This window comes from Scyliorhinus torazame, chromosome 17 (genome assembly GCF_047496885.1).
Source record: "Scyliorhinus torazame isolate Kashiwa2021f chromosome 17, sScyTor2.1, whole genome shotgun sequence".
Lineage (NCBI taxonomy): Eukaryota > Metazoa > Chordata > Chondrichthyes > Carcharhiniformes > Scyliorhinidae > Scyliorhinus > Scyliorhinus torazame.
In genome coordinates, this window is record NC_092723.1 from 163,997,902 (window position 1) to 164,286,259 (window position 288,358).

General features: G+C 50.6%; 1 protein-coding gene and 1 long non-coding RNA gene across 2 annotated transcripts; one reads left to right on the forward strand and one right to left on the reverse strand.

Annotated features, from left to right (window-relative positions):
* Positions 1-7,309: 7,309 nt before the first annotated feature.
* On the reverse strand, positions 7,310-161,712 carry LOC140394357 (uncharacterized). Its single transcript, XR_011935857.1, has 2 exons — positions 161,646-161,712; positions 7,310-8,124 (listed from the first exon to the last, which is right to left on the reverse strand). It is a non-coding gene; the product is annotated as an uncharacterized lncRNA (long non-coding RNA).
* On the forward strand, positions 98,808-237,041 carry fam20cb (FAM20C golgi associated secretory pathway kinase b). Its single transcript, XM_072481556.1, has 10 exons — positions 98,808-100,093; positions 103,141-103,313; positions 164,962-165,040; positions 209,493-209,585; positions 210,388-210,503; positions 212,834-213,014; positions 218,471-218,580; positions 220,507-220,588; positions 234,153-234,212; positions 236,161-237,041. Exons 1-10 carry the CDS (start codon positions 99,570-99,572, stop codon positions 236,411-236,413), a joined length of 1,671 nt encoding a protein of 556 aa, XP_072337657.1. The 5' UTR covers positions 98,808-99,569; the 3' UTR covers positions 236,414-237,041.
* Positions 237,042-288,358: the final 51,317 nt, after the last annotated feature.

Here is a 288,358-nt window from a genome sequence, read left to right on the forward strand (position 1 = left end):
GCGCATTAACATGTCCGTGTGTTCGTTTGCGTTCACCGACGGGCAGCTGCAGGCTCGTCCCAAAATCAGCAGCGCGGCGTAGAACTCGTCCATCGATTCTCCGGGAGCTTGCCGTCTCGTCGCGAGCTGGTAGCGAGCGTAGATTTGGTTAACTGGGCGAACGTATAGACTTCTCAGTGCTGCGAACGCCGTCTGGAAATCGTCCGAGTCTTCGATGAGGGAGAAAATCTCCGTGCTCACCCTCGAGTGCAGGACCTGCAGTTTTTGGTCTTCTGAGGCTCGGCCGGTGGTCGTTCTGAGGTAGGCCTCGAAGCAAGTCTGCCAATGTTTGAAGGCTGCTGCCGCGTTCACTGCGTGGGGGCTGATCCTCAGGCATTCCGGAATGATCCTGAGCTCCATAGTCCTTTTTAGGCACGCTTAATAAATTGTACTGCACAAAGACTCCGTGAGACGAATACAGAGAAGTCGATGAGGCTTTATTAAGCGTGTCTGTTCCCCCGCAGCTCGATAGTAAACTGGCCTGCGGGGGAAGACTCCAGCTTCTTATACTCCGCCTTCAGGGCGGAGCTTGAGATCAACGGCCAACCAGGACCCGGGATCTGTCAGCCAATGACACTAGGGCTTCCAGTCCCACATGACCCCCAATACATACTACCACAGAGTCAGAGCGGAGATTTGAAAAGAGCGGGAGCTGCGAGTTGGAGCGGAGATTTAAAAAGTGCCGGAGCTGCGAGTCGGAGCGTAGATTTGAAAAGAGCAGGAGCTCCGAGTCGGAGCGGAGATTTAAAAAGCGCGGGAGCTGCGAGTCGGAGCAGAGATTTAAAAAGAGCCGGAGCCGTGAGTTAGAGCGGAGATTTAAAAAGTGCCGGAGCTGCGAGTCGAAGCGGAGATTTGAAAAGAGCAGGAGCTCCGAGTCGGAGCGGAGATTTAAAAAGCGCGGGAGCTGCGAGTCGGAGTGGAGATTTAAAAAGTGCCGGAGCTGCGAGTCGAAGCGGAGATTTGAAAAGAGCAGGAGCTCCGAGTCGGAGCGGAGATTTAAAAAGCGCGGGAGCTGCGAGTCGGAGCGGAGATTTAAAAACGCGGGAGCTGCGAGTCGGAGCAGAGAGTTAAAAAGAGCGGGAGCTGCGAGTCGGAGCGGAGATTTAAAATGTGCCGGAGCTGCGAGTCGGAGCAGAGATTCAAAAAGCGCGGGAGCTGCGAGTCGGAGCGGTGATTTAAAAAGCGCGGGAGCTGCGAGTCGGAGCGGAGATTTAAAAAGCGCGGGAGCTGCGAGTTGGAGCGGAGATTTAAAAAGCGCGGGAGCTGCGAGTCGGAGCGGAGATTTTAAAAGCGCGGGAGCTGCGAGTCGGAGCAGGGATTTAAAAAGCGCGGGAGCTGCGAATCGGAGCGGAGATTTGAAAAGCGCGGGAGCTGCTAGTCAGAGCAGAGATTTAAAAAGAGCGGGAGCTGCGAGTCGGAGCAGAGATTTAAAAAGAGCCGGAGCTGCGAGTCGGAGCAGAGATTTAAAAAGCGCCGGAGCTGCGAGTCAGAGCAGAGATTTAAAAAGCGCGGGAGCTGAGAGTCGGAGCAGAGATTTAAAAAGAGCCGGAGCTGCGAGTCCGAGCAGAGATTTAAAAAGCGCGGGAGCTGAGAGTCGGAGCAGAGATTTTAAAAGCGCGGGAGCTGCGAGTCGGAGCGGAGATTTTAAAAGCGCGGGAGCCGCGAGTCAGAGCAGAGATTTAAAAAGAGCGGGAGCTGCGAGTCGGAGCAGAGATTTAAAAAGAGCGGGAGCTGCGAGTCGGAGCAGAGATTTGAAAAGAGCCGGAGCTGCGAGTCAGAGCGGAGATTTAAAAAGCGCGGGAGCTGCGAGTCGGAGCAGAGATTTAAAAAGAGCGGGAGCCGCGAGTCAGAGCGGAGATTTGAAAAGCGTGGGAGCTGAGAGTCGGAGCGGAGATTTGCAAAGAGCCGGAGCTGCGAGTCTAAGAGAGGAGATTTTAAAAGCGCGGGAGCCGCGAGTCGGAGCAGAGGTTTAAAAAGCGCGGGAGCCGCGAGTCGGAGCAGAGGTTTAAAAAGAGCGGGAGCCGCGAGTCGGAGCGGAGATTTAAAAAGTGCCGGAGCTGAGAGTCAGAGCGGAGATTTAAAAAGCGCGGGAGCTGCGAGTCGGAGCATATATTTAAAAAGAGCGGGAGCTGCGAGTCGGAGCGTAGATTTAAAAAGCGCGGGAGCCGCGAGTCAGAGCGGAGATTTGAAAAAGCGCGGGAGCTGAGAGTCGGAGTGGAGATTTGAAAAAGCGCGGGAGCTGCGAGTCGGAGCGGAGATTTAAAAAGCGCGGGAGCTGAGAGTCGGAGCAGAGATTTAAAAAGAGCGGGAGCTGCGAGTCGGAGCAGAGATTTGAAAAGAGCCGGAGCTGCGAGTCAGAGCGGAGATTTAAAAAGCGTGGGAGCTGCGAGTCGGAGCAGAGATTTAAAAAGAGCGGGAGCTGCGAGTCTGAGCAGAGATTTTAAAGCTCTGGAGCCGCGAGTCGGAGCAGAGATTTAAAAAGCGCGGGAGCTGCGAGTCGGAGCAGAGATTTAAAAAGCGCGGGAGCTGCGAGTCGGAGCAGAGATTTTAAAAGCGCGGGAGCCGCGAGTCAGAGCGGAGATTTTAAAAGCGCGGGAGCCGCGTGTGAGAGCAGAGATTTAAAAAGCGCGGGAGCTGCGAGTCGGAGCAGAGATTTAAAAAGGGCGGGAACCGCGAGTCAGAGCGGAAATTTAAAAAGCACAGGAGCTGCGAGTCGGAGCGGAGATTTGAAAAGCGCGGGAGCTGAGCGTCGGTGCGGAGATTTGAAAAGAGCCGGGGCTGCGAGTCAGAGCAGAGATTTAAAAAGAGCGGGAGCTGCGAGTCAGAGCGGAAATTTATAAAGCATGGGAGCTGCGAGTCGGAGCGGAGATTTGAAAAAGCGGGGGAGCTGAGAGTCGGAGTGGAGATTTAAAAAGAGCCGGAGCTGCGAGTCGGAGCAGAGATTTAAAAAGCGCGGGAGCCGCGAGTCAGAGCGGAGATTTGAAAAAGCGGGGGAGCTGAGAGTCGGAGTGGAGATTTAAAAAGCGCGGGAGCTGAGAGTCAGAGCGGAAATTTAAAAAGCGCGGGAGCCGCGAGTCAGAGTGGAGATTTGAAAAGCGCGGGAGCTGCTAGTCGGAGCGGAGATTTAAAAAACGCGGGAGCTGCGAGTCAGTCAGAGATTTGAAAAGAGCGGGAGCTGCGAGTCAGAGCAGAGATTTGAAAAGATCGCGGCCTAGTTTCGGGTACCATTCGGAGGAGGGGGAGCAGTCTCTGTGCGAGTATAAATACCTAACGGTAACTTCCTGTTTTCCACTTTTTTTTTCAAAAGTGACATCAGAGGGAAGCTGTGATCTGATTGGTTGATAGCAAATCTGCCCCAAATTAAAAAAAAACACAGCTAAACCTCGTAAACTTAAATTAAACTAATTAATTAATTAGAGATGGCTGGTCAGGTGATGTGCTTGAGCTGTGGGAGCTGGCAGATCCCATTGTGAGCTGCAGCGACCACATCTGCAGTAAGTGTTGGCTGCTCGAAGATCTCCGGCTCAGAGTTGATGAGCTGGAGTCTGAGCTTCAAACACTGAGGCACGTCCGGGAGGGGGAGACTTACCTGGACATTGTGTTTCAGGAGGCAGTCACACCTGTCAGAGTAAGTAGTTTAAATCCTGCCAGTGGCCAGGGACAGCAGGGTGTGACTGCACGTCAGGCAGGTAAAGGGAACCAGCAGTCAGGAACTCAGGAGCCTCAGCCCTTGACCTTGTCCAACAGGTACGAGGCACTTGCTCCCTGTGTGGATGGCGAACAGGGCTGCAGGAAGGATGAGTCAGCTGGCCAAGGCACCATGGTTCAGCAGGCCATTCAAGGGGAGGGAGTAAATAGGCAAGTTGTAGTTGTAGGGGATTCTATTATCAGGGGGATAGATAGTATCCTTTGTGAGCAGGATAAAGAGTCCCGCATGGTATGTTGCCTGCCCGGTGCTAGGGTGCGGGACAGCTCTGATCGGCTTGAAATGATACTGGAGAGGGAGGGGGAGGATCCAGTTGTTGTGATCCATGTCGGTACCAACAACATAGGCAAGTCTAGAAAAGAGGACCTGTTTAGAAATTATAAAGAGCTAGGATTCAAATTAAAAAACAGGTCCTCAAGGGTCATAATCTCCGGATTACTGCCCGAGCCACGTGCAAATTGGCGTAGGGAAGTTAACACGTGGCTGAAAGAGTGGTGTGGGACAGAGGGGTTCCTTTTCATGGGACACTGGCATCAGTTTTGGGACAGGGGGGACCTATACCGTTGGGATGGTCGCCACCTGAACCGATCTGGGACCAGTGTTCTGGCGAAAAGAGTAAATAGGGTGGTCAATAGGACTTTAAACTAGAGACTGGGGGGGAAGGGAAAGTCAGGGAACCAAGAGGTGAAGTAATCAGTGGGAAGCGTAGCTGCTTAGGAATACAAAAAAGCACGAAAAGACAGAACTCAGGAGAGGTTACGATAGTCACCATCCCACAAAATATGACACAGTGTATGGAAAGGCTCAGTAAACCAAGGTCCACCACACTAAGAAAACAAAAAGGGACGGTCAATAGAGAATTAAAGGTGCTATATTTAAATGCACGCAGTGTACGGAACAAGGTAGATGAGCTTGTGGCCCAGATTGTGACTGGCAGGTATGATGTGGTAGGCATCACAGAGACGTGGTCGCAGGGGGTTCAGGACTGGCATTTAAACATCCAGGGATTCACAACCTATTGAAAAGACAGAGAGGTTGGCAGAGGGGACGGGGTTGCCTCGTTAATTAGGAATGAAATTAAATCAATAGCACTAAACGACATAGGGTCAGATGATGTGGAGTCTGTGTGGGTAGAGTTGAGGAACCACAAAGGCAAAAAATCCATAATGGGAGTTATGTACAGGTCTCCTAACAGTGGTCAGGACCAGGGGCACAAAATGCACCACAAAATAGAAAGGGCATGTCAGAAAGGCAAGGTCACAGTGATCATGGGGGACTTCAATATACAGATGGACTGGGTAAATAATGTTGCCAGTGGACCCAAAGAAAGGGAATTCATTGAATGTTTACAGGAGGGCTTTTGGAACAGCTTGTGATGGAGCCCATGAGGGAACAGGCCATTCTGGACTTAGTGTTATGTAATGAGCCAGACTTGATTAAAGATCTTAAAGTAAGGGAACACTTAGGAGGCAGTGATCATAATATGGTAGAAATCAGACTGCAATTTGAAAGAAAGAAGGTAGAATCAGATGTAAAGGTGTTGCACTTAAATAAAGGTAACTACAGGGGCATGAGGGAGGAACTGACGAAAATCGACTGGGAGCAGAGCCTAGTGGGAAAGACAGTAGAACAGCAATGACAGGAGTTTCTGGGAGTAATTGAGGACACAGTACAGAGGTTCATCCCAAAGAAAAGAAACGTTATCAGAGGGGGGATTAGGCAGCCATGGCTGACAAAGGAAGTCAGGGAATGCATCAAAGCAAAAGAGAAAGCCTATAAAGTGGCAAAGAGTAGTGGGAAGTCAGAAGATTGGGAAGGCTACAAAAACAAACAGAGGATAACAAAGAGAGAAATAAGGAAGGAGACGATCAAATATGAAGGCAGGCTAGCCAGTAACATTTGGAATGACAGTAAAAGTTTCTTTAAATACATCAAAAACAAACGGGAGGCAAAAGTAGACATTGGCCACTCCAAAATGACGCTGGTAATCTAGTGATTGGAGACACGGAAATAGCTGAGGAACTAAATAAGTACTTTGCATCAGTCTTCACAGTGGAAGACATGAGTAATATCCCAACAATTCAGGAGAGTCAGGGAGCAGAGTTGAATATGGTAGCCATCACAAAGGAGAAAGTGCTAGAGAAACTAAGAGGTCTAAAAATTGATAAATCTCTGGGCCCAGATGGGCTACATCCTAGAGTCCTAAAGGGGATAGCTGAAGAAATAGTGGAGGCGTTAGTTATGATCTTTCAAAAGTCACTGGAGTCAGGGAAAGTCCCAGAGGATTGGAAAATCGCTGTTGTAACCCACCTGTTCAAGAAGGGAACAAGAACAAAGATGGAAAATTATAGACCAATTAGCCTAAGCTCGGTTGTTGGCAAGATTCTAGAATCCATCGTTAAGGATGAGATTTCTAAATTCTTGGAAGTGCAGGGTCGGATTAGGACAAGACAGCATGGATTTAGTAAGGGGAGGTCGTGCCTGACAAACCTGTTGGAGTTCTTTGAAGAGATAACAAATAGGTTAGACCAAGGAGAGCCAATGGATGTTATCTATCTTGACTTCCAAAAGGCCTTTGATAAGGTGCCTCACGGGAGACTGCTGAGTAAAATAAGGGCCCATGGTATTCGAGGCAAGGTACTAACATGGATTGACGATTGGCTGTCAGGCAGAAGGCAGAGAGTTGGGATAAAAGGTTCTTTTTCGGAATGTCAACCGGTGACGAGTGGTGTCCCGCAGGGTTCAGTGTTGGGGCCACAGCTGTTCTCTTTATATATTAACAATCTAGATGACGGGACTGGGGGCATTCTGGCTAAGTTTGCTGATGATACAAAGATAGGTGGAGGGGCAGGTAGTATGGAGGAGGTGGGGAGGCTGCAGAAAGATTTACACAGTTTGGGAGAGTGGTCCAAGAAATGGCTGATGAAATTCAACGTGGGCAAGTGCGAGGTCTTGCACTCTGGAAAAAAGAATAGAGGCATGGACTATTTTCTAAACGGTGACAAAATTCATAATGCTGAAGTGCAAAGGGACTTGGGAGTCCTAGTCCAGGATTCTCTAAAGGTAAACTTGCAGGTTGAGTCCGTAATTAAGAAAGCAAATGCAATGTTGTCATTCATCTCAAGAGGCTTGGAATATAAAAGCAGGGATGTACTTCTGAAGCTTTATAAAGCACTAGTTAGGCCCCATTTAGAATACTGTGAGCAATTCTGGGCCCCACACCGCGGGAAGGACATACTGGCACTGGAGCGGGTCCAGCGGAGATTCACACGGATAATCCCAGGAATGGTAGGCCTAACATACGATGAACGTCTGAGGATCCTGGGATTATATTCATTGGAGTTTAGGAGGTTGAGGGGAGATCTAATAGAAACTTACAAGATAATGAATGGCTTAGATAGGGTGGACGTAGGGAAGTTGTTACCATTAGCAGGGGAGACTAGGACCCGGGGGCACAGCCTTAGAATAAAAGGGAGTCACTTTAGAACAGAGATGAGGAGAAATTTCTTCAGCCAGAGAGTGGTGGGTGATGCACAATCAATTACTCGTGAGACAAGGAGAGTCATAACTAATCGGCTTTAATCAGCTAGAACTGTACCCAGCAGCTTCGATACAGAAAGTGAAGGCTGCTGGGACGGCATTGACTCTTATACCCCGCCTCTCAGGGCGGAGCTACGTACGTTGGCCAATGGTAGACTCCTAGGTCTAGCCAATGGGCATCCACCTCTCAGGTACTGCAATACCTGGTATTACCACATTCACGCCCTGTTAAAAAAGAACCCAGCGGGGTGATGGCCAGCGTTACTGTTACCTTTTGCATGGTAGGACCAGGTATTGAGGTACCATGATGTCGAGGGTAACAGAGATCGTTTTTAGTGTTTTAAGGTTCAGCAATCAGACGATCGGGTGGCCCGGTCGTCCTTCTGGAGCGTCTGGGCTTCGGCGATGATCCTTGTGGGGGCCCCGGCGGTTGTGGCTCCAGGAACGTGGTATCTTCCTCCCTGGCAGCTTCGTCACCCCTAGGCGGCGCTGTTGGGGCGAAAAGTGGGCAGGGGGAGGGGCGCCTGTAGGGGGCGTCGGTCCTCATTCGGCGCCGAGTAGGGGCGGCGGCAGTACTGACCCTCCGGTCAGGTGCTGGGGGGGGGGGGGGCGGCAATGGTGCGGGTGCGCGTGGGGCTCCGGCGGGCGCCATGTCCCGAAGGGAGACCGTGTCTTGGCGGCCGTCGGGGAACGCTACGTAGGCATACTGGGGGTTGGCATGCAGCAGGTGGACCCTCTCGACCAACGGGTCCGACTTGTGAGCCCTCGCATGTTTCCGCAGCAGGACGGGTCCGGGTGTCGCTAGCCAGGTGGGGAGCGAGGTCCCCGAGGAGGACTTCCTGGGGAAAACAAGGAGACATTCGTGAGGTGTCTGGTTTGTGGTAGTACATAGCAGCGACCGAATGCAGTGAAGGGCCACTGGGAGGACTTCTTGCCAGCGGGAGACTGGGAGATTCCTGGACCGAAGGTCCAGTAGGACGGTTTTCCAGACTGTTCCGTTCTCCCTCTCTACATGCCCGTTTCCCCGGGGGTTGTAACTGGTCGTCCTGCTGGAGGCGATGCCTTTGCTGAGCAGGAATTGACGCAGTTCGTCGCTCATAAAGGAGGATCCCCTGTCACTGTGGATGTATGCAGGGAAACCGAACAGTGTAAAAATACTTTGGAGGGCCTTGGTGACGGTGGTCGTGGTCATGTCCGGGCAGGGGATGGAAAAGGGAACCGGGAGTACTCGTCAATCACGTTCAGGAAATACGTGTTGCGGTCGGTGGAGGGGAGGGGGCCCTTGAAATCCATGCTGAGGCATTCAAAGTGGCGGAAACCTTTACCAGATGCGCTCTCTCTGGCCGGTAGAAGTGCAGTTGGCACTCCGCGCAGATTCGGCAGTCCCTGGTGACTGTCCTGATCTCCTCGATGGAGTAGGGCAGGTTGCGGGTCTTACCAAAATGAAAGAAACGAGTGACCCCCGGGTGGCAGAGGTCCTCGTGGAGGGCTCGGAGGTGGTCTACTTGTGAGGTGGCACAAGTGCCGCGGGACAGGACAGCAGGAGGCTCGTTCAGCTTCCCGGGACGATACAAGATCTCGCAATTGTAGGTGGAGAGTTCTATCCTCCACCGCAAGATCTTGTCGTTCTTAATCTTGCCCTGCTGTGCATTATCGAACATGAAGGCCACCGACCGTTGGTCCGTGAGGAGAGTGAATCTCCTGCCGGCCAGATAATGCCTCCAGTGTTGCACAGCTTCTACTATGGCCTGGGCATCCTTTTCGACCAAGGAGTGGCGAATTTCGGAAGCATGGAGAGTGCGGGAGAAGAAAGCCACGGGCCTGCCCACCTGATTGAGGGTGGCCGCCAGAGCTACGTCGGACACGTCGCTCTCGACCTGGAAGGGGAGGGACTCGTCGATGGCAGGCATCGTGGCTTTTGCGATGTCCGCTTTGATGCAGCAGAAGGCGTCTATCGACAGGGGGAAGGTTGTGGATTGGATCAGGGATCGATCCTTGTCGGCGTAATTAGGGACCCATTGTGCATAATAGCTAAAGAAGCGGAGGCAGCGCATTATGGCCTTGGGGCAGTGAGGGAGGGGGAACTCCATGAGGGGGCGCATGCGTTCAGGGTCGGGGCCTATGATCCCATTTCACACTACGTAGCCTAGGATGGCTAGACGGTCTGTGCTAAACACGCATTTCTCCTTATTGCAGGTCAGATTAAGGAGATTCGCGGTCTGGAGAAATTTTCGGAGGTTGGTGTCGTGGTCCTGCTGGTCATGGCCGCAGATGGTGACATTATCAAGATACGGGAACGTAGCCCGTAAGCCGTACCGGTCAACCATTCAGTCCATCTCACGCTGGAAGATCGAGACCCCGTTCGTGACACCGAAGGGAATCCTTAAAAAGTGATAGAGCCGCCCATCTGCTTTGAAGGCAGTGTACTGGCGGTCCCCATGACAGAGGGGCAGCTGGTGGTAGGCAGACTTGAGATCCACCGTGGAGAAGACCTTGTATTGCACGATCCTGTTTACCAGGTCGGCTATACGGGGGAGAGGGTACGCGTCCAGCTGTGTAAACCGGTTGATGGTCTGGCTATAGTCGATGACCATCTTATGTTTCCCCCCAGACTTTACCACCACTACTTGAGCAACTTGGGCTGTTGCTTGCTTCGATGACCCCTTCCTTCAGCAGCCTTTGGACCTCGGACCTGATGAAAGTCCGGTCCTGGGCACTGTACCGTCTGCTGCTGGTGGCAATGGGTTTGCAATCCGGGGTGAGGTTCGCAAACAGGGAAGGCGGTGCGGGCCGGGCAGCGCGCGCGGGGCTGATTCGCTTGGCCACAGAAGAAGCAGCGTTGGCCGGCGGGGTTAGCGGGAATGTCTGGGGGGCTGCCGCGACGGGGTGCCACGCAGCCCAGAGGGGCAGCGTGCGCCCGGGAGCAAAGGCCAGTGCATTTTTGTACGCAACGTCCATAGACCCTGCCAGGGCCCGTGCCTCAGTGAGGCCCAGCGTGTCCATTTCAAGGAGCCTTCTGCGGATGATGGGGGAAGACATACCTGCCACAAAAGCGTCCCAAATTAAAAGTTTGGTGTGCTCGTTCCCCGTGACGGGTGGGCAGCTGCAGTTCCGGCCTAGCACTAGTAGAGCCCGATAGAAGTCTTCCAATGTTTCTTCAGGGCTCTGCCTTCTAGTTGCCAACAGGTGACGGGCGTAGACCTGGTTCAGAGGACGGATGTAATGTCCTTCCAGCAGCTCGATAGCTGCAGCATAACTCTCTGCCTCCTCGATCAGAGGGTAGATTGCAGGGCTGACTCGGGAGCGTAGAAGGTGCATTTTCTGCCTTTCCGTGGGGGTGTCGGCGGCCGTGTCGACAAAGCTCTTAAAACACGCCAGCCAGTGCTTGAAGATAGCAGCGGAGTTGTCTGCGTGGGGACTGAGCTGAAGGCACGCCGGCTTGATGCGGACGTCTATCCTTTCAGAAGTAATAGCTGATTAAATTGATGCACAATCAATTACTCGTGAGACAAGGTGAGTCATAACTAATCGGCTTTAATCAGCTAGAACTGTACCCAGCAGCTTCGATACAGAAAGTGAAGGCTGCTGGGACGGCATTGGCTCTTATACCCCGCCTCTCAGGGCGGAGCTACGTACGTTGGCCGATGGTAGACTCCTAGGTCTAGCCAATGGGCATCCACCTCTCAGGTACTGCAATACCTGGTATTACCACAGTGGGTCTGTGGAATTCATTGCCACAGGGGGCGGTGGAGGCCGGGACGTTGAGTGTCTTTAAGACAGAAGTTGATAAATTCTTGATTTCTCAAGGAATTAAGGTCTATGGAGAGAGCACGGTTAAATGGAGTTGAAACCAGCCATGATTGAATGGTGCAGTTGACTCGATGGGCCGAATGGCCTTACTTCCACTCCTATGTCTTATGGTCTTCTGGTCTTATAGTTGAGAGAGGTTTTCTTTGTTACTTGTTCATGGATGTGAGCATCACTGACTCAGCCAGCATTTGTTGCCCATCTCTAATTGCCCTTGTGAAGGTAGTCCCTAAAATGCGGTTAGGGAGGGCGTGCCAAGATTGTGACCTAGTGACAGTGAAGGAGCACCGTCATATTTCCAAGTCAGGACGGGGTGTGACTTGGAGGGGAACGTTCAGCTGGGTGATGGCCCCAAAATGCCTGCTGCCTTTGTCCTTCTAGGTGGTAGAGGGCATGGATTTGGAAGGCGCTGTGGAAGGAACCTTGCCGAGTTGCTGCGTTGTATCTGGAAGTAAGGCACTGCCACCACTGTGTACCGGCGGTGGAGGGAGTTACATTTTAAACGGGTGGATGGGGTGTCAATCAAGTGTACTGCTTTATCCGGATGGTATTGAACTTTGAGTGTTGTTGGAGTTGCACCCATCCAGGCGAGTGGAGCGTATTCCATCACACTCCTGATTTGTGCCTCATTGGTAAAGAAGTGGGGCGGGATTCTGCCGCAATTGGCGGGGCGGGCAACTCCGGCGGGAAGGCGTGGCGTGAACCACTCCGGTATCGGGCCACCCCAAAGGTGCGAAATCCTCCGCAACTTCAGGGGCTAGGCCGGCCCCGGAGTGGGTTGCGCCGCGCCGGCCGGCGGGTAAGGGGCTTGGCACCACGCCAACCAGGGCCGAAGGGCCTACGCCGGCCGGCACGAGTTGGCGCATGCGCGGGAGTGCCAGTGGGCGCTGCCGTCATCCCAGCGCATGCGCAGAGGGCTTCATCTACGCACCAGCCATGACGAACCGCTACAGCCGCCGGTACAGAAGGATAGAGTGCCCCCACGGCACAGGCTCCCCCCATTGGATCGGTGGGCCCCGATCACGGGGCAGGCCACCATGGGGACACCTCCCGGGGCCAGATCCCCCCGCGCCCCTCCGAAAACCGCAGAGGCCGCCCGCGCCGCCAGGTCCCACCGGTAAGGACCTACTCTAATTTACGCCGGCGGGACCGGCAAAAAAATGGGTGGCCGCTCGGCCCATCGCGGGCCAGAGAATCGCTGGGGGGGGGGGCTGCCAGCGGCCGCCGACCGGCGTGCCGCGATTCCCGCCCCCGACAAAACCCCGGCGCTGGAGAATTCAGCAGCCGACGGGGGCGGGATTCACGCCACCCCCCAGCGATTCTCCGACCCGGCCGGGGGGGGGGGGGGGGGGGGGTCGGAGAATCCTGCCCGTGTTATCCAGAGAATGTTATCATCCAGGGATTAATATCCAAAGAGTATTACCCAGAGAGCATTATATTGAGGTTATTAAACAGTGATTATTATAATGAGACTATTGTACCGTGAGTATTATATTGAGAGTATTATATGGTGTGCATTATATTGCGATTGCACAGTGCAAATTAATCGCATGAAATCTATATCCTTACTGAATAATAAACCTTTGACTACAGTTCATTAGAACACAATAAATGTCTTACTGACGATGGACAAAAACATGGAGCAACCACTAAACCAGAATAATTAACCCTCGAGTGTCTCTGAGGATCTATGAGCTCCTGTCTATGAAATGTAGTAATGGGTGATTTATAATAGCTATCATAATCGTTTCCTCCCATCATTTGGTTTCACAGAACACCTCCAGTTTTGAGCAACCACATTGAAACTGTGTGTGATTCGTCGGAACAAAAGTTATGCAAGTGTCCAAACCCTTCATTAAACACGCTGACAATAATAGATACCATACCTGGTGGATCATCACAGGCCTCTGAGATCAATTACTCACATTCCCAGGCTTAAGAACGATTAGCAAAGGAATCTCAGTCATTTGGCTCACTTCTCAATAAAACGTGAATTAAATGTTCTAGAAATTTCTACACAAACACAGGTGTGGACTGATTATTAAAGCAGATATTTCAAACCAAATTAAGACGAGCCGGTGAAGAGTTAAGGCCAAACGTTTGAAGGAAATGAGAGTGGAGATGAGCTAAATCAATATGATGTGGTTAAGTGCTATCGAACTTGGGTTTTAAAAGCTCGTGTGTTCGCAACGGGATGTTTGAGGGGCTTAAGAAGTTCCACAGTTTGTGGCTCTGAGAAAGAATGGCTTACTGTACGAGCCAGTGTCAATATACGTGCGTTAGTTCAACTACACTGAGAATACAAGAGGGAGAGGGAAGAACAAGTGGTGAAAAACGAGAGAAGAATCATCCATAAGATAACAAGCTCCTCTCTACACCTGTCTACACCTCCCACTGCCTCAGGAAGACAGACTGCATTGTCAGAGACCCCTCGCACCCAGGCTTTGCCCTCTTCCAGACCCTTCCATCAGGCAGAAGATGCAGAAGTCTGAAGACCCACGCATCCAGGCATTGGAACAGCTTCTTCCCCACAGCTACTAGACTCCTCAACGACTCCCCCTCGGACTAATCTGTTCCCTAGAAGACAATATTCACGACGCTCTATGCTGCTCTTGCTTATATCATATTTGGTTGTTATTTTATCCCATACTATAACTAATTACTTATTTGTCGTGTACTGTGTACGTTTTCGCATTCACTGTAACTAATCGACTATTTTTTTGTCGTCTACTATGTACATACTGTGAATGTTTTCGTGGCCGCAGAAAAATACTTTGGTACATGTGACAATAAATAAATCAGATCAAAATCAAATCAAAACCTGACCTTCCCCGTGAATATGGGGTACTTAACAGGATTCAAGCTGGTTGGTGAACCAGAATGGGAGATTCATCCGAGAAATTCTATGTCCGATTTTGGGCGTGTTTGGCGGGGTGTTTCTCTGCAGCTCCAGCAGCGAGAAACACCCAACTCGACAACGGCACATTGCCGTTTATTTTGGCCTCAGGAGTTTCTCTCCGCAGAGGCCGCACTTGTGTTATTCCTGTTGGCAAGCTGAACAGGAAAAGCTGCTTGCAGATCGGGGTGCCATTTTGTCCAGCTGCCCTGATCTTCCCCTGCTGCCCATTCAGGCCCCTCCTGCCCTTTCAGGCCTCCCCCACCCTTCCAAACTTGGGGAGGCCCCTGGAAACCCCCCACCCCGCCTCACCCCATCTCCAAGTGGCAAGGCCCCCAGGGCCCGATCACGACCCTTGTCACTGCCAACCTGGCACCTGGAAGGGCCAGGGTGCCCAGATGCAAGGGTGTGTGTTAGTGTGCCACCCTGCCCTGTCCCGACAACCCAGGGGTCTCCAATGGCCTGAAAGAACCCCCAGGTGCCATTATGCCTGGTCCACATTTGTGTGGGCCAGTACTAAACGGTATCCTGGTGAGATCTCCTGGGCATGGTCGTTGAGTACTGGGTACTGGGTGAATCCGATGTCTGAGTATTGGCTGATTTAAATATTCAGATATAGATCTCGCCCAGTGAGGGTGAGTTGGAGTTGGAGCTCGCGTGCAATTCCCCCATTGCACCCAGATCCATGCAGGTGCACCGGGGTTGCTGAATTGCGCCCACATTGGTTCCAGAATCAAAGTCCAATGAGCGTTTCTTTCACAGAGGTTGGGAACTGAAAATCAATGCTGGATAATTCATTTTTCTGGTGGTGTTGGTTTCACACAATGAGACAGGCATGTAGGGATGATTCAGTCTAGTAGCTGGTGACACAGGCTTTCCAGTAACCATAGGCGGGATTCTCCGATATTGAGGGCACGACCTATTCTGGCCCCCACAGGGACAGCTCAATCCTGCATGCGCAGTTGGGCCACGCCATCCTGCGCATGCGCGGGGAACCTCTTACGCACGCCGGCCCCGACCCAACATGGGGTCGGTCTTCAGGGGCCGGCCGCGCCAGTAGACCCCGGGGGGGGGGAAGAGGCCGCCCCGCCGATTGATGGGCCCCGATCGCGGGCCAGACCCCATCAGAGGCCCCCCCTCCCCCCCCCCCCCGGTAAAGGAGCCCCCCTCCCACAGGCCGCCCCCCCCGAGCATTCCCGCAGAGTTCCCGCCGGCAGCGACCAGAGGTGAACGGCGCCGGCGGGACTCAGTCGTGTCGGAGCGGCCGCTCGGCCCATCCGGGCCGGAGAATCGGTGGCCCCGCCAATTCCAGCGGCCCGCAGCCGGGGCCATGCCAAACGCGCCGGCGCAAATGGCGGCGATTCCCCGCACACCGGGGAATCGCGCCCCGGCGTCGTGGCGCGGTTGCGGCGATTCTCCGGCCCGGTGTGGGGCTCGGAGAACCGCGCCCTCTATTTCCTTTTTACATATTTCTCACTGATCCCTTCTCGTGATTTAGTATATTCATCATCCATTAGTCCTTTCGGCCCCGGCTGGCGTGGCACCAAAGGCCTTCCACGCCAGCCGGGGGAGCGGAAACCACTCCGGCGCGGGCCTAGCCCCTCAAGCTGAGGGCTTGGCTCCTAAAGGCGCGGAGACATCCGCACCTTTGGGGTGGCCCTACCCCGGAGTGGTTCCCGCCACTCCATCCCGCCGGGACCCCTGCCCCGCTGGGTAGGGGAGAATCCCGCCCCAGATCTGTCATGATCTTACTGAATGATAGAACAGACTCGAGGAGCTGAATGGCCTAAACTGTTTCTATTTCTTATATGGACCGTAAGAAACTAGAGAGTCGCAAACACAAGCCCAATCAATCACGCAAACCCGCCTCCCATCCATTGACTCTGTCTACATCTCCCGTTGCCTTGGGAAAGCGGGCAGGATAATCAAAGACACCTCCCACCCGGGTTTTTCTCTCTTCCATCGGTCAAAAGTCTGAGAACATGCACTAACAGGTTCAAAAACAGCTTCTTGCCCACTGTCACCAGACTCCTGAATGACCTCTTATGGACTGAGCTGATCTCTCCACACATCTTCTCTACTGAGTAGTACTACACTCTGTATGCTCAGCCGATGCCTGTGTCTATGTATTTACATTGTGTATTTATGTATGTCCTATGCTTTTCATGTATGGAACGATCTGCCTGGACTGTACGCAGAATAATACTTTTCACTGTGCCTCTGTACACGTGACAATAAATCAAATCCAAATCCAAAATGTCCTTGTGAGTTGCTGCAGTGCATCTTGCAAATAGTACATATTGCAGGCAGAATGCTTTCGTGGTGGGGTGGGTGGGGGGAATGGTAGTGGGGGGGTGCTGATCAAGTTGTAAATAGTTTGAGCTTCGTAACAGCACTATGATTTACATCAGTATCAAAGATTAGAAGATCGCTTTGGATGAAGGAAGCCATCAATCTGTTGATTCTGACAGCTCTGTCTGTTCACCCTTATTGCGTTTGGCTACACTTTAAACGAGTCAGTCTCCCATGCTCCACTGCCCTTCCTCCAAACCTCTCCCAGCTGTTGCTCACCTTCTGTGTAAAGAACTACATCCACCATCACCTTCAATCATCCCCGTCACCGCCTTGCTCAATGATGGATCATACGTTTATTATACATCAATGTCTAATCATTGCAGGCACAATTATTAACCCACACTTCAACATAATTTGCTCGTGCTTGGACGAGCTCCAACATGACACTATAACACTGCCTTCATGGAAGGAATGCTCAGCACTCCAGGAGCTAACAGACTCTGCATTAATTTTTATGAGCATTAGGTAATTGTATCACATGATTTATAGCCCTAAGCACAGTTGTCCTTTTCTAATAAACTCTCGTGTAGTGCTTCAACACACAACTATTTATAAAATATTGGAGCTCTATGATACACAGATATAAATCTAACAAGGAAAACAGGGATCCACCCCTATTGCTTTGCACTAATCCCTGGCAGAGGGAGGCATTGATAGTAATGAGTTATCATGTGTTTACAATATCGTAAGGCACATTTATTTTCTTGCGCTGACTGATATATGAGGAACAGTCTGGCTGATATCGAGGTGTCTATGTATTAGTAAGGGCTCACGGCAGCTGGAGTTTGGTTCCCCGAGTGTTAGCCATTTCACACACCCTTGTTCAATCAGCTATTCCTCGCGTACAAGCCCAGGCAGTAATGTCACGCCAGGCAATGTCCATGGGAGTTTCTGTCAACCTTAATGGAAATAAGTGCCAACTGGGCTCAGAAATGTGTGTAGCACCCAAAAGATCTAGGGTTGAGACATGGAGGAAAATGTGCTCCTTCTTCAGGGAGATGACAAGATAAAATTAGCCAAAAGAGAGCTTGATAGACCAGACACTGAGCAGCTTGTTGCCTGGCTGCTCAGTCCAGAACCACGGATCATAGTATCAAAATAAGCGGTCAGCCATTTAGGATTAAGATGAGGATGGCCGTGCTGACCATGCTTATACAGATTCCAACAAAGCCCACTCTCAAGCTGCAGATTACAGTTGAAGGCTCGAGCACACTCATAACCTCAAAGAACTCCACACATCAAAGTATAATCATGTAAGCTTGCTGTATGATGCATGAGCATTGGAATGTGTTTTGTTTTGTTGAGTTGGGTGGCTGACATGCATGTCCCCAAACCAAATCACTGAGAAATTTACACATCCTAACCTCTGCTTATTCAGTGTGGAGTGCACACTCCCTCCCCATATGGTCATGTACTGGGCTGCAGTTGTAGGGCTGGCACGCAGGTGTCAGTCGTTCTGTATGCGCATTGCCGACGCAAAATGTCAAGCTCACTTTTCTACTCGGACAAGGCCATTTTGTTTTTAATTTAGAGTACCCAAATTTTTCTCCAATTGAGGGGCAATTTAGCTTGGCCAATCCACCTAAGAACAAAACAAAGAACAAAGAAATGTACAGCACAGGAACAGGCCCTTCGGCCCTCCAAGCCCATGCCGACCATGCTGCCCGACTAAACTACAATCTTCTACACTTCCTGGGTCCGAAAGAAACCTGCACATCCTTGGGGTGTGGGGGTGAGACCCACGCAGGCACAGGGAGAATGTGCAAACTCCACACGGACAGTGACCGGGAACTAACCTTGGTTCTCAGCGCCCAGAGGCAGCAGTGCTAACCACTGTGCCACTGTGCCACCCAAGGCAATGGTACCTTAATGGATGGAAACATGCCTGAAGGCTCGGGGATTCTTTCCAAGACCGTGATTCACTTCGGGGACACCACCTTTACCTGTTTGAGTATGAAGGGCCGGGACGGATGCAAAACTAGAGGGTTCGCCTAGCTCTGAGGTAGAACCAACTAATCCTTTGGCCTTGACCCCCCATAGACTCCAGCACAGGCACACCTTGTGCCAGTTAGTATCTGGCAATGCTCCGTGATTGTCCTGGTATCTCCAGGCATAGTCGATTAATCTCCGGGACAATGCTGCAAGCAACAGCAAGAGAAAAATCCGGAGGGACGTTAAAAAAGAAAATAGGGGTTTATTTTTTAAATTTTCTTCGAACAATTCGCTTTTTGGAGAAACACCAGACAGGTGGGATGAAAGTGCTGTTTGACTGGAATGGGAATGGTTGAGGGCAGAGGGTTAAACCTTCAGAAGTACATCCAACCAGAAGTGACAACTCCCAAGTGTGAGCTTTGTTTGAAGCTGTGTGTTTGAGCTCCTGTTTGTCACTGCCCAGTTGCTGCATGACCCATTAGCCTGACAACAGTGCCAGTGGTACCAAAGAGGACCCTCACAATAACAAGACTGAGCGCTTGTGAAAAGTCACTATTAAATTAACTCCAATACCAATGAAACTTACCTGAAAACTAATTTGTTCTCAGCTTGTTTTCAGCTGAATAAAATCATTTGCAGTTCATTTACTGGCAGTGAACAGGAAATGAAATTGACAGTGAAAGATGGCAAATTCACCGCAAGCCTGTTTTCTGCCGATGCTGTTTGTAATTGTCTTTCAGGCTTTATTTTACACTGCTGTTTGTAATTATCTCTCAGGAGAAGGCTTCAGTAAATATTCCACATCTGGTCCATTCTAACAGTCAGGAGGAAATCTTTAATCACAGCTCCTGACATCGAATGCTGCATTCCCTCCAGTTGCCTGATATTCCCCAGTGGGCCAGTTATACTGCAGTTTCTGTGTCGATGTGACACTGCCCTCAACATCCCAACGGTGCAAAGCTAATGGGCCAAATGGCTTGTTCCCCTTCCCCTGGCCTGGCCTATCTTAGCACCTCGTAGAGCAACGTTTCAATCCAGAGTTCCCATCCTCTGCATTCCTCAATTTTGGCATCTGGTGCCTCCCAGATTTCCTTCACCCCGCCCTTTGGCCAAAATACCGGAATGCCAAGATGAGCTTACCGCCCATGACGCAAATCATTCCCAGTGCACTCACAAGAGATAAGATCACCGGCCAGAACTAATGATGATCTGAGCAAGCTATAGAGTGACGAATGCAAAGAGGAACTCCTTTATGTTAAAGCTGGACCTTTAAATTCAGTTTCTATCTAATGCACGTTGTTAGTGTCTCTGTAGCACTGCCACCCTTAAATAATCTTGGTTAACGATGTAATCAACAATCAGAGGAACAAAATTGGCCTCTTCCACAGTCTGTTAATCTGCACATGTTAATATTTCAAAGTTTTCCTGTTGGTTTTTGAACTGCTAAGTAATTGGAATTGCAGCTCCTTGTGATTGACATGGTCTAGAATTAGCATATAAAATAGAACATAGACATAGAACATACAGTGCAGAAGGAGGCCATTTGGCCCATCGAGTCTGCACCGACACACTTAAGCCCTCACTTCCACCCTATCCCCGTAACCCAATGACCCCTCCTAATCTTTTTTGGACATGAAGGGCAATTTTAGCATGACCAATCCACCGAACCTGCATGTCTTTGGACTGTGGGAGGAAACCGGAGCACCCGGCGGAAACCCACGTCGACACGGGGAGAACGTGCAGCCTCAGCACAGACAGTGACCCAGCGGGGAATCGAACCTGGGACCCTGGCGCTGTGAAGCCACAGTGCTAGCCACTTGTTCTACCGTGCTGCACGCATATTGGCGGTGTTTCAAAAAGACTAATAATAAACCAATTAACTTCGCCCAGGCAGCTCCTCTGCATTTTCCGTGTTGGCGCGCGTGGCAAAAAGACGTCAATTTAGTTGCGAGTTGAGATATTTTCAAAACCATCTGTGCAAATGATCCAATTTGCCATTGGAAAGAACTGTCCTTGTGCCAGGCTCTATCCCCAAGTGACTGCCTCCAGTGGAATCCTGTAAAGTTCACAAGCATTGCAAATAAAGGGTTTTGTCTTATTATTCTGAATGCAAATTTCACACAGAATTCATGGCACAATTGCAAGTCTATATTTGTCAGAGAAAATATGGGCGAGATTCTCCGTTTCCCAACCCGGATTTCCTAATTGGCAATCGGGCGGAGAATCCCTTTTGACGCCGAAATGGGGGTCAGGTTTCATATGCTCATAGAATCATAGAATGTACAGTGCAGAAGGAGGCCATTTGGCCCATCGAGTCTGCACCGGCCCTTACAAAGAGCACCCTACTCAAGCCCATGTATCTACCCTGTCCCCGTAACCCAGTAACGCCCATTTTCGTTTTGGACACTAGGTGCAATTTAGCACGGCCAATCCACCTAACCAGCACATCTTTGGACTGTGGGAGGAAACCGGACCCTGGAGCTGTGAAGCAACTGTGCTAACCACTATGCTACCATGCTGCCCCACCTCCTCCAAAATCGCATCATCGCCTCGTGTGCTGCACGCCATTGGGACGGCCTCAGCGCATCACCTGAAAGCCTTCCCCCAATGCTCCGCCCCCGATCGGCCGAGTTTCCGATGTCGCGGTTCACTTGTGGTCTCAGCCGTGCGGGAACCCGGTGTGGCGGCTGTGGAACTATGCTCAGAAACGGGGAATCCGGCCCTATATATTTTGGGAAGAGGTGAGGTGCCAATTGCATTGTTGGCCTTCCGGAAGTTTAAATATCAGCTGTGATTGTTCGTTTTGCACGTTCCCGAATTATTACCTGATTTTTTTTTAAATCGTTGCCGACAATTCAATCATTTCTGCCTTGTGTTGACATGTGCCAATCTTGGGTTGAACCACCTCAATATGTTGCCAAATTTCTATCGCTATTTCCCTGGCAACTGGGGTTTTAGTTCCCACCCTGCTCTGCTTCATAGGAACAGGCTTGAGGTGCACTCCCCCAGGTGATGGAGATGTCAAAATGCTCATTAGCACAGTTGAAGCAAAAGAGATTAATGACTGTGTTGATGGGAACCTAAGCATTTGCCTGGGTCAACTCACTAAAAATAACACACAAGAGAAAATTAAAGGCCCTGATTTTTACCTGACAGATGGCAATTATGTCAGTGCTAAAAAGCTGCTGTGGTAGCAGTGACGTCTGTAGGTGTGTGTGTAAGAGTCACTGCTGCCGTGGAGAAAACAGAACCCTGCTAAGGGTACTTAACATCACACAGAGCCTCACGTGACACTGGCACAGACACCGAGTAACCTGCTAATATCTTCCTAATATTGTGGCTCTCGTAATCAAATGTAGATTGTCATTGCAACATAGACTCAGAAGGAGGCCATTCAGAATATCCTCAAGCCTCCTCCACCGTTCAGTCAGGTCATGATCTATCTGTATCTTAACTCCATTTACTTGCCTTAGTTCCCGATGCCTCAATACCCTCAGGGGCAGGGAGAGAAATCATGCTCCCTGATGAAGTGAAAAAATGAAATGAAAATCACTTGTCACAAGTAGGTTTCAAATGAAGTTACTGTGAAAAGCCCCTAGTCGCCACATTCCGGCGCCTGTTCGGGGAGGCTGTTACGGGAATCGAACCGTGCTGCTGGCCTGCCTTGGTCTGCTTTCAAAGCCAGCAATTTAGCCCTGTGCTAAACAGCCCCATGCTTCTCCTGTTTCCAGGCCCCTTATTCCCCCTTTGCCCACCTCCTCAATCATACACGATATTTTGCCTCTTTCAGGATTCCCTAATCGATCCACCAAACAATCACAGAAAGGAGGTCGTAAAATGATAACACTCATTCTTGGCTTCTGCTTACAAACACCGACCAATATCCATGCAGCATTGATCATTAATATTAAGAGCAGCAATGATATAATGCAGTGTTAGTTTGTGATAGTAGTGATTTCACTGCAGCTATTAAACAACTAGAGAATACAAATTTTACTTGGATTTGGATTGATAGAATCATAGAACTTACAGTGCAGAAGGAGGCCATTCGGCCCATCGAGTCTGCACCGGCCCTTGGAAAGGGCACTCTAATTAAGCTCACACCTCCACCCTATCCCCACAACCCAGTAACCCCACCTAACCTGTTTTGGACACCAAGGGCAATTTATCATGGCCAGTCCACCTAACGTGCACATCTTTGGACTGTGGGAGGAAACTGGAGGACCCGGAGGAAGCCCACGGGGACACGGGGAGTACGTGCAGACTCCGCACAGACAGTGACCCAAACCGAGAATCGAACCTGGGACCCTGGAAGCGACTGTGCTAACCACTGTGCTACAGTGCTGGTGTTGTCACGTGTACCGAGGCAGTGAAAAATATTGTTCTGCATACAGTCCAGACAGATAGTTGTATACATGAAAAAACATAGGACATACGATAAATACAAATGTAAATACATAGACACAGACATCGGGTGAAGAGTGAGAGTGTTAGAATTATGTTTTAAATGGTTAGTACAGTTATAAGAGATATCGGAAGAGGATCTGTGGGAGAGAGCTCGCAGTGAGTCGCCACGATTCGGCGCCATCTTGAAAAAACTTTAACAGCATTATGTAATATTGTTAATCTGAGAGCAAGATACCCCATTCATTATTTATAGCACTGCGCAGATGATAACACTGATTTAAGTGACTACCTCAGCCCTCAATGAACATGTTCTGCCCATTGCAGCAGCTGAACACAGTGATGGTAAATTCATATTTGAGGAGAGATTCAATACATTGTGGAACAATTGAACAGCTTATGTCTTCACTGTCAGTGAGAAGCATTGGAGCCCTTAGGTGTCTCTGTGCAACACATATTTTCGGAGGCCAGAGGACAAAGACTGAATAGTTCACAATTGTTTCTGTGTTTTCTTCATCAGCAAATTTGAAAACTGCTGATTACCATTTTCAATATCTACTGTGCCATACCAACTTTATCATGATGTTTCAATACCACAAATAAACTTATTAAAAGCATCAAGATAGAGTGGAATAATAGGTAAGTAGTCAAAAGGGCATGATTGAAGTCAATGGAAAAGATTCTAGAGACGCATGTGCAGTATAAAACAGGTTACTGCTTCACTGAGCCCATTATACACTCCTGTCTCAGCAATTCCACCGAACAAAATCTGCTCACAGTAAACTTTCATTAGCAACAAAATAAACAGAACCCCAGCCATGACTGCACTCTCCATTCGCAATGTAATTATGGATGACAAATGCCATGAAGCCCAGCTCATCCCATCCAGAATGACATGCAAACGTATACATTAAGAACAGGAGTGGGCCATTTGGCCCCATGAGCCAGCTCCTCTATTTGATAACATTGTCTAGATTGTTCCAGTGACTACAACTCAGAAGTGAAAGTCGCCACAGTCCCAGACCATAGGCTGCTCTCCCCTTTGAGAGAGAGGTGACCAGTAGTGATTTAGCCTGAAGGTCACCACACCTCAGGTGAGGGACAAGGCTGAGAAGGTGGCGCCTTCATGGTAATCTCAACCGGTACTGAAATTGAACCTGTTGGCATCGCTCTGCATTGCAAACCCGCCGTCCAGCCAACTGAGATAACTCAAAAAGTACTTAATTAGCTTTAAAGTGATTTGCGACATCAAGATAGGTGCTGTATAAATATAGGTTTTGTCTTTTTTCCATTACACCTGCATGCAGTAGGCAGAGTGAAATTGGGACATTGGGGCAGATGACTAAAAGTTTGATCAAAGATATAGCGCGGCATTTTCCTCCCCCTCCGCGGCCTGTTCTGCAGCCGCGAAGGGCGGCTCGCCAGTGGCCGGTGACGGGATCTCCTGGTCCCGCCGTTGACAGCAGAGGTTTCCTGTTGAGCGCACCCCTCGGCGGGGGTGTACCGTCGGCGGGGATGTAAGATCCTGCCAGCGTGGACGGCCAGAAAATCCCACCCATAGATTTTAAAGTGTGTCTGAAAGGAGGAGTTCCTGAGCCTAGGGTCTCAGCCGTTGAAGGCACAACCTCCAATGGTGGTGTGACTAACATTAGAAATGTTCAAGAAGCCAGTGTGGGTCAGCAAGTACAAGGGTGGTGGATGAAAGGGACACGGTGTGAGTAAGGACACAAAGACATTTGGATGATGTCAAATTTACAGAGGGCAAAATGTAGGAGCCAGGCCAGGGGTGCATTGAAATAGTAACGCCTAGAGCCAAGTCAATGCATCCTTCCCTCAAAATCTAGCCCCAATATTACTCTCAAGTCAGGAAACCTTGAGCGAGAACAATGACACTCACTGTCCATTGGAGCAAAGTCCAGCAACAGAAAAGAAAGCAGAATAAAACTGCCCGTTCCACATCATATATTAAAATGGCTGCACAAGATTAATCTCCACGCCATACCTCATCAATGGCTTTAAACAACAGCTCGCTGTGATGTTAGCCTAGTAGCTGTGGCTCCGTGGGCGGCAGGCACTCTTCCCTTAGGTCAAAAGGATGTGGATTCAAATCCCACCCCAGTGACTTGAACACAAAGTCCTGTTTGACTCTCCCAGTGTGAAGAGAATGCTGCACTGTGAGAGGTGCCAGCCTTCAGATGAGAGATTAAAGGGAGACCCTGACTGGTCTCTCTCTGAGTAGATGTAAGGGACCCCATGGCACTATTTCAAAGCAGAGCAGTGGAGTTCTTTGGCCGATAATTAGACTTCAAACAACATCACTAAGAAGCAACTGATAATCAAATCATTAATCACAGTGCTGTTTGCGGGACCTTGCGATGCTCAAATTGGCTGCTGCATTTCCAAAATTACAAATGCTCTGCTTGAACACTATAAATTTCCTTCAGCGTCTTACAAACAAGCTGCAAAATCCAGTGTCAGGCTTACTCCATCAGGTCCATTTGTGTAAAGCAGTCTTTTCCATCTAACATTCCTCTCTTCTTTCAGGATCACAGGGTTAAATTGTATGAAGGTGACATTTTTGCCCTTCAATCTTTTAGAATCACAGGTATGGTTGAAGATTATAAGACATGCTCAAAGTTTGTGTTCACAAATACATACCAAATCAGAACTTTTCTTTAGTTGCTTGGGTAGCTGATAGTGAAATTGGTGAGTGTGACAGCGCCTGTATGTAAATCTGTTTTGAAACTCCCTTCTCAATGATTATACAAACTCCCTAATAATATACTTTTCTTGAAATGCCTCCATAAGCTTACAAAATGTACTGGATTTCTCTCGAGTTCTGAGTTCTTATTGGCAAATGCATGCTTATGATTACCAAGGTAAGTTCAGCTTTGATACATCCCACGAGAGTCCACTGACTACAGAATGGTGATAGAGGGAGAGGACTTGAAGTAAATTAAAAGAAACAGGGTCTTGTGTTTCTATAGTGCCTTCCTTGACTTCGGGACACCATAAAATGCTTCCCAGCCAATGAAGTAGTTTTGAAGTATGGTCAGTGCAGGAAACGCGGCAGCCAATTTGTGCACAGCAAGCTCCCACATGCGGCAATAATAATAATAACCGCTTATTGTCACAAGTCGGCTTCAATGAAGTTATTGTGAGAAGCCCCTAGTCGCCACATTCCGGAGTCTATTCGGGGAGGCTGGAACGGGAATTGAACCCGCGCTGCTGGTCTTGTTCTGCATTGCAAGCCAGCTGTTTAGCCCACGGTGCTAAACTAGCCCCTTGATCATGACCAGATCATCTGTTTTTTGTGATGTTGCTTGAAGGATAAATATTGACCGGGACTCTGGGAAGCACTCACCTGTTCACTGACAAAATGGTGCTGTGGGATCTTTCACCTACACTTGAGAAAGCAGACGGGTCCACGGTGTAACATCACATCTAAAAGATTAATACATGGGATAAGGGTATCGCTGGCTAGGCCAGCAGTTAATGCCCATCTCTGATTGCCCTTGAGAAGGTGGTGTTGAACAGTCTTCTTGAACTGCTGCATGTCTATGTGAAGTTCCAAAAGTGCAGTGCTCTCTCAGCACTGCATTGGGAGTATCGGCCTACATTGCATGTTCAAGTCTCTTGGAGTGGGACTTCAATGCACAAGCTTCAGGCTCAGGGGTAAGAGCGCCTGTCCACTGAACCACAGATGTCGAGGCTAAACCCATGGGCCTGAATTTTCTGGATGGCAGCATCTTACTTCCCATCATCTCCACCGACTCTGAGTGCCCCGCTGCCATTTCACACTCGACTGTGTGGCTGCAGGGGGGACTTCTGTCCCTCACTCGGGAGGAGGCCACACCTGAGAGAGCTGCCGGCCAATCTGATTGGCTGGAGCTTTCCGGTGCCGGTGGCAACAGTGCTGGAGTGGGCTGGAGTTTGCTGAAGAAGAAATGCAGGAGGACGTCGGAGGTGAGGTGCGGGCACCAGAGGCCTGTATAGGTTCAAGAGGAGCCAGGTCAGTGAGGGTAGGAACACCTGGATGTGGGAGTGGGAGGCGCAAAAGGCAACGTTTGAGGCCTTGGGGGGAGAGACAGGTGGGGGAAGGAGGTCCAGAGGTCTCCAGACCTTATGGGAGGAAAGGGATGTGCAGCTGACTTCAGAAGGGGGCTTCTGACGGAGGTACCCACCCCTCCTCCGACTAAAGCTGTATCTGTTATTTACCGGGCTTCCCCCATAGATGTTCATTTATCCCGATAGGCTGAAAATTGAGGGTGGGCGGGTAAAGGCCCTTAGGTAGCCAATAATCGGCCACTTAAGGGCCTCAACTGGGGCAAAGGTTGGCTTCTCGTCCGAGACCTTGCCCGCCCCAGGGTAAAATCGCGATGCGGTTGGGGTAGGCGGAAACCCAGCAGGAATCTCGTTCCTTCAATTTCACACTCTCTCTCCGTCCCGCCTGCACCTCTTCTCCCCCCCGACCCACCCCCTTGTCATGATATTCAAACACACACATCATGATGGACACACTAACAGGCAAATCAGAGTACACAACACCACAACCAATCACAGACAAGAACACCAACCACATAAAAAGCACGAGCACGACACCTGGAGGTCAGTAGGTCTGGGGAGAAGGAAGCATGAAAGAGCTGTTGAAACACCACAAGCAGGGAGCCCCCCACGTGCAGAGTGCAAAGACCAAGTTGTAAATAGTGAGTTTAAATAAACAAGCGTTGTACCATATGCAACTGTGTTGGCTCTTCTGTGTGTTAGAACACCCAACACCACATGGTACAGGAGTGGATCGATACCTGCCTACCAACCTGCCATTCTGGACATGGACCACACCGGCAAACCGCAGCCGATGCAAGTCACGGGGAACCTAGGCACCAACTGGAAGCTCTACAGGCAGCGATTTGACCTGTACATCCGTGCCACCGAAAAACAGAATGTCTCGGATGATTCGAAGATTGCAATGCTCCTCTTCTACGCAGGCCCCCACCCAAATGATGTCTTTAATTCACTGGTGTTCGAGGAAGGCGAAAACCAGGCCAAATATGACACGGTCATCCTCAAAATGGACCAGCACTTTCAAACTGAAGTAAACGAAACTTTCGAAAGATACATCTTTCAGCAACGCCTGCAAGGTAAGGAGGAGCTTTTTCAACCCTTTTTGACGCACCTCCGGATTCTGGCGCAGTCCTGCGGTTACGGCACCACCACAGAGTCCATGATCAGGGACCAGATTGTTTTTGGCGTTGCCTCCAGTGGCCTACGCCAGCAGCTTCTTAAAATAAAGAGCCTCACCTTAGCGTCTGCTGTGGAAGCCTGTGTCCTCCATGAGAATGCTGCCTGCCGTTTTGCCCGATTTCAGGCGTCCGAGTTGGCACGGAGGGGGTCCCCAGCCGTCGAATCGGCAAGCCAGGCCGCCCACGACGTTGAACGCATCCAGGCCGTCGATTTCTTCCCGCCCCACGGCCCGGACGACAGCGGCCGCTTCCCGCGCTTTTCGCGGTCTCCCGCGCAGGTGCGCGCCAAGAATAACGGCCACAACGAGGGACGCACTGCGCAGGCGCGCCCACCGCAAGATCGCACTGCGCATGCGCAGTGGCGCAACGAACGCCGTGACGTCATGACGTGCAGCAAGTGTGGAGGTCTACACTTAAAAGGGCAATGTCCTGCAAAATACCAACAGTGCAACAGATGTGCCATGATAGGCCACTACGCAGCCCGCTGTCGTGCGGCTCAACCCATGGATCCGGCGCATCCTCGACAACCTCGCACACGAGTCAGGACCGTCCAGCCCACGCATCAAGACTTCCAGTTAAGTGATGCAGATGACCAGGATGACTTCAGAGTTGCCGTCATTGATGTCAACAAGGTCAATGCCATCAATCCAGACGATGAGTGGTGTGCCACCCTGACGGTCAACCGATCGCGCGTCGCCTTCCGTCTGGACACCGGCGCATCCGCCAACCTGATTGCTTACTCTGCAGTCCAGGCCATGAAGGTCAAACCACTCATCACACCATCCCGGCTTAAGATGGTTGACTATAACGGGAACGTTATCCCGTCCGTAGGATCTTGCCAGCTACAGGTGACTCACAAGAGGTACACGGCCACACTCCCCTTCGAAGTTGTGGGCTCATCAAAGGACTCGTTACTGGGCGCACAAGCGTGTAAGGTCCTTCACCTGGTACAGCGCATCATGTCTCTCTCTCCAGATGAGATATCCGACTTCCCGGATGCTGAGTTCCACGCGAATCTCCATTCCCTCCTCGCTCACAACCAGGAGGTTTTTGAAGGCATGGGGATATTGCCACACACGTACAAGATTCGACTCAGACCGGACGCCATCCCTGTCGTTCACGCACCTCGCAGGGTTCCTGCGCCTCTCAAAGACCGCCTCAAGGCACAACTGCAGATTCTTCAGGACCAAGGGGTCCTATCCAAGGTCACGGAGCCCACGCCATGGGTCAGCTCCATGGTCTGTGTAAAGAAGCCCTCTGGCGAGCTCCGTATATGTATAGATCCAAAAGATCTGAACAACAACATCATGCGGGAACACTATCCCATCCCGAAACGAGAAGACCTCACCAGCGAGATGGCGCGAGCCAACATATTCACTAAATTGGATGCGTCCAAAGGATTCTGGCAGATCCAACTGGACCCGGCCAGCCGAAGACTATGCACATTCAACACCCCTTTTGGCAGATTCTGCTACAACCGGATGCCATTCGGCATCATTTCGGCATCTGAAGTATTCCACCGCATTATGGAGCAGATGATGGAAGGCATCGAAGGGGTACGTGTATATGTGGACGATATCATCATTTGGTCCACCACTCCGCAGGAACACATGCATCGTCTTCGACGTGTCTTCACCCGCATACGGCAAAATGGCCTGCGTCTCAACCGTGCGAAGTGTGCTTTCGGCCAGACGGAGCTGAAATTCCTCGGGGACCACATCTCAAGGTCCGGGGTCCGTCCCGATGCAGACAAGGTTAGCGCCATCACAGCCATGCCACGACCGGCTGACAAGAAGGCTGTCTTAAGATTCCTGGGCATGGTCAACTTCCTTGGGAAGTTCATTCCCAACCTGGCTTCTCATACAACAAACATGCGCCATCTCGTAAAAAAATCGACGGAATTCAACTGGCACCAGTCGCATCAGCAGGAATGGGAGGAGCTCAAGCACAAACTGGTCACGGCACCAGTGCTGGCCTTCTTTGACGCGACTCGCCCTACAAAGATCTCAACAGACGCCAGCCAATCTGGTATTGGAGCGGTACTCCTGCAAAAAGACAGCACGTCATCATGGGCCCCGGTTGCGTATGCCTCACGAGCCATGACCCCTACCGAACAGCGCTACGCGCAAATCGAAAAAGAATGCCTGGGCTTGTTAACTGGACTGGACAAGTTCCACGACTATGTGTATGGCCTGCCACGATTCACGGTCGAAACTGACCACCGCCCCCTGGTCAACATCATTAACAAAGACCTGAACGACATGACTCCTCGCCTCCAGCGCATCTTACTCAAACTCAGGAGGTACGATTTTGAACTGATCTACACTCCGGGGAAGGAACTCATAGTGGCGGACACTCTTTCCCGAGCAGTGAGCACACCACCAGATGCGGAGGGGTTCGTGCGTCAAATTGAGGCACACGTGACTCTGACAGCAGCAAATATGCCAGCTGATGATCCTTGTCTGGCCCACATACGCGCAGAGACGGCGACTGACCCTCTGCTGCAGCGAGTGATGCGCCACATGACGGAAGGGTGGCTAAAAGGGCAGTGCCCCCAGTTTTATAATGTGCGAGATGATCTCACCAATATAGACGGGGTCCTTATGAAATCGCATAGGATCGTCATTCCACACAGTGTGCGCCAGATGATTCTTCGTCAACTACACGAAGGCCACTTGGGTGTCGAAAAATGCAGACGAAGGGCCCGGGCGGCGGTATATTGGCCGGGTATTAATGAAGACATAGCCAACATGGTGCTCAACTGCACAACCTGTCAGAGGTTTCAGCCGGCGCAACCTCCGGAAACACTTCTACCACACGAGATGGTGACGTCCCCCTGGGCGAAGGTGGGTGTTGACCTATTTCACGCGCTCGGCAGAGATTACATTGTTATTATAGACTACTTCTCAAACTACCCGGAAGTCATGCCTCTCCATGATCTGACGTCGTCCGCAGTCATTGGGGCCTGCAAGGAAACGTTTGCTCGCCATGGCATTCCAAGGACTGTCATGTCAGACAATGGACCTTGTTTTGCCAGCCGTGAATGGTCGTCCTTTGCCGCAGCATATGGTTTCACTCATGTGACATCCAGCCCTCTGCATCCACAATCGAACGGGAAGGCTGAAAAGGGTGTCCACATCGCAAAGCGGCTCCTGTGCAAGGCGGCTGATGCCGGATCGGACTTTAACCTTGCCTTGCTGGCCTATCGATCGGCCCCGTTATCCACGGGCCTCTCGCCAGCGCAGCTACTAATGGGTCGCTCCCTCAGGACGACGGTACCTTCCGTCCTGGCACCGACAACAGACCATGAGGCGGTTCTTCGGGACATGCAACTGCAGCGTGATCGCCAGAAAGGTCGGTACGACACACGAGCGACGGACCTGCCCCCCCTGTCCTCCGGAGACAAAGTACGCGTCCATCAACCGTATGGTGGCTGGTCAGCACCGGCCGAAGTCCTCCGACAAGTGGCTCCCCGCTCGTTCCTGGTTCGCATGCCGGATGGTTCCGTGCGTCGCCGCAATCGGCGCGCCCTTCGCCGACTTCCACGTTCACAGCCACACAACACGCCAGATCCTCAACAGGCTTCCGAGGATGACTTTGTGGAGCTGCCGCACATCACGCCCTTTCCATCGCCACCCATGGCCATGCCTGCACAGCAGCCGGTGGTTCTTGATCCACCCTTAAGGCGGTCAACCCGAATTCGTCGCAAACCCATTAGAATGGACTTATAATACAGTTCATATGTTTAATAAGTTGGACAATTTTACATGATAACCTGTTGTTGTTTATCGTTCCAGATGTCGTCTGACTGGACAACTGTTCAAAATTTTTTTTCTTCTTCTCTCGTTCGCATTTCTGTTATGTTATGGTACAACTGGATTCATGTGACGCACTCGACATCGCCCCATGTACATAGTTCCGTCATAGACACATGCTGCACACGACACACACACACTCTTAGATGCACTCACGTCACGATCATATTTATTACCACGTAGGCACATATCTTTGTAAAAAGGGGGGATGTCATGATATTCAAACACACACATCATGATGGACACACTAACAGGCAAATCAGAGTACACAACACCACAACCAATCACAGACAAGAACACCAACCACATAAAAAGCACGAGCACGACACCTGGAGGTCAGTAGGTCTGGGGAGAAGGAAGCATGAAAGAGCTGTTGAAACACCACAAGCAGGGAGCCCCCCACGTGCAGAGTGCAAAGACCAAGTTGTAAATAGTGAGTTTAAATAAACAAGCGTTGTACCATATGCAACTGTGTTGGCTCTTCTGTGTGTTAGAACACCCAACACCACACCCCTCTGCGCCAAACTCTAGCCTTGGAATCATTTAGCCTCAGTTAGATGGTGCAGTAAGGTCCTCTGGAGAAGCAGGAATAGTCAGGTGGATCTCTGGATCCCTGTGATCAGAATGTTCACTTCTCGGATTACTATTAGGGGTCAGCTGTTTTGTGTTTTTCCATAGTTTTTCCACAGACAGACAGGCTGTTCTGTCTGCAAGTCCATGCTGCTTTGGCCGTGTCCCTGTTTATGCTGCACACAAGTTTCTCCCCACTGCTCCTCCTTTCATTCCACCAACATACCTTTTACCATATTATGACTGAACAAAGAAAATTCGACACAGTATGTGGTTAAAAGCTGCCGGACATACCTTCCACTGATTCATGTGCATGGGACCAGATTACAATATTACAATTAGAAATAGTTCAGGGGGAAACACTAACTGCAATTAAAAATAATTTAAAGCAGTTACGTGCTATATCTCCACAAATGATTTAGCAGATTCTCCCACAATGAGCCACACGTGTGAATAAGCGACACAGGCTGATAAGATTAAATGCATACCTGCAGCATTTGAAAGACACCACGAATCAGTGGACAAAAGTTAATGTCCGCTTTTGGGCATGTTTGAGAAACACCCAGCTATTCAACCACAATTTGCCGGTTTTTTCAATCTCCGTCTCTCCCCTCTGAGGCCACACTCCAGTCGATTTCCTGCACTTCGCCAGCAGGAAAGGCTCCTTGCAGATGGGGGCGCCATTTTGAACAGCGGCCCAGAACAGCGGCCCTTTCCAGACCCCTCCTCTTCACCCCCCCCCCCACCTATTTTTTGTTGTTGTTTTTTTTAGAGAAATTTAGAGTGCCCAATTATTATTATTTTCCAATTGAGGGGCCATATGCCGCCCTCCCCACACCTTGTTGAGGCCCCTGGAACCCCCCCACCTCACCTCCCCCCCTCCAATGGGAAAGGTCCCCCTCCCCCGGGCTCAATCCCGAGCACTACCAACCTGGGCACCCTGGCACTGGTAGCCTGACACCCTGGCAGTGCCACCCGGGAACGCTGCCAGGGTGCCTGGGTGGCACCATCAGGGTGCTTGGGTGGCACTATTAGGGTGCCCGGTGTGGCACTGTCAGGGTGCCGGGGGAATGACAGGGTACCACCATGCCCTGCTCTTGACCACCGAGAGGTCTCTAATGGCCTGCGAGATCCCCCAAGTTCCCGTTATGCCTGGTCCACGTTTGTGGAAACCAATGCTAAATGGCGCCCTGGCAAGGTCTCACGGGCATCAACCTCTGGGCGCCAGGTGAATCAGTTGTCCAGGTATTTAAATTCGCCAAATGGATCTTGCCCAGCAATGGTGTGATCCAGATCACGCCGGGTGGAGCGAGTCAGGTGACTCGAGATCGGCCCGGAGCGGAGCCCAATTTGAGGCTCTCGTGCGAATCAACCATTGTGCCTGGATCCATGCTGGGCTCAACACGGTGGCTGAATCATGCCCAAACTGGGCACTTAACGACAACAACATAATGGCAGCCAGGTAGATAAGAAAGACATAATTTGCATTTATATAACACTCTGCAAGATCTTTGGACATCTCCAAGCACTTTACTGCCAATTAAATATTTTTGAAGTGTAGTCACTGCCATAATGGAGGAAATAGGGAAGCTAATTTGGGCACAGTGAGATCCCAAAAGCAACAATGACAAATAATGACCTGCTACAGTGGCATTAGGAACACCAGGAAGAACGTGCTTATTCTTCTTCAGTTAGTGCACATAGGATCGTCTCTGTTCATACGAGAGAGTAGAAGGAACGTCAGATTAATGTCTCATTTGACAGACATCACCTTCAACAGTGGGAGTGCCAGCCTAGAGGATGTTGGGTCCGAAATCTGGGCTCCAGAGACTCAGGTAAGTTCAACGGCTCCCAGGGCTTGGAGGGCAGGGAAGGCCATTGGACATTAAGGGGTCCACGCGACTTCAGAAGGGGATTTCTGTTGGAGGTGTCCAGCACCACCCCCCCCCCCCCCCCGCACCGCTCCATGCTAAATTGCCCCTTAGTGCCCAAAAATGTGTAAGTTAGGTGGGGTTATGGCAGGGGAGTGGGCCTAGTCAGGGTGCTCTTTCAGAGGGTTGGTGTAGACTAGCTGGACCAAATGGCCTACTTCTGCACTGTAGGACTTATATGATTCTATGGTTCCAGATTTCCAGCACTTGCAGTTTTTCTTTTTATCCAGTCACAAGCTGGGCTACCTCTGGCACGGCCGACATTACATTTATTACCCGCCCATAATTGCTCTTGAGAAGGTGGCTGAGAACGGCCATCTTGAATAGACATTTCCGAGGGAGGTTAGGGGTTAGCCACATTGCTGTGGGTCTGGAGCCACATATAGGCCAGATTCCCTTCCCTATATGGTACCAGTAAACAAGATGAATTTTAAGACAATCTAATTACTGTTACTTTCATTTTTATTTTTCCAATTAAGGGGCAATTTAGCGGGGGAGGGGGGGAGGGGGGGCGGGTGAGAGACCCACGCAGACATGGGGAGAATGTGCAAACTTCACACGGACAGTGACCCGGGTGCGGGATCGAACCCGGGTCCTTGGCGCCGTGAGGCAGAAGTGCTAACAACCTCTCCACCCTGCTGCCCCTCTTATCAGTATTACTAATTTCTCATTGCAGATTTATTTAATCAAATTTAAATTCCCAAGCTGCTGTGGTGAGATTTGAACCCGTGACTCTAGCCCAGCCCAGCAGCATAACCAGAATGCTTACCAAACTACCGCGCTCCCACTGAAACCTGTCTCACTGTGAATGCAATGTTTCAACAGAGGTTTGTGAACAGCAATCTGTCCGTAAAATTGCCAGCCTAGTTTCTGCGATAAAATTCACTGGTCATGCACAACGTCTTCGCAAATAGGGCCCAGAGAGGACACTTGAGATGACATGTGACTGGTGTTGTACTTGACATGGGATTGTTTAATATCAGTACTATGTGTGAGATAGAAATTTGTCTCTTCTTTTCACCCGAGGCAAGTGTGAAACCCAGTCATGCTCAAAAAGATCTTCTTGCTTTTCTGACAGGCTATTTTGATTCATATCCATCAATAATTTAAAGAATGCAGGCGCAGACAGGCATCCTGTCCGATTTGCTTTTGAGCATTTGCTGACATTTCTGGAAATTGCTCTTCCCTCCCCTCCCCCCTCTCAGCCAGCACTTGTTGATTGCCTCGCGCACTTGACCGCCCAGCCTCAGCAGAGATTGGCAGCCTCGTGGCATTTTCAACAAGTGCCCCATTCTTTACAGCAGGAGGCAAAATACTGCAGGTGCCGGAGATATGAAATCTAGACGGAATGTTCCTGGAAGCACGCAGCAGGGCGGGGCGGGATCTGTGATCCCTGTGTTTCGGGGTAACTAGGTCACATCCCCTGATTTTAATTTCCGTCAATGGTGGCCGCGGCTTCAGCTACCTGAGCCCAACGCTCTGGAACGCCCGTTGGATGAACCTCGCCAGCCTCGACCTTTAAGAGTCCCCTTAGAAGCTGACAAGGCTTTTGGCCACCCGACCCTTTATGACGCTCAGTACCAAATCTTGCCCCATCCCCTGTGAATATCCCCGGAGCGCTTTGCTCCAGCAAAGGTGCTATCTAAATGGAAAGTTGTTGTTGTTGAAGCTTTAAACTCTGTTTCCGTCTCCACAAACCCTCCGCACACCCGTCCCGCCAGTTGAGTATTTCCAGTATATTCTCTCTAAAAGCCTGTCCTTCCTGCCAGCCATGCAGGCCATTCAGTCTTGTGAGAGGCAGGTGAGAGCCCATGTCAAGGCTGGTTTAGCACAGTGTAATGCAGAACAAGGCAGCAGCGCGGGTTCAATTTCCGCACCGGCCTCCCCGAACAGGCGCCAGAATGTGGCGACTAGGGGCTTTTCACAGTAACTTCATTTGAAGTCTACTTGTGACAATGAGCAATTATTATTATTATTTCCCCTCATCCCACATCTGTACGGGTGATCTGTTTGGCAGGGATTACTGCGGAGGGCAAAAGCCAATTGCTGCGGATGCTGGGAGTCTGAAACAAAATCAAATGCTGGACAATCTCAGCAGGGCTGACAGCATCTGTGGAGAAAGAACGGAGCGAACGTTACGAGTCCGGATGACCTTTTCTCAAAACTTGGAAAAAAGCTCGAAACGGTAGCTTCGTCCTCGAGCCACAGTTGATGTCAGACCTGCTGTGTTTGTCCAGCATTTTCTGTTGTTGTGACAGCCTAGGGGTTGGGAATGAAAGCTGATCCAATTATTTAATTTCTTCCTTCCCTAGCTCTGAGGCACTGACGCCAGGTGTCATGTCCCTTTTTCACTCCCATGGCTAAGAAGAGGTTAGAGAAAGCACAACCGCCATTTTTACCTTGGCCACCTTGGGTGGTAAGACTCATCACTCGTTTGTTATTGAACAGTCCCGACTTTCACTCCATCGACCTGCCTCACCCATTATCACTCAGGCAGTAGGGGTGAAAATTCTCCCTGTGTTGGCAATCTTTGTGATTTTACACTTCAAATCCCCACCGAGGTAATTAATATCAGCACAATCCTTGGCCATTATACCTCAGTATTTTCTTCTCTGCACCTTGCTTCATCTCCCCCAACTTTCAAAAGCTTCTTCAAAATCTATTGCTTCACTCGTGCTTCTGGAATCCTCGCCTTCAGTCTATCTTGAAGTTCACTCTCTCTATGATATGTTAATGGTGCTGGATGAGTGCCATTTGCTCTGATGTTGGCACTCATATCGACATTTTCAAGGCTGTGATTGACAGCTTTTTGTTGGGTAAGGGCATCAAGGGGAAAAGGCAGCTAAATGGAATCAAGGTAGAAGTCAGCTACAACCCGGACAAATGAAGGAACAGGCTTGTCCAAATATAACAGATTAATTTCTGCAGTAATGTGCATATAAAGCTAGAGTAGAAGGATACCAGGCGAATACTCTGCCGTCATCAGCCTTCCCAAAGCACAATGTCAAAGAAGTATAGGGCAGTCCCCCTGGCGTCCTGACTGACGTTTATCCCTCAACCAACATCATTAAAAAATCATTAAACAACCTTGGCTGGGGAGTGGGTTCCTGAGAGAAGGTTCAGCAGCAGAGGATGCGCAGCCAAAATTAGAAGAGACAGCAAGTGAGTCAGGAAGGCATAGAGGTTATGGGCCAGCCAAGTCACAAGAAAGTTTGGCAAGATTGGGTGGTATTTATTTAACGCAAGGAGTCTGATAAACAAGGCAGATGAGTTAAGGGTATTACGATCCCAGACCAGACCTCAACAGTTGCTAGGATACCAGAAAGAAAGCCAATATTTTATTTCATTTGTAAGAGTGAGGAAAGATACTTTGCTTGGGGCTGGTTTAGCACAGGGCTAAATAGCTGGCTTTTAAAGCAGACCAAGGCAAGCCAACAGCGCGGGTTCAATTCCCGTACCAGCCTCCCCGAACAGACGCTGGAATGTGGTGACTAGGGGCTTTTCACAGTAACTTGGGAGTGGGGCCCAAGGGTTCCCTGCCCTTATGAGGTGGGGTGAGGGGGGGGGGGGGGCTCAAGGATCCCCTAATTGATAGGTTGGGGCATTGAGAGGGGTCCAGAAGCCACGTTGGGGGGTCGAGTGTTCGGGGCGGCATTGAAAAATGAGCTCGTCGGTGCAGAAAGTGAGGTAAGTGTGGCCTCAGCAGGGCATTCCTCACAGAGGTGACCCCCCAAAAAACAAATCCCCATTTGATAGTGGGTCATTCTCAGCGCTGTGGCTCAGAGGAACACCTCACTATTTGTGCCCAAAATGGGACTTTGTTTTATTACATCAGGCCCAATATCTCTAATTATTTACTCCCCAGGGAATCTTCTTTAGATAAACAAAATTCCATTTGCCCAACTTCAGGTAAACAATATCCATGGTTGGAATGAATGATGATTTCATTTTTATGATGTTTTAATTGTACCTCGATAGCCAAAGTGTCTGCTGGTCTTGTAAACCAGAATTTTTTTTAACGCATTTCTACAGCAGTCATACACACACTACCCATGGCTTTTAACCCTTACTCCACCAATTACATATTTAAAGAATCTGACATTTCTTCATTGATCACAAGGGCACAAATTGAAACATGGGAGCATGATGTCATTGCTGTCACTGAGACATGGTTTAGAGAGAGGGGCAAGATGCGCAGCTCAATATTCTAGGATATAGGGTCTTCAGGTGAGACAGGAAAGGAGGTAAACGAGGACGGGGTGTTGCAATTTTAATTATAGAATCAATTACAGCAGTAAGGAGGGACAACGCTCCAGAAGGCTCTTCAACTGAAGCCAAATAGATAGAACTTAAAAATTAAAAAGGAACAATGGGAGTGTTCTACACCCCCCCCCCCCCTAATAGTCTGAGAGAAATAGAACAGCAGATATGGAGGCAAATTTCAGAGAAGTATAAAAGTAATAGGGTAATGATAATGGGGTATTTCAATATCCCCCAGCATTAACTGGGATAGTCACAGTGGTAAAGGTTTAGAGGGAGCAGAACTCTAAAAGTGCGTCCAGGAGAACCTTTCAGCCAGTACGTATAAGGTCCGACAAGAGAGGGGACGGTCGTGGACATCACTTTAGGTAACGAAACCAGGCAAGTGGTTGAAGTATCAGTGGGAGACCATTTTACAGACAGCGATCATAACTCAGTTAGATTCAGGATTTTTATGTGTTACGCCACCCTGGACAAGTGTCAATTCCAGCCCCAGGTGCCCTGGTATCACAACACAAGTGAGTTAACCAATAATTCCAATAGGAATTCCTGAAATCTTTGGCTCTTGGCTGCCCACTAATTACAGTCACTGGGTTTGCAAATTGAAACACAATGACTATTTATTTATAACAAGATTAAAGGTGAAATTCGCAGAAAATACAGTTGGTTAAATAATAATAAGTACCGAACTCTTACTGTAACGTGCCTCCCCTCCACCCTCTAGACACAAGACAGACAAACACAGAGGAGGGGAGGGGAAAGAGATAAATGTAAATGAAAGAGAAAAGAGTCTTTGCTTTGGCTGATGAGTCCTTTGCAGTAGCTTGAGAATCACAGTCCTTGTTTTACAGCCTGACTCAACTCTCCTAGTGAAACAGAGTCCCTGTTTCATCAGGCTTTCCTCCCAGTTCGTGGCCTGCCTTCAGGAATCAAACATTCACAGGCTTATTGGAGAGAGAGAGAGTTAACTGAATTTTCTTTGAAGAGGATTAGCAGCCATTTTCTGGAAAGGATTTTGCAGGATCTTTCACCTCCTCTGCCAGAACCAAAAGTGAAACTAAAATGGAACCTTGTGGCTCTGAAAAACATTCCAGAGGAATAATATCCATTCACCACCCGAGGCCGGGCAGAGCACAGCCTTCTAGGCTCATTCATGTGCGACCAGCCACATCAATCAAACTGAGTCATCACCGAGGCCAGCCAATCTCCAATCACTGGTCTAAAACGGCATAGCCTTCTGGAATCTACTATTTTGAATTAAAGGCTGCTTTCAGCAGGCTGTTTTGCCTTTAAGTCACAGGTCCATTAAACATCCATGGATGAAAAATGTAACGGCAACAATAAAATAAAGGGAAGAATGAGGGAATAGACAGAGATAAACAGGAAAGACCCTAATATATAGAAAAGGGCAAGGATGGGCCTGAAAACAAAGTTCTCAATTGCAGGGAAGGCCGATTTTCATAAGATCAGATATTGACTGGGAGCAGACACCATTAGGTAAATCTGTGATAGGACAGTGGGATGCATTCAAGAAGGAAATAGGGAGGGTACAGGGCCAACATGTTTCAATAAAACAAAAGTTGGGACAACAAATACAGTTAACCCTGGATATTGAGGGATATACAGAACTGGATAAAGAGAAAAATGGAGGTGTATGGCAGATATTGAGGGCTTAAACAGCAGTAGCACCAGAGTTGTTTTTTCCAAACTTTTGTACAGTGGGACCCACTTTTGCCAGCCGGCCTACCTTCGTGACCCATGCCCACCAACCTCTGCAACACACCATTATCGCTTACCTTTAATGCAACAGGCGAGTCTGCTTGGTCCTCATGACCTCATTCAAATCAGGTTCACAGGAGGCATGCGCATATTGGGTGCAGAATTCAGCCGGTTCTTTTGTGCCGTCTTCATCATTGGAAGGATGGAAAGTCCAACCTCACACATGTAGCTCATTGTGAAGGGCAATAACAACAAAATGCTTGTTTTACTCAGCACTGGATAACCCACAGAGAACGCTGACAGCCTCATCGACTTGTGGCACGTTTTTAATGTGCTGTCACAGGCGAGGCACAGAAGTTCAGTCTCTTCATTTGGAGTCAGTCAAAAGTTAATAATTGACTCTGGGGTCTCAAACTCAAAAGGATTTTTCACCCACCTCTTCTTTTTCAAAATCTGAAACTTCTCCTCTGGAAAGTAGTGACAAAAACTGTTGGTCAATGTATCCCGATGTGATTGAATAAGGTTTGCCAGTCTATTGTCAGTCATATTTGTAGATAACAGTCTATTGACAGTTCCCTTACTAACAATGTTTCATTAGATGTGTGGTAGCAGTGTGGGGAACACATAATAGTTTTGGCTTTCTACTCACACTTGCCAAACTTTCAATGACTTTTGGAAAGCATCTATTTCTTCACAGTGCCGAAAGCAATCATCATCCTTCCCTTGCAATTTGAGGTTCAGTTCATTTAGAATTGAAAAGATGTCTGCTAGGTAAGATACAGTTAGCATCCAACTCTCATTTTCCAGTACTTCCCTGCATACAACACACAATGGAATTGTTGGTCCCACCCTTTTTCTTTATTGAAACATGTTGGCCCTGTACCCTACCTATTTCCTTCTTTAGTGCGCCCCACTGCTCTTTCACAGATTTACCTGAAGGTGTCTGCTCCCAGTCCACTCTGGCCAAATCATCCTGATTTGCATTTGGCACAACAAACAAGGCCATACCTCAGTAAATCATCTTTATATGCCTTGTTCTCGAATTTAGTTTCTTCTTAGTAGGCTGTTCACCAGAAGCCCTGGAGCTCTGTTTGCAGCTCACACCAGCAATGCTTTGTCCTGCCATGGGCTCTCCTGGGCAGCTCACACTAGCACTGTTTTGTCCTGCCGTGGACTCTCCTGAGAATCTCACACCAGCAATGCTTTGTCCTGCCGTGGTATCTCTTGAGAAGCTCACACTATCACCGCTTTGTCCTGCCGTGGACTCTCCTGAGGCAGCTGGCTCCGGCAAATTAAATTGGGAGACCCTGGCCTGTTTGTACCCCTGGCCCTCTTTTCCTTATAGCAGAACAATCCATCTTCAGTTCCTCACAGTCCAGTTGCCTTACTTGTTGGCAGCTAGAAAATGGAGGAATCTCTCCTCCTTGATTTTGCGCCAAAAGCACGGACATACAAGATGCGTGACGTCAGTGCCGGGCGTATGACCTGCTCTCTGCCTTCCTCTGGCGGGAGGATTGCATGTTCACATTTAAAGGTCGGCGCAGCTGGCATTTTCAACTTAAAAGTCTATCGCGGCCGATATTCTCAACTTAAAAGCCGGGCACGGCTGGCATTTTTAAAAGCTGGTTCGCAGCCGACATTCTCAACTTAAACTCCACCGCGGCCGATATTGTTAAAAACCGGTCACGGCCATTGGGTGCTTCTCCCGAGGTCGGAAATGCTGCGACCGATCGCTCCATGACCCTCCCGACACCTGTCCACGATCTACCCGCAGGTTGCGGCCCGCAGATTAAGAAACCCTGCACCAGAGGAGTATGGAATGTGCAAGAGGAAAGTTAAAAAGGGGGAACTTAAAAAGGAGGAAGTAGCAGGGGCGCTTGCCCACAGGAGAGGTGCCGGAAGACTGGAGGAGGGCCAATGTGGTACCATTATTCAAGAAAGGAGGAAGGGATAAACCAGGAAACTACAGGCCAGTCAGTCTGACCTCAGTGGTGGGGAAACTATTGGAAGCAATTCTGAGAGACAGAGTTAATCGGCACTTGGAGAGGCAGGGATTAATCAAGAACGGTCACCATGGTTTTATTAAACGAGGGTAAAGTCTGACCAACTTGATTGAATTTTTGAAGAGGTGACCAGGTGTGTAGATGAGGGCAATACATTTGAGGTAGTCTACTTGGACTTCAGCAAGGCTTTTGATAAGTCCCCACATGGAGACTGATGGCGGAAGTAAGAGATCGTGGGATACAAGGAAGTTTGACAAATTGGATCCAGAATTGGCTGAGTGGCAGGAAGCAGAGGGTGATGGCCGAGGGGTGTTCTTCTGACTGGAAGCCTGTGTTCAGTGGGGACCCGCAGGGATACGTGTTGGGGCCCTTGATGTTTGTGGTTTATATAAATTATTTAGAACTGAATGTAGGAGGGTTGATCAGTAAGGACAACACAAAAATTGGTGGGGTGATAAATAGTGAGGAGGATAGCCTGAGATTACAGGAGGATATAGACAGGCTGGTCAGATGGGCTGATCAGTAGCCAATGGAATTCAATTGGGATAAGTTTGAGGTGAAGCACTTGGGCAGGACAAACAAGGCAAGGGAATACATGATGAACGACAAGCCCCTGGGTAGCACCGAGGATCAGAGAGACCTTGGTGTTCATGTACATTGGTCCCTTAAGATAGCAGGGCAGGTGGATATAGTGGTTAAGAAAGCATATGGTACACTTGCCATTTTTAGCTGAGGTATAAAGTTTAAGAGCAGGGAGGGTGTGCTAGAACTTTTTTTATTTTATTATTTTAACTGTATAAAAAGTTGGTTAAGCCACAGCTAGAGTATTGTGTGCAGTTCTGGAATCCACATTACAGGAGTGATGTAATAGCACTGGAAAGGGTGCGGAGGACATTTACCAGGATGTTGCCTGGGCTGGAGAGTTTTAGCTATGAAGCAAGACTGGATAGCCTGGGGTTGTTTTCTTTGGAGCAGAGGGAACCGAGGGGGGACATGATTAAGACGTATAAAATGATGAGGGGCATAGATAGAGTAGACAACACAAAGCTTTTCCCTTGGTGCAGGGGTCAATGACCAGGGGGTATAGATTTAAGATTTTACAGGAGGGCTTTTTGGAACAGCTTGTGATGGAGTCCACGAGGGGACAGGCCATTCTGGACTTAGTGTATGTCATGAGCCAGACTTGATTAAAGATCTTAAAGGAAGGGAACACTTAGGAGGCAGTGATCATAATATGGTAGAATTCAATCTCCAATTTGAAAGAAAGAAGGTAGAATCAGATGTAAAGGTGTTACAGTTAAATAAAGGTAACTACAGGGGCATGAGGGAGGAACTGACGGAAATCGACTGGGAGCAGAGCCTAGTGGGAAAAAGTGTAGAACAGCCATGGCAGGAGTTTCTGGGAGTAATTGAAGACACAGTACAGAGGTTCATCCCAAAGAAAAGAAAGGTTATCAGGGGGGGGATCATGGCTGACAAAGGAAGTTAGGGAATGCATCAAAGCAAAAGAGAAAGCCTATAATGTGGCAAAGAGTAGTGGGAAGTCAGAAGATTGGGAAGGCTACAAAAACAAACAGAGGATAACAAAGAGAGAAATAAGGAAAGAGAGGATCAATTATGAAGGTAGGCTAGCCAGTAACATTAGGAATGATAGTAAAAGTTTATTTAAATACATTAAAAACAAACGGGAGGCAAAAGTAGACATTGGGCCGCTCCAAAATGACGCTGGTAATCTAGTGATGGGAGACAAGGAAATAGCTGAGGAACTAAATAAATACTTTGCGTCAGTCTTCACAGTGGAAGACATGAGTAATATGCCAACAATTCAGAAGAGTCAGGGGGCTGAGTTGAATATGGTAGCCATCACAAAGGAGAAAGTGCTAGAGAAACTAAGAGGTCTAAAAATTGATAAATCTCTGGGCCCAGATGTTTATCCTAGAGTTCTAAAGGAGATAGCTGAAGAAATAGTGGAGGCGTTAGTTATGATCTTTCAAAAGTCACTGGAGTCAGGGAAAGTCCCAGAGGATTGGAAAATAGTTGTTGCAACCCCCTTGTTCAAGAAGGGAACAAGGAAAAAGATGGAAAATTATAGGCCAATTAGCCTAACCTCAGTTGTTGGCAAAATTCTAGAATCCATTGTTAAGGATGAGATTTCTAAATTCTTGGAAGTGCAGGGTCGGATTAGGACAAGTCATTAGGATTTAGTAAGGGGAGGTCATGCCTGACAAACCTGTTAGAGTTCTTTGAAGAGATAACAAATAGGTTAGACCAAGGAGAGCCAATGGATGTTATCTATCTTGACTTCCAAAAGGCCTTTGATAAGGTGCCTCACGGGAGACTGCTGAGTAAAATAAGGGCCCATGGTATTCGAGGCAAGGTACTAACATGGATTGACGATTGGCTGTCAGGCAGAAGGCAGAGAGTTGGGATAAAAGGTTCTTTTTTGGAATGGCAACCGGTGACGAGTGGTGTCCCGCAGGGTTCAGTGTTGGGGCCACAGCTGTTCTCTTTATATATTAACGATCTAGATGACGGGACTGGGGGCATTCTGGCTAAGTTTGCCGATGATACAAAGATAGGTGGAGGGGCAGGTAGTATGGAGGAGGTGGGGAGGCTGCAGAAAGATTTAGACAGTTTAGGAGAGTGGTCCAAGAAATGGCTGATGAAATTGAACGTGGGCAAGTGCGAGGTCTTGCACTCTGGAAAAAAGAATAGAGGCATGGACTATTTTCTAAACGGTGACAAAATTCATAATGCTGAAGTGCAAAGGGACTTGGGAGTCCTAGTCCAGGATTCTCTAAAGGTAAACTTGCAGGTTGAGTCCGTAATTAAGAAAGCAAATGCAATGTTGTCATTTAGCTCAAGAGGCTTGGAATATAAAAGCAGGAATGTACTTCTGAAGCTCTATAAAGCATTAGTTAGGCCCCATTTAGAATGCTGTGGGCAATTTTGGGCCCCACACCTCAGGAAGGACATACTGGCACTGGAGCGGGTCCAGTGGCGATTCACACGGATGATCCCAGGAATGGTAGGCCTAACATACGATGAACGTCTGAGGATCCTGCGATTATATTCATTGGAGTTTAGGAGGTTGAGGGGAGATCTAATAGATTACAAGATAATGAATGGCTTAGATAGGGTGGATGTAGGGAAGTTGTTTCCATTAGCAGGGGAGACTAGGACCCGGGGGCACAGCCTTAGAATAAAAGGGAGTCACTTTAGAACAGAGAGGAGGAGAAATTTCTTCAGCCAGAGAGTGGTGGGTCTGTGGAATTCATTGCCACAGAGGGCGGTGGAGGCCGGGACGTTGAGTGTCTTTAAGACAGAAGTTGATAAATTCTTGATTTCTCGAGGAATCAAGGGCTATGGAGAGAGAGCTGGTAAATGGAGTTGAAATCAGCCATGATTGAATGGTGGAGTGGACTCGATGGACCGAATGGCCTTACTTCCGCTCCTATGTCTTATGGTCTTATAAGGGGCAGGAGGTTTTGGAGGGGCTGGGAGGGAAAACCTTTTCACCTAGAGGATGGTGGGAGTCTCTAAGTCACTGCCTGAAAGGGTGACGGAGGCAGAGACCTCATAACATTTAAGACTTATTGTGATGTGCACTTGCAATGCCAAGGAATACAAGCTATGGGCCAACTGCTGGAAAATGGGATTAAAATAGTTGGGCGGTTGTTTTTGACCGGCACCAAGATGATGGGCTAACGGGCCTTTTCTGTGCAGTCGACCTCTTTGACCCTTTCACTCCAGGATTATCACATTGCTCTTGGTGACTGAATTAACTGCAGCCCCATAACTGAATAAAATTAGCAAGAGATTGATATCAAAATTGCCCAACAGCACCAGAGAAACCAAAGACTGAGAGCTTCAAGTGTTCACTGAACAATTCTCTGTGAGTAAATAACTGAGGTGTCATTTGTACAGATAGAATCACAGTAATGGCAGGGAAATAAATTGGGGCTTCAATTGTGATCTTCTCTCTGTGAGTTTTGCTTCCTTTCAAGTTGGACAAGAGGCAAAATGAATCGATCAAAGCGGCCACACTGAACCAGTAACTCCAAACCAATGTGACCGCCTGGAGTGAGCGACTGTCCTCGATCCACAGACGTCCTTTAGACCACAAGATGTAGGAGCAGAAGGAGGCCATTCGGTCCATCGAGTCTGCTGTACCATTCAATGTGATCATGATCTGATATAGTCCTCAACTCCGCTTTCCCGCCCTAACCCCATAGCCCTTGATTCCCTTACTGATTAATCTGCAACATATGGCAATGAAGCTCATTTATAACTCGAGATAAAAGAGTCAGACACTGAACGTTACAGGTAGACAATCTGTCTCTCCCAGAACAGATACTGGCCTGTGTCAACACTGTGCTGCATTTGTGCACAATTCTTACGCATCTGTGTGTACAGAGCAAAGGTCTTCCCTTCAGTGCAAGAATGATTAAGAGCATTGGCCATTATGTTGAAAGGCTCACTTAGCTGACTTTTAATGGCTTAATTTAAAGGCAATAATGTCTTCAAATCAAAGCCCCATTTTGGCGTCCCCACCCCCATCACATTTTAATTTAACTAAATCAAAGAAGATCATTCAACCACCACCCCCTCCTCCATTCCAACTCCCTCCCCATTACCCCACAGACAGACTGCCTTTCGTCTCAGTCAATTACAAACTGCCCTGGACACTCGATTTGAAGGGATTACAGGTAACTGTTTCAGAATCTCAGATTACAGCACAAGACGTTCCTGTAATCAAGCTCAGATATTTTAGTATTGAGTGAATTAAACACAAGCCGTTTCTCTCTTTAATCTCCATTTAATTGAAATGATTTGTGCATAGCTGCTTATTATTGGCGAGAACACCCCTGGTTAGTCTTGCTTCGTCTGACTGACTTGCAGAGAAGCTCTTTTAATATTGGGGAACTGAGTTCATCAGGGGAGAGAGCGGTCTCAGTAACCTTCCCTTTACACTCCTGCTGAAGGGTGCCCAGCTAACCTTGCTCCAGAATTGCAAATTCATACTCATTGTAATCATACTAGCAGAATGTAGGTTTACTTTTAAGGATACACGAGAAGGCAAAAGTTGATTCTGCGCAGATAGGTAAATCAATGGCCACAAATTCGGACCCCGAGTGCTTCCAGTTTCGGCTCTAGGGGAGCTCCGAGGAGTTAAAATGGTTGCTGGGCTGATTGGCTCCGTGGCAAGGAAGCACAGGGAAATTGTCGACAGCCGGTTTTGTGTTTCCAGCACGATTCTGTAGGGCTCAGTTTCACGTCCCTTGCTTTCCATAGTAAACATCCGTGCTTTCGACTTAAATGTAGGAAATGTCGTTAAGAATGTTACTGGCGTTACACAAATTAACCATGTGGTTGGTATTGAGGAAGAGAGCAATGGACACCAAGGGGTTATCAACGCATTGACCAGAAAAGTGTTGAATGGAGTTACATCCGGAGAAGTGTGAGCTAACGTATTTGGGGAAGACAAACAAGGCAAAGGGGAGCACAATAAATAGGAGGACACTGAATAGTGTAGCGGGACCTAGAGGTGCATGTCTGCAGGTCCCAGAAAGTAGCAGAACAGGTCGATTCAGTGGTCAAGGCAACATATGATATCCTTCCCATTATTATCCAAGGCAGAGCAGGCAGATTAGCGTGATTAAGAAGCACCATTGACCTGACACTTTTTAACTCTGCTTTTCTCTCCACAGATGTTGGCAAACATGGTGTGCATTTCCAACATTTTTTAAGGTGAGCCATGGCCTGATTTAAATGGCAGGACAGACTCAAGAGGCAGAATGGTCTCGTCCTGTTCTTATGTAAATGGTGCAGGTGGGCAGTATGGGGTCTGGCAGTCTTGCCCAGCACTCCACCCCACTCCGTGGTTGAATAGACAGCTGGGCACTTCATTATCCAGACTAGCCAATAACGAATGGCCACGAGGAGAGGCAACAGAAGACCACGGCCTTGATCATAAGAGAAGAGATGAGAACTGTGTAAAATGCAAGAAACAAGTGGAATATAGTAGCTGTCCTGTCATTATCTAACTTTCAGTCAGCCACCGTTATCTTTCTGCTCTAGCTCAATTGGTAGCACTCTTGCCTCTGAATCGCAGGGTTTTGGGTTCAAGTCCCACTCCGGGACTTGTGTGTAACAATCAAGACTGGCACTCAACGCAGTACTGAGGGAACTCTGCACTGTCTGAAGTGTCGTCTTTCGGATGAAATGTTGAACCAAGGCTCTGCCTGCCCTCTCAGGGGGACATGAAAGATTCCATACCGCCATGTTAAAGAAGAGCAGGGCCATTATCCCTGATGTCCAAGGCAATACTTATCCCTCAATCTGCATCAGTGAAACAGATGATCTGGTTATTGCTGACAGTAGGAGCTTGCTGTACACAAATTGGCTGCTGTGTTTCCTACATTTCCTACACTTTGAAAGTACAGCACATCATGTGCTGTAAAGCATTTTGAGATGTCTGGTGGTCATGAAAGGCACTATATAAATGCAAGTCATTCTTTCCTCTATTTTCATCTAAAATTCAAATTTGTCAAAATATAATGCATGAATTTCTGCGGCGATTTCTCGAGACACTAGAGTGGAAGAACCTCAGCTGAATAGCCTGCCATAATCAACCTGCTGATGCATTGGGTAAAACACGTGGGGCGCGATTCTCTGAAATGGAGACAGAGTGTTCGCGCCGTCGTGAACGCCGTCGAGGTTCACGACGGCGCGAAACGGCCCCTATCCGATTCAGGGCCTGAAAATAGGCTAGGAGCGGCGCCGCGTCATTTACGCGCGCCAGACCTTGGCGCCGCGTAAAGGCGGCACCGTATAACTGCTGTCACCTGCGCATGCGCGGTTGCCGTCTTCCCCGAGTCCGCCCCGCAAGAAGATGTCTGACGGATCTTGCGGGGCTGCGGAAGAAAGGAGGTCCTCCTGCAGAGAGGCCGGCCCAACGATCGGTGGGCACCGATTGTGCCGATCTGGCCGCTTCCATGAATCGCGAGAGGGCGTCGGACCGGCGTTGTGGGAAAATATGGCGACCCAGGCGATTCTTTGAAACGGCGCGGGAGCAGAGAATCGCGCCCATGGATTTTAATGAGTACATTTGATTTGAGAGAAGGGGGAAACGTTAAGTAAAAGGGAAGAGGGTATGAGCAGTCTTCTGTCTACAAGAGGTCCGAATTCTCCATTGATATACTGTGCTTGGCGGAGAATTTAAAGCCTGTATCAACAAATCTCATTCAATCAAGCTTCTTAGAGAAGGAGAGCTTGACGCAGACGCTTTGGCAGAACCGGATAGAAAGGTTCGGTAAGAAGCTCACATTCAGACATGTTCAGTCACGTCCATGTAAAGGAAACTAAAAGCATGTGAGGAAAGTGCAATGAAAAAAAACAAGTCCGGGACAGTTACAAAGGAAAACTTTTTTGCAGACTCTCCTCCAATCATCCATAACATTGGCAGAAGAACCTTGGAAACACGAGGAAAATGGCATGAGCTCACCCCGACGTACACAATTAGACAACACTTGGGTAAGAGTTTCATCTGTGTGTACTCTCAGTCCACCTTTTCCATCCATTAGTCTTATTTCCCAGTGTGTTGACCTGCCACAAATGACCTGTGGTTGCAAGAAAATTTTGCACTCAAAAAATCTCCAGAGGGCTTTTATAAATCCACTCTTACCCATATATATTTCTTCCTCGCTCTCTTGAACTGAGTACTTATATAAAAACAATATCCCCCAGACTAGGGTGGATGATGGGGGTAATCAATTGGGATCTTCAGGGGTAAGATCAATAGATGTTTGCTGCATACAATAGAATCATAGAATCCCTACAGTGCCGAAAGAGGCCATTCGGCCTATTGAGTCTGCACCGGCCCTGTAACCCAGTAACCCCACCTAGCCTTTTAAAATAATTTTTATTAAAGGTTTTCATAAAATATCAATAACAAAATGAGAAAGAAAAAAGAACCCAACAGGGGTGAGTACAAAACACAATCTAAAAAAGCAACCCCCCAAACCCCTCCCCCCCTGTACATAAATAATAAATTAACATTAACACCCCGACTTAACACAACAGGTGTATACACCCCCTCAGACCCTCCAGTGTAAATAACATCAACAAAAATAAAGTAAACCCCCACCCCCCACCCCGAGCTGCTGCTGCCATCAACCAATGTCTATCGTTCTGCCAGAAAGTCTAAGAACGGTTGCCACCGCCTAAAGAACCCTTGTACCGACCCTCTCAAGGCGAATTTCACCCTCTCCAATTTAATGAACCCTGCCATATCGCTGATCCAGGATTCCACGCTTGGGGGCCTCGCATCTTTCCACTGAAGGAGAATCCTTCGCTGGGCTACCAGGGACGCAAAGGCCAGAATTCCGGCCTCTTTCGCCTCCTGCACTCCCGGCTCCTCTGCAACCCCAATATTACGAGCCCCCAGCCCGGTTTGACCCTGGATCCTACCACCTTCGACACCGTCCTCGCTACGCCCTTCCAGAATTCCTCCAGCGCTGGGCATGCCCAGAACATATGGGTGTGATTTGCTGGGCTCCCTGAGCACCTAACACACCTGTCCTCACCCCCAAAGAACCGGCTCGTCCTTGTCCCGGTCATGTGTGCCCTGTGCAGCACCTTAAACTGTATGAGGCTGAGCCTCGCGCACGAAGAGGAAAAGTTCACCCTCCCTAGGGCATCTGCCCATGTCCCCTCTTCGATCTCCTCTGCCAACTTCTCCTCCCACTTACCTTTCAACTCCACCACCGAGGCCTCCTCCTCCTCCTGCATCACCTGGAAAGTTTCCGAGATCTTCCCCACTCCCACCCAACCCCCCGAGTGCACCCTCCCCTGTACTGTGTGTGGCAGTAGCCGCGGGAATTCCACCACCTGTGGAATTCCACCTGCCCTTACCTGTAAGTACCTGAAGGTGTTCCCCAGTGGGAGCCCGTGCTTCTCCTCCAGCTCACCCAAGCTCACGAACTTCCCGTCCACAAACAGGTCCCCCAACTTTCGTATCCCTGCCCTGTGCCACCCCGAAAACCCTCCACCTGTTCTTCCTGGGGCGAACCGGTGGTTCCCCCGTAATGGGGTCCACGCCGAGGCCCCAACTTCCCCCCTATGCCGCCTCCACTGCCCCCAGATTTTGGGGGCAGCCACCACCACTGGGCTCGTGGTATACCTCCTTTGAGGGAGCGGCAGCGGCGCCGTTGCCAGCGCCCCCAGACTCGTACCCACACAGGACGTCATCTCCAGCCTCTTCCATGCAGCCCCCTCCCCCTCCATCACCCACTTGCGCACCATTGTCGCATTGGCGGCCCAGTAGTACCCACAGAGGTTGGGCAGCGCCAGCCCCCCCTATCTCTGTCGGAGATTGTTGTGTGAAAATTGACTCCTGCCTTTCCTGCATTATTATAGTGACAACACTTTTCTCAAAAGTACGTCATTGGCTATAAAACACGTTGGGGCATTTTGCGGTTGGTTCTGAAAGGACCAGTAAAATACAATTATTTCCTTCTGGGTAAAGGTATCAATAAACACCAAGTTCCAGCTATATCCTGGATTATTTTGGGGTTTTGAGAGTGATAACTAGCAAACCTTCTCAACCCAAACACTCCTACGTTGTTATGTATAAAATTTGGCATTGGTCCAGGTCTTAGTTTCTGTACATTTTTGTTGGTGGTTGTGGCTATGAAGCTTATGAACTCTTTTCTAAAACCTGACTTCCCAAAATCTGTCCATCATCTACAAGGCGGAGGTCAGGGAGGAGTGTGGTGGAATACTCTCTTCACTTGCTTGGATGAGTGCAGTTCCAACAACACTCAAGAAGTTTGACACCATTAAGGTCAAAGATGCCTGTTTGATCGGTACCTCATTCGCCATCGCACACATTCACTCCCTCCACCCCGGCCACACGGCGGCAGCAGTGTGTATCGTTAACAAGATGCAATATCTCAAGGTTTCTTAAACAGCACATTCCACACCCATCAGCTCTACCACCTAGAAGGGCAGGGACATCAGACGAACACCATCACGAACAAATTCCCTTGCAAATCACACATTATCCTGACTTGGAACTTTATCACCGTTCCTTCGCTATTGCTGGGTCAATATCCTGGAATTCCCTTTCGAACAACCCTGTGGAAGTGCCTACACCACAGCGACTGCACCAGTTCAAAAAAGCAACTCACCACCACCTCTTCAAGGACAATTACAGCTGGACAATGAACGTTGGCTTCACCAGCAATGCTCACACACCATGAATAAATAACAATTGGCTTGGTGTCCAGCCACATCAGAGAATTATAGGTCAGATGGCCAAATGTTTCGTCAAAGAGGTGAGTTTTAAGGAGCAGTTAGAGGAACAATGGGCGGGATTCTCTCCTACCCGGCGGGGCAGGGGGTCCCGACGGGACGGAGTGGCGTGAACCACTGCGGCGTCGGGCCACCCCAAAGATGCTGAATACCCCACGCCTTCAGGGGCTAGGCACGCCCCAGAGTGGTTGGCACCCTGCTGGCCGGAGGGATAGGGGCTTGGCGCCACGCCAACCGGAGGTGAAGGGCCTCCGCTGGCCGGCGCAAGTCGCGCATGATTGGGAGCGCCAGCGCATGCGCAGAGGGATTCATGCCCCCACGGCACAGGCCCACCTGCGGATCGGTGGGCCCCGACCGCGAGCCAGACCACCGTGGGGGCACCTCCCAGGACCAGATCCCCCCGCGACCCCCCAGGAACCCGGAGCCCGCCCGCGCCGCCAGATCCTGCCGGTGAGGGACCTACTCTAATTTACACCGGCGGGACCGGCTACAGACGGACGGGACTTCGGCTCATCGCGAGCCGGAGAATTCGGGCGGCCCCGGTGCCCATTGAGTCGCGCCAGACCCCGCCATTCTCCGAGGCGGGCGACGCGACTCATGCTGGGCCGGTTTTTGGGGGGGGCGGGAGAATTGGGAGGACGGCGGGGGCGGGATTCACGTCGACCCTCAGCGATTCTCCCACCCGGCGGGGCGTCGGAGAATCCCGCCCAATATGTGTAGAGATGGAAAAGTTTAGGGGGGGAATTCCAGAGCGACGTACCCAGGCAGTTGAATACTCAACCACAAATGGTGAGGTGATTAAAATCGAGGATGTGCTAGAGTATAGAATCAGAGGAACGCAAAGATCTTGGAAGGTTGTAGGGGCTGAAGAAAGTTTCAGAGATAGGGAAAGGTGAGAATGGAGGGTTTGGAACTAATTTAACAATCAAGAATCATCCAATTGGTTTATTGGTTTACTTTCCAATTGTTGTATATGCAAGGAAACGATAGGAAGGATTCAAAAACTGGATTCAATGACAATACATAAACTAGACGACCCCACTCTCCGGAAGTCTTCTCCTGCCCTGACCGTCACTTGGGTCGGGGTTTTTATACTGCACACCCTCCATGCCTCCGAAATTCGGCACTCCTCTGTCGAAAAGGAGGCCCAAACAATCATTGAAGCTGTGCGACATTGGAGGCATTACCTGGCCGGCAGGCGATTCACTCTCCTCACTGACCAACGGTCAGTTGCCTTCATGTTCAATAACACACAGCGGGGTAAGATCAAAAATGATAAAATCTTGAGGTGGAGGATCGAGCTCTCCACCTACAATTACGAGATTTTGTATCGCCCCAGTAAGGTCAACGAGCCCCCCGATGCCCTGTCCCAAGGTACATGTGCCAGCGCACAAGTGGACCGACTCCAGACCCTGCACGACGATCTCTGTCACCCGGGAGTCAACCGCTTTTACCATTTCATTAAGGCCCGCAACCTGCCCTACTCCATCGAGGAAGTCAGGGCTATCACCAGAGACTGCCAGGCCTGCGCGGAGTGTAAACCGCACTTCTACCGGCCAGACAGTGCGTGCCTGGTGAAGGCCTCCCGCCCCTTTGAACGCCTCAGCGTGGACTTCAAAGGGCCTCTCCCCTTCACCGATCACAACGTGTACTTTCTTAATGTGGTCGACGAGTATTCCCAATTCCCCTTCGCCGCCCAATGCCCTGATATGACGTCTGCCACCGTCATCAAAGCCCTCAACACCATCTTCGCTCTGTTCGGTTTCCCCGCCTACGTCCACAGCGAAGGGGGATCCTCATTTATGAGTGAGGAGCTGCGCCAGTACCTGCTCAACAGGGGCATTGCCTCGAGCAGGACGACCAGCTACAACCCCAGGGGAAACGGGCAGGTGGAGCGGGAGAATGTGACGATCTGGAGGGCCGTCCATCTGGCCCTACGGTCCAGAAATCTCCCGGCCTCCCGCTGGCAGGAGGTCCTCAGGCAGGAGGCACTTCACTCCATTCGGTCGCTCCTGTGCACCGCAACCAACAAAACCCCCCATGAACGTCTCTTTGCCTTCCCCAGGAAGTCCACCTCCGGGGTTTCGCACCCAACGTGGCTGCAGCTCCAGGACCCGGTCTCCTCCGCAAGCACGTGCGGCTCCACAAGACGGACCCGTTGGTTGAGAGGGTACAGCTACTCCATGCGAACCCGCAGTACGCCTACGTAGCTTACCCGACGGCCGCCAAGACACAGTCTCCCTCAGGGATCTGGCACCAGCTGGGTCCCCACACACACCCTCCTGCCCCGGCGCCAACCTCCCCTCCCCCGGTGCACCCCACCGCAGCCCCCGCTCCAGGCCAATCCATCCTCCCCTTGCTCCCACCCGGGGATGAAGAGGATTTCGACACGCTCCCAGAGTCACCGAAGACCAAGCCGACACCTGATCTTCCACCAGCTCTGCGGCGCTCTCAACGGCAGATCAAGGCGCCCGATCGTCTAAATTTGTAACCTTCTCCGTAATTTTAAAACCAATCTGTATGTATATAGTTTTCCACCCCCCCCCCCCCCCCCCCCCCCCCCCCCCCCCCGCTGGACTCATTTGTAACAGGGGGTGAATGTGGTAGTCACCACTGTTATATTTATTGTATATATGGGTATTACGGTAAGGCCCCTGTACTACAGGTACGGGGGTAGATCCCTGCCTGCTAGCTCCGCCCAGGAGGTGGAGTATAAATGTGTGTGCTCTCCGAACAGCAGCCATTTCGTAAGCTGCTGTAGGAGGTCACACATCTCTGCGTAATAAAGCCTCGATTACATTCTACTCTCGTCTCGTTGTAATTGATAGTGCATCAACCCCATTACTGGAGAAATTCGTACTTAGGGAACCTGATCGTCCACACCCATGACCTCCGTTACAGGAGCTAATTAAAGATCAGTGTGGGGAGTCACAGCACTTCAGCGGGGGCAAAAAGACGGAAGGCAGACAGTTTATAACCTTGCCTTTAATCGACATCCCTTCCTCTCTTCTCACCATGGAGTCAGGCTGTCTCAATGCTTTCTTCCTTCTAAGCTGCAGTTTTTAAAGAATTAGAACATGTCGTCATGGGGTGTAAAGGATTGAAAATCAGCTGCAGCAGTAAATGTTGGCCAGGGTATCAGGGAGCACTCCCCTGCTCTTCTGCAAAATAATGCCAACAGACCTTTTCTAGCTTTAGGTTGTGAAAGGTGCTATATAAATGCAAGGACCGTCCCTTTCCTTATCCAAAGGGTGCTGCAATTGGCTGGAGCTCCTGATGTGACCTCTGTGACATTCAAAGTAAATGACGCGATCCTATGGCCACGCTGCGGCAGAAAAGCATCTCTCCGCGGCGCAGCGTGACTGATGAAAGCCGGGAGACCCTGCTCCCGGGATCCACCAGGGTAACAACGCCTCGCGAGATTCAACGCAGTCTCACGAGACATTGCAAGGGGAATCCTGCCCATAATTGAGGCTCACTTTTCAGCAAATCTGCATATTAGAGCGAGGCAGTAAGCCTTACTCCGTCAGATTCCCGAGGTACCTGAGGCTTTGGGATTCAATCCCTTCACCTCGGGAACCGTGGGCAAGCACCATTCAGCATTGTACCCCACAAACGGGAACCAGAGGCACTCGTGAGGGTCTCCAAGGGAATCGGAGGCACCCAGCTGCATGCCCTTTGGGAAGGGTGGTGCCGTGGCACTGTTGGTGCCACCTTGGCACTGCCAAGGTGCCCAGGTGACACTGCCAGCTACCAGGTTGGGAGTGCCAGGCTGGCACTGCCAAGCTGGCATTTTTTTGTGCGTGCTTGATTGGGCTGGGTTTGCTGGGGATGGGTGCTGGGGGACCCTCTCATGTTGCGTCCTGGCCCGGGGTGGGGGGGTGGGGGGGGGGGGGGGGGGGGGGGGGGTGGGGGGGGGGGGGGAGAGGAGGTCAGGGATTCTTTTCAGGCCCTCTGAGATCGGGACGCCATTTAACATAATAGCCATGTGTTCCTCGGCACTGTGAGTGCCGGGGAACACCCGGCTAAACACACTCGCTCGGGGACTTTGTTCCCTTTTGCGAAGATCGCACTCTGTATGTCGCCCAGCCAAGTTTCTGGGACCTCAGTAAGTGCCACTGGTAATCAACTGCACGTGCTAGACGTTGTCGTCCTGGATGGTGAGAAGACGATGGGAACAAACCAGATCCCTTCCCCCTCCCGCATTTGCTAAAAACTGGAATCAGACTGCATTTAATTATAGATCCTATAACACTGTATAGAAAACAGGCGCCTCTTATGGAAATGATAAGTGACATTTAGATCGGAAGGACACTATCGAGGTCTATCATCGAAAGATGTCAAGAGTGGGTTAGATATCCTTTGTGAATAGGTCTGGTAAACCACATCCTTAAGTGTTTATAACCACAGTAAACTTTGTGGCGAGAAGTTACTTGGAATATTTTAAGAAGCCTCACTTATTTTCAGTGATGAGACTTCTTGATCTTATTTACAGAGATTCCCCTGTGCCTGTGCAGCAGCATATTTCAATAGAACAAGCTGTTCACTGGATTGACGGCCAAACGTTCTGGCTTTCAGAATCATGGAATTATACAGTGCAGAAGGAGGCTATTCAGCCCTTTCTTCCTGTGCTGGTTCTTTTGAAGAGCGAGCCAATTAATCCTGTTCACCCTTGTCTTCCCTCCTGGGCCTGCAGCCTCAGCAACTTGTGTTTATGAAGCAGTTTTAACACAATAAATCGGTCGAGGCTCCTCGCAGGAGTACTATGAAGGAAAATCTGACACAAAACCACATCAGGAGACAGGCGGAAGCAGGCGACTGACAGAAAGTATTGTAGAGGAGGGGAGTGAGGAAAAAGAGGCGGAGGGTTTAAGGAAGGGAATTCCAGAGATATAGGGCTTCATAACGGGGGTGGGGGGGGGGGGAAGAACCAATTTAAGACAGCTTAAAATGTACCAACCACCTTAATATTTCAGATATCCATGCCCAATTCATCAGTTGTCTAATTCCGATCTTCATTAACATGCTTTGGCAGTCCGGTTACCTTACCCTCCCAGTTGTTGACAGATCTGAATCGGTTGGGGCCCAATCTCCCAGTGGAATAACTTCCTCCTTTTGCCCTAAACTCACCTCGTACTTTCACGCTGGACCTCAAACAGGCACCAAAGGAAGCCTTTCTGCTTCTGGCACAAGGGGCTCAAAACGTTTTGATGTTTGCCCTGAAGAAATCTGGAATATAGTGTTGATTTTCAACGCCTTTCCTTCTACACCCCATTGCGGCCACTGATCTCAGGTATCCATCCATATGGACGCGTGATACTCACTGCAAAGCACGAGACCTGGGATGAAAAGATATCAGTAAAGGATACAATTCTAAACTTGATGCAGGAGCAGAGGGGCTTGTGGGCATTTGTGCATTAATCATTGATGGTAGCAGGGCAGGTTGATACAGCGGTTAATAAAGCATGTGGGATCCTGGGCTTTCCAAATAGGAGCAGTCAATACAAAAACAAGGAAGCTAGGCTGAACATTTATAAAAGACTGTGTGCTGACCTTCACAAGGATCATGAGGAATCATTCATTGATCTCCCTGTCGGGCTTGTTGAATGTGAGTTCCCATGGTAACGGGCTGAGGCCTGTCCAGTTGGGACTCGTTATCGAGCCTTTTGAACACTGTCCCGGATGCGGACTGGGAGTTCCTGTTAGTCCCGGGATGGGGCATAAGTATTGTGTGCCGTGGGTGCGGCTTTACATCCGAGTTCAAATAAATTTGGTTTAACCTTTGTCTTCGTGTCTCCTGGATCACTACAGGCTGGTTTGGCCTCAACTGAAGTGTTGTCCAATTCTGGACATCCTGGGCGTCATTCTCCGACCCCCCGCCGGGTCGGAGAATGGCCGTTGGCCGCCGTGAATCCCGCCCCCGCCCCCGCCGAAGTCTCCGCTCCCGGAGATTGGGCGGGGGCGGGAATCCGGCCGCGCCGGTTGGCGGGACCCCCCGCTGGATTCTCCGGCCCGGATGGGCCGAAGTCCCGCCCAGGAATTGCCTGTCCCGCCGACGTAAATCAAACCTGGTATTTACCGGCGGGACCAGGCGGCGTGGGCGGGCTCCGGGGTCCTGGGGGGGGCGCGGGGCGATCTGACCCCGGGGGGTGCCCCCACGGTGGCCTGGCCCGCGATCGGGGCCCACCGATCCGCGGGCGGGCCTGTGCCGTGGGGGCACTCTTTCCCTTCCGCCTCCGCTACGGCCTCCACCATGGCGGAGGCGGAAGAGACTCTCCCCACTGCGCATGCGCGGGAAACTGACAGCAGCCGCTGACGCTCCCGCGCATGCGCTGGGAAACTGACAGCGGCCGCTGACGCTCCCGCGCATGCGCCGCATTTCCGCGCCAGCTGGCGGGGCAACAAACGCCATTTCCGCCAGCTGGCGGGGCGGAAATCCCTCCGGCGTCGGCCTAGCCCCTCAATGTTGGGGCTAGGCCGCCAAAGATGCGGAGACTTCCGCACCTTTGGGCCGGCGCGATGCCCGTCTGATTGGCGCCGGCTTTGGCGCCAGTCGGCGGGCATCCCGCCGTTGGGGGAGAATTTCGCCCCAGACTTTTGGAAGACTTTGAAGGCATTAGACAGGGTGCTGTTGATGATGAACTTTGGTTACTCGGATAGATGGAAGGTGCTGGAAAAGATCAAGAGGGGGTTTGATTGTGATATTCATAATCCTGAGGGGTCCGGAGAGAGTAGATAGGGCGAAAGAGTTCCTGTTGGCAGAAGGATTGAGAAACAGGATACTGATTTAAGGTGATTGTCAAAAGAAGCAACAACGACTTGAGGAAAAACTCTGTTACCCTGTAAGTGATTGGGCTCTATCAGTGATCATGATGGAGGCAGACTCAATCGCGGCCTTCAGAAAAAAAAAATTATCCGAGGAGAAAATATTTACAGGACGAGGGGACTGGAGTTTTTGGATTAACAACATTATTTCAATGCATCATTTATGGTTTCACTCTTTATCAGATGAACCCCTCGGGGGGCACTTTTGTTTGATGACACCCAGGGGCGAGATTCTCCACTCCCGCGCCGAAGTGCCCATGCCGTCGTGAACGCCGTCAAGGTTCACGACGGCACGAAACGGCCCCGATCCCGACCGATTCAGGCCCCGACAATGGGCTAGGATCGGGGCCGCGTCATCTACACGCGCCAGGCCTTGTCGTCGCGTAAAGGCAGCGTCGCATAGATGACGCGGCCGGCGCCGCATAACTGGCGTCACCCGCGCATGCGTCGTTGCCGCCCTCTCTGAGTCCGCCCCGCAAGAAGATGGCGGACGGATCTTGCGGGGCCGCGGAAGGAAAGAGGTCCTCCTTCAGAGAGGACGGCCCGACGATCGGTGGGCACCGATCGCGGGCCATGCCGCATTTGAGGTACCCCCCGGTGCAGGATCCCCCTCCCCCCCCCCGCAGGCCGCCCCCCCAGCGTTCCTGCGCTGTTCCCGACGGCAGCGACCAGGTGTGGACGGCGCCGGGGGGAACCCGCTGTTTTGGCCTGGCCGCTCGGCCCATCCGGGCCTGAGAATAGCGGGGGTGCCGGAGAATCGCCATTTTGGGTGTCTCCGGCGATTCTCCGGCCTGCGGCCCGCGGAACTCGACGGGGCCGTTCCCGCCGCTTGGGAGAATCGCGGGAGGGCGTCGGACCGGCGTCCCGGGAAATTTTGGCGGCCCAGGCGATTCTCCCAACCGGCGCGGGAGTGGAGAATCACGTCCCCAGTGTCTCCTTATTGATTAGTTTGACAAAAAAAAAGTTTGGTGCATAGTACGATTGTTTGAATTAATGGAATGCTGACCCAGTTCACCTCCAACTTCTCTCATCTTGTTAGATAATTTCAGTGGTGCCTTCTTAACAGGACACTTGCTAAAGACTGACTTCTTCCGTCCACTCACACGAGGGAAACCTTTGCCCTTCCAATTAAAGCAGGCACATTTAGAGGCTTCAGTAATTTGTCTCCATGGTAACTCATCGTGTTCAGGTGGAGTTTTATGATAAGTTTGCATAATTAGCCCTTGTCCAAGAGCCTGGAGAGTACAATGATAATGCGCTCTGATTCTAGCATTGTTCCAGCTGCACATCAAATCCTTCCAGCCACAGGAAGAACACTGAGCTTTAACATGGTAAATATCATCGTATGTCATATGTCACTATATCAGAATGTATCATTATCTGCGCAAGGCAGCCAACACGGCGGAGCGAAATAAACTAACATCATGAGTCACATTTATTGATGAAACATCAGCTTCTTGTGTCTTCAACATGCTGTGGAAGTGAACTGCAGTATCTTCAGGCACCCTTCAACTTTCTGCCTGCTGTTGACTATTAGAAGCAGGATGATTGCATATCAATGCGAGGAGTGTATTAAAGCAGTTGCACGCATTCTTTTGTCTGCTATTCAATTAAGACATATATCTGTTCAGTACTTATATTTTTATTTTATGGGTATCACTGGCAAGACCAGCATTTATTGTCCATCCCCAATTGTCCTCAAGAGGTTAATTGAGCTCCCTTCTTGAACCGCTGGAGTCTATCCACTGTAGGTTGTTGGAGAGGCAGTTCCAGGGTTTGGACTCAGCTACACTGAAGTCAGGATGGTGTGTGGCTTGTAGGCGAACCTGAAGGTGGTGATGTTCCCATGTGTCCTTGTCCCTGTAGTGGTAGACGTAATGGTTTTGGAAGGTGCTGTTGAAGGAGCCTTGCCGAGTTCCTGCAGTGCGTACTCTGGTTGAGACACACAATGAAATATTAATCCAGAAGTTTGGGAAAACCTTCGGCATTCCTGTTGTTAAATAGTTGACTCAGAGGCTGTGTATCGTGTCTTTAGCACTTCCTCAGGTAAGAACGGATGAGACCAAGGGCACGATTCACCAACCTCATTGCGCTCTCACTGAAGCGAAACAAGGGCGGCTTATAGCCGGAGAGGCAGAAAACGAAAACCACGCCAAGTGCCGAACACTTTCTGATGCACTTTCTGACTCCCGTCGGCAAAATTGGGATCTCACCGTAGCGTGGCGAAAAACCAATTATCGCCACTTTAGCCCTATTCCCATACAATTAACGGGAGCCACCCCATATCCAATGGCTTCCCGTCATTCAGCAGCCTCCCCAGCAAGTGGTCACGCTGGCACCAATTAGTACGCCTTTTGAAAAACATAAACCAGGCAGAAGTGCTTCTGTGGGTAGTCGAGGAAGTGAGTAGCCATCTTTGCTCACAGGCAAAGAGCCCGGGGGTGTTGGGCTTGTCACTAGGGGGACCCTCGGCTGAGGGGTGGGGGACCCTCCGCAGCGGTGGACTGCCATGGGAGGATGGGGTGAGGCGCGGGGGGACAATGTGCATTTATGTTTACCCTATGCATTTCTTTCATGTATGGAATGATCTACCTGAACTGTATGCAGAACAATACTTTCCAATGTATCTCAATACACGTGACAATAAACAAACCCACATCCAAATCCGAGGCGTTCCCCTGGGAGGCTGGAGAGGGAGCCACCCTTGATGGGTCGACTGGGGGACCTGCAGGAGAATGGACGTGAGGCAGCAGTATGAGGTCTGTGGGAGAGCTTTTCTTGAGGAGACACAGAGAGGGCATCGTTAGCCACATTTGTGGTTCACAGGGATGGGGGATGGGGGGGGTGATGGAAGGGTTGGGGGGGATTGAAGGGAGGGTGTGGAGGGAGGGTTGGGGAGTTGAAGAGAGTGGGGGTGGAGGGAGGGGTAGGGGTTGCATGGAGAGTTAGGGCTGGATGCTCACATGGAGGTGGAAAGGTCTCCGGAGAGGTGGGGGGGGGGCTGTTGGGGGCATTGGTGTCTACTCACTCGTGCTGCCCGGTGTCGGTTGTTGACCATTTTCCGGCACTGGAGACCAGTCCTTCTGGTCACACTCCCGGCGTTCACAGCTGCCGCCACCTCATCCCAGGCAGCACTGGCTGCTCTATGACTGACCCTACAGGACCCTCGGGGGGACAGGACATCCCTCCATTGCATCTAAGAGCCTCACCAGATCTGCATCCCCGAATCGTGGGGCTGGTCTCCTGGGCACCATTGTTACGAGCTGGCTGGGGTTGACTGAGCAAGTGCTGCTCGACCTTGTTAGCGGGATGTCGGCGAGCGCGGTGCCATCAAATTGCCAGCTGAGCCTTCATTTGCAGCGAGAACCTAATGGGGCCTGGTTAAGTGGACCAATTAACGTTGAATAGCGTTGTCGGCCTCACTGGGCCGAGCTCCAGGAAGCCATGGCAGTTCCCGTTCACTACCACACGAAGATAATCTGAACAGATATATGTTTCCAGATAATCGCACCCCAAATGTTAAACCTGGAGCTGGCTGGGTGACTGCTTCATTGCATTTACCAGCCAAGCAATCAGCTTGGCAGAGGGGGATATTATAATCGAGAATTTTTGTGGGCCTCCGCCGTGTAATTTCAGCGGATGATTGCTGAAAGCTCCGTTTATGTTGGATTTCTTCGAAAGTTATTAATGGAAGAACCTTCCAGAAGGTTCCAATCTCTGTTTATTTTTTTAAGAGCTTCAAAATTAAATTTAGCTCATGTTATTATAATGGAGCCGACAAGCAAATGAGCGTTTCTGGAGATTTATGGCTGAACATGTATGGAGAGAAAGCCTTGAACAGTCTGAGATTTTTACCCACTGACCATTTTACAGACAGGGGTTATCCTGATTGGATCTATCACAGAGCACAACTCGTGAGTCACAGTGATATGTCTTGCAACCACTCCCAATAACATCTCCTTCAGATACGATTGCCAACTGCACCGCCTTTGTACTGAAAATTCTCACACAATGCTTCAACCGGTTTAACAGACAGCAAGCGTAGTGGAGGTAGGTTATTGAATTTGCCAGCTACAGTGTCTTTCAAATATTTTCATGAATACAGTGTTAGAATTTAGAGAGCAGCATCTATGATTCCAAGTCCATTGGAAAAGGCACCTGTCAGCCAAAGCAGTTTGGCGAATCACTGTTACAATTAAGTCGATGCACCTCTTATTTCAATCCGTTCCAAAGAAAACATTAACATGTCTGTTTTCTCTAAAGATGTTGACTGCACTGTGGTAGAGTTTTTGGTTTGGAGTTAATCAGATTTCACAGATAATTATGCATTCACAGGATAATTATCCTGATATAAATGGTACACTTATCCCTCATTACTGACTAGTCTTTGCCCCAAAATTGGCATGGTCGAGCTGTGAATTCACCGTCCCACATTCTGATTACTTTTAAAAAAAATCTCCCAGTGCCCACAATTCCAAAAAGTCGATGGTTGCGTGGATATTGCTGGCCAGGACAAAAGATTAACCTTACCTCCTTAGAAACTGAGCGCATCCAGCAGAAGTTGGAATGATAAATAAAAGCCGAACTTGCGAGCTTATCACAATAATGACTGCAGTAGCAGAGAGCATGGGAGTTCAACAAGAAAGGTTGGCAGCCTTTCCTGGCAGACAATCAGTCGGCAATGTGCACAACTTCAGAATACATTTCTTGTAGTTCCTGGGTTTGTGAGGCATGCAAATTTCCCCTCTGCTTCACAGTATTAAGAGAATGAGTAGCTACTGCTTTTATCTGTACTGAAATGTTTGCAAAATGTCAGTCGCTCTGGCAACCCTGTTATATCTGGTGCTGTGTCAGCACAAGATTTTGTCAGTAACGGGTACCCAGCAGATAAAGGGTTGCACTTTGCTAGACTGATCTGTTGGCTCCTGATGGAGAAAAGGCTTTCTTGAAGTCGCTGTGCCAATTGATCGACAATATGTTAATCGGGGGACAGTGGGTTGGGCAAGGGAAAAGGTTTTCATAACGGATTACAGCTACTGATAACCCTTCATCTATCATCTCAACGATGTAAGAATCTATGAAGTCTTCAGAGTACTGAGTGCTCTGTAGCATACTCAAGAAGAAGAATTTTTCTTGACATCCTTTCAAAATGTGCTATATTCAGGAAAACTGACGGTTGGAAGACACACTGCATGACAGCTAAAGGCACATTATGTAGGGCATAAAGGGAGGGCTACCTATTGTGAGTGAGTAGGTCAAATTCTGTTTTTATTACAGAACATTCTGGGGATTTTACTGATGATTTTAGGATTAGATTTCCTGACTTCTTTATTTTGTGAAAATCTTAAACTATATCCTTTATTTAAGATGTGGAGATGCCGGCGTTGGACTGGGGTGAGCATAGTACAAAGTCTTACAACACCAGGTTAAAGTCCAACAGGTTTGTTTCGATGTCAGTAGCTTTCGGAGCGCTGCTCCTTCCTCAGGTGAGGAAGGAGCAGCGCTCCGAAAGCTAGTGACATCGAAACAAACCTGTTGGACTTTAACCTGGTGTTGTAAGACTTCGTACTTTATTTAAGACAGCACGGTGGTGCAGTGGTAGCACTGCAGTCTCACAGGGCCGAGGTCCAAGGTTCGATCCCGGCTCTGGGTCACTGTCCGTGTGGAGTTTGCACATTCTCCCCATGTTTGCGTGGGTTTTGCCCCCACAACCCAAAGATGTGCAAGGTAGGTGGATTGAACATGCTAAGTTGTCCCTTAATTGGAAAAATTAATTGGGTACTGTAATTTTTTTTAAAAACTATATCCTTTATTTTTTAGATCATAGATCATAGGATTTACAGTGCAGAAGGGGGCCATTCGGCCCATCGAGTCTGCAACGGCCCTTGGAAAGAGCATCCCATTTAAGCCCACACTCCACCCTATCCCCGTAACCCAACCTAACCTTTTGGACACTAAGGGGCAATATAGCGTGGCCAATCCACCTAACCTGCCTTTATTTGGACAGTGGAAGGAAACCGGAGCATCCGGAGGAAACCATGGCAGACACATATATACTTCACACATATATTCCTTGACTTTACTGAGAGAACTTTACTGAAGTCAAAAGGCAAAGACAAAAATGAGACTCAATGAATAAATGTTACTGGCATAGCATCTTTGGCTGTTATTGTGAAATATGCTGTTTCAATTTTATCTTTATTTTGGACATTAGAAGGTTCAGATACTGAAAAAATGGTGGGTGAATTTCTTATTCAAATTGAGTCATTCAATTGGTTAACCTTTTTAATTCAATATTAGGTTCTCCCAATTGGTTATTCGGAACCTGTTATGTATCTAAGTCTTCAGTGGTTTATCATTGGCAATTTTCTAGCTAATATCTTCACTTTTGGTTCCGAAAGTTATCAATTATGATTTGCTGTTTGCGTTTTGAGAGAGCAAGCAACAGAAAGCATGAAAGAGAGGAGATGCATTTACATGATCGTCTGCATATCTCAAAGTTGCTTAAGAACAAATTAATTACTTTGGAATGCGTTGTTTTGTAGGCAACACATCAACCAATTGAACATAGCAAGGTCCCAGGAACAGCAAATGGTATGAATGATCAGTCAATGTGCTATCTTAATTTGATGATTGAGGGCACGCTGATAAATTGAATCTTCTGTAGGTTTTTTCATGTGTCCAGTGACATATTAGCATTTAGGTGAGATGGTGGCACAGTGATATTGTCGCTGGACTAGCAATCCAGAGACCCAGGATAATGATCTGGGGACCTGGGTTCACGGCAGGTGAATTTAACTCAATAAAATATCTGGAATTAAAAGTCTAATGATTGCCATGAAATCATTGTTGGTGAAATCATTGTTGGTGAAATCATTGTTGATTGTCATAAAAAGCCATCTGGTTCACTAATGCCCTTTAGGGAAGGAAATGGGCCATCCTACCTGTGACTCCAGGCACACAGCAATGTGGTTGAATGCCCTCTGAAATGGTCTAGCAAACCACTCAGCTGTATTCAACCACTATGAAAACACAAAAAAGGAATGAACCTGGATAGACCACCCGGCATCGAACTAGGCACCAGAAACGACAACAGCAAACCCAGCCCTGTCGTGCCTGCAAAGCCCTCCTTACTAACATCTGGGGCTTGTGCCAGAATTGGGAGAGCTTGTCTTACAGACTACTCATGCAACAGCCTGACATCGTCATACTCACAGAATCATACCTTACAGACCAATATCACCAGACTCACCAGCAGCGCAGACCCAGCAGAGTTGGTGGCACAGTGGTATACAGTCAGAAGGGAGTTGTCCTGGGAGTCCTCAACATCAACTCTGGACCGCATGAAGTCTCTGTTATATTACACTTTGATGTAATATGTTGTTATTCTTTGTTTTGAGATACAGAATGGTTTGATGAGTGGATGATAAAGAAACCAGCAATCTTAAGATTGAATCAAAACTAATTTATTGAATAACAATTAAATTAAATAGAGTTTGCACACTCTACAGAGCTATAACTATTAATACAGAAATCTATACTCTAATATTAACTAATGATATACTCATGCTACTTCTCTCTAATCTAAACTATTCCTTGAACTGTGATCAATTCCTTTCCTCTGCTAACACTATCCAAGATTCCCTGAGGTCTGATATTTATACTGGGCATTGGCAGTGCCCTCTAGTGTTTGAATTACACTGAGCTGTAATAATTAACCCTTCACTGGTATACCTATATACATATCATTACAGTCTCATGCCTTCAGGTTAAACATGGGCAAGGAAATCTCCTGCTGATTACCATGTACTGGCCACCATCAGCTGATGAATCAGTGCTCCTCCATGTTGAACACCACTTGGAGGACGCACTGAATGTATCAAAGAAATATGCTCTGGGTGGGGGACTTCAATGTCCTTCACCAAGAGTGGCTCGGTAGTATCACCACAGCCAGAGCTGGCCAGGTCCTAAAGGACATAGCTGCTAGGCTGGGACTATAACAGGTGAAGGAACCAACAAGAGGGAAAAACATACTTGACTTCATCCTCACTAACCTGCCTGCTGCAGATGCATCTGCCCATTTAGTATCGGTAGAAGTGACCACTCCACAGTCCTTGTGGAGAAAAAGTCCTATCTTCACATTGAGGATACCCTCCATCGTGTTGTGTGGCACTAGCACTGTGTTAAATGGGATAGACTTCGAACAGATCTAGCAACTCCAAGACTGGGCATCCGTGAGGCGGTGTGAGCCATCAGCAGCAGCAGAATTGTATTCCAGCACAATCTGCAACCTCATGGCCCAGCATATCCCCCACTCTACCATTACCACCAAGCCAGGGGATCAACCCTGGATCAATGAAGAGTGCAGGAGGGCATGCCAGGAGCAACATCAGGCATAGCGAAAAATGAGGGAAAATGAGCACAAGGCTATTTGCCTGGCAAACAGCATAAACAGCAAGTAATAGACAGAACTAAGCGATTGCACAACGAATGCATCAGATCTAAGTTCTGTAGTCCTGCCGTGAATGATGGTGAACAATTAAACAACTCACTGGAGGAGGAGGCTCCACAAATATCCCCATCCTCAATGATGGGGGAGCCCAGCACATATTTGCAAAAGAGTATTTTGCTGCAATCTTCAGCCAGAAGTGCTGAATGGGTGATCCATCTCGGTCTCCTCTGGAGGTCCCCAACATAACAGATGTCAGTCTTCAGCCAATACGATTCACTCCACATGATATCAAGAAATGGCTGAAGGCACTGGATACTGCAAAGGCTATGGACGCTGACAATATTCCGGCAATAGTACTGAAGACTTGTGCTCCAGAACTGGCCGCACCCCCAGAAAAGCTGTTTCAGTACAGCTACAATGATAACAATAATAATCTTTAATGTCACAAGTGTGCTTACATTAACACTGCAATGAAGTTACTGTGAAAAGTCCCCAGTCGTCACATTCCAGGGCCTGTTCGGGTGCAAGGAGGGAGAATCAGAATGCCCAAATCACACAGACACAGGGAGAACGTGTAGATTCCACACAGACAGTGACCCAAGCCAGGAATCGAACCTGGGACCCTAGCGCTGTAAGCAGCAGTGCTAACCACTGTGTTACTGTGCCACCCCCAACACTGGCACCTACCCGGCAATGTGGAAAATTACCCAAGTGTGCCTGAACACAAGAAACAGGACAAATCCACCCAGCCAATTGCCGCCCCATCAGTCTACTCCCCATCATCAGCAAAGTGATGGAAGGGGTCATCAACAGTTCTATCAAACGGCACTTACTCAGCAATAACCTGCTCACAGGCGCTCAGTTTTGGTTCCGCTAGGGTCACTGAGCTCTTGACCTCATTACAGCCTTGGTTCAAACCTGGACAAAAGAGCTGAATGCCAGAGGCGGGGTGAGAGTCACTGCCCTTGACATCAAGGCAGCATTTGACCGAGTGTGGCATCAAGGAGCCCTAGCTAAACTGGCATCAATAGGAATCAAGGGGAATACTCTCCATCGGTTGGAGTCATTCCTGGCACAAAAGAAGATGGTTGTGGTGGTTGGAGGTCAATCATCTCAACTCCAGGGCATCACTGCAGGAGTTCCTCAGGGACGTGTCCTAGGCCCAACCAGCTTCAGCTGCTTCATCAATGATCATAAGGTCAGAAGTGGGGATGTTTGCGAATGACTGCACAATGTTCAGCACCATTCGCAACTCCTCAGATAATGAACAATCCATGTCCAAATGCAGCAAGACCTGGACAATATCCAGGCTTGGGTTGACAAATGGCAAGTTACATTCATGCTACACAAGTGCCAGATAATGACTATCTCCTGCAAGAGAGGATCTAACCACCACCCCTTGCCATTCAATGGCATTACGATAGCTGAACCCCCTACAATCAACATCCTGGGGGTTACCTACTATTGATCAGAAACTGAACTGGACTAGCCATATTAATACTGTGGCTACCAGGGCAGGTCAAAGGCTAGGAATCCTGCGGCGAGTAACTCACCTCCTGACCCAGCAAAGCCTGCCCACCATCTACATGGCACAAGTCAGGTGTGTAATGGAATACTCTCCACATGCCTGGACGAGTGCAGCTCCAACAACACTCATGTAGCTCAACACCATCCGGGGCAAAGCAACCCGCTTGATTGCTCCGCCTTCCACAAACATTCAAACCCTCCACCACTGACAAACAGTGGCAACCGTGTGTACCACCTACAACTCACCAAGGTACCTTAGACAACACCTTCCAAACCCACTACATCTAGAAGGACAAGAGCAGCAGATACCTGGGAACCCCATACCTGGAGGTTCCACTCAAGTCACTCACCACCCTGGCTTGGAAATATATCGCCGTCCCTTCACTGTCGCCGGGGCAACATCCTGGAACTCCCTCCCTCACAGCACAGTGGGGTGTGCTTACACCCCCAGGACTGCAGGAGTTCAGGAAGGCAGCTCACCATCACATTCTGAAGGGCAACTAGGGATGGGCAATAAATGCTGGCCTAAACAGCGACGCCCACATCCTGTAAATGAATTTTTACAAAGAAGAGTCTTGTGCCTCGTTCAGCATCGAGTTAGATCGCTTTGTGCCATCTCTAGTTGAACATTGCAACCTGGGGAACATAACAAGGTATTCCCTGTGGCATTAAAGTAGAAATCTGTGTCCCATGCATCAGTGTGGGAGTCTTCAGGCATTTGATTCGTGGTACAGCCCAGCACTTGGTTGCAATTAGACAAAAGGCAAATCAAGAATCTGTTTCCATACTGACAGGAGATTCAGTGAGCGGAGGACCCAGATGTAAGATAATTAGCAAGAAGATCCAAGGGAGAACAGAGAATTAATGAAGGAAATTGTTGTGATCTGGAATGTGTTGGCTGAAATAATATAAGCAGATTCAGTCCTAACTCTCAAAAGAGAGTTGATGTATACTTGACAAGAACCAATCTGGAGGACTATGGGGAAAGAGCAGGTGTGGTACGAGATGGATAGCTCTTTCAAAGAGCCAGTGCAAGCTTGATGGGCCAAATGGCCTCATTCTGTAATGCAGTGCCGAAAATTTTATCAGCCAGTTTATTGTAGGCAGCACCTGAGAATTCACTCGTCTCAGAATTCATAACTTTAAAATATCGCATGCAAGTTTTCTCTCTTTTTGAATGAGGACCTGTGTTGCAGTAATTTGATATTGCTGGTGCTGATTAAATCCAGCTTGACACCTTGATGCACGCACCATGTAACAATTCAGAAAATGCAGAAAGCTACCTCAATCTGAACTCTAATATACTGATGTGCTTGTTTCGCCAACATAAAACATTTACTGCTAAACTAAGTCGTGTTGGAAAATTCAAACCAACGTGAACGTTGCCTGGATGTGTCAGAGGACAATATCCAGACGGCAATGATTTTGTGTAATAATTGCTGCCAGGTGGAAGTAATCAAATGTAGCAATTCAATTCGACAATTAAGTACACAAAGTAAGTGACGACTGCGGTACATTGTTCTCATTCGGTGCTATTCGCCATCTGAGTTCTTTGTATCCATCTTGTAATGTGCCAGAGTGTTGACTGTCAATTAAAGGAATAAATGTGTCACTATTCAGGCGTGATGGCTTCTCCAGGCATCACTTGTAAGCCCCACCTCCCCTCCCCCCCCCCACCCCGAACTCCAATCACATGGGCCTAGAAATATGATGACGCTGTGCCCATTTTCAGGCTTAAAACAGGTGCTTAAAACAAGCAGCTAAAATATTTCCAATGTAGCGGGCAGCGTGTAAAGGCACAATCTAGGCCGGAAGTGCATCATTTTGGCAAGTGTATCCTCTGAGCTGTCCCGGTCCCACTCTGACATTATCATAAATGTAAAGAGCTGTGACATTAAAACAAGTTCTTTGTATGTGTCAGCTATGGCTTGGTGCTGCCTCTAAGGCAAAGGTTGTGAGTTCAAACTCCATTCCAGGGATTTGGGAACAAAATGCAGGCTGACGCTGCCAGCACAGTACCGCCAAGGTGTGCCGTGTTGGGAGATGTTGGGCGGGGTTCACAGCTCCCCCTGCCATGTGCTTCACGGCGATGCGACGTTTGCTGACGGCAGGATTCTATCTTCCCGACATGTCAATGGGATTCCCATTGTAACTACCCCACGCCGCCATGAAACCGATTGGCAGGGCTGCGCTGCCGGTGGGGAAATTTAATCACAACATCCGGAGAATTCCAGCCATTGTCTTTCAGTTGAGACATTAGGCCAAAATCATATCTATCTGACAGACAGGAAAGATTCCACGACACGGTTCAAGAAAGAGCAAAGCAGTTCCCCCCTTGTCCTCAAACTATATCACTAAAACGATTGCCTGGTCAATTATCTCTTTGCAATGATATTGTACCATTCACATTCTTGGGGCAACCGATCGCCCCTCACAGCCAGTGAAAAGCAATCACTGTTGTCATGTAAAAATATTGGCCAGGTCTTCACATTGGTAATGTGATCAGGATCACCATTGTCTTCAAAGAAACCTGCCCTTAAAGATCTAGTGATCTTTGTAGAGTGGATTTCCCCTTTCCTCATGTTATTTTGAATCTGGTGCCAATTCAAGGGGATCTCCAAACATCCAGCAACAGTGATATCAGCAAGCAGAGGGAGCAGCAAATCATATTGAAGTATTCTCACAGACAGAAAATCAGGAATGAGAGTGTTGAATGTGTGACTTAAAGATGGTTTGGGAGAAGTGGGTTCATGGGACACTGGCACCACAGCTGGGGGAAGTGGAGGCTGTACCGTTGGGACAGTCTACACCTGAACCATGGGGCCAGTGTTCTTGCAAACTGAAGAAGCAGGGAAGCAGAGAGAGTTTTAAACTAAATAGTGGGGGCAAGTGATCAAATATGGTTGGATGTGGTATATCCAAGAGTAGAGACAAGTGAAGAGAGGAAAATGGTAATATGGGAAATGAAGGTCAAAGAATGGCAAGGAGGGACAGAGAAAAAACTGAAGGATGCACAAAGAATAGATGTTGTGGTTACTAAGAATAGATGTTGTGGTTAGTGTAGCGCACAAAGACTCCGAGAGACAAATAGAGTGAAGTCGATGAGGCTTTATTAAGCGTGACTGTTCCCCCGCAGTTCAGTAGTAGACTGGCCTGCGGGGGAGGACTCCTGGTTCTTATACTCCGCCTTCAGGGCGGAGCTAGAGGTCAACGGCCAACCAGGACCCGGGATCTGTCAGCCAATGACATCACGGCTTCACAGTCCCACATGACCCCTAATGCATACTACCACAGTTAGTAAGATAGCAAAAAGACTAAACTAAAAGCTTTGTGTCTAAATGCACATAGTATTCACAACAAAGTAAATGAATTGATAACATTGGTAGCCATGGCTGAAGAAGGGCAATTATTGGGTCCTGAATATTGAGGTGTATATGACATTCAAGAAAAATAGGAAGCTAGGTAAAGGTGCAGGGGTAATACTGTGGATCAAGGAAAACATTGGTGCAATTAGAGATTATCTTGGTTCTGGAGATTAGGATGTAGAATTGATTTGGGTGGAGATGAGGAATAGCAGGGCAAAGATGCCTCTGGTGGACTGATCTACAGGCCCCCTAACAGTAACCACAATGTAGGACAAATATACCAGAAGAAATATTGGGTGCTTGTGATAACGGGATGGAAATAATCATGGATGACTTTAATTTACATATTAACTGGAAAGATCAGATTGGCAGTAATAGCCTGGGGGAAGAGTTCATAAAATGTTTTCAAGATAGTTTCCTAGAACAGCATATTCTGGAGCCAGCTAGAGAGCAGGTTATTTTACACGTATTATTGTGCAGAGTGACAGGATTAATTAATGACCGCAGAGTAAAGGCACCCCGAGCTAGCAGCGACCACAATATGGTTGAATTTTGCATCCAGTTTGAAAGGGAGAAGAGTGGGCCTAAGACTAATATTTTAAACTTAAGTAAGGGATACCATGAGGGCATAAAAGCAGAGCTAATTGAAGTGAACTGGGACACTAGGCTAGAGGACACATCAATAGAGAAGCAGCGGCAGACATTTAAGAGGATATTTCAGAATACTCGGAATAGGGATATTCCAACTGTAAAGAAAAATTCTAAAGCCACCATCCATGGTTAACTAAAGAAGTTAAAGAAAGCATCAAACATAAGGAAAAACATACTCCCAAAGATGGGTGGCAGGTCAGATAATTGGTCAGGATATAAAAAATAGTAGCGAATGAATAAAAGGTTAATGAGGAGAAAGAAATTAGAGTATGAGCGGAAGCTATCTAGGAATGTAAAGATAGATAGCAAGAGTTTCTACAGGGGTTTAAACAGGAAAAGAGTAAGTAAAATGGGTGTTGGTCCTCTGGAGAGTGAGAATGGGGAGTTAATGATAGATAATACGAAAATGGCGGATTAAGTGAACAAATGTTTTGCTTCTGTATGCACGCTAAAGGATACAAGAAACATTCCAGCAACAGCTGTAAAACAGGAGGCGGAGGGAGAGAGGTACGTGGTAAAATTACAATCACCAGGAAGCTATACTGAGCAAACTGAGGGAGCTGTGGGCTGACAGGTCTTTGGGTCCAGGTGGACTTTATCCGACAGTCTTAAAAGAGGTGGCTAATGAGGTAGTAGATATGTTGGTGTTAATTTTCCAAAATGTGTTAGATTCTGGAAAGGTTAATGGGATGCTCTCCTCTATTACAAGATGAATCGAACATAAAAGTAAGAATCTTACACCTCAGGTATAGAGGGCATTGGTGAGACTGCATCTCAAATAATGTGTGCAGATTTGGTTTCCTTATTCAAGGACGGACGGAAATGCACGGGAGGCGGTTCAAAGCCAGTTCACTAGATTGATACCTGAAATGAGTGGGTTATCTTATGGTGATAGGTTGGAAAAGCTGGGCTTGTTTCCACTAGAATTTAGAAGAGGTGTGGTGACTTGGTTGGAGTGTAGAAGATTCTGAGCCATATTGACAAGGTGGATGTGGAAAGGATGTTTCCTCTTGTGGGTGAGTCAGAACCAGTGGGTACTGTTTTAAAATTAGGGGTCAGCCTTGTAGGACAGAAAGGAGGAGAAGCCTTTTCTCTCAGAGGGTTGTGGAACTTTGGAACTATCTGCCTCGGAAAGCAGTGGAAGCGGGAATCATTGAATATTTATAAGGCAGGTCAATGGAATCCTATGGGGCCAGGGAATCATAGGTTATTAGAGATAGGTGGGAACTGTGGAGCTCAACACAAACAGGTCAACCATGACCTTACTGAGTGAGAGCAGGCTCGAGGGGCCAAATGGCCTACTTCTTCTATTTTGTACGTTCGTATGTAAGAAATAAAATCCACTAATTATCCAACACTTTTAATTACAATTTGCAGAAAGCAAAACAAGTGATTGGGGAATACAAATGGGATTTGGGTCGGGCTGAAGGATCATCAACAAACATTATGAAAATATTTTAATTATACGATGACTTTTTTAAATCAGAATGAAGAGGTTTGACGTTCCACTGATGTAAACTTAGATCTCAGTGTCAGAGAGGCTTTTCAGCAGTAATTATGAACTCAGCATTCTGTGTACATTTTTAATGGGCTTTTACCACGAGGCTAAATATGGCAAAGGGGTACGTTCTTGACTATCCAGTCATTTCTATTTGATTGCAATTTATGAGGACTTCAGCAGTGCATATTATGAATAAGGATAGAATCATTGTCAGCAACTTCTGGATTTCCATCTTTGACTGTGCATGTGTAGTGTCCTAAAGCACAAGGTTCACAAGACAGCAAATGTTGCAGTTCATTGTCATTACCACAACTTAAGTTTTTTTTAATTCTCCTCCTTTTTCACATTTTCTCCCACATTTACATCCATCAACAATAAACAATAATCAGCAAGATATGTCAGCCCCCATAATAACAACGATCCCGTCTACCCACCAACCCCCGAACCTCAACCCGCTTGTTTACATAAACAAATGACAAAAAGGAATCAGGGATTACCCGTAGTCACCCGTAATCTTACACAGCTCCCCCCCCCCGGCCCCCCCCCCCCCCCCCCCAGGTCTCCAGCTCCTCCCGTCAACTGCCTCTTGTAAAACTCCTCCTCCCAACCTCGGTTCCTTCCCCCCAACTTTCCACCCCGGCTAGACCACTCGGACCCTGTTCTGCCAGGCTCCGATGGCCGCAACCCCTCCCCCCACCTCACTTCCATTCACTGGCCGGCTTAAACCGGCCAGCATGGAGGCCCCCGCCCGGGTCCCTTTCCTACTTGCCCGGCCCTAGGAAAGCCCAAAGATCCCCTTTTAGCACACAAACCCCGCATATCCACCTACACCCCAAAGAACCCTCATTTCGAGTGAAAGTCCCGTCCCTTCCCTTGTCCAAATATATACCACATTGGCTCCTTTAGTCTCTACACCCGCGCGCAGTGATACAAAAAAGAAGAAAATACGGTCATGAGGTTACATCGGCACATGGCCATTCCTCAATTTGTCAGTTCTGCCACAGTCCTTCTGCTTTCGCAAACTCCTCCGCTGCTTCCGCCGTTCCAAAATAAAAGTCCCTGAGCTTGTAAGTCACCCTCAGCTTCGCTGGATATACAATGCCGCACCGCACCTTGCTAATGTACAGTGCCCTCTTCAGCCGGTTGAAGGCAGCCCGCCTCCTTGCCAGCTCCACCGTAAAGTCCTGGTATACACGTATACCAGCTCCAGCCCACTGCACCACCCGCTTCTGCTTGGCCCAGCTCAGGACCTTCTCCTTCACACTGTACCTACGGAAGCACAGAGTCACTGCCCTTTGCGAATCACTCGCCTTTGGTACAGGCCTCCACGACCGATGAGCCCGATCCAGTTCATATCGGGAGGGATCCTCCCCCTCCCCCAATAGTTTTGCCAGCATCACGGCAAAATACTCAGTCGGCCTCGGTCCTTCAACTCCTTTGGGCAGCCCCACAATCCTCAAATTCTGTCGCCTGGATCTGTTTTCCAGGTCTTCCATTTTTCCTCGCAGATCCTTGTTAGTATCCATCACCTTCCGCATCTCTTTCCCCATCGAGGCAAGTTGATCACCGTGCTGCAATAACGTCTCCTCCACTTCCTTCAGCGCCTCCCCTTGCTCTCGCACCTCCGCCACTGCGCTCGCCACCTCCGTCCTCACCGGGGAAACCTCCTCCACCAGCACACTCAAAACCTCCCTCATCTCCTTCCTCACCGTCTCCATGCATTTCGCAATCTGCGCCAACTGCTTTTCAAATTCCGCAGCCATCACCTTAGTTATTTCTTCAGCCGTAAGCAGTGCGGCCTTCCCTGGTGCTCCAGCCTCCATTTTCCTTGGTGACCCCGCGGTGACCTTTCCACTCCCCGACGGACCTTCAGCTGTTTTTTTTCGGCCGTTTTTTTGCTCACCCTCGACATTTTTCTTTGGTTTTTTTTTTCCTCCTGTGTCTTCACTGTGCCTCCTCTGTGCCTTCTCCCTGCTTCTGCCGCCTCCGTGGACCCTGGGACCGGGCACGGGTTCAAATCCCATCATTGCATTGGTGGAATTTAAATTCCATTCATAAAATCAGGATCAGAAACCCAGTCCAGACACATGGGATTGTGTGTTTTGGATAGTTGAAAGTCACGTTTTGTTTTGCAGTATAACGATAGTTCAGGTACAAAGGAGTTGCTAAGATTTAAAAATGGGAGGATTATAAATGTGAGCAGTTTGAGTAGCTGGCATGACCTGACATGGGTCGTGTTGGCTTATGATGCTGGGCTGTTACTTGCAAGCTGTAATCTGGGGCTCCATTTCAGGGCTGCGCAATCCTTTCATGTGTCATCCTGTTCATGTGCATGCAGCGCTTTTAGTAACTCAGCAACATGCTTAGACCGAGCCATTCTTAATAGGTTGCAAACAACCTGTGATCAGGCAACACAACTCAGGCAAATGGACAAACAAGTTAATCTCCTCAAAGGGCAAATTTTCACTTGTTTAAGCTCCTTGTCACATCCACCTCCCTCCATATTATAGGTTGAAAGTGTAATGCTACCTCTGTTAAATGCTGTAGGTGCACAGAAACTGACCACAACTGACTAGGATGAATGTTAGCAGAGCTGTGCAGGGTCACGAAAGGAATGCCGGCTAGGAGGTCACCAAATTCCCTATTCTTCTTTGAAATGAGCTGTGGAATCAGAAGTAACACATATGACGGAACGTTAGGCTACCCCCACGAGTGGACTGGCAGGTGTAAAATTGGGTGCCATGGTAGCGGCTCTAGGCCCATTGTCTACCTGTCTCCAATGGTATTTTACCAGTGGTGGGGGATGCGTCAGACAACCCGTCTACTATAGGGTCAATTAATGACCAACTTAAGGGCCTCTTCTTACCAAAATGACTGGTATTTTACCAATGGCCGTAGGCATCAAAACACAATGGTGTCACCTGGCAGTATTTGTGGCTTGTTTGGGCACCTTGTGCCTAATGGAGGTCTCTTCTAAGGTAGTCCCAGGGTGCAACCGCTCCCTCCACAGCTGCACCAATGAGGGAGAGCAGGCAGAGGGAAGTCACTGATCTCAGTGGGTCTGGAGGTCTGGAGTGCATTTGCTTCAACGCCAAAAGTATAACAGGTAAGATAGATGAACTTAGAGCTTGGATTAATGCGGGGCATTATGATATTGTTGCTATTACTGAGACGTGGTTAAAGAAGCGACAGGACTGGCAGCTTAACCTTCCGGGATATTGATGTTTTTGATGAAACAAAGGGGGTAGCAGAAAAGGTGGGGGAGTTGCATTACTGGTTAGGGAACATATCACAGCTGTGATGAGGGTGGATATTTTGGAGGAATCGTGCAGTGGGGCATTCTGGGTAGTGTTTGCAAATAGGAAAGGTGCAATCATAATGTTGGAGTTGTGCTCTCGGCCTCCCAACAGCCAGCTGGATACAGAGGAACAGACATGTTGTGAGATTCTGGAAAGATGTGAAAATAGAAGGGTTGTTGTAGTGGGCGATTTTAACTTCCCCCATATTCATTGGGACTCCCTTAGTGCCAGAGGTTCAGATGGAGAGCAATTTGTTAGCTGTGTCCAAGAGAGTTTTTTGAACAGTATGTTGATAGTCCAACTAGAGGGGTGGGGGTTCTTACTGGACATAGTATTGGGGACTGAACCTGGCCAGGGGAACAAAGTTTCAGTAGGGGAACATTTTGGGAATAGTGATCATAATTCCATACATTTTCGAATACTCATGGATAAGGACAAGAGTGGTCCTCGAGTGAGGGTGCTAAATTGGGGAAAGCTAACTTCCCCAGAATTCGGCAAGACCTGGAGAATGTGGATTGGGAGCGGCTGCTTGAGGGTAAATCCACATTTGATTTGTGGAAGTCTTTTAAAGACAAGTTGATTAGAGTGCAGGACAGGCATGTCCTGTGAAAATGAAAGACAAAAATGGCAGGATTAAGGAACCATGGATGACAGGGGAAATTGTGAGACTAGTCAAAAAGAAAAAGGAAGCATACATAAGGGGCGGGATGCTCCACCCCGACGTGCCACATTTCTGCCTCACCACGCCGGCGGGATTGTCCGTTTCACCGGCCGGTCAATGGGATTTGTGGGGCAGCCCCACACCGCCGGCAAACCCCCGGGCGCCGGCAAAACAGAGCATCCCGCCGGCGGAGAATCCCACCCAAGGTCTATAAACTAAAACCAGACAAAGCTTTTGAAGAATATTGGGGAAGTAGGAACAAACTCAAATGGGGAGTTAGGAGGGCTAAAAGAGGTCATGAAATGTCATTGGCAAGCAAGGGCAAGGAAAATCCCAAGGCCTTTTATACATATGTAAGAAGCAAGAGGGTAGCTAGGGAAAGAGTAGGCTCACTCAAGGATAAAGGAGGTAAGTTATGTGTGGAGTCAGAGGAAGTTGGTGAGATCCTTAATGAGTACTTTGGAACAGTGTTAATCAAGGAGAGGGACATGACGATGTTAAGCTTAGGAATGGGTGTGTGAATACTCTAGGACATGTCAGCATAATGAAGGAGGAAGTGTTGAATATCTTAAAATACAATAAGGTAGACAAGTCCCCCTGAGCCGGATGGGATATATCCCAGGTTACTGTGGGAGGCAAGAGAGGAAATAGCTGGGACCTTAACAGATATCTTTTTTTTTAAATATTTTTATTTAGGCATTTATATAAACAGTAAATACAAACAAACTCAAGAGCAAGAACAAACAGGAACATTATAATAAATAAATAACTAACCAACCCCCCTGCCATTTCCCTCCACCTGTCCTACCTTCCCCATTTAACCCCTTTCTCCACCCCCACCCCTCCCCCCTTCCACCTGCTGACGCCTCAATTCTCCTTGAAGAAATCGATGAACGGCTTCCACCTCCGGGTAAACCAACCCTCTTAAGATGAACTTGATTTTCTACAACCGTAGGAAGTCCGGCAGGTCACCCACCCAACCTCGTGGCTCCGAGCCCCTCCACCTCAGCAAAATCCCTGGCAACCATGGAGGTAAAGGCCAGAACATCGGCCTCTCCCACCCCCTGGACTCCCGGGTCTTCCGGCACACCAAATATCACCACTTCTGGACTCGGGGCCACCTTCACCGTCAACACCTCGGACATTACATCCACGAACCCCTGCCAGAACCCCTTCACTTCTGGACATGCCCAAATCATGTGCACATGTTCCGCAGGCCTCCCGCGCACCGCCCACACCGGTCCTCTACCCCCTCAACGAACCTGCTCAACCTAGCCTCTATCATGTGCGCCCTGTGAACTACCTTAAACTGGATAAGGCTGAACCTCACACTCAAGGACACATTCGCCCTCCTCAGAGCCTCCTCCCACAACCCGGCCTCCAATCCACTCCGCCTCCCCAGATTCTCCTCCCATTTCTGTTTGACTTCCCCTATCAGGGCTCTCTCCCAGTCCTTAGCTCCTTGTAGATCTCGGACACCTTACCCTCACCCACTCGTTCCCTCGATAGCACCTTATCCTGTAATCCTAAGGGCGGCAAACCGGGAAAGGGTGGCACCTGCTTCCTCACAAAGTCCCGGACGTGTAAGTATCTGAACCCATTTCCAATGAGCCGCTCATATTCCGCCTCCAAGTCCTCTAAACTCACAAAGCTGCCCCCCAAACAAGTCCCCAAACAGCTCGATCCCTGCCTGTCGCCACCCCCAAAACCTCACGTCCAACCCCCCTGATGCAAATCTGTGATTGTCACAAATCGGTGCCCACACCGAGGCACCTTCCAACCTCAAATGCTGCCACCACTGTCCCCACACCCGCATGGCCACCACCACCACTGAGCTCATTGTAGACAAGAACGGCAGAGGCGCCATCAACAATGCCTCTAAACTCGTACCTCTCGAGGCTGTCTCCATCCGCTCACACGCTGACCCCTCCCCCACTACCATCTTCCTCACCATAGCAATGTTCGACCACAGGCGGATTCCAGAGGACTGGAGAATAGCTAATGTTGTCTCTTTAAGAAAGGAAGCAGGATAATACAGGTAATTCTCAACGGTGAGCCTGATGTCAGTGGTGGGGAAGCTGTTGGAGAAGACACTGAGGAACAGGATTTATTCACATTTGGAAGCAAATGGACTTGTTTGTGATAGGCAACATGGTTTTGTGCGGGGAAGGTTATGTCTTACCAACTTGATCGAGTTTTTTGAGGAGCTGACTAAATTAATTGATGCGGGAAAGACTGTGGATGGCGTCTGCATGGACTTTAGTAAGACGTTTGACAAGGTCCCTCATGGCAGACTGGTACAAAAGGTAATGTTGCATGGGATTCAGCATGTACGAGCTAGATGAATTAGCTAGGTGTACTAGCTAAAGAACTGGCTTGGCAACCGGTTACAGAGGGTAACAGTGGAAGGGAATTTTTCAGGATGGAGATCTGTAACTATTGGTGTTCCACAGGGATCAGTGCTGGGAACACTGTTGTTTGCAATATATTTAAATGATTAGGAGGGAAATGTAGATGGTCTGATTATCAAGTTTGCATATGACACAAAGATAGGTGGATTTTCAGATAGTGAAGGGGACTGTCAGAGAATACAGCAGATAGATTAGAGAGTTGGGCAGAGAAATGGCAGGTGGAAGTTAATCTGGACAAATGCAAGGTGATGGATTGTGGAAGATCAAATTCAGATGTGAATTATACAGAACCCTTCGGAGCTTTGACATTCAGAGGGATCTGGGCGTTCAGATCCATTGTTCCATGAAAGTGGCAATGCAGGTGGATAAGGCGGTGAAGAAGGCCTGTGGCATGCTTGCCTTCATCGGCCAGAGCATTGAGTATAAGAGTTGCAGTTGTCATAAAACTTTAGTTTTATGTCATGTTGCAGTTGCATAAAACTTTAGTTAGGCCACATTTGGAATATTGCGTGTATGTTCTGGTCACCACACTACCAGAAGGATGTGGATGCTTTGGAGAGAGTGCAAAGAAGGTTTACCAGGATGTTGCCTGGTCTGGAGGGTGTTAGCTATGAACATAGAACATAGAACATTACAGCGCAGTACAAGCCCTTCGGCCCTCGATGTTGCGTCGACCTGTGAAACCTCTCTAAAGCCCATCTACACTATTCCCTTATCGTCCATATGTCTATCCAATGACCATTTGAATGTCCTTAGTGTTGGCGAGTCCACTACTGTTGCAGGCAGGGCATTCCACGCCCTTACTACTCTCTGAGTAAAGAACCTACCTCTGACATCTGTCTTATATCTATCTCCCCTCAATTTAAAGCTATGTCCCCTCGTGCTGGACATCACCATCCGAGGAAAAAGGCTCTCACTGTCCACCCTATCCAATCCTCTGATCATCTTGTATGCCTCAATTAAGTCACCTCTTAACCGTCTTCTCTCTTACGAAAACAGCCTCAAGTCCCTCAGCCTTTCCTCATAAGATCTTCCCTCCATACCAGGCAACATTCTGGTAAATCTCCTCTGCACCCTTTCCAATGCTTTCACATTCTTCCTATAATGCGGCGACCAGAATTGCACGCAATACTCCAAATGCGGCCGCACCAGAGTTTTGTACAGCTGCAACATGACCTCATGGCTCCGAAACTCAATCTCTCTATCAATAAAAGGCCTCAACCGGGACCTGGGATTCATGTCACATTACATTCATCCCCCACCATCTGGCCTGTGAAATCCTACCAACTGTCCTGGCTTGAGACAATTCACACCTCTTTAACCTGGGGTTACCCCATCTCTGGATCTGTAAAGATTTAATCACCTGCTAATGCTCGCATTCCTAGCATTGTTTGGCATCTTTGAATTTGTCTATATATGTGTTTCTGGAACAGACCTCTTCATTCACCTGAGGAAGGAGCAGCGCTCCGAAAGCTAGTGACATCGAAACAAACCTGTTGGACTTTAACCTGGTGTTGTAAGACTTCGTACTGTGCTCACCCCAGTCCAACGCCGGCATCTCCACATCATAATAAAAGCTAACACACCGTACGCCTTCTTTTTTTAAAAAAAGTATGTTTTTATTAAGAACGTTTCAACAATATTTTCCACCATACAAACAACCCCCCCCACCCCACCCCCCGGTAACAAAGAAAAGAAAGAAAGCTCGTGTGGCAAGACATGAACTTGGCAAGTCAATAAGATACAGAACTTTGTACATTGGATTCTTCCCGTACATGTCAGTTTCCGGATCGTTCATGTGTTTTCTCGCTCAAATGCCCCCCAGAGAAACCACCCTTCCCCCTCCCTCCCCCCCCCACGAACGATGCCCCCCCCCCTCGCCCCCCCCCCCCCCTCCCCCCCGGGTTGCTGTTGCTGCTGTCTGACCTTCCTCTAACGCTCCGCGAGATGGTCTAGGAACGGTTGCCACCGCCTGTAGAACCCCTGCGCAGACCCTCTCAAGGCAAACTTTATCCTCTCCAACTTGATGAACCCTGCCATATCATTTATCCAGGCCTTCATGCTGGGGGGCTTCGCCTCCTTCCACATTAACAAGATCCTTCGCTGGGCTACTAGGGACGCAAAGGCCAGAATGCCGGCCTCTTTCGCCTCCTGCACTCCCGGCTCGTCCACTACTCCAAATAGTGCTAGTCCCCAGCTTGGCTTGACCCGGACTTTCACCACCTTAGATACTGTTCCCGCAACTCCCCTCCAGAACCCCTCCAGTGCCGGGCATGACCAAAACATATGGACATGGTTCGCCGGACTTCCTGAGCACCTCCCACATCTGTCCTCCACCCCAAAGAACCTACTTAGCCTCGCCCCCGTCATATGCGCTCTCTGAACCACCTTAAATTGTATCAGGCTATGCCTGGCACACGAGGAAGAGGAATTAACCCTACTTAGGGCATCTGCCCATAGCCCCTCCTCAATCTCCTCCCCCAACTCCTCTTCCCATTTACCCTTCAGCTCCTCTACCAAAGCCTCCCCCTCTTCTTTCATCTCCTGGTATATCGCCGACACCTTTCCCTCTCCGACCCATACACCCGAAATCACCCTATCTTGAATCCCCTGTGCCGGGAGTAGCGGAAATTCCCTCACCTGCCGCCTCACAAACGCCCTCACTTGCATGTACCTGAAAGCGTTTCCCGGGAGTAGCCCAAACTTCTCCTCCAGCGCCCCTAAGCTCGCAAACGTCCCGTCAATGAACAAGTCCCCCATTCTTCTAATCCCTGCCCGATGCCAGCTCTGAAACGCCCCGTCCATCCTTCCTGGGACAAACCAATGGTTGTCTCTGATCGGGGAACAGACCGAGGCTCCCGTTGCCCCCCTGTGCCGTCGCCACTGCCCCCAGATCTTTAGCGTTGCCACCACCACCGGGCTCGTGGTGTACCTTGTCGGCGAGAGTGGCAGCGGTGCCGTCACCAGCATCCCAAGGCTTGTTCCTTTGCAGGACGCCATCTCCAACCTCTACCACGCCGCCCCCTCTCCCTCCATCACCCACTTACAGATCATTGCCACGTTGGCTGCCCAATAGTAACCACCCAAATTTGGCAACGCCAACCCTCCTCTATCTCTGCTACGCTCCAGGAACCCCCTCCTTACCCTTGGGGTCTTGCTCGCTCACACAAATCCCATGATGCTCCTGCTTACCCTCTTAAAGAAGGCCTTAGTATTCACAATTGGGAGGCATTGGAATACAAAAAGAAACCTCGGGAGGACTACCATTTTAACCGACTGTACGCTACCCGCCAGCGAGAGTGGCAACATGTCCCACCTTTTAAAATCCTCCTCCATCTGTTCCACCAGCCGCGTCAAATTAGGTTTGTGCAGTGCCCCCCAGCTCTTAGCTACCTGAATCCCCAAGTATCGAAAGCTCCTTTCCGCCCTACTCAACTGTAGGTTGTCTATCCTCCTTCCCTGGTCCCCCGGATGGATCACAATGAGCTCACTCTTTCCCACATTGAGCTTATAGCCCGAAAAGTCTCCAAACTCCTGTAGGATCTGCATTATCTCAACCATCCCCTCCACTGGATCCGTCACATACAGCAACAGGTCGTCTGCGTACAGCGACACTCGATGTTCCTCTCCCCCTCGAACCACCCCTTTCCATTTCCCCGACTCCCTTAACACCATGGCCAAAGGTTCAATTGCTAATGCAAACAGCAGAGGGGACGGGGGCACCCCTGCCTCGTCCCTCGATACAGCCGGAAATACTCCGACCTCCGCCGGTTCGTGACCACACTCGCCACCGGGGCTTTATACAGGAGCTTAACCCAACTAATAAACCCTCCCCCGAACCCAAACCTTCTCAACACTTCCCAGAGATACTCCCACTCTACCCGATCAAAGGCCTTCTCCGCGTCCATGGCTGTCACTATCTCCGCTTCTCCCTCCACCGATGGCATCATTATCACATTGAGGAGCCTTCGCACATTAGTGTTTAACTGCCTACCCTTTACGAATCCTGTCGGGTCCTCATGAATCACCCCCGGGACACAGTCCTCAATCCTCGTGGCCAACATTTATGCCAGCAACTTAGCATCTACGTTAAGGAGCGAGATCGGTCTATACGGCCCACATTGCAGTGGGTCCTTATCCCGCTTCAAGATCAAAGAGATCGTCGCCTCCGACATTGTCGGGGGCAGGGTCCCCCCCTCCCTTGCTTCATTGAAGGTCCTTACCAGCAACGGGGCTAACAGGTCTACGTTCTTCCCATAAAACTCCACTGGGAAGCCATCCGGCCCCGGGGCCTTCCCTGCCTGCATGCTCCCCAGTCCTTTAACCAGCTCCTCCACCCCAATTGGCGCCCCCAAACCAGCCACCTCCTGCTCCTCCACCCTTGGGAACCTCAATTGGTCCAAGAATCGACGCATCCCCTCTTTTCCCCCTGGGGGCTGGGACCTATACAGCTCCTCGTAAAAGGCCTTAAAAGCCTCATTCACTTTCCCCGCACTCCGCACCGTAGTTCCCCTGCCAACTTTGACTCCGCCTATTTCCCTCGCTGCCATCCTCTTACGGAGCTGATGTGCCAGCATCCGACTCGCCTTCTCCCCATATTCATATATCGCCCCCTGTGCCTTCCTCCACTGTGCCTCTGCCTTCCCTGTGGTCAACAGGTTGAACTCCATCTGGAGACTTCGTCTCTCCCTGAGTAGTCCCTCATCAGGAGCCTCTGCATAGCTCCTGTCCACCCTTAAAATCTCCCCCACTAATCTCTCCATTTCCCTCCCCTGTCTCTTCACCCTATGAGCCCTGATGGAGATTAACTCTCCCCTGACCACCGCCTTCAGCACCTCCCATACTACTCCCACCTGCACCTCCCCGTTGTCGTTGGCCTCCAGATACCTTTCGATACACCCCCACACCCTCCCGCACACTTCCTCGTCTGCCAGCAGTCCCACATCCAACCTCCACAACAGGCGTTGGTCCCTCTCCTCCCCCAGCTCCAGCTCCACCCAGTGCGGGGGGGGCATGGTCTGAAATGGCTATGGCCGAATACTCCGTTCCCTCCGCTTTCGGGATCAATGCCCTGCCCAGAACAAAAAACTCTCTCCGGGAGTAGGCCTTATGTACGTGGGAGAAAAAAGAAAATTCTCTGGCCAAAGGCCTGGCAAATCTCCACGGATCTACTCCCCCCATCTGGTCCATAAACCCCCTAAGCACCTTGGCCGCAGCCGGCCTCTTCCCCGTCCTAAATCTGGAGCGATCTAATGCTGGGTCCAGCACCGTGTTAAAATCCCCACCCATTATCAAGCTCCCTACCTCCAGGTCTGGAATACGCCCCAACATCCGTTTCATGAATCCAGCATCATCCCAGTTCGGGGCATATACATTCACCAGTACCACCTCCGTCCCCTGCAACCTACCACTCACCATCACGTATCGGCCTCCCTTATCCGCTACTATGTTCTTGGCCTCAAACGACACCCGCTTTCCCACCAGTATTGCCACCCCTCTATTCTTCGCATCCAGCCCCGAATGGAACACCTGTCCTACCCATCCCTTCCTTAACCTGACCTGATCTGCCACCTTCAGATGTGTCTCCTGAAGCATGACCACGTCTGCCTTCAGTCCCTTTAGATGCGCGAACACTCAGGCCCTCTTAACAGGCCCATTTAGGCCTCTCACATTCCACGTGATCAGCCGGATTGGGGGGTTACCCAACCCCCTGGGGGGTTACCCCCCCCCCCCCCCCCGCCAACTAGTCATCTCCTATCTTAGGCCAGTCCCGTGCCTGCGCCTCCCGCACCCTCCAGTCCCCCAGACGGGGAACCCCCGTCCCGACCACCTCTTCCATTTTCAGTTCCCCCTCGGACAGTGCAGCAGCAACCCTAAAATCCCCCCCACTCCCCCCCCCCCCGCCCCCCCCCCCCCCCCCCGCCCCCTCCCCGGCTTGATCCACACCTAGCTCTTTTGCTCCCCCCATATTACTTCCGTGAGTCAGCTGACTTCTGCTAACCCCGGCTTCCCCCACCTTCCCGTTGATCTCCCCCGTGTGGGAGTCTCTCCTCCTTTCCTTCCTCCATCCCCCCCTCCTTTTGCCGCAGGAAAAAGCCCGCGCTTTCCTGAACCAGCCCCGACCCTGTGGCGCGGCTCCTGTTGCGGCCGTTATCCCAGTTCCCTCATCCCCGAGTCTCACCTCCCTCCAGCACCGACGCCCACATTCCCCATCATCATCATCTCGTCTACAGAAAAGAAAACAGGAATTTTAACCAGAACTCTACCCACATCCCCATCCATCATCCCACCCATGAAGTATTCTTTACCCCTATTTCCAACCCCATATACAACCAACATCTCCCCCCACAACCACATCCCCTCAGTTCGAGTCCAGTTTTTCCGTCTGAATAAAGGTCCAAGCCTCTTCTGGCGTTTCAAAATAATGGTGTCGGTCCTGATAAGTGACCCACAGTCGCGCAGGCTGCAGCATGCCGAACCTGACTCTTTTTATGCAGCACCGCCTTAGCCCGGTTGAAGCCAGCTCTCCTCCTTGCCACCTCCGCGCTCCAATCCTGGCAAACTGGGATCACCGCGTTCTCCCATCTACTGCTCCGCACCTTCTTGGCCCATCTCAGCACACTTTCTTTATCCGCGAAGCGATGGAACCTTGCCACTATCGCCCTTGGCGGCTCATCAGCCTTGTGTCTCCTCGCCACGACCCGGTAAGCCCCTTCCAGCTCCAGGGGGGTCGGAGAGGCCTCCGCACCCATCAGTGAATGGAGCATCGTACTCACATACGCCCCAGCATCAGCTCCCTCCAATCCTTCGGCAAAACCCAGAATCCGAAGATTCTTCCTCCTCGACCTGTTCACCAGGACCTCGATTCTCTCGGCCCACCTCCTGTGCACCGTCTCGTGCGCCTCCATTTTTACTGCCAGGCCCAGGATCTCGTCCTCGTTATCATTCATTTTATCCTTCACCTCACGAAGCTCCACCGCCTGGGTATTCTGGGTCTCCTTCAGCCCCTTGATCGCCAACAGCATTGGCTTAAGGAACTCCTGCTGGTCCGGCCCCCATGCTGCTGGATCTCCGCCCTCCTGCTTTTTTCCCCTCATTTTTGCCGCTGCTCGAGTGCCTCTTTTCTCGCCGCTCCACCGCTGATCTCGGCCATATAACATAAGGGGGGACCTTACTGCACCTTCCCACATGGGATCAAATCAAAAAAGTTCAGTTGGGGCTCCTCTGGAGAGCCCGAACGTCCGTTATCGCGGGAGCTGCCGAAACATGCTCCACATCGCCGCAACCAGAAGTCCCACCGTACGCCTTCTTAACAACCCTTTCAACCTGGGTGGCAACTTTCAGGGATCTATGTACATGGACACCGAGATCTCTCTGCTCATCCACACTGCCAAGAATCTTACCATTAGCCCAGTACTCAGTCTTCCTGTTATTTCTTCCAAAATGAATCACCTCACACTTTTCTGCATTAAACTCTATTTGCCACCTCTCAGCCCAGTGCTGCAGCTTATCTATGTCCCTCTGTAACTTGTAACATCCTTCCGCACTGTCCACAACTCCACCGACTTTAGTGTCATCTGCAAATTTACTCACCCATCCTTCTACGCCCTCCTCCAGGTCATTTATAAAAATGACAAACAGCAGTTGCCCCAAAACAGATCCTTGTGGTAATCCAATCTGAACATTTCCCATCAACCACCACCCTTTGTCTTCTTCCAGCTAGCCAATTTCTGATCCAAACTGCTAAATCACCCTGAATCCCATGCCTCTGTATTTTCTGCAGTAGCCTGCCATGGGGAACCTTATCAAACGCTTTACTGAAATCCATATACACCACATTAACTGCTTTACCCTCATCCACCTGTTTGGTCACCTTCTCAAAGAACTTTATAAGGTTTGTGAGGCACGTCCTACCCTTCACAAAACCGTGTTGACTATCTCTAATCAAATTATTCCTTTCCAGATGATTATACATCCTATCTCTTTTTAACCTTTCCAAGATTTTTCCCACAACAGAAGTAAGGCTCACTGGTCTATAGTTACCGGGGTTATCTCTACTCCCCTTCTTGAACAAGGGGACAACATTTGCTATCCTCCAGTCTTCTGGCACTATTCCTGTAGACAAAGATGACTTAAAGATCAAGGCCAAAGGCTCAGCAATCTCCTCCTTCCCAGAGAATCCTAGGATAAATCCCATCCGGCCCAGATGACTTATCTATTTTCACACTTTCCAGAATTGCTAACACCTCCTCCTTATGAACCTCAAGCCCTTCTAGTCTAGTAGCCTGAATCTCAGTATTCTCCTCGACAACATTGTCTTTTTCCTGTGTGAATACTGACGAAAAATATTCATTTAGCACCTCTCCTATCTCCTCGGACTCCAAGCACAACTTCCCACTACTGTCCTTGACTGGCCCTACTCTTACCCTAGTCATTCTTTTATTCCTGGCATACCTGAAGAAAGCTTTAGGGTTATCCTTGATCCTACCTGCCAAAGACTTCTCATGTCCCCTCCTGGCTCTTCTTAGCTCTCTCTTTAGGTCCGTCCTAGCTAACTTGTAACTCTCGAGCGCCCTAACTGAACCTTCATGTCTCATCTTTACATAAGTCTCCTTCTTCCTCTTGACAAGTGTTTTGACTGCTTTAGTAAACCACGGTTCCCTCACTCGACCACTTCCTCCCTGCCTGACAGGTGCATACTTATCAAGGACATGCAGTTGCTGTTCCTTGAACAAGCTCCACATTTCCATTGTGCCCATCCCCTGCAGTTTTCCTCTCCATCCGATGTATCCTTAGTCTTGCCTCATCGCGTCATAATTGCCTTTCCCCCAGATATAACTCTTGCCCTGCGGTATATACCTATCTCTTTCCATCACTAAAGTAAACATAATCGAATTGTGGTCACTATCACCAAAGTGCTCACCTACCTCCAAATCTAACACCTGTCCTGGTTCATTACCCAGTACCAAATCCAATACGGCCTCGCCTCTCGTTGGCCTATCTACATACTGTGTCTGGAAACCCTCCTGCACACATTGGACAAAAACTGACCCATCTAATGTACTCGAACTATAGCATTTCCAGTCAATATTTGGAAAGTTAAAGTCCCCCATAACAACTACCCTGTTGCTTTCGCTCCTATCCAGAATCATCTTTGCAATCCTCTCCTCTACATCTCTGGAGCTTTTCGGAGGCCTATAGAAAACCCCGAACAGGGTGACCTCTCCTTTCCTGTTTCTATCCTCAGCCCATACTACCTCAATCGACGAGTCCTCATCAAACGTCCTTTCTGCCACCGTAATACTGTCCTTGACTAACAATGCCACCCCTCCCCCTCTTTTACCACCTTCCCTGAGCTTACTGAAATATCTAAATCCTGGCACCTGCAACAACCATTTCTGTCCCTGCTCTATCCATGTCTCCGAAATGGCCACAACATCGAAGTCCCAGGTACCAACCCATGCCGCAAGTTCACCCACCTTATTCCGGATGCTCCTGGCATTGAAGAAGACACACTTTAAACCATCTTCCTGCCTGCCGGTACACTCCTGCAACTTTGAAACCCTACTCATGACCTCACTACTCTCAACCTCCTGTATACTGGAGCTACAATTCAGGTTCCCAAGCCCCTGCTGAACTAGTTTATACCCTCCCGAAGAGCATTAGCAAATTTCCCCCCCAGAATATTGGTACCCCTCTGGTCCAGGTGCAGACCATCCTGTTTGTAGAGGTCCCACCGACCCCAGAATGAGCCCCAATTATCCAGAAATCTGAAGCCCTCCCTCCTGCACCATCCCTGTAGCCACGTATTCAACTCCTCTCTCTCCCTATTCCTCGTCTTGCTATCACGTGGCACAGGTAACAACCCAGAGATAATAACTCTGTTTGTCCTAGATCTAAGTTTCCACCCTAGCTCCCTGAATTCCTGCCTTACATCCCCATCCCTTTTCCTACCTATGTCGTTGGTACCTATGTGGACCACGACTTGGGGCTGCTCCCCCTCCCCCTTAAGGATCCCGAAAACACGATCCGAGACATCACGCACCCTGGCACCTTGGAGGCAACACACCAACCATGAGTCTCTCTCATTCTCACAGAATCTCCTATCTATCCCCCTAACTATGGAGTCTCCAATGACTAATGCTCTACTCCTCTTCCCCCTTCCCCTCTGAGCAACAGGGACAGACTCTGTGCCAGAGACCTGTACCCCATGGCTTAACCCTGGTAAGTTGTCCCCCCAACAGTATCCAAAGTGGTATACTTGTTACTAAGGGGAACGGCCACAGGGGATCCCTGTACTGACTGCTTCCTCCCAGCCCCTCTCACCATCACCTATCTATCTTTGTTCTTCGGAGTAACTACATCCCTGAAGCTTCTATCTATGACCAACTCTGCCTCCCGAATGATCCGAAGTTCATCCAACTCCAGCTCCAGTTCCCTAACGCGGTTTCTGAGGAGCTGGAGATGGGTGCACTTCCCACTGTGAAATCAGCAGGGACACTGACGGCGTCCCTCACCTCAAACATTCTGCAGGAGGAACATTGCACTACCTTCCCTGTCATCCCCTCGAGATTAAAAAAGAAGAAAAAAAAGAAAATTTAAAAAAAGAAAAAGGAAAAAAAAGGAAAAAAAAAAGAAGAAAAAAAAAAGGAGAGTAGAGGTTGAATAAACTTGGATTGTTTTTGTTGGAAAGATGGAGACTGAGGGGAGACCTGGTTGAGGTCTACAAGATTACGAGAGTTATAGACAGGGTGAATAGTCAGAATATTTTTCCCAGGGTTGAAGACTCAATTACAAAGGGACACAGGTTCAAGGTGAGTGAGGGAAAGTTTAGGGGAGATGTGCGGTGCGGGGACAGGTTTTCATGCAGAGGTTGGTGGGTGCCTGAAACATGTTGGCAGTGGAGGTGGTGGAGGCAGGCACGATAGTAACATTTAAAATGTATCTTGATAGACATATGAACAGGTGAGGAATAGAGGGATACAGACCGTTTGGGCAATAAGAAGTCTGTCTAAATAAGGAATCTGGATCGGTGCAGGCTTGGTGGGCCGAAGGGCCTGTTCCTGTGCTGTAATGTTCCTTGTTCTTCATCCTTTGTTCTATGCCGAAGCTGGACCTAACTGGGGGCTGTTAGGCTGGCCCCGGCAAAACTCTGGACCAGTCTGCATGTCTGGTTCCCTCGTTTCTCGTCAATAGGGACTACATGTAGTACCAGAGGTGGCCACCGTTCCCAATGGCGCTGCTGGGACTAGAGAACTGCCAGCTATTTGATTGGTGGGCAGTTCTTGGAGTCAGGACTTCCTCCCAGGTGCTGGAGGAATTCCCGCCTCAGCCAATTAACTACCCAATGGCTGTTGAAGCACTGCTGCATGACGCAGCCAAGTAGAGGCAGGCCCAGCTCTGAATTTTCGGTCAAGTGGGATGGCGGCGTCCTCCTCGTGTAAAATTCCAGCCATAATCTCATGTTAATAAGACCATGAGAGATATGTCTGCAGAAATTCCAATCTATTGAAGATTTAAAGTATTGATAAATTAACCCCATGCAATAAATCCCATTTGAACACTTTGCACTGACCCCTCAGGAATAATATATTTGTCTTGGATTTTGGGCAGTGTGGAATGATCCTGGACCTGAAAAGTTTAACTTATGTGGACAGTTTGACTAAACCTGGCTTGCACTCCTTTGGTTCCAGAAGATTAAGGAGTGATTAACTAAACAGAGATGTTCAAGATGGTTAAACGATAGGCAGGCACAGGGGAGGATAGGGGTGGGGCGGGGAGACGAGAAGGGTCAGAGCCTTGAAATAGGGCTAGACCATATGTGGGTGATGTCAGGATGCACTTCTTCACAGAAAGGGTAGTGGAACTATCTTCTCCAAAAAGCTGGGAGTCCATTGAAATTTTGAAAACTTGAATCCGAGAGATTTTCGTTCGGTAATGGTTTTAAGGGATAGGAAGCATCAGTGGGTAAATGGAGTTAAAATGCTCCATGGATCAGTCATGAGCTGGTTGAACGGCAGAATGGGCTTGAGGGACTAAATGGCCTCCCCTATTATCCTCCTTGCACGGTTAAGCTGCCAAACACCCAGACTGAGCTCATAAATAAGATGGCTAAATTCACCCACATAACGTTACTGAATCTCCAAAGTAATTCATTCTAAAAAGGGTTTGATAAAGTGTCATACAAATTAAGTACAGGGAGAGAGACACAAAAGGAGGATGTGATCGCACTAGAGAGGGTGCAGAGGAGATTCACCAGGATGTTGCCTGGGCTAGAGCGTTGCAGCTATGCAGAGAGTCTGGTTCGGCTGGGGTTGTTCTCCTTAGAGCAGGGAAGGCAGGAGAATGGGGATGAGAAATTATCAGCAATGATTGAATGGCGGAGCAGTCTCGATGGGCCGAGTGGCCTAATTCTGCTCCTCTGTCTTATGGCTGGGCTCGATGGAGGGGTACAAAGCTATGAAGGGCATTGGGTAGATAGTAAGAAACATTACCCCTCAGCAGAGGGGTCAGTAACCAGAGGGGAGGGGGGGGGCATTAAAATAAAGGGCAGGAGATTTAGAGGGGATTTGAGAAAAGGTCCCAGGTGGTGGTGGGAATCTGGAACTCGCTGCCTCAGAGGCGGGCTTACCATGAAGCACCAAGTGCTGCGTCGCGGGGCCCTGGCAAATGGGGGGCGGGGGCATACTCAGAGGTGGCTGCGGTGAGTGTAAGACCGCCTCTGGTGTGTGTTTATCTACAATATCAGTGCTTGAGCCCAAGTTCAGCGCCCTGTGGCCATAACCCGGATCAGCAACGCCTCCTCCTCCTGTCAACCCACGCTAGCATCCCCCCCCCACACACACACACACAACCCCCATTATAATTAATCAGCAGTAACCCCCCACCCCAGCACACACCATGACAATCTAGTCCATCTGCAGCAAGCCAGGAAATTCACTGCAAAAGGTCCCGATGTCTGGAAACTTTGAGAATTGGTCAACAAATCCCCAAAGAAAAGCTTCCTGAGTGCTGCCCTGCTCGCAAATCTACTCAACCACTCTTCATGTTGCTGGGCGGTCATTTTTACCCGCAATAGATGCGCTGTTCTTTCCCTCCCCGCAAAGAATTTGCACTTCCCGAGTCCGTTCCACGTTAAAACCACCCAATGGTTTTAACTGGGACCCGCTGTTTTGTTCAGTTTTACAGACAATCCAAACTCCAAAGTGTTTCTGGTTTCCGAAGCCAAACAGCCGAAAGAAATAACATGCCCCCCTCCCACGCCCGCCCAAAAATAAATCGAAAATTGTTATTAATAATTAACATTGGGATTGATTTTTTTTAAAACGGGGTTCGGGGACATTACATAGTTCTCGGTCTCAACATTTTTTCTTTGTAAAATTGAACAATTCTGGGAGTTTATACTGGAAAGGCGCAGTTTGAAAAGCAGGGCCTCGGATGGAACTTTTTAACCAACCTTCCATGTGCTGGCGCCCCCCCCCCCCCCCCGCCCCCGCCCCCCACACACACACACACCAACCTCCATTATATTTAATCAGCAGTAACCCCCCACCCCAGCTCACACCATGACAATCTAGTCCATCTGCAGCAAGCCCCCCCCCCCCAAACCCCAGTGATGTTAAGGTCAACCAGAGGAAGGGATGAACGTGCGCTGGCTGAGAGGTACCAGAACTCCAACTGACACCACTGTACATAATGGGATCATATAATTGTATCTCAGACATCAACAAAATACTTTAAAAGTTCAAACAAAGTCTTGTACTTGCTGCAAAATTGAAGTTAAAAACACAAGATGCTGCACATACTGAGCCGGTCAGTCAGCACCTAGAGAGAGAGGTACAAACGGTTAATGTCCACTGGTCATTCTCCGCAGATGCTGTTTGCCCTCACTATTTCATTGACGGCATTAACAATCTTTATTGTCACAAGTAGGCTTACAATAACACTGCAATGAAGTTACTGTGAAAAGCCCCTTGTCGCCACATTCCGAACTGTGTTCGGGTACACAGAGGGAGAATTCAGAATGTCCAATTTACCTAACAGCACATCTTTTGGGACTTGTGGGAGGAAACCGGAGCACCCGGAGGAAATCCACACAATCACGGGGAGAACGTCCAGCCTCCACACAGACAGTGACCCAAGCCAGGAATCGAACCTGGGACCCTAAAGCTGTTAAGCAACAGAGCTAACCACTGTGCTACGGTGCTGACTCATTAGGGGTGGAGTTTGATGTATTGGGGGCGGGATTTGATATCATTTGGGGCAGACCGTCACCTCACCAGAGGTTGGGGCATGAGGGGGTGCCCTCCAAAGAGAGAAAAGGGCAGAAGGCCACCAAAAATGTAAGTCCAGAAACCTTCACAACATTTAAGAAGCATTTAGATGAGCATTTGAAACGCCATAGCATACAAGGCTATTGATCAGGTCCTTGAATATGGGATTAGAATAGATATGTGCTTGATGGCTGGCATAAACACGATGGACCGAAGGGCCTCTCTCTGTGCTGGGAAACTCTATGATGGGTGGCATGGTGTTAACATGTTAGTACTGCTGCCTCACAGTGCCAGTGGCCCAGGTTCAATTCCGGCCTTGGGTCACTGTCTGTGCGGAGTCTGCACTTTTCCCCCGTGTCTGCGTGGGTTTTCTCCGGGTGCTCCAGTTTCCTCCCACAGCCCAAAGATGTGTACATTAGGTTGATTGTTCATGCTAAATTTAACTCCGTGTTCAAAGGTTAGGTGGGGTTCTGAGATTTCAAGGGGTTGAGCCTAGGAAGAGTGCTCTTTCAGAGAGTTGTTGCAGACTCAATGGGCCAAATGGCCTCCTTCTGCACTGTAGGGATTCTACAGATCCTTTCCCATCCTCCTGGGAGATGCTGAGACAATAGCGATCTTGCCTTTTATACATGCATTCAGAAATAACATCTACAGGGGCTATTTTAAACAGAGACTGGAGAATTCTTGAAAACCCATCTTGTTCAACTGCACGCCCAAGAGGTTAATTATTACTGGAGATTTATTGTCTCCTGTACCATGTATTAATCGCCGTTACCTGCAACTTTGGAAATTGCTTTCAGGCTGCTTGTCAGTGTGGCAGAGAGGAGGGGGATTTATTGCTCGCTCACAGAGCGGTCTGGACAATGAGGTATGATGCTCCTTTGAACTCTTACAGTCCCCAATAAACAACAATTGTCCTGGTAAAACAAAATAATGAGAGGGCTGGTTTAGCTCAGTGGGCTAGACAGCTGGTTTGTGATGCCGAACAAGGCCAGCAGCACGGGTTCAATTCCCGTACCAGCCTCCCCGAACAGGCGCCGGAATGTGGTGACTAGGGGCTTTTCACAGTAACTTCATACTTGTGACAATAAAAGGTTATTATTATTATTAAACTTTCCTCCTGCTTGGTTAAATTATGTGGATGCTGTTGGGCAGGCTGCGCTCTCTTTACGAAATGGCTGGAGTGGTAGAATCACTGAAAGATTCGGGGCACTGGCGGAGGCCACTCGGCCCGGCGTGTCTATACCGGTCGGAAAGGGAGGACGGAGTTAAAACAAAACAGAAAATGACAGACCTGCTGAGTTTAACATTTTTTGTGCTTTTAAAAAAATGTCAGATTACCAGCATCTGCAGTATTTTGCTGTTACTTGGGAGGACGGGGGAGGGGGGCGGGGGAGGTATCGCGCTGGTTCGTCGAATTCTCCGCCCCCGCGACGGGCGGGACCGGAAGATTCAGCGACTTTCAGGGGAAAGCTGGGCGGTGCCATGTGGATAATGTATGCAGGCGCTGAGAAATTGGTTGGTTCATCGTAAATTTATGCAAAGAATGAAGAAGCCGATTGGTTTGATACGTGTAATGACATCACAATGGTGCGTTCCCAAAGCGCTGGAGGTGGGTGGCGGGGCCGGGAAATGTTTGGAAATGTTCTCATGGGAAAAGCGCGGACAGCCCCAAAGTGGTGGATGTTCCTGTGCCTTTCCTTTACCACCAGCCAAGACGTGGGTCGTTTGTAAAGCGAGGGACCATCGCCTTGCCCCGATCCTCTCCCCGGGACCAACCAACAGAGGCTCCCAAGCCCGAACTCTTGAGCCATGAAAGAGCTCATCGAGCGGAATAAAGTGCCTCGACGCCTTCTCGCTTGAGACATAATTAAAAACAATTCTCAATAGTCCCTGTTAACATTGTGCAGATGACAAATCCTTCAGCCGAAGGGATGCCCAGCGATTTTAACAAATACCCTCACTTTTCTATTAAAACTTTGTAAACTACAATGTTCTGTCATCGGAACAAGAAATACACTTAGGGCTAAGTGCCTCTCGTTGTCACTGGAATATAATCATGTGTGCATCTCTTGAAATGTCAAGAGAGTGAGGGGACGGGATGAGCTCAGACTGGCAGGTCTCAACAGTGACGAAATGAACACACTGGGAAGGGAGGGTGGAGACACCCGCCTAGAACATAAGCAAAATACTATTTTAGCTTATCCATCGATCAATCTGAAGCGTTAACTCTGCTACTCTCTCCACAGATGCTGCCTGTTTTGCTGAGCATTTCCCGCAAGCTATGTTTTATTACAGAACCCAATGTTAACTCTTGTCTTGCCAACGTCTAATGGTCACCCATTAGACACTAACCGGCCTGATTCTGAAGGGGGTTGTCTCTGCCCACGCCCTTTACGGACAGATGTATTGCTGCTGTTAATTCTCCAACACCATCTCTCTCTCCACCCCCTCAGCATTTTACACTCACTCCCCAAAAAGCTGAAGCTAAATAGTTTCCACAAATAGCAACCAGAAAGCCCAATTCGTTGGAAAAGTTGCCTGGGTTGTTTGAAACGCTCCGCCAGCCCTCGCCTGAACACAGAATCGAGACTCCGATGTTGACCCGGTCTTTGTATTTGTAAAATAATAATAAAAATCAACCCGCTTTCAAATGTTAAAAAAAAACCTCAGTCCATGCAGAGAGATCATGCTGGGCGCTTTCCGCCCGTGTGGGTTATGCTGCTCCCAGATACTGCATTTGCTATCCTGGTTTCAGCTAGATACATGTAAATGGCAGATTCCTGTTGATCTGTTCTGACAGGGAAAATAACGTCTGGCTGCTGGCGGGGTTGTCTCTGGGAGTGGGGCTGTTTGGAATCAGACAGGAACAAGGAGAGACGCTCCACCGGCGGTGATTGTGAAAGTCTCACTGTGTCTGTCTGTCTCTCTGCTTGTCTGCTCCTCTCCCTCTTTTCGGTCTCTCTTCTTCCGTCTCTGTCTCCTTTTATCCGCCTTGTCTCTTTCTGTTTGTCTCCCCCACCCCCTCCCCTCCGTCTACCTGTCTCTGTCGCTCTCACTATCTCCTTCTGTCTTTGCTTCCTCTATCTGTCGCTATCTCTGGATCTCCTCGTGTCTACCTTCCCTGACTCTCTCTCTTCATGTTGTACATTTCGTGTTTGTTTCTCTCGCATTTTCTTTTGGGGGGGGGGGGGGGGGGGAGGTGAATTAAAAGCCTCCCCTTCACTCTGATTGGAAGCCGGAAGGGATGCGAGTGCCTGGGATCTGGGATGGGAAGGAGGGATTGAGGCTGTCATCGGTTGGCGAGGTGGAGAACGCCTCCCCTCCGCCCAACGTGACTCTTTCCTGCTTTCGATAAGGGGAGGGGGGGGGTTAAATAAAACATTTGCACATCTGGCTGGCTTGAACCTCCCAGCCTGGAGACAGAGACACTGAGAGAGAGAGAGAGAGAGAGACAGGGAGAGAGTTTTGCAAGGCTTTCACTCACTCTGATCCTACAGCAAGCACACAGCCCCACGCCTCTCTCTTCGCTGTGAAGACAGACCCAGAGAGCGAGCAGGGAGTGTGGGGTGCTCGCCCCTTGCTGGAGGAGGGAACCCTGAGCACTCCCGGCTGAGAGAGAGGGGGGCAGAGGAGGAAGACTGTGTGTGTGTGTGTGTGCTGGTGTGGAGTAGATGTGGGGACAGTCGACCATTGCAGAGGAGCCGCCAGCCACTTCGTCTTGGTGTTTTTTTGGTGATACATGTTTTTCTTTGGGGAAGACTGTTGTGTCTGGGTTTTTTTCTGAGTCAATGAAAGGCTAAGGACAAGAGAAGGCAAACACACCCAACACAGACACACACACTGCAGCAAATAGATGCATTTTTCCGCATCTGGGAAGCGGCAAGTCTGAGGATGGAGAGCAGCTGACTGCGGGTTCTGGCAAATCACACAGTTTGATTGCAGTTGTTTTAATCGGTTCGCCTCGGGACTTTTTCTTCCTCTATTTTTTTTTGCATTATTTTTCCTTCCCTCCTTCACTTTGCAAACCCTCGGCTTGCCACCTCTCTCTCCGTTGCCCGGCGAAGATGCTGCTCCGCAGGTTCCGGCTGCTGATCGTCATGGTGTTCCTGATCGCCTGCACCATGCACATCCTGATGGACCTGCTGCCCCGGCTGGAGAGGAGAGCCGGGGCCGGGGCCGGGGCTGGGGCAGCGCCCGCCTGCCCCTGTCAGCAGCGGGACAGCGGGCTGCTGGCCGCGGCCGAGCCGGGCTGGGGGAAGCCTCCGGGAGGAGATGCCGCCTGGCCCAACAAACACACCCTCCGCATCCTGCAGGACTTCAGCAGCCAGCAGGCTCCCGGCTCCAACCGCAGCGGCCCCCGGCCCCCGGCCAGAGGGGCGGAAAGCGGCCCGGGCTGGGGCAGGGAGGACGGCAAGAAGCTGATCGCAGCCGGCGGGGAGGGAGCTGCCCCTCACTCCTCCAAACTATCCGCTCTCTTCAAACAGCCGCTCTACCAGAGCGCCATCCCCGCACTCAACCAGGGAGAAATCCTCTTCAACATCCACTCAGACATCAAGTTTAACCCCAAATTCACTGCCCCCCGCGACTGGTAAGAGATTTCTTATTTTTAATGTGTGTGTGTCCCATTCCTCCCTTTCATCCCCATCCTGCCTTTTGAACAATACTTTCTCCAGTTCAATCACTGCCTCCGAGTGTAGCCCAGGGAGGTTTGAGCGCAGACCGAACCCCTGCCACACTCAGCCGCTTTCTTTGGGGTTTTTTTGTTTTGTTTGGGTTGTTTCCCGCCCCTGTTTGTTTATCCTTCTCTGAGCACTGGGTGCTGTCCAGGTCTGGAGGAGTGAGGGGGAGCTCGACCCCCCCCCACCCCACACACTCTCCCCGGTCACCGACCACCCCACAGCCGCCGGGGGAGGAGGAGGAGCGGGGCCAGTTTTCCAGTGACAGGGACAACAGCAGCCAGGACCCAGACTGGTGCTCGGACGGAGAGAGAGAGAGAGGTGGGTAAGAGGGAGGGGAGTGATAGACATGAGGGGGGTGAGGGGGATTCACAGACAGAGAGTAAGAGGGAGGGGAGTGATAGACATGAGGGGGGTGAGGGGGATTCACAGACAGAGGGTAAGAGGGAGGGGAGTGATAGACATGAGGGGGGTGAGGGGGATTCACAGACAGAGGGTAAGAGGGAGGGGAGTGATAGACATGAGGGGGATTCACAGACAGAGGGTAAGATGGAGGGGAGTGATAGACATGAGGGGGGTGAGGGGGATTCACAGACAGAGGGTAAGAGGGAGGGGAGTGATAGACATGAGGGGGTGAAGGGGGAATTCACAGAGTGGGGGAATGGGGGGGAGAGAGAAAGTGAGGGGAAGAGTGACAGAGAGAGGAAGAGGGAGACAGTGAGGGGAGAGAGCGTAAAACATAAGGGGGGTGAGGGGGAGATTTACAGACAGTGAGGGGTGGAGGGAGAGAGGCAGAGAGTGAGGGGGAGAGTGACAGAGAGAGGAAGAGGGAGAGACATAGAGAGAGTGAGGGGAGAGAGTGTCAGATATGAGGGGGTGAGGGGGAGGTTCACAGACAGACATAGGGGGTGAGGGAGAGATTCACAGACAGAATGACGGGAGGAGGGAGAGAGACAGAGAATGAGGGGGAAAGTGAGAGAGAGGAAGAGGGAGAGACACAGGCAGAGTGAGGGAGAGGGTGACAAAAAGAGGGGCGAGGGGAGGAGAGAGCGAGAAAGAGGGAGTGACAGGGAGAGGGGTGAGGGAGAGAGACAGAGAGTGAGGGGGAAAGTGACAGGCAGAGAGCGGGTGAGGAAAGGAGGGAGAGAGGGGGGTGAGGGGAGGAGGGAGAAAGGCGGAGAGAGAGTGAGCGGGAGAGTGACAGACAGAGAGGGGTGAGGGGAAGAGTGAGAGACAGAGAGTGAGAGGGGAGTGACAGAGGGGTTGAGAGGAAGAGAGTGGCAGACAAGGGGTGAGGGGAGCAAAGAGAGAGACAGAGAGCGAGGGGGTGAGGGGGAAGAGAGAGAGTGAGGCGAGGGGGAGGAGAGCGACAGAGTGACAGAGAGGGGAAAGAGGGAAAGTGACAGAGAGAGAGTGAGGAAAATGACAAACAGCAAATGAGGGAGGGAGGGAATGTGGCAGATAATAAGACAAAACGAGACAGAGAGGGTTAAAGAGAAAACACAAAGAGAGAGACAGGCAGTAAACAAGGCATACCCAGAGAGAGAGGGGGGGGTGGCTGCGGGAAGAGACAAAGAGAGAATGACAGAAAGACACACACAAGCAAACAGGCAGAAACAGGTACTGAGAGTTGGGGAATACACCGTGATTAATAAAGACAGAGAACACAGAATGAGAAAGACAAACAGCCACACAGGGAGGGAGAGAGAGTGAGATGGATAGAAAGGAAGACAAGGCTCTAAAGAATGTCCCGCCCTTATATTTCCTGACGCAAACTGGTTTTTTTAAGTCTGAAGAAGAGTCATAATGACTTGAAACCTTAACTCTGTTTTTCTCTCCAGACCTGCTGAATTTATCCAGCATTTTCTGTTCCTTATGTCATCATTTGGTCTAAATGGAGCTCTGCTATTGAGATAGCCTTTCCACATATCCCCAATCTCAGTAGTGAGGACATGTTGTGGACATGTAAAATAGTACATGATTTACACCTTTTCCCAACGTACCCCTTTTGACAGAAATAAAACCCTCCCATCTCCTGCAGAAATGCCAGTACCTGACACCCTGTGTGTGAGTGGCATATACTGAAGCTGTGCATGGAGCAGGTTCACTGACAACTGTATCACTGCCTCTGCTCTCCCTGTTTCCTCCAGCAGCGTTTTATCTGTATCACTCCCCATCTCCTTTTCACACTGTCTACTCTGCCTGCTTCGTGCCTCTCAATCTTCCCATTTGTCCTGTTGCCCTATTTCTCTGGCCCAACTCTCTCTCTCTCACACACGTTGCGTGCTCTCTCTACATACTTGTTTCAGTCATTTCAATTTCCCTCTTTTCCACTCGCCCTATACAGCTTTCCCTGACCAATGAACAGAATACTGGCTCATTATTCTAATGTGACAACACAAACACCTGAGATGGAATTGTAGTTACTGGGTGGGTGACAGAGACAATGGGAGATGTACCATCTCTTTTGGAAGGGACGATTGGGGCATTGTTTTCTGTTGGTAATAAATTTCTGCTACTAAAGTGGTGTTAGAAATCAAGGACACGTTAAGACAATTTTTGAAGCTCTGCGCGGAAAGAGTTATAGGAAACATGGGTTTACTGGCTGTATATTGGTACCCATCCGTACCAGCTCATTCTGAAAGATCAACTGCTGTGATTTTTCCACTGGCTTAAATAGGTGATCAAGAAGAGGATCTGGGTGTGTCTCTCCTCTCTCTCTTTCCCAACCTCTCTTCACCATCTCCCTCGCTTCTGCTTTTTTCTTTTTTCACCTATCTTTCTCTCTCTCCCTTCCTTCTCTCCAATTTACTGTCCGTCGTCACAAAAGGGGATGGGAGACATTTTAAGGGAAAAACCCCTGCCTTACCCCCAGTCCTTTATTTCCAGCCTGCACATGGCATTCAGGTAATGTTACAACTCCTTGAACAGGTTTGACCCCACACCCTTTCTCTTTCAGGGCCAACGATGAGGAGGACGATCTTACACCCACCGGCGACCCCCCCATAGACTCATACCCCAACTGGTTAAAATTTCACATCGGGATAAACCGTTATGAATTATATTCTCGCCACAATCCAGTGATCGAAGCTCTGCTGGGGGATCTGGTGACCCAGCGGATCTCCAGCGTAGGTGAGGAAAATCTCAATTTGGATTACCTGCTCCTGTTCTCCTTTCTTTGCCCTTTCGTGTTTCCTTCCCTAATTAGAGTTTCCCCCAGTGTTTCAAAATGGAGAAATGCAGTTAAATGTAATCTGTCTTTGTCAGCGAGACTGTAATGAGATAAATTGGAAGTGAGTGTGCCTCAGAGGATACGATTCTGTGATTATGGATCTCTCATTGAAAATTATTCCTTGTCTGAGATCATTATCTCTAATAAGAAGTGCCAGAGCGTAGAGGATAGGAGTTGATAGGCTTGCTTGCACTGACCTGTCCAACCAGATAAATAAAGGTCAATGTCTCAAAGGAGAGATGCCAACAGACGCATACAATGGAATATTATTATATACAAGTCTTAAGGTGAGACTGCAAAGATTGTGTATTAGATATGGTTGGGGACAGGTACTGACAGCTGAGAGTACAATGTAAATGCCTCCAACTCTCGTCATATCCTGTCATATTTTGAAACCAGGGGCTCTCTCAACTAAAACAGGTTGATTTTAACTCAAGATCTATTTAAAGATTGACCTCGGATCAAGAAACCAGGGATGGGGGACCACAGTTATGTGGAGAATTGGTGGAAGCTGAGGTTGCTCTCTCCAGAGCAGAGACGGTTAAGTCAAAATTTAATAGAAGTATTGAAATCCTGAACCATTTTTGATAGCGCAAATAAAGAGAAGCTTTTTCCCATGGCAGAACGGTTTGTAACCAGAGGACACAGATTTGAGGTGATCGGTTAAAGGACCAGAAGTGACATGAGGAAGCATTTATTTACACTGTGAACTGTTGTGATCTAGAGGAGGCTCCCTGAAAGCATGATGAAAGCAGATTCAATATTAACTTCCGAAACAGAATTGGATACATTCTTGAAGAGGAAAGAGCAGGAGAGTGGGTTAATTGGGTAGCTCTACCAAACAGACAGAAAGGGCAAAATGTCCAGAATTTATCCAATTCTGTTTTGGAAGTTAATATTTAATCTGCTTTCATAATGCCAGATGACTCTATAAAAGGCTTTGTACACGCATTCAATTTTCTTTAATATTGATATCAGATTATTAGCAATCAATCAAGCGTGAAATAAGTTTGAATTATACGCAATCCAATCAAATTATGATCAGAAGGGGTTTGAATGTAAGGAAGTATTTTTTCCCTTTTCTAGCTAAGTTTAAATCCTGACTGTAATTGGTACCAGTAATTGACTGCTTTGTGAATGAATACCTTCCACTTATGATGACTTATAAAGTACGGACTGCCATTTTTTCACATTGCCTTGTGCAAACTATTAGAAAGAATGAGTATATTCTTTTATTAGTTAATATTGATCTAGTTATGCAGTGGTCCATGATTCGCCATTCATTATGCAACCTTTCCCCAACATTACTGCAGATCTCAGTCGCTCCTGCCCTAAATCGCACCAATTCCCCACCACCCTTGTCCTCACCGGCCTACATTCGTTCCCGGTCCAGCAATGTCTGAATTTTGAAATTGTCATCCTTGTTGTTAAATCCCACACTATTTCTAAAAATTCCTCCAGCCCTACATCCCTCCGGGATCTCTGTGCTTCTCTGATTACGGGCCCCTTGCTCACCCCCATTTTCCTTTGCCTCATCACTTCAGCCATCTCGGCCCACAGCTCTGGAATCCTCTCCAATGCCTCTCTGCCGGTTTCCCTGTTTCTCCTCCAAGTTGCCACTTTACTCTATGTCCTTGACCAAGCTTTTGGCTTTTTGCCCTCACATCTCTTGCGTGATGCAGAATCAAATATGACTGATAGCAGACCTGTGAAGCACCTTGAGACATTTTGCAGTGTTAAAAGTGCTATATAAATGCTGTGGGGCGGCGATGGTGTAGTAGTATTGTCACTGGACTAGTAATCCAGACACCCGGGGTAAAGCCCTGATTCAAATCCCACCATAGCGGATGGTGAAACTTGTCAATAAAAATCTGGAATTAAAAGACTAATGATGACCATGAAACCATTGTCAATTGTCGTGAAAATCCACCTGGTTCGATAAAATCCTTTAGGGAAGGTAATGTAACTCCAAACTTACAGAAATGAGGTTGACTCTTAAATGCTCTCTGAAATGGCTCAGCAAGCCAATCGGGTCAAGGACATTTAGGGATGGGCAATCGACGCTGGCCCAGCCAGTGACACCCACATCCCATGAATGAATTTTAAAAAGGTGGCACGGCGGCACAGTGGTTAGCACTGCTGCCTCACAGAACCAGGGACCCAGGTTCAATTCCGGCCCTGGGTGACTGTCTGTATGGAGCTTGCATGTTCTCCCCGTGCCTGCGTGGGTTTCCTCCCACAGCCCAAAGAAGTGCAGGTTAGGTGGATTGGCCACGTTAAATTACCCCTTATTGTCCAGTTGGGTGGGGTTACGGTGTTCGGGTGGGGAGTGGGTCTAACGCAGGGTGCTCTTTCAGGTGTAGTCCTGATGGACCAAATGGTCTCCTTCTGCACTGGAATATAATAGTTCCAACACACTGAACCCCTTAACCCTATCTATATGGATATGTGCCAACTTGGACAAGCTCCTGCTTCTTAAGGATGATTTGCAGAGAAGTCTTCTATCATAAGAACATAAGAACTAGGAGCAGGAGTAGGCCATCTGGCCCTTCGAGCCTGCTCCGCCATTCAATGGGATCATGGCTGATCTTTTGTGGAGTCAGCTCCACTTTCCCGCCCGAACACCATAACCCTTTATTCCTTTATTCTTCAAAAAACTATCTATCTTTATCTTAAAAACATTTAATGAAGAAGCCTCAACTGCTTCACTGGTCAGGGAATTCCATAGATTCACAACCCTCTGGGTGAAGAAGTTCCTGCTAAGCTCAGTCCTAAATCTACTTCCCCTTATTTTGAGGCTATGCCCTCTAGTTCTGCTATCAATTTTCTGCTGACAAATTCCTGCAACTGGTCTGCAACTTTTCTCACGATAATGATGCACCACCGCTCTGGATTCCTCCCGTCCTCTCCTGAAGGCAATCACTCCTTGTGAGGTATAGATCCAGCAGCTTTGCAGTGCCTTCCCCATGAAGCTAGCCCTCAAAGGCTAGGCCAAGGTGATCAGCCACCTGTGGAGAGCATCCTTACAAGGCCGGGGGCTCAGCACTTGGTATGCACACATACACATTTCAGCAAGTGACCCCTGGGGAACAGAGGCCAAACTTTACATCCCCAAATCTGAAGTAATGTTCCACTAATCAGAGGAATGGAGCAGGAGGGTTCTCCCCACTTCAACAAAAATCCACTAAAAACAAACGATTTGGTCATTATCGCACTGTTGTTTGTGTGGCCTTGCTGTGAATGAATTGGCTGCCACAATTCTTAGATGGCCATTGACACTACAAAAGCTTTGGGACATCCTGATATTTTTGAATGGCACTGCAAGCGTATCACATCAATTTTTTAACGATTCGGGCATGTTTACTTTGAACAAATTGTGAATTTGTGGGATGTGGATGTCGCTGTCATTTATTGTCCATTTCTTACCGTCCCTTGGAAATGGGCCTTCGTCTTTAAGCTCTGCAGTTTGTGTGGTGATAGAATTCACTCAACCACTTTATATGCCTTTTTTTTTTTGGCATCTCAGAAAATAGGAGTGATGCATCACATAGAATCATAGAAAATGTATGGCACAGAAAGAGGCCACATGGCCCAACATGTCTGTGCTGGCTGATAAATGAGCCGTCCAAGATACTCCCACTTATCAGCCATTGATCTGTGGGCCTGCAGGTTAGGGTGCAAATCCAGACACCTTTTACATGAGTTGAGGGTTTCTGCCTCGACTACCCTTATGGGCAGTGAGTTCCACACCTCTACAACCCTCTGGGTCAAATGGCTTTTCCCTTTCTGCCCTCTAATATTTCTACGAAACACTTTGAACCTATGCCCTCTAGTCACGGACCTCTTTGCTGCGGTAAATAAACCCTTCAAATCCACCCTATTCAGGCCCCTCACAATTTTGTACATCTCAATCAATTCTCCCCTCAGTCTTCACTGAACCAAGGACAACACCCCCAGCCTCTCCAATCTTTTTCCGAGCTGCGTTTTTCCAGTCCTGGCAACATCCTCGTAAATCTCCTCTGGACCCACTCTTGTGCAATTTCATTCTTTCAGTAATGAAGTGAGCGGAACTGTACACAGAACTCAGGTTGTGGCCCAACTAAAGATTTATACTGCTCCAGCATAACCTCCCTGCTTTCATATTCTATACCTCAGCTCATCAAGGAAAGGATTCACATTTGCCTTTTTACGGCATGGTCTTCAGCAGTCCAATGATTTACAATTCTGGTGGTAAACTTTTATAAACCACTGCTGAAACCTCAGCTGGAGTATAGTGTCCAATTTCACGTGCTACACTTGAAAGAATGTCAAGCCCTCAGCGAGGATGCAATGAAATTGGCCAGGATGATTCAAAGAATCGTTACGGCACAGTGGGAAGCCATTCATCCCATCAAGCCCATGACAGCTCTCTGTAGCATAAGCCAGTCCCCCTACTCTAGCCCCATGGCCCTGAAAAGTGTATTTCCCTCCAATGCCAATCCAATTTCCTTCTGAAATCATTCATTGTCATTGCTTCCACCACCCTCAGGGTAACAAACCCCCGATCGTGTTCCACTCCAGTAAAAACGGTCTTCCTCGCACCCCCCCTGTCACTCTTGCCCAGAACCTTAAATCTGTGTCCCCTAGTCCTATACCATCAGCGAACTGGGAATAGAATCTTGTATAAGGCTCTGGTCAGACCCCATTTGGAGTATTGTGAGCACTTTTGGGCCCCGTTTCTAAGGAAGGACGTGCTGGCCTTGGAAAGTGTCTGGAGGAGGTTCACAAGAATGATCCCTGGAATGAAGAATTTGTCCTATGAGGAACGGTTGAGGACTCTGCGTCTGTACTCATTGGAGTTTAGAAGGATGAGGGGGGATCTTATTGAAACTTACAGGATACTGCGAGGCCTGGATAGAGTGGACATGGAGAGGATGTTTCCACTTGCAGGAAAAACTAGAACCAGAGGACACCATCTCAGACTAAAGAGACGATCCTTTAAAACAGAGATGAGGAGGAGGAATTTCTTCAGCCAGAGGGTGGTGAATCTGTGGAACTCTTTGCCGCAGAAGGTTGTGGAGGCCAAATCACTAGAGTGTCTTTAAGACAGAGATAGATAGGTTCTTAATTAATAACGGATCAGGGTTTATGCGGAGAAGGCAGGAGAATGGGGGTGAGAAAATATCAGCCATGATTGAATGGCGGAGCAGACTCGATGGGCCGAGTGGCCTAATTTGCTCCTATGTCTTATGGTCTTACACAATCTCCCCTCAAATCTCCTTTGAACAGCCCCATCCTCTCCACCCTAACCTGGAGATAAAACCCCTCATCCCAGGAACCATTCTGCTCAACCTCTTTGTCACCCACTCAAGGACGCTTACGTCCCTCCGACAGTGTGGCGACCAGAACAGGACGCAATACTCTACATTTGTGGTTTAACTGGCACGTTACACATAACTCCCCTGCTTTTGTACTCAGTGCTTCTAGTTATGCAGCTCAAGGTCCCAAGTTCTTTTCTAACTGTTGTCTCAATATCTCCTCCAACCTGAGGTGAGCGATTTCTCGAGAAATGAGACAAGCTGCAATTGTCCTCGTTAGAACAGAGAAGCGTTATTGTATAGAGGTGTCCAAAGTGAAGAGGGCTCTTGAGAGAGTATATTGGGATAAACCGTTTCCACTGGCAGGAGGGTCAGTAACCAGACAGCACAGATATAAAATAATTGGCACAAAGGTAAATGGAACAAATGAGCAGAATTTCTTTATGCAATGAGGTGTTATGATCTGAAATGCAGTGCCTGAAAGGCTGGCAGAGGCAGAATCAATAGTAACTCCCAAAAGGAAGTATATACTGTGATATAATATATAGAGACTGCAGAAATAGCAGGGCAATGAGGAAATAGCAGGGCAGTGAGAGTGATAGGATAGCGGGTGTGATCCAGGTATTGCCATGGTGTTAAGTAGCAATACAAAGGTGTCATGGTTGAACCGGTCCCCACCGTCATTAAATCTACATGCTCATATTCAAATAAGCGAACGCAAAAAAAAAAAAACATTGCAGAAGGACACACTGGTCTACAAAGGTACTCTTGATTGCAAACTGATGGACTTTGCTAAGCACTTTCAGGACACTTTGTTCCAAAGCACAGGCCATGTGAAGACTGGAAATGTGATGTGTACGCCTTTTTCTCTCCTGACTATGAAGCTAGTGTAAGGTTTAACGGCTGCTTGTGCCTTAACGCACACCAAGACCCATTCACCGATCACCCGCCCCCATGCTCAGTGACCTACGTTGACCCCTGCTCAAGCAAAGTCTTGAGTTTAAATAATGATCCTCGTTTTTAAATCCCTCCGTGACCCCCCCCCCCCCCCCCCCCCAATCTCTGTAACTTCCTCCAGCCCCGCAACCACCCGAGATCTCCGCACCCATCTAATCCTGACTTCTTCAGCATCCCTGGTGTTAATCGCCGCCCCGTTAGTGGGTGCACTTTCAGCTGCCTGGGTCCTGGGATTCATCCCTCCCGCCTCCTCTTCACTTCTCTACCTCCCTTCTCTCCTTTAAGAGACTCCTGAAATGCTACCAATGTTTAGTCATCTGTCCTAATATCTCCTCATGTGGCTCCGTGTCATATCTCGCGTTATAATTTTCCTGAGGGGCATCTTAGGATGTTTTATTAAGTAGAAGGTGCTATATATGTTGTTGTCATAGTGGCCGCTGGCCAAATTTGCCAATCTTAATATACAGAACGAAAGAAAGATTTGCATTCATGTAGCATCTTTCACAGCCTCAGCGTGTCCCAAATTGCTTTTCAGTCAACTAAGTGCTCTTTCAGGTGTGGCCACTGTTGTAATGTAGGAAACATGGCAGCCAAGGTGGATACGGCAAGCTCCCACAAACAGCATTGGGATAATGAACAGATAATTTCTTTGAGTGATGTTGGTTGTGGATAAAGTGTGTTTAAAATTCCTTTTCGGGATGTGGGGTGTAGATGTGTCGGGTTCCAAATCCTAAACCACAAGGACTATAATGAGGAGTAGTTTATTCTGTAGCTCAGCGGCTACTTCAACGCTTGTACTCTGCCCACACTCCCAGGGCTAACTGACTCCGGCGCTCTCCACATGTGACCTCTTTTGTCGCCATGTCATCACGTGACCACTCGGTCTACATCTCCCGCGTTTAGCTGGAACACCGGGAGGCATGAGATGTGACAGTGGGCGCAATAGGAGACTATGTACAGACCATTGTGTCACATACAAATTAAACAAGCTAACAATGCCTAACTATTTACACATACAGTGAGGCACAGGTAAAGCCGTTGCAGCTGGTGCATAGCCCATCCCATCTCTTTGGCCCCTGAAAGCTAAAATTTGAAAGCCAGTTCTAGGCTAAGTGGTAATAAAGATCTAGAACCTTGTGTGAAGTTTGTTCAGGGACTCTTGAGCGTGTGGATACGCCAGTTGGTGGTGTTGTAATCTTTCTCTGGCTGGTGTCCTGAGTGTGGGTGATCTGGAACATTCTGTCAGCATGTTCTGTAGGTGCAGGGCTCACTTCATTGGCCTCTGGAGCAGTCTGCATGTCTCCTGGTGCAGGGGGCCTGAGCCATAGGCCTGATGCATGAAGTGCTGTATCATCTGTTGGGCTGGTTCTGATACCTGTAGAAGGTGCCAGCAGTTGTGTAAGTAATAGACACCATCCGAGGCTACCACATAACTGTTTGGTTGTGGGGCATGGCTGTGTACCACTGATAACTGGTCATGGCCACGTGCGGTCTGAATCATAGATTATCATAGAATTTACAGCGCAGAAGGAGGCCATTCGGCCCATCGAGTCTGCACCGGCTCTTGGAATGAGGGCAGGCCCTGTCGAGGTAGATTTTGCAAGCTGGGGCGTGCAGCACAGTCTGTGCGATCCGGGACACATTTCTCTAGAAGACGCTTTGCTGAGTGAACTGCCTATTCCACCAGACCGTTTGGCTGTGGATATAGGGGGGCTGCTCGTGATATACTCAAAGCCTTTTGTGTGTGTAAAGTTACAAAATTCAGCGGAGACGAATCGGCGAGCATTGTCTGTCATGAGCCTCTGAGGGATGCCGTTTGTGGCAAAGTGTTTCTTTGACCTTCGGGATGACGTTGTTACCCGTCATGTTTGGCAAATAGTCGAGTTCAAACCACACGGAATACGTAATCAACTAAATCTAAATGTTGCTTCACATTCCATTCGAAGATGCCAGCTGCTGTGGGCAGCCATGGGAGGTCTGGGATGTCATGCAAATGCAGCGGTTCTTTTGATTGATGTGGCATAAGTGCAATGTGTGGTGCACATCTGGAAATCTCCCTTTCCATGTTTGTGTACATGGAGGGCCAGCATAGTGATTCCTTGGCCCTGCATCTGATTGCTTCCAACCCAGGGTGCCTTTGGTGAAGTTGCTTCCAACCCAGGGTGCCTTTGGTGAAGTTGCTGGGTGTCGTACCTCTGAAGGGAAGTGAGGATGACGAATCGCTGGCCTCGCACTATTAATTCAACCTGTACAATCAGTTCATTTTAATGGTGAAAAATGTGCAGAGGAAGCTCCCTTGAGGACTCTGGCCAGCCCCTCTTGATGATGCCATGCAATTGTCTGCCTGTAAGGCATCTTTGAATTCATGGATTCTATGGGAGGACAGCACCTCTGTTGTCATGATTTCCATATCTTTTTCATGGTACCCCTGGCCTGTAGTGGGCAGAAAGGCTCTGGCAAGGGCATCAGCCAAGTACAGCCCTGATAGATATCAATTCTAGCCATACGTGCCTCACCATAAGCCCCTTACCACGTTTGTAGATGACGTTGAGATTGTAATGTTGTAGCTTTTGCATCATGGTTGCAGTCATGCAGACAGAGTGTAGAGAGGCTTTTTTAAGCTAGTTATGAGTGGCTGATGATCTGTTGCAGGACAACAATATATCAAGTCATGAAACCTCCGAGAAGTGAAGTTTAAAGCAAGCAGTTCTTTTTCAAGTTGTCCATAATGAGTCTCAGTGTCAGTGAGGTCCCTTGAAGCAAAGGCTCTTGGTCTGCCATTCTGGATGCAGACTGCGGTGCGCCAAGTCCGTGCCGGGAGGCGTCTGCTGAAATGAGTACAGGTGCTCGAACGTCATATTGTAGCACTGCTGGGGCTGCGAATGCCTGTTTGAGTCTGTTGAAGACCACAGTGTGGTACTCCTGCCAGCACCATTCAACATCATAGAATCTCTACAGTGCAGAAGTAGGCCATTCAGCCCATTGAGTCGGCACCGATCCTTGGAAAGAATACCCTATCTAGGTCCACGCCCCAACCCTATCCCCGTAACCCAACCCAACCTTTTTGAACACTGAGAGGCAATTTAGCACGGCCAATCCACCTAACCTGCACATCTTTGGGCTGCGGGAGGAAACGGAGCACCTGGAGGAAACCCACGCACATACGGGGAGGATGTGCAGACTCCACAGAGACAGTGACCCGAGACCGTAATTGAACCCGGGTCCCTGTGAGGCCACAGTGCTAACCACCGTGCCACCCCGCTGTCCTGGTAGAGATGTTGACAAAGAGGGCCAGTGACCTCAGTATAATACGGACTGAATTTAGAAAGATAGTTTGTCATTCCCAGAAAACACTGCACGGCGTGCTTGTCCACAGGGAGGGCCATCTGTCATATAGCCATTGTCTTATCTGGATCAAGCGTCACACCATTGGTTGTAAGTAAATGACCCACATGGGAACATGGTTGACCCTGAGTCTGCATTTTGCAGGGTTAAGGTTCAACTGTAAGGTCCTGATTCTGTCAAGGACTAGACAAAGATGCGCATTATGTTCTTGCATAGCATGCCCCCAAACAAGGGTATCATCAGTAATGATTTTACAAGGTTGGCCTACAAAGGTTGGCCATGCAGCACTGGAAGACCTCGATGTCAGTGGAGATCCCATAGGGCATTGAAGAAAACAATATCTGTCTACCGGAGACGTGGCTGTGGCTAGTTTTGAAAAGTCCTCATCTAACAGGATCTGCCAGAATCCACATTTTGCATTGAGAATACTGAACACCTCGGCATTTGGCATGTCTGCTATCACCAGTTCCACCGTCTTCATTGGGTGATGTGGTCTGAGCAGCACCCTGTTCATCAATAGATACCCCAACCATGCTATCTTTCTTTACTGTAGCCACCCATTGCTGACACCCAGCCTGTGGCCTTGTCGATAGGAGTTATGTCGCCTTGTGCTGTCATCCAATACAGCTCATTGACAACTTTCTGCTTCATGGAGCACAGACTTTGCTGTACTGTATCATCTAGTCTCGTGTGGTGTACAACTGTTTGCTTACCAATGATGTTACAATTAAAGATGACATGCTGTCATCTCTGGGGCCTGGTGTTGTAGAGCAAGCGTTTCTGGACCAAGTTGAATGAGCCCCAATGTAATGCTGTCCCAAAGGCCTAAAAATGACATTACATTCTGGACAACTATATGAAAGCTGAAATTGCCGAGTGCGCTGTGGGAGGGTACCTACATCTTCGGTGTGGATGGTTTATCCCTCATAAGCTGAGAGGTCCGCCTGAGGTCTGGCGCTGCATATGGGTCTAGCTCCCATAACATTCGGCTGGATAATACGTTTACACTTTACTCCAGTGTCAATCTTTACCTTCAGTCTTGCGTTGCTGCTAATTATGTTGAGGGTGTTGAAGATCTCCTTTTCTGTGACGGTGTCAACACCCTCAAGTAGAGTGTTGTTGGAGGCTCTGGCGCTTTGTTGCATTGACTGAGCTCCAGTTCATTCACCTCACTGACACTCCTATCCCTGGAGGACCGGCCAGCTTCCCTATTGCAGATGGTAGAGGAAAGCTGCTGGGGTTTGGAGCTGCAGCACCTGGTAATTCCATTTCCCACATTTCTGCATCTTTTAGCATATGCAAAACAAGCGGTTCTGTTTTGAGGGTGCAGGGCAGTGCGGGCCAGTGCAGCCGGAGTAGGGTGCCTCCTGTACTGTAAATACTTCTGTTTCCCATCCAAAACCTCTGCTTCTCTTTCTGATTGTTCATTTAACAGCCAAATACTGTGACTGCTTACAACGTTCGATATTTCTTTCGCAGCAGCTGCTTGCAGACTAAATCATTGTGAATCCCACAAACTATTTGATCCCAGATTAGTTCATTAGTGAGAGTTCCAAATGCGCATTTCTTTGCCAGTATTTTCAGGGTGGCAGTGTAGGTTGGCGTTGATTCATAATCTTGTTTGTTGAATTAAGTGCATGTCTATCGAGGATAATATTTTTTACCGAAAGCCAGGTGTTCTTGATTTTTATTTTTAGTATTATTTCAGGATCCTCTTTTACCTCCTCTGTTTCAAAACAAACAACCCTTGACCTCGGGGCCCGTTAAGTATAATTTAGTATAAGCCTGAACCCTTTTCCTCTTTTCCAGACAATGCAACACTGCAGTAAGTGTGTCCCTCCTTCTCAATCCTTTCCCAACTTTCTGCAATATCTTCATCAAAGACGAGCAGGTCGATGCGGCCAAGACCTTGTACCATACTGCCAACTCCTGACACCATGTAAATGCATTAGGTACCAAATCACACACCACAAGGTCTATAATGAAGAGTAGTTTATTCCGTAGCTCAGCAGCTACTTCAACGCTTGTACTCTGCCTGAGCTCCTGGGGCTAACGGACTCCTGTGCTCCCTACATGTGACCTCCCATGTAGCCATGTCATCAAGGTAATTACACGACCAATGGGTCTACAGAGGGCATCGCTAGCAAAGCCTGTGTTGATTGCCGATCCCTAACTGCCCCTTGAACTGAACATTTCAGAGGGTGATTAAGAGTCACCTGTAGGCAAGATGGTAGATTTCCTTCTCAAGGACATTTGTGAATCAGGTGCATTTTTATGATGGTCGATGATAATTTAGCGAGTCTAGCTTTTAGAAAAAAAATTATTCCAGTTTCCCTGGTGGGATTTGAACCCATGTCCACGGAGCCTCTGAATTTCTTTCTTTTTATTCGTTCATGAGTCGTGGGCATTTATTTCCCCCTTGAGGAGGCAGTTAAGAGTCAACCACATTGCTGTGGGTCTGGAGTCACGTGTAGTCCAGACCAGGTAAGCATGACAGATTTCCTTCCCTAAAGGACATCAGTGAACCAGGTGGGTTTTTATGACAATCGATAATGGTTTCATCATCATCATTAGTCTTTTAATTCCAGATTTTCTTTATTAAATTCAAACTTCACCATCTTCAGTGTCGGGATTTGAACCTGGGTCCCCAGAGCATTACTCTGGGTCACTGGTTATGTAGTCTAGTGACAATACCACTATGCCACCGTCTCCCCTAAAGCTCAGTGATAATACCACCATCGCCTCTTGTTGGCCTTTGGGAGAACATCCCTGAGCAGCACGGTAACACAAGTGGGTAGCACTGTGGCTTCAAAGCTCCAGGGTCCCAGGTCCGATTCCCTGCTGGGTTACTGTCTATGTGGAGTCTGCACGTTCTCCCCGTGTCCCCGTGGGTTTCCTCCGGGTGATCCGGTTTCCTCCCACAGTCCAAAGACGCGTAGGTGAGGTGGATTGGCCACGATAAATTGCCCTTAGTGATCAAAAAGGGGTAATTGGGTTACGGGGATAGGGTGGAAGTGAGGGTTTAAGTGGGTCGGTGCAGACTCGATGGGCCGAATGGCCTCCTCCTGCACTGTATGTTCCATGTTCTATGTTCTTTACAGTACTGCCAATGGATCTTTCACATCCTGAGAGCAGTGGGGATCTCACTGGATTCAGCATCTCACCTCCGACAGCATGGGCCTAGAAAGTGAACGGTTTCAGTCTGTTCAACTCTGCAAGGTATCGCAGCAGAGTCTGGTGCTATCACCAGCCAGCATCCCCATTTGCACGGGCTCCAGCAATACAAGCTGGGTGGCACTCAGGATTGGGAAATTTCCCTGTACAAAGTGCTGTTCAGCCCTGAGATTGGCGAATAAAACGCAGGGGGCATCCACTGCTCCAGACAGTTCCCTGCTGCACCAAACAGAACACTCACCAAATAAGGCTCCAAGGAAGGTAACGATAGCCCATTACACCTCAGAAAGTGAAGGAACAGTTTACCTTGTTGGTTAAAACTCCAACATTGGTTTTTGGGGACAAAGTGAATAATTCAAATCTTTTTTATTTAAAAGGCCAACTCAAAGTCAGAATGCAGTTTTTAAGTCTAGGGAGTCCTTCCAGCTGTTCCCACTTTCTCCAATTCATTGACATTTCGATTGTGAACTCCTCAAATGGATTTGTGTTTAAATCATTCTAAAATGAACCTCACAGGCTAACAGTAATGGAGACCATTAGAAAGACAGGGATTTACGCCGTGCCTTTTATGACCACAAGACGTCCTAAAGTGCTTTGCAGCCTTTGAAGTACTTCTGTAGTGTAGTCACCGGAGTAATGTAGGAAACATGACAGCCAATTTGCACGCAGCGAACTCTCAAAAACAGCAATATGATTAGGTGATCTGCTGTTGATCGAGAGGCAGGTACTGGCCAGCATAATTTCCCTGTTCTCTTTCGGAATAGTGCCACAGGATCTTTCACGTTACTTTCCCCTGCAAGGTCAGACAGGGTCTCAGCCAAAGAGAGCTCCTCTGACGTTGGAGCACTCCTGAACAGCACTTGGGAACGTCAGCCTAGATTTTTGTCTTCTGAACCCACAACCTCTGACTCAGAGGCAAGAGTTACACCCACTGAGCCACAGCTTTGTACTTCCTTGTTGAAGCAAAATAGACGCAGCAGAAAGCAGCTATGGGGGAGGGGGGGGGGGGGGGGGGGAATGAGATGAAGAAGCAAATGCAAGTAACAAAGATATTTCAAAATAACGTAGCGAATTATCCACACTGGAATAAAGATGTGCCCTTAAAACATTCCTACTTCTGTCTCTGGATTGAGATACTATGATTCAAACTGAAACTGCCTGGGGCTGGTTTAGCACACTGGGCTAAATAGCTGGCTTTTAAAGCAGACCAAAGCAGGCCAGCAGCACGGTTCAATTCCCATACCAGCCTCCCCGAACAGGCGCCGGAATGTGGCGACTAGGGGCTTTTCACAGTAAACTTCATTTGAAGCCTACTTGTGACAATAAGCGATTTTTATTTCATTTCATTTCAAATGGTTTGATGTACATATCCCACTGAGCTAACCATTCAATATCCCATAGACTGTCAATATATAATCTGATTAGGGCAGCACGGTGTCACAGTGGTTAGCATTGCTGCCTCACGGCGCTGAGGTCCCAGGTTCGATCCCGGCTCTGGGTCACTGTCCGTGTGGAGTTTGCACATTCTCCCAGTGTTTGCGTGGGTTTCGCCCCCACAACCCAAAGATGTGCAGGGTAGGTGGATTGGCCACGCTAAATTGCCCCTTAATTGGAAAAAATGAATTGGGTACTCTAAAAAAAATTTATTTTTAAAAAATATATCTGATTATATCCCTGTGAAGTGCCTTGGGTAATTTCCCTACTTTAAAGTGACTTTATCTATTCACGTTGTTGTTAATAGATTGCTTTGAAACAGATTGCAATTAAGGTTTCTAATTGAACACATCTCCATCCGATTAAGATATGTGGCTATAACAAAGTATGCAGGATTTAAAAAAAAAATGTAATCTGACTCATCAAAAATATTTACAAAGCAGCCCGTCAGATAACCCCAGGGTGATAACGTCATAAGGGAACGCACAGTCCAGAGGCAGAAATAAAATAGCAAAGTAATAAGATGGTGTGGGAGTTAGAAGGCTGCATTTCAATCAATGCATTTCAATGACACAGCCACTTGCAAGAGCCCAGGTCAATATCTTACCTGATGGAATACATGCCTTCTATGCTTTTGAATTAAAAAATAAATTGAAAACATACAGCTCTTACAATTGTGTTGCCAGCGAGGCCATTAATGGGGGCCACCAGCATTCGCACAGTGGTGTTGGGGACATAACACAATAGTTGATTCAACATCCATTGCACAGAATGATAGGAGCAAGTGATTGGCAGGTGGGCACAAGGTAGCAGTTTCACAATGACTGGAATTCCATTGTGGAATGGCAGTCAATTCTAAATGAGATAGAGGGAACACTGTAATGTGGAGGAGACTTTCAGCCCCTCCGGCCTGTTCTACTAGTCAGTTAGATCATGGCTGATTCAACATCGATTACCCATCTTTTTTATATGGGGTGTGGGAGTCACTGGCTGGGCCAGCATTAATTGTCCATCTCTAATTGCCCTTGAGTGCAATTCAGAGGTCAGTTTTTAAAAGAGGCACCTGGAGTCACATGTATTCCAGACCAGGATGGAAAATTCCTAAAGGAAGGAAAATCTTTCCCTGAACCAGATGGCATTTCACGGCGATGGTTTCACGATCATCATCAGAATATTATCAAATTTTACTATCAGCCATGGAGGGATTGGAGCCTGGGTCTCTAGATTGCTAACCCAGCCACAATAATAATAATCTTTATTAGTGTCACAAGTAGGCTTGCATTAACACTGCAATGAAGTTCCTGCGAAAATCCCCTCGTCGCCACATTCCGGTGCCTGTTCGGGTGCACTGGGGGAGAATTTAGAACATCCAATTCACCTAATAAGCACGTCTTTCGGGACTTGTGGGAGGAACCCGGAGCACCCGGAGGAAACCCACGCAGACACGGGGAGAATGTGCAGACTCCGCACAGACAAGTGACCCAAGCCGGGAATTGAACATAGGTCCCAGGTGCTGTGAAGCAACAGTGCTAGCCACTGTGCTACCGTGCCACCCCTATGTGCCACAACACCATTGGGGGCTTGTTTCTTGTCTATTAAAAGTCGAGATGAATCTCAGTTTTGGCAATTGACCTCCAGCCACAATAGCTTTTTGGGGGTGAGAGATTCCGATTTCCACTACCCTTTGCGTGAAGAAGGGTTTCTGACATCACCCCTGAGTGGCCCCAGCTCTATTCTACCACTTTGTTCTGGACTCCTCCCATCAGAGGAAATATGTTCTTCTCTAGTGACCCTATCAAATCCTTTAATAATCTTAAAAAGCAGAATTAGTTCACTCCTTAAGTTCTATACTCAAGGATGTACAAGTCTCGTCTATGCTAACTGCCCTCAAAATTTAACTCTTTTGGCCTGTTTTAAAAATCAGTTTGAAACTTGGCTTTTGGTCAAAACCATCAGTTTACTTACTTTTTTCTTTCAATGATATTTGAGACTTGTAAATTAGCATTAGGGCGGCACAGTGGATCAGTGGTTAGCACTGTTGCTTCGCAGCGCCAGAGATCCAGGTTCGATTCCAGACTTGGGTCCCTGTCTGTGCGGAGTCTGCACGTTCTCCCCGTGTCTGTGTGGTTTTCCTCCGGGTGCTCCGGTTTCCTCCCACAAGCCCCGAAAGATGTGCTTGTTAGGTGAATTGGACATTCTGAATTCTCCCTCTGTGTACCCGAATAGGCGCCGGAGTGTGGCGACTAGGGGGTTTTCACAGTAATTTTGTTGCAGTGTTAATGTAAGCCTACTTGTGACACTAATAACGAGTATTATTATTATTACATCAAAGAGCCAGTGTGCCATCATTGGGTCAAATTTTTATGTTATATTCCTGGGAGCCTTGTTCCAATAGTGCGTTACAGTGTCCTGTGTGAACTAGTTAAGACTAATTGCTCAGCAACTGCACACATTTCAATGTTGTATACTCTGGCCTGAACTGTTGAATTTCCTACTCATAGAATTTATTTACAGTGCAGAAGGAGGCCATTCGGCCCATCGAGTCTGCACTGGCTCTTGGAAAGAGCACACTACCCAAGGTAAACACCTCCACCCTAACCCCATAACCCAGTAACCATCCCAATACTAAGGGCAATTTTGGCCACTGAGGGCAATTTATCATGGTCAATCCACCTAACCTGCACATCTTTGGACTGTGGGAGGAAACCGGAGCACCCGGAGGAAACCCACGCACACACGGGAAGGACGTGCAGACTCCGCACAGACAGTGACCCAAGCCGGAATCGAACCTGGGACCCTGGAGCTGTGAAGCAATTGTGCTATCCACAGTGCCACCGTGCTACTCATTTCACAATCTTATTGCATTTGACCAATCTGAAATCCATTGAACATCAGTGCCGCACCTTAGTTGAAAAGATACACTTGGACAAGGTGTGAGAACTATTCTCCATGGCAATACTTATTATTCTCGACACAAGTCCCAAGTACAATAAAGATTTGATTCCTGTTCCTATAACTGGGAAAACCGTCCTCTATCATTGGACCCCTTAGGAAAAAAGAGGAGGCCATTTAGTGTCATGATATCCACATTAACATATCATGGTGCAATCACACACACACTGATGTACAGGTAGTTGGACCAACCAACACACACACAACATCACAGCCAATCACCAGTGAGAGCACACGCACTATAAAACAGGGAACACCACAGTTCCCGCTCATTCCACCAGGACATAGCTCAGAGCACAGAGCTCACAGCGTGCCACTCAGACATACACCATGTGCTGAGTGCCTCACCAAGATAGTGCTGGGGCTGGGTCCACAGGTTAGCTGGTGAAGTACGAACCTCAGCCAGAAGTTAATAGTTATTATTGTACAGAATAATAAAACAGAGTTGTACCATCCACAACCGTGTTGGTTCGTTTGTGTATCGGAACACCCAACACGACATGATACCCCTGATACCAGGCCTGGAAACTCGCCAGCGACTGTGAGACTTACCTGCACCTCTTCAGAAACCCGCCATCCTGCGCCATGGAAACCATCAGCCCGCCGCAGCCGCTCCGGATCGCTGGAAATCTTGGCGTCAACTGGAGGCTGTTTAAACAGCGCTTCCAACTCTTCCTAGAAGCCACAGACAGGGAGAATGCATCGGACACCAGGAAGATCGCCCTCCTCCTCCCCACGGCGGGGCAACACGCCATCCACATCTACAACTCCCTGGCATTCGCGGAAGGCGAGGACAAGACGAAGTACAAGACGGTCCTTCTAAAATTTGAGGAACACTTCAGTGTGGTAGTTAATGAGAGCTTCGAGAGGTACCTCTTCCAGCAGCGGCCACAGGGTAAGGATGAGCCTTTTCAATCTTATTTGACACACCTCCATATCTTCGCGCAGTCCTGTGGCTATGAGGCCACCTCCAACTCCATGATTCGGGATCAGATAGTTTATGGGGTCACCTCGGACACCCTACGCTAGCAGCTCCTCAAAATAAAGCGCCTCTCCCTAGCCACCGCCATCGAGACCTGCGTCCTCCACGAAAACGCGACCAGCCGGTACTCCCAATTCCAGGCGGCCGAATCGGCATGGCAGGGGTCCTACGAGGCCGAGCGGGTCCAGTCGATCGAATTCATCCCGGCCCGCACGAGGGCAGCCATTTTGCGTGCTTTCCGAGGCCTCCCGCGCTTGCACGCGCCAAAAGAGGGGACGCCGACGCAGAGGGACAGGATGCGCAGGCGCGCTCTACTCAGGACCGCACCGCCCATGCGCGGTGGCGCAACGAACGCCATGACGTCACGACGTGCGGCAACTGTGGATCCGCACACTTAAAGCGGCAATGTTCGGCCAAAGCGCGACAATGCCTCCGCTGTGGCAGGATGGGCCACTACGCTGCCTGCTGTTGAGCAGCTCAACCTACCAACTCTCCGCAATTCTGCCAGCCTCGCAGGGACGTGCGGGCCATTCAGCCCCCATACACCGAGTCATACCCTGATGACGTGCAGACCGGTGATACCGACGACCGGGAACCCTTCCGCGTTGCGGTAATAAACAAGAACCGGATGTCCCCCAAGTCGGACCCACCAGCCGATGCCAGTGAATAGCATTAATCCGGGCGATGAATGGTGTGCCACCCTGACGGTCAACCCGAATTCATCACCCACCTAATAGACTGGACTTATGAGCCTGTTTGCACATTGGACTCACTGAATTGTTGTGCAGTAATGTTAACGTGTTTCTTTCTTGTCGTTCCAGGAGTTCTCTTTCGATATTTGATGATTGCACTTGTTTTGTTTGTGGTACAACCTCGTTGCTCTGTTGCACCTGACACCTTCCTATGTATATAGTTTAGCCTCATGTACATGTTGTAGATATTGCACACACATACTCAGCCGCACTCAGTACATACCAATATTTATTACCATGTAGGCACATATCCTTGTGAAAAGGGGAGATGTCATGATATCCATATAAACATATCATGGTGCAATCACACACACACACTGATGGACAGGTAGACGGACCAACCAACACACACACAACATCACAGCCAATCACCAGTGAGAGCACACGCACTATAAAACGGGGAACACCACAGTTCCCGCTCATTCTACCAGGAGATAGCTCAGAGCACAGAGCTCACAGCGTGCCACTCAGACATACACCATGTGCTGAGTGCCTCGCTAAGATAGTGCTGGGGCTGGGTCCACAGGTTAGCTGGTGAAGCACGAACCACAGCCAGAAGTTAATAGTTATTATTGTACAGAATAATAAAACAGAGTTGTACCATCTACAACTAACAAAGAACAAAGAACAAAGAAATGTACAGCACAGGAACAGGCCCTTCGGCCCTCCAAGCCCGTGCCGACCATACTGCCCGACTAAACTACAATCTTCTACACTTCCTGGGTCCGTATCCTTCTATTCCCATCCTATTCATATATTTGTCAAGATGCCCCTTAAATGTCCCTATCGTCCCTGCCTCCACTACCTCCTCCGGTAGTGAGTTCCAGGCACCCACTACCCTCTGCGTAAAAAACTTGCCTCGTACATCTACTCTAAACTTTGCCCCTCTCACCTTAAACCTATGCCCCCTAGTAATTGACCCCTCTACCCTGGGGAAAAGCCTCTGACTATCCACTCTGTCTATGCCCCTCATAATTTTGTATACCTCTATCAGGTCTCCCCTCAACCTCCTTCGTTCCAGTGAGAACAAACCGAGTTTATTCAATCGCTCCTCATAGCTTATGCCCTCCATACCAGGCAACATTCTGGTAAATCTCTTCTGCACCCTCTCTAAAGCCTCCACATCCTTCTGGTAGTGTGGCGACCAGAATTGAACACTATACTCCAAGTGTGGCCTAACTAAGGTTCTATACAGCTGCAACATGACTTGCCAATTCTTATACTCAATGCCCCGGCCAATGAAGGCAAGCATGCCGTATGCCTTCTTGACTACCTTCTCCACCTGTGTAGCCCCTTTCAGTGATCTGTGGACCTGTACTCCTAGATCTCTTTGACTTTCAATACTCTTGAGGGTTCTACCATTCACTGTATATTCCCTACCTGCATTAGCCCTTCCAAAATGCATTACCTCACATTTGTCCAGGTTAAACTCCATCTGCCATCTCTCCGCCCAAGTCTCCAGACAATCTAAATCCTGCTGTATCCTCAGACAGTCCTCATCGCTATCCGCAATTCCACCAACCTTTGTGTCGTCTGCAAACTTACTAATCAGACCAGTTACATTTTCCTCCAAATCATTTATATATACTACAAAGAGCAAAGGTCCCAGCACTGATCCCTGTGGAACACCACTGGTCACAGCCCTCCAATTAGAAAAGCATCCCTCCATTGCTACCCTCTGCCTTCTATGGCCTAGCCAGTTCTGTATCCACCTTGCCAGTTCACCCCTGATCCCGTGTGACTTCACCTTTTGTACTAGTCTACCATGAGGGACCTTGTCAAACTGTGTTGGTTCGTTTGTGTATCGGAACAACCAACACGACATTTAGCTCTTAGAATGAGATCCTGGCTGATCTGTGACTTAACTCCACATAACATTTTTTGCACCGTATCCCTTAATATCCTTGATTAATGGAGATCTATCCATTCCAGATTTCAAATTAACCATTGATCTAGCATCAAGGGTCCAGCGGAGATTCACACGGATGATCCCAGGAATGGTAGGCCTAACATACGATGAACGTCTGAGGATCCTGGGATTATATTCATTGGAGTTTAGGAGGTTGAGGGGAGATCTAATAGAAACTTACAAGAATGAATGGCTTAGATAGGGTGGATGTAGGGAAGTTGTTTCCATTAGCAGGGGAGACTAGGACCCGGGGGCACAGCCTTAGAATAAAAGGGAGTCACTTTAGAACAGAGATGAGGAGAAATTTCTTCAGCCAGAGAGTGGTGGGTCTGTGGAATTCATTGCCACAGAGGGCGGTGGAGGCCGGGACGTTGAGTGTCTTTAAGACAGAAGTTGATAAATTCTTGATTTCTCGAGGAATTAAGGGCTATGGAGAGAGCGCGGGTAAATGGAGTTGAAACCAGCCATGATTGAATGGTGGAGTGGACTCGATGGGCCGAATGGCCTTACTTCCGCTCCTATGGTGTAATGGTCTTAAGGAGGCAGTGGCTTGGTAGTATTGTTGCATGTCTAGTCATCCAAAAACGCATGCTCTGGGGTCCTGGGTCCGAAACCCGCCATGGCAGGTAGTGGAATTTGAATTCAATTAAAAAATCTGAGACTATAAAGTCTAAAGATGACCATGAAACAATTGTCAATTGTCATAAAAATCCATGGCCGGGATTCTCGGCGGGCAGGCCGTACCGGCACCAAAGAGTGGCATGAACCACTCCGCGTCGGGCCGCCCGGAAGTTGGGGCTAGGCCAGCGCCAACTGGCGCCGAAGGGCCGCCGCGAGTTGCCGCATGCGCGGGAGCGCCAGCGTGTACTGGCGCATGCGCAGAACCGCTGGCATGATCCCTGCGCAGGGGGTTTCTTCTCCGCGCAGGCCATGGCGGAGCTTTACACAGGCCGGCGCGGAGGGAAAGAGTGCCCCCACACCACAGGCCCGCCTGCAGATCGGTGGGCCCCAGATCGCGGGCCAGGCCACCATGGGCCCCCCCCCCCCCCCCCCCCCCCCCCCGAGGCCGGATCCCCCCGCGCCCCCCTGAAGACTCTGCAAGCCGCCCTCAAAGCCAGGTCCCGCCGGTATGGCCCTTGGCTAACCCACCCCGGCGGGACCGGCCGAAAACGGGAGGCTGCTCGGCCCATCGGGGCCCGGAGAATCGCCGGGGGGGGGGGCACTGCCAACAGCCCCTGACCGGCGCGACGTGATCTCCGCCGCCGCCAAAAAACCAGTGCCGGAGAATTCAGCAGCCGGCGTTGGAGCGGCGGGGTGATTCGCCGACCCGGCGGGGTCAGAGAATCCCTAATGCCCTTTGGGGAAGGAAATCTGCCAGCCTTACCTGGTGTGGCTTACATGTGACTCCAGACCCACAGCAAGGTGGTTGACTCTTAAATGCCCTCAGGGATGGACAGTAAAGGCTGACCCGGCCAGCAACGCACACATCCCATGGATGTCAAAATAAATCAATATCAATTGCTGTTTGCAGAAGAGAGATTCAAACTTCTACCACTCTTTCTATGTATAGGAATGTTTCCTAACTTTACTCCTGAAAGAACTGGCTCTAACGGATAAGTGATGTCCCCTTGTGTTAAACTTTCTAACCAGAGGAAATATTTCCCCCCCCCCCCCCCCCCCCGCCTCCTCGCCACCCGCCTCCCCCCCATCCACGTTCCTTTCTTTCAAATGTTTTATTATTAACAACGAGTTACATTTATATACCATCTTTAATGTAATAAAACGCCCAAGGCACTTCACAGGAGCATTATAACACAAAATATGGCATTGATCCACATAACCATAAATTATAATAATAATCTTTATTGTCACAAGTAGGCTTACATTAACACTGCAATGAAGTTACTGTGAAAGGCCCCTAATCGCCACATTCCAGCGCCTGTTCGGTTACACAGACGGAGAATTCAGAATGTCCAAATTACCAAACAGCACGTCTTTCGGGACTTGTGGGAGGAAACCGGAGCACCAGGAGGAAACCCACGCAGACACGGGGAGAACGTGCAGACTCTGCACAGACAGTGACCCAAGCCGGGAATCACCTGGGACCCTGGCGCTGTGAAGCAACAGTGCTACCCACTGTGCTATCGTGCCAACTCAATAGATCAGATGACCAGAAGCTTGGTCAAAGGGGTAGGGTTTAGGGAGTGTTTTCAAGGAGTAAAGTGAGGTGGAGATACTGGAGAGGTTTAAGGCAGGCATTCCAGAATGTAGGGCCTAAATGCAGCATCGAATGGTGCTGCAATTAAAATTGGCCATTTTCAAATGGCCCAGACTAGAGGAGTGTAGATATCTCAGAGTGTTGTGGGGTTGGAGGAAATTACACCGATAGGGCGGGAGCGATGCCCTGGAAGGATTTGAAAACAAGGATGAGGATTTTAAGAACATCGGAAATAGGAGCAGGAATAGACTATGTTACGTTGGACCTGCTCCAACATCCAGTCTGACCATGATCTTTAACCTCAACTCCACCTTTCTGCCTGCTCCTCATATCTCTTGATTATCTGAGAGTCCAAAAATGTATCTTTTTCGGCCTAGAATATATTCAATGATGGAGCATTACAACCCTCTGGGATAGAGAATTCCAAAGATTCACAACCATTTGTGTTAAGACATTTCTCGGTCTGTGTCGATGCCCCCAAATTGTACATTCCCCAGCCAGGGGAAACAACTGCTCAGTGTCTACCCTGTCAAGCCCTTGTATGTTTCAACACTTCTCATTCTTCTGAAACCCAGAGAATACAGTGACCAACTTACTCAGCTTTTAATTATAGGACAACCATCTCATTCAAGGAACCAATCAAGTGAACCTTTCCTGTTTGCACAACAAGTATATCATTCCTTTTATATGGAGACCAAAACAATCTACAGTGTCCCAGATGTATGATTGCAGCAAGACTTCCTCATTCTTTCATTCCAATTCCCTTGCAATAGAGGCCAATGCCTAATTGCTGGCTGCATCCACATACTGACTGTATGTTTCTTGTACAAGTGCACCCATCTCCCTCTGAGCATCAACATTTACGAGTCTCAAACCTTTAAAAAATATTCTCCTTTTCCCTTCCTACGATCAAAGTGATGAACCTTACACTTCTGCTATCTTGTTGCCCACTCGCTTTGCCTGTCTATATCTCTTCGCAACCTCTTTGTATCCTCATTGCAGTTTACATTTCCACCTACCTTTCTGTCATCAGCAAACCCAGATACATCACTCTCCGTTTCTTCATTAATATAGATTGCAAATATCCTTGCAGAACTCCACTAGTCACAGCCTGACAATTTGCTAATGCTCCATTTATCCTTTTGCCTCCTGCCCGTTAATTAATCTGCTATCCATGCGAATATATTAGCCTCAGCTCCTTCAACCCTTATCTTGGGTATTAACCTTTTGTGTGGCACCTTATCAAATGCCTTTTGAAAATCTATGTATGCGATATCTACTGGTTCCCCTTATCCATCCTTAATAGTTACATCCACAAATAATCAAATAACTTTGATAAATAAAATTTCCCTTTCATTAAACCATGCTGACTTTGTCTGATCGCCCTATGGTTTTTGAAGTGCATTGTTAAAACTTCCTTAATAATAGGCTCCAGCATTTTCCTGAGGGCTGCAAACAGTCTAAGTGGCCTGTAATTTGCATTTATCTCTCTCCCTGCTTTCTTCAATAGTGGAGTTACATTTGCTAACTAAGAATCTGCTGGGACCATTCTAGAATGCACGGAATTTTGGAAAATCATATTCACTATCTCTGCAGCTACCCCACATAGATCTTTACCAGGATGTAGGCCATCAGGTCCCTGGGATTTGTTGAATTTTAGTCACTTAAGTTTCTCCAGTACTTTTTCTCTGCTGATATTAATGATTTCCTCACCCTTAATACCCTCTGGTTACATTCTATTTCAGTATGTAATTTGTGCCTTCTGCTGAGAAGACAAACAAAAATAATTGTTCAATATCTCTGCCATTTCCTATGATAAAGTTTTCTATCTTTGCCTCTAAGATGCCAATGTTTACTTTAGCTACTCTCCTTTTTTTATGTACTTGTAAGAGCTTGTGTAACCTGTTTTTGTATTTCTGGCGGGTTTACTCTCATATTCCATTTTTTCCTTTTTTGTCAAATTTCCGGTGGCCCTTTGCTAGTTTTTTTTAAACAGTCCCAATCGTCAGGCTTATTATCATGCATTGTGACATTCTAAACACTACCTTTAACTCCCAGGTGTCGTCTAACCAACGGTCGATACACGTTGAGCAGGTGGGGTTGGGTTACGGGGAGAGGGTGGGCTTAAGTGGGGTGCTCTTTCCAAGGGCCGGTGCAGACACGATGGGCCGAATGGCCCCCCTTCTGCACAGTAAATTCTATGAAAACATACTGATGCACGATCAATGACCATTAAAACGAGGTTGTAGTACAACTGAAGGCTTTAATAAGCTAGATGTTTCCCCCAGCAGCTCAGGTACAGAATGAGGGCTGCTGGGACAGCACGGGTTCTTATACCCGCCTATCAGGGCGGAGCTATTATGCACTCTAGCCAATGGCAAGCATATAGGTTCTACCAATGGTACTTCAGCCTCTCAGGTACCGTAATACCTATAATACCACATTCACCCCCTGTTAAAACAAAGTCCGGCGGGGTTGGTGGCCAGCAACTACAAAACATAACAACATGGTGTAATTAGTTATGAAGGTACCGTAATACCTCCGTACAGTGTTTAGTAACTATTTACAAGTCTGGAAGCTATGTACATTCGGTGTTTTATATTTACAGATTACAGTTAAAATGAAGCAATCAGTCGATCGGGGGCCCTGGTCGTCCTCTGTGATCGTCGGAGCCTCGGTGGTGACTCCGGTGAAGGCTCGGGCGTCTGTGACTCCGGGAGTGTGGCTTCGATCTCCATGGCAGCTTCGTCACCCCTAGACTTCGCTGGTGGGGAAAATGGCTGACCTGGGAAGGGAACGCCTGCGGGGTCGTCGGTGGTGGGGGGGGCTTAGGCGGGGGCGGGGGAAGGACTGATCCTCCTGTAAGGTGCTGCGGTGGAGGGGAGGGTGGGACTGGTGGCTGGAATGTACGTGGAGTTCTGGCGGGCACCAGGTCCCGTAGGGAGATCGTATCTTGTCGGCCGTCGGGGTACGCCACGCGTACTGGGGGTTAGCATGGAGCAGATGGACCCTCTCGACCAACGGGTCCGACTTGTGCGCCCGCACGTGTTTTTGGAGCAGGATGGGTCTGGGTGCTGCCAGCCAGGTCGGGAGCGAGGTCCCAGAGGAGGACTTCCTGGGGAAGACAAGGAGACGTTCGTGAGGTGTCTGATTGGTGGTTGTACAAAGTAGTGACCGGATGGAGTGGAGGGCATCCGGGAGGACGTCTTGCCAGCGGGAGACTGGGAGATTCCTGGACCGTAGGGCCAGTAGGACGGTCTTTCAGACCGTTCCGATCTCCCGCTCTACCTGTCCGTAACCCCGGGGGTTGTAACTGGTCGTCCTGCTCGAGGCGATGCCCTTGCTGAGCAGGAATCGCCGCAGTTCGTCGCTCATAAAGGAGGACCCCCTATCACTGTGTATGTAAGCGGGGAAACCAAACAGTGCAAAGATGCTATGGAGGGCCTTGATGACGATGGAGGCGGTCATGTCGGGGCAGGGGATGGCGAATGGGAACCGTGAGTACTCGTCAATCACGTTTAGAAAGTACGTGTTGCGGTCGGTGGAGGGGAGGGGGCCTTTGAAGTCCATGCTGAGGCGTTCAAAGGGACGGGAAGCCTTTATCAGGTGCGCTCTCTCTGGCTGGTACAAGTGCGGTTTGCACTCCGTGCAGATTTGGCAGTCCCTGGTGGCTGTCCTGACCTCCTCGATGGAGTAGGGCAGGTTGCGGGTCTTGACGAAATGGAAAAAGTGAGTGACCCCCGGGTGGCAGAGGTTCTCGTGGAGGGCTCGGAGGCGGTCCACTTGTGCGGTGGCACATGTGCCGCGGGACAGGGCGTCAGGAGGCTCGTTTAGCTTCCCGGGACGATACAAGATCTCGTAGTTGTAGGGGGAGAGTTCGATCCTCCACCTCAAGATCTTGTCTTTTTTGTCTTGCCCCGCTGTGCATTATCGAACATGGAAGTCACCGACCGTTGGTCCTTGAGGATAGTGAATCTCCTGCCGGCCAGGTAATGCCTCCAATGTCGCACAGCTTCTACTATGGCCTGGGCCTCCTTTTCGACTGAGGAGTGGCGGATTTCAGAAACATGGAGGGTATGGGAGAAGAAGGCCACGGGTCTGCCCGCTTAGTTGAGGGTTGCCGCCAGAGCTATGTCAGATGCGTCGCTCTCGACCTGGAAGGGGAGGTACTCGTCGATGGCGTGCATCGTGGCCTTTGCAATGTCTGTTTGATATGGCTGAAGGCCTGGCGGGCCTCTATTGACAGGGGAAAAACTGTGGTTTGGATCAGGGGAAGGGCCTTGTCTGCGTAGTTGGCGACCCATGGGCGTAGTAGCTAAAAGAAACCTAGGCAGCGCTTCAGGGCCTTAGAGCAGTGAGGGAGGGGGAACGCCATAAGGGGGCACATGCATTCAGGGTCGGGGCCTATGACTCCATTTCGCACTACGTAGCCGAGGATGGCTCGACGGTCGGTGCTAAAAACGCATTTATCCTTATTCTACGTTAGGTTTAGGATCTTTGCCCAGCAGCTCAGGTACAGAATGAGGGCTGCTGGGACGGCACGGGTTCTTATACCCCGCCTTTCAGGGCAGAGCTATTATGCACTCTAGCCAATGGCAAGCATATAGGTTCTACCAATGGTACTTCAGCCTCTCAGGTGCCGTGATACCTATAATACCACAGATACTTTCTTTGCTTTCTAATTCTATCTCTCTAAAATGGACTCCAGTGTTCTGATTCCTTTTAATGACTTTATTAATTTGCATTGCTAGTTTTAATAATTTGTGTATCTGTAAGGGCTTCCCTTTAGATCCTCCTGCTCCTCTACATGATTTAGACACTTATTTTCCAAGATGGCCTCTATATTCTTCTAACCAAAATGTGCAACCTCACACTTATTTATCTTGAAGTCGCTTTACTAGTTTAGACTTGTATCCCATCGTTCTGGCTATATATAACCTGAGATCATGCTAGCTATTTTAATTGCCTCACCACACTGACTAGATATTGACAGCAGCAAGTCCGCTATTACCTCCAGAACCCTTGTTGAGCTTTCCTGCGCTCATTTATTTGAACTTCTGTTCCATATTACTTCACCCAATATGAAATATAATTTGCAATCTGTCTGCCTACTTTGCATACATTAGCTGAACTTTAAACCCTTCATTACGTCCTGTTTTCCCTGTACTGGTGCCATCTGGAGATGTGGCAGCAGGTTTTCAGAATCCAGGTCATTTTTGCAGGAAATTAGAAAACAAGAAAGCAAAGGTTTCACGTTGAACAAGAATGTGTGACCTGTTTATACAAATGTGTTTTAGGTGTCTGCCACAGTTCAATGACAGCTTGTCCCAGTCAATATTTATCCCTCAAAGCAGACACTGAGACTAGCTCATCTGGTCATGATCACATTTGAGACCTCCCGTCCCCCAGCCGTGTGTTTCCCAGGGACGCGCCGTTCGCTGGCGGCATGATTTTCTCTTCCCACCACTTGTCAATGGGATTTCCTGTTATAGCCACCCCACCCCGCCGGAAAACCCACTGGCGTTGTGCTGCTGGCGGGAAAAGACAATCCTGGCGGCAGAGAATTCCAGCCCTTCTTTGTAACGCATTTTCCAACATATGCAAGTCTTTCTTTCCTCCTCAACCAGTAATTTACACAAAGACGGTGACTGAAGGTCTTCAACGTTTTGTAATTAATTGAGTGGTGCACCAGTTGAACATTTAGCGCAGAGTGCCTCAGTGATACCACCTGGGAACACTGAACTGTGAGCAAAACGTCCCACTGATGAAGTGGGAATGCAGTGGCCTCAATGAAGGAATGACTCCACACAAATAAAACACTCAGTCCTGGAGAGTCAGTGACCAGCACTTATCAACGTATACAACAGCGTGGGAGAGTTTTTATTTTTATTTTTAGCATACCCAATTCATTTTTTCCAATTAAGGGGCAATTTACCGTGCCCAATCAACCTAGCCTGCACATCTTTGGGTTGTGGGGGCGAAACCCACGTAAACACGGGGAGAATGTGCAAACTCCACGCGGATAGTGATCCAGAGCCGGGATCGAACCTGGGACCTCGGCGCCGTGAGGCAACAGGGCTAACCCACTGCGCCACCGTGCTGCCCAGCAGCGTGGGAGAGTTGACTGAGACACACTTGGAGACAATTTGAGAGTTAACAGGATCGGTTACGTGATTTTCCTGCCTTTTACCTCACCCTCATTTTGGTTTCTGCAACCTTCAATGCAGGATAAATGATGGGGAGGGGGGGGTAAGGTGGAATAAATGGAGAATTAAGTTGGGTAAATGAAGAGTAAAGTGGAATAAATGGAGAATTAAATGGGGTAAATGGAGAGTAAAGTGGGCAGTCCACCCTATCCCCTGTTTCCTGCTGGGAAGGTAAAGGTTATCTTACTGCCCACTCCACAGGCGGAAAACCAGAGATTTCCCTCGGGTCCACCCCCCACCCCTCCACTGCCTTCACTTAGCCGCAAGTGTGCTGGAATTCCAATTTGTCCGCATTGCGGGGGGGTTGCAGGATGGTTCTGTCTGATTTCAGACTCAGTTGCAACAGAGTTGTGGGAGTAACTCTGAGGAAATTCCCGGGCAGTAAGACACGCGCGTGACTCCCTTTCTAACTGAGGGGCAATTCAACAGAACTGATTTCCTGGGTGAAGCGCTCGCACTGGCACCATTAATGTTTTGACCAAGAGGTAGAGGTCTCAAAGGCAAATCCCACTCCCGCTGGAATATTGAGGATTGCCAGAAAACAATATTCTAATTACGAATCGTCAATTGTTGCTTGACGTCCTGGGAAAAAAAAGCTTCCTTGCAAGATAGCTGGCACAATATGGTGCTGATGGAGTGAGATGCAAAGGGGTGGGGGAGGTTCGTGTGGAGTGTAAAGGACAGCATGAACTCCCAAGGGCCATTTATGTGCAGTAGAAACAGTATAATTATGTATAAAATGCAGCATTGCACACAACCAAAGTGCTTAAAGTGCTTTGCTTCAATGTCCTTACATTGGCCAACTGGAGACATGGCTTCACTGTCGAAGTCTTGCTGTGTCGCAGTGAGGGTGTATGCAGGCAGGCATGTACAATTCCCCAACATCATGAGCTGCAGATCACCACGAGGCCGGTGATGAGAGGCCAAATTACATATGTGTGCGTAAATGTAATTTGGGGCAGCGCCGCAGTGGTTAGCACTGTGGCTTCACAGCGCCAGCATCCCAGGTTCGATTCCCCGCTGGGTCACAGTCTGCACGTTCTCCCCGTGTCTGCGTGGGTTTCCTCCGGGTGGTCCGGTTTCCTCCCACAGTCCAAAGACGTGCGGTTTAGGTGGATTGGCCATGCTAAATTGCCCTTAGTAACCAAAAAAGGTTTGGAGGGTTAGAGGGATAGGGTGGAAGTTGGAGCTTAAAGTGGGCCGATGCAGACCCGATGGGCCAAATGGCCTCCTTCTGCACTATATGTTCAATGTTCTAAATGGAGAGGAGGCCCGTTCTCGGGAGGTGATTGGGGGTGGGGGGTGGGGGGAGAGGGGTGGCGTGGGGGGCTGTAGAGGGTGGAATGCAGGTCAATCCATGCACTGCCCCGCAGTCCCGTTCTAAATCTGCACTGACAGAAACATTACAGTGCGGCAGGCTGAGTCTCTCCCTCGCTTGCAGGGCTGGAGCATGTGCCGGAGTGATTCGCAAAAGAGGCTGAGAACTCTGGGGAGGAGAAAGGAAATTGAAGAACCTTTTTTCTTCAACTGTTATGTCGGGATTAATTTTCTCCGGTCCTGGGAATTATCCTGGACTTCCTCGTTATTAAAGGTCCTCGGCAGTCTGTCGCGTTAATTGAGCCAATATAGACTGGCCTCGGGCATTCTTTCAAATGAGATGAAGTGATGTTAAACCTTTACAAATTACTGCTTAAACTTCAGCTGGTGTATGGTGTTCAATTCTGGGCACCACAATGTTAGGAAGGATACCAAGGCTTTGGAGAGGGTATGGTAGAGATTTACTAACATAGTGCCAAGGCCTGAGTACTGCAGTCCCACGGAGAGACCGGAGAAGCTGGAATTGTTCCCTTAGAACAGACAAGGCAAAGGGAGATTTCAGTAGAGGTGTTCAAATGGGGTTTTGATAGAGCAGAAAGGGGGAAATCACACACACACACTGGCAGAAGGCTCAGAAATCAGAGAACATAGATTTCGGAGAATGGGTAAACAAAACCGGCGGGGAAATGGTGAGATTTGTTTTTCTGTGAGTTGTTACTGATCTGTAAAAACACTGCTTGTAAGGATGGTGGAAGCAGAATTTTAATCGTAACTTTACAAAGGGAATTGAATAAATGCTTGGAAAAGTGCTGGACTAGGGATGAAGAGCAGAGAGGAGTTGGACTAATTGAATAGCCCATCCAAAGAACTAATACAAACGCAATGGGTCAAATGGCCTCCTTCTATGTCCCGGAACGTCCACATTTCCATTATATCCCTCAAATATAGCACGTGGAGGAGGAGTAAGAGTAATGATGGATTATTGAGAACAAGCAAGGTGTACCGTCACCTCGTGAACACACTGGAGAAATGCTGACAGTTCTCATTTAATGAATACACATTCTGCGGCCACTTAAATTCAGGAGAAACTCCTTTACTGAAGGAGTGATGAGAATGTGCAACTCACTGCCTGGTGGAGTGGTTGAGATGATTTGTATAGATCAGTGTTTTTCAAACTTTTTCTCCCAGGACCTACTTTGCCAACCAGCTGAGCTTCGGGACCCGCGCCGACTGACCTTTGCGACCCACGCCGTGTTTGCTTACCTTTAATGCGAAAGGGGAGCTGTTTGGTCCTCACAATCTCACTCCAATCATAGGAGGAGATATCAGGTGCAGACTTCAGCCAGTTCCTTGGTGCTGTCTTCATTTTTGTGAACATGAAAAATCCACCCTCGCGCCGTCTTGAAGGGCAATAGCGTCAAAATGCTTGTTTTACTCAGCACTGGAAACTCCTGGGAGATGCTAATCCAGTATGCTGACAGACTCATGAGCTTTTGGCTTGTTTTTAATGTGGCATCATAATTCAGGTACACAAGCGTCGTCTTTTCATTTGGAGTCAGCTGCAAGTTAACAACTGACTCTGGGGTCTCAACCTCAAAGGGAATGTTTCACCCTCCACTTTTCTTTCAAAATCTGAAACATCTCCTCTCATTTGCCAGTACTTCCCTGCATCTCACACACATGGACTTTGTATCCTTATTTGTATTGGCAAATTGATAAAACCAGAACTCAAGAAATTCTTTCTACTGCTTTGTTCCTGAGTTAAGTTTCTTTTTTTGTTGGCTGTTAACTTGAGGCCTTGGAGTTCTGTACAGATCTAACACCAGCACTACTCTGTCCTGCCCTGGACTCTCCTGAACAGCTCTCTCCAGCACATTCTCTTGTGAGATCCTGTCCAGTAGGTACACTGCCTATTTGTGTCTCTGGCCATCTCTTACTTGTAAGAAAACATTTCATATTCACAGTCATCTTGCCTTGCTTGCCAGCAGCTAAAAAAAGGAAGAAACTCTCCTCCGTGATTTGGCGCCAAAAGCACGTACATACTTGGCACTTGGCGTCAAATGAATATTCGGGGGCCGTGGCCTGATCGCTGCTGCCGCTTCTAGCCGGAAGATTGCAAACAGCCTCAATTCCTTCTCATTTAAAAGGTGGCAGCAGTCACCATTCTCAATATAAATGCCTGTAGTGGGTAAATGGGCGCGTCTCCCGCGATCGGGACCTCTGCAGGAACGCCGCGACCGGTTGCATTGCAACCCCCCGACACCCACACGTGATCACCTGCGGGTCTCGACCCGCACTTTGAAAAACCCTGGTATAGATGTATTTAGAGAAAGGAATTAAAGGTTGTACTGACAGGGTGAGATTAAGGCGGGTGGGAGGAAGGCTGTGTGCAGCATAAATACTGGCGTGGATATTGGAGCCAGTTTCTGTGCCGTACATTCGAAGTGTATGTAAATATGTAATCTGAACAATTCCTGGTAGAGATTGTTTGGAAAATTCAGCTTAGGAGAGGGGTAGGCACATGGTGCTCTGGGCATTTCAATATGGAGGACAGAGGCCATTCACCATCACGGCAACAGTTAAACTAAAGACCGAGTCTGTCACTCAGATTCAGTTACATCCACATGAGAACTATGTTTTCAGATGTGACGGGATTCGTTTGCAATGTCTGGACTGATAACTGAATGACCCCCATGTGTCCCCTGCACACTGGTCTCCTTTCATGGCTGACTGCCCAGTAGCCTTGATGTGCTTGTAGATGGCTGAGATATATCTCCCCAAGTCATCCCTGTGCTTTGCTAAGCCCTGAAATGAAAACCATATATTTTGTCAAGTGCACTGACAGCTGAGATAGCGTTGCAGCTCACCTGACTATTATTCAAGCAAGGACAGCAATCTGGGACGGGATATTTCTGTCTTTCAGAGATAACTCTGCGAGTGACAGGGATGACCCCGGGCGAGAGATGACATCGAGTTACGTTGAGTGTACAGCACAGAAGGGCACCATTCAACCCAACCGATCTATTCCGGTGTTTATCCTCCACACGAGCCTCATCCCAACCTACTTCGTCTCACCCTATCAGCAGAACCTCCTATTACTTTCTCCCTCACGTGCTTACTGAGATCCGTCTTAAATATACCTCAGTGCTCAGGTCCTTCAAGTCATTTCTGTATCTCCTCATTGCCGCTTCTCGGATCAAGTGATGATAAACTAGGGTTATATTCCCTGGTCTTTACAAGGCTAACGGGTACTTTGATCAGAGTTTTCAGGGTGTGAAGGGGAAGTGATAGTTTCTGCCTGTCTATCCTACCTCCGCTGGTTGGGGAGCGTAGCGTCATGGGACATAGCCTAAAACTTAGAGCCAGGCTTTTCAGGAGTAAGGCTAAAAAGCACTTCCACACACAAAGGGTTGGTAGAAGAATGAAACCCAAATACGCATCCGGCATTTGGTGCAAGATCAATTGGAACTTTACACCTGAGGTGGACAGACTTTTATGAACCAAAGCTAACCAGGGACAACGAGGGAAAGGTGGGAATGTGGAGCTGGATCGTGGGAAGTGGGTGTTGCTGGCTGGGCCAGCATTTGTTGCCCGTCCCTAATTGCCCCTGAACTGAGCAGCTTGCTAGGCCATTTCTGAGGGCAGTTCAGAGTCAACCACATCCGAACCTACAAATCCAGAGCAGGAGGAGGCCACTCGGCCCCTCGACCCTGTTCCGCCATTCAATAAGATCATGGCTGATCTGCTTGCCACGGCAACCACAACATTCCCACCTAACCCCAATAACCTCCTTTGTTAAAAAAAAATTGTTTTGATTCAAAGTTTTTTGCAAACCACTACAAAAAGAAAACAACAAAAAGCATAGTAATAATTAAGAAAGCAACTTAACAAATTAGCAAAACAAGGTGGGGTATCTGCCCTTTACGAACAAAATCTATCCACCCCCCCCCCCCCCACCCCCCCCTCCCCCTCTGGTTTGCTGCTGCTGCTGACCTCCACTTAGCGTTCCGCGAGAAAGTCAAGGAACGGCTGCCACCGCCTGGAGAACCCCTGCAAGGACCCTCGCAAGGCAAACTTTATCGACCCAAGCCTCTATGCTTGGGGGTTTCACGTCCCTCCACATTAACAAGAGCCGCCTCCGGGCTACCAAGGAGGCAAAGGCCAGAACTCCGGCCTCTTTCGACTCCTGCACTCCCGGATCGTCTGATACCCCAAATATCGCTATCCCCAGCTCGGTTTTACCCGAGTATCCAAGACCTTGGACATAACCTTTGCAAAGCCCTTCCAAAACTCCGCAAGCGCCGGGCACGCCCAGAACATATGGGCGTGGTTCGCTGGGCTCCCCGAACACCTCACACATCTGTCCTCCATCCCAAAAAACGTACTCATCCTCGCCCCTGTCATATGCGCCCTGTGTACCACTTTCCACTGGATCAGGCTGAGCCTGGCACAAAGAACAAACAAAGAACAAAGAAATGTACAGCACAGGAACAGGCCCTTCGGCCCTCCAAGCCCGTGCCGACCATACTGCCCGACTAAACTACAATCTTCTACACTTCCTGGGTCCGTATCCTTCTATTCCCATCCTATTCATATATTTGTCAAGATGCCCCTTAAATGTCCCTATCGTCCCTGCCTCCACTACCTCCTCCGGTAGTGAGTTCCAGGCACCCACTACCCTCTGCGTAAAAAACTTGCCTCGTACATCTACTCTAAACTTTGCCCCTCTCACCTTAAACCTATGCCCCCTAGTAATTGACCCCTCTACCCTGGGGAAAAGCCTCTGACTATCCACTCTGTCTATGCCCCTCATAATTTTGTATACCTCTATCAGGTCGCCCCTCAACCTCCTTCGTTCCAGTGAGAACAAACCGAGTTTATTCAATCGCTCCTCATAGCTTATGCCCTCCATACCAGGCAACATTCTGGTAAATCTCTTCTGCACCCTCTCTAAAGCCTCCACATCCTTCTGGTAGTGTGGCGACCAGAATTGAACACTATACTCCAAGTGTGGCCTAACTAAGGTTCTATACAGCTGCAACATGACTTGCCAATTCTTATACTCAATGCCCCGGCCAATGAAGGCAAGCATGCCGTATGCCTTCTTGACTACCTTCTCCACCTGTGTAGCCCCTTTCAGTGATCTGTGGACCTGTACTCCTAGATCTCTTTGACTTTCAATACTCTTGAGGGTTCTACCATTCACTGTATATTCCCTACCTGCATTAGCCCTTCCAAAATGCATTACCTCACATTTGTCCAGGTTAAACTCCATCTGCCATCTCTCCGCCCAAGTCTCCAGACAATCTAAATCCTGCTGTATCCTCAGACAGTCCTCATCGCTATCCGCAATTCCACCAACCTTTGTGTCGTCTGCAAACTTACTAATCAGACCAGTTACATTTTCCTCCAAATCATTTATATATACTACAAAGAGCAAAGGTCCCAGCACTGATCCCTGTGGAACACCACTGGTCACAGCCCTCCAATTAGAAAAGTATCCCTCCATTGCTACCCTCTGCCTTCTATGGCCTAGCCAGTTCTGTATCCACCTTGCCAGTTCACCCCTGATCCCGTGTGACTTCACCTTTTGTACTAGTCTACCATGAGGGACCTTGTCAAAGGCCTTACTGAAGTCCATATAGACAACATCTACTGCCCTACCTGCATCAATCATCTTAGTGACCTCCTCGAAAAACTCTATCAAGTTAGTGAGACACGACCTCCCCTTCACAAAACCGTGCTGCCTCTCACTAATACGTCCATTTGCTTCCAAATGGGAGTAGATCCTGTCTCGAAGAATTCTCTCCAGTAATTTCCCTACCACTGAAGTAAGGCTCACCGGCCTGTAGTTCCCGGGATTATCCCTGCCACCCTTCTTAAACAGAGGAACAACATTGGCTATTCTCCAGTCCTCCGGGACATCCCCTGAAGACAGCGAGGATCCAAAGATTTCTGTCAAGGCCTCAGCAATTTCCTCTCCAGCCTCCTTCAGTATTCTGGGGTAGATCCCATCCGGCCCTGGGGACTTATCTACCTTAATATTTTTTAAGACACCCAACACCTCGTCTTTTTGGATCACAATGTGACCCAGGCTATCTACACCCCCTTCTCCAGACTCAACATCTACCAATTCCTTCTCTTTGGTGAATACTGATGCAAAGTATTCATTTAGTACCTCGCCCATTTCCTCTGGCTCCACACATAGATTCCCTTGCCTATCCTTCAGTGGGCCAACCCTTTCCCTGGCTACCCTCTTGCTTTTTATGTAAGTGTAAAAAGCCTTGGGATTTTCCTTAACCCTATTTGCCAATGACTTTTCATGACCCCTTCTAGCCCTCCTGACTCCCTGCTTAAGTTCCTTCCTACTTTCCTTATATGCCACACAGGCTTCGTCTGTTCCCAGCCTTTTAGCCCTGACAAATGCCTCCTTTTTCTTTTTGACGAGGCCTACAATATCATTCGTCATCCAAGGTTCCCGAAAATTGCCGTATTTGTCTTTCTTCCTCACAGGAACATGCCTGTCCTGTATTCCTATCAACTGACACTTGAAAGCCTCCCACATGTCAGATGTTGATTTGCCCTCAAACATCCGCCCCCAATCTATGCTCTTCAGTTCCCGCCTAATATTGTTATAATTAGCCTTCCCCCAATTTAGCACATTCATCCTCGGACCACTCTTATCCTTGTCCACCAGTACTTTAAAACTTACTGAATTGTGGTCACTGTTACCGAAATGCTCCCCTACTGAAACATCTACCACCTGGCCGGGCTCATTCCCCAATACCAGGTCCAGTACCGCCTCTTCCCTAGTTGGACTGTTTACATATTGTTTTAAGAAGCCCTCCTGGATGCTCCTTACAAACTCTGCCCCGTCTAAGCCCCTGGCACTAAGTGAGTCCCAGTCAATATTGGGGAAGTTGAAGTCTCCCATCACCACAACCCTGTTGTTTTTACTCTTTTCCAAAATCTGTCTACCTATCTGCTCCTCTATCTCCCGCTGGCTGTTGGGAGGCCTGTAGTATACCCCCAACATTGTGACTGCACCCTTCTTATTCCTGATCTCTACCCATATAGCCTCACTGCCCTCTGAGGTGTCCTCTCGCTGTATAGCTGTGATACTCTCCTGAACAAGTAGCGCAACTCCGCCTCCCCTTTTACATCCCCCTCTATCCCGCCTGAAACATCTAAAACCTGGAACGTTTAGCTGCCAATCCTGCCCTTCCCTCAACCAGGTCTCTGTAATGGCAACAACATCATAGTTCCAAGTAGTAATCCAAGCTCTAAGTTCATCTGCCTTACCCGTAATGCTCCTTGCATTAAAACATATGCACTTCAGGCCACCAGACCCGCTGTGTTCAGCAACTTCTCCCCGTCTGCTCTGCCTCAGAGCCACACTGTCCATATTCCCTAGTTCTCCCTCAACGCTCTCACCTTCTGACCTATTGCTCCCGTGCCCACCCCCCTGCCATACTAGTTTAAACCCTCCCGTGTGACACTAGCAAATCTCGCGGCCAGGATATTTATGCCTCTCCGGTTTAGATGCAACCCGTCCATCTTATACAGGTCACACCTGCCCCGGAAGAGCTCCCAGTGGTCCAGATAACCGAAACCCTCCCTCCTACACCAGCTGTTTAGCCACGTGTTTGTCTGCTCTATCTTCCTATTTCTAGCCTCACTGGCACGTGGCACAGGGAGTAATCCCGAGATTACAACCCTCGAGGTCCTGTCTTTTAACTTTCTGCCTAGCTCCCTGAACTCCTGCTGCAGGACCTCATGCCTCTTCCTGCCTATGTCGTTAGTACCAATATGTACAACGACCTCTACCTGTTTGCCCTCCCCCTTCAGGATTCCCTCTACCCGTTCGGAGACATCCTGGACCCTGGCACCAGGGAGGCAACATACCATCCTGGAGTCTCTTTCACGTCCACAGAAGCGCCTATCTGTTCCCCTGACTATAGAGTCCCCTATAACTATTACTCTTCTGCGCTTTGACCCTCCCTTCTGAACATCAGAGCCAGCCGTGGTGCCACTGCTCTGGCTGCTGCTGTTTTCCCCTGATAGGCTATCCCCCAAGATGAGGAGGAATTGACCCTGCCCAGGGCGTCGGCCCACAGGCCCTCATCTAGCTCCTCACCCAGCTCCTCCTCCCACTTGCCCTTCAGTGCTTCCACCGAGGCCTCCTCCGCCTCCTGCAGCGCCTGGTGTATGTCCGATACCTTGCCATCCCCTACCGACACGCCCGAGACCACCCTGTCCTGTATCCTCCGGGCAGGTAACAATGGAAATCCCCCTACCTGCTTTTTCACAAACGCTTGAACCTGCATGTACCTAAAGGTATTCCCTTGGGGCAACCCAAATTTCTCCTCCAGCGCCCTCAGACTAGCAAAAGTCCCATCAATAAACAAGTCCCCCATCCTTTTGATACCCGCTCTGTGCCAGCTTAGGAACCCACCATCTATTCTACCTGGAACAAACCTGTGATTGTTCCATATCGGGGTCCAGACTGAAGCCCTTGCCTCCCCCCTGTGCCGTCTCCGCTGACCCCAGATCCTCATTGTCACCGCCACCACTGGGCTCGTGGTGTACCGTGTCGACGGGAGCGGCAGCGGAGCCGTTATCAATGCCCCCAGGCTAGTATCTCTGCAAGACACCACCTCCAACCGCTTCCATGACCCCCCCCCCTTCCTCTACTACCCACTTCCGAATCATGGATATATTCGCTGCCCAATAATAGCTGCAAAAGTTCGGCAGCGCCAGCCCACCCCCACCCCGATTGCGCTCTAAGAAGTCTCTTAACACGCGGGGTCTTGTTTGCCCACACAAATCCCGTGATAATCCTGTTCACCCGCTTGAAAAAGGACTTGGGGATGAGGATGGGAAGGCACTGGAAGACAAACAAGAACCTGGGGAGGACCGTCATCTTCACGGACCGCACCCTGCCCGCCAGGGAAAGTGGCAGCATGCCCCACCTCTTAAAGTCCTCCTCCATCTGATCCACCAGCCATGCTAAATCGAGCTTGTGCAGGACCCCCCCAGCTCTTAGCCACCTGAATGCCCAAGTAGCGAAAGCTCCTCTCCACCATCTTAAGTGGTAGCTCTCCCAGTCTCTTTTCCTGGCCCCTCGCATGTATCACAAAAAGATCGCTTTTCCCAACATTCAGCTTATACCCCGAAAAGTCCCCGAAATCTCTAAGGATCTGCATGATCTCCCCCATCTCCTCCACCGGATCCGCAATGTACAGGAGCAGGTCATCCGCATGCAGTGAAACCCGATGCTCCTCCCCCCCCCCCCCCCCCCCCTCCACCCAGAACCAGCCCCCTCCAGTTTCTGGACTCCCTCAACGCCATGGCCAGCGGCTCGATTGCCAGGGCAAACAGCAGGGGGTCAGGGGGCACCCCTGCCTCGTCCCTCGATGTAACCTAAAGTACCCCAATAACCTCCTTACGTATCAAGAATCTATCCAGCTCGGCCTGAAAAAATATTCAAAGATTCTGCTTCCACTGCCTTTGAGTTCCAAAGACTCACAACATTCTGAGAGGAAAAAAATCCCAATCTCTGGCCTAAATTGGCAACCATTTATTTTTCAACAGTGGTCCCTAGTTCTAGATTCTCCCACAAGTGGAAGCATTGTCTCCACATCCCGTCAAGGTCCCTCAGGATCTTACGGACAAGTTCAAAGTTCCGTAGCGAGCGAGGTTTCAAACAAGCTCCTTGACGGCCACAGCAGCGAGCTCCTGACCGCTGCCTAACGGTAGTCATTTTCGTGGGCCCTGCGAGTTCCTCTCTGGGAGAGCCCACACTTAGAATTATTTTCATTACCGGAGAACAGAGCTCACTGGCCAGACTGCCTTCTCAGAGATCGGGATGCCGTTTTGAAGGGTACCACGATCTCTAAGTGAGCTTGTGGGCAATGTCACCCTCCCCCCTCCCCCACATGGGTACTACCCCCCACACCCCTGCCCAAGTGAGGACACCCCGCTATGGGGTCACTGAGACACCCCCTTTTCAGGCTATCCCACACTCCCTCTCGGGGACACCCACTCTTCATCCCCAAATCCCTTCATACCCGCCTTTCACACCCACCTCCATACCTCCCCTCATCCCTCCTTTCACGGGCATCACTGTCCTCAGGCCTTGACACATGACAGGACTTCTGTGGCACCCAGGCACTGCCATCCTGGCACCCTGGCAGTGCCAGCCTGGCACCCTGGCAGTGCCAAAGTGGCTGTGTGCAGGGGGAGAGTCAATGTGCCTTCCTGCCCTGTCACCGATCTCCCAGGGGCCTCCTAAAGATGTGGAAGACCCACCAGGTGCTGCCCCGCCTGGTCCTTGTTTGTATGGACCAGCACTAATCGGCACTCGCAGATCCTCCCACTGGCGGGCCAGTAAGATCACAGGAGATGAGATGGAGATTGGCCAAGATTGGTGATTATTGGTTTCTTGCCGCGCCGAGGCAGGTTCCGGAATCCACCAACAGGAGTGAGCCGGTTAGATCGCAAAACACTTGGCGCCTGGCGTCTAATCGACTCGCACGGAATCTCAGCAGTCGCGGCGAGGCTGTTAAACTGCACCCAAAATGTTTCAATGAAGTCATCTCTTACCCTACCCAGCAGACGCAAGCCTGTGGCACACCACATATTACGTCTCACCAACCAGAAAATGACCCATACAGTCATATAGTCACCGGGTGGCGCGGTGGTTAGCACTGGTGCTTCACAGATCCATGATCCCAGGTTCGATTCCCGGCTTGGGTCACTGTCTGTGCGGAGTCTGCACGTTCTCCTCGTGTCTGCGTGGGTTTCCTCCGGGTGCTCCGGTTTCCTCCCACAGTCCAAAGATGTGCAAGTTAGGTGGATTGACCATGCTAAATTGCCCTTAGTGTCCAAAGGGGTTGTGTGGGGTTGCTGGGTTACGGGGCTGGGGGGGAAGGTGTGAGCTTAAGTGGGGTGCTCTTTCAAAAGGGCCGGTGCAGACTCGATGGGCTGAATGACCTCCTTCTGCACAATAAATTCTATGTCTATGTCTCATCCGCCTCTCTGTTTCTCGCAGCCATGCCCTTCTGTCCCTGACCACATCAGAGACCCTATCCTAATAGTGTGACTTCCGCCTGGTACAAAGCGCCCAGCTCCCTTATTTCCTCCCTGATGTGTCATAGTGTCCACAGCTCAGCCTCCAGTTCACTGTCTCAGAGCCGAAGCTCCTCGAGTCATAACCACTGGCTGCAGACGTGTTTGTCCTGCATCACTTTGGCCTCCAGGAGCTCCCAGATGCTGTCGCCTTGGCACGTTGTCTGTCCTGCTAACCTTAATGGGTTTTAATTATTAACTTAATTGTATTATTCACTTATTAATGTGGGTGTGGAGTCACGTGTAGGCTAGGCAGTGGGGGGGGCTTTGTACCCACATTTACCACGAGCACATATGGTGGCATGGGCGCAAAATCCCGTGTGAGTCGGGAAACGAGATACTCGGCGGCGAGTTCGCGTTTATCGATTTCCTCGACCCTCACCGGCGACGTAATGAGGATTTCAATACATTTTAATACATTAACGTATAATTAAAGGGCTTCCCAGCCGCTTAATCCCCCTGACTAAATATCATACCTCGCCAAAATTATGTCACACGGCGAGGTTTACAACAGTTATACAAGAACGGGAATCGAGGGGAACTTTTTGGGGGAGTGCCAAGCTAAGTATATCCTTCGGGAGAGAGGACATGCCCTGGCACTGCCTTTGGCACAGGTTGGCACTGCCAGGGGACAGTGCTGGGGAGGGACGGGCTCGCTGGGGAGCCAAATTGGGGGTCTTCTCCTTATGTGTGGTGGTGGGCCGATGGCTGTGAATGCGGGGGAGGGGGCAATGGCCGTGAAGGGTCGGGGGTAATGGCTTTGAAGGAAGGGTAATGGTTGTGAAGGGGGTGATGGTTGTGATTGGGGGGGGCGGGGGGGGGGGCGGTGGCGGGGAAGATGTCTGTTTTTCTCCAAAGAGCTGGAATTCCAGAGACTGATGTATGTTTGCTGAGGGAGTCAGGCAGGGCGCTGGTTCAGGAACTGCACCGTTCTCATCCCTCATGGCACTCGGACTATCATCTTCTTGACAGTCTTATTGACGATGGGTGAGTAAATTCTGTCCCCAAAGCATAGTACAGCTTGTAAAATGTTCACAGCAGAGTGTGGGCCTCTGAAACGCAGAAGTGAATGCTGCAACAACTGAGGCTTGTGTTTGATCTGAAACTTACCCGGTGTGTTATCAGAGCAAGTCAAACATCACAGGCAACAGGTATTGATCTGTACAGGAAAATACCCCGACCATTGACCCTTCAACTCCTTTTTTGTAAGGCAACACATGAGAGATTTTGGACAGCAATAGTGCGGCAGTGACCTTCTGAGATGAGTACAAGTGAATTGTTTTTAATAGAAAGTTCTGTGACCTATTTAATCGATTGCCCTGCAAATCATAGGCTACCCACCGCTTTGATTTTCAACATTCCCCTCGCCCCCTTCTTCATTTTCCATCGCAACATTTCATGCATAGAAACAACTAGGCCGTTACTAGGGCACCACCAAGTTAACTTAAATAGAGGTTACCGAGTCTCCAGGGTTGCCCTGGCATTTCCAGGATTTGAAGATTTATTATACTTGGTGTGAGCATAGTCGCAGAGCTTAGGAATGGCCTTGTCAGGGGGCTTCGGTGGATTTCTTCAAACCTGCCTTCGTATTAAGTTAGAGGACATTCCTTGCCAATGTGAGTCATTGTTTGGACTGCACCGTAGCTGTGGCCTGGATAGCCTTGGCGACCCCACTGATGTTGGGTGGCTGCACAGAGGCCTTGGCCAATCGGGAAATGGTTTAAAAGGGCCCAGTGTCGCCGTGGAAGATCAAAGCCGCGTAGTCGGGGATTGGCGTCCACGATGAGAGAGGGGTTTCTGGTGAATGTTTGCGCCTGCCAAGCCTCGTGCCATAGGATCTCGGTGTGGTGGGCTTAACCGTATGGGGTGATTTGAGGGAAGGCCCACTACTGGAGGGCTGAGGAGGTGATTGCAGGAGAGCAGGCTTGGGTTGGAGTACAGCAAATTTGAAACTTAAAAATTTTAGCATTTCAAAAATTGAAGATTAATCTCCAGGTCTCTGCAAAGAGCAAAACCCCGGAATGATATTTATTTTAAAAATGTGTTTGATAGGAATTCAGTTGAACATTTTTGTTTATTAGTCATTAAATATCAGGCTTGGGGAAAATAAAGGCGACTCAACTGAGAGTCACGGTGTGGACAATGAAGGATTCTATTCTGTTTCCTATTGGTGTCTGACAGCCGGGCACCGCAAGGACGGACGTGTTGGGTGACCAATGGCGAGAGGTCACGTGATCAGAAAAGTTGTTAACCCTCAAATTGCATCACATGACATAGTTCTGTCAACCACTTGGAGCTCACAGGAGCACAGGCCAGGGTTTTCCCCTCCCACCAGCAATGATGCCCGCCTATGGTGGGACCGGATAATCCCACACGGACATTTTCAGTGCGGAGGGGGGGTCATTGAGTCCAGTGTGCGCACTGACTGACAGCAATCATCTTTCCACTTTCCAGCTCTTGGTGCACAGCCTTGTCGATTGTGGCGTATGCAAGTCCTTTTTGAATTGTTATGTGGCGTTCAGCCTCTGCCATCCTTTTAGGAATATGGCAAAACAAAACATCCTAAGGTACGTCGCAGGTGGGTTATGAGGTGCAGGGAGTGTATTACAGAGCTTAGGACTGAGGCAGCTGAAGCAAGACTGCCGATGGTGGAGCAATTAAAAAACTTCCTCACACTTAAGAGGTGAGGATTGAAAGGGCTTAGAGAGCTTGGGGGGTTGTAGGAATGGAGGATGTGACAGAGATAAGAAGGTGGAGGGGCGTGTAAGTTGCTGTTTTTGTTGGGTTCTCTGCCTTTCTCTTAGTAATTGGGTAGCTGTTTTCCAAATCTGGCTCGGTTAACCGTGCACCTAATGTATAATTATTAACTAGGCCCAGGCACAAATTGAGACAAACAATTGTTGGCTGATTACAAGACAGATATAATATTATTTCAACGCACTAGGTCACAAGCTGCAGGTTTAACAGAGACTTGCCAATGTCGAAGTGTGGTGAAGGTTGCGCTCAAATAATATCTGGCCGATGCCCATCTCAAATAATGAAGGCCGTGCTCATCAAAACATGTAACTGCTTCTCTCAGCAATACAGACCGGTATAGGCACATATTTCTGTTTAAAGGATCCTTTCTCGTCCCACATTCATCTCAAAGCGTTATTTCTGTTCTGGAGTACAGAAAATTCAGATTGGACACCAGAGTGATACAGTGTCCAGTGACCTGTACCAGATAACAGAGTGATGCAGTGTCCCAGTGACCTGTACCAGATAACAGAGTGATGCAGTGTCCCAGTGACCTGTACCGGGACACCAGAGTGATGCAGTGTCCCAGTGACCTGTACCGGGACACCAGAGTGATGCAGTGTCCCAGTGACCTGTACCGGGTCACCAGAGTGATACAGTGTCCCAGTGACCTGTACCAGATAACAGAGTGATGCAGTGTCCCAGTGACCTGTACCGGGACACCAGAGTGATACAGTGTCCCAGTGACCTGTACCGGGACACCAGAGTGATACAGTGTCCCAGTGACCTGTACCGGGACACCAGAGTGATACAGTGTCCCAGTGACCTGTACCAGACACCAGAGTGATACAGTGTCCCAGTGACCTGTACCGGGTCACCAGAGTGATACAGTGTCCCAGTGACCTGTACCAGACACCAGAGTGATACAGTGTCCCAGTGACCTGTACCAGACACCAGAGTGATACAGTGTCCCAGTGAGCTGCACCAGACACCAGAGTGATACAGTGTCCCAGTGACTTGTACCGGGACACCAGAGTGATGCAGTGTCCCAGTGACCTGTACCAGACACCAGAGTGATACAGTGTCCCAGTGACCTGTACCGGGACACCAGAGTGATACAGTGTCCCAGTGACCTGTACCAGACACCAAAGTGATACAGTGTCCCAGTGACCTGTCCCAGACACCAGAGTGATACAGTGTCTCAGTGACCTGTACCGGACACCAGAGTGATACAGTGTCCCAGTGACCTGTACCAGACACCAGAGTGATACAGTGTCCCAGTGACCTTTACCAGACACCAGAGTGATACAGTGTCCCAGTGACCTGCACCGAACACCAGAGTGATACAGTGTCCCAGTGACCTGCACCAGACACCAGAGTGATACAGTGTCCCAGTGACCTGTACCGAACACCAGAGTGATACAGTGTCCCAGCGACCTGTACCGAACACCAGAGTGATACAGTGTTCCAGTGACTTGTACCAGGACACCAGAGTGATACAGTGTCCAGTGACCTGTACCGGACACCAGAGTGATACAGTGTCCCAGTGACCTGTACCGAACACCAGAGTAATACAGTGTCCCAGTGACCTGTACCGGACACCAGAGTGATACACTGTCCCAGTGACCTGCACCAGACAACAGAGTGATACAGTGTCCCAGTGACCTGTACCGAACACCAGACTGATACAGTGTCCCAGTGACCTGTACTGAACACCAGAGTGATACAGTGTCCCAGTGACCTGTACCGAACACCAGACTGATACAGTGTCCCAGTGACCTGTACTGAACACCAGAGTGATGCAGTGTCCCAGTGACCTGTACCGGACACCAGAGTGATGCAGTGTCCCAGTGACCTGCACCGGACACCAGAGTGATACAGTGTCCAGTGACCTGTACCAGACACCAGAGTGATACAGTGTCCAGTGACCTGAACCGGACACCAGAGTGATGCAGTGTCCCAGTGACCTGTACCAGACACCAGAGTGATACAGTGTCCCAATGACCTGTACCAGACACCAGAGTGATGCAGTGTCCCAGTGACCTGTACCAGATGCCAGAGTGATACAGTGTCCCAGTGACCTGTACCAGACACCAGAGTGATACAGTGTCCAGTGACTTGTACCAGACGCCAGAGTGATACAGTGTCCCAGTGACCTGTAGCAGACACCAGAGTGATAGTGTCCCAGTGACCTGTACCAGACACCAGAGTGATGCAGTGTCCCAGTGACCTGTACCAGACACCAGAGTGATACAGTGTCCCAGCAACCTGTACCAGACACCTGGGGCGTCATTCTCCGACCCCCCGCCGTGTCGGAGAATGGCCGTTGGCCGCCATGAATCCCGCCCCCGCCCCCGCCGAAGTCTCCGAAGGGCGAAAAGTCGGCGGGGCGTTAATGGCGCCGCTGCCGCGGAGAATGTCACGGGTCTGCGCAAGGCAGCCGATTTTCGGCCTGCCGATATTCTCCCTTCCGGATGGGCCGAAGTCCCGTCGACGTGATGACCGTTCACGTCGACATGAATCAAACCTCCTTTTCATCGGCGTGACCCGGTGCTCAGGCTCACGCCGACCAGCGAGGAGGTGAGTGACGGCCTGGGGGGTTGGCTCTGGGCAGGAAATGGCGTGGCCGCAGACTGATTGCGTGAGGAGAGGTGTGTCTCGGCTTGTGTGTGTGTGCGGCGGGGGGGGGGGGTGGTTAGAGTAGGCTGGGCTCCGGGGGAGTGCCGGGAGGGGGTCCGTGCCGGGGTGGAGGTTGGGGGTTGGGGGGGGTCCGTGCTGGGGTGGAGGTTGGGGGTTGGGGAGGGGGTCCGTGCCGGGGTGGAGGTTGGGGGGGGGGGGTCCGTGCTGGGGTGGAGGTTGGGGGGGGGGTCCGTGCTGGGGTGGAGGTTGGGGGTTGGGGAGGGGGTCCGTGCCGGGGTGGAAGTTGGGGGGGTGTCCGTGCTGGGGTGGAGGTTGGGGGGGGTCTGTGCCGGGGTGGAGGTTGGGGGGGGGGTCCGTGCCGGGGTGGAGGTTGGGGGTTGGGGGGGGTCCGTGCTGGGGTGGAGGTTGGGGGGAGGGTCCGTGCTGGGGTGGAGGTTGGGGGGGGGTCCGTGCTGGGGTGGAGGTTGGGGGTTGGGGAGGGGGTCCGTGCCGGGGTGGGTGATGGGAGGGCAAATGAGTTGGTCCACCTGGCCAGGTGCCAGCCTCCAACAGTTGGACCCATGCGGTCCATGCCACCTGGCTGGGGGGAGGAGGGGATATGGGCAATGATGACATGTCGTCGTTCCCCTCCCCCCCACCAGGCCGTCATGTTTTCAGACCATCCAGCGATGTTGGCCGCCGTGGTGGCAGCCGCTCATGTCTATGTTGCCCTGGATGAGGAGGAGGAGGAGTGTGCCAGAGAGGCGGCGCAGGCTGCCGCAGAGGGGCAGGCGGCAGCCGCCCAGGCTGGAGGGACACCTGACCGACAGGACGAGGAGGGGGAGGAGGACGTCGCGGCCCCACGGCAACGGAGGCACCCGAGGGCGCCCCGTGTGTACCGGCCCGGCAGTCATACCAGGACCTCACGGACCGGGAATGCAGGAGGAGACTCCGGATGAGCCGGGAAACCGTGGCACACATCTGCCACCTGCTGGCACACCTGTCACCGCGTGGTACTGGCGGGGGACACCCTCGCCCCGTGTCCGTCAAGGTTACGGTGGCCCTGAACTTTTATGCAACGGGGTCATTCCAGGCACCGAGTGGGGACCTGTCCGGCATATCGCAGACATCGGTGCATCGGTGCATCCGGGCAGTGACAGATGCCCTTTATGCCATGGTGCACCGCTACATCCGCTTCCCCGTGGACCGGGCCAGCCAAGATGCCCGGGCCGTGGGCTTCTCTGCCGTTGCCGGGTTCCCCATGGTCCAGGGCGCGATCGATGGGATGCACGTCGCCGTGCGGCCACCTGCAGAGAACAGGGCCGTGTTCACTAATAGGAAGGGGACCTATTCAATGAACGTACAGGTGGTCTGCGACCACCGCATGATGATCCTGCACGTCTGCGCCCGTCACCCAGGCAGTGTACACGACTCATTCGTGTTGTCGCGGTCATCCATCCCCGGCATGTACGAGGGACGCCATCCCCGGCTGAGGGGCTGGTTGCTGGGCGACAGGGGCTACCCATTGCGATCGTGGCTGATGACGCCTATACGGAGGCCACGCAATGAGGCGGAGAACCGCTACAATGATGCCCATGTAGCGACAAGGGGAGTGATCGAGAGGTGCTTTGGCGTGCTGAAGATGCGTTTCAGGTGCCTGGACCTCTCTGGGGGCGCCCTCCAGTATCGGTCAGATAGGGTCGGCCGCATCATTGTGGTGTGCTGCGTCCTGCACAACATAGCCCAGCAGAGGGGCGATGTGCCGCAGGCAGAGGAGGGCGGAGTGGAGGAGCAGCAGGAAGAGGCCCAGTCCTCCCCAGATGAGGGGGATGGGGGCAATGGTCAGGGCAGACGGGGTAGACACAGGCGGGTGGCTGTCCACCGTTACCGGCTGGCCCAGCGGGCACGGGACAGACTGATAGACGCCCGCTTCACTGACTAGATGGGCGTGGGAATCGGGTAGTATGGCCACAGACCGCACACCATGACAACAGCCGACCACCCACACCCCCCACCCATCCACCCACCCAGCACCCTCACCCCCCCTCCCCAACCCCACACACCCCACCCGCATGCACACCACCCCCCCCCCCCAATTGCCGATCCACCGGCGGCACAATGGGCCGGGCTCACCCAGTTGCGGGTGGACGCGTGTCTATCGCAGGCCATGGAGGATGATGACAACCCGCCTCCGATGAGCTCCTGGCTCTACATCGTTGGACTATGTCTGACCCATGGCCACAGTACCACCATCCACCCGGACCATCCCTGCATGCGGCTGTGACACTGCAGCGCACGGTCCCGTCCTCTGCCCGGGGGATGTTGATGGCGGCCCAGGGGGAAGGGGGCAGACTCAACTGGGGCTGAGGTAAGACCACCCGTCACACACACACTTGCGCTCAACGTACATGACACGCCCGCACACTTTGGACAGAGCACAAAGGCAGCTTCGGTAGGTGTAACATTGACTTTAATAACCAAAGGAGTTCATGCACGTGCCCTAGCCCCTAAAACTCATCTGTGCCCTGCACCCGTGCCAACTTACTCAGTGTCTAATTGTTTGGCCTTACGGGCCCTTTGACTACGTCTGCGTGGTTCCCCAGACGGTACAGCAGAACTGGAGGTGGACTCCTGTGATTCCTGCCCTCTGACACTGGATCCCTTTGGCGGCCGTTTCCTGGGGCGTCCTGGCCTAGATGGGCCAGGCTGCGGCCCGGGCGACTGGGATGGTGAGCTGCCAGCCTGTCCTGCCCGTTGCCCACCCGATGCACCTGGGACGGAAGGGGGGGGAGTCCGAGGTGTCGCGGTGTACCGGGACCTCCCCTACAGAGGGAGCCGGGACGGACCACACCACCTCCTCCTCCCTCGGGGTGCCCGATGGCCCCCAGGCCTCTACATGGGTGGGGGATGCGAACGGACTGGCCATCCGACGCGCCCCCGACATCTGGCTCTGCCAGTCCTGGAGGCCCGTGCTGGTATCGACAGGGGTCTGCAGGTTTGCAGCCATGGAGCCCAGGGGGTTGTCGAACCCTGTCTGTGACAGTGCGACGCCGGCTCGCACATGGCCACTGGCGCTGATGCCCTCAGCGATGGCCTGCTGAGACTGGGCCATGGACTGCAGAGACTGGGCCATGGCCTGCAGAGACTGGGCCATGGCCTGCTGAGACTGGGCTATGGCCTGCTGAGACTGGGCCATGGCCTGCTGAGACTGGGCTATGGCGTTGAGCGCCTCTGCCATCTGGCGCTGGCACTGGCTCATGGCTTCCTGTGAGAGGGCAGCCATTTCCTGGGCCACAGACGCCGCCTGCACGGAAGGCCCCAGGCCTCGCAAACCGTTCCCCATGTCTGACACCGTCGCATCCATTGCCTCCACCGCGGACGCCACCCGTGCGGTGTCAGCCTGGGTGGCACGCATGACCGGGACCACTCCCAGCTCCTGGACGCGGGTGGACTCCTCCACCTGCGACCGCAGCCGCCGCAAGCCACCCGTCACCCTATTCGCTCGTCTCCGTGTCGGTGGTTGCATCGGATCTATGTGTGGGTGTGGTAACTGCAGGAACCCGGGATCCATCTGGGCGGCAGATGTTCGCTTGGCCTGGGCTGCCCTCCGACCGCCCGGTCCCTCTGCTGCTCCTACCTCCACCTGCTGTACCGGGATGGCTGTGTTGTGCGCACCAGTGAGTGTACCAGACGCCTCATCACTAAAGTGCCCAACCGTGGTGAGTGTTTCTGCGATGGTGGAGGGTGTTGGTGACAGCAGTGGCGTTGTGTCGTGCTCTTCGTCCCACTCTGAGTCCATGGCACTTTGGGGTGGGGGTTCGTCTCCACCCATCCACTCTGAGTCACTGTCCGGTATTTTGTCTTCCCGGGTAGGGGTGTCCTGGGTAGTGCTGTCCCGGGTAGTGCTGTCCCGGGTAGTGCTGTCCCGGGTAGTGCTGTCCCGGGTAGTGCTGTCCCGGGTAGGGGTGTCCTGGGTAGTGGTGTCCCAGGTAGGGGTGTCCTGGGTAGTGGTGTCCTGGGTAGTGGTGTCCTGGCTCGGATGTGACGGGGGCCTGTGGCTGCCCCCCTCATCGCTGGGTGGTCGCTCCCGCACGTGACGGGGGTGTCGTCTCCCTGTTGCTCCAGGTCTCTCCGTCTCCCGTGGTGTGCGAGGGGCATCCTGCGGGCGTCGCATGCTGGAGGGTCCGGGTCTCTCCGTCTCCCGTGGTCTCCGAGGGGCATCCTGCGGGCGTCGCATGCTGGAGGGTCCGGGTCTCTCCGTCTCCCGTGGTCTCCGAGAGGCATCCTGCGGGCGTCGCATGCTGGAGAGTCCGGGTCTCTCCGTCTCCCGTGGTCTCCGAGGGGCATCCTGCGGGCGTCGCATGCTGGAGGGTCCGGGTCTCTCCGTCTCCCGTGGTGTGCGAGGGGCATCCTGCGGGCGTCGCATGCTGGAGGGTGCGGGTCTCTCCGTCTCCTGTGGTCTCCGAGGGGCATCCTGCGGGCGGTGTGCATCTGCGGGGATGGGTGCCTGGACGTTTGGTCCTGCGATACACAATGAAGCATGCATGGTTAGACATCAGGCAGTGATCAGGTGATACGGGGGAGGGGGATATAGGGGAGGGGGGATATGGGGACGGGCTGTTGGTGGCTCACTTGCTCGTGGGGCCCCGACCTCTGCATCAGCAACCTCCCGGTCCTCAGCTCCGCCAGCCAGTTCCAGGGCCCTTTCCTCGTGTACGGTCAGTGGCCTCTCATCAGCGGGCCCTCCTCCAGTCCTCACATGCTCCCTATTGTTGTGTGCGCGCTTCTCCTGTGGGGGGGGGGGGGGGGGTGGTGGTGGCAGGGGTAAAAGGCAACAGTGTTAGGCAGGTATATGAATGCACGCCATCGGTTGCGTGTGCATTGCAGAGGTTAAGGTTAGGGCTGGATTCACTTGGGGATATGGGGGATATGGGGGAGGGGGGGATATGGGGGAGGGGGGATATGGGGGAGGGGGATATGGGGGAGGGGGGATATGGAGGAGGGGGGATATGGGGGATATGGGGGAGGGGGGATATGGGGGAGGGGGCGATATGGGGGAGGGGGTATATGGGGGAGGGGGGGATATGGGGGAGGCTCACCCTGCCTGCTCTGACGAGGTCGTTCACCTTCTTGTGGCACTGGGTGCCTGTCCGTGGTGTTAGGGCCACAGCGGTGACGGCCTCTGCCACTTCCCTCCACAGACGCCGGCTGTGGCGTGGGGCAACTCTGCGGCCGTGCCCGGGATACAGGGCGTCCCTCCTCTGCTCCACCGCGTCCAGGAACGCCTCCACATCGCGTGACTCGAACCTCGGGGCTGAGCGACGGCTAGCCATCCAGTCGGGTGTTGCGGTCGGGTGTTCCGGTCGGGTGGGGGGGGAGCTGCGCGGCCTTATGAGCCGTCACGCCGTGCAGCGCGTATGACGCTGCACGGCGTGAACCATTGCGCAAGCGCGGATCCCGTCACGTCGCTGCTAGCCTATTTCGGGCCGGAGACTATCGGCCCATTTTTATGACGTGACGCAAGTGGGATTTGCGCCGTTTTTTGCGCCGATCGGCGGACTTTCCGCCGATAACGGAGAATTTCGCCCCAGAGTGATACAGTGTCCCAGTGACCTGTACTAGGATACCAGAGGATACAATGTCCCAGTGACCTGTACAAGAGACCAGAGTGATACACTGTCCAGTGACCTGTACCAGACGCCAGAGTGATACAGTGTCCCAGTGACCTGTAGCAGACACCAGAGTGATACAGTGTTATAGTGGACCTGTACTGGACACCAGAGTGATACGGTGCCCGGTGTCTTGTATCAGAGACCAGAGTGACATAGTGTCCTGTGACCTGTAGCAGACACCAGAGTGATGCAGTGTCCCAGTGACCTGTACCAGATGCCAGAGTGATACAGTGTCCCTGTGACCTGCACCAGACACCAGAGTGATACAGTGTCCCAGCGACCTGTACCAGACACCAGAGTGATACAGTGTCCCAGTGACCTGTACTAGGATACCAGAGGATACAATGTCCCAGTGACCTGTACCAGAGACCAGAGTGATACAGTGTCCAGTGACCTGTACCAGATGCCAGAGTGATACAGTGTCCCAGTGACCTGTAGCAGACACCAGAGTGATACAGTGTCCAGTGACCTGTACCAGACACCAGAGTGATACAGCGTTATAGTGGACCTGTACTGGACACCAGAGTGATACGGTGCCCGGTGTCTTGTACCGGAGACCAGAGTGATACAGTGTCCCAGCGACCTGTACCAGACACCAGAGTGGTACAATGTTATAGTGGACCTGTACTGGACACCAGAGTGATACGGTGCCCGGTGTCTTGTACCGGAGACCAGAGTGACACAGTGTCCTGTGACCTGTACCAGACACCACAGTGTACCAGTGCCCAGTGATGTGTATCGGACACCAGTGTGATGCAGTGTCACAATGACCTGTACTGGAAACTTTCCAATTTGAGTCTGTCTGAGATTGTTTTTATTGGCATCCAGCTTGCAAGCTGTGACTTTGACTATCAGATTGGCTTCATATCTAAATTTGGGATATGCTGTGGGGCGTGATGATGTGCTCAGCTGGCTACTGAGTAATGCCTTACGTGTGGGAGATAATGGGATAGAATGAACAGAAAATGCAAGAATGCAAGATGGGTATCAGAGGATAGAATCCATGTGATAAACGGGGAAACGATAAAGGAGGAAAATTGACAAGTACTGCCTGCCATAGGGGGAAATCTTCCAGAATTCTAAAGCACAATAACATTTCAACAGACAAATAATACATTTCTCCAGGGTACCGGGTGGAGGGGGTAGAGGTGAGGAGTAACACAGCCTCATTATGTGTTAATGTATTCCAGTGATGTCTGTTACATTCAGCTATGCAATTAATCTAATTCTGAAATGTTCGCAAGAGGCACCAAACTGTTCTGATGACAGACACTGATCGAGCACCGAGGACGTGAATATTAAATCCTAGCTCTTCCATGGCAGTAAGTCAGAGAATAGAAGGATAAATAGTGGGGAAGCATGTATAAGGAGTACGTACAGTAGTTCCTGAATGAAGACAGGTATCTCCAGTCAACATTGGGTTGTGGGTGATCTGTCGCTGTCTATATTCAAGGCTGAGATCAATACATTTTGGACTCTACGGGAACGGAAGGATTTTGGGATTGGGCAGTAGAGCAGCGTTTATCAAATTTTATGCACGAGATGTCAGGCTCAACGGCTGGGCCAGTATTTATTGTCAAATTCTAATTTCCCTTCAGAAGGTGGTGGTCAGCTGCCTTCCCGAAACACTGTGTAGGTACACCCACAGTGCTGTTAGGGAAGCAGCTGCAGGATTGTGACCCAGCAACAGTGAAGGAACGATGACATATTTCCAAGTCAGGATGATGTGTAGCTTGGAGGGGAACTTACAGTTCCAGCTGAGGTCAAAGATCATGCATGACCTTATTAAATAGTGGAGCAAGTTCAGGGAGCTGCATGACCTACTCTTCTTTTATGCTCATAGAGGGCTGGTTTAGCGCAGTGGGCTAATTCAGCTGGCTTGTAATGCAGAACAAGATCAGCAGCGCGGGTTCAATTCCCATACCAGCCTCCCCGTACAGAATGTGGCGACTAGGGGCTTTTCACAGTAACTTCATTGAAGCCCACTTGTGACAATAAGCGATTATTATTATTATTAGAGATAATGTGCGAAGCATGGCAGCCATTTTAGTGATTGTTTCGTGACAAAAATGTAAAATGAAATGAAAATGAAAATCGCTTACTGTCACAAGTAGGCTTCAAATGAAGTTACTGTGAAAAGCCCCCAGTCGCCACATTCCGACGACTGTTCGGGGAGGCTGGTACGGGAATTGAACCCGCGCTGCTGGCCTGCCTTGGTCTGCTTTAAAAGCCAGCTATTTAGCCCTGTGCTAAACCAGCCCCTATAAATAAGCCACCTCAGTGGGGGCATCTCCCCCGCTCTTCTGCAAATAATGTTGTGGGTTAGGGTTTTACATTCATCTGAGAGAGCAGTTGGTTTAAAAGCTCATCCGAAAGAGAGCACCTCTGACAGTGCAGCACTCCCTCAGTACTGACTCTCCGACAGTGCAGCACTCCCTCAGTACCGATCCTCTGACAGTGCAGCACTCCCCCAGTACTGACCCTCTGACAGTGCAGCCCTCCCTCAGTACTGACCCTCTGACAGTGCAGCCCTCCCTCAGTACTGACCCTCTGACAGTGCGGCACTCCCTCAGTACTGACCCTCTGACAGTGCAGCCCTCCCTCAGTACTGACCCTCTGACAGTGCAGCCCTCCCTCGTACTGACCCTCTGACAGTGCAGCCCTCCCTCAGTACCGACCCTCTGACAGTGCAGCATTCCATCAGTACTGACTCTCCAACAGTGCAGCACTCCCTCAGTACTGACCCTCTGACAGTGCAGCCCTCCCTCAGTACTGACTCTCCGACAGTGCAGCACTCCCTCGGTACTGACCCTCTGACAGTGCAGACCTCCCTCAGTACTGACCCTCTGACAGTGCGGCACTCCCTCAGTACTGACCCTCTGACAGTGCAGCCCTCCCTCAGTACCGACCCTCTGACAGTGCAACACTCCCTCGGTACTGATGCTCTGACAGTGCAGCACTCCCTCAGTACTGACCCTCCGACAGTGCAGCACTCCCTCGGTACTGATGCTATGACAGTGCAGCACTCCCTCAGTACTGACTCTCTGAAAGTGAAGCACTCCCTCGGTACTGATGCTTTGACAGTGCAGCCCTCCCTCAGTACTGACCCTCTGACAGTGCAGCACTCCCTCAGTACTGACTCTCTGACAGTGCAGCACTCCCTCAGTACTGACTCTCCAACAGTGCAGCACTCCCTCAGTACTGACCCTCTGACAGTGCAGCCCTCCCTCAGTCCTGACTCTCCGACAGTGCAGCACTCCCTCGGTACTGATGCTCTGACAGTGCAGCATTCCCTCAGTACTGACCCTCCAACAGTGCAGCACTCCCTCGGTACTGATGCTATGACAGTGCAGCACTCCCTCAGTACTGACTCTCTGAAAGTGAAGCACTCCCTCGGTACTGATGCTTTGACAGTGCAGCCCTCCCTCAGTACTGACCCTCTGACAGTGCAGCCCTCCCTCAGTACTAACTCTCTGACAGTGCAGCACTCCCTCAGTACTGACTCTCCAACAGTGCAGCACTCCCTCAGTACTGACCCTCTGACAGTGCAGCTCTCCCTCAGTCCTGACTCTCCGACAGTGCAGCACTCCCTCGGTACTGATGCTCTGACAGTGCAGCATTCCCTCAGTACTGACCCTCCGACAGTGCAGCACTCCCTCGGTACTGATGCTATGACAGTGCAGCACTCACTCAGTACTGACTCTCTGAAAGTGAAGCAATCCCTCGGTACTGATGCTTTGACAGTGCAGCCCTCCCTCAGTACTGACCCTCTGACAGTGCAGCACTCCCTCCGTACTGACTCTCTGACAGTGCAGCCCTCCCTCAATACTGACCCTCTGACAGTGCAGCCTTCCCTCAGTACTGACCCTCTGACAGTGCAGCCCTCCCTCAGTACTGACCCTCTGACAGTGCAGCACTCCCTCAGTAATGACCCTCTGACAGTGCAACCCTCCCTCAGTACTGACACTCTGACAGTGCAGCCCTCCCTCAGTACTGACTCTCTGACAGTGCAGCACTCCATCAGTACTGACTCTCCAACAGTGCAGCACTCCCTCAGTACTGACCCTCTGACAGTGCAGCCCTCCCTCAGTCCTGACTCTCCGACAGTGCAGCACTCCCTCGGTACTGATGCTCTGACAGTGCAGCATTCCCTCAGTACTGACCCTCCGACAGTGCAGCACTCCCTCGGTACTGATGCTATGACAGTGCAGCACTCACTCAGTACTGACTCTCTGAAAGTGAAGCAATCCCTCGGTACTGATGCTTTGACAGTGCAGCCCTCCCTCAGTACTGACCCTCTGACAGTGCAGCACTCCCTCCGTACTGACTCTCTGACAGTGCAGCCCTCCCTCAGTACTGACCCTCTGACAGTGCAGCACTCCCTCAGTAATGACCCTCTGACAGTGCAGCCCTCCCTCAGTACTGACTCTCTGACAGTGCAGCCTTCCCTCAGTACTGACTCTCTGACAGTGCAGCCCTCCCTCAGTACTGACCCTCTGACAGTGCAGCCCTCCCTCAGTACTGACTCTCTGACAGTGCAGCCCTCCCTCAGTACTGACCCTCTGACAGTGCAGCCCTCCCTCAGTGCTGACCCTCTGACAGTGCAGCCCTCCCTCAGTACTGACTCTCTGACAGTGCGGCACTCCCTCAGTACTGACCCTCTGACAGTGCAGCCCTCCCTCAGTACTGGCCCTCTGACAGTGCAGCACTCCCTCAGTACTGACCCTCTGACAGTGCAGCCCTCCCTCAGTACTGACTCTCTGACAGTGCAGCCCTCCCTCAGTACTGGCCCTCTGACAGTGCAGCCCTCCCTCAGTACTGACCCTCTGACAGTGCAGCCCTCCCTCAGTACAGCACTAGGGGCATCGCTTCTGCTCCTTACAGCCACGGCCGACACAAAGACAACAGCTCGCAAAGTGCAGAAAAACTGGCCAATGAAGAGGAAAGTTAGCCAGGACTTAGTTTAAGATGGAACGCCGAAAACGTGGAGGAGAGATCGCACGAGCAAAAAGAATGGTGGCGAGAAAGGGAAGGAGAAAGTGCGCAAGGTGAAAGGGAAAATCAAGGTGAGGGACAAAGGGCAACACTGCAGCGGCAGCAGAGACAGACCTTGCAGTCCCACCGCTGTCAACGGGGTTTCCCGTTGCTCATCGCCCCCCAGCCACTGGAGAACTCACGGGGGGGGGTGGGGGGCGGTCGCTGTCGACGGCACCAGAAAATCCCACCCTTTGTGTGGTCAGAAAAGATTTTAGCATGAAGAACAGGTCCTGTGGCAGCCTTTCCAAAACATTGACGCCAGGCCTAACATTATTAATATATAAATTGTCCTCTATGAGCTGAAGCGAAGACGCCATTGTGCTTGCAATTCCGATTTGCCACACTGATCTTTTGGCTGCCTGTCACCAGTTAATTCAAGGTGACGTTTTCACCTCGGGAGAAGAAGCAAAGATTACTCCTTTTCTCCTCAGGTCGACCGCTAATTTCATCAGGTGCACACCATGTATTCAAAAAAAAAACTGTTTTAAAACTTACAAAAGCCGCTGCAGTTCATCTCAGGACTTCTGAGCGCTACCCAAGGAAGGAAAGAGATTACATACACTGGCTGGGTTCCAGAACTGGCTCGCTCTGAATATATGAAAATCATTGTTTTGAATTGTAAAGCAGGCAGCGTCCTCATGCAAAGCAGTTTGCATTGTTAAATCGGAGGGAGGGGGTGAACTTGCATGTTCATTTTTGTTACAATGAAATCATGTGGATGATGTGGTGCGACCCCCCCCCCCCCCACGCAGTTTACCTTGCCGTTGTCTCATTGACGGATTGGGGAAAAATGGACGAGGCCCATCTGCCCACAGTTCTGCTATACAATTCAATAGTGACTGCTCCAGCTCTACCTCCATCCACCTGTCTTGGTTCCGTAACCCATAACCCTCTTGGGGTTATAACCACCTGTCTTGGTTCCGTAACCCTCCAGCGAACAAAAGTCTGATCAATCCCAGTTTTCCCCACATGAGGAGGGAGTTCCATGTTTTCACCAGCCTTTGTGCGAAGGAGTGCCCACTCACCACCTGTGGAAGCCCCCGTTCTAATTTCAAGGTGCGATTCATCCTCAACACAAAAGAGAGGGAGAAGAGGAAAGATTAGGAGGTAGGAAGAGACGCGAGACGTGAAAGGGAAAGCCATTCCAATTTTCCCACATTCCAGAAATCTCTCGATGCCTCCTTTCACTTCAGTGGTGATCAGTTGGGTGCTTTGGGTCCAACAGTAAAATGTAGGAAAGGGTGAACAACCCAAGCAGGGGGAAATTCATTTAATCTGGGGCTCCTTCTACTTCTTAGTGCAAAACATTCTGCCGCAGAGGTCAGGAATGAAGGCCGGGATTTACCGGCCTCGTTGAGCCTGACTTGGAGGCCGGTTTAGCTCAGTTGGCTGGACAGCTGGTTTGGGATGCACAACAAGGCCAAGAGCGCGGGTTCAATTTCCGTACCGGCTGAGGTTATTCATGAAAGCTCCGCCTTCTCAACCTTGCCCCCTCGCCTGAGGTGTGGTGACCCTCAGGTTAAATCACCACAATCAACTCTCCCCGTCAAAGGGGATAGCAGCCCATGGGCATCTGGGACTATGGCAACTTGAGTTTCCTCAGGGAGAGAATTGGGGGACATCCAGAATAAGGAAGGGATAAGGAGGATGGCTAAGGAACACGTAACTGAATTTATTTCCAGATGATAGAGTAACGGAAGCATCCCTGCTTCATGTACTCCTCTCAACCTTCCCGCATCTTGACGGTGCATAGGTCAGATTTACATCTGTTTGTAATTATTTCTGGAACAAGTGACTGGTCTGTCGCCAGGGGCTTATAGAAACAGAGAAAATAGAAGCAGGAGGAGGCCATTCAGCCCTTCGACCCTGCTTCGCCATTCATTATGATCATGGCTGATCATCAAGTTCAATACCCTGATCCCGCCTTCCCCCCTATGACTTGATCCATTTAGTCCAAGAGCCAAATCGAATTCCTTCTTGAAATTACACAACGTTTTGGCCTAAACTACTTTCTGTGGCAGCGAATTCCACAGATTCGCTACTCTCTGGCTGAAGAAATGTGTCCTCATAGCTTTCTCCTTATAGCTTGAAGGGCAGAAAGCATAGCCACACTCACACACACACACACACACCGACAAACTAAGGGGCAATTTATTGTAGGCCATCCACGTAACCTGCACATCTTTGGACTGTGGGAGGAAACTGGAGCACCCGGCGGAAACACGTGCAGACACGGGGAGAACATGCAGACTCCGTACAGACAGACCACGGGCCAGAATCGAACTCGGGTCCCTGGCACCACTGGGCTGCCCTCCTCTCCATGTCAGCCCTTACTCGCTGATTGCTGTTCTCCATGCCCTCGGTCACCACGATGACGTAAGGCTGCACCGGCCAGTCATGTTTAGCAAACAAGAGTTTCATTTGTGCTTGGACCCGGTTGGTAACAAAGAATCATTATACTCGAACGTAATGGTAATGAGTTGATTTTGTGACAGAATGCCTGAAGGCATGGCCACGAACACATACAGGCCTCAATTTTGACCTGTTCCCATCCACATAGTGTAAGCAACTGGATAGTTGCCTTCAACGGGAACTACTAACCATGTTGAGGCTGTGTCAGAGGTGAACAGCATCCCACTGGCACAGGGTTAGAATCATACCGCACATAAGGAGCCCATTCAGCAGTGGTTAGCACTGCCGCCTCACTGCTCCAGGGACCTGGGTTCAATTCCGGCCTCGGGTGACTGTCTGTGTGGAGTTTGTGCTCCCTCTCCGTGTCTGCGTGGGTTTCCTCCGGGTGTTCCGGTTTCCTCCCACAGTCCAAAGATGTGCAGCTTAGGTGGATTGGCCACGCGAAATTGCCCCTCAGTGTCCAAAACGTTTAGGTGGGGTTGCAGGGATAGGGTGGAGCTGTGGGCTTAAGTCGAATGCTCTTTCCAAGGACCAGTGCAGACTCGATGGGCCGAATGGCCTCCTTCTGCATTGTAAATTGTATGAAAAAAAGTCAAATATAAGTAATTCCCTCTCGCACGCGATTATTAAATCTGCTTCCACCGCCCTTTCAGGCAGTCCACCCCAGATCACAACCAACGGCCTTAAAAGAAACTTCTCACTTTCCCTCCAGTCCTTTTGCCAATCACCTTGAATCTGTGTCGTCCGGTTGCTGTCTCTTTTACCAGGTTAGGTTTCCCCCTCATTCGCTGTCTCAAAGCCCTTAATAATTTTGATCATCTCAATGTTAAATCACCCGCTAATCAGCCTGCTCAAAGGAGAACAATGCCAGATTCTCCACGGAACAGCTTGACAAGCAAAAGAGAAATAAATTGAGTCATTTCCAATTTGGAACATGGCCTGAAGGGTTATATACATTTGATGCAATTTGAACCAACACTTTGCATGCTGGCCAGGGTGGGTACAGAGAAGCTATTTCCTCACGTGCGGGAAATCAGGAATAAAACACCACAATCTCAACATTACAGCCAGACAATTTATGGCATTAAGAGTCTGTCAGCCTTTCTCCCGCCTGAAGGCCATGTACCTTTGGGTCAATGGAAATGTCGGAGACTGAGATGAATAGATTTTCGCTTGGTGGGTGAGTCAGGGACATGGAGCAAAGGCGGGCAAATGCAATTTGAGAAATAGATTAACCATGGAAGGTGGCATAGGTTCGAGAGGTTGAATGGCCTGCTCCTGTTCTTATATTGTGTCGTTTAACCAATGAAAGAAAAGGTTAATCCTTCAAATGAGGAGGTGATTTGATTAAAATACACATTGCGTATTAATGACTTAACCACCTGTGTTTTTCTCACAGCGATGAAATCTGGAGGTACGCAGCTAAAACTCATCATGTCTTTCCAGAACTATGGGCAGGCACTCTTTAAACCAATGAAGTGAGTATGTTTCTCAACTATCTTGTTCACTTCTTTGACCAGTGGTTGCACTAGTCTATGTATGTGAATTAACAGTAAAAACATATTCCTTTGATGTCACGACACATTCCGATGATCTTCCAATCATTATGACCAACAATTATTTTATGGTCTTGGAGTTTCAATTTGTTTGAACAGCTTGTTCCTTAACAACAACGGCATTTACCTAGCAGCGTTCACATAGCGATATGTTCATAGATCATAGGATCCCGACTGTGCAGAAGGAGGCCATTCAGCCCATCAAGTCTGCACCGGCCCTTGGAAAGAGCACTCTCCTCACCCTATCCCCATAACCCAGCAACCCCACCTAACCTTTTGGACACTAAGGGCAAGTTAGCATGGACAATCCACCTAACCTGCACGTCTTTGGACTGTGGGAGGAAACCGGAGCACCCGGAGGTAACCCATGTAGACACGGGGAGAAAGTGCAAACTCCAATATGCTTCACAGCAGAATCATCAAACCAAATTTGACACTGAGCCCACAGAAGGAGCTCCTCAGGCCATAGTCCCAGCTGACCAATGTCTTCCTTCCCCTTTGAGGGGGAGAGGTGACAGGTGGTGATTTAACCTGAGGATCATCACACCTCAGGCAAGGGGCAAGTTTAAGATGGCAGGCCTTCATTAAGGATGCATGTAAATGCTTTGGAAGCAGTTCAGAAATTGTTTACTGAACTAATACCTGGATTGGGCGGATTGTCTTATGAGGAAATGTTGGCCTGGCTTGGCTTGTATCTACTGGAATTTGAAAGAGTAAGAGGCGACTTGATTGAAACCTTTAAGATCCCGAGGGGTCTGTGTATGGAGAGGATGTTTCTTCTTATGGGAGAATCTAGAACTAGGGGTCACTGTAAAATTTAAATGTTGGTCATTTGAAAATGAAAAAATTGAAAATCGCTTATTGTCACAAGTAGGCTTCAAATGAAGTTACTGTGAAAAGCCCCTAGTCGCCACATTCCGACACCTGTTCGGGGAGGCTTGTTGCCTCTTAGAGGGTCATGAGCTTTTGGGACTCCCTTCCTCAAGCGGCAGTGGAAGCAGAGTCCCTGAATGTTTTCAAGGCAGCGGGAGATAAATCCTTGACAAGCAATGGGGTGAAAGGTTATCAGAAGTAGGCAGGAGGTGACAATCAGGTCAACCATGATCTTATTGAATGGTGGAGCAGGCTCAAAGGGCTGAGCGGCCTATTCCTGGTCCTAATGTGTATGCTTTATTTCCACTTCGCACTGTTGAGTGTTGGAGGCCCTGGGATGAGGCTTTCTGGAATTTGGAGGAGTTAGGAGACGGAAGTTACGGCCAGTGACAAGATCGTCTACCTCTCATCCTGAATGTTTCCCATCCACTGGCTGCTGAAATCCATCTGTCACCTCCCTCATGCCTATCTCACTGTGCATGGGCAGTACTGAGTCAGGAGTCAGCTTGAATCCTGAGATTCACCCCTCTCACCACCATGTCAATACAGGTGGACAAAGGGGAAAGACATCCACTATCTGTAGCAGTGAAGTCTGGCAGGATGTGAGCAAACATTTAGTGCTGGGAGAATCCCCCCCGCCGAACTTTTTCTATTTTGCAGAGGTAAGTTACTGAACAAATTCACAGGAGACTGCTGGCAAACATTTAATACAAAGAATAAAATATTTATTAAAATAAGAAAAGTGAACTTTATTACACCAGACAAAAAAGATCTCAATACAAACACAAGAAGATGATTCAAATCTCCACTATTCCTTTACCCCAGCAATATCTTTACAGACATAGAGTTGGCACTAGCTTAACACAAAGGCTTCTTGCTTGGGACCGGCACAATTGTACATGGTTTTATTCAAATGAATTCTTGAGCATTCACTTGATGCTTCTCACCAACTTTTGGGCTGGATTCTCCGTTTCTGCCAACGGAGAATCCGTGGACTTTTACAACAGGAAAATTGGCCCCACACCTGCACCAATTCCACTACCGGTGTGGGGCTAGCACCGGTGCCGCAAGGAGCACCATTGATTCCCATGAAAAACAATTCGGGATTCGCCGGGTCCGTGCTTGACACTCGCAGGGCTGACAAGCTGCAGCCGCGTATAAACATACCCCCGCCCCGCCCGCCCCCCCCCCCTCCATACACACACTTATCAAAGCCAAAAAGATGGGACAGGTTGTGCTGGGGCACCAATACAGCTGATGGGTCAGCTGGGGCCAGAGGGCACCCACCTTTACAACCAAGGGCACCAGGTTTAAAGCGGGCTGTCAACGGCATGCAGAGCCACATGGCCTTGCCGGCTGCGGTAATGGTGTTGGATACCCACCCACCCCGACCCCACAGCCCACCTCCTGGCCACCCCCTACTATTCCCCCAGCCCAGGCAGAAGCCCCCACCCCTCCGCCAGTGGCACGACTGTCGGCGAAGTACAGCAGTGCTGGATAGTGTCCGTACGCCCTCTCTCTCAGCAGCCACCATGCCAGGTTCACGATTTTTGAGAGCACACGTGGACTGTTCCATCGGGAACTCGGCCCATTGGAGGCAGAGAATCGCGGGTGGGCCCACGAATGATATGCAAACGGTGTTTACAGTACCTGGGGCGTGCATCGCATTGACACCGTTTTCGAGGCACCAGAGAATCAAACTGACGCCTACAGCCATTTTGATGTTGCATGCTATTCCCCGCCCGATTGTACACCCTGGTTTCGGCGTCGGCTAACGGCAGGACTAAGAGTCCCACGCCGTCAGGAATTCTGCCTACTCCACGAGTACGCCGATTTTCGGGGGGGGGACGGAGAATTGGAAAACAAGCACCGGTCCCGATTTTGGAGCCAAAACAGATTCTCCACCCCGCCACCGAACATGATTTCAGTATCGGGGACCAGAGAATCCAGCTCCTTATCTTTCCGTGAGACACCCGAAAACCGCATGCTAAACTCACTTTTTCTTCGACTATAGAGTGAACAAGTTCCGTAAACTCAGCCTTTAAGTAGCACCTTTGCTAAACTGATCCCGTTACTGAGTCCCATAGCTGGTTATTCAGTTAACCACTGTCCCACTAGCCTTGTAGTTTTTCTCCTTCTCAGTGACGCTGAAATCTCGGTCTTCCCTCTCTAATACACACACTGAACGTTCCCTCTCATCTCCTGTCTTTTCTGTGCCTGGCCCTGGATCACTATTGCTAGGCAACAGTGAAGCTTTTTTACTTAGTGTTTTAATTTCAGAATCACTGAACCTACGATCCCTTTTAACCCACCGCTTTGACTTCGGGAATGTAACACCTCATTGAAAATGTATATATACACACAAACCAAAAAAAAACCTGAAACCTTTCGGTCACAAAACTATCCAGACACCGAGGCACCAAGGTTCATAAACAAAACCGAAATGAAACTAAACCATTTTTACCTTTCTTAACACCCAAATATATGTACAAATTCAACTTAAAATGATGGCTTGTTCAGAACAATAGGCAGGTTTGTGCAGGAACATTCAGGCCTAATAATCATCCTGACTCATTTTGACAATTCCCCTGGGAAATGTGTGCACCTGTTTCAAGTTCTATAGTCCCCATACTTCCCTCCATTTCAATATCCAACTGTCCGCAAATGATAACAGGATTTTGGCCTGCATTACCTTACCAGATCCTCTGTTCCATGCAGCGAGTGTGGTTTACATGAGAAAGAATAACCCTGACCTCTGTTCTTTGTTTGGCATTCACCAATTTGAACTTGTGCCCTCAGCTTACTGCTACTTCCTTGATGTAACACTTCAGATTGAACTCTCCCTGTACTGTTATTTTTCACAGTACTGTGAGGGCCCTTCTTAGAGGCCTGCCCTTCAAAACTCAAAAAGCCCAATTTCCACTGGTTCTTCCTCTTAACACTGACACAGTTTCATGACTCTGCTCTGTTCTGCCCCAGCTCCGGGGCTTGAATGCTGTCCCGGTTCCTTGGTGGCCAGAACTTGGTACTGTGCTCAAATGGACAGCTTAGCCTAAGCACTTGCTGCTCGCATCAGCCACAGTTCAGTGGGTAACGCTGTGACTGTTGTGTTTAAAGGCTGTGTAGGGTCCAAGTCCCGCTCCAAACACCTGGCCACAAAGTATAGACTGACACGCCCAGGACAATACCGATGGAGTTCTGCACTGTCTAGAGATGGCATCATTTAGATAAGTGAGGATCTATCTGTCCTCTCGGGGCACAAAGAACCAATTCCATGCCACTATTTCAAAGAAGCGCAGGAGATTTCTCTCCGCTGACCTGGCCAAAATTGAACCATCAACGAACATCATGGAAACAGATCACCCAGTCGTAATCATGTTGTGTATTGTGGGATCCTGCTGTGCGCAACCTGGCTGCCTCGCTTTCCAACATTACAACAGTGACAACTCGTCAAGAAGTACTTTTCTGGCCATTAGGCACTCTGAGACATCGCTAGATCATGAAAAGTGCCATATAAATGCAAGTTCTCTTCCCCCCCCCCTTATTTTCTTGAATATGGAATGAATTCTCACCTAGACTGATCTATAATATTACATGTTCCAGTTGGTGCATGCATCTCGATCTATAATATTACATGTTCCAGTTGATACATGCACCTCGAACTGAAGCATCGTATTCTGGATGCGCCTGGCATTCCAGTACAAGCACAGACTAGCCCTGTGACTTGGCTCGAGTCTCAGATCATTTTGTTTCCTTTGTTTCTGTTAACTTTGCCACAATTCACTTCCCTCCGTTACGTCCTCATCCTCCACTTGGCTGGAGTCCAAGTTATGCCTCTCTCTGCTTTAATACAATGGTCTCATGTTCACCTGAATTGAAGGTTTTCCATCTGGTGCTCTGTCATTAGGGGGTATACAGGGCAGCGATCAGCGGCCATTACTCCTAAAACTGCTCCTGCGAGTGTGAAAATGAAGGCTAGCTGTTCCAGACCTGCAACGAGCAAAGCTTTTGCAACTACCCCCCATTGACCTTCATATTTAGGCCATCGTGTACTTTAATGTTAACACAGGTTATCAGTCACTGGCGATAATGGAATAAGCACAGTACTCGAGGGGAGTGTTGGTCTAGATTTTACATTCAAGTCTCTGGACTGGAAACTGATCCACAAACTTCTGATGTTAGGGGTGAGAGTGTTACCCACTGAACCACAGAAACCACTGACTCCATGCCCAGAGCTCACAGTGGGAGATAGGTCCAAATTGACTAAAGATGGTTACAATAGCCCATCTGTTTACACAAATAGAACCCAGGGCCACGGCTTACAACCAGCAGGCATAGCGGAAAAAGCAGACGATAACTGAGAGAGACAGTAGGTGGGATTCTCCACTCCCACGCCGAAGTGGCCGCGCCGTCGTGAACGCCGTCGAGGTTCACCACGGCGCGGAACGGCCCCGGTCCCGACCGATTCAGGCCCTGACAATGGGCCAGGATCGGGGCCGCGTCATCTACACGCGCCAGGCCTTGTCGCCCGCGTAAAAGCGGCGCCACATAGATGACGCAGCCGGCGCCGCATAACAGGCGTCATCCGCGCATGTGTGGTTGCCGTCCTCTCTAAGTCCGCCCCGCAAGAAGATGGGGGACGGATCTTGCGGGGCCGCGGAAAGAAGGAGGTCCTCCTTCAGAGGGGACGGCCCGACGATCAGTGGGCACCGATCGCGGGCCACCCCACATTCCAGGTAAAGCCCGGTGCAGGATCTCCCCCCCCCCCCCCCACAGGCCGCCCCCCCCCCCCAGCGTTCACGCACCGCTCACGACTGCAGTGACCAGGTGTGGGCGGCGCCGGGGGGGAACCCGCCGTTTTGGCCTGGCCTCTCGGCCCATCCGGGCCTCAGAATAGCGGGGGTGCCAGAGAATCGCCATTTTCGGTGTCTCCGGAGATTCTCCGGCCTGTGGCCCGCGAAACTTGACGGGGCCGTTCCCGCCGCTTGGGAGAATCGCGGGAGGGCGTCGGACCGGCGTCCCTGGAACTTTTGGCGGCCCAGGCGATTCTCCCAACCGCGTGGGAGTGGAGAATCGCGCCCAGTATGTTCTTTAACAGTGTCACGTTCAGTCCAGGCAATGGAAGGGCACAAAATCTGGAGAGTCCTTTCATATCTTGCTTGAAATCTGTCTCCGTGAAACTGCACTCAGCTAATTGAGCTACGGTCTAATTACAGCGTAGACCCTTTTGTGACACGATGATGTTTTGTTCTGGAACAACACTCTCAGATATAAAAGATCCTGCTGTAAGTCAGGTGCCCCAAGGGTTAGAGTGGCAAGGTGCCAAAGCATTGCAAATAATGTCTCGAAATCTTAACTCTTAAGGTGCTTGGGCCAATATTTTGACACCACTCAAGCCCACGTTAAAATTAGTTTTCTGGGTCGGCACGGTGGCGCAGTGGGTTAGCCCTGCTGCCTCACGGCGCCGAGATCCCAGGTTCGATCCCGGCTCTGGGTCACTGTCCGTGTGGAGTTTACATATTCTCCCCGTGTTTGCTTGGGTTTCGCCCCCACAACCCCAAAAGATGTGCAGGCTAGGTGGATTGGCCACGCTAAATTGCCCTTTAATTGGAAAAAATGAATTGGGTACTCTAAATTTATATTTTTGTTAAAATTCGTTTTCTGCCTAACGTCATTAGTATTTGGAATTGAGGCGATTCTTTTATGTTTCTCTAGTACTGATTCATATGGCCCCCTACTGTTAGGGGACATTGCAGGTAAAATGGGCCAAGCAGCAGGGCTGCTCAGGCCTGAAGCCAGCCTGAAATTGAGCCTCAGGTCTCATTTTGATCACTTGGGCGAGTTGCCGCAGATCGCTCGGCCACCATTTTTGCAAGTGCGGGCTGCTTGCCTATCGAGCAGAGTCCCTCAATTTGGAGCGCACCCACTGCCGCCGGGAGAGCTACACTGCACGGAGGAGCACTCCAGATAATCCCGGCTCTCCGTGAATTGAAGCAAAAGAATCATTTTATTCCCTGTTCAGTGGTTGGGAAGGAGCACCTGCAGCGTGGACAACCTGGCTTGTTCCGCTCGCGACAGTCCAATTTCCCAGAGGGATCCTGAAAGAGGCATTAGGCCCCTCGTGTCTGTTTTAGCTGGCCACCCCTGGTGCCTGAAAAAAGGCCTGCTCCGAACTCAGAGAACGTTATTCAGGGGTCCTTGGGGCGCACGATATTGCCGCCTAGAAATTGGGCTTCATTGCACCCGTTTTACACCGGGGTGGGGGGGGTGGAACACATTCATGCCGCTATCAAGGTACCGGAATATGGAGTTCCATTGGGCGCCCGGCGCGTGACCATGATTTTCAGCTGAAGCGTGATTCTCCGCTCGATCGTGATTCGCAATTCCGGCGTCGCTGGACAGAGATTCCCGCCCTTTATATGCGCACACACAATCCAAGTAAATGTACTTCACACAGATATTTACACTGCAAACATCAGCCAGCATTCGGCAACTAAGTCGAGCACCCACAGTGATCAGAAGACCTTCACACACTCTGCTTTTTGTCTTACGGTTTTATCAAAAACGAAACACAAGAGAAGGTTAAAGTCCACGATTGTACCTTATGTGAATGGGGATGGGGTTCAAAGACTTAACAATCATGTCTATTGTCATTTGTATCTAATAATTAAGGATCAGTTTAGCTGCAACTGGAATCCTAATTAGCTACATGTGGCTACTGGTGAATGCACTGAATAACTTAAGAATAGAACAGGAGCCAGTGTAGGCTATTTGGCCAGTCAAGCCTGCTGCCACACAGCATAGAACTAAAAGAACCCCCGCAGTATAGACGGAGACCATTCGGCCCAACGAGCCTGCACCAACCCGCCCAAAGAGGGTCACACGCCTGCCCTAGCCCCGTAACCCCACCTAACCTGCACATGTTTGGACACTAAGGGGCAATTTAGCACGGCCAATCCACCTAACCTGCACATTGTTGGGAGGAAACCCGACCACCCGGAGAACACCCACACAGACACTGGAGAATGTGCAAACGCCACACAGCCAGATATCCTAGGCCAGAATCAAACCCGGGCCTCTGGCGATGTGAGGCAGCAGTGCTGACCACTGTGCCACCCCTGCTGTGGAATGGTTCCCCATTGCACTCGTATTGCAGTTCTACTGTAATTCAAGCCTGAGTTTGAAGCCAGGGCCCCACCCTGATTGTATAGTCAGTTCTCAGGCCTGACACTACAGGAAGGTGGAAGGAGTCCCTCTGAAGCAAGTGGCCTTTCTCCATTTCATTTCAGACACCCCTTGGGCCTTTATTTTTGGTCTGGCCTCCACAAGCTTAACATCAGTGCATAACCAAACGCTGAACCTGCAAGGATGCGGATTCCCAATCGAACACTTGCAGGGAATCATGGTGCCCTGTACCACCTGTTGTTCACCCACTGATTTAAATAGAGCAAACTCCCAACCAATGGCAATGGCTCTCTGGCATAGACCGCATCTAATATGGTACATGGTGTGGCACTCTGTACAATTTCTAGCTGATACCTGTTAAATTCATTTCATACTAAATCTGTCAGTAAGTCATCATTGCACAAAGCCCAGAGAGGAGCCTTCCCCTTTGAGGTCACCTGGAGCACAATTGCTTCAAACCTACATGCAGCAACAACACCTTGTGTATATAGCATGATTAATATAGAAAAAACATCCCAAGGCATTTCACAGAGGAACAATCAGATAAATGTGACAACGAGTCACGTAACAAATATTAGGACATGTGGCCAAACGCCTGATCCAATAGGTAAAGATTTAGGGAACACTCTGAGGGGGAGAGGTTTATGGATGGAATTCCAGAGCTTGGGGCCCAGGCAGCTGAAGGCAGAGCTGTCAAGGATGGAGCGAAGGGAATCAGGGATTTGCGTGGAGGCCAGAATTGAATGAGCACAGCGATTGGAAAAGGTCTGGAGGGAGTTACAGAGATAGGAAGCTGCGAGGCAGCTTGAACATAAGCAGACATTGCTGGACTGGGAGGCCATTGCCAGCGAGAAAAGGACTGAATGGGACTTGGTGTAAATTTAGATACAAAGAGCAGAGTTTTGTTCTGTGGTCTATGATAAAAGAGCCTGACCATTATTTTCCAGATGTTCTTTGATGGAAAGCATGCAACTTTGAAATCCGCAAACAACACGCATAGCTCGCAATGTTAGTAATGTAGGGCAGCACAGCGGCACAGTGGTTAGCACTGCTGCATTACAGCGGCCAGGACCTGGGTTCAATCCCATCCTCGGGTGACTGTCCGTGTGGAGTTTGCACTTTCTCCCCGTATCTGTGTGTGTTCCCTCCGGGTGCTCCGGTTTCCTCCCACAGTCCAAAGATGTACAGGTTAGGTGGCTTGGTCATGTTGAATTGCCCCTTAGTGCCCAGGGATGTGCAGGTTAGGTGGGGTTAGGGTGGTGGGGTGGACCTAGGTGGGGCGTTGTTTCAGAGGGTTGGTGCAGACTAGATGGGCAGAATAGACTCCTTCTGCGTTGTACGGATTCTGGGCGAAATTCTCAGGAAACGGCGCAATGTCCGCCGACTGGCGCCCAAAACGGCGCAAATCAGTCGGGCATCGCGCCGCCCCAAAGGTGCGGAATGCTCCGCACCTTTGGGGGCCGAGCCCCAACATTAAGGGGCTAGGCCCGCGCCGGACGAATTTCCGCCCCGCCAGCTGGCGGAAAAGGCCTTTGGTGCCCCACCAGCTGGCGTGGAAATGACATCTCCGGGTGGCGCATGCGCGGGAGCGTCAGCGGTCGCTGACGGCATTCCCGCGCATGCGCAGTGGAGGGAGTCTCTTCCGCCTCCGCCATGGTGGAGACCGTGGCGAAGGCGGAAGGAAAAGAGTGCCCCCACGGCACAGGCCCGCCCGCGGATTGGTGGGCCCCGATCGCGGCCCAGGCCACCGTGTGGGCACCCCCCGGGGCCAGATCGCCCTGCGCCCCCCCCCAGGAGCCCGCCCGCGCCGCTTTGTCCCGCCGGTAAGGTAGGTGGTTGAATCTACACCGGCGGGACAGGCATTTTAGCGGCGGGACTTTGGCCTATCCGGGCCGGAGAATCGCGAGGGGGGGCCCGCCAACCGGCGTGGCGCGATTCCCGCCCCCGCCAAATATCCGGTGGTGGAGAATTCGGCAACCGGCGGGGGCGGGATTCACGCCGGGTCGGAGAATCTCGCCCCAGATATTTAACTTCTATGGGCGCGATTCTCCACCCCCACGCCGAAGTGGCCGCGCCATCGTGAACGCCGTTGAGGTTCACGACGGCGCGGAAGGGCCCCGGTCCCAACCGATTCAGGCCCTGACAATGGACCAGGATCGGGGCCGCATCATCTACACGCGCCAGGCCTTGTTGCCCGCGTAAAAGCGCCGCCGCATAGATGATGCGGCCGGCGCCGCATAACGAGCGTCATCCGCGCATGCGCGGGTTGGCCGGCGCCAACCCACGCATGCATGTTTGCCGTCCTCTCTAAGTCCGCCCCGCAAGAAGATGGGGGACGGATCTTGCGGGGCCGCGGAAGGAAGGAGGTCCTCCTTCGGAGAGGACGGCCCCACGATCGGTGGGCACCGATCGCGGGCCACCCCACATTCCAGGTAAAGCCCGGTGCAGGATCCCCCCTCGCCCCCCCACAGGCCGCCCCCCCCAGCGTTCACGCACCGCCCACGACTGCAGCGACCAGGTGTGGGCGGCGCCGGGGGGAACCCGCCGTTTTGGCCTGGCCGCTCGGCCCATCTGGGCCTCAGAATAGTGGGGGTGTCGGAGAATCGTCATTTTCCGTGTCTCCGGCGATTCTCCGGCCTGCGGCCCACGAAACCCGACCGGGCCGTTCCCACCGCTTGGGGAGGGCATCGGACCGGTGTCCCCGGAAATTTTGGCGGCCCAGGCGATTCTCCCAACCGGCGTGGGAGTGGAGAATCGCGTCCTATATTTCTGGATGTTCAATTTTTAAAAATAAATATAAAGGGATATATTTTCCATCAATCTGTAATCACAATTCAGAGCGAACAACTAACTCAACAGCTTCCAATGAATATTTCAACCAGCATTTCATTATTCTTGGCACTTTTAGATCTTTCAAAAGTACTCACCATTTGCACCACGTGTTACTAATTTTTGGAAGAAGGGTGTGGAAATAGCTTGCGGATTGCCCAGTGGCTCTGCAGGCAGCAGTTAGCAGTGTCAGCTGCGGTTCAGTGCACAACTCCATCCTGTGAGTCAGGAGGTGGTGGGTTCAAGCCCAGTCTGGAGACTTGAACACAACAGTCGGGGCTGACATTCCCGGTGTGGCACGGAGGGGGTTCTGCACTGGCGTCATGAGATGGGATGTGGAATCGAGGTCCCATCTGCCCTCTCAGGGCCAATATAAAAGAGTCCTTGCTGCTTTCTTGAACGGGAACAGCAGAGCTCTCCCAGGTTCTTTTGTGCCAATCCCTCTCCTTCAATCAACATCACAAACACAGATTACCTGGTCATTGCTGTGTGTGGGAGTTCGCTGAGTGTAAATCGGTTGCCATGTTCCCGACATAACAACAGGGTCTATACTTCAAAAAATACGTTAGTGGCTATAAAACAGTTTGAGATGTCTGGAGGGCACTCAGGAAATGAGTGTTTTTTTTGATTTGGCATTGGATCAGATATTAGAAACTCACAGGGTAAAGAAACACTGATCTGTGCTGGGCTGGCTGGTCACAGCCTGGGGCCACTTGCTTCAGCACCATTCCACTCTGTTCCCCCTCCCCTCCCGCCATCATCACCCCTGTTGAGGGAGGGGAATGAGACAGGGCTCTTGACCCTGATGTAATGTAGTGTAGTGTAGGCACAGCTGGAGAGAGTACAGATCCAGACATGTCAACGATTACCCACTTCCTCTCATCCTCTGGTCATGGGTGGCAATGGTCGGTATTGAGAGGTGGCTTCTGAATGAGGGTGGGCCAAATGGAGTAGGAGGGAGAGGGTGAAGAGGAGTTCAGGTGAGTGTCTGGTCCTTGAATGACTCCTACAGGACTGATCTTGGCTGTGGTGGTCAACCCCATTCTGGTCAAACAGCCGACTTGCACCCACTGGCTTGCTTCATGCTTGGATGGCTGCTTACCTGATCTGCTGGGGGTGTTGTCAATCTGTAGCAAACTTCAAGAGGGGAGTTAATCACTAATTTGCAAAATCCTTAAATGATGTTGAATATGGACATCGGGGGCGAGATTCTCCGACCCCCCGCCAGGTCGGAGAATCGCCGGGGGCTGGCGTGAATCCCGCCCCCGCCGGTTGTCGAATTCTCCGGCACCGGATATTCGGCGGGGGCAGGAATCGCGCCGCGCCGGTTGGCGGCCCTCCCCCCACCCGCGATTATCCGGCCGCTAGGATGCCTGTCCTGCCGGCGTGGATTAAACCACCTCTCTTACCGGCGGGACAAGGCAGCGCAGGCGGGCTCCGGGGTCCTGGGGGGGGGGGGCGCGGGCCGATCTGGCCCCAGGGGGTGCCCCCACGGTGGCCTGGCCCGCGATCGGGGCCCACCGATCCGCGGGCGGGCCTGTGCCGTGGGGGCACTCTTTTCCTTCCGCCTTCGCCACAGTCTCCACCATGGCGGAGGCGGAAGAGACTCCCTCCACTGCGCATGCGCGGGGTGCCGTCAGCTGCCGCTAATGCTCCCGCGCATGCGCCGCCCGGCAGTGTCATTTCCACGCCAGCTGGCGGGGCACTTCCGCCAGCAGGCGGGGCGGAAATCAGTCTGGCGCGGGCCTAGCCCCTCAACGTTAGGGCTCGGCCCCCCAAGATGTGGACGATTCCGCACCTTTGGGGCGGCGCGATGCCCGACTGATTTGCGCCGTTTTTGGCGCCAGTCGGCGGACATCGCGCCGATACCGGAGAATTTCGCCCCTGTTCAGTACTATGAGAAGCATCAATGATCTGCTTATCATCTCAAAACTTTAAACTACAGTCAAGAATAAGCAGGTGATAGCATTGCCGTTGGTCATTAAATCATAGAATCATAGAATTTACAGTGCAGAAGGAGACCATTCGGCCCATCGAGTCCGGCTCTTGGAAAGAGCACCCTACCCAAGCCCACACCTCCACCCTATCCCCATAACCCAGTAACCCCACCTAACACCCATCTGTGAATCACACACAGGGACAGGATGCAGTAACGATTGAACTCTGCACTGTTCGATAAAAGGTGGGAAAGGTTACCACTCGAGCCCCCTGTACACTTCAGTTGTACGGGAGCATTGGTGAGACCACATTTGGAGTACTGTGTACAGTATTGGTCTCCTTACTTAAGGAAAGACGTAAATATGCTGGCCGCAATTCAGAGAAGGTTTACTCGACTAATGCCTGGAATGGATGGGTTGTCTCATGAGGAACGGTTGGGACAGACTAAGCTTGTATCCGCTGGAGTTGAGAAGAGTAAGAGGTGACTTGATTGAAACACATAAGATCCTGAGGGGTCTTGACAGGGAGGATGTTTCCTTCTTGTGGGAGAATCTAGAACTAGGGGTCAGAGTCCTGCAATCTCTCACCATTTAGGACAGAATCTTTTTCTCTCAGACTGTCTGTGACGTTCTCTTCCTCAAAGGCGATGGAAACACAGTGCTAGAATATTTTCAGGGCAGAGGTAAGCAAGGGGGCGAAAGGTTATTGGGGGAGACAGAAATGTGGGGTTAAGTTTGCAATCAGATCAGTCACAATCATATTGAATGGCGGGGCAGGCTCGAGGGGCCTACTCCTGCTCCTAATCCGTATGTGCATATTCCCCCGTTTTACAAATAATCTGACAAACTTCATACTAGTACCACCTCCCCTGCAATAGGTGAAAGGTTATCACCGGGAGTCCTGACACAGTGGAGAAATGCTGTGTGGTAGTAACTCGGAGCTTTGCGAGCAGAAGCTGATGGCCTCAGCTAGGCCTGGACTTCCAGCTGGTGGCTGTGGTCAGCTATCATGGTTATTACAATCATCCTTTGCAGGCAATCACATTAAAACAAAGTTGATGCATTGAAAGAAAGCATAGAGCGTAACTTTGCTAAAATGTTATCTCTTTGGTGGATTAAACAGCACTTTAATTAAGCTATAGCATTTGATAAATGGCAGCTTCCAATTGTCTGGTGCAACATAATAGGCATTTATTCTCAGCAATTCAATTAAATTATGCAAAATGCCTGGCAATGTGATGGGATTTGTTCAGTTCAAATTGCCCATTTATAACCAGCGGTGTGCTCTTAGGAGGAGGCCAGCTCGCAGAGTACAAACCGAGCCTGTTTAGTGGTATCTTTGGTCGTGGAGAAGGCTCAGAATTTTCGTCTCACTGCACCCAGGTTTCCGACGATCATTTCTGACGGAAATTTGTTTGATTCTGGGCCATGAGGTAAAGAATCACAGACATTCTGACTATGCTTCACATGCACTCTAAGCCTTTGCGGCTCAGGGGAGGTAGCAACATAGAAATGGGAGCAGGGGTAGGCCCTGAATTCAACATGACCGCGGCTGATCGTCTATCTCAATGCCATACCCCCAAACTCTCCCCATCGCCTTTGACACCTTCAGAACCTAGAAATCTATTTATTTCCTTCTGAAATATATTCAGAGATTCTGCCTGCACAGCCTTCTGTGGTAGAGAATTCCTCTGGCTCACCACCCTCTGACTGAAGACATTTCTCCTCATCTCAGTCCTAAATGGTCTGCCCCTCTCCCCTCTGAGTCAGAAGATTGTGGGTGTGAGCCCCACAGCAGAGACCTGAGCACAAAGAATGACGCTAATGCTGCAGTGCTGTGCTGTTGGAGATGCCATCATTTAGACACAATGTTAATTTAAGGCCCATCTGCCCCTTTCCTTTGGACTTGAGATCCCAGGGTACCATTTCAAAGAGGAGCAGGTGAGTCCTCCACAGTGCCTGGCCTGATATATAGCCCTCAACCAATATCAGAAATACAGAGGGCGGGATTCTCCATCCCGGGATGCACGGAATGCGTTCCCCGATGTGATGGAGAATCGGGCGTGGGGGGGAAAATCGGGATCGGCGCCCTGTGCTCTGACCCCCCCCCGCTTACGGCGTGAAAGAGGTCCACGATAAGTGCCGGCGGATCTATTTAACGGGCCCGGCGCCCTATGTCCCAACCTTCCGTGTTTCTCCCGACCCCATTGAGAAACCACCTGGACGTGGATCACGTGCTTTTTACCAGCGTGGCCCTACGTGGTGGACCTCGCGGTGGGTCACACTGGTAGAGACCACCCAAGGGCCTCAGCGCCCCAACAATGCACTGCCTGCCCGTGCATCCTCGAACAAACCCTCCTCCCCACAACCAAACTGGGATCCGTGTAATAGGGGGACCCCCCACAGGGAGCCCTGTAATAGAGAGACCCCCTCAGGGACCTCTGTAAAAAGGGGACACCCTGCCTAAGGAATCCAGTTTCATGGTGACGTGGGAAATCACACTGACAAGCGGCAGGGAGATAGAAGTCCACCCCCAGCGAATGGCTGGAGAATCCCACGGAACCTCTCCACCTCCACCCTGTCAATACCCCTCAGGATCTTAAAGGTTTTGATCAAGTTGCGTCTTGCTCTTCGAAACTCTAGTGGATACAAACCTAACCTCTCCAGCCTTTCCCAATAAGACAACTTGCCCATTCCTGGTATTAGTCCAGTAAATCTTCCCTGAACTACTTTCAACATCTTTCCTTAAATAAAGAGACCAATATTCACCAATACTATAGTTCGTCACTCAGTCATACAGAGGACAAACAAAGCCCATCAAATCTGATACCTCTAGACTGTTGGATCAGAGCCAAGATGGCAGCACGCACGAAGAGAGCAACTCATCACTGAGTGCAGCTGGATACAGTGAACTTTGGAATTTGATGAGTGATTGAATTTGAAGGGTTAATCTCCTTCTAAAATATCTGGTTTGCATTTGACATTTAACTACAAATTACTGTTTGTTTCATTTCAGTTGTAGTCAGGGATAAGAAAGATCCCTTTGACCAAGAGTCATCCAGACTCAAAACATTAGCTCCGTTCCTTCTCCACAGATCGCGTCAGACCTGCTGAGAGTGTCCAGCATTTTCTGTTTTTGTTTCAGATTCCAACATCCGCTGTAAGTTGCTTTTATATAAGACAGATCCTTCCAGGCGAGGCAGCCATTTTTGGTTAATTAGGCAGCTAATTTGGACTGGTTCCTTTAACGAGTGGTGCTGTGTAGAATTTCATCTCATCTAAATATAGGGGGCGGGATTCTCCACTCCCGCGCCGAATTGGCCGCGCCGTCGTGAACGCCGTCGAAGTTCACGACGGCGCGAAACGGCCCCGATCCTGAACGATTCAGGCCCCGACAATGGGCTAGGATCGGGGCCGCCTCATCTACACGTGCCAGGCCTTGTCGCCGCGTAAAGGCAGCGTCGCATAGATGACGCGGCCGGCGCCGCATAACTGGCGTCACCCGCGCATGCGTCGTTGCCGCCCTCTCTGAGTCCGCCCCGCAAGAAGATGGCGGACGGATATTGGGGGGCCGCGGAAGGAAGGAGGTCCTCCTACAGAGAGGACGACCCGACGATCGGTGGGCACCGATCATGGGCCATGCCACATTTGAGGTACCCCCCGGTGCAGGATCCCCCCTCCCCCCCCGTAGGCCGCCCCCCCAGCGTTCCCGCGCTGTTCCCGACGGCAGCGACCAAGTGTGGACGGCGCCGGGGGGGAACCCGCCGTTTTGGCCTGGCCGCTCGGCCCATCCGGGCCTGAGAATAGCGGGGGTGCCGGAGAATCGCCATTTTGGGTGTCTCCGGCGATTCTCCGGCCTGCAGCCCGCGGAACTCGACGGGGCCGTTCCCGCCGCTTGGGAGAATCGCGGGAAGGCGTTGGACCGGCGTCCCGGGAAATTTTGGCGGCCCAGGCGATTCTCCCAACCGGCGCGTGAGTGGAGAATCTTTCCCATGAGATTGCATTAAATTAACAGCTTAACTAGTCAAATCACTTGACATAACTATAGATAATCTTTGGGTGTTATTTCTAAACTTCATTTGTTAAATTAAACACAATGAAGATGGCATGGCCTTCTTACTATAGAGGAACTGGAGTTGGCTGGAGAGGAACTGCAGTTGGAGGGGGAGGCTCCAGTTGTCAAGGTCCAGTGGCCTATGTCGAAATAGGAAAGAGGTTGAGCTCAGGGATTATGAGCAGCTGAGGGCTACATTAAAAAGTAAAACCACAAAGTTAATGATCTCTGGATTACGACCGGAATCAATGAATTAGTATAGGGAAAATAAAACCGGAGAGTTGAACACTTAGCTAAAAGATTGGTGTGGGAGAAATGAGTTGCGATTTATGGAGCACTGGCACCAGTACTGGGGAAAGTGGGAACTGTGTCATTGGAATAGCCTTTACCTGAACTGTGCTTGGATGTGTCCTGTGAGTCCTATAGTGCAATAGAAAGGGGTAGCTCTGTTAATTAAGGATGATATTAGTACAATAGTAAAAGAGTATCTTAGTTCAGAAGATCAAGATATAAAATCAGTTTGGGTAGAGATAAGAAATAGCAACTGTAAGAAATCACTTGTGTGAGTCATTTATAGCTCTCCCCTAACAGTGGCTACACTGCAGAACAGACCATACAGCAGTGTTTTTCAAACATTTTTTTCCGGGGACGCATTTTTACCAACCGGCCGACCTTCGCGACCCACGCCGGCCGACGTTTGCGGCCCACGCCGGCCGACCTTCGCGACCCACGCCGGCCGATGTTTGCGGCCCACGCCGGCCGACCTGTGCGACCCACGCCGGCCGACGTTTGCGGCCCACGCCGGCCGACCTTCGCGACCCACGCCGGCTGACCTTCGCAACCCACGCCGGCCGACGTTTGCGGCCCACGCCGGCCGACCTGTGCGACTCACCATTTTCTCTTACCTTGTTTGTTGCTGGCCAAATGGAGAAAATGGTTTTGGGTCCCTTTGGCCCCGATAGTCCCTTTTGTCCCTTTGTCCCCCCCGAACTTGGAAAAAAAAAGGCTGTGACCATATAAAAAAAAATGTGGCCGCACTGCGTATGCGTGTCCGATCATCGGTGCGCATACGCATAGTTTTGCGCATGCGCGCTGATGATCTGGCACGCATGCGGAGTGCGCCCAAATTTCTTTTATCTGTCCCTGGCCATTTTGAAGGCCGCCCGCAGCCGGCATTATTAAACCCGGTTGCTGCGGCTGTTGCGCGTGGATTTGTGCAATCGGAAGCTCCGCGACCCTCCCAACACCCGCCCGTGACCCACCCGCGGGTCGCGCCCCTGAGTTTGACAATGCCTGCCATACAGGAAGAAATAATTGGGCTTGTAATAAAAGTAGTGCAATAATCATGAGTGATTATAATCTTTGTGTAGATTGGATGAATCAGATTGGCAAAGGTAGCTTGGAGGATGAGTTAATGGAGTGTATTTGGGACAGTTTCTTAGAGCAGTATGTTCTCGTGTCAACCAGGAAGCAGGCTATTTTAAACCTGGTACTGTGCAATTCAAGGCAATTGATTAATGGCCTCATAGTAAAGGAGGCTCTCAGCAACAGTGATCATAACATGATAAAATTTCTCACCCCGATTGAGGTGAGGGGCGAAATTCTCCCCCAACGGCGCGATGTCCGCCGACTGGCGCCAAAAACGGCGCCAATCAGACGGGCATCCCGCCGGCCCAAAGGTGCGGAATGCTCCGCATCTTTGGGGGCCGAGCCCCAACATTGAGGGGCTAGGCCGGTGCCGGAGGGATTTCGCCCCGCCAGCTGGTGGAAATGGCGTTTGTTGCCCCGCCAGCTGGCGGAAATGGCGTTTGTTGCCCCGCCAGCTGGCGCGGAAATGCAGCGCATGCGCGGGAGCGTCAGCGGCCGTCGACAGTTTCCCGCGCATGCGCAGTGGGGAGAGCCTCTTCCGCCTCCGCCATGGTGGAGGCCGTGGCGGAGGTGGAAGGGAAAGAGTGCCCCCACGGCACAGGCCCGCCCGCGGATCGGTGGGCCCCGATCGCGGGCCAGGCCACCGTGGGGGCACCCCCCGGGGTCAGATCGCCCCGCGCCCCCCCCCAGGACCCCGGAGCCCGCCCACGCCGCCTGGTCCCGCCGGTAAATACCAGCTTTGATTTACGCCGGCGGGACAGGCAATTTCTGAGCGGGACTTCGGCCCATCCGGGCCGGAGATTTGAGCAGGGTGTCCCGCCAACCGACGCGGCCCGATTCCCGCCCAATCTCCGGTACCGGAGACTTCGGCAACCGGCGGGGGCGGGATTCACGGCGGCCAACGGCCATTCTCCGACCCGGCGGGGGGTCGGAGAATGACGCCCTCTATGAGGAGGGTACATCAATGTGACTAACTAAGGAAATTAAGGATTGCGTTAAATTGGTTCTTAATCTTGTTGAGTCTGTCATTAGCAGTACCTGGAAAGTGCTGCGTAAGAAGACTAAGTTTCCTTCTTTCTTACAGCCTAAGGCAGGGTAAATGCATTCTGCTGCGAGAGCTTGTAGTTAATTAGCTAATCGTTTGAATCTACTTTCCCGTATTCCAGTTCGGTTTACCAAAAATTCAGGGTTCTTCAGTGTAGCAAAGCGAAGGAGCGCAACTTTGGAACTGCGTGCGTACCCGGGAGTTTGGTGATTGGGGGGGCGGGGTGTGATTGGGGGGGTTTGGTGAGTGGGGGGGTTTGGTGAGTGGGAGGGTTTGGTGAGTGAGGGGGGGGTTTGGTGAGTGGGGGGGGGGGTTTGGTGAGTGGGAGGGTTTGGTGAGTGGGGGGGGTTTGGTGAGTGGGGGGGGTTTGGTGAGTGGGGGGGGGTTGGTGAGTGGGGGGGTTTGGTGAGTGGGGGGGGTTTGGTGAGTGGGAGGTTTTGGTGAGTGGGGGGGTTTGGTGAGTGGGGGGGGGTTGGTGAGTGGGGGGGTGTTTGGTGAGTGGGGGGGTTTGGTGAGTGGGAGGGTTTGGTGAGTGGGGGGGTTTGGTGAGTGGGGGGGTTTGGTGAGTGGGAGGGTTTGGTGAGTGGGGGGGGTTGGTGAGTGGGGGGGTGTTTGGTGAGTGGGGGGGGTTTGGTGAGTGGGAGGGTTTGGTGAGTGGGGGGTTTGGTGAGTGGGGGGGTTTGGTGAGTGGGAGGGTTTGGTGAGTGGGGGGGGTTTGGTGAGTGGGGGCGTTTGGTGAGTGGGGGGGGGTTGGTGAGTGGGAGGGTTTGGTGAGTGGGGGGGTTTGGTGAGTGGGGGGGTTTGGTGAGTGGGAGGGTTTGGTGAGTGGGGGGGATTTGGTGAGTGGGGGCGTTTGGTGAGTGGGGGGGGTTTGGTGAGTGGGAGGGTTTGGTGAGTGTGAGGTTTTGGTGAGTGAGAGGGTTTGGTGAGTGGGGGGGGTTTGGTGAGTGCGGGGGTTTGATGAGTGGGGGCGTTTGGTGAGTGAGGGGGTTTGGTGAGTGGGGGAGGGGTTTGATGAGTGGGGGCGTTTGGTGAGTGGGAGGGTTTGGTGAGTGTGAGGTTTTGGTGAGTGAGGGGGTTTGGTGAGTGGGGGGGGGGTTTGGTGAGTGCGGGGGTTTGGTGAGTGGGGGCGTTTGGTGAGTGGGGGGGGTTTGGTGAGTGGGAGGGTTTGGTGAGTGTGAGCTTTTGGTGAGTGAGGGGGTTTGGTGAGTGGGGGGGGGGGTTGGTGAGTGCGGGGGTTTGGTGAGTGGGGGGGGTTTGGTGAGTGGGGGGGGTTTGGTGAGTGTGAGGTTTTGGTGAGTGCGGGGGTTTGGTGAGTGCGGGGGTTTGGTGAGTGGGAGGGTTTGGTGAGTGGGGGGGTTTGGTGAGTGTGAGGTTTGGTGAGTGAGGGGGTTTGGTGAGTGGGGGGGGTTTGGTGAGTGCGGGGGTTTGGTGAGTGCGGGGGTTTGGTGAGTGTGAGGTTTTGGTGAGTGAGGGGGTTTGGTGAGTGTGAGGTTTTGGTGAGTGAGGGGGTTTGGCGAGTGGGGGGGGGTTTGGTGAGTGCGGGGGTTTGGTGAGTGGGGGGGTTTGGTGAGTGTGAGGTTTTGGTGAGTGAGGGGGTTTGGTGAGTGGGGGGGGGTTTGGTGAGTGCGGGGGTTTGGTGAGTGCGGGGGTTTGGTGAGTGGGGTCGTTGATGAGTGGGGGAGTGTGTTTCCTTTTGCTTTTTCTATCTTTTTAACCCTGTAAGAATTGGTTCTGCCTCTACTCCAGGGAAAGGAGCTAGCTGTTTGGTGAATATCTCATGAGTGGTTATGGTCTGTCCCAGCTCTAAGGTTTAAAACAGTATGCAAACTGGTGGTAAAGTTGATAAAATATGTTCAGAAGGAAAAGAAATAAGTGAATACTATAATTATGTAATTAATTAAAACACATTAAGGATGGGGGACAGGCGATGTATCAAAGCTGTAGCATGAGGGAGCTCCTGGATGCCAGTGTGGTCCAGGGAAAACGCGTCTGCATCAAGTGTTTGCAGAGGAGCAAGAGGAGCTTCGGATCAGAGTCATTGAGCTGGAGACTGAGCTGTAGACTCCGCAACACAGGGGGAAAGTTACCTGGGCGCTTTGTACCAGGAGCAATCACACTGCTTAGGATTGGGTCTTCTGATTTGGTCAGTGGTTACGGACAGGGGGGTGTGACTGCGAGGGAGGCTGATAAAGGGACCCAGAGCACAGGAATACAGGAATGCTATTGTCCAATAAGTTTGAGGGTTTGTCCGCATTTTGGTTGAGAGTGGAGTCTGCAGGCTGATGAGCTAACTAACCATGGCACAGTCGTAAAGGAAACCATTCAAGTGGGGGGGGGGGGGGTAGAGCAAAAAGGAATATTATGGGAGGAGGGACAGTATAATGAGGGGGATAAACACTGTTCTCTGCAGCAAAGAGCAGAAATCCAGACAACTGAGTTGCCTGCTTGGTGCCAGGGTTCAGGACAACTGCTCAGAGCTGGACAGGAACTAGCAGTGGGTGGGGGAAGGTTTCAGTTGCTGTGGTCCATTTAGGTACATGGTAATACAGTGGTTAGCACTGTTGCTTCACAGCGCCAGGGCCGCGGGCTCCTTTCCCGCTGAGTCTGCACATTCTTCCCGTGTCTGCATGGGTTTCCTCCAGGTGCTCCGGTTTCCTCCCACAAGTTCCGAAAGACGTGCTTGTTAGGTGAATTGGACATTCTGAATTCTCCCTCAGTGTACCCGAACAAGCGCCAGAGTTTGGCGACTAGGGGCTTTTCACAGTAACTTCATTGCAGTGTTAATGTAAGCCTACTTGTGACAATAATAAAGATTATTCCATAGGTAGAGCTGGGTAAAAGGTTCTGCATAGAGAGCATGAGGAGCTAGGCACTAAATTAGAAAGCAGAACCTCAAAGTTCATAATCACGTGCAAATTGGCATAGGGTACATAAAATGAGAAAGATGAACGCGTGTGTGGAAGACTGGTTTGGCAAAGTGGCTTCCAGTTCATTGAACATTGGCACCAGTACTGGGGAAAATGCGGGCTGTACTATTTGGATGGACTATACCTGAACCATACTGGGACCAGTGTTCTAGCGAGCTGCATAACTAGGGATGTAGAGAAGCGTTTAAACTAAATAGTTGGGTGAAGAGATCAAATTTGGGGAGATGTCGTAAACAAAAGAGTAGAGACAAGGCAAGAGAGAAAGGTATGAATTTGGGAGATGATAAACAGACCATGACAGGACGAGACAGACAGTACAGTGGGTACAAATCAAAGGATAAATCAACAGATAAAGCCAGAGGTTTCAAAAATAATAAACGGACAAAATTAAAGGCTCTGAATTGGAATACGCACAACATTCAAAATAAAATAGGTGAACTGGTAACTGATCTGAAAGCCGTGACAGAGACATGGCTGCAGGATTCAATACATTGGGACCTGAATTAATGATCGTATTTGCACATTAGAGAGGGATGACCTAAGTTCAAGAAACCGGGATGTGGAAAGAGTTTGGCTGGAAATGATAAAGGTAAGAAGTTACTTGTAGGAGTGGAGCACAGGCCTCCTAACAGTAACCATACCAAAAGAGCAGGGGCACAATTCTTCCAGCCCCGCGCCGGACCGGAGAATTGCCGCAACCGCGCCACGCCACCCCGACACTGGCGCGCGATTCTCCGAGGTGCAGACAGTTTGCGCCGGCGCGTTTGGCGCGGCGCAGGTCGCGGGCCACCGATTCTCCGGCCCGGATGGGCCGAGCGGCCGCACGGAACAGGCAGAGTCCCACCAGCGCCGTTCACCCCTGCTCGCAGCCGGCGGGAACTCTGCGCGTAGGGTCGGGGGGCGACCTTTGGGGCGGGGAAAAGTGCTCCTTCACTGGGGGTGCCTCTGATGGAGTCTGGCCCGTGATTGGGGCCCACCGATCGGCGGGCCGGCCTCTCCCCCGGGCCTATTTTATTACGCGGCCGGCCCCTGAATCCCCACATCATGTTGCGTCGGGGTCGGCGCGCTGAAGAAGTCCCCCGTGCATGCGTGGCCCAACTGCGCACGCGCAGGTTGGCGTGGTGCCCATTTGCCGCCGGGAAGGGAGGCTGGAGCGGCGTGAACCGCTCCAGCGCCGTGCTGGCCCCCTATGGGGGCCAGAATCGGTAGTCCCCATGCCAATTTTGCGCCGTAGTGAAACGCGACAGCGTTCACAACGGTGCAAACACTTAGTCTCCATTTCGGAGAATCGCGCCCCAGGTATAAAGAAAGAAATAATGTGAGCTTGTTAGAAAGGCACAGTGATAATTACAGTGGTTTGTAATCTGCATATAGACTGGGAAAATCAGATGGGCAAAGGAAGTCTATATTGAGAATTCATAGCATGATTTCAGGATAGTTTCTTAGAACAGCACGTTATGGCACAAACCAGAGAACAGAGTACACTAAACCTGGCATTGTACAACGACATAGGATTAATTGATAACCTTATAGCGAAGGCATCCCTAGGTAGCAGTGATCAGAATCTGACTGAATTTTACACCCAGTTTGAAGGAGAGAAGAGTGGGTCCAAAACTAGTATTTTAAACTTAAATAAGGGCAATTATGTGAGCATGAAAGCATAACTAGCTAATGTGAACTGGCAAATTAGGTTAATGTATAGGTCAATAGAGATGCAGTGGCGGACATTTAACGGGATATTTCAGAACACACAATTGATAAATTCCAAATGAGAAAGAAAAATTCCAAGGGTGAAACCACCACTGGTGGTTAACTAAGGAAATTAAACATAGGCTGGCATGGTGGCACAGTGGTTACCTCTGCTACCTCACATCGGAGGGCCTGGGTTGGATTCCGGCCTTGGGTGAGTGGCTGTGTGGAGTTTGCACGTTCTCCCCGTGTCTGAGTGGGTTTCCTCTGGGTGTTCCGTTTGCTACCACAGTCCAAAGATGTCCAGCTTAGGTGGATTGGCCGTGCTAAATTGCCCCTTAGTGTCCAAAGATGTGCAATTTAGGTGGGGTTACGGGGATAGGGTGGGGGTGTGGGCCTGGGTAGGTTGCTCTTTCAGACAGTTGGTACAGATTTAATGGGCAAATGACCTGCTTCAGCACTGTAGCTATTCTATGGATTATACGATTCTAAATAATCAAACTCAAAGGAAAAGGGCTGGATTCTCCAATTCTGAGACTGTTGACGCCATCGCAGAATTTGTGGACTTTCACGACAGAAAAACTGGTGCCAAACCTGGATTGATTCAGCAACTGTGGAGGGGCTAGCATCGGCACCACGTGGAACACAATCGATTCTATTGAGAAACAGTGCGGGATTCATGATTGACACTCGGGAGGATAACAAGATGCAGCCGCACATACACATTACACTCCCCACACACACTCATCCCAACCAACAAGATGGCACTGGTTGTGATGGAGCGCACCCATACAGATGATGGGTCGTCTGAGGCCAGAGGTCACCCAGATGCCCTGGGGGGACACCTAAACGACCCATGGCCCTACTTCACAGTGGACTGTTAGCGGCATGTGCAGCTGCATGGCTGCCTTGCCGGCTGCGGCAATGGTGTTCTGTGCCTGTCCACCCCGGCTCCACAACCCACCTCCTGGCCACCCCCTGCTGCTCCCCCCAGCCCTGCCAGAAGCCCCCTAGCCAGTCGCACAACTATCAGCAAACTATGGCGATGTTGGACATAGGGGCTGGTTTAGCACAGGGCTAAAGAGCTGGCTTTGAAAGTAGACCAAGGTAGGCCAGCAACATGGTTCAATTCACATACCAGCCTCCCTGAACAGGTGCCGGAATGTGGTGACTAGGGGCTTTTCACAGTAACTTAATTTGAAGCTTACTTGTGACAATAAGCGATTTTCATTTCATTTCCGTACGCCCCCCCCCCCCCCCTCTCTCCCTCAGCAGCCACGATGCCAGTTTCACGACTTTTAAACGCACAAGTGAACCAAGGCGTTGGGAACTTCGCCGATCGGAGGCGGAGCATCGCGGAGGCCCTGGAGAATACCAGGTCGGGCCCGCTAATGATATGCAAACGGTGATTACTGTACCTGCGTTCTGGGCCGCATTGATGCCACTGTCGAGATGACATAGAATTGCGTTTTGGCGTCAAATTGGCACCTGCCGCGATTTTAGCATCAGAACGTATTCTCCACCCAATCGCATTTCGCGATTTCGGCCAACGGAGAATCCCGTCCAATGTATTTTGTTGTGCAAAGATGGATGGTGAGTCAGAAGATTGGACAGAATATTAAAAATAGCAAAGACCAAAAGATTGATAAGGAAGGAAAAGACGTTTCTATAGATATAAAAATAATAACGAGTGAACAAAGTGAGCTTTGGCCCCATAGAAAGTGAGTCTGGGGAATTAATAATGGAAAATTGGGAGATAGCAGATGAATTAAACAGGTCTTGTGCATCATTCTTCACTATAATAGAAATCACGAAATGGGAGGGAGGAGCTCAGAAAAATTACAATCACCAGGGAAGTGGTACTGAGCAAATTGTTAGAGCTGCGGGTTGACAAGTCCTCAAGTCCTGATGGACTTCATCCTCAGGCCTTTAACTAACTGGCTAGTGAGATGGTTGATACTTTGGTTTTAATTTTTCAAAATGATCTAGATTTGGGAGATGTCCCATTTGCTTGGAAAATAGCGAATGTAGCTCCTTTATTCAAAAAGAGAAGGAAACAGAAAACTACAGGCTCATTAGCTTAACATCTGTCACAGGGAAAATGTTAGAAGCTAATATTAGAGAGGTTTTAGCAGGGCCATCAGGCAGAGTCAGCATGGTTTTGTGAAAGGGAAACCATGTTTAACCAATTTATTGGAGCAGTTCGTTGAAGAAGTGACATGTTCTGTGGATAATGGGGAAGTGTTTTTAGATCTCCAAAAGGCATTTGATAAGTTGCCACATCAAAGGTTATTGCGAAAAATAAAAGCTCCTATTGTAGAGCGTAACATATTGGCATTAATAAAAGATTGGCTAACTAACAGGAAACAGGGGGTAGGCACAAATGGGTCATTTTCTGTTTGGCAAGATGTAACAAGTTAGGAGGGGTTATTGGGTGACGGGGATAGGGTGGAAGTGAAGGCTTAAGTGGGTCGGTGCAGACTGGATGGGCCGAATGGCCTCCTTCTGCACTGTATGTTCTATGTTCTTAAGTGGTGTCTGGTTAGATCTCGCGAGGCCATCGGGAATCCCAGGAGTGGCCTCTCCCGGGATCTACCGGCCACGTCCTGTCAGAATCAGAGCCCATGGAATCGTAGAATTCCTACAGTACAGAAGGAGGCCATTGGCCCATTGAGTTTGCACTGACCCTCTGAAAAAACACCCTACCTAGACCCACTCCCCCATCCTATCCCTATAACCCCCACCTAACATGCGCATCTTTGGACACTAAAGAGCAATTTAGCCCGGCCAATCCACCTAACTATTTTTTTCTTCTCTTTTTAGTTCTGGGTGTCTTAGTGTATGAATCACAAAAGGCTAGTATGCAGGTACAGCAAATAATTAGCAAAGCTAATAGAATGTTCTCATTTATTGCAAAGGGAATTGAATACGAAAATAAGATGGCTATGCACCAGTCATATGGGATATTGGTGAGACCACATCTGGGGTACTGTGTACAGCATTGGTCGCCTTATTTAAGCAATGATGTCAATGCACTGGAAGCAGTTGAGAGAAGGTTTACCAGACTATTACCTGAGGTAGGTGCGTTGCCTTATGAGTAAAGGTTAGACAGGCTGGGCTTCTATCCGCTGGAGTTTAGAAGACCTGATTGAAAGATATAAGATCCTGAGAGGTTTTGACAGGGTTGATGTGGGAGGATATTTCCTCTTGTGGGAGAATCTACAAGTAGCGAGGGTCACTGTTTAAAAATAAGGGGTCACCCAGTTAACACGGAGACAAGGACAAATATTTTGTCTCTGAGAGTTTGTGAGTCTTGGAACTCTCTTCCTCAAAGGACAGTGGAAGCAGAGGGTGAGATCTTACCAGGATTTGGTCAAGTGTCAGGCTCAGACTGAAAATTAGCCTCTAAGTCTCCAGCTGCACAGACCAGTTTATTCTTCAAATGTTGTGCCTTTGGGTGTTGTTTACGCTGTCAGTCTGGTGGGGCGGGGCCTCATGGAGCTGGCAACCAGCTCCACAGAGATCGGGACATCGATCATCACTGCAGCCTCATGGTCCCCAGCCTCCATCACGGTGGTATTGGCCTACAGTTACCTCTATGTCCTATAGTTACCTCTACATCCTACAGTTACCTCTACATCCTACAGTTACCTCTACGTCCTATAGTTACCTCTACATCCTATAGTTACCTCTACATCCTATAGTTACCTCTACGTCCTATAGTTACCTCTACATCCTATAGTTACCTCTACGTCCTATAGTTACCTCTACGTCCTATAGTTACCTCTACATCCTATAGTTACCTCTACGTCCTATAGTTCCCTCTACGTCCTATAGTTACCTCTACGTCCTATAGTTACCTCTACATCCTATAGTTACCTCTGCGTCCTATAGTCACCTCTACATCCTATAGTTACCTCTACGTCCTATAGTTACCTCTACGTCCTATAGTTACCTCTACGTCCTATAGTTACCTCTGCGTCCCCGGAGAGATCCCCTTGGCTGCTTCTCATTTTGCCAATCTTCTCGTAAACCTCGCCGATGCGATGTTGTGTTGGCAAGGTACGAATATTTAGTGAGGGGGGGCCGGGGATCATGTGTCGGAGGCCCACTAATAATATTTAAATATATGTGGAACCTCGTGATGTCGCCGGCGAGGCGGGTGGAGGGGAAAATTGCGAAATGCGATCTCTGGCGAGAATCGCGTTTTCAGATTCTCGCGGGATTTTCCGACCGCGAGGTCGATCCTGCGGATGGCGGGTGGGGGCTCAAAAATCGCCCCTACAGTCTTTGGACATTTTCAAGGCAGAGGTAGATAGATTCTTGATTATCAAGGTGCGGCGCAAAAGGTTAAAGTGGGGTAGGCAGGAAGGTGAGGTTGAGGTTACAATCAACCATGATCTTATGAAATGGTGGTGAGGCTCGAAGGGCCGAGTGGCCTACTCCTGGTCCTAATTCGTACGTTGGTATGACAGGAAGAGCCTGCAATACTGCGACGGTTAGTGGTAGGTCGGAAGATTGGACAGGTTTTAGAAAGCAAAAAAGAATGGCCTTTTAAAAAGGGAAGAGAGAGAAATTAGCATATGAGATGAAGCTCACTAGCAATACAAACATAAGTATCTACAAGTATGTAAATGGGAAAGAGTTCAGGAACATGGATCCCTTAGAGGGTGAGACTGGAGAACTAATTATGGGAAACAAGAAGATGGTGGAAGCAATGCACAAAGGCGGGATTCTCCGAGCAGTGCGCCGGACAGGTGAATCACCGCAACCGTGCCACGCCGCCCCGACGCCGGCACGCGATTCTCCGGAGAATCGGCGCCATTTGCACCGGGGCGTTTGGTGCGGCGCCGGTTGCGGGCCGCCGATTCTCCGGCCTTGATGGGCCGAGCGGCCGCGCGGAAACGGCAAAGTCCCGCCGCTGCCGTTCACGCCTGCTCGCAGCCGGCGGGAACTATGCGCGCAGGGTCGGGGGGGGCGGCCTTTGGGGGGGGGGGGAGGGGGGGGCTCCTTCACCAGGGGGACCTTCAATGGGGTCTGGCCCGCGATTGGGGCCCACGATCGGCGGGCCGGCCTCTCCAGCCCCGGCCCTATTCGCGCGGACTCTCTGCCTCCATTTTGGAGAATCCCGCCCCGAGTCTTTTGATTTTGTCATCAGGGGCGTCATTCTCCGACCCCCCCCCGCCGGGTCGGAGAATGGCCGCTGGCCGCCGTGCATCCCGCCCCCGCCCCCGCCAAAGTCTCCGGTACCGGAGATTGGGCGGGGGCGGGAATCGGGCCGCGCCGGTTGGCGGGACCCCCCGCTCAATTCTCCGGCCCGGATGGGCCGAAGTCCCGCCCAGAAATTGCCTGTCATACATAGAATTTTCAGTGCAGAAGGAGGCCATTTACCCATCGAGTCAACACCAGCTCTTGGAAAGAGCACCCTACCCAAGGTTAACACCTCCACCCTATCCCCATAACCCAGTAACCCCACCCAACACTAAGGGCAATTTTGGACACTAAGGGCAATTTATCATGGCCAATCCACCTAACCTGCACATCTTTGGACTGTGGGAGGAAACCGGAGCACCCGGAGGAACACACGGGGAGGATGTGCAGACTCCGCACAGACAGTCCCGCCGGCGTAAATCAAAGCTGGTATTTACCGGCGGGTCCAGGCGGCGTGGGCGGGCTCCGGGGTCCTGGGGGGGGCGCGTGGCGATCTGACCCCGGGGGGTGCCCCCACGGTGGCCTGGCCCGTGATCGGGGCCCACCGATCCGCGGGCGGGCCTGTGCCGTGGGGGCACTCTTTCCCTTCCGCCACCGCCACGGCCTCCGCCATGGCGGAGGCGGAAGTGATTCTCCCCACTGCGCGTGCGCGGGAAACTGTCGGCTGCCACTGACGCTCCCGCGCATGCGCCGCATTTCCGCGCCAGCTGGCGGGGCAACAAACGCCATTTCCGCCAGCTGGCAGGGCAACAAACGCCATTTCCGCCAGCTGGTGGGGCGGAAATCCCTCCGGCACCGGCCTAGCCCCTCAATGTTGGGGCTCGGCCGCCAAAGATGCGGAGCATTCCGCACCTTTGGGCCGGCGCGATGCCCGTCTGATTGGCGCCGTTTTTGGCGCCAGTCGGCGGACATCGCGCCGTTGGGGGAGAATTTCGCCCCATGTCATCACTGTAGAAGACACAAAAGGGAGGGAGAAATTTGAAACAATCACCGAGCCAAAGATGCTGGGAAAACCATTGGAACTAAAGTCTCACAGGTCCCCTAAACCTGATGGCTTTCCCCCTCTGGTCTGAAAACTAGTGGCTGAAGAGACAGTAGACATATTGGTTTTCATCTTCCAAAGTTCCCTAGGTTCTGGAAAAGTCCCAGCGGACTGGAAAACCGGAAATGTGACAACTTCAAGAGAGGAGGGCGGCGTGATAAAACAGGAAAGTGAAGGACAGTTAGCCTGACATCTGTTATTCGGGCCTAGAATCCATTGCTAAGCAGGTAATAGCAGTACATTTAGAAAAGTCATTTAAAAAATCAGTCAACTTGGTTTTGTGAGATCGCAATCATGCTTGACTAGTTATTAGAGGTTTTCGAGGAAGTAACGAGCCAGGTGGATAACGGGAAACCTGTAGATGTGATGTACTTAAATTTCCAAAAGGCATTCAATAAGGTGCTACATCAAAGGTTACTTCACAAAATAAGCGCATGTGGTTGGGGGGGTAACATTTCACATGCAAGAAGAATTGGCTAGTTAACAGGAAGCAGAGAATAGGGATAAATGGGTCCATTTTCAGTTGGCATGCTGTAACTATTGGAATGCCACAGGGATGAGTGATACTGGGGCCTCCAATATTTATGATCTATATCAATGACTTGGATGAAGGAACAGAACGTATGCTAGCTAAATTTACTGATGACAGGACGATAAGTAGCAAAGGAGGTTAAGTGGACCAAAGAGTCTAAAAAGGGATTTAGATCGGTGAAATGAGGGACAGAAATTGGGCAGATGGAATATAATGTAGGAAAATGTGAACTTGGTCAGTTTGGAAGGAAGAAAAGAAAGCAGAATATTATTTAAATGGAGAGACTGCCGAAGTGTAAGGTGCTGAGGGACCTGGTTGTCCTGGTACACGAAACATAAAAGGTACAGCAAGTAATTAGGAAGGCAAATGGAATATTGCCGTGTATTGCAAGGGGAATTGAGTATAAAAGTAGGGATGTGTTGCTACAGCTGCTGAGCAAAGTGAGACTGCATCTGGAACACTGTGTACAGTTTTGGCGTCCTTACTTAAAGGAAAGGATTGAATGGCATTAGAAGCAATTCAGCGACGGTTCCCACAACAGGGCGGGATTCTCCACTCCCGCGTCAAAGTGCCCACGCCGTCGTGAATGCCGTTCAGGTTCACGACGCGCGAAACGGCCCCTATCCCGACTGATTCAGGCCCCGACACTGGGCTAGGATCGGGGCCGCGTCATCCACACGCGCCAGGCCTTGTCGCCACGTAAAGTCATAGATGACGCGGCCGGCGCCGCATAACTGGCGTCACCCGCGCATGCGCGGGTATGGCCGGTGCCAACCCGCGCATGCGTGGTTGCCGTCATCTCTGAGTCCGCCCCGCAAGAAGATGGTGGACGGATCTTGCAGGGCCGCGGAAGGAAGGAGGTCCTCCTTCAGAGAGGACGGCCCGACGATCGGTGGGCACCGATCGCGGGCCATCCCACATTTGAGGTACCCCCCGGTGCAGGATCCCCCCTCCCCCTCCCCCCCCCCCACCCCCGCAGGCCGCCCCCCCCCCCAGCGTTCCCGCGCTGTTCCCGATGGCAGTGACCTGGGGCGTCATTCTCCGACCCCCCGCCGGGTCGGAGAATGGCCGTTGGCCGCCGTGAATCCCGCCCCCGCCGAAGTCTCCGGTACCGGAGATTGGGCGGGGGCGGGAATCGGGCCGCGCCGGTTGGCAGGACCCCCCCGTTCAATTCTCCGGCCCGGATGCGAAGTCCCGCCCAGAAATTGCCTGTCCCGCCAGCGTAAATCAAACCTGGTATTTACCGGCGGGACCAGGCAGCGTGGGCGGGCTCCGGGGTCCTGGGGGGGGGTGCGGGGCGATCTGACCCCGGGAGGTGCCCCCACGGTGGCCTGGCCCGCGATCGGGGCCCACCGATCCGCGGGCGGGCCTGTGCCGTGGGGGCACTCGTTCCCTTCCGCCTCCGCTACGGCCTCCACCATGGCGGAGGCGGAAGAGACTCTCCCCACTGCGCATGCGCGGGAAACTTTCAGCGGCCGCTGACGCTCCCGCGCATGCGCCGGGAAACTGTCAGCGGCCACTGACGCTCCCGCGCATGCGCCGCATTTCCGCGCCAGCTGGCGGTGCAACAAACGCCATTTCCGCCAGCTGGCGGGGCGGAAATCCCTCCGGTGTCGGCCTAGCCCCTCAATGTTGGGGCTAGGCCGCCAAAGATGCGGAGCCTTTGGGCCGGCGCGATGCCCGTCTGATTGGCACCGTCTTTGGCGCCAGTCGGCGGACATCGCGCCGTTGGGGGAGAATTTCGCCCCAGGTGTGGACGGCGCCGGGGGGAACCGCCGTTTTGGCCTGGCCGCTCGGCCCATCCGGGCCTGAGAATAGCGGGGGTGTCGGAGAATCGCCATTTTGGGTGTATCCGGCGATTCTCCGGCCTGCAGCCCGCGGAACTCGACGGGGCCGTTCCCGCCGCTTGGGAGAATCGCGGGAGGGCGTCGGACCGGCGGCCCAGGAAATTTTGGCGGCCCAGGCGATTCTCCCAACCGGCGAGGGAGTGGAGAATCTCGCCCCAGATTCCTGGGATGAAGAGGCTAGTTTAAGGTTGGGCTTCTAACTATTAGAGCTTAGATGAATGAGAGATAAATCCTGAGGGGATTTGACACTGAGAGGATGTTTTGGCTTGCCGGGGAGTCTAGACCTCGGGGAACATATTTTAAAAATCCAAGGTCTTCCATTTAAGATTGTGCTGAGTGGGGGAAACACCGAGTGGGGGAAACACCAAGTGGGGAAACATCGAGTGGGGGAAACACCAAGTGGGGAAACACTGAGTGGGGGGGGGACACACCGAGTGGGGGAAAACACCGAGTGGGGGAGGCACCGAGTGGGGGGGGGAAACACCGAGTGGGGTGGGACACCGAGTGGGGTGGGACACCGAGTGGGGGGGGAAACACCGAGTGGGGGGGGAAACACCGAGTGGGGGGTAAACACCGAGTGGGGGGGGGGGAACACCAAGTGGGGGAAACACCGAATGGGGTGGGACACCGAGTGGGGGGGGAAACACCGAGTGGGGGAGAAACACCGAGTGGGGGGTGGAAACACCGAGTGGGGGGGAAAACACCGAGTGGGGGGGGGACACCGAGTGGGGGGGAAACACCGAGTGGGGGGGGGAACACCGAGTGGGGGAAACACCGAGTGGGGTGGGACACCGAGTGGGGGGGAAACACTCGGTGTTTCCCCCCCACTCGTTGTCCCAACCCACTTGGTTCCCCCCCCCCCCCACTCACTGTTTCCCCCCCCCACTCGGTGTTCCGCCCCCACTCGGTGTTCCCCACCCCACTTGGTGTTTCCCCCCCCACTCGGTGTTTTCCCCCCCACTCGGTGTTTCCCCCCCGCACTCGGTGTTCCCCCCCACTCGGTGTTTCCCCCCCCGCACTCGGTGTTCCCCCCCCACTCGGTGTTTCTCCCCCCTCCACTCGGTGTTTCCCCCCTCCACTCGGTGTTTCCCCCCCGCACTCGGTGTTTCCCCCCCACTTGGTGTTCCCCCCCACTCGGTGTTTCCCCCAATCGGTGTTCCCCCCCCACTCGGTGTTTCCCCCCCCCACTGCTGCTCAGGTGCATCTCAACCATGGGGGATCTGGGGGAGGGGGCATGAGGTGAGAAGTATCCCCTCAGTGTCTACGTTAGCAAGTGTTCCCGTGCATGAGTGACAAAACGTCAGTGTGCAGGTACATAAATTAAATAAGAAGGCAAATGGGAAGCTGTCCTTTATAATGTGAGGAATTGAACAGAGAAGTAAGAATGGTTGGGTGGGAATCGCACCACGCCACCCCAACGCCCGGACGTGATTCTCCGCACAGCGGAGAATCGGCGCCATTGGGGCTGGCCTGGTCGGCGCGGCGCCGGTCGGGGGCTGCTCTACGCGACCCCCCGCCCCCGCGATTCCCCAGCCCGAATGGGCCGAGCGGCCGTAAAGAAAACGAGTCCCGCCAGAGCCGTTCTGACCTGCTCTGAGCTGGCGGGACCTCGGTGTTGAAGGGTCGAGTGGTGGCCTGTGGGGGGGGGGGAGGGGGTCCGACCCTGGGGGGGGGCGGGGGGCTCCGCTGTGGCCTGGCCCGTGATCGGGACCCACCGATCGGTGGGCCGGCCTCTCTGTCTCCCGGCCTCCTTTACTCCACATCGGCCCCTGTACCCCTGCGCCATGTTGGGTCGGGGACGGCGCGGACAAGGGAGACACCGCGCATGCGCGCATCCCCCGGCGCCCATTCCACGGCCGGATCAGCAGCTGGCGCGGCGTGAACCGCTCCAGCACCCTGCTGGCCCCCTGACGCGGCGGCGTTCCAGACGGCATCAACACGGATCAGAGGATCCCGCCCGTTACGCCTCTATTGTACCGGAGATTGGCGCGATCCCGGCTGAGACTCTCTGGCGTCCCCATGGCTTGTTTCTCAGCGGTGGGAGGGAGGGGGTCCGCCGAGGGTGGGATCATCTGGGCCTGCCGCTGTTAATAGAATTTCCCATTGAATCCACCCCATAACACCGGGAAACACATGGTGGCGGCAGGCCAGCCGGACGAGAAGATGCCACCAGTATGAAACGCCAGAAGTTCTCTTGTGTGGTGTTTTGGACTCTTTATTTAACGAGGGATCTCATGGCGGGGGAGGCGGTTCAGAGGGTGTTTACCTGGAATGAGTGAGTTGCCTTAAGAGGGAAGGTTGGACAGACTGGGCTTGTGTGGTAATACCAGGTATTGCGGTACTTGAGAGGCCGACGCCATTGGTTGAGACCCTGGAGTCTGCCATTGGCTGTGTGAATTAGCTCCGCCCTGAAGGCGGGGTATAAGAGATGGTGCCGTCCCAGCAGCCTTCACTTTCTGTTACGAAGCTGCTGAGGATCAGTTCTAGTGCATTAAAGCCTCAGTTACTGAATACCTTCGTCTCGAGTATATTGATTGCGCAGCAGCTTGTTTCTACTGGGGTTTAGCAGGTTGGAGGGCGACTTGATTCTAAAATCCTGAAAGCTATTGGCAAAGAGGACGTTGAAAGGATGATCCCTCGTGTGGGTGAGCCCAGAACACGGGACACTGTTTTAAAATTACGTGTTGCTCTTTCGGGACTGTGTATAGGAGAATGTTTTTCCCTCAGAGGATTGTGTGACTTTCCGGAACTTTTGGCCTCAAAAGGCGTTGGAGGTGGGGGTCACTGAATACTTTTCAGCCGGAGGTAGATAGATTCTTGTTCGGCATGGGATCAGAGGTTATCTGGGGCAGGTGGGACTGTGGTATTCCAACAAAAACAAATCCACCCTTGATCTTACTAAATGGCAGAGCAGGCTTGAGGGGCCGAATGGACTACTGCTGCTCCTACTTCATGCACTTGTCTGTACGTATGCCCGTATCCCTGAACCCACACCATGGGTGGGATTCTCTCAGCCCGGGGCAGAGCCGCGAATTGGCGGCATTGGCGCCTGCGTGGTTGGTGCGACACCAGTTGGGGGGCGCTCTATGCGCGCCCCCCCCCCCCCCCCCCCCCCCCCCCCCCCCACCGATTCACGGCCCGGGATGGGCCAAGCATCTGTCACAAAAAACCCGAGTCCCACCGGCTCTGTCCACACCTGCTCTCAGCCGGCGGGAACCCGCCGTGGAAGGGTCAGGGAGCGGCCTGTGTGTGTGGGGTGGGGGGGGGGTTGGGGTGGCGGGTTTGGGGGGGGGGGTCCGACCCCAGGGGGGACCTCCGATGTGGTCTGGCCTGCGTTTCGGGCCCACCGATCAGCGGGCCGGCCTCTCTGGCTGGGGGCCTCCTTCGTTCCACGTCGGCCCCTGCAGCCGTGCACCACATTGCGTCGGGGCCGGCGCGTTGAAGGGAGCCACTGTGCATGCGCGCGTTTGGCGCCGTTGCCACTGGGCATGCGCGGATCCCGCGGTGCCCAGTTCACGACAGGATCAGCAGCTGGCGTGGCGTGATTGGCCCCAGTGGTGCTGGCCCCCTGTAGGAGCCAGAATCGCTGATCCTGAGGCCGCGTCGACGCCGTTGAGAAACGCGACGGCGTTTCCGACGGTGTCATCACTTAGCCTCAGGATCACAGAATCCCGCCCCTTGGCCTTGTGTGACCTTTGAGCCCCTGCACACTTTGGATTGAGAGAGGACAGGATTGAGCCAAATCCGTGCAGCAGAGCTTTCAATAAAGCGAGGAGCAGAGCCGAAAGTGTTGAATATTCAGTGACGTAGACAGAGACTGTACTTTGTGTTCTGTTCGGTTAAGAAATAACTCCAGTTGGACATTGTATCCACAAGTATGACTGGAGCCTGTTTCCACCAAAACAGCACAGAACAGACTCTTCCAATATTATCAACTGCCTGCTGGAAAAACAGCCCAACTTTATTATTCAGCCGAGTCATTCTGTTTAAAATGAGAGTCAGTAACAAATGGTGAACCAACTATTTAATCCCCCAGACTCATCCCTCCACTTACCTTTCAGTTCATGTGTAACCAATCTCTGATTCACTTTTGCTGCATCAAAGTTAAAGTTTTACAGGAGAATAAACCGTATTGCGTGTGTGATACTTACCCAATTGCACTGTCTGTTCATCAGAATTTTATTTATTAGTATATTAACGTCAGCTTCTAAACTTTTCTTTGGAGTCCTTTTTTTTCCCGACTGCCTGTGAGTTCAGTGAGTTCTGACGGCTCAGTTAGTTTTCTTGAACTTTCATGCCTGTTCATTCATGCTGTGGGGGGACGTCCTTCCAGGAAATGATGCGGCCGGGTGCGTCAATTTCACAACCCCATTCTTCAGGGAGCATTCGGCAACACAGGGAAATCTGCACACAGGCAAGATTCACCCACACGCGCAGATGCATACACATATGTATATACACAGTAACTGCACAGAGGGGAAATTCGCATGTATACATAGGCCAGAATTTTACTTCGATCAAGCAGGCATGCACCCTGACATGCAAGCACGAGAAATCACACAAGAAGACATTGGCCACATGTCCCGATGACCAATGTCATCACACTCACACACAACACTCCGGTTGAAGTGTTCCCCCCCCCCCCCCCCCCACCCCAGTACACAGCTACACCCACCCAATTGTTCATGAAACAGCCCCACAGCAAATCTGGGTGCTGTGCCTCAATACCACCACCTTGTGGGGCATTGCATCTTTAAACCCGTCTCTCTCTCTCCTGAAGACAGACTGCAGGTGGGAAGCCCGAGTGGGATTCCAACTTGGTCGAGGTCAGCTCAGCCGGCACAGTCCCTCGCCCTGGCTCAGCATCACACACGGAAACAGTTCGATAGACACATCCAGATCTGGAGATATTTAAAGTCACAGCTTGCTTCGGCCACCAATTTGAATTTAAAGAAACACCTGCTCTTACACAGTGCCTTTGGCAACCTGGTGACATCCCAACACTGATGGAGTATTTTTGAAATTCAGTCACTGGTGTGATATGGAAAGCCCTGCAGCCGTTTTGCACTCAGCAGCTTTCCATAAACATCAGGGGCGAAATTCTCCGGAAACGGCGCGATGTCCGCCGACTGGCGCCCAAAACGGCGCAAATCAGACGGGCATCGCGCCGCCCCAAAGGTGTGGAATGCTCCGCATCTTTGGGGGCCGAGCCCCAACATCTCCGCCCCGCCAGCTGGCGGAAAAGGCCTTTGGTGCCCCGCCAGCTGGCGCAGAAATGACATCTCCGGGCGGCGCATGCGCGGGAGCGTTAGCGGCCGCTGACAGTTTCCTGCGCGTGCGCATTGGAGGGAGTCTCTTCAGCCTCCGCCATGGTGGAGACCGTGGCGGAGGCGGAAGGGAAAGAGTGCCCCCACGGCACAGGCCCGCCCGCGGATCGGTGGGCCCCGATCGCGGGCCAGGCCACCGTGGGGGCACCCCCGGGGCCAGATCGCCCCACGCGCCCCCCCCCCCAGGACCCCGGAGCCCGCCCGCGCCGCCTTGTCCCGCCGGTAAGGTAGGTGGTTTAATTTACGCCAGCGGGACAGGCATTTTAGCGGCGGGACTTCGGCCCATCCGGGCCGGAGAATCGAGCGGGGGGGGCCCGCCAACCGGTCGCGGCGCGATTCCCGCCCCCGCCGAATCTCTGGTGCTCCGACTTCGGCAACCGGCGGGGGCGGGATTCACGCCAGCCCCCAGCGATTCTCCGACCCGGCGGGGGGTCGGAGAATCTCGCCCCAGTTTGGTGAAATAAACCGATTTTTATTGATGTTTGAGGGGAAAAATATTGACCCGGGCAATCTCTTCAAAATAGCATCGTGGGAACCTTCCCATTCACCAGAGAGGACAGACAGGACCTTGCTTTAATGACTTAACTGAAAGACAACACATCTGACAGTGCAGCACTCCCTCATTACCGGCACCAGGAGAGTTAGTTTTATACTCATGTCTCTCATGTTGAGCTTGAACCCATGACCTTCTGACTCAGAGAGAGAGAGAGAGCTACAGCTGACATCACTTAATTATCCACAGTAAATCTTCAAACATAGCAACTTCCCACAGTGGGACAATGGCTTGGAAAATATTGTGCAGTGCTGGGGGAAAAGTAATTAACATGAAGTTGTGACCATCATTTTCCAATGACTACATCTTGAAAGACAACATGCTCCATTTCCCAATTAATGTCCAGCAACAGAAATATCTGGTTGGACGGATTCCTGGGGATGCCATCATATGTCTTCCTGTCTCCCACCGCCCCGCCATTGGTTGCCCGCAATGTCAGTCCTCATGGTGCTCCGCCTTCCCATGACCAAGGACAGATTCCACGCAATCCGATTGGGTGATTCTCGACGACCAGTCAATCCAGCCCCCACCCCCATCCAAAGATTTATAATCAGTAAGCGGAGGTCTTCAAAATTCGTTTTGAAAATCTTTCACAAATTTTGAGTGCCCCTGACGATTTTTGTAAATGCTAATCATGGGCCGCTGTTTGAAGATGATCAGGGTGTCCAGTGTTTATCCTTCAGTCAGCGTAACAAGAACAGATCATCTGCTCATTGACACCTTGCTGTGTACGGGATCTTGCTGTGCACAAATTGACTGCTGCATTTTCCTACATTACAGCACCTCAAAAGTGTTCGAAATTGGCCAAAAAGCACTTTGAGACACCCCGGAGGTTGAGAAAGGCGGTATATAAATGCAAATTCCTCCTTCCTTTCTAATCTGATGCATTTATGGAGTGGGAATTGGCCTCTACCGTCCCATTGGGCACATTTTTGGGGTATATAAAACCATGGGGCTAAGGAAGCCTGAGCTATTCATGGGGTGCTGGCAAAGCCCCTATGTGTCCACCCCTCATTCCTGCACGCTGTCTCTGAAACCCCATCGCACACACAGGCCACCAGACCCCTGCCTTGCTAATCACGTTCAGCCTAGGCCCACCAGTCAAACACTCCCTCCAGGGGAGTGAGCTTCACACCACAGGGTGGCTTTCACAGTCAGTGCTTGTCGAAATTTACCAAGGCGTCTCATGCGTTTTGTTCGTGAAGAAATTATATATTTGGATGCTGCACGAAAAGACTCAATTCAATTAATCTGACGGAAACCTATTATTTTCTCACTGACATGTCTCGGGCCATATTCATTAAATTAAGAATTAAAAGAGCAATTACTACAGCCGTGACGATTTGCAATTACGGATGCTCCTGTTGTGAATTTGACATTTGGCCCACTATTACCGTACAGGGGGGAACTTGGCTAGTTTGAATACTGATGACAAGGATATGAATATTCAGAATAATATTCACTGACAATGGATCTCATTTTCTCAGCTGATGGAAGGGTTTTCTCCACCCCTCTATAATTAGAGACTTGTGATTCTGCCTCACGGCACAGACTTGAGCTCGTTCTCTAGCTTCTCATCCCTCGCCAAGATTTCCAAACATGTGAGACAGTCGGTGTCAATTACTGGGGTGGTCAGGCTGCTGGGCGGGCCTAAGGCCTCCTGCGTTCTCTCACAAGCCCCCTAGTCGGGTGCCAACAGAGGGTGGCATGCTCAGTTTCAAAGTCAGAGTTGTCCTGGGAGCATATCCAACCACAGGGACTTGAGCACTGATGCACGATCAATTGCACAAAGACTTGAGTTGGATACAACTGAGGCTTTATTGCTCTAAGATGTGTGGCCTCCCACAGCAGCTGGCGAAATGGCTGCAGCATGGAGGACACACACATTCATACTCCGCCTACTGGGCGGAGCCAGCAGGCAGGGACGACCAACGTACCAGTAGTACAGGTCCTACCATACATCACCTAATAGAGGTGCAGCAGTGGTTTACCACAAGCACCAAATTTAAGTCAACACTCCAGCGCAGTACTGAGGGAGTGCTGCACTGTCGACGGTGCCATCTCTCAGAGTACGCGTCACGCCTTCCCCCTCAAGTGGATGCAATCGAACCCATTGCCACCATTTTGAAGAGGAGTGAAGGGGTTCTCCTCAGTTTTCCTGGTCAATTTTCACCCCACAATCAACACGAGGAGACAGGTCAGTTAGACATTATCACATTGCTGTTTTGGGAGTTTGCTGTGTGGGAATTAGCAGCTGTTTCCTACATCATAACAATGGCCACCTTTCACAAAGTGCTTCACTGGGTGGAAAGCGTTTTGGGACGCCTGAGGTCATGGAAGGCACAAAAGAAATGCAAGTTCTTTTTTTCTTTACAAATTGTAACAGTCAAATGGTGTTTGGTTTGCTTCCCTAGCACCTGAGATCTGGCAACCTTAGAAAGCTCAACTCTTCCTTATTCCAGTAGAATGCAAATAGATTGGCTTGGAGTCATCGCTCCCAGTGGGGTACTGAGGGTGTGCTGCACTACCGGAGGTACCAGCTTCCAGACCAGGGGCAGGATTCCCCAACTCCCCCGCCGGGTCGGAGAATCGCCGGGGGCTGGCTTGAACCCCCCCCCCCCCCGGTTGTCGAATTCTCCGGCACCAGAGATTCGGCGGGGGCAGGAATCGCGCCGCGCGGTTGGCGGCCCAGATGGGCCGAAGTCCCGCTGCTGGAATGCCTGTCCAGCCGGCGTAGATTAAAACACCTCTCTTACCGGCGGGACAAGGCGGCGCGGGCGGGCTCCGGGGTCCTGGGGGGGGGGGGGGGGGCGGGGTGATCTGGCCCCAGGGGGTGCCCGCGATCGGGGCCCACCGATCCGCGGGCGGGCCTGTGCCGTGGGGGCACTCTTTTCCTTCCGCCTTCACCATGGTCTCCATCATGGCGGAGGCGGAAGAGACCCCCTCCACTGCGCATGCGCGGGGATGCCGTGAGCGGCCGCTTACGCTCCCGTGCATGCGCCACCCGGCAATGTCATTTCCGCACCAGCAGGCGGGGCACCAAAGGCCTTTCCCGCCAGCTGGCGTGGCGGAAATCAGTCCGGTGCGGGCCTAGCCCCTCAAGGTTAAGGCTCGGCCGCTCAAGATGCGGAGGATTCTGCACCTTTGGGGGCGGTGCGATGCCGGACTGATTTGCGCCGTTTTTGGCGCAGGTCGGCGGACATCGTGCCGATTACGGAAAATTTCACCCCAGATGTCAAAATGACGCTACCTCTGCCTCCTCAGGTAGATGTATAAGATCCCAGGTACAGTTCAAAGAAGAGCAGGGGGGTTCTCTCCCTAGTATCGTGGTCAATATTTACCCCTCAATCAATGTCATTTAAACAGACGATTTGGCCAATATCGCTGTGGTGTTTGTGGGAGCTGGCTGCACAGAACCATAGAAATGATACAGCACACAGAGGGGCCATTCGGCCTAGTTTGTCCATGCCGACTGATAGACACCCAGATGTCTTTTCTGATCCCATCTTGCTGCACACGTCACATGGCCCTGCAGCTCACAGCACTTGCGGTGCAGGTCCAGGTACTCGCTAGAAGAGTTTAGGGTCTCTGCCTCCACCACCAACTAAGGCAGCAAATTCCAGATACTCACTCTGCGTAAAAGCCCTTTTCCTCATGTCCCCTCGAATCCTTCTGCCACTTAGTTTGAATCTATGACCCCTGGATTTTGACCTCGCTGCCATGGGAAACAGGTTCCTCCTGTCTACTCTGTCTCTAACCCTCACAATTTTGTATACCTCAATCATGTAACCCCTCAGCCTTCTCTGTTCCAAGGAAAACAAGCCCAATCTCTCCTCATACCTACAGTTCTCCAGCCCTGGGAATATTCTGGTAAATATTTCCTGCACTCTCTCCAGAGCAATTATGTCCTTCCTATAAAGTGGTCTATAATTGTAAATTGCATAAATAAATGCTCCATTACAAAGGTTACTTCAGCCATACTCCATTGGCTATAGAATTGGGACATTCTGAGACGATGAAAGGCGCCATTGAAGAATCGTACATCTTTCTGATTGTCCCTTCCTGAAGCCATGTTCTATTGGATACAACACAGCGTCTTGGTGCTCATTGTGTTTGTTTTTGCTGTTTGGGGCTGCTTCAGCACCGTACATTTTCACATTGAGGATCAGTCCAATACTGAGAACTCTGATACAATCCTACCATCGGCATTTCCCATTGACACCATAACGCCAGGGAGTCAGCGCCTGCTCAAATCAATCAGTCCCTCCAGACCATTCCTCTATGATCCCCGACTCTGTCCCATTGCCATTAAGTGCAGTGGCAAATGCACCAGGACAATGCTGCTCCACATACCCTCCATTGGCAAGAGGGTGGGTGATCAGAGAACACACACATTTGACATAATGGGCAAAGGAACCATGGAGATGAGGAGATATCTTTACGCAGTGAGTTGTTACGGTCTGGAGTGCGCTGCCTGTAAGGCTGGTGCAAGCAAATTCGACAGCAACTTTCAAATGGATAAATACTTAAAAGGGGAAAAATATCCACTTGGATAGAGCCGGGAAATGGGATCGATCAGATAGCTCTGTGAAAGGACCGAATGGCTTCTATCTGTGCGAGGTCATTCTACAAATAATCCACATTGCTGTCTCTATTCTGGAGATGTGGGGCGGGATTCTCTGGTCGGCGACGCCGAAATCGCGTTCGCCGATCGGCCGGAGAATCCCCGCTTTCGACCGAATCGGGACGGGTGCTGCTTTTGCGATGCCCCGCCCCCTCCAAAGCGGCGTACTCGGAGTATACGCCGCGCGCCATATCGATGGCCTCAGGATATTGCCTGAGGTCCAATCCCCACCGATGCTCCGCCCCCGACCGGCCGAGTTCCCAATGGCGTCGGTCGCGTGCGGTCTCACCCGTCGGGAACTCGGCGTGGCGGCTGCGGACTCAGTCCAGCGCCACAATCGGGGAGAGCCGATCCGCGGCGGGGAGACTTTGGCAGGGGCTGGGGGCTCTGTGGGAGGGGGTCCGGGGCCCACGAGCCGGCCAAAGGGGGGGGGCACCTATTTTGCAGGCCGAGTCCGCGCGCGGCCGGCGCCATGTTGCACGGCGTGGCCACTGCAAGCCACGGACCTGGCAATTCTCCGGGCAGTAGAGGCAGCTAGAGCCAGGTGCTCCACGCTGCCTTGCTGCTAGCCCCCAGCCAAACGGAGGGTCGGTGGCCATTTTACGCCATTTTGTCTGTTGTAAAAGGCCACCGTTTCTATGTGGGGACATAGCCTCAAAATCGGAGAACCAACTATGGAGTTTCCGGAATGGGATCTTCCACCTACAGTTTGCAGAGGGAATGGTCCAAGCTGCGCGCTCTGGGAAGAACCTGGCGTGGTTGGTGCCTAATCCACAGAATGATGGGGCCGAGTGGGGAGAGGTGAATGGTAAAGCCTTTGAAAAGAGGGAATGTTCCCTCAAACAGGTAAGAAAAGGGACTGCAGTGAGGTCAGGGATTTGGCCTGCGGTAAACCTGGTTGGGTAATCGGTCATTCTAATCCAGGCAGGTACAATGTCATAGTGATTGTGTCACTGCACCAGTAATGCAGAAGTAATGATCCGGAGACACGAGTTCAAATCTTCCCAAGGCAGTTGGGCAATTTAAATCCTATCTATTAAATAAATCTGGAATGTATTTGTGGTGATTGTGAAACTAGGATATTGTGCTAAGAAAACATCTGGTTTGCTAAAGTCTTTTAAGGAAGAAAATCTGCCATCCTTACCTGGTCTGGCCTAGGTGTCACTCCAACCTTAACTGAAGAACGGCGTTCGAACCATTGGGTCCCATTCCAAAAGGTGATCCACTACCCGAGAGGAATTAGAGATGGAAATGAGGAATGTTGGCCTTGCCAGTGGTGACCACATCCTGGGAATGAAAACAACCCTGAACCTGCTCTTCTTTTCCAGGCAAACCAGAGAGCAGGAGACACCTCCCGATTTCTTCTATTTCTCTGATTACGAGCGACACAATTCCGAGATTGCTGCTTTCCACCTGGACAGGTAAGGTTGCCGGTAAAAGAACGCGATTCTCCGATCACGGGACAGAGTGTCCACGGCCTCCGTGAACGCCGTCGCGTTTCACGATGGCGCGAAATGGGCGCGGGCACCAGCGATTCTGGCCCTCACAGGGGGCCAGCACGGCGCGGAAGTGGTTCAGCCGCTCCTGCCTCACTTCCTGGCACGCACAGGGGGGCGGCGTCAACCCGCGCATGCGCAGTGGCGACCCGCCAACCCGTGCATGCATGTGGCTTTACGGAATGCGCAGACGCAACATGGCACGAGGGTTCTCGGGCCGGATGAGCAACAAAGATGGCCCGGGGGGGGGGGGGGGAGAGGCCGGACCACCGAATAGTGGGCCCCGATTGAGGGTCAGATCCCATCGGAGGCTTCCCCCGGGGACGGAGCCCCCATCTCTTCCCCCCCCTCCCCCCCCCCCCCCCACAGGCCGCACCCTGACCATTCGCGCAGAGTTCCCGCCGACAGCGACCAGGTGTGGACGGCGCCGGCAGGACTCTGCTGTGTCCGCGCGGCCCATCCGGGCCGGAGAATCGGCGGACCGGCCTCCTACCGTGGCCCGCGACCGGCGCCGCACCAAACACGCCGGCGCAAATGGCACCGGCTCTCCGCGCCTCGGAGAATCGCGCACCGGTGTCAGGGCGGCGTGGCGCGGTTGCGGCGATTCTCCGGTCCGGTGCGGGACTGGGGGAATCACGCCCAGGATATTCTAGATTGCTCCTGTGCTCTCATTGTGGTTTAACGTTCTGGCTTTTTGCACCCCCCCCCTCCCCCACCCGCCCCAAAGAATCCTGGATTTTCGACGTGTGCCGCCTGTGGCCGGAAGGCTGGTCAACATGACAAGAGAAATCAGAGACGTGACTCGTGACAAGAAGCTGTGGCGAACATTCTTCATCTCGCCAGGTAAGAAGGCTGACTTCATGGGGCCTGCACTCCCACTTCAGTCCTCGACATTCAACAACAAAGCTCCTCCCCTCCTGCGGGAGGGGCCAATCAATGGGCCAACACTTAGCAGGTCAAGGAGGAGGAGTCAAACGGCTCACAGGGTCACATGGTGTGCAACACCACTACCTTAACCTGCAGAAAGTTGTGGGGTCAAAATCCAGCTCCGGAACCCTGAGCACACAATCTAGGCTATCTCCAGAAAGATACTATTCAGGTGTGACTGTCCCATTAGGATTGCAAAATTCAACCCCATTGAGAAATTAGGCTGGGGTGGAAAGTGGCACGGCAGCACAGTGGGGGCGGCACAGTAGCACGGTGGTTAGCACTGTTGCTTCACAGCGCCAGGGACATGGTTTCAATTCCCGGCTTGGGTCACTCTGTGCGGAGTCTGCACGTCCTCCCCGTGTGTGCGTGGGTTTCCTCCGGGTGCTCCGGTTTCCTCCCACAGTCCAAAGATGCGCAGGTTAGGTGGATTGGCCATGCTAAATTGCCCTTAGTGTCCAAAAAAGGTTAGGTGGGGTTACTGGGTTACGGGGATACGGTGGAGGTGTGGGTTTAAGTAGGGTGCTCTTCCCAAGAGCTGGTGCAGACTCAATGGGCCGAATGGTCTCCTTCTGCACTGTAAATTCTATGATTCTAGTCCAGCAGGGGGTGGAGGAGGGAAGCGTGGGAGACTCTCCTGAGATTCAGATTGAGCTACGCCGCAGGGTCAAGGAGAGCTTTATGCTGTAGCTAGCCATGTTAAACCTCACAGAGGGACATTGGGTGCAGCTGTTAGTGTTTTGCCTGTGGGTTCAAAGGCACAATAGCCTTACAGGGGGTCATGGCTACTGAAAATTAGATTCTGTTTGTTCCAGACATTTCCTGCTATTCAGAATTATTTGAAAGTGTTAATGGAGGCTCAGCCCTTTGCTCAGACAGAAGTGTTGGTGACCACAGGACAGTGCTGCAGATCAGGGACGAGATTCTCCGACCCCCCCGCCGGGTCAGAGAATCGCCGGGGGCTGGCGTGAATCCCGCCCCCGCCGGTTGCCAAAGTCTCCGGCACCGGAGATTCGGCGGGGGCGGGAATCGCACCGCGCCGGTTGGCGGGCCCCCCCGCGCGATTCTCCGGCCCGGATGGGCCGAAGTCCCGCCGCTAAAATGCCTGTCCTGCCGGCGTAGGTTAAACCACCTACCTTACCGGTGGGACAAGGCGGTGCGGGTGGGCTCCAGGGTCCTGGGGGGGGCGGGGTGATCTGGCCCCGGGGGGTGCCCCCACGGTGGCCTGGCCAGCGATCTGGGCCCACCGATCCGCGGGCGGGCCTGTGCCGTGGGGGCACTCTTTCCCTTCCGCCTCCGCCACGGTCTCCACCATGGCAGAGGCGGAAGAGACTCCCTCCACTGCGCATGCGGGGGAATGCCATCAGCGGCCGCTAATGCTCCTGCGCATGCGCCGCCCGGAGATGTCATTTCTGCGCCAGCTGGCGGGGCACCAAAGGCCTTTTCCGCCAGCTGGCTGGGCGGAAATTCGTCCGGCGCTGACCTAGCCACTTAAAGTTGAGGCTCGGCCCCCCAAGGTGCGGAGCATTCCGCACCTTTGGGACGGCGCGATGCCCGACTGATTTGCGCCGTTTTGGGCGCCAGTCGGCGGACATCGCGCCGTTTCCGGAGAATTTCGCCCCAGAGCTTCAAACTAAGAGTGAGAGAGACCACCTGCTTGAGCATCACCTCACACCATTCTGTTCAGTCTTGCACATAATTGAACACTTTTCCCCAAGGATCGCATCTGACAAATTACATACCCAACGCCCCAGACACTTGCGATGCCCTTGAACCAGGTAACTTGTATCGAGTCCCAATCACCCACATGGTGGTGGTGGGGTGTCTGAGGGTCTCTTCCCGAAAGGGTGAGTAGAGGCCGAGACCTTCACTGTATTTATAGAAACTCTTGCATTTTCACTTGAAGTACTGCAACCTACAGGACTGGAAAATTGGGATAGCCCGGGTAGCTCTTTACTGGCCAGAATGGACTCCTTGGGCAGGATTCTCCTCTTCCCCAGTCATGTGCCTCATAGCAGTGGGAGGTTTGTTGGCGGCGGGAATCTGTCTTCCCGTCGCTTGTCAATGGGATTTCACACTGAAACCATCCCACACCGCCGGGAAACCCACTGGCGTGGGTGCGCTGCCGGCGGGAGACGTGAATCTCGACGGTCGGAGAATTCCGGCCCTGCTGTGCAGTAAATATTTCTATGTTCTGTGCCTTGTTGCTGCTGAATGTGTTTGTACATCTCTGTTTCCTCCTCCAGCCAACAATGTGTGTTTCTATGGAGAGTGTTCCTATTACTGTTCCACCGAGCACGCCCTGTGTGGGAAGCCTGACCAGATTGAGGGATCGCTGGCTGCTTTCCTACCTGACCTAACACTGGCCAAAAGGAAAACCTGGAGGAATCCATGGCGACGGTCATACCATAAACGCAAGAGAGCTGAGTAAGTTTGAGTGAGAGCGGCTTGTTAAAGGGACAGGGGCCCTTTAAAGAACTGAATAAGTTTGTGGAAGGGAAGATTGTTAAAGGGACAGAGGCTCTTTAAGGTTCGATGTTAAAGCAGCTTGGTAAAAGGATATCAGCTCTTTAAACAATCATCGCAAAAGCACAGTAGGTCTGCGGATTGCTGGAAGAAGTGGGGCCTCTTTAAAAATTGAATTGACAGATTCACCATCCTTTTAACCACCTCAACCTATCCAGAGCTGGAAAGCGGTCAGGAATATGAGATGAACTCTTGCTGTGTAATGCTTTCCGAATTGGCCACCTAACTGAGGAACTTTATCAAACTTTTTTTGGAATCTGTCTCCACTGCGTTCAAAGGACTTCTGAACAATTGACCAACCACAATCCGTTCTTTAGGAATCCTGTTCTTCACTCATATTTCTCCAAATGCTTAGTAATTTCACCCGGGATACAGGTGGGGGGGGGGGGGGGGGGGGGGGGGAAGAGTCCCTCCAATCCGGCTGATAACGTGGAACGTGAGGGGCCTGAATGGGCCGGTGAAGCGGGCTCGAGTGTTCGCGCACTTAAAGGGACTGAAGGCAGATGTGGCAATGCTCCAAGAGACACACCTGAAGGTTGCGGACCAGGTCAGGTTAAGAAAGGGATGGGTAGGACAGGTATTTCACTCGGGATTGGACGCAAAAAATAGAGGGGTGGCAATTCTGGTGGGAAAGCATGTGTCATTTGAGGCCAAGACTATCGTAGCGGATAATGGAGGGAGATATGTGATGGTGAGTGGGAGGCTGCAAGGGACGTGGGTGGTGTTGGTAAATGTATACGCCCCGAACTGGGATGATGCTGGATTCATGAAGCGCATGTTGGGACGCATTCCGGACCTGGAGGTAGGAGGACTAATAATGGGAGGGGACTTCAATACGGTGCTGGACCCAGCACTGGACCGCTCCAGATCAAGGACGGGAAGGAGGCCGGCGGCGGCCAAGGTACTTAGGGGGTTTATGGATCAGATGGGGGGAGTGGACCCATGGAGGTTTGCAAGACCGCAGGCCAGGGAATTTTCTTTTTCCTCCCACGTGCATAAGGCTTACTCCCGGATAGATTTCTTTGTTCTGGGCAGGACGCTCATCCCGATAGTGGGGGGGACGGAGTATTCGGCCATAGCCGTTTCGGACCATGCCCCGCACTGGGTGGAACTGAAGCTGGGAGAGGAGAGGGACCAACACCCGCTGTAGCAGCTGGATGTGGGACTGCTGGCCGATGAGGTGGTGTGTGGGAAGGTGAGGGGGTGTATTGAAAGGTACTTGGAGGCCAACGACAATGGGGAGGTGCGAGTGGGATTGGTATGGGAGGCGTTGAAGGCGGTGATCAGGGGAGAGCTGATCTCCATCAGGGCTCATAGGGAGAAGATAGAGGGAATGGAAAGGGAGAGGCTAGTGGGGGAGATCTTGCGGGTGGACAGGAGATAAGCAGAGGCCCCGGAGGAAAGATTACTTGGGGAAAGGCAACGGCTCCAGACGGAGTTTGACCTGCTGACCACGGGCAAGGCGGAGGCACAGTGGAGGAAGGCGCAAGGGGCGACTTACGAGTATGGGGAAAAGGCTAGTCGGATGCTGGCGCACCAGCTCCGTAAGAGAGCGGCAGCGAGGGAAATAGGGGGAACCAAAGATGGAAGGGGAGCCACGGTTCGAAGTGCAACGAAAATAAATAAGGTATTTAAGGACTTCTATGAAGAGCTGTACAGATCCCAGCCCCCAGGGGGGGGAAGGGGGGATGAGGCGGTTCCTGGGCCAGCTGGGGTTCCCGAGGGTGGAGGAGCAAGAGACGGTTGGTTTGGGGGCACCAATTGGGCTGGAGGAGTTGAGTAAGGGTTTGGGGAGCATGCAGGCGGGGAAGGCCCCGGGGCCGGACGGGTTCCCGGTGGAATTCTATAGAAAATATGTGGACCTGCTGGCCCCGCTACTAGTGAGGACCTTCAACGAGGCAAGAGAGGAGGGAACCCTGCCCCAGACAATGTCGGAGGCGACAATCTCCCTGATTCTAAAGCGAGACAAGGATCCACTACAATGTGGATCGTACAGGCCGATTTCGCTCCTCAATGTGGATGCTAAACTATTGGCGAAGGTACTGGACACTAGGATTGAGGACTGTGTCCCGGGGGTGATTCACGAGGACCAAACGGGATTCGTAAAGGGCAGGCAGTTAAATACCAATGTGCGGCAGCTCTTAAACATGATAACGATGACATCGGAGGAGGGAGAGGCGGAGATAGTGGCAGCTATGGACGCGGAAAAAGCCTTTGACCGAGTAGAGTGGGAGTACCTCTGGGAGGTATTGCGCAGGTTTGGGTTCGGGGGAGGGTTTATTAGATGGGTTAAGTTCCTTTACAGCGCCCCGGTGGCGAGCGTAGTGACAAACTGGCGGAGGTCGGAGTACTTTCGGCTGTACCGAGGGACGAGACAGGGGTGCCCCCTGTCCCCCCTGTTGTTTGCATTGGCGATCGAACCCTTGGCCATATCACTTAGGGAGTCTCAGAAATGGAGGGGGATAGTCCGCGGGGGAGAGGAGCATCGGGTATCGCTATATGCGGATGACCTGCTACTATACGTGGCGGACCCAATGGAGGGGATGGTGGAGGTCATGCAGACTCTGAAGGAGTTTGGAGAGTTCTCGGGCTACAAGCTTAATGTAGAGAAGAGTGAGCTTTTTGTATTACAGGCAGGGGACCAAGAAAGAGGGATCGGGGACCTACCGCTGAGGAGGGCGGAGAGGAGTTTTCGGTATCTGGGGATCCAGATAGCCAGAAGTTGGGGGGCCCTACATAAACTGAATTTGACGAGGTTGGTGGAGCAAATGGAGGAGGATTTTAAAAGATGGGACAAGCTCCCGTTCTCGCTGGCGGGTAGGGTGCAGTCGGTCAAAATGGTGGTCTTTCCGAGGTTTTTGTTCGTGTTTCAGTGCCTCCCCATCGTGATCACCAAGGGCTTTTTCAAGAGAGTAGGTAGGAGTATTATGGGGTATGTGTGGGCAAATAAGACCCCGAGGGTTAGGAGAGGGTTCTTGGAACGCAACAGGGACCGAGGAGGGTTGGCTTTGCCAAACCTAGAGAGTTACTACTGGGCAACAAATGTGGCGATGATCCGTAAGTGGGTTATGGAGGGAGAGGGGGTGGCATGGAAGAGGATGGAGATGGCGTCCTGTAAAGGAACGAGCCTGGGGGAGTTGGTAACGGCACCGCTGCCGCTCTCGCCGACAAAATACACCACAAGCCCGGTGGAGGCGGCAACACTAAAGATCTGGGGCCAGTGGAGAAGACACAGGGGTACAGTGGGAGCATCAGTGTGGTCCCCGATCAGGGGTAACCACCGGTTTGTCCCGGGGAAGATGGACGGGGGGTTCCAAGGCTGGCATCGGGCGGGGATAAGAAGAATGGGGGACCTGTTCATTGACGGGACATTTGCGAGCCTAGGGGCACTGGAGGAGAAATTTGAGTCACCCCCGGGAAATGCATTTAGATATATGCAGGTGAGGGCTTTTGTGAGGCGACAGGTCAGGGAATTCCCGTTGCTCCCGGCACAAAAAGTTCAAGATAGGGTGATCTCGGGGGTATGGGTCGGGGAGGGCAAGGTGTCGGAAATACGCCAGGAGTTGAAAGAAGAGGGGGAAGCGCTAGTAGAAGAACTGAAAGGTAAATAGGAGGAGGAGCTGGGGGAGGAGATTGAGGAAGGGCTATGGGCCGACGCCCTGGGTAGGGTTAATACCTCCTCCTCGTGTGCCAGGCTCAGTCTGATACAATTTAAGGTGGTTCACAGAGCGCATTTGACGAGGGCGAGGCTGTGTAGGTTCTTTGGGGTAGAGGATATATGTGAAAGATGTTCAGGGAGCCCGGCGAACCATGCCCATATGTTTTGGTCATGCCCGGCATTGGAGGGGTTCTGGAGAGGAGTGGCGGGAGTAATATCCCAGGTGGTGAAAGTCCGGGTCAAGCCAAGCTGGGGGCTAGCAATATTTGGAGTAGTGGATGAGCCGGGAGTGCAGGAGGCGAAAGAGGCCGGAATTCTGGCCTTTGCGTCCCTAGTAGCCCGGCGGAGGGTCTTGCTATTGTGGAAGGAGGTGAAGCCCCCTAGCCTGGAGGCCTGGATTAACGACATGGCGGGGTTCATAAAACTGGAATCAAGTTTGCTTTGAGAGGGTCTGCACAGGGGTTTTACAGGCGGTGGCAACCGTTCCTAGAATATCTCGCGGAGCGTTAGAAGAAGGTCGATCAGCAGCAGCAGCAACCCTGGGGGGGGGGAACGAGAGACTGTTTGAGGGGATGGACGAGCGGGAGATAGCATGGAGGGTGGGGGGAAACGGTACGCGTGGCCAAGAGCCAGTGTATAAAGCTATGTAAATATACCATCTTGCCATGTGTATATCTTGCTCAGGGAGAATTTGCGTTATTTTGTTATGGTTGGGGGGGGGGGGGTTATTGTGTGTAAGGGGAAAAAATTGTGTTGTTAAAAAACCTTAATAAAAATATATTTTTTTAAAAATGTAACAAAACATCCCGAGGCCATTCCCGGAAGTATTTATCGAGCAAAATTTGATGCTGAGCCCAGAAGGGGATAGCAGGACATGTGACTCGAAACCTGGTCAAAGTCTGCAGGTTAGAGGAGAGCGAGGGGTCATCCAACTGATCATTGAATCCTCTGACTCCAAGACAGATGATTGGAGATATAGGATGGAATTTACAGGCTGTTCACCCTGGTGGGATATTCCGGTCCCACCGACGGTGCACGGGTTTCCCGGCGACGAGAGGTGCAGTCAACCGGGATCCCGTTGACAATGGCGGGACCAGAAAATCCCGCTGGCGGGCAGCCTCCATCGCTGAAAAACACACGGCGGGCTGCTCGGTAAATCCCACCCAGTATCCACAAAACAGGGAATTAAGGTTGAAATGCACAAGCTTCAGGCTTGGCTGTTGTGATGCAGACTGCTGTCTCTGTTTCAATAGATCCCAGGATCAACTGCCTGGAATGTTGCTGTTAAGTGCTGGGATAAATGGGGACATTATTATCACCCAGCGATTGCTTCTGTTCAGGAAGGTTCGCGGAGAGGTTGTGGTAAATCACGTTATTATGTATTACATGCACGGTATTGTACATGTCTGGGCTTGTCCAGGCTGGCTCCGCCTGTGGCTCCTCCCCTCAGGCCTCTGTATAAAAGTGGCAAGTCTCGTCCTCTGGAGGGAGGAGGCTTGCTGTTTAGTGTATTAAATTGATACACCATCAATAATAGACGACGAGTGCTAAACGTAACTGAGGCTTTAATACGCCAAACAGCAAGCCTCCTGCCTCTGGATTATTGATGGTGTATCAGTGGTGACGAAGCACTGGGATCTCGCTCGCTGCACAATGGTAGGGCACCCTTTTACAGAAGCTCTCGGTTTCTTTTCAACAGGTGGGAGGTCGATCCTGACTATTGCGAGGAAGTCAAACAGACTGCCCCTTACAACAGCGGCACCCGTCTCCTCGATCTCATCGACATGACTATTTTTGACTTTCTGATGGGTAAGTAAGTGATAATGACCAGATAATCTGTTGATTGAGGGATAAATACTGTCACGGTCCCAGTTTCGATCTCAGCTCTGGGCTACTGTCCGTGTGGAGTTTGTACATTCTCCCCGTGTTTGCGTGGGTTTCGCCCCCCTCAACCCAAAGATGTGCAGGGGAGGTGGATTGGTCACGCTAAATCGCCCCTTAAATGGAAAAAATGAATTGGGTACTCTAAATTTTTTTTTTTTTAAAGAAGTCTAAACATTTTGACTGAGGGCTGAACATATGGCCCACTCAGAAATGGCTGCAGCGTTTGGGAAGGCCTTGGTATTCTGTTGGTAAAGGCACTAGACATGGACAATGCCGGTTTGATTCTCAATCTGTGCTAAGTCAGTTGATCTCACTCAGAATACAAGAACAGGAGGAGGCCATTCAGCCCCTCAAACCTGTTCCACCATGCAATGAGATAATAGCTGATCCCAAGCTAGATTTCATTTGCCGGCCTTGTTTCCATAACCTTTAATCCTTACGTTACTAACATCTATCTACCTCAGTTCCAAAGTTTTCAATTCATCCCCAGATTCAATAGCCTTCTGGGTGGGGTTGCCAACCCTCCAGGATTGCCCTAGAGTCCCCAAGGATTGAAGATTAATCTCCAGGACGTTACTACAAGCAAAGCCCAGGAGAAAAGTCAAAGGCGCTTGAAAGCAAATTGTGTGGCTTTTGTTTCATTTTCTCTGAGCATCTTATTAGTTGTAAAAAAACAAAATAACTGGGGCATCATTCTCCGACCCCCCGCCGGGTTGGAGAATCGCCGGGGGCTGCCGTGAATCCCGCCCCCGCCAGTTGCCGAAGTCTCCGGTACCGGATATTCGGCGGGGGCGGGATTTGGGTCGCGCCGGTTGGCGGGCCCCCCCGCTGGATTCTCCGGCCCAGATGGGCCGAAGTCCCGCCGATAAATTGCCTGTCCCGCCGGCGTGGATTAAACCACCTTTTGGACGGCGGGACAAGGCGGCGTGGGCGGGCGCCGGGGACCTGGGGGGGGCGCGGGGCGATCTGACCCCGGGGGGTGCCCCCACGGTGGCCTGGCCCGCGATCGGGGCCCACCGATCCGCGGGCGGGCCTGTGCCGTGGGGGCACTCTTTCCCTTCCGCCTCCACCACGGTCTCCACCATAGCGAAGGCGGAAGAGACTCCCTCCACTGCGCATGCGCGGGAAACTTTCAGCGGCCGCTGACGCTCCCGCGCATGCGCTGCCCCGACATGTCATTTCCGCGCCAGCTGGCGGGGCAACAAAGGCCGTTTCCGCCAGCTGGCGGGGCGGAAATTCCTCCGGCGTCGGCCTAGCCCCTCAATGTTGGGGCTCGGCCCCCAAAGATGCGGAGCATTCTGCACCTTTGGGGCGGCGCGATGCCCGTCTGATTGGCGCCGTTTTGGGCGCCAGTCGGCGGACATCGTGCCGTTTCGGGAGAATTTCACCCCTGAGTTGAGAAAATAGGGCTAATCGACAGTCAAGCAACATCCAATCAGGTAGTTATGTGTCCTTTCCATTTGCAAGGGATGATGGGGCTCCATTATGATGGGCGCACTGGGCAACCAATCTTAGGGGTGGAGCAATTGGTATTAAGTAATGTGATGAATCCTCCAGGAATTTTTCCAATCAGAGTTGGCAAGCCCAGATGGTGGTCAAGGGGCTACAATTGGGGCTGGGCAGATCAGGCTGCATTCCCAATCCCGATCCGTGTCCAGTGATTCCTTTTGGAAAATGGGATGGGATTGAACTTGCCCTGAGAGCCGCTCCCTCCCACCAACACCCATCGGTTGGGCTCGCTTTGCAGGAAGGACAGGCCCCAGGGTGAGGCAGGCAGTGGGACTAGGCCAGGACTGGTCTCCATGCAGGTCACACACTGACTGATTGCTTTCCTCCTCCTTGCTCTCACAGGAAATATGGATCGGCACCATTACGAAACTTTTGAAAAGTTTGGAAATGATTCATTTATTATTCATTTGGATAATGGACGAGGGTAAGGATCAAGCTTTCTGATTTAAATACACGGGTGTGTACATGCGTTTATGTATGTGTGTTGATTGTGTGCATTTGTGTTTAAGCATGGGTGCATCCGTGTTTGAGCATGTGTGCGTAAGCAGGTACTCATGAGCATGTGTACATGTGTGCTTGAGCACGTGTATCTGGATGCGTACTTGAGCACTTGTTCATGTTTGTTTGAGCACGTGTGTATTCATGTTGTAGTGTGTGGTTGAGCATGTGTGTACTCATGAACATATGTGTGCTTGAGCATATGTGCATGAGTGCGTACTCATCAGCACATGTGTGTTTGAACATGTGTGTGTGTGTTTGAGCATGTATGCAGGTATGTTTTAACATGATTTATAAGGATACAGGGAAGCCATACCAAGTAAAATAAGAACAACTTTTATTTACAATAACGATATATACACCATAAGACCATAAGACATAGGAGCGGAAGTAAGGCCATTCGGCCCATCGAGTCCATTCCACCATTCAATCATGGCTGATTTCAACTCCATTTTATACATACAATTTACAGTGCAGAAGGAGGCCATTCAGCCCATCGAGTCTGCACCGGCTCTTGGAAAGAGCACCCTACCCTAGCTCACACCTCCACCCTATCCCCATAACCCAGTAACCCCACCCAACACTAAGGGCAATTTTGGACACTAAGGGCAATTTTGGACACTAAGGGCAATTTAGCATGGCCAATCCACCTAACCTGCACATCTTTGGACTGTGGGAGGAAACCGGAGCATCCGGAGGAAACCCACGCAGACACGGGGAGGACGTGCAGACTCCGCACAGACAGTGACCCAAGCCGGAATAGAACCTGGGACCCTGGAACTGTGAAGCAATTGTGCTATCCACTATGCTACCGTGCTGCCCTTACCCGCTCTCTCTCCATAGCCCTTAATTCCTCAAGAAATCAAGAATTTATCAACTTCTGTCTTAAAGACACTCAACGTCCCGGCCTCCACCGCCCTCTCTGGCAATGAATTCCACAGACCCACCACTCTCTGGCTGAAGAAATTTCTCCTCATCTCTGTTCTAAAGTGACTCCCTTTTATTCTAAGGCTGTCCCCTGGGCCCTAGTCTCCCCTGCTAATGGAAACAACTTCCCTACGTCCACCCTATCTAAGCCATTCATTATCTTGTAAGTTTCTATTAGATCTCCCCTCAACCTCCTAAACTCCAATGAATATAATCCCAGGATCCTTAGACGTTCATCGTATGTTAGGCCTACCATTCCTGGGATCATCCGGGTGAATCTCCGCTGGACCCGCTCCAGTGCCAGTATGTCCTTCCTGAGGTGTGGGGCCCAAAATTGCTCACAGTATTCTAAATGGGGCCTAATTAATGCTTTATAAAGCTTCAGAAGTACATCCCTGCTTTTATATTCCAAGCCACTTGAGATGAATGACAACATTGCATTTGCTTTCTTAATTACAGGCTCAACCTGCAAGTTTACCTTTAGAGAAACCTGGACTAGGACTCCCAAGTCCCTTTGCACTTCAGCATTATGAATTTTGTCACCGTTTAGAAAATAGTCCATGCCTCTATTCTTTTTTCCAAAGTGCAAGACCTCGCACTTGCCCACGTTAAATTTCATCAGCCATTTCTTGGACCACACTCCTAAACTGTCTAAATCTTTCTGCAGCCTCCCCACTTCCTCAATACTACCCCTCCACCTATCTTTATATCATCAGCAAACTTAGCCAGAATGCCCCCAGTCCCATCATCTAGATCGTTGATATATAAAGAGAACAGCTGTGGCCCCAACACTGAACCCTGCGGGACACCACTCGTCACCGGTTGCCATTCCGAAAAAGAACCTTTTATCCCAATTCTCTGCCTTCTGCCTGACAGCCAATCGTCAATCCATGTTAGTACCTTGCCTCGAATACCATGGGCCCTTATTTTACTCAGCAGTCTCCCGTGAGGCACCTTATCAAAGGCCTTTTGGAAGTCAAGATAGATAACATCCATTGGCTCTCCTTGGTCTAACCTATTTGTTATCCCATCAAAGAACTCTAACAGGTTTGTCAGGCACGACCTCCCCTTACTAAATCTATGCTGACTTGTCCTAATCCGACCCTGCACTTCCAAGAATTTAGCAATCTCATCCTTAACAATGGATTCTAGAATCTTGCCAACAACCGAGGTTAGGCTAATTGGCCTATAATTTTCCATCTTTTTCCTTGTTCCCTTCTTGAACAGGGGGGTTACAACAGCGATTTTCCAATCCTCTGGGACTTTCCCTGACTCCAGTGACTTTTGAAAGATCATAACTAACGCCTCCACTATTTCGTCAGCTATCTCCTTTAGAACTCTAGGATGTAGCCCATCTGGGCCCAGAGATTTATCAATTTTTAGACCTCTTAGTTTCTCTAGCACTTTCTCCTTTGTGATGGCTACCATATTCAACTCTGCCCCCTGACTCTCCTGAATTGTTGGGATATTACTCATGTATTCCACTGTGAAGACTGATGCAAAGTACTTATTTAGTTCCTCAGCTATTTCCTTGTCTCCCATCACTAGATTACCAGCGTCATTTTGGAGCGGCCCAATGTCTACTTTTGCCTCCCGTTTGTTTTGAATGTATTTAAAGAAACTTTTACTATCATTCCTAATGTTACTGGCTAGCCTGCCTTCATAATTGATCCTCTCTTTCCTTATTTCTCTCTTTGTTATCCCCTGTTTGTTTTTGTAGACTTCCCAATCTTCTGACTTCCCACTACTCTTTGCCACATTATAGGCTTTCTCTTTTGCTTTGATTCATTCCCTAACTTCCTTTGTCAGCCATGGCTGCCGAATCCCCCCTCTGATAACCTTTCTTTTCTTTGGGATGAACCTCTGTACTGTGTCCTCAATTACTCCCAGAAACTCCTGCCATTGCTGTTCTACTGTCTTTCCCACAAGGCTCTGCTCCCAGTCAATTTTCGTCAGTTCCTCCCTCATGCCCCTGTAGTTACCATTATTTAACTGTAACACCTTTACATCTGATTCTACCTTCTTTCTTTCATTTGCAGATTGAATTCTACCATATTATGATCACTGCCTCCTAAGTGCTCCCTTACTTTAAGATCTTTAATCAAGTTTGGCTCATTACATAACACTAAGTCCAGAATGGCCTGTTCCCTCGTGGGCTCCATCACAAGCTGTTCCAAAAAGCCCTCCTGTAAACATTCAATGAATTCCCTTTCCTTGGGTCCACTGGCAGCATTATTTACCCAGTCCACCTGCATATTGAAGTCCCCCATGATCACTGTGACCTTGCCTTTCTGACATGCACTTTCTATTTTGTGGTGCATTTTGTGCCCCTGGTCCTGACCACTGTTAGGAGGCCTGTACATAACTCCCATTATGGGTTTTTTGCCTTTGTGGTTCCTCAACTCTACCTACACAGACTCCACATCATCTGACCCTATGTCATTTAGTGCTATTGATTTAATTTCATTCCTAATTAACAAGGCAATCCCGCCCCCTCTGCCCACTTCTGTCTTTTCGATAGGTTGTGAATCCCTGGATGTTTAAATGCCAGTCCTGAACCCCCTGCAACCACGTCTCTGTAATGCCTACCACATCATACCTACCAGTCACAATCTGGGCCACAAGCTCATCTACCTTGTTCCGTACACTGCGCGCATTTAAATATAGCACCTTTAATTCTCTATTGACCGTCCCTTTTTGTTTTCTTAGTGTGGTGGACCTTGGTTTACTGAGTCTTTCCATACACTGTGTCATATTTTGTGAGATGGGGACTATCGTAACCTCTCCTGAGTTCTGTCTTTTCGTGCTTTTTTGTATTCCTAAGCAGCTACTCTTCCCACTGATTACTTCACCTCTTGGTTCCCTGACTTTCCCTTCCCCCCCCAGTCTCTAGTTTAAAGTCCTATTTACTACCCTATTTACTCTTTTCGCCAGAACACTGGTCCCAGCTCGGTTCAGGTGGAGACCATCCCAACGGTATAGGTCCCCCCTGTCCCAAAACTGATGCCAGTGTCCCATGAAAAGGTACCCCTCTTTCCCACACCACTCTTTCAGCCACGTGTTAACTTCCCTTATTCTTGCCTCCCTATGCCAATTTGCACGTGGCTCGGGCAGTAATCCGGAGATTATGACCCTTGAGGACCTGTTTTTTAATTTGAATCCTAGCTCTTTATAATCTCTAAACAGGTCCTCTTTCCTAGACTTGCCTATGTTGTTGATACCGACATGGACCACAACAACTGGATCCTCCCCCTCCCTCTCCAGTATCCTTTCAAGCCGGTCAGAGATGTCCCGCCCCTAGCACCGGGCAGGCAACATACCATGCGTGACTCTTTATCCTGCTCACAAAGGATACTATCTATCCCCCTGATAATAGAATCCCCTACAACTACAACTTGCCTATTTACTCCCTCCCCTTGAATGGCCTGCTGAACCATGGTGCCTTGGCCAGCTGACTCATCCTTCCTGCAGCCCTGTTCGCCATCCACACAGGGAGCAAGTGCCTCATACCTGTTGGACAGGGTCAAGGGCTGAGGCTCCTGACTGCTGGTTCCCTTTACCTGCCTGACTTGCAGTCACACCCTGCTGTCCCTGGCAGGATTTAAACTACTTACTCTGACAGGTGTGACTGCCTCCTGAAACAGTGTCCAGGTAAGCCTCCCCCTCCCGGACGTGCCTCAGTCTTTGGAGCTCAGACTCCATCTCATCAACTCTGAGCCGGAGCTCTTCGAGCAGCCAACACTTACTGCAGATGTGGTCGCTGCAGCTCGCAATGGGATCTGCCAGCTCCCACATCGAGCAGCTCAAGCACATCACCTGACCAGCCATCTCTAATTAATTAATTAGTTTAATTTAAGTTCACAAGTTTAGCTGTGTTTTTAAATTTGGGGCAGATTTGCTATCAACCAATCAGATCACAGCTTCCCTCTGACGTCACTTTTGAAGAAAAAAAACTGGAAAACAGGAAGTTACCGTTAGGTTTTAATACTCAGAGACTGCTCCTCCTCCTCCGAACAGCTCCCGAAATTAGGCCCGAAGAAAGAGAGAGAACAAAACAGTCGGGAAAAAGCACTTTCTCCCATTCAGCACCGAATTACCTCACTGCACCAAATTACCAAGTTTCAAATTCTCACTCTGTCTGTGTCTCACTCACTCAGGCTGTGTCTCTTTGACCAGCGCAACGCTTACTGGGTGCGCTTTCTGTCTGTCTTTTATACAGACTTTAAGATGACTCACACTAAAACTTCAAAGAGAAGAATACAATGTGTATCTTTGTGCCCCTTAACAGGCCTCAGGTGACTGCCAGATAACTGCCTCTCAGCAATTAGGGTGGGGGCAGCTTCAGCCAATCAGACACTAATCTACACTGCACTTTTAACTGAAAAACAGCACAATTAGATTAACCACTTACCTTTCCTGGTTACCTCACTGCACCAAATTACCAAGTTTCAAATTCTCACTCTGTTTGTGTCTCACTCACTCAGGCTGTGTCTCTTTGACCAGCGCAACGCTTACTGAGCGCGCTTTCTGTCTGTCTTTTATACAGACTTTAGGATGACTCACACTAAACTTCAAAGAGAAGAATACAATGTGTACCTTTGTGCCCCTAAACAGGCCTCAGGTGACTGGCAGATAACTGCCTCTCAGCAATTAGGGTGGGGGCAGCTTCAGCCAATCAGACACTAATCTACACCACTTTTAACTGAAAAACAGCACAATTAGATTAACCACTTAACTTTCCTGGTTACCACCTGGTAGATCCCTACCGGGTTCCTCACTGTCGGTGCCTTACTGGCGAACATTAAATACACTGGTTAATTGAAACACCCCACTCCGAGCGGGAGAGCTCCTACTCCGGCGGGGCACGGGGAAGACAAGTATTCCCACCCCGTAGATCCCTTGCGGGATAGTACAAGTGTTGAGCACTTGTGTCAGTGTTTGAACATGTGTGTGTGAGTGTGTACTCACGAGCATGTGTGCATTTGTGTTTGAGTATGTGGGTGTGTATTTGAGCATTTGTGTTTAAGCACAATTGTGTTTATGCTTGAACATATGTTCCATGTGTGTTTGGGCATGTGTGTGTTTGAGCATTTGAGCGCATGTGTGTTTCCGCAGATGTGTGTTTGAGTGCGTATATGTTTGAGCATGTGTATGTGTTGGAGCATACGTGCATGAATGCGTACTCATGAGCATGTGTGCACTTGTGTTTCAGCATTTGTGCGCATGTTCAAGCATGTGTGTTTGAGCACATGTGCGTGGGTTTGAGCACATGTGCGTGGGTTTGAGCACATGTGCGTGGGTTTGAACACGTGTTTGAGTATTTGGGCACATGTACATGTGTGTGTGAGCAGGTATGCATGTGTGTTTGGGCACATGTGCACATGTGTTTGAGTATGTACTCCTGAGCATGTGTTAATTTGTGTTTGAGCATATGTGCATTTGAACAAGTGTGCGTGTGTGTTTGAGCATGTGTGTGTTTGAGCATGTGTGTGTTTGAGCATGTGTGTGTTTGAGCATGTGTGTGTTTGAGCACGTGTGTGTTTGAACAAGTGTGTTGTGTGTGCTTGTGTGTGAGTCTGCACATGTGTGTTCATGTACCTAAGTGTCTGGGTGCCCAAGAACGTTGACATAACTGTTTATTATACCGATTCTGCTTTAGCAAAGTTTGCCTCCAAAAGTCTGTAAAATCTAGAACAGAAAGATTGGTGAATGCAGCCACCCCGTGTGATACAGGAAAGTCCTGTGTTCAATTGGCAGGTTGTGCTGAGCGAGTTGCTCAAGGCAAGAAATTGAGAGGATTCTTCTTTCTTTGAAAGATTAAAATGATCATGGTGGAGCTGGGCTGTGGCTGATCAGAGCTATCTTGACCCTCTACCCCACTGACAGCAGCAACGTCTCCCATCATGATCCAGTCACAATATTCTGGTCTAAATCTTGATGCTGAGAAAGTTAATCAAACTGTTCATGTGCCTCCTTCCCTGAGGCCTGGACAGCGCTGCCCCAAGCAATCCCTGAGTGGGTGCAGAATTACGCCCCAGAGTCCGACGGCAGGGGCTGCTTCTCAAACAATGCTTCGAGGGAAAGTCTCTGCACACTGGATCCATCACTTGCATCACAACAGGAACCAGCGCTGCAAATTGCCGGTTTAAAAATAGCTGCCGAGGCCGATTTATTCACTGAGCCCTTGGGCGGTGAGGTAGAGCTATTTCCTCACTGAACGATGTCCCATAATAATAATATTAGTGTCACAAGTGGGCTCACTTTCCCCACGAAACACGGGCAGCGCATAAAGACTGGGCGTTGATCAGCTCCTGGATAAACAGCACTGGCGAGAGCCTCCAGTACCTAAATGAGAGGCCCAAGGCTGCAGCTGATTAAAGGCTGCTTGGTCTCATCAACTGACAGCAGAGCTGGTTGTCTGATGTCTCTCTGACATCCACAGCTTGTCAATCCTGCACCGAACCACAGCAACAGACTCAGTCTGCGCGAGAGCCTTTAGACAGGCAGAGCAGACAAAAGTGAGGACATTTTTTTAAAAAAATCAATCTCCACTCAGTCCTTCACTGGGATTATTGCACCCAATTCCGGGCGCTAACCTTTTTAGGGCGTTGTCAAGATCTTGGGGAGGACGCAGAGGAGTTTTAAAAATAAATGACTTGAAATGGTGTGGTGTCTTTCAGTACCCAGGACGTCCCGAAGCATTTCACAGGCAGTGAGGTATTTTTTGAAGTGGAGTCGCTGTTGTAACGTAGGAGACACGGCAGCCAATTTGTGCACAGCAAGCTCCCACAAACAGCAAGGCAATAAGTACCCAACCTTCAGCTTGAGAATGTCTAAAAGCAAGAGTAGATCAGGCAGCCCGGGATCATGTTCCACATTAGCTGGAGCTAAAGCTACTCCCGTATGGCCTTGAGCAGAGTAAGTCTGTTGCAATGGCCAGGTTCAGGATTCATGAGCAATCAATGGTCTAACATCGGGCACCCAGCTATATTTGTTGATGTTGGCGGAGGGATAAATTTGGTCAGGACTCCAGACAGAGCTCGTCTCCAAAATAGTGCAGTGGGTTTGTTTATCTCCCCCTGCGCGGGAAAACAAGGCAAACAAGCTGAATTCCGACAAAGCAGCACAGGGAGTGTCAGGCTGGATTATTTGCTGAATATTCCGGAGTAGGGTTATGAAGGGACATTTCGTAGAAGCATTCAAAACTATTAGGGATTTTGTAGGGGTAGATAGATAGGAGCTGTTTTCGCAGCAGTGAGCGAGAATGAGAGTGGGCGAGATAATGCGGTGTTTCATTCACTAACCTGGCCACAGGCCCAAAAAGCCTTTACGTCAACCTGTGCTGAACCACAGGAGCTCTGTTAGCCTCTCTGTCTGAATTCTGAATGATTGTTGCCACATTTAGCTTACCTGATTGAAGTCTTCAAGATTAAACGAAGGGGACTGACAAAGCAGATCGATAACGCATTGTTTATCGGTGCAAAGCTTTCAAATTCAATGGCCAGGAAGTTGAAAAAATAGGAAACCAAGTGGGAGATGTTTTGAGAAAAGGGCAATAGGTTTATGGAGTAGATTACTGAGGGAAGCAGGATGGTTTCCAGGAGATATTGAAGCGATTATAAGCTGTACTTCTGAAGAGGGAGAGAGAGAGAACAGCACTGTGGGTGTACCCACACCACATGGACTGCAGCAGTTCAAGGCAGTGCACCACCACCTTCTCAAGGGCAATTAGGGATGGGCAATAAATGTTGGCCTAGCCAGTGACACACGCAGCCTGTGAAAGAATTAAAAGAGAGGGAATGAAGGATATTGAACACAGAACAAAGAAAAATTACAGCTCAGGAACAGGCCCTTCGGCCCTCCAAGCCTGCGCCAATCCAGATCCTCTGTCTAAAACTGTCGCCTATTTTCTAAGGATCTGTATCCCTCTGCTCCCTGCCCATTCATGTATCTGTCTAGATACATCTTAAATGACGCTATTGTTCGCACCTGGGTTGTAAATTCAGTCTGCACTCGCAGGACAGTACTTTGCTTACTGGCAGTCTGCATGTTGGTACAGTGACTTCAGCTGCCAGAATTGTGTGTTAGCACTCGCGTTGTCTCAACCAGGAAGACTGTTGTGTAAACTGAGAGGAATGCAAATATAGTTGTGTGAGCTGTGCGGAGTGTTAATGCTGGATGCTTTGTGAACTGTGAGGAGGGTATAAACACTCTGATGTGTCAAAGATGTGTCTGAGCGCTGTGTGTTTAATGAACCAAGAGGAATGTTAATGCTCCACGTTGCCTGAACACAGGGGTTTTAACCCTGCGCACTTAGCATTGAAGTACCATTACAGCCTCGAATGATGGAAAATGGAACGTATAGATTGTTTGTAATACATTTCAATGCACTGCAATACCTGATAGTGGCCAAACAATGTTTTCAAGGTCGCACGCAGTGACTTGTGGCACAGAGGTAGCAACCCTACCTCTGGACTAGAAGCCCCAGGTTCAGGACCAACGCCAGGACATGTTGGCCACGGAAGGAGGGTTCATAACGAGGTTCATAACGGACTGACAATCAGCTCGGGAAGCCTTCCGCCACTTTCCCACTATTTCAAAGAAAAGTGCGTGTGTGAAGATACACTTCAAAAAATAAAGCACGGTATTCGTGAGCTTGCAATGCAGTATGTCGTTTGCCAATGTGTACATGTCGCAATCTCTTTTATTCAAATGCGCCCCAAAAGCAACGCTTCTGAGAACATCCGCAAAAATATATAAGAACATCAAGACCATGATGAGCAGTAAGATATTCAGCTCTTCAAGCTGGCGCTGTCATTCCTTAAGATCGTGATTGATCTTCTTGCTCAATCACAGCTTCTCATCCTATCCCTCAATTCCTTTAGTGTCCAAAAATCTATTGATCTTTGTCTTGAACTTATTCAACAACTGAGCACCTACAGCTCTGAGGTAGAGAAGCCCAAAGATTCATAACCTTCCGAATGAAAAATCTCCTCCTCAGCCCAATCCTAAATAGCAAATATTGATTTGAGATTGTGACCCCCATGTTTTAGATTCCCCCAGTCAAGGGGAAACATCCTCCCAACATCTACCCCCTCAAGTTCCTTAAGAACGTTCTACGATTCATTGAGATCACCTCTCATTATTCTGAACTCCAAGGAATCGAGCCCAAGTCTGCTCAATCTATCCTCGTAGGACAATCCCTTTCATCGCAGAAGCCAATCTCATGAAAGTTTGTTTAACTCCCTGTTGAGCAAATATATCCTTCCTAAGAAAAGGAGATCAAAACTGTACACAGTGCACCAAGGCCCTATGTAAGTCACAATAAGACTTACTTATTCCCGTCTCCAATGCTTCTGTAATATATCGTTTGCCCTCCTCATTGTTTTTTGTCTCAGCATATTTACTTTCTGAGATGTGAGTTTAAGGACACCCAGGATCCCCTGAATATCAACATTTCCCTGTCTCTTCCCCAGGTTAAATTAATTAATTTGCTCAACCAAGGTGGATAACCTCACAATTCCTCCACAACAGACAAGGGTGTTCATGAAGTCCTTGTGCAAATTTAAACCATGTTAACAGTGGATGTGGAAAGGATAGAAACAAACTGCAATCAACAAATGAAAGCATAATTCATCACGTTTTAACACAATACTGTTCATATTTCCTGGCATCCACATAACACCGACTCTGTAAGACGATGACTAATCTGATTTCTGAATAATTCACCTTTTGTTCCATTTTTAGTTTCAATGTCAACAGCATTAATATTAAACGACTTCACGTATTATGTTTTTACAAACCCTTTACAGTTTGCTTCTGTCATGTGTGCACCCAAAGTGACTGAAGTTTCAAGTTGCACAAGGACTTGGTAAACACCCTGGGCACTATTTAACCAAATGGGAACAAAGGCCCCCAGCGAGTCTGTTTAGTCACCTGTTTCCTGGCGCTTGTTGCCGAAAAACACTCCGCTATTTAGCACATTCCCTGTTAGATCGGGCCCCACCCCCAACTCACTATGAGGGAGACCCCGCCCCTCCCCCCCCCCCCCCCAACATTCGAGCAGGGCGCCCCCTGGCCTGATCGCCACCCCGTGAAAAATGCCAGCTTGGCAGTGCTAACCTGGTACCCTGGCAGTGCACTTGCCAGCTAGCAGTGCCACATGGGCACCTTGGTAATGCCAGGCTGGCACTCGGGTGGCACTGCCAGTCTGGCAGAGCCTGGGTGGCACAAGTAGTGCCAGGGTGCCACCCTCTCCAGCGGACAAGCACCTTGTGGCCCCCGATCCACTGGGAGATCTCCATGAGTGCCGTTCCGCCTGGTCCCCGTTTGTGGAGATCTGTACTGAACGTCGCTCTCCCAAGGTCTCCGAGGCGAAGGGGATAGATCCCAACCCCTCGGGTGCCTTGGGAAACGGCTTATTACAGTGAGACTAGCTGTCTCGCTCGCATCTCACAGATTTGCCAAAGAGCGATCCCGCCCACAATGGCTGGGATTTACATCGCAACGTCTCCTGAGACCGTGGTGGATCATGCGACCCGGGTAGATCCCACCTTTCAGGCTGTTCGATGGTGCCTCCTGTATCCCAATCACCACATTCCACTTACCTAACCTGTTTAAATCCTGTTGCAAGCTCCTTGCCTCCTCACAAATTTACTTTCCCACCCCACTCTACATCATCAGCAGCAAAGCTGCATGTGTAGAATCACTCCCCCATCTTCGTCATAGGGTGGGATTTCCTGGCCCCACTCACCGCTGGGATTGCCGAGTCCGGCTGGGATTGTCCAGTCCGGCTGGGATTGCCCAGTCCGGCTGAGAGTCAATAGACTTTAGGCTGGGGACCCAGTTTCTCATGGCGGGTCCGCCACAATGGGGCCAGACACTCCCCAAGTACACATCCATTCAATTCTCCCCAGTTACAGCCTGAAAATGACTCATTTATTCCAACTCTCCATTTTGTTTTGTTATGTATTGCTTATTCTATGTATTGCTCACATGAGCCCTAATTTTGTTGTAAACTTCTTGTGTTGCACTTTATCAAATGTTTTTTGGAGGTTCAAATGCAATCCCCCATTATCCACGCTGCTAGTTGTAAACATAACACAGTTTTTCTTTAATAATAAATCGAGAAAAAGCTGGATACAATCAGCAGGCCTGGCAGCATCTGTGAGGAGAGAAACATGGCCAGAATTCTCCAGCCGTTCACTGGCGGTGGGATTCCTGGTCGCACTGGTAGTGCACCCCTGCTCGCAGGTTTCTCTGCGGGACGGGGTGGCTTCAATGGGTATTCCCATTGACAGCGGCGGGTACGAGAATCCCACCGCCAGCGAACGGGAAACACGGCTAGGTGGCCAGAGAATCCTGGCCATGGACCCGAAACATTGGCCGTGATTTAACGCGCAATAAACAGTGTCCTGTTTTGGGTGCGGACAGCTGGATGCTTCTTGCCACCTTCAGCGCTAAGAACGACCTCACTAACGGTGCTCTGCTGTTTTTTTGGCTTTGGTTGGGGACCCCCCGCAGAGGTCGCACTTACATTATTTCCTGTACTGATGAGCTCAGCTCCGTGAGTGCAGGAAGCTGGCTTGTGGATTGGGGAACCACGTCGCCCCAATCCTTTGATCTCCCTTCTGCTACTCCATCGTAGCCTCTGTTTCCCCCACATTGCCTCAACTTATCTCTTTGGGAGTCCTCAAGTCCCCTTTTACCCTACCTCTTAAGGGCAGGGCACACCCAGGCCCGATCCCTGGCACGGGCAACCTGGCACCTGGGCACCTTGGCACAGCCAGAATGCCAAGGTGGCAATGCCAAGGTGCTAAGTGCTAGCAGCAGTGCCAATGTGCCACCCTGCCCAGAACCTGACCACCCCCCAGGGCCTCCAATGGCTTGGGAGACCCCCTCCCCCCAGATGCCGTTACGCTTAATCTACGTATATGTGGACCAGTGTGAAATGGCGCATGGCAAGGTTTCCCGGGCGAGGCCGTTGGTACCCGGGCCACAGGGAAATCCGACGTAGATAGATTTAAATTACTCTAATAGCTCACTTAAATATGTTAAATCTGGATCTCGGCCAGTGAGGGCGAAGTCCAGATCGCGACGTCTCATGAGATCTCATTAGATATTATCAGGTGTTCCGAGGGTCGCAAATCTCGCAGGAGGCCTCTTGTTAGATTTAAAGATCTCACTGCGTCACAGTGTCGGGCGCGCCGATTAGATCACGCCCGATAACTCTGTTTCTCGCTCCACAGACGCTACCAGACCTGTTGAGTTTATCCAGAATGATCTGTTTTTATTTCCTATTTCCAGCATCTGCAGTATTTTGCTATGATACACACGGTGTCCCTTTCATAAATTCCTGTTGACTTTGCATAAGCATATTTTGATCTTCTCTGTGACCTATTGGCATGCTCCGAATAGGTTCCGGCATTTTCCCCAGTGGTTGACGTCAGGCTGTGTCACGCTTCGTGTAGAAGGTGTGTTCATGCACAATTCTCCTGGATTTTAGCAGGGGTGCTTGGAAATGGGCCAACACTTTCTAATGTTTTATTGATGCCCTCCTGCAGGTTTGGAAAACATTCCCATGATGAACTGTCCATCTTGGTCCCACTGAATCAGTGCTGCCGGTAAGTGTAGATAGTGAGAGAGTTGCTGTCTTGGCCCTTCTTACTGCAACCTCCAGACACACTTCTGAGTTCCTGTTTGCAATGCACAATATTACATTCCCAGTTACAAAAGTAGCGGGGTGGGGGGGTGGGGGGATTTTCAGGCTGTTCCCGCCAGTGGGATCTTCCAGTCCCACCTGCTGCGAGTTTCCCAGCGGTGGGGAGGGAGGGGTGGTGGGGAACAGAAAATCACGCCCTGTGGTTTGTGCTCTGACATCCTTTTGATGATATAACGCTGGACTGATGGGTCATGCCCATTTTGTCTCGCTTCAGGTGGAGAGGCGCTAATTTTCACATGTACGACACTCACCATCTGTTGCTAAACGATCAGACTGCTTACCTAACTGACACCCAGTGTTGGATAAACTGAGATTTCCTCCAGTTAAATGTTTTGGGCTTCCTCTCCGAACCCCGCTAGCTAGTCACCGACTCCATCCCTCTTCCTGGCACTCGGCTGAAATCCGGCCAGTCTGTTTGCGCGCATGGCGTCACAGTTAAAACCCCCAGGTGAGCTCCCAACCGCCTGTCAGCACCTGCGTCACATCCCTCCCCGTTGCCCCTCTCTCAGTTCAGCTGCTGCTGAGACCCTCACCCCTGTTACCTCCAGATGCGACCATACTAAAGCATTCCTGGCTGGCCTCTCACATGTTACCCTCTGTAAAGGTGAAGGCATCCCCAAAACTCTGGTGCCCATGACCATCCCCACAGCAGGTCCCACTCCCCCTATCACCCCTGTACCTGTTGACCTACATTCGCTCCCAGTCAAGCAATGTTTTATTTTTAATTCTCACCCTTGTTTTCAAATCCTAAATCCTTCCATGGTTTCCATGGTTTCCACCCCCCCCCCCCCCCCACCCCACCCCGCCCACAAGGGGAAACAACCTCTCAGCATCTGCCCTGTCAAGCCCCCTGAGAATCCTATATGTCTCAGTAAGTTCGCTTCTCATTCTTCTAACCTCCAGTGGGTACAGGCCCAACCTACCCAACCTCTCCTCATAAGAAAATCCCTCCATACCCGGGTTCAACCTCGTGAACCTTCTCTGGACTGCCTCCAATGTCAGTATTTCTTTCCTGATCCACAGCATTGCGGTTGACTCTTAATTACCCTCTAAAATGGCCAAGCAAGAGCAATTAGGGATGGGCAACTAGATTTTTTTTTAAATTTGATGCTGAGTCACATTAGGACAGGTAACCAAGTACTTGGCCAAAGGGGAAGCATCAAGCAGCTGGCGGCACATCTGCCTTAGCGATGAAGTGCTTTAAAGTTGGGAATGTGGAAGAGACCAGACTTAGAGAAGTTGAGAGATTCTGAAAGGTGAGGGGCTGGCGGAGATTACCGAGGTCGGAAGCAATGAGACCAAGGAGGGATTGAGAATTTCAAAACTCGAGACGTTGCCAAAGCTAATGTTAGACCAGTGAGCACAGTGGATTGTGGGTAAGGAGGGGAGGCAATGGCATTGTGGTATCTTTACTGGAGTAGCAATCAACAGACTTAGGGTAATGCTCTGGGGACCTGGGTTCCAATCACACCATGGCAGATGGTGAAATTTGAACTCAATAGAAATCTGGAATTAAAAGTCTAATCATGACCCTGAAGCCATTGTTGTAAAACTCGTCTGGATCAGTAATGTCACTTAGGAGGGGAAATCTGCCAACCTTACCCGGTCTGGCCTACATGTGACTCTGGATCCACAGCAATATGGTTGACTCTTAAATTCCCTCTGAAATGGCCGAAGGCACTCAGCTCAAGGGCAATTAGAGATGGCAATGAATGCTGAACCAGCCAATGACACCCACAGCCCCTGAATGGGTACAATACTGGCACCAAAGTGCAAGTTTTGGGAGACATTTTCATTGACACATTAATTGTTAAATCTTTGCAGCTAATGCCATTGTTTCTACCCCACAGAATAAAAGGATCAACATACCTCCGGCTACAGCTATTGGCCAAGGAAGAGTACAAACTGAGTGAGGTGATGGCAGAATCGCTCCTAAGGGACAAACTCTCACCCATTCTAATAGAGGCGCACCTGAAGGCCATGGACAGGAGGTTACGAATCATTTTAAAGTCAGTCAGCGACTGTGTAGAAAAGGAAGGGTACAGCTCCGTGGTGGAGAGTGACCTAGGTTACAATATTAATTCAATCGCGACCAATAGGTAGTAGAGGGGGAGTGGCACCTTCTCTCTGTTTTTTTTTACTCGTGTAAGTGAGAAATGGAAAGTCTTGCAGAGACTGGCTATTTATGTTACTTCTTGAATTCAGTGAATTCAGAGCAGAGATGTAATTGTTCCCAAATATGTAAAGTATAGATTCCGTCCCAGATTATTATAACAAAGGTTTCGAAGTTAAACCATTTATTTGTTTTCCTCGACAGTACCCAGTGCTGAGATGTGAATATTGAACAGGTAGGAGTGTGCAATCCCAAAAGAGACAAAACATTTTCAAATAGATATATATATGTATATAGATATAGATATATATATATAAAGAGGAAACATGCTGATGAGCAAAATACTTGAAAGCTGGTGAAACTGATCTGAGCAACCTGGGCATTTGCTCTTATTGTTAACTGAGGCAGCAAAGCTGTAATGTTGATTCTCCTTGGAACCTCCAACACAAGCCGGCCATTTCCAGCTTTGCTCTCCGAGTTCTTTGTGTACAGGTACAGACGGGCAAGCTGGTTTCTACGGCTATAAACTTTTGCGTGAGCAATGTTTTCGGGGGGTAGGGGTTTTGTGGTAACTGTTTTTGCGATTTGGTGAAAGTGCAATAAAGATTATGGCAACAACTTGTGTCTTGTGCGGATCTCCGGTTTAATTGGGGGTGGGGGGGAGGGTGGGGGGGGTGTTGGTGGGGGCTGGGCGATTTTTCTACACCGCCCATCTTCAAAACGATCCAGCCTCACGAAAGCTGCTCCGCAAGTTCCTTCCCCGGCTCCCACTGGGACACCGCTGCGGTGACTGTCCCCGAACTCTTCACCTGAGGAACTGCTGAAGACCAAGAGTGTTGGCAGGCTGGAATCAAAACGCCTTAAGAGTGCAGGAGGAAGAGGCCATTCAGCCTACTGTGCCTCTGCCAGCTCGTTGAACTATCCAATTAGTCCCATTTCCTCGAGCTCCGTTTCCACAGCGAAGCAGATACTTGCTTTTCGCTCATTTATCCAATTCACTTCGGATCGTCGCTACTGAATCTGCTGCCACCATCTTCTCAGGCAGCTCATGCTGGATCATAACAATCCGTCAGGAGTTTAAAGAAGTCTCCTTCTTCCTGCTTCTGCCTCTTTTGCCAATTATCGAAAATCTGACTCTCCTCCCAGAGGACACAGTTTCCCCCCTATTTACCGAACAAAGACCTTCATAATTTCTATTGTATCTCCTCTTAACCTTCCCTTGGTTAAGGCGAATAACCCCACGGTACTCCAACCTCTCCACATAATTGAAGCCCTTCATTCCTGGGAGCATTCTCGGAAATCACCTCTGCACTCTCATAAATGCCTTGACATCCTCCTTAAAGGGCTGTACGTTAATGGCTATGTGGATATTGTTGGGCATTCCCCTCATGAGATGTTCACACATGCCTGTCCACCAGGGGTGGGACCCCTGGGTGTCCTGCACCTTCCCTATTCCAGGGTCAATTCGAAACAACAATAACCTGCATTCAAGTAGCACCTTTAACATAGAAATACATCCAAGATGCTTCACAGGAGAATTATCAAATGAAATTTAACACTGAGCCGCATAATGAGCATATTAGGATAGCTAACCAATAGATTGATCAAAGAGGTAGGCATTAATGACTGGACTCTAGGCGAAGAGAGAGATAAAGTAGCAGAGAGGTTTAGGGAGGGAATTCCAGAGTTTAGGGCCGAGGCAGCTGGAGGCATTGTCATCAATGACGGGGTGATTGACATTGGGAATGCTCAGATTAACCAGAATTGGAGAAGCAGAGAGATCTCGTCGAACTGGAGGAGATTACAGGCAGGGCCACAGAGGGATTTGAAAACAAGGATGAGAATTTTAAAATGGAACCAACTGAGAATAATGGACTTGGCTTTTAACTGGGGTTGAACCCCAGATCCTTCTTTGGGGCAGGTTCAGGTCAAAGGGTAATCCCGAGACGACCTTGACCCATTCTGTATCTAAATACACCAGTCCCATCTCATTAGCCGTGCAGTCTTCATTGCTCTTGGTCCTATCTCCTGCTATCGTCAATCCCCCCCCCCCAAAAAAACTCTCCCAACAGCTCTTTCTGCTGTTGTAAGGCTTTTGAATGGCCATTTCATCAAGCAAGCTCAAGGTCAAAGAGCAGCCATCTATTCCTCTGCCTCTGAATCATTTTGCAACGCATATATTTGGGGATGGGAATGTTTAGACCAGAAGACCATCAGACACAGGAGCAGAATTAGGCCACTTGGCCCATCGAGTCTGTTCCACCATTTAATCCCGGCTGATATGTTTGGTCATGATGTTCTAGCCATTAGGGTTTGTGGGGCAGGCTCGCTGGGCAAGGTGGCCTTTTCCTGCTCATCAATTGGCGTTCATATTCTTCGGCATTAAAGATGCTGCAGAAACTGTTCGCTGGCACAATCCTTCCCGCAACACTGACCTTGAGGATCTCACAGAACAGGCCATAGCAAAGAATGACAAGGGAGCCATTTTATACAGCTTCTCCAACGTCAGGGAGCTGAAGCTAACATACTCAGAGAAACAGGGAGAATCCTCGAAAATGAAAGCAGAGGCTGGAAATCTGAAATAAAAATTGAAAATGCTGGAAAAACTCAGCAGGTACGGCAGCATCTGTGGAGTTAATGTTTCGAGTCCGTGTGCCTGCTGAAGAGGATTCATTCGGACGTGAAACCTTAACTCTGTTTCTCGCTCCACAGATGCTTGCTGTTGTTATCATGGAAAATCCTCTCTTTCTCTTAACTGGTCCATGCCATCTCACAATTATCTTGCAAAATATGGCTGGCCCTATCAGGTGGGCTATTTGGCACTCGCCTGGATGAGTGCCACGCCAACAACACTCCAGAAGCTTGGCATCATTCTGGTCAACGCAGCCCACTTGATGGGCACGCCATCCACCGCCTTCAACATTCACTCCTTCCACAACTGGTGCCCAGTGGCTGCAGTGTGCACCATCTGCAAGATGCACTGGAGCAATTTTCCAAGGCTCCTTCAGCAACATCTTCCAACACCACATCCTCCTACACCTAGAGAGACAACGGCAGCAAACAAATGTGGGACCATCACCAAATTCCCCTCCAAGTGTCACACACCATCCTGACTTGGAGCAATATCATGATTCCCTCATTGTTGCTGAGTCCAAATCCTGGAACTCCCTTGCTAACAGCACTGTGGGTGTATAAACAGCGGATAGATTGTAGTCGTTCAAGAAAGCGACTTACCACCATCTTCTCAAGGGCAAGGTGATATGGGTGATATATGCTGGCCTTGCCAGCCATGCTTACATCCCATGAATACATTTTTTTAAAGTAAAGCAGGGTTCCGTGCTAAAATTCAATAGCACAAGGAAAGAAGAACAAATGCAAGATTGGGGCAAGATCGTAATTACAACGACAATACTAAGAGATATCATTCTATAATTGTTTGATAAGGGAAGACTTGAAAATGAAAATCGCTTATTGTCACGAGTAGGCTTCAATGAAGTTGCTGGGAAAAGCCCCTAGTCGCCACATTCCGGCGCCTGTTCGGGGAGGCTGGTACGAGAAAAAGGTCTTGATAAAGGTCTTAAAAATTATTTAATCCTTTGCTAGAATGGATTCAGAGAGACTTTCCACTTGTGAACCCACAATAAATGATGTATAAATATAAGATAAATCAACAGAGAGTTTACGATGAATTTCTTTCCACAGAGAATGGTGAGTATATGGAACTAGCTGCTGGATTGAAGAAGGTAGTATTGAAAGATGTGTATAGTTCAGTAGGTCTCAAGAAGAGGTTCTGAGTCTTATACAGTTCAACAGGGGAGGCGGTGGCGTAGTGGTATTGTCGCTAGGCTAGTAATCCAGAGACCCAAGATAATGCTCTGGGGTCCCAGGTTCGAATCCTACCATGGGCAGATGGTGAAATATGAATTCAATAAAAAAAATCTGGAATTAGAAGTATAATGATGACCATGAAACCGTTGTCGATTGTCGTAAAAACCCATCTGGTTCACTAATATCCTTCAGGGAAGGAAATCTGCCGTCCTTACCCGGCGATGTGAATCATAGAATTTACAGTGCAGAAGGAGGCCTTTCGGCCCATCGAGTCTGCACCGGCTCTTGGAAAGAACACCCTACCCAAGGCCAACACCGCCACCCTATCCGCATAACCCAGTAACCCCAACCAACACTAAGGGCAATTTTGGTCACTAAGGGCAATTTATCATGGCCAATCCACCTAACCTGCACATCTTTGGACTGTGGGAGGAAACCGGAGCACCCGGAGGAAACCCACGCACACACGGGGAGGATGTGCAGACTCCGCACTGACAGTGACCCAAGCTGGAATCGAACCTGGGACCCTGGAGCTGTGAAGCAATTGTGCTATCCACAAGGCTACCGTGCTGCCCCGCACGATGTGGTTGACTCTTAACTGCCCCCCTCTGAATGGCCTAGCAAACCACTCCGTTCAGGGGTAATTAAGGATCGGCCACAAATGCTGACCCAGCCAGTGACAACAACATCCCAAAAACAAATTAAGGGTGTTTATTGGTAACACATAACTATGTACCAGTTTACAGGGTATAGTCTGAGCTTGGAGCTATCTCCATGCTTGCTTCTATACACGTCTCTGTCCAGTACAAGACTGACCTCTAGACTTGGGTCACATGTTCCTTTCCATCACCGTGTGGACGGCACTGTACCCAGCCCCATGTTAACTCTATACCATATACTACATTGATATATTTAAGGAGAGGTTTGATGCACATAGGAGGGCGAGGAGAGACACTTAAGAGTCGTAGGAGACTCATGTGGAATATAGACACTTGCTTAGTACAGTAGGACAAAATAACCTGTTTCTGCACAGTTAGTAGTATTTGGAATTGCCATGTTCCGAAACGTAGCAGGAACGTCCATGACTTTCCCACTCCTTCGTCCGGGGATACTGAAGCTTTCACTGAACATGGAAGGTAATTATGAAATGAGCTGCTGGTGGCATTCTGGTTCATATACACCAAGGATGAAAATAATTCAAGGCAATCGATACGCCTTAAGGTCATAGGATCTGCCAAACACAGAAGGAGGCCATTCCTGCACTGGCTCTTTGAAAGAACCAACCAATTATTCCTACTCCTCACTCTCTGACATAGCCCTGCAAATTCTTTGTACTAAGCAGTTATCCAACTCGCTTTTGAAAGTTGCTGATGAGTTTGTTTCTACTGATCTTTTAGGCAATGTGTTGCAGAGCGTAACAAGGAGGTTCTCCTCATTCCCTCTCTGGCTCGCAGACCAGTTATCTTCGATTTGGTTACTGACGTCTCCTGTCAATAGAAACAGTTTCCCCTTACCTACACTATCACTACCCCTCGTCAATTTGAACACACTGAGGCAGTTTTTAAAAATACTGATATAGGGCTGGTAACAAATAAGGCTAAATATCCATCATGCTTTGCCAAGTGCCTATTTCCATGAAATATAGCCAAGCAGCTGGTTAAAATGAATACTGGGTATTAAAAGGCAACTAATCCGCCAGCTCAAGTCCCTCCTACAGTGAGACAGAGAAAAGAAGAATGAACATTGAAGTCTTCTCCTACGGCAGATACCTGCCGACTTACAGAAAGCCCATTGAAGAAAACTTCACTTTTTAACATCTTGTTTGGGATATTCTGCAAATCATACATTAGAATAAAACCCAGTCTAGAATCTAATCAAGAAACTTGATGCAGTGTGTATAAAATATAATGGATCACTGGGAGTAAGTTACAGGCTGGAATCTAATTGAGAGCTTCAAATGGTTTATGTAAAGAATAATGGGGTGAATTACTGGCAGGAGTTCAGTTGATTTATACAGAGAATAATGGATATAATTAAGAATGATTACCAGGCAATAATCTACTTGAACAGTTCAACTGATATCAAAAAATGCAACGGCAAAGCTTAAATGGTTTCTAACTGTCATCTGAACTGAGTGATGGATTACAGTCTAGAAATTCCCCTCAGGGTGATCTGCTATTTTATATCTAGAAATGTAGATCATAAACCTGTGGTTTACTCATGAGGATGTCTCGCAGTGACGTCCAGCACAGCCCCAGACTTTGGGGTGTGATGGGAGAGCTGGGAGGTCGTTAGCTCCATAAAGTTATTGTTCTCGCTGCCCCCGATCCTTTGTAAAACGGGTTCACCGAACTGGCCTGGTTTCATGCTAACACCCCATTCTTTACAACAGCAAAATACTATGGGTGCTGTAAACCAGAAATAAAAACAGAAAATGCTGGGAAACACTCAATGGAGCCGCTAGCGCCTGTGAAGAGAGAATCTGTTCAACTCATTGGGTCACTCACTTTCCATCTCACAAAAGGTTGACTCTGATGGTCACCCCATTCGTTAGCCATTGCGTTCAGTTCCCTGGTTCTCCTGCCCTCCCGAGTTCCAGTTCAGCACCAGAAAAGCCCACAGCCAGTTATCGGGATTTATCCTTTTACATTTGTAGAACAGGTTGAGGGGCTGAATGGCCTTCTCCTGTTCATTTATTCCTAATGACTGGCCTGTTGTGCGCGAGGTTAAAACTCGTACTTTAGCCCACCTTCTAGTTGAAACCATATCATGTAACTGCAAATTAATCGCTCAGTGACACACTTTTGGCAATACTCTACAGGTAAATACCTACAGGTATTTTTTTTTTATTTCAAATTTTATTCAAATTTTTTTTTAATTTCAAATTTTATTCAAATTTTTAAATTTCAAATTTTATTCAAATTTTCACAAAATATCAACAACAAAATACAGAAAGAAAAGAACAACACCCCCCATATACATAAATAATAAATTAACAGCCTTCATCAACACAAAGGCAAAAATACCGCCCACTCAAGAAAAACGACCCCCCCCCCCCCCCGGGTTGCTGCTGCTGACAATCTTCTAACGTTCTGCCAGGAAGTCTAGGAACGGTTGCCACCGCCTGGAGAACCCTTGTACCGATCCCCTTAAGGCAAATTTCACCCTGTCCAATTTAATAAACCCTGCTATGTCGCTGATCCAGGATTCCACGCTTGGGGGCCTCGCATCCTTCCACTGAAGAACAATCCTTCGCCGGGCTACCAGGGATGCAAAGGCCAGAATACCGGCCTCTTTCGCCTCCTGCACTCCCGGCTCCTCTGCCACCCCAAATAGTGCGAGCCCCCAGCCCGGTTTGACCCTGGGACCTACCACCCTCGACACCGTCCTCGCTACACCCTTCCAAAAGTCTTCCAGCGCTGGGCAAGCCCAGAACATGTGGGTGTCATTTGCTGGGCTCCCTGAGCACCTAACACACCTGCTCTCGCCCCCAAAGAACCGGCTTATCCTTGCCCCGATCATGTGAGCCTTATGCAGCACCTTAAATTGTATGAGGCTGAGCCTCGCGCAAGAGGAGGAAGAGTTCACCCTCCCCAGGACATCCGCCCACATCCCCTCGTCAATCTCCTCACCCAACTCCTTCTCCCACTTACCTTTTAGCTCCTCCACCGAGGCCTCCTCCTCCTCCTGCATCACCGGATACGTTGCCGAGATCCTCCCCTCTCCAACCCACACCCCCGACAGCACCCTGTCCTGGACCCTGCGTGGCGGCAACAGTGGGAACTCCACCACCTGCTGCCGAACAAACGCCCTTACCTGCATATATCTGAAGGTGTTCCCCGGGGGGGGGAGCCCAAACTTCTCCTCCAGCTCACCCAGGCTCGCGAACTTCCCGTCCACAAACAGGTCCCCCATTCTTCTAATACCTACCCTGTGCCAGCTCAGAAACCCTCCATCCATCCTCCCCGGGACAAACCGGTGGTTCCCCCGAATCCGGGACCACACCGAGGCCCCCACCTCCCCCCCCCCCGCTGTGACGTCAACATTGCCCCCAAATCTTGAGGGTAGCCGCCATCACCGGGCTCGTGGTGTACCTCGTTGGAGGAAGTGGCAGCGGCGCCGTCACCAGCGCCTCAAGGCTCGTGCCCACACAGGACGCCATCTCCAGCCTCTTCCATGCCGCCTCATCCCCCTCCATCACCCACTTACGCACCATCACCACGTTGGTGGCCCAATAATACCCACAGAGGATAGACAGCGCCAACCGCCCCCCCCCCCCTCCCCCGCCCCCCAATTCCTGGACGCTCCAGGAACACCCTTCTCACTCTCGGGGTCTTCTGCGCCCACACAAACCCCATAACGCTCCTGTTAACCCGCCTGAAGAAGGCCCTAGGGATCAGGATGGGGAGGCATTGGAAGAGGAACAAAAACCTCGGGAGCACCGTCATTTTAACTGACTGCACCCTACCCGCCAGGGAGAGTGGCAGCACGTCTCACCTCTTAGCGAAAACAGCGCGGGAGCAGAGAGAGCTGGGACAGCGGAAACAGCGCCGGAGGAGAGAGCCGGGAGATTTTAAAAGCGCGGGAGGAGAGAGCCGGGATAGCAAAAACAGCGCGGGAGCAGAGAGAGCCGGGACAGCGAAAACAGAGCCGGAGGAGAGAGCCGGGAGATTTAAAAAGCGCGGGAGGAGAGAACCGGGACAGCGAAAACAGCGCGGGAGCAGAGAGAGCCGGGACAGCGAAAACAGAGCCGGAGGAGAAAGCCGGGAGATTTAAAAAGCGAAGCCAATTTAACGCCAAATCGTAATTCTCCGTCGCCTCAATAGCGGTACCAATGCGTTCCGGAATGCACGTACAGTAAACACTGTTGGCATATCAGTAATGGGCCCGACCCAGTATTCTCCGGGGCCTCCGTGATTCTCCACCTCCGATGGACTGAATTCCTGACAGGTTCACTTGCGCTTTTAAAAATCGTGAAACAGGCGCCATAGTTGCTGAGGGAGAGAGGGGGGGTACGAAAAGTGTCCAACATCATCCTAGTTTGCTGATCGTTGTGCCGCAGGCTGGGGGGCTTCTGCCAGGGTCGGGGGGAGAACCGGGTGGTGGCCTGTGGGGTTGGGGTGGACGGGCACGGAGCATCATTACCGCAGCCGGCAAGGCAGCCAGGCAGCTGCACACGCCGCTAACAGTCCACTGTGGACCTAGGGCCATGGGGTCGTATGGGAGTCCCCATAGGGCACCCCCCTGGGTGCCCTCTGGCCCCAGCTGTATGGGCATGCTCCAGCGCAACCAGTGCCATCTTGTTGGCAGAGATAAGTGTGGGGGGGGGGAGTGTAATGTCTGCAGCTTATCAGCCTCCCGCGTGTCGATCACGGACCGGGCAAATCCCGCACCGTCTTTCATTGGAATCGATTGTGTTCCACGTGGGGCCGGGGCTAGCCCCGCCACAGTTGCTGAATCGATGCAGGTTTGGCGCTATTTTGCTGCCATGAATGTCCACGAATCCTGGGCAGAGTTCTCTCAGCCCGGGGCCGGGTCGGAGAATCCCAGCGACCGGGGCGAATCGCGCCACTCCGCCCCAACGCAGCCACGCGATTCCCTGCAGAGCAGAGAATCAGCTCCATTGGCGCTGGCGTGGTTGGCGCCGCGCCGGTCAGGGGCCGCTCTGCGCGGCCGTCCCGCTAATTCTCGGCCCGGGATGAGCCGGGCGGCCGTGGTGAAAACGGCGAGTCCCGCCGGCGCCGTCCCCACCTGCTCTCAGGGACTTCGGCGTGGAAGGGTCAGGGGGCGGCCTGTAGGTCTGAAGGGCGCTCTCTTGGGGGCCAGAGCAATGCTATAAATGTTTCCAGTTAATGTCCTGGCACAGTAAAACCAACAGCAGCGCTTGAGCTGAGGCCATACCCCTCTTCCCACCTCCGTCCAGCCCCCCTGTTCAGTTCTACCTGAAGCAAATCAAGTTTTTCCCACTACGTGAAGAAAGGCAGATAAAAATAAACTAAAGATGGAATTAATCTCAAATGTGCACCAAGTGTCAAACTGTATCACACTCTTATTTAACAAGCTGCAAAACCTGTTAGACTTTGGATGGGAAAAGTGATCTTGAACACACTGATGTACCCTCTCGAGAGAACGTGGCTAACGGTGTTTAAATATTCATCAACGCTCGTGAGCTCAAAGACACAGAGCATCTCTCCATCATGCTCACTTCCTTTCCAGCACAGCGAAACCGTAGCAACGGGCCTTTTGTGCAGCATCATTAAGAAGCCCAGCTTCAACATGGAGTTAACTGCCTGGTCACTACCAGTTGGGGAACTGCTGTTCCTTTTCAATACTGAACCATTCCATTTGACCGTCAGACTCATTCATGAAGGGGATTTGAGTCCTAATTTCTAATCGTCCTGATTTTTGGAATCTGTTCAGCCAGCTGCGTTAAAATATGCTTTGTGAACTCTCGGTCATCACATTTATCTTCGCAGTTCCATTTTTAGCTTATTCTCGGCTGATGTGCAGATTTGAACATCTGCTTCCATTCAAAGCAATGCAGCACCCACTCCAAAAACCAAAACACGCATTTGCGTTCCATGCTGGAGCCTGACATAACATTTTGTGCAAAGCTCGCCCCCTTCACCCCACCACTGGGCGCTAACTTCTACATTTCCCTCTCTAATCATCTCCACCTCTCAATTTCCACCCTTGTAATGCCTTCCTTAAACCCTACCGCTTCGACCACTGGGCCAGCATTTATTGCCCATCCCCAGTTGCCTTGAGAAGGTGGAGGTGAGCTGCCTTCTTGAACCGCTGCAGTCCGTGCGCTGTGGGTACACCCCCAGTGCTGTTAGGGACGGAGCTCCAGGAGGAGCTCGCAATGGTTCCAAACTCCTGAAAATAAACCATCACCAGAACATTCCCGCCAATCCCACCTCCTTACGCTCAATGTCACGTTTTGTCTGCTTAACTTCCTCTGAAGTGCCTGAGGGGGTTCTGCCACTTTAGAGGCACCAAAATAAATGCAAGATTTTGTTGAGTTTAAATGCATCCATTCATGGGATGTGGGTGTTTCTTGAATTCTCCCACCCCTAATTCCCCTTGGGAATGTGATGACCAGCCATCGTGAATGCAAACGAGTGGATGACACAACGTTCTTCACTGATGATGAAACATTATTTGCGTGTAATGTGGGTAACACAGAAGCCAATTTGCACACAGCAAGCTCCCAGTTACTATAATGTAATCAGTAACCAGACCATCTGTTTCATAGATGTTGGTCGAGCGATAAATATGTCAGGACACTGGTAAAAATGCTTCCTGTTCTGCATTAAAAACAGTGCCACGGATATATAACAGCCACCTGAGAAGACACACAAGGGTTGGGATTTTCTTGCCCCTCAGGTGTACCATCGCAGACGGTGTGGGAAAATTTCACTTTTTTGCCACTTTCCAAATAGTCCTGCCCCACCCACAAAGATGCCCACCATCTGGCCCACCACAGGGCAGCACGGTAGCATTGTAGGGCAGCACGGTAGCATTGTGGATAGCACAAATGCTTCACAGCTCCAGGGTCCCAGGTTCGATTCCGGCTTGGGTCACTGTCTCTGCACATCCTCCCCGTGTGTGCGTGGGTTTCCTCCGGGTGCTCCGGTTTCCTCCCACAGTCCAAAGATGTGCGGGTTAGGTGGATTGGCCATGCTAAATTGCTCATAGTGTCCAAAATTGCCCTTAGTGTTGGGTGGGGTTGTTGGGTTATGGGATAGGGTGGACGTGTGGACCTTGGGTAGGGTGATCTTTCCAAGAGCCGGTGCAGACTCGATGGGCCGAATGGCCTCCTTCTGCACTGTAAATTCTATGATTCTATGATTCTATGATCTGATTGTAAACTTCAACAGCACAGCACTCACTCATTAACGCACTTGTAAAACCTACATTGCGTGCTTGAGTCTCTGGAATGGGACTTGAACCCATAACATTCCAGCTTAAGAGGTGAGAGTACTGCCCATTGAGACACGCCTGACCCTCAGAGGAGAGTGCGCACGACCTTAGCAACGTCTAAAGTTTGATCATCCCGAAAATGGAGCACCAGCTTCGAACAAACAGCAGAACGGAAAAAAGAATTAACTTCAAAACAAAATGATAATGAGGTTTAATAAGACAGGTCTGATTTATTTTCCCTATTTGTATCTGCGTGTTGCTGTTCAGTTAATTTCATTTATTGGTACCTGAGTTGTTTGCATTCAGCTCTGATTTATTTGTCTCCATACATTTCTGCCCAGGTCTGATTAATTTTATTTATCTGTGCCTATGTTCTTGTGCCCAGCTCTGATTTATCAAATCTCCAAATTCTCAACTTAATGGACAGTAGAAATGAAAATCTTCCACACTCTGTTATTTCAAATTCTAATTGAAAGCATTGGGCATTTGATTGCACTTTCTGCTGTTCAGTTTGTCTATCGGAGCACACGGTCTCCTCATAAAGTGTGTACACTGGAGAGGAACAGGAATACACTTTTCGGGAGTGTGTCCAATAGTGTGTGGCTGGGGGAATGTGTGTGTCTTTGCGCATGTCTATGTGAGTGAGATTCTGTGTGTGTGTGGCTATGTAAGTGAGAGTGTATATCTGTGTGGATCTGCGAGAGTGAGAGGGTGCCTGCGTGTCTGTGTGTATCTGCGAAAGTGAGTATGTGTGTCCGTGTGTCCATGTGCGGAAGTGAGTGAGAATGTGTGTCTGTGGGTGTGTGTATCTGCAGGAGTGAGAGTGTGTGTCTGTGTGTATCTGCGGGAGTGAGAGTGTGTGTCTGTGTGTATCTGCGGGAGTGAGAGTGTGTGTCTGTGTGTATCTGCGGGAGTGAGAGTGTGTGTCTGTGTGTATCTGCGGGAGTGAGAGTGTGTGTCTGTGTGTATCTGCTGGAGTGAGAGTGTGTGTCTGTGTGTATCTGCGGGAGTCAGAGTGTGTGTCTGTGTGTATCTGCGGGAGTGAGAGTGTGTGTCTGTGTGTATCTGCAGGAGTGAGAGTGTGTGTCTGTGTGTATCTGCGGGAGTGAGAGTGTGTGTCTGTGTGTATCTGCAGGAGTGAGAGTGTGTGTCTGTGTGTATCTGCGGGAGTGAGAGTGTGTGTCTGCGTGTATCTGCGGGAGTGAGAGTGTGTGTCTGTGTGTATCTGAGGGAGTGAGAGTGTGTGTCTGTGTGTATCTGCGGGAGTGAAAGTGTGTGTCTGTGTGTATCTGCGGGAGTGAGAGTGTGTGTCTGTGTGTATCTGCGGGAGTGAGTGTGTGTGTCTGTGTGTATCTGCGGGAGTGAGAGTGTGTGTCTGTGTGTATCTGCGGGAGTGAGTGTGTGTGTCTGTGTGTATCTGCGGGAGTGAGAGTGTGTGTCTGTGTGTATCTGCGGGAGTGAGTGTGTGTGTCTGTGTGTATCTGCGGGAGTGAGTGTGTGTGTCTGTGTGTATTTGCGGGAGTGAGAGTGCGTGTCTCTGTGTCTATGTGTCAGTATGCGGATGTGAGTCAGAGTGTGTGTCTGTCTGCGGGAGTGAGTGTGTGAGATAATTATAATAATAATCGCTTATTGTCACAAGTAGGCTTCAATGAAGTTACTGTGAAAAGCCCCTAGTCGCCACATTCCGGCGCCTGTTCGGGGTGGCTGGTACGGGAGTTGAACCCGCGCTGCTGGCATTGTTCTTCATTACAAGCCAACTGTGTAGCCCACTTTGCTAAACCAGCCCCTGTGCAGTGTGGCTGTGTATCTGTGTGTGAATGTGCGAGTGAGGGTGTGTGGCTGTGTGAATGAGAGTGTGCGTCTGTGTGTCTGTGGGTGTGTGAGTGAGAGTGTGTATCTGTGGGAGTGTGTGTCTGTGTGTTTCTGTGGGTGTGAGAGTGTTTGTCTATGTGTATCTCTGGGTGTGAGAGTGGATGCCTGTGTGTCTGTGTGTATCTTCAGGAGTGAGGGTGTGTGTCTATGTGTGCATGTCCGCTGGAGTGAGAGTGCGTGACTCTCTGCAGGAATGAGGGTTGTGTCTCAGTGGGTGTGTGAGTGAGAATCTCTGTCTGTGTGTATCGACAGGAGTCAGATTGTGTGCCTATATGTCTGTATATGTGTGAGTGAGTGTGTGTCTGTGTGTAGCTGTCTGCTGGAGAGAGTTTGCATCTGAGTGTGTTTGCGTGTGGCTGTGTGAGTGAGAGTGTGTGTCAGTGTGTATGTGTGGGAGTGAGAGTGTGTGTCTGTGTGTATTTGCGGGAGTGAGAGTGTGTGTCTGTGTGTATTTGCGGGAGTGAGAGTGCGTGTCTGTATGTATTTGTGGGAGTGAGAGTGTGTGTCTGTGTGTACCTGCGGGAGTGAGAGTGTGTGTCTGTGTGTATCTGTGTGAGTGAGTGTGTGTGTCTGTGTGTATCTGCGGGAGTGAGAGTGTGTGTCTGTGTGTATCTGTGTGAGTGAGTGTGTGTGTCTGTGTGTACCTGCGCGAGTGAGTGTGTGTGTCTGTGTGTACCTGCGGGAGTGAGAGTGTGTGTCTATGTGTATCTGTGTGAGTGAGTGTGTGTGTCTGTGTGTATCTGCGGGAGTGAGAGTGTGTGTCTGTGTGTATCTGTGTGAGTGAGTGTGTGTGTCTGTGTGTACCTGCGGGAGTGAGTGTGTGTGTCTGTGTGTACCTGCGGGAGTGAGAGTGTGTGTCTGTGTGTACCTGCGGGAGTGAGAGTGTGTGTCTGTGTGTATCTGTGTGAGTGAGTGTGTGTGTCTGTGTGTATCTGCGGGAGTGAGATTGTGTGTCTGTGTGTACCTGCAGAAGTGAAAGTGTGTGTCTATGTGTATCTGTGTGAGTGAAGTGTGCGTCTGTGTGCGAGTGAGTGTGTGTGTCTGTGTGTGAGAGTGTCTATGTGGCTGTGTGTCTGAGAGTGTGTGCCTGTGTGTGTGAGAGTGTGTGTCTGTGTGTGCATCTGTGGGTGTGAGGGTGTGTGTCTGTGTGTCTGAGAGTATGTCTGTGTGTGCCTGTGTGTGAGAAGTGTGTGTCTGTGTGTGTGAGAGTGTGTGTCTGTGTGTGCCTGTGTGTGTGTGTACCTGTGTGTGAGAGTGTGTGTCTGTGTGTGAGAAGTGTGTGTGAGAGTGTGAGTCTGTGTGTGCCTGTGTGTGAGAGTGTGTGTCTGTATGTGTGTGTGCCTGTGTGTGAGAGTGTGTGTCTGTGTGTGAGAAGTGTGTGTGAGAGTGTGTGTCTGTGTGTGAGAAGTGTGTGTGAGAGTGTGTGTCTGTGTGTGAGAGTGTGTGTCTGTGTGTGAGAAGTGTGTGTCTGTGTGTGTGAGAGTGTGTGTCTGTGTGCGTGAAAGTGTGTGTATGTGTGTGTCTGTGTGTGAGAGTGTGTGTCTGTGTGTGAGAAGTGTGTGTCTGTGTGTGTGAGTGTGTGACTGTATGTGCCTGTGTGTGTGTGTGTGTGTGTGTGCCTGCCTCTGCTGGCACTTTACCCGCAGTGATGGAGGGTCCACTCTGTGTGGCTCAGTGGTGGGAAATTAGCCCTCATGTCCTGCCACCCTGTGCCCCACAAAGGGCCCCACTTCTCCCTTCTCCACCCCCGCAGCATCAGCTGCTTGCCTTACAGGCCCCAGCAAACCCACCCTGTTTAACTCTCCCCTGGGCCCCCGTCCTGGTCAAGATGTGACTGCAGTCCCAACAGTAGCCACTGCTCTCAGTGGCGCTGCTATGGCTGAGGTGCTGTCGGCATTCTGATTGGCCAGCCTGTCTCAGGAATGGGCGCAGCTCTGCCTGGCAACCATGAAATCCAGCGTGGTTTCCAAAAAGTGCCATCAAGTCATTCAAAAACTGCAGGACATCCAATCCCGTGGATAGTGGGAAAGTTGTTGTTGTTGATGGTGGTCCACATTTTCAGCCGGTACATAAATTGCCCCCGGATTTTGGAAGGATGTTTGGGAGGCTTCAAGTGTTGGCTTATTCGCCGTGAGCTATGGCAGTTCTTTTTTACCAGTGTGCTAACCCCTCCCGAAAGGCATTCGAATATTAATGCCAGCTTCAGCTAAACCGCAGACACTGGGGGGAAAATGCATTGGCACCGAGGGCATGGATGGACAGTCTGTCAAGATTACTTACAACATGCATTCAACGTACTGCAATGACGGGGCAGCATCCACTGTCCTGAGCAGTAATATACAGTCACACAGAGCAAACCCTGTCAGGGAGGCAAGGGCCGAGCTTCATTCACTCGTTTTACAGCACAGAAGGAGGCCATTCGGTCCATCGTCCCTTTCCAAGCTCTTTGAAAGAGTTCTCCAATTAGTGCCACCTCCCCTCCTGCTCTTTCCGCTAAAAATACCTCCCCGATTTGGTCTCAAGTACGTGGACTCGGGGTGTCCCCCTCAGGATGGGGGTACCCTGGCTGAGACCCCCATTGCTCTTAAATTCATTTAAAGCCACCCCCTAGCCGCAACTTACAGTCTCTTGGTTATTGAGACTGCTGACAGTATCCTGCAAATGTTCTGACAGATTTTGGTCTTCTGGCAACCCACCCAACGGGGTCCTCTGGAAACCCACCCAGCGGGGTCCTCTGGAAACCCACCCAGCTGGGTACTCTGGCAACCCACCCAGCGGGGTCCTCTGGAAACCCACCCAGCGGGGTCCTCTGGAAACCCACCCAGCTGGGTACTCTGGCAACCCACCCAACGGGGTCCTCTGGAAACACCCCCAGCGGGGTCCTCTGGCATCCCACCCAGCGGGGTCCTCTGGAAACCCACCCAGCGGGGTCCTCTGGAAACCCACCCAGCGGGGTCCTCTGGCAACCCACCCAGCAGGGTCCTCTGGAAACACCCCCAGCGGGGTCCTCTGGCATCCCACCCAGCCCGCCCCTCTGGCAACCCACCCAGCGGGGTCCTCTGGCAACCCACCTAGCCGGGTCCTCTGGCAACCCATCTAGCCGCGTCCTCTGGTAACCCACCCAGCGGGGTCCTCTGGCAACCCACCCAGCGGGGTCCTCTGGTAACCCACCCAGCGGGGCCCTCTGGCAACCCATCCAGCCGGGTCCTCTGGTAACCCACCCAGCCCACCCCTCTGGCCACCCACCCAGCCCGCCCCTCTGGAAACCCACCCAGCGGGGTCCTCTGGCAACCCACCCAGCCCGCCCCTCTGGAAACCCAACCAGCCCGCCCCTCTGGAAACCCACCCAGCCGGCCCCTCTGGACACCCACCCAGCCCACCCCTCTGGAAACCCGCCCAGCAGGGTCCTCTGGCAACCCACCCCGCCGGGCCCTCTGGAAACCCACCCAGCCGGGTCCTCTGGCAACCCGCACAGCCGGGTCCTCTGGAAACCCACCCAGCCGGGTTCTCTGGAAACCCACCCAGCCGGGTCCTCTGGAAACCCACCCAGCTGGGTCCTCTGGCAACCCGCACAGCCGGGTCCTCTGGAAACCCACCCAGCCGGGTTCTCTGGAAACCCGCCCAGCCGACTCCTCTGGAAACCCATCCAGCCGACTCCTCTGGAAACCTGCCCAGCCGGGTCCTCTGGAAACCTGCCCAGCCGGGTCCTCTGGAAACCCACCCAGCTGGGTCCTCTGGCAACCCACCCAGCCGGGTCCTCTGGAAACCCACCCAGCCGGTTCCTCTGGAAACCTGCCCAGCCGGGTCCTCTGGAAACCCACCCAGCCGGGTCCCCTGGAAACCCACCCAGCCGGGTCCTCTGGAAACCTGCCCAGCCGGTTCCTCTGGAAACCTGCCCAGCCGGGTCCGCTGGAAACCCTCCCAGCCGACTCCTCTGGAAACCCACCCAGCCGGGTCCTCTGGAAACCTGCCCAGCCGGTTCCTCTGGAAACCTGCCCAGCCGGGTCCGCTGGAAACCCTCCCAGCCGGCTCCTCTGGAATCCGCCCAGCTGGGTCCACTGGAAACCCGCACAGCCGGCTCCTCTGGAAACCCGCCCAGCCGGGTCCTCTGGAAACCCACCCAGCTGGGTCCTCTGGAAACCCACCCTGTCCCCCCCTCTGGAAACCCACCCTGTTCCCCCCCCCTCTGGAAACCCACCCTGTCCCCCCCCCTCTGGAAACCCACCCTGCCCGCCCATCTGGACAGAAGAGGATGATGACGACTCGCTGTGAGATCAGCTCTGCTCCTACTCATTGTCTGACAAAGTCTGACTCCTGTCTTTAAAGTAACATATCACTGTCCACCCGGATGTTTCCTGCATGTGTGCTGGTGATTTCTTCTTCTACACCCAAATATGTTGGGGCGGGGGTGTGGACGGGGCGGGCAGGGGGGGTGGTGTGAGGGTTTTTGGGGGGGTGGTCCCTGGTTGTGGGAGATGGTGAATGGTTAAGGCTGACTGGGGATGGTGTCATACTAAAGTGGGCTCACACTGCTGCGCCCATGCCCTGCCACTTCTCAGTGAGGGTGTAACCCTGTGGGACATTCATGGATCTGATGTCTTGCCCCAGACCTTCCACCGCGGACGCCACCCTTTCAGTCTTGGCCTGGGTTCCATGCATTGTCAACACCATCTCATGAGCCTGAAGGCAGCTGTTGCATAACATGAATTGCTCCTCACTGGTAACGGTAAAGAAGTTTCATCAATATGTCTACGAACGGGGCAGCACGGTGGCGCACTGGTTAGCACTGCTGAGGTCGCAGGTTCGATCCCGGCTCCGGGTCACTGTCCGTGTGGAGTTTGCACATTCTCCCCGTGTTTGCGTGGGTTTCACCCCCACAACCCAAAGATGTGCAGGGCAGGTGGATTGGCCGCGCTAAATTGCCCCTTAATTGGAAAAGAAATGAATTGGCCACCACCTTAAATTTATTTCATAAAAAGAAAAGAAAACGTCTCCGAACACTTGACCATCATCATAGACCACAAATCTCTATTGGTCCCCTTAAAGAGTACAAGGATTCCGCCCGTATCCAACTCTGGGCACTATTATTGACGGTGTGTGAGTGCACTTTGGAGCATCGTCCAGGATCGCAAATAGCAAATGCAGTTACCCTGAGTCACATACCACTGCCCACGAGGTCCTCCTAACGGAAAACAGGACACGATTCACCAGCAGTGAGTTCCAGACTTTTATTTCTTTTTTATAAATTTAGAGTATCCAATTCATTTTTTCCAATTAAGGGGCAATGTACCGTGGCCAATCCATCTACCCGGCACATCTTTGGGTTGTGGGGGCGAAACCTCGCAAACACGGGGAGAATGTGCAAACTCCACACGGACAGTGACCCGGGGCCGGGATCGAACCTGGGACCTTGGCGCCGTGAGGCAGCAATGCTAACCACTGCGCCATCGTGCTGCCCTCTTTCCAGGCATTTATGAGGGCTAATGGGCCAAAGCACATGCATACAACACCATATCACCTATCCTGAAATGGCCTCGCTGAATGAGCAGCCCAAACATTTAAGAGTGGCTTAAAAAAGTAAACAACGGGCTTGCTCGAGACAATGTTCTATAGTGTAGATGGGCTTTAGAGTGGTTTCACAGGTCGGCGCAACATCGAGGGCCGAAGGGCCTGTACTGCGCTGTAATGTTCTATGTTCTAAAACTAGCACGGTTCCTCTTTAATTATAGAACGATGCCACACATCATAAGAGGAGGTGGGTCAATGGAACGATTACTGGGTCGGCACCTCCGGGCCAGACTCAGCTTAATGTTCCCCAATGTAAACGGGAAAGCAGAGTCGAAACAAGAGGCCCAGAAGAAAAACCATGACAGCTGAAGCCCAGACAGGGGGCTGGATTCTCCGATTTTTTTGGCTGTGCCCGGAGGAAGCATCTGGTCTTCCGACCAAAAGGTCAGCGCCACGTAAAGCCCCCGACATTACCTGCAGATATGGACACAGAATGGCCGAGTCCGTGTCTGCGCATGCTCATGGCGGTAGTCTGTGGGGGCCGTGCCGTACAACATGGCGCTGGACACGTGCGGAACCAGCCTGTCAGATAGTGCCCCCTGTAATCCCCTTCGTCACCCCCGGACCACCCCCTACCAGACCCCCAGCTCCTGCCAAAGCCCCCCCTTGCCAGCGGAATGGCTCCACCCCCTGTTGGCATGCCCGGGTTGGGACTGTATTGCTGTACCCCACGATAGCGGCTTTACTCTTGTGCTGTCAATAAACCACATTGACCTTCCTGCTCGTGCCTCCTGGATTATCACAGTTCTCTACAAATATAAGTTGTCGTCGTAACTTTCAACTAGATTTGGATAAGTAAGTACTTAAAAGGGTCAACATTTCCAGGGTCAAGGGGATTGGGGCTATAATTGGATAGTTCTTTCAGAGGGCCAACGCAGGCTCGATGGGCTGAGTGGCCACCTTCTGTGCTGGACAATTCGAGATGAGTGGCGAAGAGTAAAAATGCTGTTGTTCTACTGCGCAGACAGTACTTGGATTCTGAGTGAAATGGCAGTCACTTAGCTCCATCTACAGGTGGGCATAGGGATGCACACTGACTGAAAAAATAACCTACATTCACCTCCTGGGCACACATTTGACAACTTACTTAGATCTGAAGGCGAGGGAAAGATCTCCTTCAAGGCACAGAGACTTCCTGGGGTTGTGACCTGAAGTTCAGAAGCTGTCAAATTTAAAGTAAAAAGGATAGAAAAAAAAATGAAGCAGTCTTTTCTTTTACACAGGAAAATAACATATTTTTTATTTCTTTATTTTTTTAAAAACATTTTATTTAATTTTTTTTTTCAATTTCCAATTAAGGGGCAATTTATCATGACCTACCCTGCACGCCTTTGGGTTGTGGGGGTGAGACCCACGCAGACACGTGGAGGATGTGCAAACTCCATAGGGACAGTGACCTAGGCTCGGGGTCGAACCCGGTCCTCGGCACCGTGGGGCAACAGTGCTAACCATGGTGACACCGTGCCGCCCACAGATATTTTTCAAGGCATTAATTTGCATCGATTGGTGGAGAACTGACATGAAAAGATCTCAAATGAAATGACAAAAGCTGCAAATCTAGGGACTTCTGCCCATGACCTTCAAGTGTCCCTCTATTAGAAGGACTGAGAGTCTGCCCCTCAGGAGTCAGCATTGCCTGACTGAGCTTGCACATCTCCATTGCTAGAATCTGTTGTCGGTGGTATGTCAATTGCTGTAATCTTTGGGGGCCAGATTCAGCAAGGAAATGGTGTGCGCTGTGACGATTCAACCATTAAAATACCTCTGGCGTCTCCCTAAACTTGAGCTCCTGCAAATGCCCGTGTCCTAACTCGCGAAAAGTCCCATTCGCCAGTCCCTCTGCTCCCAGGCCCACGCTGGCCCTCAGTCCAGCAACTCCGTGAGTTTAAGATTCTTAACTTTGTTCTTTTTAAATCCTTCCCTATTCCCATGCCCTGTCTATCTCTGTAACCTCCTTCAGCCTTTGCAATCCTCCAAGTGCTCTGCGCTCCTCCAATTCCGACTGATTGTGAATCACCGACATGTTTCACTCCACCATCGGAAGCCGAGGCTCAGGGCCCCGAGCTCTCCATAAGCCTCTCTACTTCCAGCTCCCCCACCCCACTTAAGACCCTCCGTCAAACCCACCTCTGACAATGCTTTGCAATGGCTTGTCCGAACATCTCCTTCTGTGGCTCAAATCTGTTTGGTAACACTCCAAAAACCCTGGGGATATTTTTCCTACATTAAAGATGCAATACAGTTGCAAGTTGTGGTTTTTTTCCCTGAAATTCCCTATCTGAACCTGCGCATTTGTGAACTCGTGGGTCTCCGACAGGGAGTTTATCCAGCCGAGCAAGAATCGAGGGTTAGTGTCAGCCATACTCCCGTTATATTGGTTCAGACGTAGCATTCTCATCTCTGTGCCGGACAACACGATTTATGGACGGGTTTTTCAGTGAATTGAAAATCAGGCCCAGAGGTTCGTGAGCTCAAGGCTCACCCCAGCCAGAGACCTGAGCACAAAATCTAGGCTGGCGCTCCGAGCAGAGTACCGAGGGAATGCTGCACTGCCAGAGATGCGTGTTGAACTTGAAGCACGATCAATGACCACTAAAGCGAGGTTGTCGTCCAACTGAAGGCTTTAATAAGTTAGATGTTTCCCCCAGCAGCTCAGGTACAGAATGAAGGCTGCTGGGGCGGCACGGGCTCTTATACCCCGCCTAGCAGGGCGGAGCTACAATACAGCTTGACCAATAGGAAGCATACAATTTCTACCAATGGTGTTCCAGCATTACCAGGTACCGTAACACCTCTACTACCACATTCACCCCCTGTTAAAAAAGAGTCCGGCGGGGGTGGTGGCCTGATACTACAAACTTGGCAACGTGGTAGAATTAGTTATGGAGGTACCGTAATACCTCCGTACAGCGTTTTGTAACTATTTACAATTCTGGTAATTATTTACAATTTATGATTTAAATTTACAATTTAAAATGAAGCAATCAGTCGATCGGGGGCCCTGGTCGTCCTCTGTGATCGTCGGAGCTTCGGTGGTGACTCCGGTGGAGGCTGAGGCGTCTGTGACTCCGGGAGCGTGGCCTCGATCTCTGTGGCAGCTTCAACACCTCTAGTCGCTGCTGGTGAGGAAAACGGTTGCCCTGGGAAGGGAGTGCCTGCGGGGTGCATCGGTGGGTGGGGGGCCTAGACGGGGCCGGCGGAGGACCGATCCTCCTGTAGGGTGCCCTGGTGGAGGGGAGGGTGGGACTGGTGGCTGGGGTGCGCCTGGGGCTCCGGCAGGTGCCAGGTCTCGCAGGGAGACCGTATCTTGTCGGCCATCGGGGTACGCCACGTAGGCGTACTGGGGGTTAGCGTGGAGAAGATGGACCCTCTCCACCAACGGGTCCGATTTGTGCGCCTGCACGTGTTTTCGGAGCAGGATGGGTCTGGGAGCTGCCAGCCAGGTCCCAGAGGAGGACTTCCTGGGGAAGACAAGGAGACGTTCGTGAGGTGTCTGGTTGGTTGTGGTACAAAGCACTGACCGGATGGAGTGGAGGGCATCCGGGAGGACTTCCTGCCAGCGGGAGACTGGGAGATTCCTGGACCGTAGGGCCAGTAGGACGGTCTTCCAGGCCGTTCCATTCTCCCTCTCTACATGTCTGTTACTCCGGGGGTTGTAACTGGTCGTCCTGCTCGAGGCGATGCCCTTGCTGAGCAGGAATTGACGCAGTTCGTCGCTCATAAAGGAGGACCCCTATCGCTTTGTATGTAGGCGGGGAACCTGAACAGTGCAAAGATGCTATGGAGGACCTTGATGATGGTGGTTGCGGTCATGCCGGGCCAGGGGATGGCGAATGGGAACCGGGAGTACTCGTCAATCACGTTCAGGAAGTACGTGTTGCGGTTGGTGGAGGAGAGGGGGCCTTTGAAGTCCATGCTGAGGCGTTCAAAGGGACGGGAAGCCTTTATCAAGTGCGCTTTCTCTGCCCGGTAGAAGTGCGGTTTGCACTCCGTGCAGATTTGGCAGTCCCTGGTGGCTGTCCTGACCTCCTCGATGGAGTAGGGCAGGTTGCGGATCTTGACAAAATGGAAAAAGCGCGTGACCCCCGGGTGGCAGAGGTCCTCGTGGAGGGCTCGGAGGCGGTCCACTTGTGCGGTGGCACATGTGGCACGGGACAGGGCGTCAGGAGGCTCGTTTAGCTTCCCCGGACGATACAAGACCTCGTAGTTGTTGGTGGAGAGTTTGATCCTCACCCGCAAGATCGTATCGTTTTTTATCTTGCCCCGCTGTGCATTATCGAACATGAAAGCAACCGACCGTTGGTCAGTGAAGAGAGTGAATCTCCTGCCGGCCAGGTAATGCCTCCAATGTCGCACAGCTTCCACTATGGCCTGGGCCTCCTTTTCGACTGAGGAGTGGCAGATTTCGGAAGCCTGGAGGGTACGTGAGAAGAAGGCCACGGACCCGCCCGCTTGGTTGAGGGTGGCCGCCAGAGCTACGTCAGACGCGTCGCTCTCAACCTGGAAGGGGAGGGACTCAACGATGGCGTGCATCGTGGCCTTTGCAATGTCCGTTTTGATGCGGCTGAAGGCCTGGCGGGCCTCTATCGACAGTGGAAAAGCTGTGGATTGGATCAGGGGACGGGCCTTGTCCACATAGTTGTGGACCCACTGGGCGTAGTAACTGAAAAACCCGAGGCAGCGCTTCAGGGCCTTGGAGCAGTGAGGGAGGAGGAACTCCATAAGTGGGCGGATGCGTTCAGGGTTGGGGCCTATAACTCCATTTCGTACTACGTAGCCAAGGATGGCTAGGCGGTCTGTGCTAAACACACATTTATCCTTGTTGTATGTAAGGTTAAGGATCTTTGCGGTCTGGAGGAATTTTCAGAGGTTGGTGTCGTGGTCCTGCTGGTCGTGGCCGCAGATGGTGACATTATCGAGATACGGGAATGTTGCCCGTAAACCGTACCGGTCAACCATTCGGTCCATCTCTCGTTGGAAGACCGTGACCCCGTTGGTGACACCGAAGGGAACCCTTAAGAAGATATAGAGGCGCCCATCTGCCTCGAAGGCAGTGTATTTGCGGTCACTAGTGCGGGTGGGGAGCTTGTGGTAGGCGGACTTAAGGTCCACCGTGGAGAAGACCTTATAATGCGCGATCCTGTTTACCAGGTTGGATATGCGGGGGAGGGGGTACGCGTCCAGCTGCGTAAACCTGTTGATGGTCTGACTGTAGTCGATGACCATCCTATGCTTCTCCCCGGTCTTTACCACCACTACTTGAGCTCTCCAGGGACTGTTGCTCGCTTCAATGACTCCTTCCCTCAGTAGCCTTTGGACCTCTGACCTAATAAAGATCCGGTCCTGGGCACTGTACCGTCTGCTCCTGGTGGCGACGGGTTTGCAATCTGGGGTGAGGTTCGCAAACAGGGAAGGCGGGTCAACCTTGAGGGTCGCGAGGCCGCAGACAGTGAGGGGGGGTATAGGGCCGCCGAATTTGAAAGTTAGACTTTGGAGATTACACTGGAAGTCTAAACCTAGGAGTGTGGCCGCGCAGAGTTGGGGAAGGACGTAGAGCCAGTAATTTCTGAACTCCCTTCCCTGGACTGTGAGGTTTGCTACACAAAACCCCTTTATCTATACTGAGTGGGATCCGGAGGCAAGGGAGATTTTTTGATTAACGGGGTGGACGTGTCGAGGTGTATGAAGCTCTCCGTGCTCCCAGAGTTGATTGGGCAGGACGTCTCGTGCCCGTTGATAAATACAGTCGTTGTAACAGTTGAGACTGTTCGAGGCCGGGACTGATCCAGAGTCACCGAGGCTAATCACAGCAGTTGAGTGTTCTCTTCGGGCAGTGTGTGGTCAGCTGAGCTGGGGTCCTGGGGGTCCATCCTAGACGGTGGCCCCCATTGGTCGCACATGGCTGAGGGTGCACAAAATGGCGGCGCCCATCCATCTAACGTGGTGTCCACGGGACAAGATGGCAGCGCCCGGGGGCCGCACGTGGCCCTGGAGTAGGAAGATGGCGGCGCCCGCTGGCCGCATGTTGACCGTGGAGAGGTTTGTGGTGGTCCGCATTCGCCGCCGAAGACCGCGGCAACCGCACGGGTCTGGCATACCACCACGAAATGGTCAGTGCTTGAAGGTTGCCGCTGAGTTCGCCGCGTGGGGGCTGAGTTGCAGACACTCCGGCTTGATTCGGAGCTCCATCCTTTTAAATCTAGCTTATTAAATTGAAGCACGATCAATGACCACTGAAGCGAGGTTGTGGTCCAACTGAAGGCTTTAATAAGCTAGATGTTTCCCCCAGCAGCTCAGGGACAGTGTGAAGGCTGCTGGGGTGGCATGGGCTCTTATACCCCACCTAGCAGGGCGGAGCTATCATACAGCTTGACCAAAAGGAAGCATACAATTTCTACCAATGGTGTTCCAGCATTTCCAGGTACCGTAATACCTCTACTACCACAGAACTGAAGCCCCATCTTCCCCCTCAGGTAGACATCCGATGACATCATTCCGGAGAAGAGCAATGGAGCTTCCTCCACTGTCTTGGCCAATGTTTATCCTTCAATCAATATCAGATAAACTGATTATTGAATCATGATCACATTGTTGCTTGAGTGAGCTTTCTGTGCGCAAATAGGCTGCTGAGTGGCCAACATTAAAATAATGCCTGCACTTTAAAAGTACTTGGGCGAGATCTAGAGGCCCTGTTCGCCCAGGGTGCAAATCCCGTTATGGCCGTTAAATGTCACAAGAGAGCCAAAAGGGTATTTGTTGAAATCTTCCTCACCATCCACCCTCCCCCCCCCGCCCCCGCCAGTGACGCGATCAGGTACACACCCGGCGAGGGTGTAAATCTGATTTCCATGAATTCAAATAAATTTCTATAGAATTAAAGAGCTTGATGTGTAGCGTGTGCCCATGGCCATTCCTCCCCACCCCCAGCCCACCCCCGGCGGCATAAATCACTCCTTGTTTACAAAAGCAAAAAACAGCCGTGATGACCACGCCTGGGGCGCAGGAGGTGCCTGGAGGCCGCAGTGTTTGAGGGACAAGGCTGGCCATTGCCCCCTGGCACGCTAGCTGGGTCCCCTGGCACCTCTGGGGGTTCCCCAATCTTGGCGTTGCGATGGGGTGGGGGGGGTGCCCCAATACTTGTAGGAGTTCCTGACCTCCCTGGGTGTTGGAGGAGGAGGGGGGGGAGGCGGGGGGGCTTTTAAAAATGTCATCCTGATCTCAGGATCCAGGCTTTGCCGGCATGTTTAGGCCCTCCCAGCTAGCTGTGTGATCCCCGCCAGCAGTTTAATTGCACAGAGTGTCGTTGGATCATCAGCTTTCCCACCCGATTCAGCACCCTGTAATTTTGGGAATATTCCGCTTCCCGGTTGTAAAGTCCTTTGGGAATTCCAATGGTCGTGAGAGGCGCTAGAGAAATGCAAGTCCTTCTATCTTCCTTTAATAAGAAGAGTCCAAGATTGGGCATTAACCATTCAGTAAGAGCGCCCACGTTTGGGCAGCACGGTAGTACAAGTGGCTAACACTGTGGCTTCACAGCGCCAGGGTGCCAGGTTCGATTCCCCACTGGGTCACTGTCTGTGCGGAGTCTGCACATCCTCCTCGTGTGTGCGTGGGTTTCCTCCGGGTGCTCCGGTTTCCTCCCACAGTCCAAAGATGTGCAGGTTAGGTGGATTGGCCATGCTAAATTACCCTTAGTGTCCAAAATATTAGGAGGGGTTATTGGGTTAGGGGGATAGGGTGGAAGTGAGGGCTTAAGTGGGTCGGTGCAGGCGCGATGGGCCAAATGGTCTCCTTCTGCACTGTATATTCTCTGTTCTATGTTTATTGATGCCACGCGACTGCGTGGCTGTTAAACAAATGATCAGCTTTCTTAAAGTGAAGGCTACTTCCATTACAGTCTTGCTGATATTTGTATGCGTGCTGGCCTCCTTCTGACAACGTCTCCCCCCCACCCCCTCCCCTCCCCTGCCACAACATGTTGATCGGTGGGTTAATAAGAGAACTGTGTGGTTTGGAATCCTCAATGTGTGTACACAGGAAGTCCTGTGTTCGGTGCCTGTGCTACATATTTAAAAAGACTGCATTATCCAATAAGTCTCATTCTATTTCATCCATTTATGCCCATCTTGTCTTCCCAGGGAAAAATTTAGCCGAATTTACATTTTGTTTGAGGAGAGTTGAGATTTATAAGGGTCAGCATTAATTTTTCCCCCAATAACAATAGATAAAATTATCTATTGGGACAATTCAAAATAAAAGCAGATCTCAAGACGTTTTTGTGAAGGTTACAGTCCTTTAAATAATTGCCCCTAAGCTTGCCGCACTCATTTCTATTAACATATCAAAATGCTGATGATGTCAGACCCGTGAGCAAGGTTCCTATTTGGACCTTTTGTACGTCCACTCAACCTAATCGACAGCAAAGGCTGTAACAAAAATATTTCACAATGAGTTAGCAAATTGAGGATAAAGGGTGACACAGGATGGGTTGGAGCACCAAATATTTTCAACGTAAGACTCGAAAATCATTACAAGGCAGTGTGAGGCTCAGAAGTTGAGTTCAATGAAAATCTGATAAATAACCTCAGGGATGACAAATGGCCCAGCTCTGATCGTCAATACAAAAGTGAAACCACAAGAGATACGTGAGCAGTAAATCAACGGAACTTGAATTGAAAATAAATTCTAACCATACAAAGTCACTGGTGATCAGCCAGCAAGACAATATGTGCAAAGTAACCTCAGGGTCCACAATGTGGAAGGACCAGCAACTGGAAAACATGGTTGTCAGCTGCCAGAGTAAGCATTGGTTGGTCAAAGTAACAATTGTTTTTTAAAAAGAGGGAAGCATTTGTAATAACTCGAGCTTTCAGTCCCAACCATAATTTTGCTGTAAACCGTATTGTATGTGTGTGAAAATTAGACTTTGAACAACGGGGGATGAGTTATGGTGTTACAGATGTAAGCTGAAAGCCAGTTGTACAAGAGGAATAACTAATGAGGGGGCATTGACTAAGGTTGAAACATGGGTGTATTGTGGACATGTCAAGGTAAGGCTGGCAGAATTGCGAGTGTCTGCAAATTTTGGTGGTAATTTATCAATCTTCAGGCAAAGCAGAACAAGGCTCGATAGAATTACAAAGAATGCTAAGACTCAGGGTCGATCTTCCGGAACAATTTCCAAGTGTGCTAGCGAGCGGGAATTGCCGCAAGGCCGGCAACGCAATTCAACATTAATTGGTTTACCGAACGAAGCATCACGGGCTTCTCGCCCCGAATGCCGGCTCACCAGCTGATTCGCCGGCACCACTCTCGCCAGCCCCATGCTAACAAGGTCAAGCAGCACTTAAGCAGCACTTGCTCAGCCAATCCCAGTGTGGTAGTCACCACTGATGTATATATTGGGTGATTTGTGGTAAGGCCCTGTACCACAGGTATGGGGGTAGGTCCCTGCCTGCTGGCTCCGCCCAGTGGGCGGAGTATGAATATGTATGCTCCCCATACAGTAGCCATTTCGCCAGCTGCTGTAGGAGGCCACACATCTTAGTGTAATAAAGCCTCAGTTGCATTCAACTCTCGTCTTTGTGTAATTGATCGTGCATCAATTTATTACACTAAAGTTTTCAGAAGATGGACCGCAATCAGGCAACGCCAAAAAGGACTTTGAACATTGGCTAGCCTGTTTCGAAGCTTACATCAGGTCTGCACCAGACCCAATTCCGGAAGCTTAGAAGATTCAGATTCTCTACACGCTGCTGAGCTCCAACATCTTTCCGCTTATCCAGGACGCGCCGAACTATGACGAAGCCTTGGCGCTACTGAAAGAAAACTACGCTCAGCGGACAAACACGCTTTACGCCAGACACATCCTCTCCACACGCAGTCAACTCCCTGGTGAGTCAGTAGAAGACTTCTGGCGTGCTCTAATGCCCCTAGTCAGAGACTGTGACTGTCAGGCCGTCACGGCCACGGAACACTCAAACTTGCTTTTGTTCCGGGGATAGGGTCAGATTACATCCGCCAACGCCTTTTAGAAGGGGCCACACTCGACCTCGCGGCAACCAAAAAGCTTACGCTCTCACTGACGGTCGCCTCGCGCAACATCCAGGCCTACACCCCTGGCCGCGCGGCCCACCCCTCCTACGCATCGTGGACTCCGCAGAAGGCCGCCCCATCGGGGACCCCACTCAGCCAACCCCACGCCTGTGCCGCGCGGCAGCCAACCAACCCTGGGGGCCCCAAGTGTTACTTCTGTGGGCAGCCAAAACACCCCCGACAACGCTGCCCGGACCGGAGCGCCCTTTGCAAGGCCTGCGGCAAGAAGGGGCACTTTGCGGTGGTGTGCCAGGCTCGTTCAGTTGCCGCTATTGTTCCGACACCCCCCTCCCACCCCCCCGTACGACCAGTGGGCGCCGCCATCTTCCCCTCCTTGGACCACGCATGGCCAGTGGGCGCCGCCATCTTCCCCCCCTCGGACCACGTGCGGCCCGTGGGCGCCGCCATCTTGTCCTCCCCAGGAACATCAAGCACCGCCATCTTGTCTCTCCCACAGCACGTGTGGCCTGTGGGCGCCGCCATCTTACCAGGACCCATGCTCCCCGGGCACCCCATCGTCTGCCACCATTGACGATCAGCCGCGTCTCGTCTAGGTCACGATTGACCAATCTCGCTCACGCAACCTAACAACCGCCTCTACAAACGTGAAAATTGATGGGCACGAGATTTCCTGCCTGCTGGACGCCGGGAGTACCGAGAGCTTCATTCATCCCGATACGGTAAGGCGCTGCTCCCTCGCGGTACACCCCGCCAATCAGAGAATCTCCCTGGCCTCCGGGTCACACTCCGTGGCGATCCGGGGGGACTGCATAGCCACTCTCAGTGTCCAGGGCGTGGAGTTTACCGGCTTCTGCCTCTACGTCCGCCCCAACCTCTGCACTGCCCTGCTACTCGGCCTGGACTTCCAGTGCAATCTCCAGAGCCTAACATTGAAATTCGGCGGGCCCCTACCACCCCTTACTATGTGCGTCCTCACACCCTACAGGTCAACCCACCTTCCCTATTTGCAAACTGAACCCCAGATTGCAAACCCATCGCCACCAGGAGCAGACGGTACAGCGCCCAGGACAGGACCTTCATCAGGTCCAAAGTCCAGCGATTGCTTCGGGAAGGCATCATCGAGGCCAGCAACAGCCCCTGGAGAGCCCAAGTGGTAGTGGTGAAAACTGGGGAGAAACACAGAATGGTCGTGGACTACAGCCACACCATCAATAGGTACACGCAGCTCGACGCGTACCCCCTCCCACGCATATCTGATATGGTCAATCAGATTGCACAGTACCGGGTCTTCTCAACTGTGGACCTACCACCAGCTCCCCATCCGTAAGGCGGACCGCCCATACACTGCCTTCGAGGCAGATCGCTGCCTTTACCACTTTCTCAGGGTCCTTTTCGGCGTCACCAACGGGGTCTCGGTTTTCCAACGGACTGCGGGCCACTTTCCCGTACCTTGACAATGTCACAATCTGCGGCCACGAACAGCAGGACCATGACGCCAACCTTGTCAAATTTTCCCGCACCGCCACTCTCCTCAACCTCACTTACAACAAGGAGAAGTGTGTGTTCAACACGAACCGCTTAGCCATCCTCGGCTATGTGGCCCAGAACGGAGTTCTGGGGCCGATCCCGACCGCATGTGCCCCCTCATGGAACTCCCCTCCCCCACTGCCCCAAGGCCCTCAAACATTGCCTGGGGTTCTTTTCTTACTACGCCCAGTGGGTCCCAAATTCTGTGGACAAGACCCGCCCACTCATCCAATCCACTTTTTTTCCCCTAACGGCCGAGGCTCACCAGGCCTTCAACCGTATTAAGGCCGACATCGCCAAGGCCGCGATGCACGCAGTCGACGAGGCGCTCCCCTTCCAAGTCGAGAGCGATGCATCAGACGTCGCTCTGGCTGCCACCCTCAACCAGGCAGGCAGGCCCGTGGCATTCTTTTCACGAACCCTTCATGCCTCCGAAATTCAGCACTCCTACATCGAAAAAGAGGCACAAGCCATCGTTGAAGCTGTGCGGCATTGGAGGCATTACCTGGCTGACAGGAGATGCACTCTCCTCACTGACCAACGGTCAGTAGCTTTCATGTTTAACAACACACAGCGGGGCAAGATCAAAAACAATAAAATCTTTAAAATCTTACAGTAGAGGATCGAGCTCACCACCTACAACTACGAGATTTTGTAGCGCCCCGGTAAGCTCAACGAGCCCCCCAGATGCCCTATCCCGAGGTACATGTGCCAGCGCACAGGTGGACCAACTCCGGACTCTGCACGACAACCTTTGTCACCCGGGAGTCACACGTTTGTACCACTTCATCAAGGCCCGCAATCTGCCCTACTCCGTCGAGGAAGTCAGGGCAATCACCAGAGACTGCCAGGTCTGTGCGGAGTGCAAACCGCACTTCTACCAGCCAGACCGTGCGTGCCTGGTGAAGGCCTCCCGCCCCTTTGAACGCCTCAGCAAGGACTTCAAAGGGCCCCTTCCCTCCACCGACCGTAACATGTACTTCCTCAATGTGGTCGATGAGTACTCCAGATTCCCCCTCGCCATCCCATGCCCTGAGATGATGTCTGCCACCGTCACCAAAGCCCTCAACACCACCTTCGCTCAGTTTGGCTTCCCCGTCTACGTCCACAGCGACAGAGGATCCTCATTCATGAGCAATGAGCTGCGTCAGTTCCTGCTCAACAAGGGTATCGCCTCGAGCAGGACGACCAGCTATAACCCCCGGGGAAACTGGCAGGTGGAGAGGGAGAATGGGACGGTGTTCAGTGCCGTCCAGCTGGCCCTACGGTCCAGAAATCTCCCGGCCTCCCACTGGCAGGAGGTCCTCCCTAACGCCCTGCACTCCATTCGGTCGCTCCTATGCACTGCGACTAATGACACACCCCATGAACGTCTCTTTGCCTTCCCCAGGAAGTCCACCTCCGGGGTGTCGCTCCCGACTTGGCTCGCAGCTCCAGGACCCGTACTCCACCGTAAGCACGTACAACGCCACAAGGCGGAATCGTTGGTTGAAAGGGTACAGTTACTCCATGCCAACCCGCAGTACGCCTACGTAGCGTACCCCGACGGCCGCCAAGACACTGTCTCCCTCAGGGACCTGGCACCAGCTGGTTCTACACACACACCCCTCCGACCCAGCGCCACCCTCCCCTTCCCCGGCGCACCCCACTGCAGCCCCCGCCCCAGGACAATCCGTCCTCCCCCTGCCCACGCCCGAGGATGACGAGGATTTTGGCACGCTCTCGGAGTCACCGGGAACCAGACCGACACCGGAATCACCAACACCGGAATCGCCGCCGCCACTGCAGCGCTCCCAACGGCAGATCAAGGCTCCGGACCGACTGAACCTGTAACTTGATCGGGACTCCATTTTTCGCTGTAGTTAAAACATGTACTTGTATATAGTTCTCCACCACCCCTGCCGGACTCAATTTTAACAGGGGGTGAATGTGGTAGTCACCACTGATGTATATATTGGGTGATTTGTGGTAAGGCCCTGTACTACAGGTATGGGGGTAGTCCCCTGCCTGCTGGCTCCGCCCAGTAGACGGAGTATAAATACGCGTGCTCCCCATACAGCAGCCATTTCGCCAGCTGCTGTAGGAGGCACACATCTTAGTGTAATAAAGCCTCAGTTACATTCAACTCTCGTCTTTGTGTAATTGATCGTGCATCACCCAGCCAGCTCACAACAATGGCACCGCGGAGACCGGCCAAGATTCGGGGACGCTGACCTGGGGAGGATCCTGGACGCTGTGGAGGCCGGGAGGGATGTCCTGTTCCCCTGAGGGTCCCGGAGAGGGGAACCACAAGGCAGCCACTGCTGCCCGGGACGAGATGGTGGCCGATGTCAGCTCGGGCAGTGTGACCAGGAGGACTGCCCTCCAGTGTCAGAAGAAGGTCAATGACCTAAGCACAAGTGAGTAGACACCATCGTCCCCGTCCCCCCTAAGGAAGCATCCCCCCCCCAAGCGACCCCCAACCCTCCCTTCATCCCCCTCCCCCTTTGCACTCCCTCCACCCACCCCTGCAACCCTCCCTCCACCCCAACCCTCCCCTCACACACCCCCACCACAACTGTGAACCACGCGTGCGGCTAATGGTGCCCTCTCTGTGTCTCCTCAGGAAAAGCTCTCCCATAATCAGCGGGAGAGGGGCCAGCCTGGCAGTGGAGGTGCCAGGCTTGAGAATCCTCACCTCCTTCGAGGAGCGGGCCCTGGAGGTGACTGGTGTGGCCGAGGACAGAGCGGTCACCAACGCAGTGGTTGGCGGACGCCACAGAGGTGAGGAACCACCGGGGTCCACCCAGAGGACCTGTCAACAGTGAGTTTTTATTGCCTTACTGACTGACCCATCCCTCCCACTGATCACATGTCCATTCTCCCGCAGGTCCTCCAGCTGCCGGCGCTGGCCCATCCTGGGCGACCCCCTCTCCTGACTCCGAGGAGAACACCTTGAAGGAGAGCTCTGAGGATGCAACTGTTATAGTCGTGTCACAGCCGTCATCCCCACCCTCCACCAGCGCAGATACACAACATCGGTGGGAAATGTTAGTGGTCAGGCGTCTGGGGCACAACCTGGTGAGCTCCACACTGCTGCTGATGTACATCAGGTGGAGGCAGGAACCCCCAGGAGAGACAGCAGTCGGAGGTCTGCTGGAGCCCAGGACCCAGCTGAGTCCCAGCCTGATGCTGAGCCTGTGGAACAGGGTTACTCGGAGCTGATGGAGCCAATAGGGAGCAGCCGGGACATTCAGAGGAAAATGTCAGCGTCACTTCAGCAGAAGTGGCCACTTGGAGGAGTCTCAAAGGCTACGGGCGCGGGAGACGGCACCGGCAAAGAGTGGCACAGAGGCCAACACTGCAAGGGTGGCGACCGCAGTGGAGAGCCTGGTGCACGACGGTGGCACCGTGAGTGTAGGTGTCCAAGGCGGCGCACAGTTGGTGATGGCCGTGGCTTAGGGTCTCGGCAGAATGTCCGACTCGCTGGGAGATGTTACCCAGTACCAGGCTGACCTTGATGAGGATCTGTGGGACATGGTCCGCTCTCAGATGGGAATGGTCGAGGTGCTGCCGAGCTTGTCCCAGTCGCAGGTGGGCATTGCTGAGGCACTGCAGAGCATGTCCCTGTCACTGACGAGCATCGCCGAGGGCGTCGACCTGATGCGTCTGCACGACCATGGGGAGTCGCCAAGACTGGCACAGCCAGATGACCCAGGGGCAGCGAGGGCTCGAACCACCTGCCTTTCTGTCCCAAGGGGAACCCCAGGGCCCCATGGGCACCGACCAGGAGGAGGGGGCGCTGAGTGCCAACCCGGACCCGCCCCTTGGAGTGGCGATGGTGGCCACCGGCTCTCCCAAGTTCCACCCCTCTGATGAGGCCGCGTCTTGGGGCCTGCACATGGGACAGGGTGGCACGGCTGTGCATGTGCCGTCGACAAGTGAGCAGGAGCCCTCTGGCCCCAGAGCCCCCAGCGGATGGCTGCCAGGTGCATTGAAGGCCACGGGACAAGATAAGCAGCCGGCTGCCTCCACCTCTGATGTGTATCCTGGGGACATACCAGATGCAGTGGTAGAGCTAGGAGGGCAAAGCACATCGAGGATCACTGAGGGCACGTGGGGAGGGGGCAACGGGGTAGGTAGGGGTGAGGGATGGGTGGGGGGTGGTGAGGGGGTGGGGGGGGCTGCACCATTGGGAGAGTGGGGACATATATTGAAGAATAAACACTCTTGTGCACAAGCAGGAGGAAGCCTCTGTCACTTACTTTCGCAATGCTTTACCGCATGCAGGTGATGGATGTGAGGGGATCAGGGTTGTGGGGAGAAGGCAGGAGAATGGGGATGAGAAAATATCAGTCATGATTGAATGGCGGAGCAGACTCGATGGGCCGAGTGGACTAATTCTGCTCCTATGTCTTATGGACAGGGATCAGACTCTGGCATAGATTGAGCACTGGTGCTCAGCTCTTTGCGGGTTATCATTACCTCCCTTCCCTCGACAGTGACCCACAGACAGTGCCGACACAGTCCCAGCACCCTGGAGTGACGTGGCACATACCCTGGGAGGGTGGGGAATGGGGGTGATGGGTGGATAAGGATGCAATGATATTTTTATTCTTTCACATGATGTGGGTTTCACTGGCTGGGTCAGCATTTGTTGCCTATCCCTAATTCATAGAATCCATCAAAACCCTCCAGGCAGGAGGACATTCGGCCCATCAAGTCTGCATCGACCATCTGAAAGAGCACCCTGCCTAGGCCCAATCCCCTGCCCTATCCCTGTAAGCCCACCTAACTGGCATATTAGAACATAGAACTGTTATGGGCCAGGGTTTAGAGAATCCCAAAGTGTATCATGGAGTTCACCTGACCCACAACTTTTAATAGATTGTGGTAAGGGGAGCACACGGCCCACTCTACAGGTGTGGTGCAGCAGAAATGGAAAAGTTATTTTTTAAAGCAAAACAATGTTTATTCTATGAACTCAAATTAACCTTTTTAAAACATACAGTAAACATCTTGGCAACCATTAATTCAAATACACCCCCCAAAGAATGCAACACGAAGTAACCTGTATGCCTTCCTTTTACACCCAAAAGACGTAACAACCCTTTAAACATAAGCACATCAGAGTTTACAGTCACTACTGAAAACATTTATAATTCTTCTGAATTCACCAAATGATTAAGAGATAGTCCTTCATGGCAGAGAGCTCAACAATACAGCTGCTTTTTCTGATTTCAGTTGCCACACACTGAAAAACGAAACCAAAAAAACAGACACACCCAAGCTTTTCTCAAAGTGAAACGAAAAAGCAGAACCAGAGCTCAGCTCCACCCACTCTCTGACATCACTGCAGTAACATGAGCAGCTAACCATTTCTTAAAGCGACATTCTCATGACAGAACATAGAACAGTACAGCACAGTACAGGCCCTTCGTCCCACGATGTTGTGCTGACCATGTATCCAAATGTAAAATCAATCTCACCTGCACCCCTTCAATTTACTGCTGTCCATGTGCCTGTCCATACTGTTGGACATTAAGGGGCAATTTAGCATGGCCAATCCACCTAACCGTGAGAAGGTGGTGGTGAGCTGCGTTCTTGAACCGCTGCAGTCCGTGTGGTGTAGGTACACCCACAACGCTGTTAGGGACGGAGCTCCAGGATTTTCACACAGCGACAGTGAAGTAATAAATATTTTATACCCACAGCCTCTAGATCTGGCCTCTGCTGCAAGAGGAAACATCTGTCTGCACTTTTGACCCCTTTCATACGTTTTGAAGGCCTCCATCAGATCCTTCCGCAGTTCTCTCTTTTCTAAAGAAAAGGGTCCCAGCCTGTTCAACTTTTCCTGCAGCCACATAATGAATCGAGCAGTCACATTGCAGCCACAGAGGATAGACCATGTCTTTTATTCACCCGGGCCGCGATTTAGCCACCGCGCTGCCGGGCACGATGGGTGATTCCGCGAGAGGCCTAAATCAGGGCGATGTGACGGGCACCGAGCCAATCGCATATCCGGCGCCATCTGGATCACTCCTTCATTGATGTGAATCAGATAATGATGTTTAAATTAGCGATTCGGCTCATTTAAATATTCTAACGCTACGTTCACCCGGGAGTCATCGGCAGGTTCTCAACCAGGCGCCAATTAGTACAGGTCTCCGCTTGTTATGGCCATTCGGGGGTCTCTGAGGTCATCAGAGCCCCCCGGGTGGTTGGGGACAGGACAGGGCAGTACCCTGGCACTCCCCCTGGCACCCAGGCACCATGGCAGTGCCAACTTGGGACATTTCCTGGATGTCAGGTTGGCACCGTCATGGGTCAGGGCCTGAGAGGGCTATGCCCATGAAAGGGAGGTGAGGGGTATGAAGGTTGGGGGTGAAGGAGGGGTATGAAGGGGCATCATAAAGGTTGAGGGGTGTGAAGGAGTCCTGAAAGTGGGGGGTCCTGAAAATGGGGGACCCTCAGTGACCCCCATAGTGGGGTGGCCTTACTTGGGGGGGGGGGGGGCAATGCCCATGTCTGTGGGGGGTGGCATTGCCCATGGGTGGGAGTTGTAGGGGACCCGCAAGCTTACATCGAGATCGGGGCACCCTTTCAAAATTGCGGCCTGATCTATGAGGAGCCGTTCCTGCCGGCGCATTCAGCTCCCCACTGCTGAAAACATTTTAAAGTGTGGGTTAGACCGGGGAGAAACCCCTGATGCCCGGATAATAGTCCAAGTGTGGGTGAATCCAGGCCTGGATTTCACCCCAAAAACTGGCAGGAAACACCCTGCCAAACCTGCCCTAACCCTATTTGTTGAATCGCGCCCCTGATCAGTTCTAAATTCAAAATCCCCAGAATAAAGTAATAATGACAAAACATTGAAAAATGTGGAAAAGGCCAGGATGAAAGAATCGAAATTCCTGAATGATATTTTTTTTAAATGATTGCTAACCTCTCAGTTCATAAAATCATTCTAGAAAATCACTTTTGCAGCTCCTTTAATGTCTCTGAATTTCTCTTCCAATATAGGGACTAGAACAGTCAAAGTGTGATCTAACCAAGGTTCTACACAACGTTATGACTTGGCAGGTTTATTATACCTTACTGGTATAATCCACTTTTGCAGAGACTGGAACATGGAGTGCAGGTTCCAAGAACTGTCAAGGGCCGAGAAGGCACAATGAGAGAATTGGCACTCGACTAGTGAGACCTGTTTTGATGGCAGAAGAGTTGTGCCGCAATGTGCCACAGCCAAAGACGTGCCAATGAGGGAGAAGCAACAATAACCAATGGAAGGTCCACCATCTTTGATAAACCCTCCTGTTGAAATGCTGTCAAGTCCCTGGGGCGAGTGACTGTAGAGGTGCCACTAACTGGCACAGGAGTGGGATATTAGTCCTCAGGCCTCAGCTACGTCAGATTGGAGGGCAATGGTTGCCTCATGGGCATCCACAGACAGCTCGCCAGACAAGAACATTTGAATTTCAAGCAGTTGTGCCGCTTGCAATTACAGTAGTCGAAAATAATTGCTTCCTCCACAACAGGCTACATCCTCAAGCTCAGAAAAGCCCATGTTGATACATAAAGCACAACTTGCCTTTCCCATGCCCACCTTCCTGCAGTTTTTCTGAATAAAACTGACAATTTTGATTCAATTGAGAGACCGCTTTGTGCTTTGGGCTCTTGCCTGGTAACAATGGTTCCAGGAATGCCCAAACCCAAAACAAAACTGATGGGAATTTCACCCCCTTCAACCTGGGCTGAGTTTGAACCTATGTTCCAGAAATGAGAAGCCACTAACTAATTCAAGGCAACATCCCTCCAGTTGGCCCTGAGTTTACACTGTGAGATATTGAATGAAAATAACACAGTAGGCTAGAAAAGGCGGGACCTGTGAGGGCGGAAGACGGCTTTTGCACTATGTTTATAATTGTATGTACACTGTTTCTTCGGTTACTGTTATAAAACCATAAATACCTCAATAAAATGTTTATATAAAAAAAAGAAAATAACACAGTGAATATTGGGAGCACTGTGTCCACCTCAATGTTCCATCAGTCAGTTAGGCAGTGTAATACCAGGACAACATCAATTCACAGCATTCCATCACACACAGGGGCCTCCCCTTAAGGCATTCTTCTTCTACACAAATGCCACGGGAGCTATGCAAGAATAGCTCATCAATTTGTGCAAGATTACAGTGAGCCGCATCTCGGCAACCAACAGAATCTAATATTACAGCAGGGCTTCCGGGGTACTGCGGGATTAATAATCCAGCAAAATGCAGTGAATGCAGAGCTGTACAAAGTAAATAATGTGAGTCAGCTCAGTCACTTACAGCACTGAGATTTCCAGGCTTGATCAACGGGAGAGATTTTTTATTCCTCTTTCATGGGATATGAGCATCAACAAAGCCAGCATTCGTCGCTCTTCCCTTATTGCCCTGGAGAAGGTGGTGGTGAACCGCCTTATTGACCCGCTGCAGTCCATATGTTGAAGGTACTCCCACAGTCCTGAAAGAGAGGGCGTTCCAGGATTTTGACCCAGAGACAGTGATGAAATTTCAGTTCCAAGTCCGGGTGGTGGTGTGGCTTGGAGGAGAGCCTGCAAATGGTGGTGGTTTCCCCCCATATCTGGTGCCCTTGCCTTTCAAGGTGGTAAAGGCTATGGATTTGGAAGGTGCTGTCCAAGGAGCCTTGGCAGACTGCTGAGGTGTGTCGTGTAGTTGGTACACTGCCACCGTCTGCCAGTGGTGGAGGGAGTGGATGTTTAAGGCGGTGGAAGGGGTGCCAGTCTAGCGGGTTTCTTTGTCCTGGATGGTGTCAAGCTTCTTGAGTGTGGTTGGAGCTGCACTCATCCAGACAAGTGGAGAACGTTCCATCACTCTCCTTGTTCAAGTTTCTGGGTTGCTGTAGAGTAAAGGAGACAAAAGTTCTGCTTCTCCACAAAACACCTTTATTTCTTTCACCCAACTTCACACACAAATCCCCACCAACAAATAGTGCCACCTGCAACCCCTTTATATATCAGTGACTTCTATTGGATAATTCACATCAAATTAGTATTTATTTGTGAGGTCTGTTAACCCATTCCGAACACTCCTGATGGTGAACAGCCTTTGGGGAATCAGGAGGTGAGTTACTCACGGCAGAATTCCCGTCCTCTAACCTGCTCCTAACCAATCATCAACCCTTCCGGCTGGGTCTTGTGATATCAATAAATGTAGCTGTGACTAAATGGCTGAATATCGCTGCCAAAATGGCCTCTAGAATCTGATTGTTCACATGCCAAACTGTGACATATGTGCCCTCCTTTGTAAGGATAAAATTCTGCCTGGTCCTAAGCTGTTGAAACAAATCTGCCGAGTGAGGTTTACTGATGCATGCACTCTTACGAAAATCTCAGACGGTGGCTTCATTCAATAGTTACATCAAGTATAGCTAGCTGTCAACTAAGTCAGATCCATGAATTGAAAACTGGTGGCAGTAAAGAACAGACTATTTTCTGAGAATAAAATAACGTGAAAATAATAACTTTTAAAAAGCCTGTAACCTTTTATCTCTATTTTAAAACCAACAGTTGACGGATTGTCTGTTTCCCAAATATTGCAATCACATCACCCCTTTTGCACTTGCTTCTCTGAAACTGATGTATATTTTAACTGGTGATGTGATGCATCATATCAAAGTGCAGACTCCAGTTTATTATTGTGCGATGTTATTTAGTCCTCAGTTGAAAATAAACACTTATACCAAGGGCTACAAATGTTGGGAAGACAAATAATAAAAGGGGAGAATCTGTTCAAGGCTAAAGCTACAGAAACTATAACAAGTAGTGAAGCCTTGAAATTCCACTGTGCCAATACTAAAATAAACGGGTTAGCATGTCTGTTGAAGTAGCAGCGAAAGGAGTTGAATATGAATGTGTTAAGCATGGCTTCATTCCATGGCACAAGAACTTAGAGCTTGAGAATGAGTTCTGAGGTCTATTAAAGATCAAATCCTTCTACTTATTTACTCAAATAGTGGAAACCAACTGTTTCATTGGAATGGAATGAGATCTTGAAAGGAACCTTCAGTCGAACGCCAGCAAGTGGTCTATCTGAATTGTAAAACAATCCCACATTCTGATAAGAGGTTTTAAGCGATACCCTGGTCTTTGGCCAGATGTACTGTGGAGCATATGTACCCCTTGCAACTTTGCAACAAAAAAAAACTTCTACACTGGCCGGTAGAGGCACGAAAACTAATGATAGCATTAGAACGAAGATCAAAGAAAAGGCATTTTGGAAAGCATGACCGATGCATATGTAAGAAGCTACATTGTTTCTGATGAGACAAGTGAAAACACGATTGTGCCGACTGGAAAGTCGACCATGGCAGACGTATTTCAGGTGTGTGGTTATGAATGTTGAAGACAAGTAACAACGAACAAGGGGAGGACAAAGAAGGCAGAAAAAGTATTGAAGTGGTTCGATATATTAGGGACTCCTCAGAGTTAAAGCAATTGGATGAGCTTTTCATTGAGATACTTTGGCTGGAATTATGTATCACAAAGGAAGTAAATCTGTAAGGTTTTGCTCACTGGTTCACCATGACAAAGGAGGTAGATTGCATTCAATGTTGATGGTCAATACAAAGCAAATTAACGGGGAATGTTAGTCAATCTAGAATGTCCAAGAGCTCTAGCCAACGAGCTAGTAAATGTGAGGTATGACTGCTTTTGGACGTTAGGGATGCCAGCAAGCGTTCCATTGGGAATGATAGTGGCACCCGGGCCATAATGACTGTAACATGGCTAAATTTGGCATGATGAGAGATAGACAAACCACCTTAAAGGAACTAAAGGAAGAATTTTACTGGCTTGGAAATACACTAGTGGTTCCGTCATTGTCACTGGGGCAAATCCTAGAACTCCTTCCCTATAGTGCTGTGTTTGTAGCCACACCACAGAGACTACAGGGGATTAGGAAGTTTGCTCAATTCCACCTTCCCAAGGGTAATTTGAGATGGGCAATAAATGCTGGCTTTGCCCATGATGCCCAGAAAGCAAGAATTTGGACCAGATATCCACTGCATGACAACACTCGATAAAATCTCGGTTGGCGAGAGAGGGGAAACTTCTGAAGACAAACTGCTGAGCAGATGAGTTAAATTACATGCCCAAGGACTGAGAAATACAAACCACATAAATGAGGCTGCTACAACAACTTGCATTTAATATGCAGCCTTTAATGTAATAAAACGTCCCTCAGTGATTCCCAGGAGTGAAATCAGGTCAGGTTTGGCACCAAGCCACAGAAAAGGGATATCCGGACAAACGATGAAAAATGGAGTCAAAGAGGTGGATTTCAAGGAGCATTGTGAATGAGGAAACCAGGGTAGCGAGGCCAAGGGTTTGAGGGACGGAAATCCAGAGATTTGGGCCAAGGTAGATGAAAGCACGGCTGCCAATTATTGGGCGCGATCTACCGGCCGGAATCGGGGCGCGGCACGGCCAGCGGATCATGGGAGAGGCCTCCCCGGGATTCCCGGGGAGACCCCAGCTGGGCACTGTTCAGTACTGGCCCCAGCAAATGAAGACCAGGCAGAACAGCACTTGGCGAGGTCTCGTAGGCAATCGCAGGCCCCAGGGTGGACAACCTCCGGGCAGACTGGCACCATGGCAGTACCACCCTAGTCCCCCAGTACCCTTGCAGTGCCACCTAGATGCCTCCCTAGCACTTCCAGGGTTCCCAGGTGGCACTACCATGTTGGCAGGGGCACTGCCAGGGTGCCAGCCCCAATGTGCCAAGTTGGCAATTTGCCCGCACCAGGGGTCAAGCAGTGAGCATCAAGTTCACCAGTACAATAATATAAAAACAGAAAATGCCGGAAAAACTTATCTGGTCCCGCAGCATCTGTGGGGAGCATAGTAAGAACTTTCCTGTCTTAGGAAAGCAAGAAGGCTATCAAAGAAGGGTTAAGATCGCAAATAAAGTTGACAGTCAAGGCGAAGTAAAAATAGTCACCATATAATATGGGGCGGCACGGTGGAACAGAGGTTAGCACTGCTGCCTCACAGCTCCAAGGTCCCAGGTTCAATTCCAGCCTCAGGTGACTAATTGTGTGGTGTTTGCACTTTCTCCCCGCGTCAGCGTGGGTTTCCTCCGGGTGCTCCGGTTTCCTTCCACTGTCCAAAAATGTGCAGGTTAGGTGGATTGGCCATGATAAATTGCTCCTTAGTGTCCAAAAGGTTAAGTGGGGTTACTGTGTTACGGGGATAGGGTGGAGGCACTGGCTTGGGTAGGGTGCTCTTTCCAAGGGCTGGTGCAGACTCGATGGGCTGAATGGCCTCCTTCTGCACTGTAAATTCTATGATTCTTTGAAAATGACTCATTCTTGGGAGTGTTCACTATTTTAGACCTCAGCTGAAATGATGTGTACAGTTCTGAGTGCCACACTACAGGAAAGATGTGAACACATAGGAGAGAGTGCGGAAGAGGTCTACAAAGATGGATTCTGTGGTGATATGCATCACTGTAAATACACAAGGGGTTAATGTAAATACACTACGACTAAGTAAACACTAGAGGGAGCACCAGAGACGTCATGACATGCAACCATACAGCTAATGAACACATAGAATAGGACACGACCAATGGGCAGTCAAGACACCCAGAGGTGACACGACCACAAGGGTTCATTACACAACCCATATACAAGGACAGGGCACACATGCTTTGTCTCTTTCCACAGGTGACACTTAGAGAGTAGGACAGGGGCAGATCAGAAGCATCACACCCACCACGTGGCTTAGAGCAGACTGGTTAGTTAGACTGAGTTACTGTAGCAAGATTAGCAGGAGAGTCGAACTTATAGAGAACTGTGCTAATGGTTCAATAAATCACATTGAACTTACTTCAACATCTGGAGTATCTTTTGGTCAAAGCTGCATCGCGTTGCAGCCTGTGTTATCCCAGAGTACATAACACAACACATCCAAGGATGAGAAACTTCAGGTATGAGGAAGGGTTGGAGAGGTTGGGACAGTTGTCCTTGGAGAGAAGAAGGTTGAGAGGAGATTTGACATAGATTTTCAAAATCATGTGTGGGCTGGACAGTGTAGACAGGGATGAATTGTTCCCGCTTGTAAAAAGATGAAGACCGAGAGGGCACAGATTTAAAGTGATTTGCAAAAGAAGGAAATGTGATGTGACAACATCCTTTTTCACACAGTGAGTGATTCGGGCTGAATGCACTGTCTGGAAATGTGGTGGAGGCAGGGCCAATCGAGGCATGCAAGAGGGCAGTGGATAATTACTTGAACAGAAACAATGTGGAACATGGAGGAAAAGGTAGGGAGAGCCGGCGCAAACACAATGGGCCAAATAGCCACCTTTTGTGCTGTGCCATAACAATTCTTCTGTAATAAAAGAGTGGGAAAGCCTCAACCAACATAGAAAGTTTTACAACTAAGTTAGTGACGAGAACAAGTTTTAAAGAAGTCCTAGATATCTACAAAGTCCCAGAGCGTAAAGTGTAAACCAGGAGTTAAAGGTGGGGAAAATTAATGAGAAAATGGGGAATTTCACTGGATTGGAAACTTACTATAGTAAATGTGAACCTATTTTCCCAAAGAAGGCATTAAATCGGCCCCTGCAATTAACATTCCCACCAGCCTTTCACTGATAATTGCTAAATTAAAGGGATTCTTCATCAGGAACAAACTCCAAGATCAACTATTATCACAATATGCTGGGAAGTGAGAGTCAGTCACAGTTTCAGAAGGGAAATGTGTTATCCGACCTTCCTATGGAGATCCTTTTTTTTTCCTTTTTAGTTCAGTATATCTGAACTAGGCATCAGAAAGCTCTGTGACAGTCAGAAGCCTTTTAATAAAGTTCTGTGGAAAAAGGTTGCTGAACATGCTTAAAGCAACAGGCTCAAGTCTGAAGTTGGATAAGCCATTTTTAAAACTTCATTCATTGATGTGGGTGTCGCTGCCCGAGCCAGCATTTATTGCCCATTTCTAATTGCCCTTGAGCTGAGTGGCTTGATAGGCCATTCTGGGGGGCATTTAAGAGTCATTGCTGTGTTTCTGGAGTCACATATCGGCCAGAACAGGTAGGGATGACAGACTTTCTTCCCTAAAAGCATGAGTGAAACCGATGGGTTTGTTACGGCAATCAACAATGGTTTCATTGCCATCATTACACATTTAATTCCAGATTTTTATTGAATTCAAATTTCACCATCCGCCACGGTGGGTTTCGAACCTCAGTCCCCACAGTCGTATCCTGGATTACTAGTCCAGTGACAATACTACTGCCCAACTGCCTCCCCAATTGAGTGAAAAAGGGCTAACAACAGTGGAAAGGTACCAGGATGGGGAGATGTTATAAGTGGAATGACTAAAGATTAATGCTGATCCTTATATATACATAAGTGAACTGGATTCATAAACACAATGGAAGTTCAGCAGATTCACTACTGATACCAAATGGGAATTTTACACCAGTGGCGTCTGGTTTAGCACACTCTGCTAAATCACTGGCTTTTAAAGCAGACCAAGGCAGGCCAGCAACACGGTTCAATTCCCATACCAGCTTCTCCGAACAGGTGCCAGACTGTGGCGACTAGGGGCTTTTCACAGTAACTTAATTGAAGCCTACTTGTGACAATAAGCAAATTTAATTTCATTTTAGAGTCCCGCCAAAGTCAATGGGGCTTGGAACGGCTCACCTCATTTTACAGCCCAGCCCCATTGTAAAGGGACATGGGCAGCATGGTAGCACAGTGGTTAGCACAGTTGCTTCACAACTCCAGGGTCTCAAGTTCGATTCCCGGCTTGGGTCACTGTCTGTGCGGTGTCTACACGTTCTCCCCGTGTGTGCGTGGGTTTCTTCCGGGTGCTCCGGGTTCCTCCCACAGTCCAAAGATGTGCAGGTTAGGCGGGTTGGCCATGATAAATTGTCCCTTAGTGGCCAAAAAAGGTTAGATTTGGTTACTGGGTTACAGGGATAGGGTGGAGGTGTGGGCTTGGGTAGGGTGCTCTTTCCAAGAGCCGGTGCAGACTCGATGGGCCAAATCCTCCTTCTGCTCTGTTGATTCTACGTAACCTTCCACCCTGTGTTTTGTACCCAGGCATTACAGAAAAGAAAAAGTTCTGACCTATTACATCAGACTCATTTAGACGATGTACGAGTATCAAACAGAGAGGGACTTCCATTCTATTTGCCTAGACTGAAGGCGGTGCCTTGTGGCTCTTGAACCATCAATCTGCCCTCCTGCACCCCAAACCCCCATCACGTCCCCAACTCCTGGCCACAAAGAAACTGCTCTCAAGATTAATGTTTGGACAAGAAATTAGCCAACTCTTCAAAATCTCGTAGGACATTGCAGGGTAGGACAAAGCAAAATAACACATGAGAGCTGAAAAATGAACACACTAAATCGTAACCTCTAGTTGGATAGAGGGAGACAATCGGACATCACATATAATTTCATTTTGGCATATGCCCTGACTATCAGCTTCTCTTGCTATAACGTCCGTGATTGTCCATGATATGGCACATTAAAGTTAACAATCTGCATCATTAGGGACCACGCTTCCCCTCGCCATCCTTGCTCATGTCTCCCAGAGTCTTTCCAGTTGACACTGGGAACTGTTCCAGCGTAGTCCTACTTCATTTGTCTGCTTCCTGGGTACAATGTGTTTCTTATTATGAGATATGGTAAACAACCGCGTTCATTAGCAGCATTCCATTTGTAACAACTACGCAATTAGTATTTAAAACATGCTCTGCCAACTCACGGTGGAGTGGAACAAACAACTGCCTCTGCTTATTGCCAGGATTTGGGGCACATTCTTTTTGTGTTGTTTTGTTTGCTGCACCAGGGATGTTGTTTTGTATTTGCAAGCAATCCTGTTCCTACTCCCTTCATTTAAAATGGCAGAAGCATCATTTTGAATCAAATTAACATGGTGTGTGGCAATGTAGTCAATTCCCATTCATGAGAGCCTTTGAATCCAGCCAAGGTCCCTTAATTTCTTCTAATTTGCTTCCCGGTTCAGTGGCGTTCAATGTTATTAGTGTGCAAATTGTGCAGTAACTTGTGAGGAGAGAGAGATGCGCCCACTTATTGTGAGTTCAACAGGCCGTTCTACCACCACGGGTACTTGAATGCAAATTTACTGTCCCACCTGCACCTTCCTGGCTGAGACCAGACAATCTGATATTGCCGTGGAAATTACGGGATGCATATTGAGCTAAGTCAGATCAGCTGGGGTGTTCAAGTTCCAATCCAGAGACTTGAGCGTATAATCGAAGCCAAGAACTCCAGTGCAGTACAGAGGGAGTGTTGCACTGTTGGAGATGCCACCTTTTAGATGAGTTGTTCAACCGAGAACCCCCATCTGCTCTCTCAGGTGGCAGGAAAGAATCTGCGGCACTCTTTTGGAAATGAGCAGGGACGTTAATGTTGGCGCCTCGGCCAACATTTGTAACTCAACAACTTCACTGAAGTCGAGGATCCGGTGATTGACACATTTCTATTCTGGGAGCTTGCTGTGTACAAATAGGCTTCTGTGGGCGCGATTCTCCCAAAAGGGAACAAAGTCCCCTAGCGAGCGTTTTTAGCCGCATGCTTCCCGGTGCTCACAGAGGCGAGAAACACACGGCTATTCAACGCGACCCATGATGAATCTCACGACGCGTTGAGGGCTGGGCAGATCCTGGGAACGGGTTCTCCCAGCATTCAATGGCCACGCTGCGCCACAACGAGCTGCTTTCCATCCGCAGCGTGACCATTGGATCGCTCCCTGTGTTTCTTACATTACTACATGACTGTCCTTCAACAATGTTTCCTTGGCTGTACGTGCTTGTGTCGCATCTTGGGGTCATGGAAGGTGTTCTTTCTTCTTTATGAAAAAGTTTCAGTCTTTTTGTGGGGGTAGGAAATAGAAACAAGGAATTTTCTATTTCAGAGACCAAATGCGATGGCGTGCAGGAATACCGCCGTGGTTCCCACTGGGTGGTGGGGCGGATTCTCATGTCAGATCTTCCACTTCTCAGCTCATTATTTATGCAGCAGCGAGGAGCTCGTTGAATCACGAGGTGGGACGAACGTGCAGTGCTTCGTCCATCCGCTATTACCTCATGAGGGTCGAAGGTCCTGGCACCATGTTTAAATGATGCCCACACACACACATCCACTCAGTGCAGGACAGGTGTGAGCTGATGATCTGTGACAATGGTGGAGAGGACCATTGGGCTGCTGAAGATAAGGTTCTGATGCCTGGACCGATCCTTGGGCGCCCTGCAGTGCCCGCCCCAAGTGAGTGTCGCTCATCATAGTTGTCTGCTGTGCTCTTCATAATCCCGCTCTCTCCAGGGATGACCCTCTGGACCAGGAAGACTAAGGTTGATGCTCCTGAATCAGACGAGGACATCGACGTTGACTTCCGGATGCAGATCCCGAGCAGCTAGAGGGGGATGGCGGGCAGGCTGACATCAGGAAGCTTCAGAGGGCAGAGCCACCTGTGCATTTTTGGCTAGTCTGCCATGCCCTGCCCTCCCATGGGCATCATTCCAATCTCAAATACCTCACGCTTAAACAGTCCATGAACCCAAAAGCCTGATTAATAATGATTTATTCCCCGGATGTCTATCAACAGCCAATTATGAGGCTGAAACCACTCGAGCACACAGGACATTGATGTTTTGTGAGCAATCAGAATTTAATGGTGACAACAATCACATATAACATATTATCCAGCTGGATAATCTACAGAAAACGGTGAGTGGGAAGGAGATCCAAAGCAATCTGTGCAAACCCCTGGATGTGCTCAATGTGTCTTAACTTTACGTTTGTGGGTGCTGTGTCGGGGTGCCACTCTCTCAATAGATGAGATTGTGCGCTGGAAGCTTAGGGTTATCGCAGCGCTCATGCTCTGCATGGACCCCTCCATGGCAGAGACCATGGCATGAGACCATCAGTGATCCCCGCCAGACCGTGCACCCCAAGGAACATCCAACATTTTCCGCCTGTTTGATGACTCCCGAGGTTCATCGTCTTTCTCGAGCTCAGCATGGTCCTGGTCTCCTGCAGTCCTCTGACTGCCGGCGTTCCTGCCTCCACCATGGTGTGCCCTCACTGCTGTGCACTATCAATGTTCCTGAAATGGTGATGCCATCTGTCGTGCCAGTATCTGCACTGATGCCCGGTGCTGAGAGAGTGTGTGCCATGGGTGAACCCAGCGAATTGCCACGCTCTGGTATCGAAGGGGGGTTCTCGACCTATTGGCTGCCTCTGGTGGGTGGCTCATTTGATGGATGAAAACCAGCATTCAGAGACAAAACCCACATCACAAAGGCATAACATATGCTGCCCATTGCGGTTGGTCTCAGTTACATTGAAATGTCACAAAGACCTTACATCCCTAAGTAAGCATAACTTAGGGATGAGACGTCCATTCATGGCCAGGTTTGACACTCCACCGCCAGTGGCTGCCTCCTGGTTGTTGTGGCTGCGTGTCTCCTCCGAGGAAGCACAGAGCTCCTTTGTGTACTCAACTCCCCACCTTCAGCAGCATCCCATGCTTCCCCCCAATCCAGATCATTCCCGTCTGAAGGCTAGAGAACGTTGCCACGTTCCTGGACACCTGACCCACTGATGGACACAAGGCTTCAGGCTCGTCCCTCCAGCCTTGAGGCACACGGACAGATGTGTGATCTGAGACTCTCTGAAACCCACACACTTCACTGCAACAAGAACGAACGCCTTTCCTCTGCCCCCAAACTGGACAAGGCCCAGTCATCACCCACTGTGCCAAGCACAGAAGGTCATTGAAAATTTCCCAATACTGGATCTCGGTGCGCCAGGGCAGGTCATGCCCCCTGACCTCAGCAGTCACCTCTGCCCAGGCATTCTTGGTGAGGTGGGTGGCTTCCTCTTTCCACCCATGGGCATCAGCATGTCCCTCCTGGCTGTGACTGCCTCACGCTGGGTTCTGAGGCAGTCGCCCGGGAAACGCCGGAACCCCCTCCCACCTGCTGTGTCACGCTGGCCAATCTGCAGGCCGCGATGTCTCCGCAACCTCTGCATGCCGCCTTTAAGCTTTACGGTGGGCCACTTCTGTACACGGTGCCACCTGCATGCCCGCACTCACTGACAGCTTGGACCTCGTACCTGGCCTCACTGGTGCTGGCTGGCCTGCCCTCAGCCCTGGGTCGAGAACCTCCTGGCTGCACCTTTTTTCACAAAATTAATACCCAGGATCTTCTGCCTCTCTCCCTCCTTGTCCAGTCGCCTCTCATCCCTCACCTCAACATTTGAACCAGTCTGCTTTCCCGCTCTAGAGGACTCGACCAATCAGAGTCTGAAGTTGCCTGTTGATAGGCTCACTTGTATTTATTGAGCCTACCAACAAATGCAGAGCTATCCGGCTCTGATTGGTGCCATTGGAGACCGGCCGGCATGCATGATGCAGACCAATGGAAGCTGCTTTCACTTGGTGATCTTTGAAATGTCTGCTCGACGGCAATGGACCTGTGATGTCAGAGGTACCTACCCAATGGGCCTGTGATGTCAGAGGTACCTGCCCAATGGGCCTGTGATGTCAGAGGTACCGGCCCAATGGGCCTGTGATGTCAGAGGTACGTGCCCAATGGGCCTGTGATGTCAGAGGTACGTGCCCAATGGGCCTGTGAAGTCAGAGGTACGTGCCCAATGGACCTGTGATGTCAGAGGTACCTGTCCAACCTGATGATGCTAGCCTATTACATGTTAGTTTGCGTCTGATGGTCGACTCAGCATGGCTTGATGGAATCTCTCTGTTAGGTTTCAGAAAGGCACTGGGCATGGATTTCTCTACATGACAGTGCCATCATTGTCTTTGGGTTCTGTATACAAAACGCACTTTGGTAGATTGAAAACTGTAATAGGATAAAGCAATGCTCCTGCACCTCTCCTAAGTGTTCTTCAGTATAGATGAGGATAATCAATTATCATTAAATGCTGCATAAATACTAACTAGGCCATGTCTCTCCCCGATGCCAAGGTAATGCTGGACATTAGCTTGGGAGGCACGGTCATGAGTGCTTGTCGATGATCACATGATGGTCCTGCCGAAGCACTCTCTGTGCTTACAAAGTTAACCTAACTTACAGTTTGCTTCCATGCTGCAGAGTGACGGATCCCAGCGTCCTGAAGAGTGAAGTTACCCTGAGGTTCAGTCTCTGGATGTGGCCTCACCATTAACCATGCATCAGACGAGGCATTTGGAGGAATGCTGCTGCCCACAATAAGATCCATCTTTAGACGGACAAGCGACAACCATTGATGGATGATCTTTCTCCGGGAGTCACCTTGCTAGGCTCCTGTCATACTGCCATGTTTGCAGTAGCGTTTCTGCCTCTTGACGTCTACCATAGCCAGTGAAATGTTGCTTCCATAGTTGAAAGGACTCACCATGTTTGTTTCAGATTGGGCACTGATGGAGCGCTTATCCATTACGTGCTCCTTAGGGTACTTAGCCCTTCGAAAGATGAGGCTCGAAGGGCCGAATGGCCTACTCCTGCACCTATTGTCTATGTTATATGTGAATAGGCTATTCATTCTAACATTAATGACCTTGATTGAGATGTTGAGGGTGGCAAAGAAGGTCTTATTGTCTACCTTTCTTCGCAGGGACAGGAGAATTGCATACATATCAGATTGCCTTCACCTTCTTCACTCTGGAACCTTATTGGTCTGAGGATCTTCCACGTCATGTCCATGCACTGGTCTCTTCATATGGTGTGTCAGAATCCTCGTCCTCTTCAAAATCATCCTTTTCCACATCCTCCTCATCTGACAAGACGTGTACCTCCTCCACGGGCAGGATTTCCAGCCCTTCCCATGGGATCTTCCAGTCCTGCCGATGGTGTCACCTCCCCCAAAGCCGGTTCCCCGGCGGCAGGATGAGCGAGCTATGCAAAATGCCTTAGACATCGGAAGGATTGGAAGACGCCGCTGGTAGCCAGTGGCGAATTGCCTCCACGTCGGAAAACACGTCGCGGGGAGATCAGACAATCCAACTCCACGTCTCCATGTGGCAACTGATCCCTCCCTTTGGGGATTAGGTTGTGCAGAGCGCAGCAACTCTCCTTGGAGGGTGCTGGAGAGCTCTGTTTGATCGGTCCAAACATCTGAAATACATCT

Coding starts and splice junctions, on each gene's coding strand:
- fam20cb (XM_072481556.1), top strand. CDS start 99,570: ATGCTGCTCCGCAGGTTCCGGCTGCTGATCGTCATGGTGTTCCTGATC. Junction 100,094..103,140: donor TTCACTGCCCCCCGCGACTG/GTAAGAGATTTC, acceptor TTTCTCTTTCAG/GGCCAACGATGAGGAGGACG. Junction 210,504..212,833: donor AACATTCTTCATCTCGCCAG/GTAAGAAGGCTG, acceptor TTCCTCCTCCAG/CCAACAATGTGTGTTTCTAT.